At 42.7% G+C, this 234641-nt stretch overlaps 3 protein-coding genes, 1 long non-coding RNA gene and 1 other non-coding gene across 10 annotated transcripts; 2 read left to right on the forward strand and 3 right to left on the reverse strand.

The window, feature by feature from the left end:
* Window positions 1–38997: 38997 nt before the first annotated feature.
* RAB43 (RAB43, member RAS oncogene family) lies at window positions 38998–103449 on the reverse strand. The gene is made up of 3 exons (XM_066246893.1): window positions 103097–103449; window positions 51272–51455; window positions 38998–47867 (listed from the first exon to the last, which is right to left on the reverse strand). Exons 1-3 carry the CDS (start codon window positions 103292–103294, stop codon window positions 47617–47619), a joined length of 633 nt encoding a protein of 210 aa, XP_066102990.1. The 5' UTR covers window positions 103295–103449; the 3' UTR covers window positions 38998–47616.
* Window positions 103450–108979: 5530 nt separating this feature from the next.
* ISY1 (ISY1 splicing factor homolog) lies at window positions 108980–156921 on the reverse strand. Its single transcript, XM_066246892.1, has 11 exons — window positions 156655–156921; window positions 152915–152937; window positions 151211–151262; window positions 148300–148365; window positions 148081–148123; window positions 134963–135075; window positions 131203–131320; window positions 118418–118540; window positions 117340–117461; window positions 112849–112935; window positions 108980–112457 (listed from the first exon to the last, which is right to left on the reverse strand). Exons 1-11 carry the CDS (start codon window positions 156655–156657, stop codon window positions 112350–112352), a joined length of 858 nt encoding a protein of 285 aa, XP_066102989.1. The 5' UTR covers window positions 156658–156921; the 3' UTR covers window positions 108980–112349.
* TRNAP-GGG (transfer RNA proline (anticodon GGG)) lies at window positions 149502–149577 on the forward strand. The gene has a single exon. It is a non-coding gene; the product is annotated as a tRNA-Pro (tRNA).
* A 169-nt stretch (window positions 156922–157090) lies between the features above and the next one.
* On the forward strand, window positions 157091–165915 carry LOC136315273 (uncharacterized). The gene is made up of 4 exons (XR_010727468.1): window positions 157091–157337; window positions 161125–161204; window positions 165084–165246; window positions 165772–165915. It is a non-coding gene; the product is annotated as an uncharacterized lncRNA (long non-coding RNA).
* Window positions 165916–185828: 19913 nt separating this feature from the next.
* Window positions 185829–203143, reverse strand: CNBP (CCHC-type zinc finger nucleic acid binding protein). Of its 6 annotated transcripts, none has more exons than XM_066247401.1 (5): window positions 202985–203143; window positions 188053–188169; window positions 187841–187933; window positions 187458–187656; window positions 185829–186915 (listed from the first exon to the last, which is right to left on the reverse strand). In XM_066247401.1, the coding sequence occupies exons 2-5, from the start codon at window positions 188153–188155 to the stop codon at window positions 186798–186800; spliced, it is 513 nt and encodes a 170-aa protein (XP_066103498.1). In that variant the 5' UTR covers window positions 188156–188169; window positions 202985–203143; the 3' UTR covers window positions 185829–186797. The 6 variants fall into 6 exon arrangements, with proteins under 6 accessions (XP_066103498.1, XP_066103497.1, XP_066103501.1 ...); XM_066247400.1 differs by having other exon boundaries at window positions 187458–187659; XM_066247404.1 differs by having other exon boundaries at window positions 187841–187903; window positions 188032–188169.
* Window positions 203144–234641: the final 31498 nt, after the last annotated feature.

The raw sequence follows: 234641 nt of genomic DNA on the forward strand, positions 1-234641 counted from the left end.
TGGGTCTGCTCAGAGCCCTTTGCTGATCTCCCGCCTTCTAGACAGTGGGCAAGCTGAGAAAACAAAGAGGAATGTACAGATGTTCACCATCAGGCCTAGAAATGTATAGATGACCTTTTCAAGCAATTGTCTCAAACTCAGTAGTTGGCAGCACCCTAACTACAGGAGAGGGCCAGAAACATGGTCTTTCTGTGTGCCCAGCACACAGGCTGGCAACTGTCAGTCCCACGTGGTCTGTGCTGAGTAGACCTGTGCCTGATCAGAAACAGAACATGCTGTAGAAAAGGCATTTGGGAAGTGGTGGGCACTCTTAGGGGGCACATTCTGAGTCTGGGCCCTGAGACACAGCCAGACGCAGCTCCTAACAGTGTCCATCAGGTAATCTTTGCACATACATTTATCCACACCTCCTGTGAGCAAAAATGAAATGCAAAACATGCATACACGCACCGTCTTCCAAGGACTCCCTGCCAACCCAACCAGGATGCCTACCATCTCCAGCTCTTGCAGATGTTGCATCAAACTAGACGAGAGAAAATTCTCTTGTAGGGCAAAACATAGACTCCAGTCCCCATGCGTGAACCTGAAATGGTAAAGGGCAGAAGATGGAAGGCTCTGTCCTGTCTCAGTTCTGCCCAAGTTGGGGACCAGTGACTCTGTGGCCTGAGGAACCTTCTCAAAACACAGTCTACCTTGACAGACACTCCAGCCTCTGACTGTCCACTTCCTAAGTGAATTTGGAGCTGGAATCCTCATTTTAAATCACTCTAGATTGTGGGGACCGAAAAGCCAACAGGGTATTTTGCAGTTTGGATTTGGGGGACAGAGGTGTGGGGAACTGGCTGCTGCCCAGCCCCCCACCTCACTAAGTTGTAAAAGGCTAAGCCCCTCCCCACACCTCCATGTATTGTCTCATCCTTCCCGCCATGTTCCCCGGAAGGAAAAACTGGCTTCTTTGTGTATGTTTGAGTATGGTGGGGGTTTTCTACACTTGGTAGAGTTCTTGGGCTGCCTTGGAAAACCAATTGATTTGCTTTTACTTTTATTTTATTTACTTGGCCCTGTAAATAAAGAAGGATGCAGTTTCGGGGGCAGCGATGTTTTGCGGCTCTGCTAGGACAGTTTTTACTGCTAGCAGGAACTGTGAAGCCCTCCCGGACCCCATCTTTTATGTCTTTAATTCTTTATGTCTATTTTCATCAATTTCGTACCGTTCCCGCTCGGGACGGGAATATACTCATCGCGGCTGGCCCACGGCACTAGATAATAAGCAGTAATGACTTACACTTCAGGGTTGGGAAAATGTCTAAAAATCTTGGGAAAGTTTTTTATTTTTTAGATAAGTCTCTAATAGTGTGGGTAAAATAAAGATAAGAGAACTGTACTATATTATTTTCTGAATTAAAAATTTTAACTGGTACAACACTCTACTGCAGGGGTCGGGAACCTATGGCTCGCGAGCCAGATGTGGCTCTTTTGATGGCTGCATCTGGCTCGCAGACAAATCTTTAATAAAAAAAAAATAACGTTAAAAATATAAAACATTCTCATGTATTACAATCCATTCAGTTCCTACCGCTCATGTTCATGGTTACGGGTGGCTGGAGCCAATCACAGCTGTCCTCCGGGACAACACCAAATTTTTATTGGATAATGCCTAACGTACATGGGTCGTTGTATGGCTCTCATGGAATTACATTTTAAAATATGTGGCGTTCATGGCTCTCTCAGCCAAAAAGTTTTCCGACCCCTGCTCTACTGATCCTGATGGCCACTACTATCATTTTGATGTGGTTCCAGAACTTTTCTGTGCACATACAAATATGTGTATGTATCCACAGAAAATATCATCTTATGGCAGGTTTCTACAAAAATAATATATTTTTATATTCTGAAACATTTTTTATGGTCATGTAATTTAGAGACCTAGCTATATACATCAGCCACCTCTCAACCCACCTTCCACTTTTTTTTTTCCCCCTGTATTTTTCTGAAGCCGGAAACAGGGAGAGACAGACAGACTCCTGTATGCGCCCGACCGGGATCCACCCGGCACGCCCACCAGGGGGCGATGCTCTGCCCCTCCGCAGCGGTCACTCTGTTGCGACCAGAGCCACTCCAGCGCCTGGGGCAGAGGCCAAGGAGCCATCCCCAGCGCCCGGGCCATCTTTGCTCCAATGGAGCCTCGGCTGCAGGAGGGGAAGAGAGAGACAGAGAGGAAGGAGAGGGGGAGGGGTGGAGAAGCAGATGGGCGCTTCTCCTGTGTGCCCTGGCCGGAATCGAACCCGGGACTTCTGCACACCAGGCCGACGCTCTACCACTGAGCCAACCGGCCAAGGCCACCTCCCACTTTTTAACACAGTAATAGCACAGCATTTCATAGTCTTGTGTTCTACAGTTTATTTATCTTTTATTGACAAAAATGTAATTGCTCTAATGCTCTCCTTTACAAACAGTACTGAAATGAACAACCTGTGTGGATATTCTGCTAGACCGCTAGTCCTCAAAGTGGGGTTCCGGGACCTCTGGATTCCCCGACACTCTTCTGGGACGCTACAAGTTCAAAACTATTTTCAAAAAACAAGATATTACTAGCCTTTTTCTTTTTCATTCTCTCAAAATAAAAATCCTCTTGAAATAAAAAAGAATTTTCCAACCTGACTGGTGGTGGCACAGTGGATAGAGTGTCGATCTGGGATGCTGAGGTCCCAGGTTAAAAACCCTGAGGTCACCAGCTTGAGCATGGGATCAACAACATGACCCCATGATCACTGACTTCAGCCCAAAAGTCGCTGGCTTGCCTGACCTGTGGTGGCGCAGTGGATAAAGCATCAACCTGAAAATGCTGAGGCCACCTGTTTGAAACCCTGGATCTGCCTGGTCAAGGCACATATGGGAGTTAATGCTTCCTGCTCCTCCCCCCTTCTCTTTCTCTCTCTCTCTCTTCTCTAAAATGAATAAATAGATTTTAAAAGTCGCTGGCTTGAAGCCCAAGGTCACCAGCTTGAGCCCAAGATTGCTGAAGATTGCTGACTTGAGAAAGGGGTCACTGGCTTGGCTTGAGCCCCTTGGTCAAGGCACGTTTGAGGAGCAATCAACTAAAAGTGACACAACTACAAGTTGTTGCTTATCTCTCTCCTTTCCTGTCTATGTCTCTCTCTGATTGGCTTAAAAAAACTTTTTTTTTTCAGAGCCTACATCACATATGATATCACAATAGAAAGCAGACATGAGGATCCAGCTAACCTCTATTGAGCCAAACCTTAAAGAGATTTGCAAAAATATAAAACAATAACATTTCTTACAAATTTCTTTTTTCGGGGGAAACATACTTATATGGAAGGAGGATGAAAGGATTGTACTATGTCTTTTTTTTACTTTGTTTTCAATTACAGTTGATATTCAAAATTATTTTATATTAGTTTCAGGTGTACAATACAGTGATTAGACATTCAGACCATTTACAAAGAAATTGCCCCAATAAGTCCAGTAATCCACCTGGCACCATACATATTTATTACAATATTATTAACTATATTCCTTATCTGTACTTTAAATCCCCATGACTATTTTGAAACTACTAATTTGTACTTCTTAACACCCTTCATCTTTTTCACCAAGTTCCCCCAAACCCCCTCCCATCTGGCAAGCCTTAGTCTGTATCTACAAGTCTGTCTCTGTTTTGTTTATTTTTTCTTTTGATTCCACATATAAGTGAGTTCAGATGGTATTTGTCTTTCTCTAATTTCACTTAGCATAATACTCTGTAGGTCCATCCAAGTTGTCACAAACGATAAGATTTCATTCTTTTTTGTAGCGAATATTCCATTATATATATACTATATATTCTTTATTCAATCATCTACTGATGGGCACTTAGATTGTTTCTACATCTTGGCTAATGTACATAGGGTTGCATATGTCTTCTAGAATTAGTGTTTTGGCCCTGGCTGGTTGCCTATGCCATGGGGAGGGACAATTGTTTGCTATTGTTTGCTGGAGAAGGGATTTTTCGCCCCAGCCTGTTTTGCTGGAGTGTGGAGCAAGAGAGCTGAGGGGATTGGGAGCCTGAAATTTTGGCCTGGCCTGTTTGGCTGGGGAGTGCTGAGGCTGGTGGCTTCTGTGAGTCTGGAGGAGTCCAGGTTGTGGAACCGGGGACCAAGTTGGGGCTTGGGAGCCCTGCTGAGGTTGGTGGGTGCTGAGAGAGGGAAGCTGTTTTCCCTGCCTGCTTGCTCATCCACTGTTACAAGACTTTAATAAATGTAATGGCCCACCATTTTCTGGCTCCACAGTTCCTTTACTGTCTGCCCGAATCCAAAGCGAATCTGCATGGCCATGGCGATGACCGCTGGTTTTACAGGGCTCAACTGGTCTCACCCCACTAACCCCTCTACAGGTTGCAAGATTAATGGGCTAGCGCAGCAGAGGTTGGGAATACAATGTTAGTGAGACCTCCTATTTCAGGGGTCTCTTGGTCAGGAGCTCAGTACAGAAAAAGTGGCCTCTACTCCGAGCCTAATTCCTCAGCCAATGCTGCATACTCAAATTTTATTTCTCCTGAACAAGGTGAGCAGCATGTTCAGATCGAATGGGGCCAACAGTTCCCTCTGCAGAAGGTCTTCCAAATGGTAAGCCCCTGGTCTCAGGGAGGAAGACTGGGAAAGTCCTCCCCAGGGCTGATTGTGCCCCCTCCCAGAAAGTGGCTAAGTCCCTCACCTGGACCTAATAATAGGCTCATGGAGACCCATACTTTGAATGTCTGTGCTCCAAGCCTCTGTGCTTTCCCCCTGTAGAACCTAGGCCAGTGGGGCAGGATATCCAGAACCTGGGCCAGCTGACTGTGAAGCTCTACCCTGTCCAATGCACATGAGCCACTGTGCCAGAGCTGATCTCCAAAAGCAGAAATCGCCTCAGCTAGGCCTGGTGCCAATGAGCCCTCCCTTAGGACACATCGCCAGGGTCTTTAGGTCCTACACTGATGCTCTCTGCCACTGGCCTCTGGATGTGCTGGCCCTGGGTCTCCTTGGAAAGACCCCAGCACAGACCAATGGAGGACACTGCTTGTGACTGGCCCTCAGCAGCCTTCTTGGAGCTACAAGCAATCCAGAGTGTGTGGCTGCCCTTGCTGGGCCCGGGTGCACATGGAAATACCTAACCACATACCTAGGCTGAATTTTACCCGCAATAGACCTAGAAGAAGCTCAGTAAAAGGCCAAGGTCCCCTAAAACCCTGCTTCCTGCAACCTCTATTTGCTTGTTGGGCTTGGCCACTGAAATAAAACCTCTGGAAGAGTAGAGCATGTATGACCAACAGTTTTGGCCCCCAGGCCAGATTAGAAAGAAAACTTTTTTCACGGGCTGGATGAAATATTAAAATTAAAAAATGTTAAATACAAAAACGATTTGTTTAAGTAAACAAAATTTTATTATGTAATTTGTTTATATATAAATGTAAGTAATTTAGTACAACAAATTAACAAAAAACTAATGTGACGTGTTGAGGCGTTTTGCATCGCCTATTATTTTTTTAATATCTGGCTCTATACCGTATTCTTAACACAGCCTCCAAATGTAAATCATTCAATCTTGATCTTGTTGTACTTTTATTTAGATTCATTAAAGAAAAAGTTTGTTCACAAATATAAGTTGAGCTGAAGATTACTAAATATTTCTTGGCGAGTTTTTTTAAATTTCCATATTTTCCATTATTCAATTGCTTATAAAAATTGCACAGACGAGTACAAAAGTTGTAAATCTTTATAATGGAATTTTTTTAAAAAAATAGATAAGTATCACAAATCCATTTGACCAATTATTGGAAGTTAATCCTAGATTAGTCACACATGGAATTCTTTTCCGCGTATCACTATCTTCTTAAATATCTCGATTTCCAATAATCAAAGACACTTCCACTTCTGAGTAGCTGAGATTTTAACTTTCATTGTTGTACAATGGTTAGATATGGTAGTTTATGTATAACAATTTAAAAGTACCACTTGGGCCCTGGCCGTTTGGCTCAGTGGTAGAGCGTCGGCCTGGCGTGTGGAAGTCCCAGGTTTGATTCCTGGCCAGGGCACACAGGAGAGGCGCCCATCTGCTTCTCCACCCGTCCCCCTCTCCTTCCTCTCTGTCTCTCTCTTCCCCTCCCGCAGCCAAGGCTCCATTGGAGCAAAGATGGCCCGGGCACTGGGGATGGCTCCTTGGCCTCTGCCCCAGGCGCTAGAGTGGCTCTGGTCGCAACAGAGCGACGCCCGGAGGGGCAGAGCATCGCCCCCTGGTGGGCAGAGCGTTGCCCCCTGGTGGGCGTGCCAGGTGGATCCCGGTCGGGCGCATGCGGGAGTCTATCTGACTGTCTCTCTCTGTTTCCAGCTTCAGAAAAATACAAAAAAAAAAAAAAAAGAATGACTTAGCACAGGAGTCTCGGTGGCCATCCCTCATGGTGTCTCTCCCTAGGCCACCAACTTCACACTCTTCTTACACAACTCTAGTCCTTTCAGCCCTCCCTCTGTTGGAGCCCCAGGTAATTGGCTGTGAATGAGATTTTCTGTGCTGACCCTTTAAGGAGGAGCCTGCATCTCCAAGAGCTCTATCTCTGTCTCACAGACAGAAACCTTGGCTCTCTTCACTGCCAAATGCTGTATGGGTGTCTCTTCTAGGCTCTGGGGCTCTAGGCTGTGGCACTTGTCCTGGGGCTTAAGACTCTCACCTCTCAGGGTGAACCTCCCTGCAGTGAAAGTCCCTCTGGACCCTCAGCCACCACTTGCTTCTGGGACTGGGGTAGCCCTTTCTGTGTCTTCATCTTCCCTACCAGTCTCGATGTGGCTTCTTCTGATTCTTGGTTTTGTAGCCCTCTTCATTTAGTCCAAAGTTGGTTTTTCAAGATGATTGTTCTTTTTTTTATTGATTTTAATTTATTGTGCTTACATAGATTCAAGTGTCCCACCAAATATATCTCCCTCTCCCACACCCCCGTGTTCCTCTTGATACGCCCTTTAACTCCTCCCTCTTTCCCTTCAGGATTTGCTGTCCTGCTCTCTATAATGTATATATAATTATTATATTAGTATATATATATGTTATGTATATATAATTTCACTAATTTCTTTCCCTTCTCTGATCCCATTCTCTCTTCCCTTTTCCCATGGTCCCTTTGATCCGCCTCTACCTCTATTCCATTTCTCAGTTCACATTGTTCATTAAATTCCTCATATGAATGATATGATATTTTTCTTTCTCTGCCTGGCTTATTTCACTTAGCATAATAGTCTCCAGGTCCATCCATGTTCTTGCACAAGGTAAGATTTCCTTCTTTTTCATGGCTGTGTAGCATTCCATTGTATATATGAACTACCACTTTTTATTCCACTCATCCGCTGATGGATGGCTCCATGGCCTCCACCTCAGGCACTAGAATGGCTCCGGTTGTAACGCCCCAGACAAGCAGAGCATCGCCCCCAGAGGGCTTGCCAGATGGGTCCCGTCAGGCACATGTGGGAGTCTGTCTCTCTGCTTCTCTGCTTCTCACTTCAGAAAAATACAAAAAAAATGCATATTTACAGAAAAATGCTTAACATTATATGTACCAAAATATTAAGCATCAGTCCACCCCCTGGCATGCAAGAAGATTTGTTAATGTCCTGCTTTAATGAAGTCTTAGATTATTTTGTTTTAATAAATTTATTTTATTTTTTATTGACTTTATTGGGATGACATTAGTTTGCAAAACAATACAGGTTTCAAGTATAAAACTCAATAAAACACCATCTGCACACTGCATTGTGTGCCCATCCTCCCAAGCAAAGTCTCTTTCTGTCCACATTTCCCCCACATTTCTGCCCTCCATCTAGCTCCCACCACCCTTTTTCTCTGGCTATGGCCACACTGTTGTTTGTGTCTATGTGTTATGCATGTCCCAGTTTTTGCCAGCCAGGCATCCCCGGTACTGGCTATCCCTGTGCAGTGGAATGTACAATGCAGTTTGTAACATAGATCAGTTCATGTCCTTGAGGCTACTCTTGACACAATTCAGATGATTCTACTTGGGACAGCTCAGTTTCACTTACAGAGGATAGACATGCACCGACAACAAGTTGCAGTTCAAAGCATAGGCAATATTTATTCACTCACAGTTAGATGCAGAGGTGCTGCCTAGGTACTTGCTTAAGAAGGGGCCCCATTGGTGATGCACCTCTTGATGGTGTCTGGTTCAGGATCCGGTCTGATGTGGAGACATGTCCACTCTGCGTTGGAGTCAAGATGACTGACTGACTGTGGTTCAGGAGCCCCTTCTAAAATATCTTCACACACAGCACCTATTGCCATATGGGTATCAGAAATCACATAAACATCTGGCTATCACCAGAGTTCACTTTTATCCCTTCTTTGCACCCCTTGCTTGGCTGTTCACCCAGCACATAAATATTTTTAGTTTTATTTTGTATTCATTTCAACTATTTACAACTTTTCCTATTAATATTTCCACAACGTATTATCCTGTGTTTACTATAGCATTCCACCCATTGGTCCTAGCATCCTATGTGGATGGGGGAACCACACTATTTTTTATCTTTATTATTTCTACATACACACCCACAAAGAATTATCATACATTATCCCATCAATATTAGTACAAACAAGCAAATAAACATTATGATTATTTTCACTCCAGTCCAAATGGACGTAAAGGTATAAATACCTTGTTCAATATAGTATGCAGGGTTCGGTAACTTCCACGTGGGTTTACAACTCAATGTTGAGAATATGGATCTCACAGTCTCACTAAAATTACATGGTTTACCAAATCTTTTTGCATCATGCATCTAGGCTGATGCTCATCCTGTTAGGTAGTAGTCTCAGTTCTTTTACAATGTCTTGTTCTCGTCCTGCTTTTGAGATGTTTTTTAGTCTCATTATGGATTATTTCAAGTTTTTTGAAGGTTTCTTCATAGTCTTTTTCCATGTTCATATGTTCTTCCTGCAGTTCAGTGAACATGGTTGTTGGTAAATATTTCAATGTGCCATGAACTGCATATGATGAGTAGATGGTTTTTCCATTGATTGTCACGTTCATGGTGTCAGTGATTAGCTTGCAGGTGTCCATGGAGTCATCTGTGATGTTGTCCATTGTCAAATTTCGAGTTTGCAGTGCGGTCCCAGTAGGTCAGGTCGGTGTTGTAGTGTATGAAGGTAAAGTTTCCTAGATTGTAAAATGCTTTCCTTGGGGTGGTTTCCACCATGGGTAGGTCAAAAATGTTTATGTCTAGCTACTGTGTGGTTCTGTATGTTTTTGTTCATGTTATTAGCTGTTCTGGTTTCAAAAAATATGGTTTTACATATATCAAATTGCCTACTGGTATTACATGTTCACCATTATCTAGTCTGTGTGGTAAAGGTATCGTGTGGAACCCTAATAGTGCTGTGCCTCCTGCTAGAGTCTTTATAGTGAATTCACATTGTGACATTATTCATCCTAATGGTTCTGAGGATTCTAATAATGCTAAATTTTGTGTCCAGGGGGGGTAAGTATTCTTCTCCTCTCATCATTATGTCTCTAATTTTTTTTTTTTTTTTGGAGAGATGAGAAGCATCAATCATTAGTTTTTTGTTGTGACACCTTAGTTGTTCATTGATTGCTTTCTCATATGTGCCTTGACCATGGGCCTTCAGCAGACTGAGTAGTAACCCCTTGCTTGAGCCAGTGACCTTGGGTCCAAACTGGTGAGATTTTCCTCAAACCAAATGAGCCCGTGCTCAAGCTGGCAACTTCGGGGTCTCGAACCTGGGTCCTCTGCGTCCCAGTCCGACGCGCTATCCACTGCGCCACCACCTGGTCAGGCTCTAATATCTCTTAGTGCAAAGGTTAATTGGTCTTGGGTTCTTTGGCAGGCTGTTAGTAAAGCTAGGTTTCGTGTGAAATTCCTTAGGTCTTGTATATCAGTGTACAGGTAATCTATTCTTTCTTTGGATGCTTTTTCTAATAGTTAATAGTATTTGTGTCTGTGTGTGTGTTGCTGTCAATTGCAGTTGCGAAATGTTTCAAGAGTAAGTCTAGAGTTTGCTCATATTTTCTCTTATTTGTTAGTTCTAATTCTGCTAGTCTTGTTGTGAACTTGATGATCTTGATTGTGTTGTATTCTGATGTTGATAATGCTAAAGCTGACATTCCAATAGCTGCTACTTCTAGGTATTGTAAAAGTTTCCTTCCTCTGTTTATATCTATTCTGTTTGATAGTATAATCTGGTCTATTGTTATATTTTTTTAAGTGGTATATACATTGTGGTATGTGTTCAAATATTGTAAATGTTTCTAAATTGAATTGTATTCTTGTTTGTCTCATCAATGGTCTCATTATAATATTCAATGGTTTTTCATATGTAGTGTATGGTGGTGCCTGACCCAATGTTGGTTTTGGTTTGAGAATTCCATATGAAAATAATGAGTCATAGTATAATGTTCTCAGGCAACGTGTAGAATTATAACACCTTCTATGTATTATTATACATGGGTCTAATGGTTTCACATAACAATCTTGTCTAGAAATGTGTGAAAAATAAATCTGTTTCTCGATGAAAAGAGTAATTTGTAACTGGTGTATGTGTTTGTAGAATTACTTTTTTGATGAGTCTTCTAGTGGCATTAACATGTAATATGTGAATGATGATGCATATGACCGTAAGATTCTCTGGGTGGTGAGCATATCTGTGCTCCAAATGTGTCATACTAGTGTAATGTTTTATAATTGTAACTTGCATTGAAGTGTAAATCTACTAATGAGTCTAAGAATCAAAAACATGAGTGGTGTCTTATGTCTGGATTCTTTAAAATCTATGGTGCCTCCATTGTTTCTGGGAATGTGTATATCTGCATACCATTCATAATTGACATGTTTATGTACTTATTTGGGTGATATGGTCCAAATACATGTGGATTGTAACCAAATGATTTAAATGCTTTGGGAAATGGATTGTATGGTATTATGATGCTATGGTAATGGCATTGTTTTAATTATATTAAATATGTTGTTATCTGTGCACTATGATATTTTGATTTCCTGGTTGGTTATACTTGTGTTGTCTTGTCTTGTATATATATCTGTTAGAAAAAAATGGGTGTATCATAGTCCTTGTGTTAAATGATGAGTTAGTAAGTCCAGTGTAGTTGAATCTGTAGTAGGATGTCTTTGTGAGTATATCTGCCAGGTATCTTATGTTTAGGTACCAAGGCGGTTACTTTACCTTCAAAGGTAATATTTAAGCATCTCAGGTATTTGTTCCATTTAGCTTAAGCTACATAATTTGTGTCATTACATAAGTGTGTACGATTTAAGTGAAATTGTGTGTTTTCTAATAATTGTAACTTTTGTGCCAGGACAGGTTCAATTTTCCCTGGATAAAGTGGTGTGGTATAATTTTTCTTAAATAAGCTTAGAAACCCTTTAAAGGATACTTTCCAATGTAAATTTGACATGAAATGTCTCAATGAACCTACTTGTAATAAATCTCTGGTTTGCCATGTAGGCGGTACACAGTTCAAGAATAGTGTGATGTTTAATGGTTGGGTGTGTGCTATTATCCTGTAGCCAGTACTTAATGGAATTTATGGACTGGTTAACTAGTCCCAAGTAAAAACATATGTGTTGTGTCTTGCCCAAACTTGGTGTATCAGTGATAGAGATAGGTCTTTCGAGTATGGGTTCTTGAACTAAATCAGTTAGTACTTGTGGTATATGTCTAAATACCCAGAAGCCTTGGTCTTGTTTTAAAAATTCTTCTGGGGTGAATATTGGAATTCTCCTAAAAACTGGTATTTAAAGTATGCTTTCCTTTGGTGTTGGGCATAATCTCAAAGGGTTTGTGTAAAAATATGTCTCTTGTTATGTTACTTGAATATGTGTTGTTGTCAAGTATATAATGAAAGTATAAATTGTTATTATGTGTGGTGGATGAAAAATTAGGTGTGGGTTTTGTGCGTATTGGGTAAGGTTAAGTTTGTGTGTGATTAGTATGTCGGGAAATTGAAAGGTAGTCACAATAGTACGAGCAGTATTAGTGTTAGTATTATTAGCATTACTCTCCCATGTTGCACTGACAACCAGGATGAACCACCTCATGGTCACATTGGATGACTTCATCTGGATCTGGCCAATTTTGTGGTCCTACTGTAAATGGCCTAAATTCTCCTTCTGGGTAGCTATGGTTTTCCTCAAAGTTTCCCTGTTTATAATCTGAGTAGTCTTCTGAATCTAAGAATGCTAAGGTATCTCTCAAGATGGTTTCTGGTGGGTTTTCGATGTTCTCCCTAGATGGCTATCTGTGTTCTCCGTATATTGCCTCCCATGCTAATTTTACATAATATTCTAAATATTCTAAGGCTTGTTCCAGTGGACCTCCCAAGGGTAGACGTTTCACTATGGCTTGCATGCTATCTAGTACAGAATGAATAACTTCTATGAATGATCCTGTCAGGAATTGTGGGTATTTCTTTTGTGCCTCTGTGTTGCCTAAATCTGAGTCTATGAGGTGTTGTAAGTAGCAGGGGGTATGTACTGGTTCGGGGTAGTATCTATAACTTCTTGACCAATGTGGAGCAATTAATGCTGGAGATGGTTTTTTCTCCAGTGATTTTGCTGCTGTTGCCCCAATGGGTGTGTTTGAAGGACTCGAAAAGTTCTCCTTTAAGATTACTTCTGATTCAAAATATAAATCAATTTTATATGTTCTTTTGGGCTCCTTTAGTAACCCTTCATCTATTAATGCTTCCTCTGTTTTTTTAAAAATTGTTGGTGATGGGGGTTATCAGAATCCCATTTTCCTGTCACATCCAATTTTGTTTCCAGGGATTTGAGTTCTCTACTCAAAAGAATGATAAAGTTTTAATCTTACTTTTGTTTTGGTTGTTCTGGGTGCATTTGTGTATAAATATCTTTCCAGTGACAATCAAAGTCTTCCATTAGAGCCTGACCAGGCGGTGGCGCAGTAGATAGAGCGTTGGACTGGGATGCAGAGGACCCAGGTTCGAGACCCCGAGGTTGCCAGCTTCAGCGCGGGCTCATCTGGTTTGAGCAAGAGCTCACCAACTTAGACCCAAGGTCGCTGGCTCCAGCAAGGGGGTACTCGGTCTGCTGAAGGCCCGCGGTCAAGGCACATATGAGAAAGCAATCAATGAACAACTAAGGTGTTGCAACGCACAATGAAAAACTAATGATCGATGCTTCTCATCTCTCTCCATTCCTGTCTGTCTGTCCCTGTCTAGACCTCTCTCTGACTCACTCTCTGTCTCTGTAAAAAAAAAAAAAAGGCTTCCATTAGATATGAATCCCATAAATATTTTCTAATTTCATCTTCTAATTTTGGTGGTCCCCTTGCCCAAGTCATCTACTATTTGTTCTCCTACTGTTTTCTCCAGAATGTCTTGTGGCCTAAAACGCAGAGAGTATTATTATTGATTTGGGAGCAGCGGAATACCTGTGTTTTGTTGCTTGGGCAATTTCTGTTGTCACACCAGGTTATGTGTAGAATTAATTATACACATGTAAGGTAGGATTATAAGGAGTACTAGAATCCAAATTAACAGCCTTACTAAATTATGCATTCTCAATCATTTGATATAAGGTTGTCTACATTGATCTGTTTATTTGTTCCTGTTCATTTACTGTCCAAATAGTATTGTATCCTGTGTTGCAGATTATTTCCTGTTGGGAGAGAGATATGTCCTTAGGGGATTTTACTATTATTTTGTAGGGTGGGTTTTTCTTTATCCTAGGTATGTTTCCTGTTTTAATTTCTGCTTATTCTGAGTGGGGTTTAATCAATTCTTCTGGGGAGAATTGCTGTTTGCTCTTGGTCTACTATTTAGGGCAAAGAATGCTTCATTAAAAAGTTCTTGTAAGTTGTTAAATTTTCTTAGGGCAAAGAATGCTTCATTAAAAAGTTCTTGTAGCCTGACCAGGTGGTGGCGCAGTGGATAGAGCGTCGGACTGGGATGCGGAAGGACCCAGGTTTGAGACCCCGAGGTCGCCAGCTTGAGCGCGGGCTCATCTGGCTTGAGCAGAGAGCTCACCAGCTTAGACCCAAGGTCGCTGGCTCCAGCAAGGGGTTACTCAGTCTGCTGAAGGCCCACGGTCAAGGCACATGTGAGAAAGCAATCAATGAACAACTAAGAAGTCACAACATGCAACGAGAAACTGATGATTGATGCTTCTCATCTCTCTCCGTTCCTGTCTGTCTGTCCCTGTCTATCTCTGCCTCTGTTAAAAAAAAAAAAAAAAAAAAAAGTTCCTGTAAGTTGTTAAATTTTCTATCAGTAATGTATCACATTTGGCTTTTAATAGTCCATTATGTCTTTCTATTATTCCTGATGCTATTGGCTTATATGGCATGTGAAAATTCCAATCTATGTTATTTATAGCAGCAAAAGATTATACTTGGCTGGCTGTAAAATAAGTTCCTTGATCCAAATCTATAATTTTAGGAGTTCTGAATAATATTTTCCACATATTCAATGTTTTAACTGTAGTGGCTGCCAAAGGGTGTTTTGACGCCATGCCAAACATTATGCCTGTATGTGTGTCTATTATAGTACAGACATATTTTTGTTGATGCGGGAATTTTAAAGGTCCTATAAAATCTATGTGTGCTTGAAAACTTGGTATTTGTGGTATATCTAATCCCAGTGGGTCTGTGACCCTATAGGTATACATATTTCTACATGCTGTGCATCTATTTATGCCCTTTTGGTATCTTCTATTTTAGCTTTTAGGTTCCTCATTTTGAACCATTCTATTAGGGCCATTTGTCCTGGGTGTGCTAAATGGGAATGAATTTTCCTTATAAATCCTGGTGAAAATTATAGATATTCCTCTTGTATTTTGTATTTATCCCCTTCTCTTTTTAGTTTAGTCATGGGTATTGGAGGTATTTTATAGTTTCCTGTGTCTTCATTCCTTTCTAGTTTTAATTTTATTCTATATGTTTTGGTAGTGTCTCTGATAGTGATTTCCTCATCTGCCTTAATGCCTTTTGCTAATTTATCTACTATTTGGTTCCCTAGCTGCTAGCGTAGTGGAGGAGCTATCTGTTGCATGAGCTGACACGCGAGTCATGTATAATTTTACCTGTGTGTTAATGTATCCAGTTTTCCCCAGTATTCTCTGGATGAAAGGTCCCTTACATTAATTTGCCAATTATTCTTTTTTCATTTTCCTGACCATTCTGTAAGTCCCTTAGAAACTGCTATCGAATCCACACACACACACACACACACACACACACACACACTTTTGGTATCTTATGATCTGCTGCATGTTGTACTGCCAAATATACCGCTATTAGTTCTGCATTTTGTGCTGAGCCAGATTTACCTTCCCTCATGAGTGCTGTTTGTTGCTGGATTGAAAGCTGCTGCTCTCTCTTTGATTGAATCACCGGTTACAGAGGCTGATCTGTCTGTAAACCAGGCATTTTTTGGTGAGGGTCACTATTTACCCCTAGATTCTTGGGCACCCTTCAGTTCTTGACAATTTATCTTGAGGGGTCTATCTCCAGTTTGAAGACCTCCTCTGTGAGAAGGGCTGGTTCTCCAGTGCTTGTTTTTTCTCTGGAATTTATGTACTATTTCCATGTTAGTACTTTTTCATCAATTTGGGTACCAATTTCTCGGCTGACATTTTAAGCTATGCTTTGAGGGGTAGTAAGAATCTATTATTGGGTTCTGTTCTGTTAGTGGCTCCGTATGGAGGAGCACTATATATACAGTGTGTCTGTAAAGTCATGGTGTACTTTTGACCGGTCACAAGAAAGCAACAAAAGACGATAGAAATGTGAAATCTGCACCAAATAAAAGGAAAACTCTCCCAGTTTCATACCTAGTCAGTGCAGTTCGATGTGGGCTCACGCACAGATTTGTTAGGGCTCCTTAGGTAGCTATCCCGTATAGCCTCTACAGACTCGTCACTGACTGATGGCCTACCAGAACGGGGTTTCTCCACCAAACTGCTGGTTTCCTTCAACTGCTTATCCACCGAATAATGTTATTCCTATGTGGTGGCGCATCATTATAAACACGCCGATATTCACGTTGCACTTTGGTCACAGATTTGAATTTAGTGAGCCACAGAACACAGTGAACTTTCCTCTGTACCGTCCACATCTTGACTGGCATGGCCATGGGCTGCTCCGCTGTATACAGTGTTACGTCATCATCTGCGCGTGCGCACATGCTGCCACATCATCCTACAGAAACTGGGAGGGTTTTCCTTTTATTTGGTGCAGACTTCACATTTCTATCATGTTTTGTTGCTTTCCTGTGACCAGTCAAAAGTGCAACATGACTTTACGGACACACTGTACTACTCATACATGTTTCTAGTAGGGTGAGTACTTATTGTGGCAGTATGGGAATCTTTGGGACCAGAAACCTACTGGTACCCTTTGTTTATCTTTTGGTCCTTTTTTATATAGTCCCCAACATCTGTGGATTCCAGTGAATATTATGTCTGGAGTGATGGTGTCACCTGGTTTGGGTGCCTGTAGTTTCTGAAAATGTTCTAGATATTTCTTTAATTGGTCTAGTGAGTCTTGTTCCTTTCCCCAGGTGAAATCTATTGCTTTCCTAGTCACTTTATGTATCAGTTCTGCTAGTACTAATAAGTATGGAATATAATTTCTCCAGTATGGAAATAATCCCATTATTTGTTGTGCTTCCTTTTTATTAGTGGGGGCTTTATGCTAAGTATTTTATTTACTGCCTTTCAGGTACTTTCTACCATCTGAGCCCTATTGAATTCCTAAAAAAATTTACTTCTGTCCCTGAGAGTTGCATTTTCTCTGGATTTATTGTCCATCCTGCTTCTTTTAATCATTCTACTAGTTTGTTTAGGTCTTCTTAAAGATTCTCTTTGTCCTCATTACACATAATAATATCATCAATGTATGTGATAATTTGATTGGTAGTCTTTTGGATTTATGCTAGATGTTAACAAGTTATGTGCAATGGCAGGTGGATTTTTATACCTCTGTGGCAGGCTTTTAAATTTATATTGTTTTCCTTGCCAAGTAAAAGTTGTAATTGGTCTAGAGTCCTTGTGAATAGGTATTGCAAAAAACATATCTGATGTCAATTGCTGTGATAAATTTTAGGTGTTCTTTTTGTAAAATATTGATTACTTCTTATGCATCAGATAAAGTTCGGTCTATGCTTGGGGGGTTTTTATTGATATTTCTATAATCTATGGTGATTTTATAAGTTCCATTTGGCTTTTTTATTGGCCGTACATTGTACACGTGTAATCTGCCTACTTCAATTATATCTTCATCCATTAATTTGTTTATAGCCTTTGTGACTTCTTGGTGTTCTCTCTTTAATGGGTATTGTGATATAAATGAGGCTTTTAAGGGTTCTGGTAGTGTTATGGGCTTTATCTGTAATTGTGCTAAGTTTATTTTGAATTTACGCAGCCTAGGTGTATATATTTTTAGTTCTATTAAGTGTGGTAGTGCACCCATTCCTATAATATTTTGGAAATTTGGGTTTACATAGAAAGAGACTTCTTTAGTCAATCCTTTGTAATATATAATTCCATCTCTGGCTAATGCTATTAGTGAGTCCCCCATTATTCCTTCTACTCCTATTACTTTGTTGGATTTATGTATTCCCTTTAATAGTGAGACCTGGGAACATGTATCTATTAAAATTGTGTCTAAAATCATTTTCCACTATCTGAAAATTTTACCTCTAAAGTTATATATATTGAATATAGTCTGTTATTTTCCAGTCTCTTAGCAATAATTTTGGCTAATTTCTTTGGAATTTCCTCCCCTCGTTGTTTCATTGGGGGGAGTTCCCGTTTTTTTGGCTGCCAGTTTCTTCCCTTCTCATTATAGAATGGGTTGTTTTTATTTTTCCTCCAGTCTTGGTTTTGTCCCTGACTCTGGTTTTCTTCTTGCTTTTTCCTTTTTTTTTTTTTTTTTTCTTTTTTTTTCTTTTTTCTGAAGCTGGAAACGGGGAGAGACAGTCAGACAGACTCCCGCATGCACCTGACCGGGATCCACCTGGCACACCCACCAGGGGCGACGCTCTGCCCACCAGGGGGCAATGCTCTGCCCCTCCGGGGCGTCGCTCTGTCGAGACCAGAGCCACTCCAGCGCCTAGGGCAGAGGTCAAGGAGCCATCCCCAGCGCCCGGGCCATCTTTGCTCCAATGGAGCCTCAGCTGCGGGAGGGGAAGAGAGAGACAGAGAGGAAGGAGAGGGGAAGGGGTGGTGAAGCAGATGGGCGCTTCTCCTGTGTGCCCTGGCCGGAAATCGAACCCAGGACTTCTGCACGCCAGGCCGATGCTCTACCACTGAGCCAATCGGCCAGGGCTTCTTCTTGCTTTTTCTTAAATATTAAATGGGTTATTATCATTTTGGTTTAGATAGTTGGGGTTTCCCTGTTTAATAGGCCCCTATGTGAAGATTTAAATTTCTTATTTCCATTATTTGTTCTTCTATATTGGAACCTATTTGTAGTTCTACCTTGGTTTGGCATGGATGAGTAGTATGTAAATTGATTTTTTCCTGTCTAGGTCCTCATGTAATTGTATTCTTTCTCTAATGTCCTCTTCTGTGGATGCCCCTTGTAACAAGTTTTGTAATCATATTTTATAATTCTCTGGTTCTTCATGTATCAGTGCTCTGATTATCCTTGATGTGTTTTTATTTTCCCATGGGTTTTCTAAATTGTCTTCATATATACTTAGTAAATGTACTAGCTTTCTTAACTGTATTTTTAACTCTCCTATTTCTGTCCATCTAGCTGTTATTGCTCTTTTTTTGGGGGGGGGGGTTTACAGAGACAGAGAGTCAGAGAGAGGGACAGATAGGGACAATCAGGAACAGAGAGAGATGAGAGGCATCAATCATCAGTTTTTCCTTGCGACACCTTAATTATTCATTGATTGCTTTCTCATATGTGCCTTGACCGGGGGCCAAAGCAGACTGAGTGACCCCTTGCTCAAGCCAGCGACCTTGGTTCCAAGCTGGTGAGCTTTGCTCAAACCAGATGAGCCCGTGCTCAAGCTGGTGACCCCGGGGTCTCGAACCTGGGTCCTCCACATCCCAGTCCGACACTCTATCCACTGTGCCACCGCCTAATCAGGCTGTTATTGCACTTGATGTTAAGTCTATGGTGGGGTATGCTGTTCTCCATGCTTCTCTAATCCAATTCCATTCTATCCTTGTTTCTATCAATTAATAATACTAGCTGGTGTTTAATTTTTGGATTTTCTATTGCATCTATACTGCTTTTAATTCATCTGTAGATAGGTGGGTTGTGTCTCTTCCTTGTTCAAAAATTCTGACTAACCAATCTACATCTCTATTATTTCCTTGAATTAGTGTCTTTCTCAGTTCTGCTCATTCTATCCTGTTATATGGGTTAAATTCAATGTTTCTTCATTATTAGGATCTTCCTGTTTTGTAGTTTTCTTTCTTACCACTACTGGGTCTGCTTTAACTTTTTGTAATACTTTCCCTGCTAGTTCTTTGCCCTTGTGTCTGTCTGCATCAATTTAGTCAAAGGATTAGAAGAGAATTTCCACAGTTTCTTCTCCTTCTGCCCTTTCTATGATGGGGTTTACATTTTTGGGGTTCTTTAGGTCGCATGAGATATTTTCCACAACTGAGATCTTAAACCTTTTCCTTAGGGAGTCCTCAGTATTATAAGGGTCCCTTTCTTTCTTAAAGATTCTTCTAAAGAAAGTTCTAATCTTTCCCATTTTCCTTCTTAATACTAATTCCTACTCCTTATCTACCGAATGGATAAAACGTTTTGGGGTTAGTGTGTGGATATTTGAAACTAGTTTCTTCTCTATACCTCCTCCAGCACTCTCATAGGCCTTTACTTACCTTTAGCTTTAAGCAATATAGTATATATTTTCATATATTTGCTCCAGAGCTTATTTTGTAGATCCTCTTTTCACAGATTATTCTCTTTTATTCCATTTGGAGGTGTTAGTGTGATTTTCTTGTGCTCCTTGGTAACTGGCAGGTCAGAATAATCACCCAACTAGGTCATACCAGGAGGTGAAAAAGAAAAGAATTTCTCAGCTTCTGGCGAACTACCTTATCCTGTATGCGGGAGTCATGAGTCCTTTTCACCTTCACCGTCTAGCTTTTGATGGTAGTTTTGCCAATTAAAATGTCGACTGTGCCAATTGTCCCAGTTGTTGCCAGCCAGGCATCCCTGGTACTGGCTATCCCTATGCACTTGGACATACTACGGAGTTTTTTTTTGGGGGGGGGTTGACAGATAGAGGGACAGATGAGGACAGACAGGAAGGGAGAGAGATGAGAAGCATCAATTCTTTGTTGCAGCACCTTAGTTGTTCATTGATTGTTTTCTCATATGCGCCTTGACCAGGGGACTACAACAGACCAAGTGACTCTTTGTTCAAGCCAGCGACCTTGGGATCAAGCTGGTGAGCCTTGCTCAAACCAGATGAGCCCCTGCTCAAGCTGGCGACCTCGAGGTTTGGAACCTGGGTTCTCTGTATCCCAGTCCAATGTTCTACCCACTGCACCACTGCCTGGTCAAGCCATATTATGCAGTCTGTAACATAGTTTGGTTCATGTCCTTGAGACTACTGTTGACACAATTCAGATGATTCTACTTGGGCTAGCCCAGTTTCATTTCAGAGGAAAGACATGCACAGAAAACAAGTTGCAGTTCAAAGCATAGGCAATGTTTATTCACTCACAGATGTGGAGATGCTACTTAGATACTGTTTAAGAAAGGTGATGCTCCTCTCGGTGGAGGATCCGGCCCAATGAGGAGACATGTCCACTCTGTGTTTGGGTCAAGATGACTGACTGACTAACTGAGACTCAGGAGCCCCTTCTAAAATACCTTCACACACAGCACCTCTCACCATACGGTTATCACAAATCATGTAAACATCTGGCTATTGCAAAGGTTCACTCTTATCACTTCTTCACACTCCTTGCCTGGCTGTTTGCCTGGCACATAAATATTTTTAGATTCACTTTGTATTCATTTCAACTATTTACAAGTTTTCCTATTAATATTTCCACAACTTACTTTCCTGTGTTTACTATAACGTGCATATATGTTTTTTGACTCATTATTTCGCCTTCTTTCATCCAGTCCCCTCCCTGTCCTTCTGACAGCTGTCAGTCTGTTCCATGTGTCTATGCCTCTGTTTCTATTTTGGTTATCAGTTCATTTTGTTCATTAGATTTCACATGTAAGTGATATCATATGGTATTTTTCTTTCTATAACTGGCTCATTTCATATAGCATAATAATCTCCAGGTCTACCCATGCTGTGGCAAAAGAGTCCTTTTTTATGGTTACATAGTATTTCACTGTGTAAATGTACCACAGCTTTTTTTTTTCACTCATCTATTGATGGGCACTTGGGCTGTTTCCAGATTGTAAATAATATTGTATTATTATAAATAATACTACAATAAATGTGTAGGGTTTTGAGATTCTTTTTTTTAAAGTGAGAGGAGGGGAGATAGAGAGACAGACTCCCACATGCGCCCTTCTGGGATTCACTTAGCAAACCTATCTGGAGCTAATGCTCAAATCAACAGAGCTATCCCTAGTGCCCAAGGCTAATACTCAAACCAACCAAGCTATCCTCAGTGCCCGAGGCCAAAGTTTGAACTAATCAAGCCACTGGCTGTGAGAGGAAATGAGAGAGAGAAAGGGGAAAGGGAAAGGAAGAGAAGCAGATGGTCACTCTCATGTGCGCCCTGACCAGAGACCAAACTTGGAACATCCGCATGCTGGGCCAACACACCATCCACTGAGCCAACCAGCCAAGGACGCTTCAGGATTCTTAGGATATATTCCCAAAAATAAAATTGCTGGATCAAAAGCATTTTTTTTTTTAAGCGAGAGAGAGATAGGAACAGACAGACAGAAAGGGAGAGAGATGAGAAGCATCAATTCTGAACTGTGGCTCCTTAGTTGTTCATTGATTGCTTTCTCAAATGTGCTTTTACCGGGGCGCTCCAGCTGAGCCAGTGACCCTGCGCTCAAGCCAGTGACCTTGAGGTTTTGAACCTGGGTCCTCAGTGTCCCAGGCCAACACTCTATTCACTGAGCCATCACCAGTCAGGCCCATTTTTAATTTTTTGAGAAAATGCCATATTGTTTCCAAAGTGGCTGCACCAACTTTGGTACATTTCCACCAACATTGCAAAAGGGGTTTTTTTTTTCTCTACATCCTTGTCAGCATTTGTTATTTGTTTATTTTATTTTATTAATAAAGATATATATTTTAAAAGACTGGCACAAGTTGGAAAACTTCTGGAAGTGTCAGCTTTGTTGAAAGTAGTGAGCAACCTCCCAGGGTGAATGCTTTGAAATGGCTTTCCCTCCTCTGCAGACATCAGCCTGAATTATCTCCAGAGCCTAGCCACCTTGCAGCCTACTGTTTCCATAGGTACCAAATAAGGAAAAAGGGTTGTCACTTCCTGTAAGGCCAGCGGCTGCCGCCATCACCATACAGATGCAGGTTCTCATTGGATTCGGGCAGACAGTAAAGGAACTGTGGAGCCAGAAGATGGTGGGCCATTCCCTTTATTTAAGTCTCATAATGGCAGACAAGCAAACAGGCAGGAAAAACTGCTTCCCTCTCTCAGGGCTCCCAAGCCCTGACTCAGTCTCCAGTTCCACAACCCAGACTCCTTCTCCAGATTCATCCTCTGGACTCATAGTGCAAAACAGGCTGGGGGGAAAAAAAACACCTTCTCCAGCAATCGCCTCTCCTCACGATGGCAGGCAGTCCGCAATTTTATTTTATTTTTATTTATTTATTTATTTATTTGTATTTTTCTGAAGCTGGAAACGGGGAGAGACAGTCAGACAGACTCCTGCATGCGCCCGACCAGGATCCACCCGGCACGCCCACCAGGGGGCGACGCTCTGCCCCTCCAGGGCGTCGCTCTGTTGCGACCAGAGCCACTCTAGCGCCTGGGGCAGAGGCCAAAGAGCCATCCCCAGCGCCCGGGCCATCTTTGCTCCAATGGAGCCTCGCTGCGGGAGGAGAAGAGAGAGACAGAGAGGAAAGAGAGGGGGAGGGGTGGAGAAGCAGATGGGCGCTTCTCCTGTTTGCCCTGGCCGGGAATCGAACCTGGGACTTCTGCACGCCAGGCCGACACTCTACCACTGAGCCAACCGGCCAGGGCCCAGTCCGCAATTTTAAACCTGCCACCCTGAGGGCAAGCACCCGCACCCTTCCACAGACCATACACACATGGAGCTACAAGGGAGCAAACAACAACAACAAAAAAATACAACACTTGTTTACCCAATATTCCACCCCTTTTGCTCGCTTCACAATCTACACCACAGGTATCCCTGTGTGAGGAATGAGGTACATTAATTACATAAACAAACAAACTATAGCAACAACACAAAGTTATTCAACTGCAACAATTACAAAGGTGCCCTTCACAATGTCTCCCTGAGCGCTCTGCCCAAGGTGTAAACTGGAGGCACATCTCTAGCCTCCAGTTCCACAGTACGTGGGAGGGCTTCAGGGCTGTGTCCACAGAAACCTTAAAGTGTCCTTGGTGTGTTTCTCCAACTGGATGAAAAGCGTCCTGGTGCAGGAGGGCCTCCACCAGAGCTGGGACCCCCCACATCAAGGTCTCTCGTACTATCCAAAAATGGCATGTTTATTCAACAAGGAAGCCGGTGCTCCCTCTGGTTTTAGTCCAAGAGTCAGTCCACTATAGACAGCCCAGCTGTCTGTGCTAATCACCAAGGTGAAGGTCCATTACAGGCAAGTGGGTTCTCACAGGGCCTCAGGCCTCTCCCCTCATCCCTGTAGTCGTGGAAGCTCTGAAGACGCTGCTCCAAGGGGAGAACATGGCAACAGTGGCCAACCTCTCCACCTCTGCTCCGGAGAGGATGATGCCATACACCCTTATGTCCCACAATTGAAGCAAGCCTGACAGGGGTTCAGTAGTACTCTTTGCTGCTCGGTTTCTACCTTCTGGAGTCTGCGGATGGCAGCTTCAGCCTAAGTCTCCTCACCCTCAGAAGCAGCTGGAAATGCCTAATCCCGCTGACTCAGAGTCATTCTGCAGGCACAGCTCCATCTTTGGCTCCTGAGGCTGCCAGCTCTCTGCCTGAAGCTGAACCCGCCGTTGTTTCTCCAACAACTGCTGCTGCCAACATTCAACTTCCAAGGCAAACTGCAACTCGTAAACCTGTAGATCGCTCCAGTTCCAGGTGCTGTTGGTGCTCAGCAGCTCTTGAACCTGGTCGGCCTCCTTTCCCAGCGCTCACTCCAGTTCAAGCCGTTGCTGGTTCTCAGCCTTTAGCCTGACCTGTAGTTCTCAGATCTGCAGCTCTTCATGGAGATTTTGACCTTGGCTTTCAGTTTCCTCTCGCAGGGCTGTAAAAAACAGCCAGCCGACAGTCCCCCAAAGGAGAGCCATGGGGAACCATATGCTGGAGAGCAACAACCAGTCCTCTACCCCACCTCTCAAGGGCAGCTGTGGCTCCATAACAATCTGATCTGAACGCTGCCAGCTGCTCCAGATGTAAGGCCAGTGGCCACCACCACGGCCAAGCAGATGCAGGTGCTCATTGGATTCGGGCAGACAGTAAAGGAACTGTGGAGCCAGAAGACGGTGGGCCATTCTGCTTATTAAAGTCTCATAATGGCAGATGAGCAAACAGGGAACACTGTCTCCCTCTCTCAGGGCTCCCAAACCCTGACTTGGTCTTTGGTTCCACAACCCAGACTCCTTCTTGGGACTCACCCTCTGGACTCACAGCACAGAATAGGCTGGGAGAAAAAAACCCTTCTCCAGCAAACAATAGCAAACAATCCCCCCTCCCCACAGTGGCAGGCAGTCCACAATTTGCAATCTATCACCTTGGGGGCAAGCACCACAGCCTTCCATAGACTGTACACATGGCGCTGCCCCAACACAAGTGAGCAAACCTAAAAAACAACACGTTTAGCCCTGGCCGGTTGGCTCAGCGGTAGAGCGTCGGCCTAGCGTGCGGAGGACCCGGGTTCGATTCCCGGCCAGGGCACACAGGAGAAGCGCCCATTTGCTTCTCCACCCCTCCGCCGCGCTTTCCTCTCTGTCTCTCTCTTCCCCTCCCGCAGCCAAGGCTCCATTGGAGCAAAGATGGCCCAGGCGCTGAGGATGGCTCTGTGGCCTCTGCCTCAGGCGCTAGAGTGGCTCTGGTCGCAACATGGCGATGCCCAGGATGGGCAGAGCATCGCCCCCTGGTGGGCAGAGCGTCGCCCCCTGGTGGGCATGCCGGGTGGATCCTGGTCGGGCACATGCGGGAGTCTGTCTGTCTCTCCCTGTTTCCAGCTTCAGAAAAATGAAAAAAAAAAAAACAAAACACGTTTACCCAACACCTCCCAAAACTCTTTTTTCTTCTTTTTTTTTCAATATCTACTTTATAATTTTATTTTCCTTTTTATTAAATATATTGAGGTGACCTTGGTCAATAACATTTTATAAGTTTTTGGTTTTGAGAGAGGAGAGGCAGAGAGAGAGAGAGACAGGAACATTGAACTAACTGCTCCTGTATGTGCCTTGACCAGTGAATTGAACCAGCAGCTTCCTCACTCTAGGATGACACTCTAACTATATCTGGCCAAAGCTTAATATATGTATGTATTTATTTATTTATTTGCTTGTTTGTTTGTTTGTTTATTTATTTATTTTTAGTGACAGAGAAAGGGAGAGAGAAACGAGGAGGAACGGAAGCACCCCTTTGTTGTTCCACTCAGTCATGCATTCATTGGTTGCCGTGAGCAGGGATCAAACCTGCAACCTTGTCATTTCAGGATAACGCTCTTACCCAACTGAAATAAGCAGCCAGGTCCCATTTTATGAGTTTGAGGGTTCAATTCTATACTACATCATTGGTATATTGCAAGTGTGCTCCCCATCTGAAGTCTAGTCTCCTTCCATTACTAGATATTTGATCCCCTTTGCTTTTATCCTCCACCCCCTCCTTCCCCTCCAGCAAGCACCCTTCTGTTGTCAGTGTCTATGAGTTTAATTGATTTGTTTGTTGATTTCTGTTGTATACCCACATATGAGTGAAATCATATGGTTCTTATCTTTTTCTGTATGACTTATTTCAAGTATAATACTCTCGAGATTCAGCCAGGTTGTGTAAATGGCAGTATTTCATCCTTTCTTATGGCTAAGTAGTATTCTATTGTATATATATACACATCTTTTAAATTTTTTATTAATATTTTTAAGAGAGAGAGAGAAACAGAGAGAGAGAGAGAGAAACATTGATTTGTTGTTCCACTTATTTATACATTCATTGATTGTTTTTGTGTGTGCCTGGACTGGGGCTCAAACCTGTAATCTTGGCATATCAGGATGACACTCTAACCAACTCAACTACACAACCAGGGCTCTGCACACATCTTCTTTATACAGTTATTAACTGAAGTACACTTAAGTTATTTCTACATCTTATATATTGATATAATGCTACAATGAATATAGGGGTACATTAATCATTATGTAATAAATGTTTTCTAATTTGTGAGATAGATACCCAGAATAGACATTGTGGGGTTAACTGGTAGCTCTATTATTAACTTTTTGTATGTGTGTGTGACAGAGATAGAGAGGGAGAGAGGTAGGGACAGACAGACAGGAAGGGAGACAGATGAAAAGCATCAATTCTTCATTGCAGCACCTTAGTTGTTCATTGGTGGACTTCTCATATGTGCCTTGATTGGAGGGCTATTACAGAGTGAGTGATCCCTTGCTTAAGCCAGCAACCCTGGGCCTCAAGCCAGTGACCTTTGAGCTCAAGCCAGTGACCACGGTGTCATATCTATGATCCCAAGCTCAAGCCAGCAATCCCGCGCTCAAGCTGGTGAGCCATGCTCAAACCGGATGAGCCTGTGCTCAAGCCAGCGACCTCAGGGTTTTGAATCTGGGTCCTCTGCATCCCAGGCTGATGCTCTATCTGCTACACCACCGCCCAATCAAGCTGTATTGTTAAATTTTTGAAGAAACTCCATATTATGTTCCATAGTGGCTGCACCAATTTACATTCCTACAAATGGTCTAGAAGTGTTTCTCTTCAACATTTGTCAGTTGTTTTATTAATAATGGCCATTCCAACAGGGGTGAGGTGGTTTCACATTGTAGTTTTGATTTGCATTTGAATTATTTTATTCATTTCTTTTTCTGATATTTTATTGTTAGTGTATGGGAATGCAACAGATTTATTTTCTTCTTTTGCCAAGTGAGAGGAGGGGAGATAGAGACAGACTTCCCCCATGCACCCAGACCAGGATCCACCCAGCAACCCCTGCCTAGGGCTGATACACTGCCTATCTGGGGCCATGCTCGCAACTGAGATATTTTTAGCAACTGAGGCAGAAGCTCCACAGAGCCGTCTCAACACTTAGGGCCAATGCACTCGAACCAATTGAGCCATGGTTGTGGGAGGGGAAGAGAGAGAGAAGGAGAAGGGGGAGGAATGGAGAAGTAGATGGTTGCTTCACTTGTGTGCCCTGACCAGGAATTGAACCCAGGACATCCACATACCAGACTGATGCTCTACAACTGAGCCAACCAGTGAGGACCAATAACAGATATTTGAACATTGATTTTTGTATCCTGTAGCTTTATTGTATTGGTTTATTGTTTCCAATAATTTTTTTGATGGAGTCGTTAGGGTTTTCTATACTGTATAGAAAGAATTGTGTCATCTGCAAAAGGTGTCAATGTTATTACTTCATTCCCAATTTGGATGCCTTTTATTTTTTTCTCTTGACAAACTGCCTGGTTAGAACTTCCAGTACTATGTTGAATAATAGGCACTGGGAGTGGGAATCCTTGTCTTATTCCTGATCTTAGAGAAAAGCTTTTAATTTTTCTCTATTTAATTTTTAGCTGAATGTTTCTCATATATGGTCTTTATTATGTTGAGATGATTGTCTTCTTTACCATCTTCTTTTACCATTCTTTGCCTCCAGCAATGGACCCCATTGGATTTTTGGGTGTGTGATAGAGAGACAGACAGGAAGAGAGAGATGAGAAACATCAATTCATAGTTGCAGCACCTTAGTTGTTCATTGCTTACTTTCTCATGTGCCTTGAGTGTAGAGCTCCAGCTGAGCCAGTGACCCCTTTCTCAAGCCAGCAACCTTGGGCACAAGCCAGTGGCCTTGGGTTTCAAGTCAGAGACCCTTGGGCTCAAGCTAGCAACCATGGGGAGCCAGCAACCCTGAGCTCAAGCTGGATGAGCCCATGCTCAATCTGGCAACCTTAAGGTTTTGAATCTGGGTCCTCAGTGTCCTAGGATGATGCTCTATCCCAGTGGTAGTCAACCTGGTCCCTATCGCCCACTAGTGGGCGTTCCAGCTTTCATGGTAGGCAGTAGTGGAGCAACCAAAGTATAAATAAAAAGATAGATTTAACTATAGTAAGTTGTTTTATAAAGATTTATTCTGCCAAACTTAGCAAAAATCCAATATAAAGTACTTGGTAAGTAATTATTATTATATGCTTTAACTTGCTGTAACTCTGCTTTATAAATTTTATAGAGTAAAGTTACTTCCCTACTTTATAAGTCACCATTACTGTGGAACCGTTGGGCGGTTAGAAAATTTTACTACTAACAGAGATACAAAAGTGAGCCATAGGTATAAAAAGGTTGACTACCCCTGCTCTATCCACTGTGTCACTGCCTTGTTAGGCCCCATTTGATCTTTTTAATGCATTGTTGTATTGTATTTGCTAGTATTTTATCTAAGATTTTTGCATCTGTATTTGTAAAAAATATTGTTCTGTAGTTTTATTTTTTGTGCTATTTTTGCCAGGTTTTGGTATTGGGGTTATGTTGGTCTCACAAAATGTGTTAGGAAGTATTGCCTCTTCAATTTTTGGGAAGAGATTAAGAACAGGTATTACATCCTTTTTGAGAGATAACATTAGAGTAATGGTGTGAGAGATATACTTGATCTCTTCCCTTGAAATTTCAACAAATTGAATAGCTATAACTCAGTGAAGGAACCCCGGATGGACATATAAGTTTGCCTGAAAGATACGCACATCAAATTGACTAAATGTGGGAAGGGGAGGGAAGGGGAGTGAAAGATAAGAACTACTCATGGTGGGGCTCCGAAGAGGGGAGAAGCTCAGTCTGCTGGGTTTTCATCTGACCAGGCTCTCAAGAGGAGAGAAACCCAGAGTGTTTGGGTCTTCTTCTGCCAGAAGGAAGAGGAGAGAGATTGGGGAGAAGGCATTTATAAGAGTGCTAAACCAAAGCAGCAGCAGATTGTGAGGACACTATCAGTGCTCCTGCAATAGCCAGCTGGCAGCCCACACTCATGACAAAGACAGAGAAATACAAAGTGCAGCCCCACCAGCCTCTCAGATCATGCCTCTCTTCCCTCACAAGGTACAGAAAGTAACATATCCCAAAACTAAGTATGCAGAGCCACTGTTTTCCCTGGAAAACAGGGGGCACACTTTCTTGGACTGCAAGGAGCATGCAGAGGCCTGAGATTGCCATTGCTGTGAGTAAACAAAGAAAGCCATTATGCCCTCACAGCACACTCTACTCCATCAGTATGACTGGCCCAACTCAGGAAAGGGAAGCCTGGGCATCTGACAGGGTGAAAAACTAACCCTGCGCCTCCTACTGGAAAATAATAAAAAAACTTACATGCCCTGGCCAGATAGATCCATTGATTAGAAAATCGTCCTGAAGATTAAAATTAAACAACAAGTGACGTCAGAGAAATGGCGCCATGAGGGGTGCACCCGATTCTCCCCTTGAAATTTCAACAAATTCAACTAAAGACAGAGAAAAAAAATCTCAGGAACACCTGAAATATACACACACCAGACAAAGGTATGATAGGGTGAAAAGGTGGTTGAATATATAATCCACTCTGAAGGAAATAAGACAGAGAACGGAGTATTCCCTTTCCTCACTGATCTGAGGAAGGGCCACATTCATCTGGAACCAAGAGAAACAGAGGATCTGGGGCAGAGGGAAGAAGCTGGGATAGCGTGGATGATCAAGCAGAGGAGAGACTGCACCAGCCCAGCCTGAGATCACAGATGCGGGGCGAGCACGGGCGGCAGGCTCAGACAGACACTGCCGGTGCCCACGGAGGCCAGTGCCAGAGCAGCTTTGTGCATTCCCAGGTCTGCGATCACAGGCGGTGTGCGAGTGGCTCCTCCTGGTGCCTCTAGCATGGGCACGCTGCTGTAAGCTGGAGGGGTTAGCTCGAAATTATCAGCGGAGGACATCCGCATGGGCTGTAGCCAGTGTTTCTGTGTAGTCCCGGCTCTCCTACCAACAGCACGGGAAGTGCACAAGGGCCAGGATCCCTAGGCCTGAACCTGTCCAGAAGGGGTACCTCCACGAGCTGATATAGGTCTCAAAGTGCATTCTTGCATTCCCAGCTCTGACTGAAATCACAGACGCTGTGTGCCTAAGTGGGCGGGAGCAGACCTAGTGCACTGAGAAAGTCGTGGGGGCAGGGTGCGCACATGGCTTGCTGTGGGTTACCAAACAGTGCACAGGAGAGAAGCCTATGGAGATTAGACCCGCGGAGCACTGAGGCATACTAGACATGCCCAAAGACCCTTCGAAAGGCACCTGATCTGCAATCGGCTCCCAACCTGTGGCACGCTGAGATGTGCTAGACCCGTTCACCGGCCCTTAGAAAGGCGCCAGATCTGTAATCAGATCCCAGCCCTGCCTGCTATTGCTGACAGCTCTGGTTGGCACAGCCTTACCCAGAACTGTGCTTTGAGAAGTACTGGAGGAAGGACCTGGCTGCTTGCTCTGCAAGCAGTGGCTGGGGCAACCTCAACAGCTAAGTTCCCAGGCTGCTATCTCAGAAAGGAGAGACATACGGAGAGGCACCTGGAAAACTAACTGAGTCTCCTATTGTCGGGACCTCCAAGCTCTAACAAGCCCCGCCTATGAATGAGACTGAGACTCAGCCTACCTCATTGCCATAGCAACACAACAGCAAATTTCTGCTCAAGAGCCCCATGGGGCAAAATCTGTAGTACAACCCCACCTGCCCAAAAAGAAAAGAAGAAGCTACCTCTCAAAACCAGGAAAAAAATCACATTTTTATAACTTTTATCTTCTTTCCTTTTCCTCTTGAACTTCATTATCCATAGTTGTTACATTTTTCATTCTTGTTTTTTTTAATGAGGGTTACGTTTTTAAAAACCTTTTTTTTCCTTTCTTTTTATTTTCTTTCTCTCTCACTCGTCATTTATCAACAAATTATTTTGGATTCATATCATTCTTTGTGGCATTTTGCATAATTTGATTTCATTTTTTTTTATCTCTTTGTCATTATCCCTCAGTTCTGTGTAGTTTTTGTTCCACATATCATAATAGAATTTTCATTTTTTCACTGTATCTTTTTAATTTTTAATTATCTCTTATTAGTGTTATTAACACCACAATCATGTGCCATTCAGGAAAAAGAAATCAAATATCATGAACACAAAAGACAGAGCTATAACTCAGATAGATGATAAAAAAAAACTCAAGAAAAAAATCTCAAAAAAAATTTTCAATTGCTTGGAAACCTTAGAATTAAATGACAAAGAATTAAAAATTGAAGTCCTAAAAACACTCAGGGAAATACAAGAAAGCATGGAAAAGCAATTTAGAGAGCTCAGAAAAACAATTTAATGAACAAAAAGAATAAATACATCACCAAGGAAATTGAAATTATAAAGAGGAACCAAACAGAGATGAAAACTCAATACATGAGCTGAAAAATGAGGTAACAAGCTTAGCTAATAGAACAAGCCAGATAGAGGAGAGAATTAGTGACATAGGAGACAGGCAACTAGGGACACTACAGGGAGAAGAGGAGAGAGACTCATGAATTTAAAAAAATGAGAAACCACTACAGGAATAGTCTGACGCCATCAGAAAGAGTAACATAAGAATAATGGGTATATCAGAAGAAGAAGAGAGAGAAAATGGAATGGAGAACATATTCAAACAAATAATAGACGAGAATTTCCCAAGCCTGTGGAAAGAATTAGAGCCTCGAATCCAATAAGCAAACAGAATACCTAGTTACCTTAACCCAAACAGCCCTACTCTAAGACACATCATAATGAAATTATAACAAACCAAAGACAAAAAAAAATCCTCAAGGCAACCAGGGTAAAGAAGAATACAATATATAAAGGAAAGTCCATTAGGTTATCATCAAATTTCTCAGCAGAAACTCTACAAGCGAGAAGATAGTGGATATTAATATTTAAAGTACTGAAAAAGAGAAACTTCCAGCCAATAATACTATATTCATCAAAGCTATCCTTCAAATACGAAGGGGAAATAAAAACATTCACAGATATGGAAAATATGAGGAAATTTATCACCAGAAAACTCCCACTTCAGGAAATACTAAAGGGGGTTATCCCACCAGATACAAAGAACAAAACAAAACAAAATTACAAGTAAAAGCTCCAACGAGATCACAGTAACAACAAGATTAATCGGTGACAACAAAAACAAAAGAGGGGAGAGGACAAAGATTAACAGTATCAAAGGAAGATGGAGTGCAGAAGCACTCATGAGATAATGTACTACAATGAATATGATATATATCCTTTTTATTACCTAATGGTAACTACCCCTGAAAAAACCACTACAGAAACACATGGCTTAAAAAAAGAAGAAACAGGCCCTGGCCGGTTGGCTCAATGGTAGAGCGTCGGCCTGGCGTGCAGGAGTCCCGGGTTCGATTTCTGGCCAGGGCACACAGGAGAAGTGCCCATCTGCTTCTCCACCCCCCCTCCTTCCTCTCTGTCTCTCTCTTCCCCTCCCACAATGGCCAAGGCTCCATTGGAGCAAAGTTGGCCCGGGAGCTGAGGATGGCTCTATGGCCTCTGCCTCAGGCGCTAGAATGGCTCTGGTTGCAACAGAGTGACACCCCAGATAGGCAGAGCATCGCCCCCTGGTGGGCATGCCGGGTGGATCCCAGTCAGGCACATGTGGGAGTCTGACTGCCTCCCTGTTTCCAACTTCAGAAAAATACACACACACACACACAAAAGAAGACCAAGAAGAAGAAACATAGGAAAGACGTATGGAATACAACCAAACAAAAATAAATGACAAAAAAAACAAAGGAGAAGAACCAAACAAGATACACAGCTATCAGAAAGCAATATATAAAATGGCAATAGAAAATCCTCAAGTGTCAATAATTACATTAAATGTAAATGGATTGAACTCACCAATAAAAAGACACAAGAGTAGCAAAGTGTATCAAAAAAGAAAATTCAACTGTATGCTGCCTTCAAAAAACACATCTAAGCTACAAGGATAAAAACAAATTCAAAATGAAAGGTGGGAAAATGATTCTCCAAGCAAATAACATCAACAGAAAAGCAGGTGTAGCCATACTCATATCTAACAATGCTGACTATAAGACAGCAAAGGTAATCAGAGACAGATGGTCATTTCATAATGATAAAGGGAACATTGAATCAAGAAGACATAACACTTCTTAATATATGCACCAAACCAAGGAGCACTAAAGTATATAAGACATCTACTAACTAATCTAAAAATAAAAACCAACAAAAATACAATCATATTTGGAGACCTCAATACACCACTGATGTCTCTAGATCATTCATCCAAACAGAAAATCAAAAAAGAAATATAGGCCTTAAGTGAAACACTAGAACAATTGGATATGATGGACATCTATGGGACATTTCATCCCAAAACCCACCAGAGTATACATTTTGCTCCAGTGTACATGGAACATTCTCAAGAATTAACCATATGTTGAGCCATAAAACTAACAACAAATTCAGAAAGATTGAAATTATACCAATCATATTCTCTGACAAGCTTTCAAACTAGAATTCAACTACAAAAAAGAAGTAAACAAACCCACAAAACTGTGGAAATTAAACAACATACTTCTAAAAAATGAGTGGGTCAAAGAAGAAATAAAAGCAGAGATTAAAAGACATACACAGACAAACGAAAATGACAATACGACATATCAGAATCTCTGGGATGCAGCAAAAGCAGTAATAAGAAGGAAGTTCATATCATTACAGGCTTATATGAACAAACAAGAGAGAGCCCAAATAAACAACTTAATATCACATCTTAAGGAAATAGAGAAAAAATAACAAAGGCAACCCAAACCCAGCGGAAGAAAGGAAATAATAAAAATCAGAACAGAAATAAATGAAATGGAGAATAGAAAAACTATAGAAAAAATCAATAAAACAAGGATCTGGTTCTTTGAAAAGATAAACAAAATTGACAAACTCTTGGCAAGACTCACTAAGGAAAAAAGAGAAAGAACTCATATAAACAAAATCCAAAATGAAAGAGGAGAAATCACCACAGATATCATAGATATACAAATAATTCTCATAGAATACTATGAAAAACTATATGCCACCAAATACAACAATCTAGAAGAAATGGATAAATTCCTAGAATAATACAATCTTCCTAGACTGAGTCATGAAGAAGTAGAAAGCCTAAACAGACCCATAAGCAGGGAGGAAATAGAAACAACTATCAAAAACCTCCCAAAAAATAAAAGTCCAGGGCCAGATGGCTACACTAGTGAATTCTATCAAACATTCAAAGAATACTTAGTTCCTATTCTATTCAAAGTTTTCCAAAAAATCAAAGAAGAGGCAATACTTCTAAACACATTTTATGAGGCCAACATAACCCTCACACCAAAACCTGGCAAAAACAACACAAAAAAAGAAAACTACAGACCAATATCCCTAATGAGTACAGATACTAAAATCCTAAACAAAATACTAGCAAATCAAATACAACACATTAAAAAAATAATTCATCATGATCAAATGGGATTCATCCCAGAATCACAAGGATGGTTCAACATACATAAAATAGTTAACGTAATACACCGTATCAGCAAAACAAAGAACAAAAACCATAGGATCCTATCAATAGATGCAGAAAAGGCATTCGATAAAATACATCATTTTATGTTTAAAACACTCAACAAAATGGGTATAGAAGGAAAATTTATCAACATAATAAAGGTCATTCATGACAAACCATCAGCTAACATCATATTAAATGGCAAAAAACTGAAGACTTTTTGTTAAAATCAGGAACAAGACAAGGCTGCCCACTCTCTCCACTCTTACTCAACATAGAGCTGGAAGTTCTAACCAGAGCAATCAGACAAGAGAAAGAAATAAAAGGCATTCATATAGGGAAAGAAGAAGTAAAGGTTTCACTTTTTGCACATGATATGATCCTATACATTGAAAACCCCAAAGACTCCACAGAAAGACTATGAGAAACAATAAAACAATACAGTAAGGTCTCAGGATACAAAATTAATATACAGAAGCCTATTGCCTTCCTATATGCCAACAATGAAACATCAGAAAATAAACTCAAAAAAATAATCCCTTTTACGGTTGCAACAAAAAAAAAAAAATTAAATACCTAGGAATAAACATAACAAAGAATGTAAAGAACCTATATAATGAAAACTACAAAGCATTGTTAGGGGAAATCTAAAAAGATACAATGAAATGGAAAAATATTCCTTGTTCTTGGATAGGAACTATAAATACAGTCTAAATGACTATATTACCCAAAGCAATATACAAATTTAGTGCATTTCCTATCAAAATTCCAATGTCATTTTTTAAAGAAATGGAACAAAAAATCATCAGGTTTATATGGAACTATAAAAAACCTCGAATAGCCAAAGTAATCCTAAGGAAAAAGACCGAAGCTGGGGGCATTACAATTCCTGACTTCAAATTATATTATAGAGCCACAATAACCAAAACAACATGGTATTGGCAGAGAAATAGACACTCAGACCAATGGAACAGAATAGAGAGCCCAGAAGTAAAACCACATATATATGGTCAAATCATCTTTGATAAAGGAGCCAAAAACACACAATGGAGAAAAGAAAGCCTCTTCAATAAATGGTGCTGGGAAAACTAGAAAGCCACGTGCAAAAGAATGAAACTTGATTACAGTTTATTCCCCTTGTACCAAAATTAATTCAAAATAGATCAAAGATCTAAATATAAGAGCTGAAATAATAAATTACATAGAAGAAAACATAGGTACTAAACTCATGGATGTTGGCCATAAAGAGCATTTTATGAATTTGACTCCAAAGGCAAGGGAAGCGAAGGCAAAGATAAATGAATGGGACTACATCAGACTAAGAAGCTTTTGCACAGCAAGAGAAACTGACAACAAAGTAAACAGACAGCTAACTAAATGGGAAATGATATTTTCAAACAACAGCTCAGATAAGTGCCTAATATCCAAAATATACAAAGAACTCACAAAACTCAACAACAAACAAGCAAACAATCCAATAAAAAAAATGCGAAGAGGACATGAACAGACACTTCTCCCAGAAAGAAATACAAATGGCCAATAGATAAGTATCAAAAGATGCTCATTTTCACTAGCTATTAGAGAAATGCAAATCAAAACTACAATGAGATACCACCTCACACCTGTTAGATTAGCTATTATCAGCAACACAGGTAACAACAAGTGTTGGAGAGGCTGTGGAGAAAAAGGAACCCTCATTCACTGTTGGTGGGAAGGTAAAATAGTACAACCATTATGGAAGAAAGTATGGTGGTTCCTCAAAAAATTAAGAATAGAACTACAATATGACCCAACAATTCCTCTACTGGGTATGTACCCCCAAAACTCAAAAACATTGGTACATAAAGATACATGCAGCCCCATGTTCATTGCAGCATTGCTCATAATGGCCAAGACATGGAAACAACCAAATAGCCCTTCAATAGATGATTGGATAAAGAAGATGTGGTACATATACACTATGGAGTACTAGTCAGTCATAAGAAATGATGACATAGGATCACTTACAACAACATAGATAGACCTTGATAACATTATACTGAGTGAAATAAGTAAATTAGTAAAAACTAAGAACTGTATGATTCCATACATAAGTGGTACACAAAATTGAGACTCATGGACATGGACAAGAGTGTGACGTTTACCAGGGGGAAGGAAAGGGAGGAGAGGGAGGAGTGAGGGAGGGGAAGGAATTAAGAAAACTAAATCGAAGGTGACAGAGAATGTTTTGACTTTGGGTAATAGGTCTACACCATAATCAAATGTCAAAATGATCTGGAGATGTTTTCTCTGAATCTATGTACTCTGATTGATAAATGTCACCCCATTAAAATTAGTTCTCTAAATAAAATTTTTTTTTAAAATTAAACAACAAACAAGCAAACAATCTGATTTTAAAAATGAGGAAACCTGAACAGGTCCTTCTCTCAAGAAAACATACAAATGACCAACAGATATATAAATAAATGCTCATCCTCGCTAGCTATTAGACAAATGCAAATCAAAACTACAGTGAGGCCTGACTGGTGGTGGCACAGTAGATAAGCGTTGACCTAGAACACTGAGGTCACCGGTTTGAAACCCTGGGTTTGCCAGGTCAAGGCACATATGGGAGTTGATGTTTCTTGCTCCTCCTGTCTTTTCTCTCTCTCTCTCCTCTCTTCTTTCTCTCTAAATACAAATAAATAAAATCTAAAAATAAAAATTATTAAAAAGAACTACAATGAGATACCACCTCACACCTGTTAGACTGGCTATTATCAACAAGACAGGTAATAACAAGTGTTAGAGAGCTTGTGGAGAAAAAGGAACCCTCATTCACTGCTTGTGGGGATGTAAATTGGTACACCATTCTGGAAGAAAGTATGGTGGTTCCTCAAAAAATTAAGAATAGAACTACCATATGACTCAGTGATCCCTCTACTGGGTATGTACCAAAATAAATTTTAAAACATGGATATTCAAAGACACATGCACTCCCATGTTCACTGCAGCATTGTTCACAGTGGCCAAGACATGGAAACAAGCAAACTGTCCTTCAATAGAGGACTGGATAAAGAGGATGTGTTACATATAACAATGGAATACTACTCAGCCATAAGAAATGACATAGTGATATTTACAGCATGGATGGACCTTGAGAACGTTATACTGAGTGAACTAAGTAAATCAGAAAAAGGTAAGAACTAGATGATTTCATACATAGGTGGGATATAAAACTGAGACTCGTGGACATAGATAAAAGTGAAGTGGTTACCAGGGGGAGGGGAATGTGAAAGATGGGTGGGGGGAAAGGGAGTAAAGAGGGACAAATATAAGGTGACAGAAAATTATTTGATTATGAGTGATGGGTATACAACATAATCAACTGTTCAAATGCTTTGGAAAAGTTTACGTAAAACCTATGTACTCTTATTGGTCAATGTCACCCCATTGAATTTAACTCCTTTTTTTCTTTAGGTGAGAGGAGAGGAGATAATGAAGTAGACACCCGCATGTATCCCAACTAGGATCCACCTGGCAACCCTATCTGGGGTCAATGCTCGAGTACTGAGCTATTTTAATCCTCTGAAGCTGACACGGTTGGGAGCTATCCTCAGCACCCGGGGCCACACTCAAACCAATTGAGCCACTAGCTGCAAGAGGGGAAGAGGGAGAGAAGAGGGAGAGGGAGGGGGGAAAGAAGCAGACGGTTGCTTCTCCTGTGTGCCTGGACCAGAATCAAACCCAGGACGTCCATATGCCAGGCCAATGCTCTATCCCCTGAGCCACAGGTCAGGACCTTAATTTTCTAAATAAAATTTAAAAAATAAATTAAAAAGAAAGAAAAGAAAGAACAGCTGAAATAAAGTCAGAGCCTACTATCTTAAAACAGACAGGTCCAGAATTTCAAGAAAAACTCCCCCAAGTTTACCTTATGCAAAGCAGAGAACTTGGGGAGCACAATGGGTCCCGGCTAGTACCCAGCACAGGGTCCACCAGGTGATCCTGGGTGGACTTCATTGGATGGATCCCTGCTCATTGTGCCAAGTAGATAATGATGCAAAAAAAAAAAAAATCCAAATCTGTAAAGAATTTTTATGTTTATTTGAGACAAATGGATGACAATTGCTGGACAGCAAAATCTCAACATGTTGAGAAAATGTGTTTGAAGAATGGCAGTTTTGTAGATTATTTTATAATTACAATAAAAGGAGACATAAGGAAGGTTACATGAAACCCACTGGTAGTAAATTAGGAGGGTGAGAGAAAGCAAAGTGGGGAAATCTCTGGGATTGGAACCAAAGTAGAGAGAGCCACTTCTTTTCCAGGATAGTTAATATACATTGACAGCACAGAGATGGGGTGTGAGAACAAGATACCAGTGAGGCTTTCTGTGTTCTCCAGCTCCGGGGCCACAGCTGTTCCCTGAGGGGACTGGAAAGGGAGACATAGTCTGATATTTCAAAGGTATGTTATATATATAAAGGTCTACCGGAAAGTTCTGTCCGTTTTTATCACAAGTTTCGACATGTAAGTACATGTTTATTTGGCGCATGTGTGCCTCTCTATTTTTATCACTTAATGTATACATACTGATGTAGCAAATTAACTAAAACAAAGTTGATTCACGTTAGTCTTGTGTGTGAAGCCATAGTGTACCCATGGCTACTGATAAAGTTCATTTACGCCACTGTAATTTTTATGAATTTCAACAAGGAAGAAATGCTACAGAAGCATGTCTGTCGCAGCCACCATATTTCCCGGACTTAGCACTCTCCGACTATCACTTGTTTTTGTCCTTACAAAATTTTTTGAAGGGCAAAAAATTCAAAAATGAAGATATCAAACAAGCACTGGTTCCATTTTTCACATCAAAAGATAAAACATTTTTCAAAAATGGGATATACAAATTGCCCTCACGCTGGCAAGAAATCATTAATAATAATGGCAATTATATTATTTAATAAAGTTTATTGACGGTAAGAAAAATTTGTATTTTGTTTTAATTCCAAAAACGGACAGAACTTTCCGGTAGACTCCATATATATTTTTTTTTCTTTTTTTTTTTTTTTAAAGGTATGTTATTTTAGATGCAAAAAGCCGATAGGCTCAGTTAAGGTAAAGATTAACCTTTGTCAAGGAAGATACTGGCCTAGAATGTGACTATCTGCCACAACTCACTTTCCATTAGGAAGTTTTCTATTCAGACCATCCTATGTGGCTATTTTAGTCTCTGAGTTTGTAGGGCCCACCGTGAAGGTCTCCCCTGATATTGTCAGGTTCAGTATGAGGCCACTTTTTCTGTCCACATAAGGGTCGCCACGGATATTCTTGTGCATAGAGGTTTTATTGTTTTTACAATTTGTTCCTTGGATAGATTCCCCCAAAAGGAGTGCTATTTTAAGAAAGGTCCACTTAGAATCATGTTCATCTTTGTCAAATCTAAACCTGAGTACATGGTAGTGTTGTAGCTGCAGTCTCACCACAAAACCCAAGGTTCTCTCTCAGAATTTCAAGGAGTTAAGGCATGACCCTGGAGCCCAATGTCCAGGGCTTAGATCTTATCTCTGCCACTGGCATTTGTAAAGTAGTATAGAACCTTCTCAATAAACAGCAGACTCGATCATCTTAGATGTCTGTTACCACCATTCTGATAGAAGTTTGAAGATCCTAGACATGGACACTGGGCAACCTTCATTTTCCTGTCGACTAACCCCGATGAGGTGCCATATTTGGGCCTATATATGAATCTATATGTTTTCTTTAAAAAGAAAACAGGGGGTACACAACTTAAAGTGGTCAGGGATCCAGAAAACACCAAAACCCTATCAGGGATGACAGTTCAAATGTTGCCAGATAGGGTTAGAGTTTTAATAGAAGATTAAGTGTTAGGTTGAGCAGGGAATTCCACTGACCCCCTCCAAGGGCCCTGTCTATCTTGGTCGGAGTCAGGGCCTGAGCCGTGTCAAGGAGCCAACCACCACCCCTTTGTCCTTGATGTCCACAGATGAAGTCCATATGTATACAAAGAAAGGGAAGGAAACACACTTAACCCAGAGGTAAATAAGCAAGTGCTTTTTTTCTTTTTTAGGAGGAACCTAAAAACTTCTGAGATGTCAGGTTACCCTAGTGGGGTGGGCAGGCTGTGTTGACCAGTGTCCCTCAAACTGTAACATGCACAGAAATCCCTGGAGATTTTAAAACTTAGATTCTGACTCAGGAGCTCTGAGGTGCTGAGATTATCTATTTCTAACAAGCTAGCTCCTGGATGGCGCCAGCTGCTGGCCTGTGAATAGAAGGTTGGAGCATGCTAACCCCACTCACCCAACTCCCAGTAGCTAATTCATGGACCTTTTCTACCAGGTCCCTGCTTCCTATTGGCCACCCATCTCCTGAGTCACCTGAGCCCAGCACACAGAACCTCCAGATCACTGGTAGATAGATACTATTGTCACTGGGATGATGAGTAGCTTTGAATTTGACATAAAAAGGAAACCTCCATGTCTACAGCTTGTTGTTCCCTGGGCTCCCTACACTGAGGTGATGGTTGCACTGGAATGTGAGGTTCAGAATCACTGCTGGGGAGAGTCCCAAAACATGCAGCCCAGGTGTGGAATAGCTGGGACCCACTCTGGGTTCTGTCTAGATGAGGTCTGTGGGCAGAACCGTCCCTACTGTAGGTGGCATGTGTGACAGTACACTGTCGATGCCCAGGAAGCACCAGTTGGATCTAAACCTGCCATCCAAGCTGGGTCTTTTCTTTGCAGTGGGAAGACCCGACAGCAGAGGCTGCAGCCTCTAAGGCAGTGGCAGGGGACCTCCCCATGCTCAGAGGGGTCCCCGGAGTGTCTGGGAGTCAGTGTCAGGACCAGGAGGTTGTCCTTTGGATCAGGGCCCCACCTCAGGCTGTTTGTGAACAGAAAGTCCTGCCTGGAGAAGCCCGTTACAGAGCAGGGGGCTTGCTTCTTCAGGTGGGTTGGGGACGGTCAGCCTGCCTGGGAGCAGCACGTTCTGGAAATGGCAGTCATGTGTGGCCAGAGGTGGGCAAGTGTCTGGGAGTGGGTGGTCCCGGTGGCCCTCTTGAAAGAGACAGGTAGCAGGGAGCCGTGCAGAGGTCTGAGGAAGGGAGTGACCCGGTGAGTGTGTGACCTGTAGTCAGGTGGAGGCAGGAGCCAGGTCAGAGGTTGGGAAGAAGCTGGGTGGGACGGGGAGTGGCTCTATGGGTAAGGTGAAGGAGAAGGGACTTCACAGCTATGAGAGGGAGAAGGGACATAACTGGGGCAGGGGCACCCTGGGTCCTGGCTTCTCTGAAGGAAGTACTGGTGAACCCTCCCCTCCCAGCTGAGCCCCTGGGGATATGTGTGCAGGGTGCAGATAGGGGTTGAGGTCAGAGTGCTGGGAGTGGAGGTCTTGGGGCAGAGCAGGGTCAGACTGAGCTCTGGGACCCAGCACCTAGCCCAGCCCCGGCCTGAGCTAGGGGCCACAGGAGCAAATTCAGTGGGGACACTGAGCAAGTCCCTCTGGGTCCCTGGCCTCAGTTTCCCTGCTCTAAAGTCCAGGACAGGACCTGTGAGATTGCCCTGGGGTCAGGGCAAAGAAAAGAAAGAACCCTTGGAATAGCCTGGCCCAAATCGGAGCCTCTAGGATGAGTGTGGGGTGCCCAGCTCAAATAGACTCAGTTATGGGTTTTTATTTCAAGGGGCACATGGGGGCTTGGGGCTGCCTTGCATTCAATGAGAGCAGAAAATTCAGACAAGAGGAGTTTCTTCTCCCTGGTAAAAGTGGTTGTTGAGAGCCCGGAGTGTGGCCCACCTGGAATTTTCAGGGCTCCAGGCCTGTTCCATTCAATGGAATTCAGCAGCTTTCTAAACCACCTGCGACAAGAGACAGAAACAGGAGCCTCCTGCTCCAGCCCTTTAGTTTACAAAACCCCTCCCCACCCAGGATCTCACTGTGGCTTCCCTGGGTGCAAACAGGACAGGAAATAGTGTCCCACATCTGAAGAAACTGAGACCCTGAGTGCAGAAAGGACCTAACCAAGGTCATACAACTAGTCAGGGCAGGCTTGGCATTTGAATGGAGATTGATCTGAGCCCCATGATGTCAGTCTGTCTCAGAACCATGCTTGGCAGGGAGGATGCAGTACCACCTGGCTGCCACGAGCAGCCACGCCATGTTCTCTTCATCCCACCATTTCAGCAGAGGCTCCTTTTGTGAGTGACCAGGAGTCCTGATTATCTTGGTGCTCTATGGATTCATAGGCTTCTGGGTGCCAGGAGCTGATTCCGGCACTCACTGGTCCTTTGAGTACCTATGAGCTTAGAACCCTTCTCTGTGCCAGGAATACAGCAGTGAAGAACAGTCTGGCCCTCATGGGAATTCTTAGATTTTGACTTTGAATAAGAGTTTACTTCCTTGTGGCTGCAAGGCTTAGGCAAGGAACTTCCAATCCGAGTACACTGGCTCATCTAAAAAAACAGATGCCTCCTTCACAAGGTGGTGTAGAAGTGTGAGGGATGCGTGGTGCTCCTGGCAATCACCAAAAAGTACTCCCCAACCTACCTCCCCACACAAACACAACTGAAGGTACCTGGACCCAAAAAGATACAGACTTGTCCAAGGTCACATGAGTATCCCTGGCACAGATGGGACCCAACCTAAGCTCTTTTCTGTCCCTCAGGCAGTTGACTGTTTCTCTGCCCAGGAGATCCCACAATGGTCTGGGGCAGAGTTCTTGAGAGGGTTCCAGGTAACAGAGGCAGTAGGCAATGTGTGCTCACCTATCATCCCAGGTCTGAGGATGAACTGAGAAGCTAAACAGGTGGGACCACCTTTGGGGACGTGGCCACCTGGGCTGGCTTTGTGCCGAAAGGTAAAAGAACCAGTCTTGGGTACCACCGGTTCTTTAGACAAAACTGTTTAATGGTTTAGGAATGTGTACTCTGGCTCTGCTAAATTTCCATAGAGGCAACTTTCCATGTTTTAAAAAATAGATTTGATATAAAGATTTGTATATTCATAAATAGATAATGTGAAAATTCTCAAATGCAAATGGCATCCTTGGGCTGGCTAAGCCCCTCCCTGCCCCAAAGGGTCCCTAAGGCCGCACCCCTGGCTGCCCTCCTGGGGAAGAGTAATTGAATTCAATATGAATTAGGAACTCCCTCCAGCTCTAAGTCTGCTAGGGCCTATGCCTTTGGGGTCAAAAGCCCCTTTCTGGGAGGACATAGAACCACCTCTCTGGCATAGATGTCAGGATCTGTGTCCCCTGTCCACCCTACTCCTACTCCTATGACTATAAAACACCAACTCCTATTGTTTCCCCTAGGGCCCAGCCTATATCACAGCCTGACCCACACCACAGACTGCCCTTCTCCAGGCCTGAGCTGACAGGACCCTTCCTGGTCCCCTTCCCCTGCCCACTCTCCCATACCCCGACCCTTCCCCACCTACTCCTGTTCTTAGGTAGTTTGTAAACAAAGAAAGAGATTAGATCATTCTCTTGCACCAGAGGCTGCTGGGAGAGGAAACAGAAGCAAGCTGTTTCCTGGCTCACATACTTCTCCCATTTGACACAGGACTCCGGCCTAGAAGTACAGAGGCCTTGGCCTGACTGGGCACAGCAGAGCAGGGACCCCACTGGCATGCAGACAATGCCACACCCTAGGCCAGGTCCTGAGCACTAACACCTGTCTGAGGTTGGGGGCGGGGAAACATCTCTTGGAGCCAGTAGGATATGGCTTCAATGCAGGAAGTGGGGGAGGAAACTCACAGGCCAAAAGGTAGAGAAAGAATTCATTCTACCGAGAGGGTACTAAGAACAAGAGATTAGCTTGGGTGGGGAAGGGCCACTTCTCAGGGGTATCCAGCTGGGTCATTTGGGGGTGGGGGGTTATAAATCACATGAATAAAAAGGCAGGGGCAGTAGGTGGGGGGAGAACAGAAAAGGGTGGCCTGAACAGAGGTGCTCCTCAGGTAGAAGCAGGTGCTAGGAAGAAGCCAGGATGGAGCTGTGAAGGCCTTGAACGGCTGGGTCAAGTTTGGCCAGCATCCAAGTGCCCTAGGGCAGCCTGGAAGGTGTTAGGGTAGGGTAAGTGGAAGGGCCGGGAGTCTTCCACAACTGACATCTGTCAGCAGCAGCAGGGCGGGTTGGGGCAGTGGTGGCCATTTAGCCCAGGAGCCAAGGTCAGTAAGATGTCCAGTGAGAGGATGGGCCTGTCTGGCAAAGGGCGGGGTACTGTGAAGATTGGCTCCCAGCACTGTGGTAGGAGGGGGGGAGAAGGTGAAGACCCCAAGGTGACCCCCAATTTCTAGGCTAAACCTCTGGAGTGAGGCTGCTCCATGCATGGAAGACAGGACAGCAGTAGATCTATTAAGCCCAGTGTTTGACATCTTGGAATTGTGAAAAAGGGGGAAGCAAAGTGTTGTTTCCTTGGTTTCTCGGTAAACCAAGAGGTTACCAGTGAGAAGAAACCTCCCTGTTCCCAAGACAGGCCCACTGTTCCTTTCCCCTTGTAAGCTAAGCCTTTACAGTGTCTCAGGCCTCCTTCCTTAGGGGCAGGGAGGGATGGCTCATATTTGAGTGACAAATGAGCCTATCATCAACCACTTGTTCCTGTGCTTACCCTGGATTCTAATCCATATGAAGAAGGGGTAGAGGGGCCTCTTTCCCTAAGCCCTGTGAGGCTGGAGGTTAGGGGGATCCAGCAGGTACCTGTGCTTTCAGCTGGAAGTGGGGCTCAAGTCAATCAGGGGTGCAGGCCCACGCCTCTGTTCCAAGACCCTTTGCATGTGCCACCCCCTCAAGCAGTAGGCAGGGCTTAGCGAGACACATCTTCCAGCTGGGGTCTAAGTTCAGTGCCCGGCTCTATCCAAATATTAGACCCTAGCAGAAAGGTCATGGGCTGGAGGACCTTTGCTCTTGGCTTCAATGTAACACTCTTTAAAGAACCGCTCAGTGACAGGCATTTTCTATTCTGCAGGTGGAGCCAGGCACTGCAGCGGAGGGGCAAGGCAGACACCAGCTCGTTCTGCCAACAACTGGGCCCCATTCATCAGCAAGGCCACTAAGGATAAAAGCCAGGCAGCGTTCTTGCCCCCAACTCCCACACCACCCCAACAACAGACCTACTCCCCTCAGTGCAGACACCTGTTCAGCTGGTCTTGGTCCAACCAGGCCAACTAACTTCCCTTCTAGAACCAGGTTCAGCCATTCCATGGCTGCTTCCCTGCTTGAAAGGAAGCCACGAGGCCCTGCATGTATCAGCCTCAGCTCAGCTGTTCATGCCCAACCTGTCTCACCAGGCGGCTGGAGGGCTGCTGCAAAATATCTGGCTTCTTGCTCTGCATCCAGGCCTGCCGGAGAGAGGGAGCCATGCAAACCAAAGTGCTTTCAGTATAAGGCAAGGCTGTGATAGGCTCTGGGCTGCCTCTTCCTTATGTGGCCTAGCCTATGGCTCTGAGAGTAGTTTATATCCTGAGGCCCCACACTGAGGGGCCAGAGGGGCTGGACTAGGCTGACATGGACAAACTGGAATTGGCTTAGGAAGATCACCAAAGTCCAATACCTGTCTGTGATCCTCTGAGCCACACTGCAGTTTGGTGCTGCTTTGAAGACACCCCCCCCCCCAAGTGATCTCAGCCTCACCTACTTTCTAACTTCAGCACCCTGGGAATGTTGAGGCTGTTGAGGGCAGGTGGACCCAGGGGGGTGAAATGCCCAGACCTAGAACTACCAGGGCCTCACCTCCTTTGTTTGGGAAACACTACAAGTTAGACTGGGAGCGGTGGGGAGCTGATGCTCTAAACATGGCAGGAAAGATTCTGCACATGGGGTAAGACTGGGTTCCGACAGTCACTCTCAGACCTGAGCCTCAAGTATTCAACATTTTACTTTTCCCTTAAATGTCCTCATTCCTATGTCACTCCCCCTACCCCCAAGCTTCTGAGACCCCAGTGCGGAAGAATCAGCTTGTTCTGCACCCTGCATGACAAATTTTGGGGCCCCAAGCCAGCAGATAGTCCCTGCTCGGCTGTGTGACATGACCCTACACTTTTGTATTGTAGATGAAACCAAGAGCTACATGAAAAACCAGAAAACTTGAGTAGTCTTGCTAAGGCAGTAAGCTGAGCCTCACGGTGTCTGTGAGCTTGGAGCTGGCACTGAAGAAGAAGGTTCTTCACCTGGAAGGAGTTAGGGCTTCCCTGGGGTTATGCTCACAAACCAGCCTGTTAGGCGGGTTGCTCTTGCTCTCTGCAGCTACATATGGAGGCCCTGGAATGACCTGGGCACCAGCCATATCCCTGGAAAGCGACAACCTGCTGCCACAGCTGCAGCAGACACTACGTGTGGGTCAAAGCTAGTATGTAGAGAGCAGGGAGGCACACTTCCGGCCCCTCTCCAGCTGTGGTCCACACTGGCGGGCTCAGAGCAGTCCTGGAATGTGAAGAGCATGGAGGAAACAGCCGCTGACTGGAAGGATGGGCAAGCTTGTGCCAATAGGCCTCCTGCAGGAGGAATCCTGCTTCTTCCTTCCTCAGGGCAGCTTTCCCATCAAGCGTCCAGGCCATGGGATGAGTAATTCCAGGACTTGATCCAGTTGCTCTAGAATCGCTGGTGCCGAGGGCCAGCTCTAGAGGGCTGGGCTTGGCAGACCAGAGGGAGGTGATGGAGCGGCCCCTGCCTGCCTGCCGGCACCCTAGTCAGCAACCGCAGCCCCAGCTTTCTCCAATGTCCTTGCTATCCAGCTGGATATGGTCGGTGCTCTTCTCACTGAGCAGAGGACCCCCATGCCTCATGACCAGCTCCGTGGCCACCCTCAGGAAGGCCTCCTCCACGTTGCTTGAGTCCTTGGCAGACGTCTCAATGGCACACAGGATGTCGTAGTGCTCTGCCAGGCTTTGTGCCTCAGCCAGAGGGACCTCTCGGAGCTCGCCAAGATCCGACTTGTTCCCTGTAGGGAAAGGCCAGGAGCAGCTTGGTAAGGCCAACTGGTGCCAGGGAAGCCCTGCCCTACGTAGCAGAGCCAAACTGAGAAACCCAAAGCCATCCACTGCCCTCTGTCAACTCTGATGGTAATCTAAAGCTTTAAAAAAAAAATAAAAACCATTTTATTTTAAAGCTATTATTCTATCCTTTAGTGCCTCATTTTTAAAAATCTTTGCCAGAGGCTTGTATATTTTACTGCTTCTTTCTAAGAAATAGAAGCAGTAAAGTTTAGGGAAAAGAATATGGTACCTTAGAGCTAGAAGAAAACCTGGAAAGAAACTCCAGCTTCCTAGCACTTGTAAGTCACTTCATCTCTGAGTCTCAATTTCCCCATCTATAATGCCACCTTCAGCAGAGTAGAGGTTAAATTTTTTAAGACTTTATTTATTTTAGAAAGGACACAGAAAAAGAGAGAGAGAAAAGGGGGTAGGAGCAGGAATCATCAACTTCCATATGTGCCTTGATCAAGCAAGCCCAGGGTTTCAAACCGGCGACCTCAGTGTTCCAGGCCAACACTTTATCCACTGTGCCACCACAGGTCAGGCCAGAGTAGGGATTAAATGAAACAACAAGCACTTGGCAGGTAATCCATAAATACAGAAGTAAAGAAATCTGGCAGTGCAAGTTTTTCTTTTTGCTAAAATTTTGTTATTATGTTTATTATTTACTATTTTCCTTTGGAATTTTTTTTTAGTGAGAGAGACAGAGAGAGGGACAGATAGAGACAAACAGGAGAGGAGAGAGATAAGCATCAATTCTTCCTTGTGGCACCTTAATTGTTCATTGATTGCTTTCTCATATGTTCCTTGACCCGGGTCTAGAGCAGAGCAAGTGACCCCTTGCTCAAGCCAACGACCTTGGGCTTCAAGCCAACAACCATTGGGCTCAAGCCAGCAACCATGGGGTCATGTCTATGATACCACACTCAAGCCAGCAACCCCATGCTCAAGCCGTATGAGCCTGTGCTCAAGCCAGCGACTGCAGGGTTTCGAACCTGGGTCCTCCACATTTCAGTCTGATGCTCTATCCACTGCACCATCACCTGGTAAGGCTCCTTTGGAATTTTATAATTCTCTGTTAAGATTGTGGTTTGGGGTTATTTTGCTTTTCTACTAGTAAGAACACAGACTACCATTTCACCTGAGCATAAACCTCTGGCTCTTCCTACAAGTGTGAGATGTTTCATTACATTCTAAATCATCTGGTAAACTGCTCCTTGACAGAATTTTTTTTTAAGTTTCAAAGTACTTGACCTTTGTAATGTGATTTTAGGGATGACAAAAAACAGATGTATCTATAAATATCTAAAATTTCTTTTGTGGCCCTGGCCGGTTGGCTCAGCGGTAGAGCGTCGGCCTGGCATGCGGGGGACCCGGGTTCGATTCCCAGCCAGGGCACATAAGAGAAGCGCCTATTTGCTTCTCCACCCCCCCCCTCCTTCCTCTCTGTCTCTCTCTTCCCCTCCCACAGCCAAGGTTCCATTGGAGCAAAGATGGCCCGGGTGCTGGGGATGGCTCCTTGGCCTCTGCCCCAGGCGCTAGAGTGGCTCTGGTCGTGGCAGAGCGACGCCCCGGAGGGGCAGAGCATCACCCCCTGGTGGGCAGAGCATCGCCCCTGGAGGGCGTGCCGGGTGGATCCCGGTCGGGCGCATGCGGAAGTTTGTCTGACTGTCTCTCCTCGTTTCCAGCTTCAGAAAAAATACAAAAAAATAACTAAATAAAATAAAATTTCTTTTGTAATATTAAATGATGTAGCAACCAATTTCAATGTGAAACATCCTAATTTCAACAAACTAAAAAAAAAAACATGTTTATGAGTAATTAAAAATCTGAACACAGATCAGCTATTTGAATTTATTCAGAAAATGTCAATACTTTTAGATGTGAAAATGGTATTGTTACATATTTTTAAGTGTTTTCACCTTTTATTGATTCATGCTAGAATATTTGTAGAAGTACTGGAGCTAGGAGTTGCCTGAAAAATAATCCGAGAGAGGGAGGGGAGGAGGGTAGAGCCAAAATGAGACATGAGTTGCTAGGTGCTAAAGCTGGTGATAGACATTTGAGGTTTATTACACTATCATATTTTTGTATTTGTGTAAAATACTCAACAATAAAGTGTTTATTTTAAATGTCCTGGACACGAGGGAAGCTTCAGGCTGAGTAAAGAGAGCTGCACTGCTGCCCAGGTAGCTGAGCCGTGAGCACTCCCTAGCCCAGTCCAGGCAGGCGTGGGAGGCAGGCTGTGTGGAACTAAGTGCCATCTTTTTCCTGCTGGAGCCACAGTCAGGTACTATTTATACAATCTCATCTGAGAAACATCAGCCTGATGGGTTGAGGTCCCAGAGACCACACAGATGGTCCAAGGTTTCTTGAGTCCAGGTCTGGGAAGTTCACGTAGGAGGAAAATGGAAAATGGAGGTAACAGCATCCCTCTGCAGCTACGGTTCTCAAAGTGGGGTCAGCAACACAGATGTCACCGGCAACACCTGGGAATCTGCTATAAATGCACATCCATGGGCCCCATCTAGACATCTTGAATTGGATGCTTTACAGGTAGTGCTCAGATTCTGTGCTTTAAAGCTTTGGAGGCATGAAAACATTTGAGGAGCCCTGCTCTCCTGAATTATGATTAGTAGAACTGAACTCAAATTTCATGTGTATGTGCTCACAGGCTGTGTGAACTGGGAGAAATTATTTCACTTCTCTAAGCCTCAGCTCCATGCCCTAATAAATAAGGAGCAACCAGGTTATAGGAACTAAATCTAACGACACATGTTAAGATTTAACCAGTGTTAACCACTATATGTGTAAATGCATACTACAAAGCAAATTTTAGCTTGCTTTCTTTCTCTAATTCCAATTTTGAATATAACTTTACAAGTGACTAGCAGGATCAGAATTTGCAAGATCATGATTCAAGTTCTGGCTCTGTTTCTGCTTCTCCCTCTAAAAAAATCAATCAATCAATAAATTCTTTTTTATAAAAAGGATAAGGAAAGAAAAAAGAGACAGACAGGACCTGTGGTCCCAAGGAACCCTGCTAGCTCCCACCCAATATCCCCCAGCTCAATCCCTTTCTGTGCTTGCCCTTTGCTTAAAAAGAGGAAACTGAGACACTCTGACCAGACAGCTCTGTTGGTTGGAGTATCGTCCCTAAGGCAGAGGTTGCCAGTTTGATCCCTGGTCAGGGCACATACAGGAACAGATTGATGTTCCTGTCACTCTCTCCCTCTCCTTTTAAATAATCCATCAATAAATAAATAAATTTTTTTTAAAAAAAAAAAGGAAAAGAAAAGAAAAAAGAGACAGACAGGATCTATGGTCCCAAGGAACCCTGCTAGCCCCCACCCAATTTCCCACAGCTCACCGATCAGCAGCTGCACAATATTGGAGCCTGCATACTTCCTCACGTCCTCAATCCAATGAGGCACTGACAGGAAGGAGCTCCTTTTGGTTATGTCGTAAGCGAGGATGGCCCCGTTGGCACTACGGTAGTAGCTCTGGGTGATGGTGCGGAATCGCTCCTGGCCAGCTGTGTCCCAAATCTGCAGCTAAAGAAATAGGGAGCCTCCCTTGAATCTGGTGATGTGGCCGAGCCTGGGGGACAGGGAGGGCAATCCCACATACCCATGCCAAAAGCGCTGGTTCTAACTGGCAGCTCACCAGCCCACACCTTGACTGAAATCACACAGAAAGTCTAAAAGGTGGACACAGAAAGTGAAGAAGAAGGTCTTCTGAGCCCTTAGAAAGCAACTCAGTGGCACCACTTTGAGGAGGACGAGAACAAGAGGATGCAAAAGGAAGGTAGACAGCAGCATCTCTGCCTCTAGTCCCCAGAGAAAGGTGGTGAGGAAACAAGAAAGTATTCTGAATTGCAACCGGAAGTATGCTTGACCCAGCGTCCTCTACATGCTGCCTCTTCCCTAAACACTGGGCTCACTGTGAACCAGAAGAGCTCCAGCAGTTCACAGTCTGGTGAGGTGGCTTCAGGTATGTCATGATGCTGGCTATATGGATGTCCGCTACATTCCCCTCTCTGGGATTATAAAGGCACCGCTATTCCTGGCCACGTGTAAGGCTCCCCCAGAATTAGGGTGCTCTACTTCCACCTCAGAAACACCCAGGTAGATGTTCACAACCTGGTGATAAGGGGACCTGGGCTGTGGCAATGAGGGCCTAGGAGAAGCAGTGGGCAGAGCCCAACCGTGGGGCCTTTACCATCAGCTGATCCATCAAAGGCAACAAGCTTGGGGTCTTTTCCTGCTCGTGTCTTCACTTAACAAACACCCATTAGCGCCCACTATGCAGCCTTCTTGGACATTGGCCATGGAGGAGAGGAACCTGTGTGTAGCAGGAGCTTCACTGGCTTTCTGTACAAGCAGTAGTCTGGCAGGACAGACACAAAATAGAGCAGAGGGAGGGGCTGGGCCAGAGCAGACCTGGATCTAGGTTGTACCAAGACTAGGAGGCCTCCCACTCTGGGCACAAACCACCAGTTTAGGACTGGGAGAGACAGGCCTGAGACAGGCATCAGGGCAGGCATGTATAATACAAAGCTTCTCAGGAGCTCAGGGATTGTCTTCTCTACTCCAGAAATCACAGGTTCTTGGGGATCTCTGAGAATGAACATGAGCCTTTGGTCTACAGCTGCATGCAGGTCTCCCGCCCTCCTTTGCTAGTGCAAGATCTGTCTGTGCTTCTCTATCTAGTCCTCAAGGTGCCAGAGGGCCCCTAGTCTATCCAGGGTAGGGACAGACCTCAGAGGCCTGAGACAGTTCCTGAGGGCAGGGACAATGACCCCTGCACTATGAAGGTGACAACCTTTTCCCTAGGCCCCACCAAGAAAAGCCTGCGAGTTAATAACATCTGGGCCACAACATGCCAAATAAACCCTCCAGTCCTGAGACTTTCTAATTACCCCTCAGCTATCAGAAGCCCCAAGGAAACCAGGCTCCACACTCTACAGCTCATGGTGTCTGCTAGCTCAGTGTTTTCAACTGCTATTGCGGACCAGTCCACCAGAAATTTTGTGTGGGTCCACAAGAGTTAACCACCTCGGTGTTTGTATAAAGATTATAGACCCAATGATCTTTGTTGAATTTGCTTATGCTCAGGGAGATTTCTGCCTTAGTCATCCTCGAAATAATTCTCCTATTTTCACAAGTTCCCAAGTGTAAAAAGGTTGAAAATCACTGTGCTAGTTCATGCATGGGGTGAAGCAAAAGGTATGAACTTTGGCTCTACACAAACCTGGGATCCAGATGACCAAGAACTCATCTCCAGACCCTAGAGGAGAGTCTACAACACTAACGATACGTGGATAAAAGCAACTTGGAGGACACAGCAACTATGCAAAGGCAAAAACTTTGAAAACATACAACAGTTTCAGAGATAGAAAAGATCTATGAAACTACACTAAAACATATTTTTAAGTTAAGGGAGCATTCATAAAAAAAAGAACTCCTGAAAATTAAATATATAGCATAAATAAAAAATACAACATAAGGGTTGGGAGATCCCCCCAAAGTAAAGAAAAAAAAAATACAAAGAGATGGAAAAAAGAGAAAATAGAAGAAGTAGTCTAGGAGGCAAAAAATGTGATAGTGAGAGGGTCAGAGAAAAAGAAGAGTAAAATCAAAGAAATACTCCAAGAAAATCCCCCCAAATTAACATCTCAGGGCCCACTAAGCACACACACAATGGGGAGAAACAGACACACAGAAAACACATGACTGAGAGAATTCCAGAACAAGAGGCAAGATTCTAAAAACTTCCAGAAAGAAAAGAACAAGTTTCAAGGTTTCACACAAAAAATCCAAAAGATAACCGATCAAACAATGACTATAATTAGGAGGCAAAATTGTTTCCAATCCAGAATTCTCATCAACTATCAGTCAACTGCAATGGTTTCATAAAGGCATTTTCAGGCATGTAGGCCTGAAAACATTTACCTTCCTGCCAACCTTTTTCAGGAAACTACTGAAGGTTCCTCCACCTAAAGAAATCGACCAAAATTAAGAAAACGTGGGCTCCAGAAAACTCAACTCAAAAGAGAAGCAAAGTGAATTCCCAAGATGGTTGTAGAGGGAGATACCAAAACAAGAGCCAAGCAGTGAGCCTGGATATTAACCATAGAGAGCAGGTTGCAGGGCTCCAGAGCAACTTCCAGCTCCACAGTAACAGCAGACAAGTCTTCCCTTCCACAAGCAGGCATTACACTGAGAAAAATAGGGGAGGCTGCCATTTTCAGGATGTAAACAACAAGCAGCTTATAATCCTGAAAGAAGCAAAACTCATTAAATGTACTTCATGATCACTACAACTTTTTACCTGGGAACAGTTTCCTAATCATAGGACAGAAGGATAGAATCCAGCAGAGCCTAGTGGGCCCATTGAGCCAGGGAGGCAAAGAGCAGCATCTCCAGATGTGATAGATGAAGAATTGCAGTGGGTGCGAGAGTGTTAAAATCTATGGGAGGAGTGCCCAGTGAGTCTGTGCACAGGATAAGACTATCAGAGTGCCTCCTACAGGTCTGAGAATAGACCAGATATAGACATAGAGGTTGAACAGCACTAGGAAATGCCGAAGTTCCAACCCACCTAGTGAAGGGGCCTCCTAAGCACCTAGGGGTTTTATTTGTTTTTTTGTTTGTTTTTGAGATAGAGAAAGATAGAGACAGGAAAGAAAAGAGATGAGAAGCATCAATTCATAATTGCATCACTTTAGTTGTTCATTGATTACTTCTCATATGTGCCTTGACTGGGGAGCTCAAGCCAAGCCAGTGATCCCTTGCTCAAGCCAAAGACCTTGGGCTCATGCCAGCAACCCTGTACTCAAGCTGGTGAGCCTGCACTCAAGCCAGATGAGCCCACGCTCAAGCTGGCAATCTCTGGGTTTCAAACCTGGGACTTCAGCATCCCAGGTTGATGCTCTATCCTCTATACTACCACCTGTCAGCCCATTAGCACCTTACTGACCTAGATATTACGCTGAAACATCAGGAAGGTACCCTATGAGTGAGGACCATGGCTAGAGGAAGGCCTCTATAAACCTGCCCCAACACAGTCTAAAACCAAGACCCAACATAAATCTCATGTTTGTAGGCTGAATTCTGTCAAATTAGAGATACAAAAGAAACATCCTCAAACACTAACAAAACATAAAAATAAAACATGCACAGGTTCAAGGTGATCAAGCAGTACATGAATTGACTACTAAGACATGAATTGACACTCTTCAAAAGAAGAGAACAGAATACAGATCTCTACAAGGTTTCAACCACTATTTCCAGTATACAATAAAAAATGGCTAACCAAGCTTGACCTGTGGTGGCACAGTGGATTAAGTGTTGACCTGGAATGCTGAGGTCACCAGTTCAAAATGCCAGACTTGCCCGATCAAGGAACATATGAGAAGCAACTACTACAAGTTGATGCTTTCTGCTCCTCCCCACACCTTTCTCTCTCCTCTCTCTAATATCAATAAATAAAATCTAAAAAAAAGAGGCTAACCAGGAAAATTTGACCCAGACCAAAAAAAAAAATCAGTCAATAAAAAATGATGCCACACACACACAAAAAAAATGATGATACAGGAGAAAATGGCTGAGTAAGTGGAAAATGCATTCGTCTACTCCCAAAGCCACATCAAAATTACAACTAAATTACATAACAATCTGTGGGAGACAGGCTGCAAGCAGACAAAGTCCTTACAGCTTATGGCTTAGTTTACGACTAAGCTCTTAAGTTGTGAGTAATAAATTATGGGACAGTTAGGGTCAAAAGTACGGGACCTTTTTGTAAGGATACTTATACAGCTAGAATGCTTTTTGCAACATTTTCAAGATGTGTGCCCCTGGTTCCCAGAGGAGGGAACAGTTAGTTCTGCTACACAGGAGCAAGTAGGTCAAGTTCTGAAAAGGCGGTGGTGTGAGGCGACTATGGCAGGAGGAATGCAAGTGGCGGTCTCTCTGGCAGTTGGTGCCGTACTCTGCGGCTGGGGGGCTGGGGAACGTGGGCAGTGCAGCTGCTCCTGGCTCTCTCCAGCTGCTTGGTCTGCTGCTCAGGTAAAATTGAGGTAGGGGAGGAGTCTCAGCATAGTCAACCTGGAAATTGAGAATGAAAACTCTCCCAGTTTCATACCTATTCAGTGCAGTTCGATGTGAGCTCACTCACAGATTTTTTAGGGATCCTTAGGTAGCTATCCCGTATAGCCTCTACAGACTCATCACTGACTGATGGCCTACCAGAACGGGGTTTCTCCACCAAACTGCCGGTTTCCTTCAACTGCTTTTCCCACCCAGTAATGTTATTCCTATGTGGTGGCACTTTGTTATAAACGCGCCGATATTCACATTGCACTTTGGTCACAGATCGAATTTAGCGAGCCACAGAACACACTGAACTTTCCTCTGTACCATCCACATCTCGACTGGCATGGCCGTGAGCTGCTCCGCTGTATACACGGTGTTACGTCATCATCTGCGCATGCGCACATGCTGCCACATCATCCCACAGAAACTGGGAGGGTTTTCCTTTTATTTGGTGCAGATTTCATATTTCTATTGTCTTTTGTTGCTTTCCTGTGACTGGTCAAAAGTGCACCATGACTTTACGGACACACTGTATTAATAGCTTTCCCTGCTATTGTCTCATTTTCTTTAATGTTTTAGCTATAATCTTTTGAACTATCATTTTGTTTCTTTCCCATTCTTTGCCTTGAAATTAGGCAGGGGACCCCTGGAAGATCTAATTACAAAATTTACCAAGCAGCCTCTGAGAATATATTTTCTTGGAGAGATTTTGCTAGTTCCATCCTCCTGTGCCCCTGTCAGAAAATGCCCTAAAGATCAGATAAGCATCTTTCTGGTCTGGTTGTGCTCTGAAATCCTGGGCTTCTCTTTGGTTTGGTTGATTCTAGTTTCTGTTTAGGTTTTGTCTGATGTTGTCCAAAATGTGACTTTTTTGAGGCCTGAATTAAGTTCTTACATGTAAAAATTGGAAATGCCAGCTCTAACACTGAACTAAATAAAATAGTCTCATTTCTGCATTGTTGCTTTAAAATTGAAATATGTAAGGAGCGCTCATTTAAATTTAAATAGAATGGAATTTTGCATCCTAAAGACTTGCTAATTTAGTTTGTGCCTTGTGAGGTCTTGTCATGCTAATTGCTGTGCTCTGTGTTCTTTGTCTTCAAAGTTGGAGGCCAAGTAACAACTCCGATATTAGAATTAATCAAATTTAAGTATCATACTTGTGTCTCTGTACTGTAAATTGTCTTGTTTGTGTGTAAAACTGTACTCAGGTCTCCAAAACAGAGGAACTGAGCAAAATTTGGCAGAGCCCTGATGAGCCATTTCAGGAATTTGTTTCACAACTGCTTCAAGCAGTGGAAAGAATAGTGGTGGATGGAGAAGCAGGAATGATTTTAGCAAAACAGCTAGTGTATGGGAATGCTAACTCTGATTGTCGGGCTGTACTCCAGCCTCACTGCAAGAAGGGAGATACAGAGGATTACATCAGAATATGCGCTGATGTTGGGCCTTCATGCATGCAAGGTCTGGCTATTGCTGCAGCACTTCAGGGAGGCCTCCAGGACAATACTTTGATAAACTGCAGAACAAACAAAGGAAGGGAGGCCAGGGAAGTACTTCTGCCAGTGGATCTCGTTTATAATACAGGGGGGGGTTCAGGGCATTTTGCTAGAAATAGTCCTACTTCCTCTGGAAATCAGTCTCAGCCTCCCCCTGAGGGGCAGCCAGCTCCTAAAGCTCCTAGCCTCTGCCCACGCTGCAGGAGAGGGAGACATTGGGTGAATCTAAGTATACTGATGAAGGGCAGGTGATTCAGGGAAACAAACAGTGGGGCCCTCCCTGGCCCTGTCAAACAGTAGGGGCAATGTTGGTGTTTCTCCAGCAAATTCTGATTCCAGAAGGCCAAACATTGCCCAATTATCCTGAGCAACAACAGGCAGCATAGGACTGGACCTCAGTCCCATCTCCCAATTCATATTAACTCCAGAGATGGGATCTCAAGCTATACCCACAGAATTTTTGGATCGCTTCCCAATAATACAGTAGGACTCTCATCAGGCAGAAGCAGTCTAACTATGGGAGGATTTTTTTGTTCTCTCTGGAGAAATAGATTCTGATTATAAAGGGGAAATTAATGTCATGGCTCACAGTCCAAGGAATACAGTCACTATCTCCCCTGACATAAAGATTGCTCAATTAATCCTTTTGCCTCTTTCAAGACAAGGCCACACCCTGCAAAAGGGGCCCCAGGGAGATCGAGGATTTGGCTCCTCTGATGTTGCCTATTGGATTCAAAAGATAGGTCAGGAATGCCCTGAAATGGAGCTAACGATTGACGGGCTAAGTTTAGAAGACTCTTGGATACAGAGGTTGATGTATCTGTTATTGCTGAGCTACACTGGCCTTCTTCCTGGCCCACTTATGAAGCAGTCACTGAGCTACAAGGCATAAGGCAAAGTAAATCCCCCCAACAAAGCTCTAGTTTTTTACAATGGGAAGATAAGGAAGGTCATACTAGACTTTTTCAGCCTTATGTGCTCCCTGGATTGCCCGTTAATCTGTGGGGTAAAGATGTTTCAAAAGATATGGGAGCGTTACTTGTCAGTCCTAATGAGTTAGCCAGTGACATTGCTCCCGCATATGAAGGAAAAGCATTTACTACATTTTGTCAGACTTTTGGAATCGCCCTAAGAACAGGTATTCCTTGCAATCCTCAAGGTCAAGGCATTGTAGAGCATGCCCATCAAACACTTACAGGTCAATTAAAAAAATTAAAAAGGGAGAGTCATACCCCAGAACTCCTGCAAATCTTCTTTATCGTGCCTTTTTACTTTAATTTTTTGAATACTGATGTACAGGGCCATTCAGCGGCCGAGAGAATCTGGAATCCAATCAGAAAGGCCTTCCCTGAAGTGTGATGGAAGAACCTGCTCACAAGAATCTGGCAAGGGCCAGGCCTTGTTCTCTTGTGGAGCTGAGGGTATGTATGTTTTTCCTAGGTCTGCTAAGGCTCCTTGGTGGGTTACTGAACATCTGGTGAGACAGCATGAGCTAGGAGGAGAGACTCACTTCACAAGAGCAACTGTATAAGGCTTCTTTTACTCTGTTCTTGTCCCTCTCTCTGTCAAACCTGTTCCACCTATCAAATCCTCTTAGCACACTCCAAACCTCCTCCTCCTGCAAAGTCCAACCCTCCTTTCTATCCAGCTGATCACACTGTTCTTCTGTCTTCTCCCAATCAGGCCTCAGTATATGAAAAAAGCTTAAAAAGGTGGAGGAGTGCCCTCAAACCCCTCAACGAGATCTCCTGAGCATGACTTTTAAGGTTTGTAATGACTGAGAGGAACAGGAAAAGGCAGGCAGAGCCCAAAGAGATCAGGCAAAATACCAGCTCTTGGCAGCCACCCTTAAAGGCTCCATGCCCCTAAGAAGTCTCAGAAGACTCCATCAGGGCCCTGCTACAAGTATGAAAAAAGAGGTCATTGGGCTAAAGCCTGTCTGGTTCCTCGGCCCCCAACAGGGCCATGCCCTTGCTGTGGGAAAAAGGGACACTGGAAGGTAGACTGCCCTCTCGCTCCACCAAGGGAGGGTTCAGTCTCTTCCACCTCTACCCCAGCCACCTCTGACCTAACTTTGCCCAGCCTACTGGAACTCGCCACTGAAGACTGAAGGTGCCCAGGGCCATAGGCCCCATCTCACTTTACCAGCGAAGAGCCTAGTGACCATCCAAGTAGCAGGTAAGCTGATCTCATTTCTTATAGACACAAGGGCCATTTACTCTTCCTTGCTCAAATATTCAGGTCCTGCTCAAACCTTGAAGATCTCTGTTGTGGGTGTTGATGGTCTTATTTTCCTCCTTGCCATGGATCCGCTGCCTTGTCTAATACCTGGTGTCTCCTTTATACTCTTTTCTCCTCCTACCTTAATGCCCCATGCCTATTTTAGGCCAGAACCTACTCTCCAAATTCAGAGCCTCTCTCTCTTTTCACCTCCTATCCTTGGAACAGGCCTTGTTGCTACTCTCAGCCAGCCAGATTTTCCCACTTCTGTTACAAATTTACCTCTACTACCCAGCATAGTGAATCCCAAGGTTTTCATCACAACCCCCATGGCTGCAAAACTCCAGGAAAAGGCCCCTTGGTTTCATCTCCCCAGGTTAAAGAAAACAAAAGCTCCATCTCCACACATGCCTACAGACAGCCCTTCCAGTCTACCTGATCATCACCAGAAATACAGAATTGACATTAAGCTTGAGACAAAAGCTTAATGTGCTGAAAGCAGTGGTCATTGGGACTTGGAGGCCAGCTGCAGACTGTGGAAGTGCAACAGCAGCTCCAATGCCATGCAGACTTTTCCTGGATCTGTGTGACTTCTGCTCTGTGTAACAGTTCTCAGTGGGACTGGGATAAGGTTAAGTTGCATCTGCAAGGAGTGTGGAACAATAATAATGTCAGGCCTGACCAGGCGGTGGCACAGTGGATAGAGTGTCGAACTGGGATGCAGAGGACCCAGGTTCAAGACCCCGAGGTCACCAGCTTGAGCACAGGCTCATCTGGTTTGAGCAAAGCTCACCAACTTGGACCCAAGGTCACTAGCTCAAGCAAGGGGTTACTCGGTCTGCTGAAGGGCCACGGTCAAGGCACATATAAGAAAGCAATCAATGACAACTAAGGTGTCGCAATGCACAACGAAAAACTAATGATTGATGCTTCTCATCTCTCTGCTCCTGTCTGTCTGTCCCTGTCTATCCCTCTCTCTGTCTCTGTAAAAAAAAAAATAATAATAATAATGTCAGCATGGACTTGGTGAAAACTGCATTAACATATTAAGGACATTCAAAATAGCAAAGATTCTAATATAGATCTTCCTATATTGGCTAAGAATTTAATAATCTGAAAAGGCTTTAATCCCTTGAATGTATTAAGACAATCATTTTGGTATCTGTCAAGCATTGGCTACATTAATTTTGTGTTTATTCTATATTTTTCCAGGCTGCCTCTGAATCAGAATCTGGGAACTCAGACAAATGTAAATCTCAGCACATGAGCTAAAATTAAAAACAATTTAAAAAAGGGGAAACTGTGGGAGATAGGCTATAAGCTGACAAAAGTCTGTACAGCCTAGGGCAGTGGTTCTCAAAGTGTATGCCGGGGCGCACTGATGCACCCTAGATCTCCAGGTGCGCCCTGTGGTATTCCAGAGAAATATGTGCCTGTTGGACACCAAAAAACCAACAGGGTTTTTGGAGTTTACATTTTGGGGGGACAGAGGTGTGGGGAATTGGCTATAAGCTGACAGTCTGCCCAACCCCCCATCTCACTTGCCTGAGTGGGTTGCAAAAGGCTATTAAGCTGTGGTGCTGGTTTGTTTATACTACCCCCCATGTTCCCCAGAAAGACTGAAGGCAAGTTTCTTCTACCCTTTGTCTGGTGTAAAATTAAGATGATATGTATGGTGGGGGTTTTCTGCACTCAACACAATTAAGAGTAAAAAGAGAGGAATTCTTCAATGTATTAACGAGAAAATGAGAGTTTGCCTTTCAAATATATGCCCAAACATTGAAGAAATCACTAGGAAACATCAGGCTTATGTTTCTCATAAACACAAGAATGAAAAAACACACTCGCGCCAGGACCTGCCAGATTTACTAAATCTTACTAAGAATGTATCTATATATATAAAAAGATAACTTCTATATATAAAAAAAGATAACTTCATTTTATTATTTTTTAACCCCTCTTCCTTACGAATTCTAAAAAGTATAACTCAAAAAATGTAACATAAAAATGTTTTTTAGGCCCTGGCCAATTGGCTCAGTGGTAGAGCGTCGGCCTGGTGTGCAGGAGTCCCAGGTTCGATTCCCGGCCAGGGCACACAGGAGAGGCACCCATCTGCTTCTCTACCCCTCCCCCTCTCCTTCCTCTCTATCTCTCTCTTCCCCTCCCGCAGCCAAGGCTCCATTGGAGCAAAGTTGGCCTGGGCGCTGAGGAAGGCTCTGTGGCCTCTGCCTCAGATGCTAGAATGGCTCTGATTGTGGCAGAGCAACACCCCAGATGGGCAGAGCATCGCCCCCTGGTGGGCATGCCGGGCGGATCCCAGTCGGGCACATGCAGGAGTCTGTCTGACTGCCTCCCCGTTTCCAACTTCAGGAAAATACAAAAAAAAAATGTTTTTTAATGTCAGAAGAAATTTAATTTTGTCATTTATTTTGTTTAATTACCATAAAAGCATGTTTGGACTTTATATTTTTTTCTTTAATATTTTACTTAATTATTGTAACAAATTTCTCAGAAATTTGTATATAGTGCACCTACAATTATTTGTAGGATTTTAAATGCGCCCTGACTTCAAAAAGTTTGAGAACCACTGGCCTAGGGCTTAGTTTAAGATTAAACTCTTCCCCACACCCTTGGCTGTTGCAGGGAGGAGGGGTGTACTCTTAATAGGATTCCCGTTTATACCTTAGATATGTGACTTTGTATCAGAAACTTCCTTGTTTTAAAAATGGATTTCTTCTCTGCACTACATAATAAAGCTGGCCGGGGGAGTTTTCCCCTTTTGGTTCTTGCAAGTCATCAGCTTGGTAATGAAGCCTCCCGATCCCATCCTTTTTCTTTCTGTACTTATTTTTAATCTCCCAACATTCTCCCTCAGGACCTGGACAATAATGAGTTGTGCTGATTCACGGCAACAATCGCCCTGGATAACCATCTGAAGAGCAGCTAAACAGAAATCCAATAACTAAGGATATAAATAAGAAGGCACATGGAGATTGGTAGGAGAGGCGAAGACAGGAAATGGGCTGGCCCTGCACCCACAGGCTACAGTTAAGAATCCTGAGGGATATCTCAATTGCAGAGGATACCCTGATGAGCAAGGGGTCTCACTCCCATGCAGGGCTTCCCAGCCAGTGCTTCTAGAAGAGGAAGCCCATATAACATCTGGCTGCAAAAATCAGCTGGAATTCTGTCTACCTGGGAAATGGAAGGCTGTTGGAAATGCACGCGTCATCTTAAAAAAATCAATGCATGGCTTTTCCAGTCTACCTGAATCATTACCAGCTAGAAACAGTGGTCATTGGGACTTGGACATGAGCTGCAAACTATAGAATTGTGACAATTCCAGTGCCATGCGGACTTTTCCTGGATGTGAACTTTTCCTGAACTCCTGCTCCTTGTGACAGCTCCTAACGGACTGAACTGGGGTTGGGTTGCATTTTTCAGGGATTTGGCATGGTGTTGGGGCCAACTTGGACTTGGTGAACATGTTAAGGACACTACTCTTTTATGGATTCTTGCTGTATTGGCCAAGAGTTTGCTTAAAGGCTTTAATCACTGTAAAAAAAAAAAAATAGAAGACGAGATAAAGATGTGGCACATATACACCATGGTATACTATTCAGCCGTAAGAAATGATGACATCGGATCACTTACAACAAAATGGTGGGATCTTGATAACATTATACGGAGTGAAATAATCAGAAAAAAAAACAAGAAAAAAAAATTAATGCACAAACTCTCACTCTAGGTACTCACCATGGGCTCTGGTGAAGGAATGGCAGGCAGCTCAGGGAATGTCAGGGAAAGACATGGTTGTGGGTTTTGGAAGGAAGACTGGAGGGACAGCATCCAAAGTCCCTGCGGTAAGTCCTCTTAGCACCATCTCCTCTGGGTTAAGCACTCTCCCTACAGGGCAGTGGCCTGGTAAGCTATACTGGCCCCACCCCATGACTCTTTCAGGCCTCACCCTATAACCAGCTTGTGCACAGCTAGATGATAACACTGGGGATCAATTTTTTTTTTTTTCTGTTGCATGAGGTTTTAGAACTGTTTCTATATATTTCTGCATCGCTGACTCAAAATCTGAAATCCGTTTTTTGGTGCATGCTCTAGTTTTTATGCAATTTTAATTTCTTTTTGTTACAGTTAATGGCATGCATTGGTTTTTAAATTGGAGTTAAAGGACAATGACTCTTGGATTGAACATAACCACAAGGCAATTAATGTTTTAAAAACATCATTTTTACATAATTGTAGTTGTTTTTAAATGTAAAAAGTTATTATCTAATAAAAACACCCTCTTATTTTTTTTAAGATTGAATCACTGCTTCTTCGAGTAGGCATAAATGTAAGAATAGTCCTGACTCCTTTTGTTATATATGTGGCTCTGTTACACATTTCAAAGTCAAAGGCACAATATTTCATCATTTGTGACACGCGCATATATTGCCTATTTTTAAGTTCCCCTTGGCGATCAAGACAAGAATTGGGCTCCTCATATTGTGTGTCATAATTGTGAGGAAATGCTTCGTGACTGGACAAAAGGAAAACGTAAAGGAATGCCTTTTGGTATTCCCACGGTTTGGTGTGAACCTAAGGACCACAGCGGTGACTTATTTCTGTCTGATCCATACAAACGGCATCGGCAAGAAAAAATGGCATATGATTACATATCCTAATATTCCTTTGATAGATACATGAATTTACCACTGCCCTTTTGCTGTTCTGCTTGGCTGCCTGACCCCACTCTTAATTACTGGACAATCGCCCCTGGGACAGAGGGGTTCCAGGAAGCTGGTCAATTGCCCCAAGGAAGAGTATTCCAGTTCCAGAAAGCTGAACATACCAGCAGACCCTTGCTTAAGGCTATCCCAAACCCCTATAAAATTTTGCCTCAGTCTGTTTTTGGGGTCCTTCTTTCGGAGAAGCACCCCGGCAGGTCTTTCTCCTCTAATAAAGCCTGCACACCTGGAGTTTGAGTGCCATCTCATTCTTACATCCTTCAGCAATATGACCTATCCCACACTCTGAGACACTTCCGGTTCCAGTTTTCAATGGTTTTATTTCTTCTTCTAAGGACGAAGAAAGTGAACATGGTGATCAAGTGTATTTTGATGAGATGCATGAGGAAATGGTTGTAGAATCTGAAGGGTCTTCTTCTGATGCCAAGCAGTCATTAACCCCTCAGCAGTTGAGCCAACCCAAATTGAATGACTTAGAAAGAATGACATAAAAATTGTCCTCGACTTTCTAAAGTATGAGGAGCATAACTGGATCATTTGTGTGGATCTTAAAATGGTAAATTTCCTGCTAGGACAACAGAGAGGTTTCACAAAGTATCCTGCTTTCTGTGTTTGTGGGACAGCCGAGCTCGGGAGAAACACTGGACACAGAAGGAGTGGCCGAAACGTGAAGCTCTGGAAGTAAGGATGCAAAATATTGTGAATGAACCTGTAGTTAATTGAGACAGGATCATTTTTCCCCCACTTCACATCAAACTTGACTTAATGAAGCAGTTTGTTCAGGCTTTGAATAGAGAAAGTGAATGCTTTCAACATATTATTTCTGCTTTTCCTGCCTTGTCTTTCAAGAAGATAAAAGCAGGTGCATTCAATGGACCTCAAATTCGAACCCTCATACATGACAAAGAATTTGTCAGGAAGATGAATAAGGAGGAGAAAACAGCATGGCAGTCTTTTGTGGCAGTTACAAAGAACTTCCTTGGCAACAAAAAAGCAGAAAGCTATGATCCTTCTGGTTCAAAGGATGCTGCTGGCTTTCCGTGACATTGGATGTAACATGAGCATTAAGATTCACTTCCTGAACAGTCACCTTGATAAGTTTCCTGAAAATCTTGGAGCTGTTAGTGATGAGCAGACTACTTACTGATGAAGCATCAAATGAGATTGTCCTCAACAAGTACACAAATGCAAGAGCTACAAATGCAAATTTTTGCCTGAATAGAATTTAAATAAGTTTTACACAAACTTTATGATTAAAATAAGTTTTAATATGTTCTATTTCAAAATTGTAGACAAATTCTGATGCAATCATATCTTTTAGTGTCTTAGTGTATTATATAAATTATATTTTCACAAAGATGATGCCCAAGAAGACATTCTACTTCATTATGTTAAATGTTGATGAAAATTTTACAGTAAGATGAAAACCTAAAATCTTGAATTGCAAAAAAACTGTAGCTTATAGTAAAAAACTAATGTCAGATTTGAGATCAGCACACTTGAGTTAGGTAAGAACAAGTGTTTTTGTGGATGCAACAAAAATTTTGTTCTCCAGTGTAATCTGTCAATACTACCTAGCCTGGGCCTGTGATTCTTGAAAAATTCTTGAAGAATTCCAGTCAGGCTCAGGGAGCACCAGAGACAAATGTGAAGAAATTAACTGAGTTTTGTGGGTTTAGGACAAGAATTATCTTACGACAGAACCAACAGTTACCACCTTTCCTGTGTAGAGCCCTTCGCCTACCGGGCATTAGCCTGGTGAGCTATACTAGCTCCACCTTGACAACTCCCAGAGGTGCAACTCTGAATAAACTTGTGTGTGGTCAGAGGCTCTGTCAGTGGTGACTACCAGCCTGGCCCAGTTTTCAGTCTTTCTTAAAAATCTCTTTAGGAATTCTGGTCTACCTCAGAGGGTGCCAGAAACACATAGGGAGAAACTGAGTTGTATGGCTTCAGCACAAGGGCTGTCTTCCCTCATGGCCTACAGGTACCACACTTCCTGTGTTAAGCCTTCCCTCCACAAGATTTATCTTAATCTCCTTTAGCCTGGTGAACTCTACTGGCTCTACCCTGAAGACTGCCTGAGACCCAGCCCACACTGAAGGTCCCCCTTGGCAGGTGGCAAGTGGCTTTGGTATGCCCTGAGACTTTTGCTAGGTGGCCTCAGACCCAGCTCTGGTGTTGAATTTGAAACTATTAACCTAGTGAACACCACTACCTGGTGACTCCACCTGACAATGACCTGCACCAGAGTTCCTCCCATGAGGACCCAGAACCAATATATCTGACAACTGATTTCAGATCACAACAGAGGAGCACCCAATTAGCTCCACAAGAAGCACACCCAAAGGGAAGTCTCAGCAGGCAGTAGACCAGCTGGGGTGAATTCCACTACATGGGGTCAGTTTCAAAACAGCAGCTCATACTCTGTGGTCATGGCCAATCCTCATAGTTAGCCTCAAGGTCAACTCCAACCATGGATGTACCAACAGCAATCAAGGCTCAACTCTACCAGGAGGGCACACACAACCTATACAAGGGACACCACTGGAGGACTCAGCTTAAATGACCAAGGAGACTGAACCACTGGGCCCGACAGGACATCTACTATATATAAGGCCACTCTACCAAGATGGGGAGACATAGCACATCACCCTAATACATAGAAACAAACAGAGGTAGTCCACATGGGGAGAGAAACATGCCCCAAATGAAAGAACAAGAGAAATATCCAGAAAACAAGAAACTAAATGAAATAGAGGTAAGCAAATTACCTGATGCAGATTTCAAGACAATGGTTATAAGGATGCTTAAAGAATTTAAGAAAACTTCAACAATATAAAAAAAAAAAAGGATATAGATGCCTGAACTGTGGTGACACAGTGGATAAAGCATTGACCTGGAATGCTGAGGCATCTGGTTCGAAACCCCAGGCTTGACTGGTCAAGGCACATATGAGAGTTGATGCTTCCTGCTCCTCCCCCTGCCTTTCTCTCTCTCCCCAACCTCTCTAAAATGAATTTTTTAAATGAGTTTAAAATATAAAAAAGAATATAGAAACCCTAAAAAAGAATCAGTCAGAAATAAAGAATACAATAACTAAAATGAAGAATATATTGTACTAAAGAAGTCAACAGATTAGATGAAGCAGAGGATCAAATATGCAATTTGGAAGACAAGGCAACAGAAAACACACAATCAGAGCTGCAGAGAGAAAAACAAAATATGAGAATAGTTTAAGGAACCTCTGGATTAGCATCAAGCATAGCAACATTTGCATCATAAGGGTAACAGAATGAGAAGAGAGAAAGCAAGTGATTGAAAGGCTATCTGAAGAAATTAATGATGGAAACTTCTCTATCCTGGTGAAGGAAAAAGACACACAAGTACAGTAAGCTCAGAGAGTCCCAAACAAGATGAGGACAATGAGGTCCACACCAACACACATCATAATTACAATGCCAAAGGTTAAAGAAAAAGATAGAATCTTTTTTTTTTAATTCTTTTTTTTTTTGTTTTTTATTTTTCTGAAGCTGGAAACAGGGAGAGACAGTCAGACAGACTCCCGCATGCGCCCGACCAGGATCCACCCGGCACGCCCACCAGGGGGCGATGCTCTGCCCATCCTGGGCGTCGCCATGTTGCGACCAGAGCCACTCTAGCGCCTGGGGCAGAGGCCACAGAGCCATCCCCAGCGCCCGGGCCATCTTTGCTCCAATGGAGCCTTGGCTGCAGGAGGGGAAGAGAGAGACAGAGAGGAAAGCGCGGCGGAGGGGTGGAGAAGCAAATGGGCGCTTCTCCTGTGTGCCCTGGCCGGGAATCGAACCCGGGTCCTCCGCACGCTAGGCTGACGCAAGATTGAATCTTAAAAGCAGCAAGAGAAAGTTATGTACAAGAGAGCTCCCCATAAGACTGGCAGCTGATTTCTCAATAGAAACTTTTCAGGACAAAAAGAACTGGCACAAAGTACTCAAAATGATGAAAAGCAAAGATCTACAATCAAGACTACTCTACCCAATAAGGCTATCATTGAAAATAGGAGAGCTAAAGACCTTTTCAGACAAGAAAAACCTAAAGGAGGTCATCACCCCCAAACCAGCATTACAAGAAATGTTAAAGGAACTTCTTTAACAAGAAGGGAGGAAAAGAACATAAATATGAGTGACCATGTACCTATCAATAATCACTTCAAATATGGCTTAAATGCTCCCAGTCAAAAGACATAGAGTAGCTAAATGGATAAGAAAACAAGACCCACCTGACCTGTGGTGACACAGTGGACAAAGCGGTGACCTGGAATACTAAGGTTGCCGGTTCGAAATCCTGGGCATGGCCGGTCAAGGCACATACTAGAAGCAACTACTGTGAGTTGATGCTTCCTGCTTCTCTTGCCACTTACTTTCTCTCCCCCCCCACTCTAAAAATCAATAAGTAAAATCCAAAAAAAGGTAAGAAAACAAGACTCAACTGTGTACAAGAGACCTATTTCAGATCAAAAGACTCACACAGATGGAAAGTAAAGGGATACAAAAAGATAATTCAGGCAAATGGAAATGGAAAAAAAGCTGAGGCAACAATACTTTTATCACACAAAATAAATTTTAACACAAAGGCTATAATAAGAGACAAAGAAGGACATTACATAATGATAAAGAGATCAATTCAACATGAAGATATATAAACCTTTGTAAACATTTATGCACCCAACACAGGAGCACTTAAATATATAAAATAACTATTGATTGGTATAAAAGAAGAAATTGACAGTAATACAGTGATAGTAGGGGACTGTAATACCTCCCTGATATCACTGGATAGGTCTTCTAGACAAAAAATCATCAAGAAAACAGCAGCCTTAAATGACACAAAATACCAGGTGAATTTAATAATTTGGGGGTATTTCACCCAAAAGCAGTAGAATATATATTTTTAATTGAATTTATTGGGGTAACAGTGGTTAACAGTTATACAAGTTTCAGGAACCCAATTTTACAACACATCTCTATACACTGTATTGTGTGTTCACCCGCCCCTTCAAGTATAGTCCTCATCCATCACCATTTATCCCTCCATACTGTCCTCTACTTCCCTACCCTGCCAGACCAATCACCATACTGTTGTCTGGGTCCCTGAGATTTTTCTTTTTTCATCTTTTTGCTGTATCCCTCCTTCTTTCTCATCAAACACCCTGCCCCAAACAGCTGTCAGCCTACTCTCTATATATGATGTATCTATTTTGCTAACTCACTTTGTTCATTAGATTACACAGAGTGAAATCATATGATACTTGCCTTCCTCTGACTGCCTTATTTCACTTATGATCTCCAGGTCCAACCATGCTGTCACAAAGGGTAGAATTTCCTTCTTTTTTATGGCTGCAAAGTTTTCCATTGTGTAAGTGCACCAAAGATTATTTATCCACTCATCTACTGATGGCATTTGGACTGTGTCCAGACCTTGGCTATTGTAAATAATGCTGCCATAAACACAGGGGTGCATATATTCTTTTGAATTATGGTTTCAAGATTCTTAGGATATATTCCCAGAAGTAGGATTGCTGGCTCAAAAGACAATTCCACATTTAATTTTTTCCGGTAACTCCATACTGTTTTACACAGTGGCTGTACCAATCAGTATTCCCACAAACAGTACACAAGAGGTCCTTTCTCTCCATACCCTTACCAACACTTGTTGTTGGTTGATTTATTGATGAGCACCATTCTGATAGATGTGAAGTGATATCTTGTTGTGGTTTTAATTAGCATCTCCCTGATAACTGGTGATATTGAGCATCTTTTCATATGTCTATTGGCCATTTGTATGTCCTCCTTAGAAAAGTGTCAGATGACATCAAAGTAATGGTGGCGTGACAGATACCCTTGATCACTCCCATTGAAACTTCAACAAATTGAACAGCTATAACTCAGCAAGGGAACCCCAGCTGGGCTCACAGGCTTACCTGAAAGATCTGTGCATCAAATGAACTAAAAGTGGGAAAGATAAAAAAACAGGGGATTGGGGGGGTGGAAGATCAGCCCTCATGGTTGGGCTCCAGAGAGGGGAGAAGCCCAGACTGTGTGGTCTTTCATCTACAAGGACTTTGGAGAAGGGAGAAATCCAGAATGTCTGGGTCTTCTTCTGCCAGACAGAGCAGAAAGATTGGGGAGCATTTGGAAAGACACTGAACCAAAGCTGCAGCAGAGTATGGGGTCACTGCCAGTGTTCCCACAGTCTGCCAGCAGCCTGTACTGGGAACACAGACAGAGGAAAAACAAAGTGTGGCCCCACAGATTCCCAGATCCCACCCCCCCACTTCATGTATGAATAGTGGCAGAAACATACACCACAGCTAGTTCTACAGGGCCATTCTTTCCCTGAAAAAATATAAGTGCTCTGTGTCTGGTCCCTGGTCTGTTGTGATGCAAGGAGGAGCACGTGGAGGCCTGAGACCACCATTGCTAACCTGTAAACCATGTTCCACCAATCACTGCAACTGCAGCCCCACCTCCATCACTGTGAAAGGAGCTTCACAGCAGAGGCCAGCTTGGGAATCTACAGAGCTAAAACTTCTCATTTAGGGCCACCTACTGGGAAAAGATAGAGACACTTCTCAGAACTGCTTCTTTTCTGTTTGCCTAGGTTTTAGAAAACGATTTTTTATTCCTTTTCTTTCCTCTTAATTTTTTGTTTTTCTTTATGTGATTTTTTTGTTCTTGTTGTTCTAGTTTTGTTTCTTTTTGATTATTGTTATTTGGTTTCTGTTCCTTGCTTTTTGTGTTGTTTTCTTCTTTATCTTATTCTGTATTCTTATTTTTAAATTTTTTTTTGATTGTCTTGTTTGATTTCTTAACAGTATCACTCTCAAATGACATCAAGGCAAAAAAAAACAAACAAAAAAAAAAACCATTATCATGGATATCCAAGAAAGAGAAGCAATTCAGCAAGAAAATGAAAATTTTCCAGAAAGCAATCTCAATCATGTGGAAATCTTGGAATCAAAAAATAGAGAATTCTGCCTGACCTGTGGTGGCGCAGTGGGATAAAGCGTCGACCTGGAACACTGAGGTTGCCGGTTCGAAACCTTGGGCTTGCCCGGTCAAGGCACATATGGGAGTTGATGCTTCCTGCTCCTCCCTCCCCTTCTCTCTCTCTCTCTCCTCTCTCTCTAAAAATTAATAAATAAAAATATATATAAAAAAAAAAGAAAATCCAACAGAAACGTACATTTCAAAAAAAAAAAATAGAGAATTCAAAATTGAACTTATAACAATACTCAACAAGATGCAATAAGACAGTGATAGGCAATTTAATAAGCTCAAAAAACAAAATGAGTACCCCACCAAGGAGACTGAAATTTAAAAAATAGAGATGAAGAACTCAATACATGAATTGAAAAATGAGCTAGCAAGTTTAGCTAATAGAACAGGCCATATAGAAGAGATAACCAGTGGGATCAAAGACAGGCAACTAGAGATGATACAAAAGTAACAGAGAGGCTCACAAACTTTTAAAAATGAGAGAACTCTATGGGAATTCTCTGACTCCATTAGAAATAGCAATATAAGAATAGATATTTCAAAAGAAGAGGTGAGGGAGAAGGGATGAAAACTTCCCAAGCCTATGGAAAGATCCAGATCTTCATATTGAGAAGGCAAACATAACACCTCATTACCTCAACCCAAACAGGCCTCCTTCAAGTCACAATGCAATAAAACTGTCAAAAATTAATAACAAAGAAAGAGTCTTCAAGGAAGCTAGGGAAAAGAATGTAACATATAAAGGAAGGCCCACTTGGTTATCATCAAACATCTCAACAGAAACTCTACAAACCAGAAGAGAGTAGACCCAAACATTCAAAGTACTGAAAGAGAAGAATTACCAACCAAGAATATTATATGCATCAAAGTTATCCTTCAAATATGAAGAAGAAACAAAAACTTTTGCAGACATACAGAAGGTGAGGAAATTTATCACCAGAAAACCCCCACTACAGGAAATACTCAAGGGGGTTATTTTACTGGATACAAAGAACAAAACTACAAATATAAGCTCCAATGGGGTTACAATATAAACAGGATAATCTGTGACAACCAAAACACTAAAAGGGAGAGGATAAAGGTCTGATGTAGCAAAGAAGAATAAAGGACAAAAGTACTCATAACACAAAGGATTTCGGTATATACAGAACATTTTTTTCTAAGTAACCTAACAGTAATCACTCAGGAAAACCAAAACTGAAAAAAGTAGCGTAAAAAAAGAAGAAATGGAGAAAGACAGCATGAAATATCACCAAAAAGAAAAAAGAAAAGAAAACCTGACAGAAACACTAAGGAAAAGAACCAAAGGAGACATAGAGCTACCAGAAAACATAAAGTAGCTATAAAAAATCCTCATGTATCAATAATTACCCTAAATGTATATGGACTGAACTCATCAATAAAGAGGCACAGAGTAACAGATTGTATATCAAAAAGCAAAACTCAAATATTTGCTGCCTTCAGGAGATACATATAACCTGCAGGGATGAAAGTGGATTCAAAGTGAAAGATTGGAAAACAATTTTCCAAGCAAATAATACCCAAAGAGAAGCAGGTGTAGCTATACTTACATCTTAAAATTTGGACTAAAGTACAACAAAGGTAACTAGAGACAAATACAGACATTTTGTAATGACAAAGAGGACCCTATATCAAGAAGACATAACACTTCTTAATATATATGCACTGAATCAGGGAGCACCAAAATATGTAAGACATCTTCTAACAGAACAAAAAAGAGAAATAAAAACACAATCATAGTTGGATACCTAAACACATTCACTATTAACAGCTTTAGATAGATCATCCAAAAAGAAAAACAATGAAGAATTATACCAAGCATGTTCTCTGACCATAAGGCTTTGAAATTAAACTTCAACTGCAAAAAGGAAGTAAAGAGACCCACAAAAATGTGTAAATTAAACAACATACTTCTAAAAACTTACTGAGTCATAGAAGAAAAAAAGCACAGATCAAAAGAGATATAAAAACAAGCAAGAATAAGAACACAACATATCAAAAGTTCTGGGATGCAGTGAAAGCTGTAATAAGAGGGAAGTTTTTATCATTACAGGCCTATATCAAGAAACAAGAGAGATGCCAAGTGAACAACCTAATATCACACCTTAAAGAACTAGAAAAAGAACAAAGGCAACAGAAGAAAGAAAATAACAGTGGTACCTTGAGATACAAATTTAATTCATTCTGTAACCGAGCTCGTAAGTCAGTCAACTCGTATATCAAACTGCCAATACCGGACCCATGCGCCAATGCACCAAGTAGCGGCAGCTTCCCGAATCACGACTTGTATCTCAGAATTTCGCTTGATCTCGAACAAAAATACGCACCGCGTCGCAGCTCGTATCTTTAAAAAAAAAAAAATTTTGTATGTTGGTTTGTTCGTATCTCAAGGTACCACTGTAGTAAAAATTAGAGTAGAACTATTCTATTTCTATTTCACTTAATAGAAAACACAAACTATAGGAAAAATTAAGCCTGACCTGTTGTGGCACAGTGGGTAAAGTACTGACCTAGAATCCTGAGGATGCCAGTTCGAAACCTAAGGCTTACCCATTCAAGACACATACGAGAAGCAACTATGACTTGATGCATCCCACTCCTCCCACCTCACCTTTCTCTTTCTCCATCCTCTCTCTAAAATCAATAAGTAAAATCAAAATAACTTAATTAAACAAAATGCTGGAAGGTGACGGAAGACAATTGGACTTTGGGCGATGGGAATGCAGCATAATCAAATGTCAAAATAACATAGAGATGTTTTCTCTGAACATATGTACCCTGATTTACCAATGTCACCCCATTAAAAATAATCAAAAAAATAAAAAAGATCCAGGGTCAGAGATTTTCAAATGGAAGGGGCCTGAGATGCCACCAGGCTTTCTCTGCCCTGATCATGAACCACTTCCAGAAAAAAACCACCAGGGTCACCAGCTCTGTCTTGATTATCAAGTTCAAAATCCATTCCATGAGGTGTGCTGAAGTGAAATAAATTTTCCCCTAAGCCTTGGGGAAAAAAAAATGCTGGTTCTTCAAAAAGATCAAAAAAATTTACAAACACCAGGCTAGGCTCACTAAGGTAAAAAAAGAAATGACTCCCCTGGCCAGTTGGCTCAGCGGTAGAGCGTCGGCCTGGCATGTAGGAGTCCCGGGTTCAATTCCCAGCCAGGGCACACAGGAGAGACGCCCATCTGCTTCTCCACCCCTCCCCCTCTCCTTCCTCTCTGTCTCTCTCTTCCCCTCCCGCAGCTGAGGCTCCATTGGAGCAAAGATGACCTGGGCACTGAGGATGGCTCTGTAGCCTCTGCCTCAGGCGCTAGAATGGCTCTGGATGCAACAGAGCGACACCCCAGAGGGGCAGAGCATCGCCCCCTGGTGGGCATGCCAGGTGGATCCCGGTTGGGCGCATGCGGGAGTCTGTCTGACTGCCTTCCCATTTCTACCTTCAGAAAAATTTTTAAAAAAATAAAAAAAGAAAGAAATGACTCATATAAATTAAATCAAATGAAAAAGAAGAAATTACCACAGACTTAAAAGATACAAAAGGGATCATACTAGAATACTATGGAATGGCCCTGGCTGGTTGGCTCACTGGATAGAGCATCAGCTCAGCATATTGATGTCCCAGGTTTGATTCCCAGTCAGGGAACATAAGAGAAGCAACCATCTGCTTCTCTCCTCTTTACTCTCCCCCTTTCTCTCCACCTTCCCCTCCTGCAGCCAGTGGCTCAACTGATTTGAGTATCAGCCCCAAGTGCCAAGTATAGCTCGGCTGATTCAAGCACTGGCCCAAGAAAGGGTTACTGGATGGATCCCAGTAGGGGCACATGAAGGAGTCTGTCTCACAATTTCCCCTCCTCTCCTTAAAAAAAAAAAAAAGCCTGACCTGTGGTGGTACAGTGGCTAAAGCATCGACCTGGAATGCTGAGGTCACTGGTTTGAAACTCTGGGCTTGTTCAGTCAAGGCACATACAGGAAGCAACAAGTATGAGTTGGTACTTCCCACTTCTGCCCCCTTTCTCTCTTAAAAAAAAAAAAAGCTATGAAAGGTAACATGCCATCAAATTCAACAATCTAGAAGAAATGGATAAGTTCCTTGAACTACACAATCTTCCTAGACTGAGTCATGAAGAAATGGAAAACCTAAATAGAACCATAAGCAGGGAGGAAATAGAAAAAACTATCAACCCCAGCTCCCAAAAAAATGAAAGTCTGGGACCAGATGGTTACACTAGTGTATTCTACCAAAAAGTCAATGAAGATATGGTATTCATCCTTCTCAAAGTCTTTCAAAACATATAAGAAGAAGCAATACTTTCTAATACATTTTATGAGACCTACATAACTGATACCAAAACCTAGCAAGGACAACACAAAAAAAGAAAGATACAGACCAGTATCTCTAATGGATACAACAATATACTAAAATAATAATACATCATGATCAATTGGGATTCATTCCAAGAACACAAGAATGGTTCAACATATACAAAGTGATCAATGTAATACACCACAGCAACAAAACAAAGGACAAAAATCATATGATTCTATCAATAGATGCAGAAAGGCATTCAATAAGATACAACATCCATTTATGTTTAAAACACTCAATAAAATGGTTCTAGAAGAAAAGTACCTCAGCATGATAAAGGTTATTTATGACAAACCATCAGCCAATATCATACTAAATGGTGAACCACTAAAGGATTTTCCTCTAATATCAGGAACAAGACTGATTCAGTCTCTCTTCACTCTTCTTCAACACAATACTGACAGTCTCAGCCAGAGCAATCCCGCAAGAGAAAGAAAATATATCCATATTGGGAAAGTAGAAGTAAAGGTTGCCACTCTTTACACATGACATGATGCTGTATATAAAAAAAACCCAAAGACTTCACTGAAAAACTATTAGAAACAAATAAACAAATACAGTAAAGTCGGAAGATATAAAATCAACATATAAATCTACAGCTTTCCTATATGCCAACAACAAAACTTCAGAAAATAAATTGAAAAAAATAATTCCTTTTACAACTGCAACAATAAAACAATAAAATACCTAGGAATAAACTTAACAAAGGATATAAAGGATAAAGGACCCATATACTGAAAACTACAAAGTATTATTAAAAGAAATTGAAAAAGGCACAATGAAGTGAAAATATATTCCATGTTCATGGATTGGTAGAATCAATATAGTTAAAATGGCCATTTACCCAAAGCAATCTATACATTTAATACAATCCACATTAAAATCCCAATCTCATTTTTTAAAAATAGTACAAAAAATCACCAGATTTGTATGGATTCGTAAAAGACCACAAATAGCCCAAGCAATCTGAGGAGAAAAAAGAATATGGAGCCAGAGGTACCACACTATCTGCCTTCAAATTATACTATAGAGCCACGATATTCAAAACAGCATGGTATTGGCAGAAAAATAGATATGCAGACATACAGACCAATGAAACAGAATCAACAGGCTAAAAATAAAACTACACACATATTGAGAAATTATCTTTGATAAAAGAGCCAAAAACACACAATGGAGAAAAGAAAGTCTTTTCAATAAATGGTGCTGGAAAAACTGAAAAGCCATATGCAAAAGAATGAAGCTTGACTTCAGATTGTCCCTTTGCACAAAAATTAATTCAAAATGGATCAAAGACCTAAATATAAGAGCTGAAATAATAAATTACATAGAAGAAAACATAGGTACTAAACTCAAGGACCTTGGCCATAAAGAATAATTTATGAATTTGACCCCAAAGGCAAGGGAAATAAAGGCAAAAATAAATGAATGGGGCTATATCAAACTAAAAAGCTTCTGCACAGCAAAAGAAACTGACAACAAAACAAACAGGATGGAAATGGCTTCTAGAGGGTATGAGCTCAGAAGACAGGAGCTGTTCCACCTCCTACTCAGCAGCGGGTGGTCAGCAAAGTTTCAAATGGGTAGAGTGGGTGGGGACTTCAAGACAGCAACAGCCCTGTTTCCATCCTTTTGCCTCGGTGGCAAGAGGGCTCCAGCCCACCAACTGCCTCAGTCTGGGAAGCACAGCCTCCATGAGGTTTATTTTGTCTTCTATGTCCCCCGCCTAACAATTCCCAGTGTACACTGTCCCTCTTGAGTCCCTACACCCAAGATGTAATATTATCATTCTTTTCATTATCTCCTTTTTCTAGGATAGACTGGTTCATCTTGACCTTTTGGTGAACTCCTACCTAACCTTCAGGACCCCAGTTCAAAAGTCACCTGGTGAGGAGGCCTCTCTCTGACACACAGGCCAGGACCCTAACCCTAGCAGAATTCATTCTTTCCTTCATGCTCTCTATAACAGACCATACCACAGAATATGTTATTCATTTAAGTCAAATGACCCAAAATAAAGTGTCTTTGGAGGCCAGACAGGGAACATAATATGTAGCAATATTGACAGAAAGGGATATTCTGCCTAAGCAAATATAAAAAACCAGCAAATCGCCCTTCTGTAGGCTAAACAAAATGGACTTCAGAGTGGGACATGCCCTAGAGTTTTCTGCACAGGGCCTCTTTAAGTCTCTCTCACCATCAGGAACCGGTCCTTGATGGAAGAGACCCCCATCTTAATCTTCTGCGCCACCAGTAATCTAGCACATAGCAGGCACGAAACAAGGAAGGAAGCCTCCTAAAGGCAGCTCCGGATAGGCCAGCGAGAGGGAGGCCACAGGCACAGTGGGGCTCAAACTACTTTCCAGTGAATCCTGGTTGCAGTTCCTAATGGAGTGAGTGCACATGTGGGAAACCAATGCTGCTTATTAGGTTTATAGCATACATGATTAAGTGTGTCCAGAACTGTCCCTCTGAATGGAAAAAGAAGAGGATTTTATTTGAATAGTCTTTCTCCTGCGTGACGAAGCAGGCAATGGACAGTTTCTTCTTCATAGTAGAAAAGGACCTTGGAAAAATTAATTCTCATGACAAAACTCTAAAAACTGGTTAAACTGACCCAAATACAAGTTCCTGAGCTATTTTTCATGGTGTCTTGGGATGTAGTGAGTCAAAACAGGAGGCGGACTTTGCAGGTCACTCCTCCAGCCAATACCAGTCACTTTCCTGCCTCGGTTCTCCAAGGGAAGAGAAGGAAAGACCTCGGCCCAGGCTCACAAACAAGCCAACAGCCTGAGACATGAGTGCACTGTTAGGATGATATTAGATACTGTAAAACCTCCAGTATGTTAGTGAGATAAAAATAGTTAGAAAGCTGGACAGAGACCAAGGGTGGAAGAGACAGGTGAGAATGCTGAGCTAGCAATACAGGCAAGGGCAAAAAATGTGGACCTAGCACAGTTTGTGTAGAGTGGCAAAACTGTTCCTCTGCAGTGGGCAGTAAGGCTGAGGACAGACTCAAGACCCCTACACATGGGTTACTCAAATCCCAGCAGGAGAGATTACTCTCTTTGTCCTTTTTCACAATACTGCTCTCCTTGGCAGGGCCAGCTGTAGTTTGAGGAAAAGAGAAATCAAGAATCCTAGCCTACCCCAGCATCCAAATGATCAAGGATGGTCACAGTAGCTTCCTGGAGTCTGTGTTTCCTTACCAGTAACTTGGGAACAGCAATAACTAGTGACATCTTGCAGGGCCAGTGGGAGCATAGGGTGAAGCTGCGGTTATAAAACGCTTTGAGAAACTTAAGGAGCTAGCACCAGTAGAGCTTCACATCTGTTGGTCCATTTCATTCTCAAAGAGCCCTAGGAGGTAAGTCTTACTACTTTTCAGATGAGGAGTCACAGGGTCTCAGGAAAATAGTGTCAAAAGACCTCTGTCTCTCCAATAAATTTAATTTTTTTAAAAAAAGAAGAAGAGCCTGACCAGGATGTGGTGCAGTAGATAGAGCATCGGCCTGGGACGCAGAGGACCCAGGTTCAAAACCCCAAGGTTGCCAGCTTGAGCACAGGCTCATCTGGCTTGAGCACGGGGTCGCTGGCTTGAGCATGGGATCATAGACATGACACCATGGTCGCTGGCTAGAGCCTAGAAGTCACTGGCTTGAGCCCAAAGTCACTGGTTTAAGCAAGGGGTCACTCGCTCTGCTGAAGCCGCCGCCCCCCCCCCCCAGTCAAGGCACATATGAGAAAGCAATCAACGAACAACTATGATGCCACAATGAAGAACTGATGCTTCTCATCTCTCTCCCTGCCTGCCTGTCCCTATCTGTCTCTCTCTCTCTGTCTCTGAGCTCTGTGTGACCGCACGTTCTGTACTGTATGCACAACACCACAAACCATATCTGTTGTTTATTTTCCATGAAACTTCACTGATGATTTACATCTCCTGCAGGAATCAATTAAACTCTTTCCTAAGTAGTCTAGGTGGGGAAAAGACACAATGTGGGAAAGACCCCTTACCCCTGGCCAATGAGTCTTGCCTCAGTCATCACAAAGGGCTGCCAGCTAACCAGAAACCCCCCTTCTTTGCTCTCACAGGGAAGCTGAGACCATCTATCACTAACCACTGAAGTCCTTCCTCTTCATTGTCATCACACAAACCATACAAACTTGTAACATCTTAGGACAAACGGTGCAGGCCACCAGCCATAAAAACTGAGGACATCCAGTACATGGCTGGAGGCAAAAGATAAACAACCCTTAGAAATGTAGCAATATTTTCCGCAGAACTCTATGTACCCCGCATCCAGGAGCCCTACCCTAGAGACTTAGCCAAGAATAGTTAGCTAATCGCACCTCTTCCGCCCTTGTAAACGCTGCTTGCTTGCTCAATCTAGATAGCCACCCTATAAAAAGGAGCCATTTTAGAGGCTCGGTACTGCAGTATTCCCTTGCGTGGGTTGCCTGCAGTCTCTGCGCAGGTTTGCAATAAAACTTATAAAATTCACTTTAGGTTTGCTGTGGTCTGTCTCCTGGGATGTAACAGTACTCAAAGGCCCCTTTGGGCACTACAGGAAAACACGGGGTGACCAAACCTAGGCAGAATACCAAAACCCTTCCACTCAAACTAGGAAGAGTCAGCAACAAACAGGGTAGACTGTAAGCTTCCCCTGGCAACAATGTATGCTGAGAGCAAGCCATGACTGCATTTGTAGACACAACTGCAAATTCGTGAAGCCTCAACCTGATTCTTTTTTCTAAAATTCCTCATAAGCAAGGACCTAGCCTACAGGGCGCTCAGATGCCATATAAACTCTGCCTTCCCTAAAATTGTCCTTCCAATGCCCTGTTAACTTGGATTAATGGAGAGTGGGCCAAACTGGGAGGCTCATTCAGACTTGATCCCTTGGCTGCCCCAAAATCACTGCTGATTATGCCTCTGATCCACGTCAACCTTCAGGGACAAACAGTAAGTCTCCCAGACAAAGCCTACCAGTGTGCCCCCTTAGGACAAGTGACACACCTTCTAGCATGATCTGAAAGCTAGCCCTGTCCCCCATCCATAGTTTCACTACCCCCACACTCCAACTACACTTCACTTGGACAAACACTTCTTCTTTCACATCTCCATGGCTTTGCACATATATGATCTGGTAGCAAAGTCCTTTTTGTCATTCCCCCATTAAGAAACTCTCATTTTTCAGGGCCCAGCTTAAAATTTACTACCTCTGTGACCATAGGAAGAGCAAATTGCTACATCCTCTGTGCCCCTGTAGCAATGGCACACATCCCTATGACAGCTATGGAAACAACAGGAAACTGCTTTGAGGGAACAGTACTAATTTTAAATATTCAGTCCTGCTGTCACCACAATAAACACATATGTACTTGTCAGGCCATGTGCTTTAATTCTTAGATCAGAAATTACAGTCACTACAGCAACATTCATAGCAATGCATGTTAGTTACAGGTTTGCACATTTATCACACAACCAGATGTTAGCTCCTAAACAAGGACTGTCCCTTATTTACCTTTTTTATCATCAGTGCTTATAACAATGACTGAGAAAGAACAGATACTTACAGAATGAATAAATAAACCATGAACTTATTGGTCTTTAATGATCTACCTGACATGCAGTTTATGTCTCAGGGTGTCAGATGGTAACTTCTAGCCAACAAGCATAATTAAACTCAACAGAGCACCTTCTAAGTTTCAGGCACTTTTCCCTTTAAATTCTCATTTTGGGGGGAAATCCAAGATGGCAGCAGAGTAGGTGGAAGCTAAACTCACCAACTCACAGGACCAAACTGGAATTACAACTAAATTATAGAAAATCATCCTGAAAACCAACTGAATAGCTGAAGAGAGGCCTTATCACCAAGAATTTACAAAAGAAGCCACATCAAGACTCTTCCAAACAGGTTACCCCGAACCAGTTACAGGCAGCATCTGACGTTTTGGCCAGTACAACAAAAACAGAAAGCTTCAGACAATATCAGAGCAGAATCCAATAGCTTCATAAGCAACGTATCCAAAGGGACATCTCAGCAAGCACCAAACCCTTAGAAAATGATCCTGCTTTGTGTGGTTAACACCTACACAGCAGCTTGCAAGCTATGGTCGAGGTTAATCAGCCAGCCTGACGATCGATCTCAGGCATGAGCAGGCCAGTAGAAATCAAGACTCAATTATAACAGGAGGGCCCACATAAAACATACAAGAGACATTCCTGGAGCACCCAGCTCAGGTGATCAAGGAGAATGCTACACAGTACCCCAGAGAACACCTAATACATAAGGGCACCCATGAAGACTGGAAGTCATAGCAGATCTCCCTAATACATAAAAACAAACACAGACAGGCAGCCTAAATGAGGAGACAAAGAAAAAGATCCTAGATGAAAGAACAGGAGAAATCCCAGGAAAAAAAGCAAAATAAAATGAAGACAAGAAATTTATCAGACACAGAGTTCAAGGTAATTGTTATAAGGATGCTCAACAGCATGATAAAGGACATAGAAACCATAAGAAATGACCAGTCAGAAGAACACAAAATCTGAAATGAAGAACACACTGGGCCTGGGCTGCAATGGTGCAGTGTATAGAGTGTAGACCTGGAACACTGAGGCCACTGGTTCAAAATCCTGGGCTTGCCCAGTCAAGGCACATATGACAAGTAATAAATGAACCACTAAAGTGAAGCAAGTATGAGTTAATGCTTTTCCTCTCTCTCCCTGCCCCTCCATCAATATAAATGAATAAATAACCAGACTTATCAAGGAAAAAAAGAGAGAGGACACAAATAAATAAAATCAGAGATGAAAGAGAAGTAACAACTAACTCCACAGAAATAAAAGAGATTAGGAAATATTATAAACAATTACATGCCAACAAATTGGACAATCTGGGAAAAATGGATAAATTCCTATAAACACACAGTCTTCCAAAACTGAATCAGGAAGAGTCAGAGAATCTGAATAGACAGATTACAACTAGTAAAATTGCAGCAATCCAAAAAATCCCAACAGAGTTCTGGACTAGATGGGTTCACTGGTGAATCTTCCCAAACATTCAAAGAAAAACTAACACCTATCTTTCTCAAAACTATTCCAAAAAATTCAAAAAGACTGAAGACTCCCAAGCTTGTTTTATGAGGTCAGCATTATCCTAATTTCAAAACCAGATAAAGATATTACAAAAAAAGAAAATTATAGGCCAATGTCCCTGATGACAGTGATGCAAAAATCCTCAACAAAATATTAGCAAACCCAATCCAGCAATATATTAAAACATTCATACACCATAATCAAGTGGGATTTATTCCTGGGATGCAAGGTTGGTACATCTGCAAATCAATAAATGTAATACATCACATAAACAAAATGAAGGAGAAAAACTACATAATGGTATCAATAAATTCAGAAGAAACATTTGATAAGGTTCAACACCCATTTATGTCAAAAACTTTCAACAAAGTAGAAATACAGGGAACTTATCTCAACATAATAAAGGCTATATATAACAACCCCACAGCCAACATCATACTCATTGGGGAAAAACTATAAGCATTTCCCTAAAGATCAGGAACAAGACAAAGATGTCTGCTTTCACCACTCTTAATCAATATAGTTCGTAAGACCTAGCCACAGCAAGCTGACAAGAAGGAGTAATAGGCATCCAAATTGGAAAGGAAGAAATAAAACTGTCATTATTTGCAAATGACATAATACTATATATAGAAAACTCTGAAGACTCTACCAAAAAACTACTAGATCTAATAATATAAATTTATCAAAGGAGGAGCATGCAAAATTAATACTTAGAAATCAGTGGCACTTCTATACCCCAATAATGAACTATCAGAAGGAGAAACTAGAAAAACAACATTTGCTATTGCAATGACAACAACAGAAAATAAGGTACTAGGAATATTTCTTTTTATAATCTTATTTTAAAAATTAAATTTAATGGGTGACATTGATCAATAAGAGTACATAGGTTTCAGGTAAACATTACATAGCATTTGAACTGTTGATTATATTGTGTACCCATCTCCCAAAGTCAAATCCATTTTTCATCACCTTATATTTGTCCCTCTTTACTCCCCTCCACGTACTAGGAATAAATTTAATCAAGGAGTTAAAGGACCTATAATTGGAAAATTATAACACTCTGAAGAAAAAATTGAAGATATGAATAAGTGGAATCATACACTATGTTCACAAATAGGAAGCATTATCATCATTAAAATGTCCATAACTACCAAAAGCAATCTATGGATTCAACGCAATTTGTATCAAGATACCAACAGCCTACTTCACAGAACTACATCAAATATCCCAAAAATGTATATGGAACTACAAAAGTCCCTGAATAGCAACAGCAATCTTTTGTGTTTTGACAGAGACAATGAGAGAGTCAGAGAGAGGGACAGATAGGCACAGACAGAAAGGGAGAGAGATGAGAAGCATCAATTTTTTGTTGCAGCACCTTAGTTGTTCATTGATTGCTTTCTCATATATGCCTTGACCAGGAGACTACAACAAAGGGAGTGACCCCTGGCTCAAGCCAGCAACCTTGGGATTCAAGCCAGTGACCTCTGAGCTCAAGCCAGTGGCCATGGGGTCATACCTATGATCCCATATTCAAGCCGGCGACACCCCACTCAAACTGGCAACCCCCTGCTAAAGCTGGTAATCCCGTGCTCAAGCCAGTAACCTCAGGGTTTCGAACCGGGGTCTTCTGCGTCCCCAGTCTGATGCTCTATCCGCTGCACCACCACCTGGTCAGGCAGCAATAGCAACCTTAAAGAAGAAGAACAAAGTTGGAGAAGTCATGCTACCTAATATCATACTATACTATAAGGCCACAGTAGTCAAAAATACAAGGTACTGCCCTGGCCAGTTGGCTCAGTGGTAAAGCATCGGCCTGGAGTGCAGAGGTCCCGGGTTTGATTCCCGGCCAGGGCACACAGGAGAAGCGCCATCTGCTTCTCCACCCTTCCCCCTCTCCTTCCTCTCTGTCTCTTTCTTCCCCTCCCGCAGCCGAGGCTCCATTGGAGCAAAGATGGCCCAGGCACTGGGGATGGCTCCTTGGCCTCTGCCCCAGGCGCTAGAGTGGCTCTGGTTGCGACAGAGCGATGCCCCGGAGGGGCAGAGCATCGCCCCCTGGTGGGCAGAGCGTTGCCCCCTGGTGGGCGTGCCGGGTGGATCCCGGTCGGGCACATGCGGGAGTCTGTCTGACTGTCTCTCCCCGTTTCCAGCTTCAGAGAAATACAAAAAAAAAAAAAATACAAAGTACTGCCTTGGCTTTATGGCTCAGTTGATTAGACTAGAGCATTGTCCCAAAGCACAGAGGTTGCCAGTTCGATCCCTGTTCAGGGAACATACAGGAACAGATTGATGTTTCTATCTCTCACTCTCTCCATTCCTCTCTAAAATCAATTTATAAACATGAAAAAAATACAAAACTACATGGACTGGCATAAAAACAGACATATAGATCAATGGTACAGACTAGAGAGCCCAGAAATAAACCTATCCCTTAACAGTTAATTAATATTTGACAAAAGAGGCAAAAACATACAAAGGGGTAAAGATAATATATTCAATAAAGAGTATGAGGAAAATTGAACAAATATGTGCAAAAAAATGAAACTAGACTATCAACTTACACCACACACATAACTCAAGCCCTGGCCAGATAGCTAGGTTGGTTAGTCATCCTGATACACAAAGGTTGCCAGTTCGATCCCCAGTCAGTGCAGATACAGGAACAGATCAATGTTTCTGTATCTCTCTCTCTTCTTATCTCTCTGTAAGTTCAATAAATAAAATTTGAGGAAAAATAATAAACTCAAAAGAATTAAAGACAATATTAGATTCAAAACCATAAAAATCCTAGAAGAGGCCCTGGCCGGTTGGCTCAGCGGTGGAGCGTCGGCCTGGCGTACGGAAGACCCGGGTTCGATTCCCGGCCAGGGCACACAGGAGAAGCGCCCATTTGCTTCTCCACCCCTCCGCTGCGCTTTCCTCTCTGTCTCTCTCTTCCCCTCCCGCAGCCAAGGCTCCATTGGAGCAAGGATGGCCCGGGCGCTGGGGATGGCTCTGTGGCCTCTCCCTCGGGCGCTAGAGTGGCTCTGGTCGCAATATGGCGATGCCCAGGATGGGCAGAGCATCGCCCCCTGGTGGGCAGAGCGTCGCCCCTGGTGGGCGTGACGGGTGAGTCCCGGTCGGGCGCATGCGGGAGTCTGTCTGACTGTCTCTCCCCGTTTCCAGCTTCAGAAAAATACAAAAAAAATAAAAATAAAAATAAAAAAAAAAATCCTAGAAGAAAATATAGGGAGTAAAATCTTGGACATTGCTCATAACAGTGTTATTTCTGATATATCTCCTCAGGCAAGGGAAACAAAAGAAAAAATAAACAAATGGGATTACATCAAACTAAAAAGTTTTTGCATAGCAAAGAAAACCACTGACAAAATGAAAAGACAACCCACTAAATGGAAGAATATATTTGCCAACAATACATCTGATAAGAGATTAATATCCAAAATTTATAAAGAACTTACAAACTCAACACCAAAAAAACAAACAATCCAATTAAAAAATGGGCAAAGGACCTAAATAGACACTTTTCCGAAGAGAACAAACAGATGGCCAACAGACATATGAAAAGATGCTTAATGTCACTAATCATCAAAGAAATGCAAATTAAAACCACAATGCAAATTATCACCTCACACCTGTCAGAATGGCTATCTACCATCAATAAATCAACAAACAAGTGTTGGTGAGGATGTGGAGAAAAGGGAACCTTGTGCACTTCTGGTGCAGACATTGTGGAAAGTGGTATGCCATTACCCAAAATATTAAAAATGCAACTGCCTTATGACCCAGGGATTCCACTTCTGGGAATATATCTGAAGAAACCCAAAACACTAATTCAAAGAATATATGCGTCCCTATGTTCATTGCAGCATTATTGACAATAGCCAAGATCTCATAAGGCCCAAGTACCCGTAAGTAGATGGCTGGATAGAAAAAAATTATGATACATTTACACAATGAAAAAGTACTCATCCATTTACAAAAAGAAGTTGGAGGCGGTGAGATCTTTCCCTTTGCAACAGCATGGCTGGACCTGGACAGCATTAGGCTAAGTGAAATAAGCCGATCAGAGAAAGACAAGTACCATATGATTTCACTCATATGTAGAATCTAATGAACAAAATAAACTAACAAAACAGACACAGACTCATAGATAGAGAACAGCCTGACAGCTGTCAGAGGGGAGGAGGGTTTTGGGGTTGGGTGAAAAGGTGACGTGATTAAGCAAAAAAACAAACAAACAAACAAAAAACCATCAAAACACAGGCCACAGTGTGGTGACTACCAGAGGAAAAGGGGGTGGAGGAGGTAGAAGAGTGTAAACAGTGATGGAAGGACACTTGACTTGGGGTGGTTTACACACACTACAATATACAGATGATGGATTACAGAACTGCACACCTGAAACCTACATCATTTTATTAGCCAATGTCACCCAATAAATTCAATGAAAAGGAAAACAAAAATAAGTAAATAAATGAAAATATACAACAGGAAAATAATTCTCATTTCAACTTACCCACTCCTCCAGACAGAAAAGGCCAGTTGAAGGCTGCGGCTCTTAAATGATACCCAATTAAACAAAGTTAACAGAGCAAAGCGGAATCATTAACAATAAATATGAATGAAGAAATCTGATAGACAGTACCCCAACAAAGTAATCAAATCTGCTATCACTACCAGTGGGTAAACCGGGATCATGTGCTGCCTACCACAGTGCCGTATGGAGTACAGAACATTACCAATGAATGTTTCTCACCAAAACCGGTTTCTAGAGGGATAAAAAAACAAGTGAGAAGACACCACAAAGGAACCATGAAAAAAATCCAAAGTAATTTTTTTTTTAATCAATGCCGTTAAAAAGAAAGTGAACCATTGTTCTGGACTAAACCCACTGAACTCTGGTTCAAGGAGGAAAAACACTATAGAAGACATTTTGCAGAAAATCAGGGAAACCTAAAATGGACTAGACAGGGGATGCTGTTATAGAAATACTTATTTCCTTAAGTGTTATAAGAGTATTATGCTTATTTTTAAAAATTGTATGTTGAGTTATCCAGGGGTGAAGTATCATGACATCTGAAACTTACTTTCAAATAAAGATAATTATATTGCCTGACCAGGTGGTGATGCAGCGGAGAGAACACTGACCTGGGATGCTGAGGAACCAGGTTTGAAACCCCGAGGTTGCCGGCTTGAGTGCAGGCTCATTCGGCTTGAGTGGAGGCTCACCAGCTTGAGCACGGGTCACTGACATGACCCCATGGTCACTGGCTTCAGCCAAAAGATCACTGGCTTGAAGCCCAAGGTCTCTGGCATAAGGGGTCACTGGCTCGGCTGGAGCCTCCACCCTCTGTCAAGGCACATATGAGAAGTCATCAATGAACAACTAAAATGCTGCAACTACGAGTTAGTGCTTCTCACCTCTCTTCCTACCTGTCTGTCTCTGTCTCTGTGTGTGTATCTCTCTCCCTCCTTCTCTCTCTAGCTCTCACTTTTAAAAAATAAATTCTATAACATATATAATATAGAAAGATAAAACAAATATAGTAAAACATGAACAACAGTTGAATCTAGGTAGAATATATATGGGATCCACTGTGATAGTCTTTCAATTTTTCTGTATAATTAAAAAATGTTTATAGTTGGCGCTGGCCAGTTGGCTCAGTGGTGGAGCGTCGGAACTCCTGAGTAGCCTGGTGTGTGGAAGTCCCGGGTTCGATTTCTGGTCAGGGCACACAGGAGAAGAGCCCATCTGCTTCTCTACCCTTCCCCCTCTCCTTCCTCTCTACCTCTCTCTTCCTCTCCCGCAGCCAAGGCTCTGTTGAAGCAAAGTTGGCCCGGCACTGAGGACGGCTCCATTGTCTCCACCTCAGGCACTAGAATAGCTCCGGCCACAGTGGAGCAGTGCCCCAGATGGGCAGAGCATCGCCCCCTGGTGGGCATACCAGGTGGATCCTGGTCTGGCACATGCACGAGTCTGTCTGACCACCTCCCTGCTTCTAACTTCAGAAAAATACAAAAATAAAAATAAATAAATGTTTATACTAAAAAGTTGGGAAAAATAAAGTATTAATAACATCCTCAGAATGAAAGTATTACTGATATGAAAGAGAACTACCTAGAGATCTTGGAAATGAAAAATGTAAATGTTAAAGAAATCAAAAAATAAAGTGAATATCGTAAGAGATACAAATGAAAAGTAAAATCAGTGAGCTGGAAGGTGATGCACAAGTGTTGTCCAGAACACAGCACAACAAAATAAGCTTCAAGACGGAGGAAAAGGTTAAGAGAGGTAGAAGACAGAATCTACGTTCCAGTTCCTGTCCTGTTCGAGGAGGAAAGAACCAGAAGAATGACAAAAAGGAGTTAAAGATTCCTTAGAGCTTTAAAAACAGGAATTTTTCCTAGCGTGCGGAGGACCCAGGTTCGATTCCCAGCCAGGGCACACAGGAGAAGCGCCCATTTGCTTCTCCACCCCTCCGCCGCGCTTTCCTCTCTGTCTCTCTCTTCCCCTCCCGCAGCCAAGGCTCCATTGGAGCAAAGATGGCCCGGGCGCTGGGGATGGCTCTGTGGCCTCTGCCCCAGGCGCTAGAGTGGCTCTGGTCACAACATGGCGACGCCCAGGATGGGCAGAGCATCGCCCCCTGGTGGGCAGAGCATCGCCCCTGGTGGGCGTGCCGGGTGGATCCCGGTCGGGCGCATGCGGGAGTCTGTCTGACTGTCTCTCCCCGTTTCCAGCTTCAGAAAAATGGAAAAAAAAATTAAAAACAGGAATTTTTGGCCCTGGTCACTTAGCTCAGTCAATTAGAGCATCACCCCAAAAACCAAGGTTGTGGGTTCTATGAATGCCTCTTTCTTCCTGTCTCTCTAAAATCAATCAATAAATTAAAAATGAAATAGGAATTTTCATATTGATTATAACTATTAAGTTCACAGCAAGATTAATGAAAAATATCCCATAAGCTAGACCACTATGGTAAGATTTCAAAACATTAGAAATCTTTTTTTTATATAAAAACTAAATGCTTACAAAAAGACAAACTGACTACAAGCAATTACTCACCTAGATTCAGACTTCACATGAGCAGCAGTGGGTGTTTTAAGATACTTCAGTATCTTCACGGTTCAGAGGAAATTATTTTATATGTAGATTTCTATATCTAGCCAAGCTAACATTTAAGTTGGGGGCGGAGGGGGAATAAACTTAATTTCGGATGTGTGGTTACTAAAAACTTATCACTTACAACTTTTCTGTAAGAATCACTTGAGGAACAATTCAGACAAAATGCAAATGCATCAAAGAAATAAAAAATAGTAAATCAGCTGGCTGGTGGTGGCACAGTGGATGCTGAGGTCCCTCTTGTGGAACACCAAGGTCACCAGCTTCAGTACACTGTCATCCGGCTTGAGTGAAGGGTCTCCGGCTTGAACATAGGATCAGAGACATGATCCATGGTTGCTGGCTTGAGCACAAAGATCACCACTGGCTTGAAGCCCAAGGTCGCTGGCTTGAGCAAGAGGTCACTTGCTCTGCTGCAGCACCCCCCCCACCTCCCCAGTCAAGGCACATATGAGAAGCAATCAATGAACAACTAAGGTGCCACAACTACGAGATGATGCTTCTCATATCTCTCCCTTCCTGTCTCTCTCTCTCTCTCCCTCCCTCCCTCTCTCTCTCTCTCAATTAAAAAAATGGTAAATAAAAAATGAATAAAACTTATAATTAAGTCTAAATAAGTGTTGACAGAAAATGTCAAAAAAAAATTAATAAACAATCGCCCTGCCAGATGTTGGTTAGAGCATCATCCCAAAACTCAGAGGCTGCCAACAAGTCTACATTCCTGTCTCTCTCTCTCTCCCTTCCTCTCTCATTAAAATCAACAAGTAAAATCTATTAAAATAATAATAATAACAATCTAAAATTCAAATCGTAGATGATTTCAATGTGGAAGTTGTGGGGGTGGATGCAGTGAAGAGGGAGAAAAAGTGTATCAGAGTTCTTTCTTTCATCAGGTCAAAGAAATAGATACTAATTCTAGTCTACAGATAAAATAATATAAGTATTTAAATGCATTTAATTAACAAGTAGAGCCCTGGCTGAATAGCTCAGATGGTCAGAGCATCATCCCGAAGCACAGAGCTTACCAGTTCAATCCCTGGTCAGGGCGCACACAGGAACAGATTGATGTTCCCCTCTTTCTCTGTCTCTCTCTCTCTCTCTCTCTCTTTCTCTCTCTCCCTTTCTCACTCTCTAAAATCAATATAATAAACATTTAAAATATTTTTAAATAATTTAAAATAAATAAAATTTAACAAGTAGAAATAGTATATATATATAGTTATATATTACTAGAGGGTGACATAGAAGAGAAATAACTAATTCAACAAAAGGTAAACATACATTGTTATGTGGACAACGTCAGTCACTGAACACTGAGGGCAGAGGCTTCACTGATTCATCAACAAACAGGGAAGGCACAGGATTAGGTAGGTGTAGGCACACAGAGCTCACGCTCCCTTCTGGGCCCGGAACAAAGAAGCGAGCGCAGCATGGCGTGACTTAGGGTACTGTGCTAGGAACAAAAAACAAAGCAGGGCAAGGAAGGGATAAAAAGTAAATTGAACCTTAAAAATATCATGCTTGGTGCAAGAAGCTAGACACAAGAAAACTTGTAATATTGTGTGGTCAGTTCATATATAATGTCCAGAACAGAGGTAACTCTACAGAAACAGAAAGTAGGTAAGTGGCTGCCAGGACTAGGGACAGAGTAGAATGTGAGTAACTGCTAATGGGTACAGGTTCTGTTTTGGGTGATGGAAATATCCTAAAATAATTATGGTGCTGGTTGCACAACTCTGTGAACATATAAAAAAATAATAAATCACTTAACTGTATAAATTAAATGGAGAAATTTATGGTATATGGATTATATCTCAATAAAGATTTATTGATTGATTGAAGATTTTATTTACTGATTTTAAAGAGAAAGGGGAGAGGAAGAAGAGCAGAAAGCATCAACTCATAGTAGTTGCTTCTTTATGTGCCTTGACTGGGGCAAGCCTAAGGTTTCAAACCAGCAACCTCAGCAATCCAGGCCAATGTTTTATCCACTGCACTACCAGAGGTCAGGCTCAATACAGATTTTTCTCTTAAGCCCTGGCCGTTTGGCTCAGTGGTAGAGCGTCGGCCCAGCATGTGGAAGTCCTGGGTTCAACTGCCAGTCAGATCACACAGGAGAAGCACCCATTGCTTCTCCACCACTCCCTCTCTCCTTTCTCTCTCTCTCTCTCTCTTCTCCTCCCCTCCTGCAGCCATGGCTCGAATGGAGCAAGTTGGCACAGGGCACTGAGGATGGCTCCATGGCCTCCATCTCAGGTGCTAAAAAATGGTTCTGCCTGCAACAGAGCAAGGGCCCCAGACGGGAAGAGCACTGCCCCCTAGTGGGCTTGCCAGGTGGATCCCAGTTGGGACCCGTGCAGGAGTCTGTCTCTCCCTTTCTTCCTCTCACTGAAAAATTTTTTAAAAAAATTTTTTTTAATTTTTTTTTTTTAAGCAAGAGAGCAGAGAGAGTCAGAGAAAGAGGAGAGACAGATCGGCAGACAGGAAGCGAGAGAAGTAAGAAGCATCAACTCGTAATTGTGACACTTTAGTTGTTCACTGATTGCTTCTCATATGTGCCTTGACAGAGATGGGGCTCCAGCAAAGCCAGTGATCCCCTGCTCAAGACAGCAACCCTGGACCTAAACCAGAGACGTTGGGCTTCAAGCCATGACCTTTGGGCTCAAGCCAATGACCACAGGGTCATGTCTATAATCTCACACTCAAGCTAGCAACCCTGTGCTCAAGCTAGCGAGCCCACGCTCAAGTCAGCGACCTCAGGGTTTCAAACCTGGGTCCTCGGTGTCCCAGGTAGATGCTCTATCCACTGCACTACCTGGTCGGGTTCAATAAGGATTGTTTTTAATTTTTTTTTTATTTATTTATTCATTTTTAGAGAGGAGAGGGGGAGAGAGAGAGAGAGAGAGAGAGAGAGAGAGAGAGGAGAGACAGGGAGAGAGAAGGGGGGGAGGAGCTGGAAGCATCAACTCCCATATGTGCCTTGACCAGGCAAGCCCAGGGTTTCGAACCGGCGACCTCAGCATTTCCAGGTCGACACTTTATCCACTGCGCCACCACAGGTCAGGCAATAAGGATTGTTTTTAAAGGAACTTGGTACAGTGCTACATTAGACAGGACAATCAGGTAAGGCCAATTTATGTAAAGCAAAATAAAAATCTGTTGATGTACACATACATGTATACACATGCAGAGCAAACTGCCCCAAAGTATCTTAATACACCAGAGCCTTCCATCCATTACCACTCTCCTCCCAGTGGCAGGGGAACCCTTGAATTCCCATGAGGTCTACCTTTTTCACCATTCATTTCCCGCTCTGTGCCCAGATACCTCCAGTTCTTGCATGAACCTCACTCTTTACGCTGCTTCTAAATCCACTGATACCTTTTCCTGCTCAGATGCGGCTCTTCCTCTCTTCCTTCACTCTTGCTCACTCACTTTTTTTTTATTCACTTTAGAGAGGAGTGGAGGAGAGAGAGAGAGAGAGAGAGAGAGAAAGAAGGGGGAGGAGCAGGAAGCATCAACTCCCATATGTGCCTTGACCAGGCAAGCCAGGGTTTTGAACCGGCAACCTCAGTGTTTCCAGGTTGATGCTTTATCCACTGCACCACCACAGGTCAGGCCTCACTCACTTTTTTATTCAGTCAATACTTCTCAAGGACTTATTCTGAAGAAAATAACCCAAAGAAGACTGCAGAGTCAGAGTTTATATTGAGGTATTTACCTTGTCATTTCAATAATTTTCCATATATTTCACCTATAATGTATATATGACAAATAGAAACACTTCACACCTAGCAAACTAAAGTTTATTCTGATAACCAGGACCCATTTTTTTCATCATGAAACCATCCACTATATGTGTACCCATTACAGAGTTAAAATCCAAGTGTAAATTTAAACCAAAAAAAAACAAAACAGTTTCTCATTGGAAAATATAAACAGAATACTTTAATTTTAAAACTATATGATTTTCACACTTCTTAGGCATAAAAATGGGAGGGATAGGAATTACCTGGCTTAAAATTACAAGGAATTTTTTTTCAGTGAACAATGAATCCTTCAAAAGTAGCATATTCCAGCCTGACCAGTGGTGATGCAGTGAATAGAGGCTCAACCTAGAACACTGAGGTCTCTGGTTTGAAACCCTGAGGTTGCCAGCTTGAGTGTAGGCTCAAAGGCTTGAGTGTGGGTCACTGGCTCAGCATGAGACCTCCTAGTCAAACCACATACAAGAAGCAATCAATGAACTAAACTGAAGCAACTACAAGTTGATGCTGCTCACTCTTTCTCCCTTCTTGTCTCTCTCTAAAATCAATAAATTAAAAAAAGAAGCATACTCCAACATCATGTCACAGACAGGATAACTGATGCAGGGAGGGAAAATGACCCACTATCAAGCTATGAGCTGGAGACCAATTTTTAGCCCTCTCAAATCAAAATGAACATTGTCCCCTTAAAGCAGAGGTAGTCAACCTCTTTATACCTACCGCCCACTTTTGTATCTCTATTAGTAGTAAAATTTTCTAACCTCCCACCAGTTCCACAGTAATGGTGATTTATAAAGTAGGGAAATAACTTTACTTTATAAAATTTATAAGGCAAACTCTTTAACAGCAAGTTAAAGCATATAATAATAATTACTTACCAAGTACTTTATGTCGTATTTTCGCTGTTTGGCAGAATAAATCTTTATAAAACAACTTACTATAGTTAAATCTATCTTTTTATTTATACTTTGGTTGCTCCGCTACCGCCCACAATGAAAGCTGGGACGCCCACTAGTGGGCGGTAGGGACAAGGTTAACTACCACAGCCTTAAAGAATAGTCACCTTGGGGGTAGCACACTTACTCCAATGACCTGTCACTGCCCAATATATATAGCAATTGCCATCAGGGTCCTTGGGCATGACCCCTGGCCTAATGTGAACCAGAACTGTGATTTATATTCAAACCTCATTCTGGACCCACGAACACTGTGGTAGATTCTAGTAGCCTGTTATTAATCATCAAATCCACCCTTGAAAGACCTGCCAAAAGAAAGATTTGTGGGTTCTGATCATTTTGAGTAAAGATGATCACAACTCATATAATCTCTCAAGGGGACTAGTTTAAAAGGGATAGCATCTAAATGCCCATTTGAGTTCGAGGTTGTTTTATTTTTAATCAGCCCCATTACTTTTTAGCCACACTTCATAGTTGGGGTGGTCTCACTTCAATCATTCATGAACATGTGTGAAAAATTCTAAAAACTGAAATGCTCACACACCTTACCTAGGATTAAGTTTGCCCTTTTCTAATCCAAGAAAGAAAGGTTTACAGGCAAAGTAGTACAAGTAAGATTAGAGGAGAACATATTAGTAATGGTATAGATATAGGAGCTATCGATGACCAATGGTCCTTATTTAGTAATTCATCAAAAACCGTTAGCGAGGCCCTCTATTTAATAGCACTTACTCGATTTTTGTTATTATATGTTTATTAAAGCAGCATGTCATAGGCTGTTCTAGATAGTGTACTTTTTCTTTTGTTTGCACTGGCCATATACACCATTTCTCCCAATTAATCTGAATTAATAAGGATTGTTTAAATAAGCACCTGGCATTGGGAAGTTCATATGATACCCCTAATCAAAATGTAAAATGCAAGTGATATATGATGGCCTACATATTACACTGGTTCCAAACCTCTTCGTGCATGCGTGTATATGGGTGCATATACGTGTTGATAGTGGTAGAGAACACAAAACTAGGAGCAGGAAGGCTAGGTTCTGTTTCCGATTTGCCAAACACAGCCTTCACTTACCCTTCTGTAAAATGAGGGGTCTCTCTCAGAGGGCGACTGTAAAGATGAAGTGTGAGAACAATAGTGTAACCGGAAGATTCAGTACACATGGGAGGAAGAGCTGCCTTATTACTACTCAGTTCTATGATTTCCTCATGCCCAAAGCACTGAAAGAAAACCACTCAGCACCAGGCCTCAGCAAGGGCCTACCATAGGCCTAGCACCACACAAACACCAATGGAAGATAAAGAAAAACTGAAAGGACTTAAAGACCAAAGAGATAAAAGTGAGGGAAAGAGACGTTGACACCCTGTGCTGGCAAGGTGCTAAAGGCCTTCTGCAACTTGTGGAATCTCTGCCCAGATCCGCCACAGGGCCCAGGCCCTTGCCTTTTCTTTTACAGAAAACCCTATACGGATAGGTGATTATTATTTTCTTCATTTCACTGATAAGAGTGAGAGATCAATGAGGTAACTGAAATATAGCCAGTTGGGCAGCCAGCCCCATACTTCCTGTCTCCCACTGTCTCTCTCAGGTGATTTCCACATCAACATCAGTTCCTATCTACTGACGATCCACTGTACATCAGGTCCTTAGAACTAGGGTATCTGCAGGTGAAGCAGATTAAAAGCACTGGCATTATGTGCCCAAGGCCTATGTGGCAAAGCCAAGATTTTAATCAGCCGCTGGGCTCTAACACTGGCCCCCTTTCCACTGTCTTTCCACTTACATGCTGCCTCAGGGCTTCCAGAAAACTTGGAAGGCAAGGCTTATTTTGCAATGTGAATGGCTGTCATTGGTACCAAGAACAGATTTCTTAGGACAACCAACATGACCTAGAACTTCTCTCTTACTTAACAGTCTTTTTGCTATCTCCAATCAAAACTTGAAAAAGTCAACCCAATTTTATCCAAATAGGAACAGCTAGACCTTTGGGTGGAAGAGCTATGGATGCAAAAAACTGTTTCCTTTTACCCATCCCTGTCCCCTCTTTTGGAACTGCCACAAAACAACAATAACTGTAGGGCCAAGGAAAGCTTTAGAGCTAAGGCTGAACATACTGCAGTCTGGAGGCCCAAGCCCAACAGACTTTAGCTCTGTTAATGAGAGATCCAGCAGCATTCTCAACAAAGGGAGGATAACCTGATAGCTGAATAAATGGGGCACAATTTCTTTTAATGTTTATTTTATTGATTTTAGAAAGAGAAAAAGGAAAAGAGAGACAGGAACATCAATCTGTTCCTGTATGGGCCCTGACCAGGGATCAAACCAGCAACCTTTGCGCCTCGGAACTGCTCTAATCAACCAAACTATCTGGCCAGGACAATGAAGTACAATTTTACAAGGGTAACCTCTATGTATAACCCTGAGGCCTGTGTCCCCAGTGATCTGCAAAAACGAGTTTACATAACGGGCCTTTGTGTTGTCCCAGTTAAGAGTGAGTAGAGAAGCAATAAGAATGTTTTAAGGGTTTAGAACTGACTGAAATTTCCTGGGAACAGTGAGGTTGGGGAGAAGTAAGATGTGGGTGAAAGGCAGGTTAAGCAATAATCTGTCTAAGCATTAATGACCTAAAGGTTATTATGCTCAGTGAAATAAGTCAAACAGAGAAAGACAAATACCACAGGATTTCACTTATATTTGAAATCAAAAGAACAAAATAAATGAACACACAAAATAGAAACAGATGCACAGACACAGACTGACTGATAGTTGCCAGAGGAGAAGAGAGGAGAGGAAAGTTGGGGACTGGGTAAAAAAGGTGAAAAGAACAGAAGTACCAATTCGTAGTTACAAAATAGCCAGGGGATGTAAAGGACAGCATAGGGTATATTACAGGTGAGCGGGCCAGGTGGCGGCTGGTAATACTGGGGAGAACACTTTCTAAAATATATGACTGTCTAACCACTATGCTATACATCTGAAACTAATACAAAATAATACTGAATATAAACTATAATTGAAAAATAAGGCCCCAGCCAGTTAGCTCAGTCAGTTAAGAGCATCATCCCAAAATGACAAGATTGTGGGTTCGATCCCCTATCAGGGCACAGCCGGGAAGCAACCAAAGAATGCATGACTAAGTGGAACAACAAACGAATGCTTCCTTTCTGCCTCCCCTCCTCTCTCTTCCTCTGTCTCTCTAAAAATCAGTAAAAAATTAAGCCCTGGCTGGATAGCTCAGTTGGTTGGAGCGTCATCCCAGAGCATGGAGGTTGCTGGTTCAATTCTCCAGTCAGGACACATACAGGAGCAGTTTGATGTTTCTGTGTGTGTGTCTCTCTCTCCCCCTGCCTCTCTCAAAAAGAAAGAAAATAAAAAGAAAATTTTAATTAGAAAAAAATAAAATAATGCCCTGGCTAGTGGTGCATTATCAGGGGTCCCCAAACTTTTTACACAGGGGGCCAGTTCACTGTCCCTCAGACCATTGGAGGGCTGCTACATACAGTGCTCCTCTCACTGGCCACCAATGAAAGAGGTGCCCCTTCTGGAAGTGTGGCGGGGGCCGGATAAACGGCCTCAGGGGACCGCATGCGGCCGTTTGGGGACGCCTGCATTAGACAGAGCATTGTCCCAGCAACCAAGGTCACTGGTTTGATCCCAAGGTTGCTGGCTAGATCCCAAGGGTGTCAGTTCAAATCCCAGTCAGGCCCCGATCCCAAAGGTGCCAGCTCAATCCCGAAAGCACCAGCTAGAACCTAAGGGCACTGGCTTGACCTCAAGACCACTGGTTCAAGCCTCCATTAGGGGACGTATGAGAAACAATTAAGGGTACACAACTAAATGGAACGAGTTGATACTTCTTTCTCTCTCAAAAAAAAATTAATTAAATAAAATTTCCAACAACCCAAAGAAATAGGCCGACTAAAGATCATTATTCCCATTTCACAAATGAGGAAGCCTGGGGCCCTAAGAAGGGAAAAGGAACTGGCCACAGTTGTGGTGGGGGTAGGAATAAAACCAAGACCTTCAGACTCTTAATCCAGTGTTTTCATTTGAACTCCACAATCTGAAAGACTCAACACTCAGATTCACTCTCAAAGTTCAGTCAGCATAGCCAGAGCAAAAGGAAGCCATATGGGTTAGGGCCTAGGAACCAAACACACGTCCAGAGCCTTAGTAACCAGCACAGCAGGCTATGTGAGCTGTTTGGGTCTACCGGCATGATCTGTTAGCTGAACATGTTTACCCTAAAATTCCTTGGGGTTTCAATCCTTATAACTAAAAAACTATAAAATGCCTAAGTCCACATTCTTCTCTCAAAGTGCATGGCCACAACTGCACTTTTACTAGATTCATTAACTTGCAGGATCTCAGCATCATCATTATGAACTCAGAGGGACTTGGAAGGGTGGTCAAGTGTAAAAAAAGCACTGGGCTTACAATCCAGGCTGACTGGGTTTGAATCCTGGTTTTGCCACTGACTTGTATGTCGCCTTGGGCATGCTGCTCATTTCACTTATTTTGGCCTCAGTTTCCTCTCTATAAGTAAAAGTCAATTAACATACATGTATTAAACACCATCTGTCTAACACTGTTATAGGTGCAGGGATTCACTAAGAATGCAAGGCAGACTGGATCCCTGAGCTTTCAAGAGACTAAAATCTGTACAGGGGAGACCAGCAAACAATGTTATTTCAAGTCTTTGTAAATACTATGAACTTACCCTTGAACTTATCCCATAATGGGAAAGAGGGTCTAGGAGGCCAGGGAAGCCCTCTCTGAAGAGGTGGTATTCTCAACAAAAGTTGAGACTTTAACAGTACTAACAGAAATTATGACTTAACAGTCCCAAGCGGATCCCCTTGGGACAGAGAATGACAGGCAGGGACAAAAATACAAAGGGCCTGAAGCAAGCATGGTTGAAGGACAGAAGGAGCTATGAGGCAGGAGAGTAGTGAGCAAGGGACATAGAGATATAGATGAAGTTGGCAAGGCAAGCCGAGCCCATTTCTTCAGGTAAGGGTTGCAGATGTTACTCTGGTTGCAATAGGAAACAACTATCGAAATAAAGAGGTTTAATTAGATCTGTGATGCTTCTAACTTTTTTTATTTCTTTTATTTATTTTTACAGAGACAGAAAGTCAGAGAGAGAGAGATAGATACGGATAGACAGACAGGAATGAAGAGAGATGAGAAGCATCAATCATCAGTTTTCGTTGCAACATCTTAGTTGTTCATTGATTGCTTTCTCATATGTGGGGCCTTCAGCAGACAAAATAACCCCTTGCTGGAGCCAGCAACCTTGGGTCCAAGCTGGTGAGCTTTTTGCCCAAACCAGATGAGCCCACGCTCAAACTGGCGACTTTGGGGTCTCAAACCTGGGTCCTCCACATTCCAGCCCAACGCCCTATCTACTGCGCCACTGCCCAGTCAGGCTAACTTTTTTTATTTTTTAACAGCAGAACTCTTTAGTCAAATTAAAACAAGTGGACCTCAACAGAAAACTAAATAAGGAAGTATTGTTCTGGATGTGTGAGAAGCTAGTTAAGGCTCTTCTGAACCTGTGCTGTCATGGCCTTCTCTCTTCACCTCACTACATCCCCAAGCACTAGAGTTTAGAGGAGCTGGAAAACCACTAGGTGATCTATCTCTAAGATTCCTTATGCTCTAACAAAAGCCAGCATTACAAATGAAAGGAAGTTTAAGAGATCACACTGGATGCTTGCTGGATCCAGGACAGACCCTGGAAGGCTTTTAAACGAAATTCCTGATGTGGACATGCTTCTGCAGAAACAATAAAATACAGCTCATCAAAGATTTCAGTTAAAATCACATTGCTGAAACTATAGGGACAGAAAACAGACCAGTGGTTGCCAGAGGCTAAGGTGAAGGGAGGACAGTAACACAAAAGGATTCAAGGGGACGTTCTGGGTTGCTGGAAGTATTCTATACCATGATTGTGACAGTGGTTACGGAACTATATACATTTGTCAAGGTTCACAGAACTGTACACCTGAAAATGGGTGAAGTTTACTGCATGTATGTTAAACTTCAATAACCCTATGTTTTTTAATTATATTGCTGTGAGACACCTCAATTATTTTATAGATAAGAAGACAGTCTCTGAGAAAGGAAAAATGACTTGACTTGCTCCTGATGAGTCAGTAGAGCCCAGAAATCCTGACTTCAGAGAATGTCCCTTACCCACTACTGCTTAGTTTTAATTCAGAGCCTCTTCAGGACTCTCGGCTTCAGGTTTCTGTGACTGCAAAATGAGGAGGTAAATAACTGCCAAAAGCTTTCCCATTCCAAGCAATCGGGTTCCAAGGAGAAGGGAAAAGCCCTCAATGCTCTGAAGTCAGAAAAACTGTAAGAAAAATTCCCATCTCTGTCACTTACTAGCTATGTGCTCCAGGACAAGCCTTTACTGAGTGAGAAGGGGCTAATAAGAACACATCTGTAAAATAGCTGGCACAAAAGGCTCTCAAGAAGGACAATGATTATAATTAGTAAGGGTTTTACCACACCTATACTGTTCTCCCATTCCCAGTCCCACCCAGCTGCCTCCTAAGAATAATCTGGAGATGACCATAAGGAAAAGAAATCATGAACTGCCCACTCTGCATTGCATAACCTGTGCTCGGGTACACAGTACAAGGGGCACAGGTTGTTATCTCGCCAGGTAAACAGGAACACCCTGCACCCTTCTTGACCGCCATCAGCACGGGCCACCACAAACAATGGAGTGGGAGCCGACTAACAGCTTGCAACACCACTGCTGATTATGCCTATATTTTAACACACCACTTTCCCTGTGGCTTCTGACATCATCACAGAGCACAAACTCACCCAGGGATATATTCCACCCATCCCACAGCCTTCCCTGCTCACCTGCTCTAAAGGAGAGATGGTCCCAAATAATGACTCAGTGCTACCTGCCATACCTTGCTCTTTTTTTTCCCCCTACTTCAAGGAGACCCAAAACACACAGAAACCCAAAAGACTATTAAAAAACAAAAAACAAAAAACCCTTCAAGCAGGTAGTTTCTGCTTCCACTGGCTCACCCGCACTAGATGCGCTGTGGTCGTGTAAAGGCTGTTGGCTTACTTTCTGTCCATAAAGGGGAAGGAGGGAGGCAACACTGAGAAATTATCCAACTTTTGCAGGAAAAAAGAGCTAAGTATCTGGGCCAAAGGCAACCAAGAGCAGGCCACTGCAGACCAAGGAGGCAGAGCCCCAGAGGGCTCAACAACTCCAACTGCCCCGGCTCAACTTCTTGAAAACACGGAGATAACACTTGGCCTCTACTACCCCTGCCCGGTGCTCTTAAGAGTTATGCTGGAGATCATGTGAACTGAAAACCATGAAAGAACGAAAAAGACTTCTGTTAAGTAAAGTTACTGAGCAAGAAAGAACAAAGCTCTGTCCTGGCCTCGGTCTCCGTTAAAGAGAGAGGGCCGAGACTCAGGTTAAGAAATTCTGATTCATTAGTCACAAATATTATTATCAAACCATTGCCAGAACACTGCGGCAACTTCATCCTGATGCTTCTATTCGGAGCCATTGCCAGAGATGGGTTCCCTCCCCTACCTTTCCGGTATCTGAAATGTTCAGTTTCTATAAAACCCCAGCAGGGGGAGGGGACCAGCGCCGGCCTTAGCCGAGTAAAGTTCCACCACCAGGTCCACAAAGAGACTACAGAGAGGCGTGGCCAGGCCGGAAATTCTGACAAGAAGTTTGGGCCCTCCGGTGCTAGGAGCAACTACTTCCTGATCCCTCCTAGTCGCTGGGCGGTTTCGTTTTCTGGCCGGGCCCCCACCCCAGGGCCGAACTTGGGACTTCGAGCGCGGTGGGGAAGAATCGGGGAGGCCAGCCGTCCGTCCGTCCCGGGCACTCTGAGGAGGAGCCCAGGGGCGAAGGGAAGGCTGCGAGCCCTCAAGGGCTCAGCCTCCTCCGCACTCCCCCCCGCGCGCGCGCGCACTCCCCAAGGCCGGAGCTTCGCGGACTGAACCTGGCTCGGACCACAAGGCCCAGGCCTGCCCCGACAGAAGAAAGAAAAAGGAAAAGCGAAAGGGATTGACCAGACACCTCAGAACCATCTTGGCCGCTAGCTAACGGAGGGACCAGGAAAATCCCTGCCCCCTCTGAGGGAGCGCCTTCCGGAGGTCCTGGCCGCCCCCACCGCCCGGGCTGCGCAGTGGGCGACGAGGGCCAGGCCACCCCGGCCCGGGGACCCCAGGCCGGGCCTCCCACCTTGACCCGCTTGCCCTGGATCTCCAGCGTCTTCATGGTGAAGTCGACGCCGATGGTACTGCTCTGGCGCTCCGAGAAGGCGCCGGTCTTGAAGCGCTGCACCACGCACGTCTTGCCCACGCTCGCGTCGCCCACCAGCACCAGCTTGAACAGGAAGTCGTACTGCTCGTCTGGGTCCCCCGGGCCCGGCCCCGCCATGGCTTCGCGTAACCGAGGCCGGTGCTCCGGACGCTGGGGGCAGCCTGGGCTCTCGGAAGCTGCCGGCGCCAGGCGACGTGGAGCTGCCCCAACACCTGAAGCAGGGACGCCTCCAACCACCGACCTAGGCCCGCCCCGGCCGGCCCTCCGCCCCGCCCGGACCAACCCAAAGCTCGCCGGTTCGGCTCCTCCCTGACTCCCCTAGCCCCGCCCTCCTAGGAGCTCGCCGCTGGCTCTTGGTTCCGCGCCAGATCAGACCCGCCCTCAGGTCCGCCCTCAGCACCGACGACAGCACCGCCCACAGCCCGACTCCGCCCTCAGCACCTCTCAGCACCGTCCACATCCCTATTGGCCCCACCCGTTGCCACGCCCCCTATTTATCCCGCCCTCTGCACCGCCCCACAACTACTGACCCCCTCAGACCCTGCCTTTTTTTTTTTTTTTTTTTTAATTCATTTTAGAGAGGAGAGGGTGAGAGAGAGAGGAGAGAGAGAGAGACAGAAGGGGGGAGGAGCTGGAAGCATCAACTCCCATATGTGCCTTGACCAGGCAAGCCCAGGGTTTTGAACCGGCAACCTCAGCATTTCCAGGTCGACGCTTTATCCACTGCGCCACCACAGGTCAGGCCAGACCCTTCTTCAGTTAAGCTGCTCTCCCTCCCCTCGACTCCAGCAGCTGTCCAGCACCTCCCGTCCTGCCTCCCCTTCCCCCAGGCCTGGCCAGCCTGCCTGTGCTCGCCTACATGCTGCTCCTGCAGACCCAGGCGCAGAAGCAGGCTCGTGGGAATGATAGGGTCTCAGGGCCTGCAGGCCTGGGGTCCTGTTAACCCAGCACTTGGTCCCAGAATATCCTTCTCTAGAGTGGATCACTGTGGAAGGGGACAACTATAGTGCTCACACTTAAAAGGGCTGACGATGCAGAACCCTCTAACAGAGGATAGGATATGGTAGCATTTCCCCACACTGAAGAAGCGAAAAGGCCTGGCAGCACACTACAAGGGAAAAGGGAGGAGTCTACAGTGAGGCCAGAAATTAAGTTGACTACAAAACCGTGAAGGAGGCCAGATTACTTGTGGAAAGGAACCTGAAAGCTGTGGCTCAAGATGACCTTCCAGGAGTCTGGGGAGAGGAGAATTAAGGAGCCCCATTTGGTGGAAGGCTAAGCCAGAAAAAGGAATTGAGAGATTACAACTTCAAAAGACAGCCTAGTGGTTAAAGCAGCTTCCCAAATGTCTCAGAATAGGCTGGTTCAGTTGGTGTTGTTTGGTTTGGGGAACTAACCCAGCTGAAAAGCACCAAAGATTGACCTGAGCAAAGGAATAAGGGAGGTGGGTGAACAGTTCTGTAGGACAGAGCAGCTCCCAAGATGGCCCTGTGAACAGGGATCCTCAGAGAAATAATATTCAAACATCTGTAAGAAGCTTAATATAGATTAAGTAGAACCTATTTTCCAAAGTGCTTTCCAGCTCTCAGGATGGAAAGGAATTAAGAACACTCCTGCCCTCTTCATACAACAAACACCCTTAGTAAAGAGGCAACAGCAGTGCAACTCTAATTTAATTCAATATGTTTAATTAATGCCTGCCATGAGTCTGGTATTGTTCTGGGGTCTTGGAATTTACCCATGAACAAAGCAGACAAAAATCCATACATCCCCCAGTAAAAAAGGGAAGAGGGCCTCCTTATAGCTTAAGGAGACCACAGACAGCAAGCCCACCAGAACCAGTACCCTGCGGACCTCTCAGCAGTTTTATTGGCCAAGTGTGGAAGAGACTAGATAAAGAGGCAAAGGTAGACCCATGGTAAAGGTGGAAGAGTTATTGCTTCTGGAAGGTTTGAATTCCACTGCCATGGGAAATATCCAGCAGTACTAGGCAACCCCAAAGTGCCATGAAAAAGCAATTCTGGGAGCACAGCTTTGGTATGTCAGACACAAGCAAACAGCTGGAGCAGCAGGAAAAACCTTCCATTCGAAAGGAGTAGCAGATGGAACGGAATGGGGTTGGCTTTGGGAAGGTGGGGCATGTCAAAGCCCATAATCCCAGAAAACAGCGTCTACCTCCAGCTCAGAGTGGCTGCCCAAAGCACGAGGTGGAGAGGAGAAAGGTAAAGATGAGTCCAGGAGCTGAGGAATGTTGAGAGTTGTTGGATGGGGTGGACAAGAGGTTGGATAGCCAAACTACTCTTTACATTGGCGTTGCCTGGAATTAGTTTAGGATAGGGTGGTGCATGTTGGTCTTGGCACGGATTTGCCAGAGAGCCCACCCACCACTTTTATTTGTGGGGTGATATAAATGTTCTAAAACTAGACTGTCGTGCCTGACCAGGTGGTGGTGCAGTGGATAGAGCATCGGACTGGGATGCGGAAGGACCCAGGTTCGAGACCCCGAGGTCGCCAGCTTGAGCGATGGCTCATGTGGTTTGAGCAAAGCTCACCAGCTTGGACCCAAGGTCGCTGGCTCCAGCAAGGGGTTACTCTGTCTGCTGAAGGCCCGTGGTCAAGGCACATATGAGAAAGCAATCAATGAACAACTAAGAAGTCACAACGAAAAACTAATAATTGATGCTTCTCATCTCTCTCCATTCCTGTCTGTCTGTCCCTGTCTATCTCTGCCTCTGTAAAAATAAATAAATAAATAAAAATTAGTGTTTAAAACTAGACTGTCGTGTTTTATCACTCAGGAAATTAATCAAAATACTTAAATTGTACATTTATGATAGTGCACAAATTATACCTCAATGAAACAGTAAACAAACAAAAAAACAACCCTGCATTTCCTCTCTTAGTGGTAAATTCCTGCATAGCACAGTGGCATTTTATCTAAAATTGAATTATGCTTGTTTAAAATAAAGCAATTCAAAAACATATGTGATGTCTCAATGCCCCAAATTTTAAATAACATACATCTCAATTTTTTTAAAACGTATCAAAAATTTAACATTCCTAAGTGAATTTAACATACTTGAGTGAATTTTAACTGTGCCATTGCCACATGGTGGCACTATCCTAGCTGAAACAGCTGTAGCATGTGCTGTAACCCTTGTTCTGTGGATCAGAACTTCAAGTGGTTAGAGACAAGTGCCATCCTTCTCCTCCTTTCTCCCTCACTTTCCTCCTTTCCTTCCCTCTTTCTTTCTACACTCACCATTGTTACAACCTCTTACAAAAGCATTCATCCATATTTTTTTGTTTGTTTGGCAGTGCCCAGACTACTGCTGGTAATGTGCCTGCACTTATAAATAAAGACGAAAAACACAATGAGAGGACCAGACACCAGACATGATACCCTATGTTCTTCCTACAGAAGAGTGCTTGATGCAAAATATTAGACCAAAGTAGCAAGAAAGCAAACTAGGCCACAGCAGTTGTAGATTTAGGTGCCCTGGGTTAATGCTGGCTGAGGTCCGGGAAGTCTCCTCCCAGGCAGCCCTCAGCTTACCTGGTGGTGAACGGAACTGCAGCCACCCCACTCTCCTCTCCCTGAAATCCAAAGTGTCATAAACATGAGCCAAATGATCCCAGCCCTCCCTGTTCTGTTGTTAGTACCCATCTCATACGTGAGGCTCTGATGGAAAATACAAAGTTATCTGGCTCCCTCCACTCCGTTGTGCCCTGCCACACTCACTACTGCCCTCAGACACAGAGCAGTGCCATCTATCGCCCAGAGACAGCTCTAGCTTCCTCCCCTCTCAGCTTCTGGCTGGCCCCATAGCCCCCTACCATCCCTCCAAAGGGGCCTGCTCTTACCTGGCTGTGCCCCTGCTCAGACTTCATTGACAAGCCCAGACCCTCCAAAACACACATATGTTCAAGGCCCACTTTACCTCATCTGGTCCCAAAGTCACCTGGTCTCCTTCCATGAAGCCCCCCCCTCTATTTCCCAGGCCCTCAAATTTGCCAGTGTGGGGGGTTCAGAACAAGCCACCTCAAGATGTCTTAGTGGTATACAATTACTTTGAGCTAAAAACAATTTTAGCATCAGGCTCAGAAGAAACTTCTGCCCTTCCCTTTAACTACCTACAGCTTGAACCAGGGGCCTTGCCCATAATAAGAGATTATTAGACATAACTTCTTTTGACCTATTTATAGGTCAGGGGAACTTGTTTACTAAATATCTGGACTTCCCATCCTGCAATGATCCACTGAAGCCCCCTGGGATGAAGGCACCTTACCTCATCCCAGCTCAGGATGTCTTAAACTTGCATGTTCCCTTTCTATCCCTGAACCTCGCCTGCATGTGGGGGTCCCTCTCGTGTATGAAAGGTTCCCATACATATGTACATATTAAATTTAGATATTTTCGCCCAACTGGTGGTAGTGAAGTGCATACAGTGCCAACCTGGGATGCTGAGGTCCCAGGTTTGAAACCCGAGGTCACTGGTTCGAGTGCAGGCTCAGTAGCTTGAATGCAGGGTTGCAAGCTTGAGCGTGGGATCATTTATATGATCCCATGGTCACTGGCTTTAGCCCAAGGTTGTTGGCTTGAGGTCATGGTCACTAGCTCAGCTGGAGCCCTCCAGTATAGACATGTATGAGAAGCAATCAATGAACAACTAAAGTGACGCAACTACGAGCGGATACTTCTCCTCTCTCTCCCTCTCTTTTCCTTATCTCTCTCTCTCTTGCAAAAAAAATTTTTTTTTAATTAGTCATTTTCTTTTGCTAAGCAGTCTCAAATCTAATGATTATTAGACCACCCGGAAGAACTTTGAGGGTAGAGAAAAGTTGGTTCCTTCCCCACACCAATTTTCACAGAATCCTACATGGCCCAGCCAGAAAGACCTGGGAGTTGATCTGCCCTTCTTGGAAACCCAGGCTCAGTGACTTTAGAAACTCTGTAGTACAGTGTCAACCCTACAGGATACATTACCTCTAGGGTTTTTGGGGGGAGGGTGTGGTTAAAGCCATAGGGAAGATGTGAAAATGCCTGAAGGGCCAGGGTGCCACTCCCAGTCTCCCAGTAGGCCTGTCTCATTAGCCAGGCAGTGCCAGCTGGAAGGACTGATGACCCTAGCTGGGATCCTGATGCATGAATGTGAGCAGGGGTGAGAACCCCACCCAGTTCTCCCTTGGGGCTTTAGGGGAAGTAGTAAGATGCTACGGTTCTCTTCTCCAGGACAACTGTGGAGGATGCAATGGGAATAGGCAGTCAATGAGGCAACACCAGCCCTTTGCTTCTCCATGGCAAGCCTGCCCCTTTCACAGCAGCCTGGACTCTGGAGCAAAGACAAAGCTTTTTCTCTTTTCCTTGTTTATTTTATTTTTTCTTTTCTTTCATTTTTCTGAAGCTGGAAACAGGGAGAGACAGTCAGACAGACTCCCGCATGTGCCCGACCGGGATCCACCCGGCACGCCCACCAGGGGCGACGCTCTGCCCACCAGGGGGCGATGCTCTGCCCATCCTGGGCGTCGCCATGTTGCAACCAGAGCCACTCTAGCGCCTGAGGCAGAGGCCACAGAGCCATCCCCAGCGCCCGGGCCATCTTTGCTCCAATGGAGCCTCGGCTGCGGGAGGGGAAGAGAGAGACAGAGAGGAAAGCGCGGCGGAGGGGTGGAGAAGCAAATGGGCACTTCTCCTGTGTGCCCTGGCCGGGAATCGAACCCGGGTCCTCCACACGCTAGGCCGACGCTCTACCGCTGAGCCAACCGGCCAGGGCCTATTTTTTATTTTTTTTACACAGTCTTTTTTTTAAAAAGAAAGATTTTATTTATTCATTTTAAAGAGAGTAGAGAGAGAAAGAGGGGGGAGGGACAGGAAGCATCAACTCCCATATGTGCCTTGACTGGACAAGCCCAGGGTTTCGAACAGACGACCTTAGAGTTCCAGGTCAATGCTTCATCCACTGCGCCACCACAGGTCAGGCTCTTTTCCTTGTTTATTAATTGTCCAAAGCAGGAGCATGTATAGTGAAGTCAGGGGGCAGAAAGCAGGGGGCAGAAATGCAGGGGAAGGAGAGCAGTCTGAGGTCTGGTTGGGGCCTCAGACAAGAAGATGGATGTGTTCGACTTAGAGGAGCAGTGGGGTAGGGAAGGAAGTCCATGAAAATATATATACAGCCTGACCTGTGGTGGCACAGGGGATAAAGTGTCGACCTGGGAATGCTGAGGTTGCTGGTTCGAAACCCTGGGCTTGCCTGGTCAAGGCACATATGGGAGTTGATGCTTTCTGCTCCTCCCCTTCTCTCTCTCTCTCTCTCTTGCTCTCTCTCTAAAAAAAAACTAAATAAAGTTTTTAAAAAATTAAAAAAAAAAAGAAAGAAAAAATATATACAGAAAGTTACCATTTTGGAATCTTCAGACAATGCCAAAGCTAATGCAAACCATGAAACAGGTTTGGTCAAAGAATGCTGGTTCTGTCACCTCTGAGCAATGAGCTGAACCAAGGTGAACATACCCCACCAGTGCTCATACCGACCAAGCCAATTCAGACTTTCCAGCTACTCCTGGCCTGGGGTAGGAGCCCAGCAGAGATCTGATTTCTGGGGTCTCTGGCAGACAAGTAGCAAGGGACTGTGGGGCAGGAAGAAGACTGGGATGGAGTCCCATCTCTGCCAGGGAAAAGAGCAGGATGTCAGAGTAGGAGCTTCTGTACTCAGGACCTCAAATTCCTCAGACACAGGACACTAACGCCTGTCCTATCTGCACCCAGGGAAGCCACAGTGAGATCCTGGGTGGGGAGGGGTTTTGTAAACTAAAGGGCTCCTGTTTCTGTTTCTGTTTCTGTCGCAGGTGGTTTAGAAAGCTGCTGAATTCCATTGACTGAAAGAGAAAGGCCTGGAGCCCTGAAATTTCCAGGCGGGCCACACTCCGGGCTCTCACCAACCGCTTTTACCAGGGAGAAGAAACTCCTCTTGTCTGAATTTTCTGCTCTCGTTGAATGCAAGGGAGTCCCAAGCCCCCATGTGCCCCTTGAAACAAAAACCCATAACTGGGTCTATTAGAGCTGGGCACCCCACACCGGTCCCAGAGGCTCCGATGTGGGTCAGGCTGTCCTGAGCTTTCTTTCCTCTGTACAGACCCCAGGGCAATCTCACAGGTCCTGACCTGGACTTTTGAGCAGGGAAACTGAGGCCAGGAACCCAGAGGGACTTGCTCAGTGTCCCCAATGAATTTGCTCCTGTGGCCCCTAGCTCAGGCCGGGGCTGGGCTAGGTGCTGGGTCCCAGAGCTCAGTCTGACCTTGCTCTGCCCCCAAGACCTCCACTCCCAGCACTCTGACCTCAACCCCTATCTGCACCCTGCACACATATCCCCAGGGGCTCAGCTGGGAGGGGAGGGGTAACCAGCATTTCCTTCAGAGAAGCCAGGACCCAGGGTGCCCCTGCCCCAGTTATGTCCCTTCTCCCCCTCATAGCTGTGAAGTCCCTTCTCCTTCACCTTACCCATAGAGCCACTCTCCATCCCACCCAGCTTCTTCCCAACCTCTGACCTGGCTCCTGCCTCCACCTGACTACAGGTCACACACTCACCAGGTCACCCCCTTCCTCAGACCTCTGCACGGCTCCCTGCTACCTGTCTCTTTCAAGAGGGCCGCTGGGACCACCCACTCCCAGACACTTGCCCACCTCTGGCCACACATGACTGCCATTTCCAGAACGTGCTGCTCCCAGGCAGGCTGACCGTCCCCAACCCACCTGAAGAAGCAAGCCCCCTGCTCTGTAACGGGCTTCTCCAGGCAGGACTTTCTGTTCACAAACAGCCTGAGGTGGGCCCTGATCCAAAGGACAACCTCCTGGTCCTGACACTGACTCCCAGACACTCCGGGGACCCCTCTGAGCATGGGGAGGTCCCCTGCCACTGCCTTAGAGGCTGCAGCCTCTGCTGTCGGGTCTTCCCACTGCAAAGAAAAGACCCAGCTTGGATGGCAGGTTTAGATCCAACTGGTGCTTCCTGGGCATCGACAGTGTACTGTCACACATGCCACTTACAGTAGGGACGGTTCTGCCCACGGACCTCATCTAGACAGAACCCGGAGTGGGTCCCAGCTATTCCACACCTGGGCTGCATGTTTTGGGACTCTCCCCTGCAGTGATTCTGAACCTCACATTCCAGTGCAACCATCACCTCAGTGCAGAAAACAATACGCTGCAGACACCAAGGTTTTCCCCTTCATATAAAAATCTTTAATAAAAATAGCTTTCCACAGAACCATTCATAAAACAGAAGTAACAATTTCTTGCCACATGGGCAGGAGAAAATGAGGCAGGCCAAGTGGGCCACAGAGAACTGTGCCAGGCCCAAAAGGTACAAGTGTGGCTGGCTATTGACACGTTTCATTTTTCAAGAGGTGTTACAAATAATGTCTTTTTAGGAAAAACTGCATTTTTTTTTTTTTTTACAAGACAGAGAGAGAGTCAGAGAGAGGGATAGATAGGGACGGACAGACAGACAGGAACAGAGAGATGAGAAGCATCAATCATTAGTTTTTCGTCGCGACGCCTTAGTTGTTCATTGATTGCTTTCTCATATGTGCCTTGACCGTGGGGCTACAGCAGACCGAGTAACCCCTTGCTCAAGCCAGCAACCTTGGGTCCAAGCTGGTGAGCTTTTTGCTCAAACCAGATGAGCCTGTGCTCAAGCTGCCGACCTCGGGGTCTTGAACCTGGGTCTTCCGCATCCCAGTCCGACGCTCTATCCACTGTGCCACCACCTGGTCAGGCTAAAAACTGCATTTTTTAAATGGTGGTCACTTATTGATCACCCTCCCCACCAAATGACAGAAGGCTAAGTAAAACACAGGCTGCCAGCAGCCTGTTTTACACACTCAAGATAAAAATAAGCGGTTTATAGAGTAGAAAGTAATTTGTACAAAGGTGACAGCTGAACTGTTAGTATGTAGACAGCCTGCCAGGGAGGGATGGGACAGACGTCTTCCCTGAGATAAGTAGATGAAATGAGAACAGAATGAACAGTAAGAAGTGGCAGGAAGCCCCGCAGCACTGGCCAGCCAGTCAGTAGTCCCAGGAGAGCAGAGCACTGTGAGTAATGCAAGGACCAGCTGAGGCTGAAGAACTCCCCGCAGACTTCCAGCCCCCAAAGAGAGCCCTCACTCAGCCCTAATAGCCCATCAGTCTTTTGGCCTCTTCACTCTGAGCCTGCAGGGTCTCGCTTGCATACTTCTGAAGGAGTTCCATCTTCTTCCTTCGCACAAGTGCCTCCTCAATCTGTGAATAAAGAGAGTAAAGGGCTCATGCAACCCTCCTTGGTAAGGTCTTCTATACCCTGCCAGAACCTAGGTAGGAATGAGTCCCCGTGCAGGAGGCCACTAAGGAGCTCAATACCGCGAGCGGTCGCAAAGGTCCCACTCTCTCCCACTGGAAGCATGTGAACAACAGAATGTTTGTCAGTTTCTTCTAAAGCAAACAAAATCCTGCCTTCTCTAGGTTCCACAGCTAATATGAGCACCATTGTCATGTGGTCTGGACTCAAGAGCTGCCCAAATAGATAGATAAAAACCCAAAACAGTAAAGTACTCAATGGACTCTCCTTCAGAGGCAAAGTCTCTGGCACTGGGACAGCTGCACCTTCAAGGCCAGCTCGCAGCTGCCACCCTACCTCTTGCTGCGATGGCACAGGAACATGAGCGATGAACTTCTGCTGCCCATCTTCCCCTTCTTTCTCCTGGCTGCCTTCCTCATCAGACTAAAAAACAGAAAACAACCAAAAGTCAGTAAGTAGGAGACCATAAAGTAAATGCTTGTAGTGCTAGCCAGACCAGGCGGTGGTGCAGTGTATAGAGCTTCAAACTGGGACGCAGAGGATCCAGGTTTGAAACCCTGAGGTTGCCAGCTTGTGCACAAGCTCATTCGGCTTGAGAGCAGGCTCACCAGCTTGAGCGCGAGGGTTGCTGGCTTGAGCATGGCATCATAAACATGACCCCAAGGTTGCTGGCTTGAGCAAAGGGTCACTCACTCTGCTGACCCCCCCCAACCCCATCAAAGCACATATGAGAAAGCAATCAGTGAACAACTAAGGAGCTGCAACTATGAGAGGTGAGTTGATGCTCCTTATCTCTCTCCCTTCCTGTCTGTCTGTCCCTCTTGCTGTCTCTTCTCTGTGTCTCTGTCACCAAAAACAAACAAACAAACAAAACGTTGGTAGTGCTATAAAACACACTACTCTGCAGCTGGTTAAAAGGGGCAGGGGAAGGAATGAAGAAGTTCGGTACTTACACAGAAACACAGCCAAGACAGCTTAAGTACAAAAATCTACAAAACAGTGTGTATATCATCCTAACTTTTGTTTTAGGAAAGAAAATGAAAATAGAAACTAGTGACAGCAGTGAGAACTAGGTAGGTGGAGGGCAGAGTTGCAAAAGAGAATCTATGTCGACTAATTTTATATATTGTTCAGCTTTTCACTTTTGTGAATATACTATTTTTTTAAAAATTAGCAAGATTGCCTGACCTGTGGTGGCGCAGTGGATAAAGCGTCGACCTGGAAATGCTGAGGTCGCCGGTTCAAAACCCTGGGCTTGCCTGGTCAAGGCACATATGGGAGTTGATACTTCCAGCTCCTCCCCCCTGTCTCTCTCTCTCCCTCTCTCTTTCCTCTCTAAAATGAATAAATAAATAAAAATTAAAAAAATTAAAATTAAAAAAAAATTAAAAAATTAGCATGACCTGGTCCTGGCCAGTTGGCTCAGTGGATAGTGTCAGTCCAGCGTATGGATGTGCTAGGTTCAATTTCTGGTCAGGACACAACCATCTGCTTCTCTCTCCACTTCCTCTCTCCCTTCTTTTCCTTTTCCCCTCCTGCAGCCAGTGGTTCAACTGGTTTGAGCATCAGCCGCAAGCACTGAGGCTCAGTTGGTCTAAGCCGTGTCAGCCTCAGGTGCTAAAAATAGCTCAGCGGAGTCAAGCATCAACCCAAGATGGAGGCTGCCAGATGGATCCCAGTCAGAGTGCATGCGTGAATCTGTTTCACTATCTCCTCTCCCCTCATTTAAAAAAAGAAAAGAAATAAAAAGCAAAAGCCGGACCTGCAGGGGCGCAGTGGATAAAGCGTTGCCCTGGAATACTGAGGTCACCAGTTCAAAACCCCAGACTTGACTGGTCAGGGCACATATGAGAAGCAACTACTACAAGTTGATGCTTCTTGTTTCTCTCATCCGCCTTCTCAGCCCTGGCTGAGTGGCTCAGTCGATAAAGCATTGTCCCTACACAGTGAGGTCACCGGTTTGATCCCCAGTTAGGGCACAAATGAGAAGCAATCAATGAGGCACAACTAAATGGAACTGAGTGAAACGAGTTGATGCTTCTCTCTCTCTCTCCCTCTTACTCTCAAATCAATAGAAAAAATTTTTTTAAAAATTAAATTTAGCCTGACCAGGAGGTGGCGCAGTGGATAGAGCATCAGACTGGGATTCAGAGGACCCAAGTTCGAGACTCCAAGGTCACCAGCTTGAGCGTGGGCTCATCTGGTTTGAGCAAAAGCTCACCAGCTTGGACCCAAGGTCGCTAGCTAGAGCAAGGTGTTACTCCGTCTGCTGAAGGCCCACAGTCAAGCACATATGAGAAAGCAGTCAATGAACAAATAAGGTCTTGCAACGAAAACCTGATGATTGATGCTTCTCATCTCTCTCTGTTCCTGTCTATCTGTCCCTGTCTATCCCTCTCTCTCTGTCCCTGTAAAAAAAAAAAAAAAAAATTAAATTTAGCTCTGGTTGGGTGGCTCAGTGGAAAAGCATCATTGGTGCACTGAGGTCACAGGTTCAATCCTCAGTCAAGGCATAAATGAGAAGCAACCAATGAGTACACAAATGGAGCAACTAAGTGAAACAGCAAGTTGATGTTTCTCTCTGTCTCCCTTCCCCCACCTCAAATCAATGGAAAAAAATGAAAAATTACAATTAAATCCAGTCAAAACAGGCCTGACCAGGTGGTGGTGCAGTGGATAGAGCGTCGGACTGGGATGCGGAAGGACCCAGGTTCGAGACCCCAAGGTCGCCAGCTTGAGCGCGGGCTCATCTGGCTTGAGCAAAGAGCCCACCAGTTTGGACCCAAGGTCGCTAGCTCCAGCAGGGGGTTACTCGGTCTGCTGAATGCCCACGGTCAAGGCACATGTGAGAAAGCAATCAATGAACAACTAAGAAGTCGCAATGCGCAACGAGAAACTGATGATTGATGCTTCTCATCTCTCTCCTTTCCTGTCTGTCTGTCCCTGTCTATCTCTGCCTCTGTTAAAAATAAATAAATAAATAAAGTTTAAAAAAAAAAAAAAAATCCAGTCAAAACAGTGGAGTAGGTGAACGCTGGGCTGTCCTCCCACAACCATATCAAAATTACAACTAAAGAATAACTGTCACAAGAACAACCTGGACACCAACTGAACAGAAGTCCTCCAACTAAGAATTTACAAAAGAAGCCATGTTGAGACTGGTGGAAGGGGCAGCCACTCAATGGGCAGGTCTCACACTGTGGCAATTAAGAATCGTGAGGAAGCCCGACCAGCGGTTGCACAGTGGATAGAAGAGCATCAATGTGAGACACTGAGGTCCCAGGTCCAAATCCCCAAGTTCACAGGTTTGAGTGCTGGCTCATCCAGCTTGAGTGCAGGCTCACCAGCTTGAGCACAGGGTCTCCAACTTTAGCATGGGATCAACATGATCCCTTAGTCGTTGGCTTGAGCCCAAAGGTTGCTGGCTTTAGCAAGGGGTCACTGGCTTGACTAACGTCCTGCCCCCCAGTCAAGGCATGTATGAGAAGCAATCAATGAAGATCAGAGAAAAGCATCAAGTGATGCAACTACGAGTTGATACTTCTCATCTCTCTCCCTTCCTGTCTGGCTGTGTCTGTCTCTCATGTTCTCTCGCATGGGAAAAAAAAAAAAAAAGGAATCAGGAGGAATATTTCTGCTGCAAAGGTCCCCTCTGAGGAACAGGGGGCCCCAGCCCCAAGTTAGACTCCCCAGCCCAAAGCACCCGTGCCAGGAAGAGGAGCCTACAGAACATCTGGCAGTAGAAACAAGTAGAGAATGCGACCAAGTGAGATGGAGGGCTAATGGAGACCAAAGTGCTCCTCCTGAGGGGCCCAGACAGAATTACTCACAAACTCATTTGCTCTGGGCTCCAGAACTAGGGCAGCAGCTCAAAATTGCCACATACATATAGGAGAAACGAAACTGACAAGCCTCAGGGCAAAGCACTGGAGGGGCAGGAGTTGAGCAGCTCTCTCCAGGACAGATGTGCTGGCAGGCTGCATTGTTCCCTTGGACCCTCTTCCCTTCCAGATGGCTGGAACAGGCAGGTAACAAATCTGCAATCTCCATTAACCTGGCTAATACGGCTCTTTCCACCCTGATCCCACTCTAATCGATCACTGGCCCTGAGCCTCTTCTAGCAGCTGCTCCATACAAACAGACTTTCCTGAAATCTCTGAGAGGTGAGCAAACTCCAAAAAAGCATCAGCTGGTCTCAGCATGCCCTATACGTTTTTTTCTTTTTTTAAAAAAATATTTTATTCACTTTAGAGAGAGGGAGAAAGGGGGTAAGAAATCAACTTGTAGTTGCTTCCTATATGTGCCTTGACTGGGCAAGCCTGAGGTTTCAACCTGGTAACCTCAGTGTTCCAGATTGACGCTTTACCCACTATAACACCATAGGTCAGGTGGCCCTATACTTTTAGGTAAACAGCCCCAGGCTGGGCATAGCAGCAACCAGTCTCAACAACTTCTACTTTACTTCCATCAGGTGGCCCCAAGGCTGGCATAAGTAGCAGCCAGTCATGACTTGAAACATAGCTTGAAGTAAGTGGCCATAAGCCTAGCCCAAATGGTAGCTAGCTTCAGCTGAAATCATGATGCCCACCAAAGGGTCCAAAGCCCAATAGTAGCAGCCAGCCTCCAGTTCGCAGCACAGCTTCTCCCAAACACCTCCAAGGAGCAGCCAACCACAGATCACTGTGTGGCTCCCACCAGGACAACCTCAGCAAGACAGAAAGTGGTGGCTGAACTTGACTTGCACTAGAGCCCCTCCCAAAAGATCTGGACTTCACAACTCAGAGCAGAAGGTAGTGAGCACCAGGGACCCTTGCTGTCCCCCAGTACCTCCTCCTCGGTGACAGCATAGATATTGATCTCTTCTTCCTCTTCCTCCTCCTCTTCCTTTTCTCCTCTTGCCAGCCGAGCTTCTCTCTCTGTTTTCCACTTTTCTACTAATTCGGCTCTGACTGTAGACAAGGGACAGCAGGTGTTACTTTGGTCTCTAAATAAGCTTCAAACACTATGCAGGGCAACGCCAAGATGTTTCCTCAGGAAAGAGACACTTTTATTCTGCCCTGGTGGGAGGGAAACAGACAGGACCTGGATGGCTCCCTGATGTGGCCGCATGTGAACAGAGAGATGCAGTTGCACAGCATGCTGGCAAAGAGCGCCAACTCCTTACCACCTGCTTTTAAAAGCTGGCTCAATGTTAGGAGTAGGGGAGTAGCACTAACATATGCTTCACAGAGTTGTCACGAGGCTTCAAAAGAACATCCATAAAAGGCTCAGCATAGTGTTCAATATGGAGGAAGCTCTCAGAAAAGAAGACCCATCTTGCTCTACACTGAAACTCATTAACTGTTTTTAGAGCTGACTTAAATCTCCTTAAGTGGACACCACTTCATGGTATCAAGGAAGGTCGTTCTGGTAAGGATCTACATAGCAAACCCTGATGGACAGGGACCAGGTCAGATGCCACTCTGTAGCTTCCCCAACATATTCCTTCTAGCCCAACACCATGCTAAATGCCTCATAGTTATTGAGGGTTATGTCATTAGTAAACCATTTCCTCTGAAGACCATTAGCAACAAGAAATCTCCCTTCTGGCATAAAGCACTATTTAAAAACCAGGTTTCAAAAGAAAAGCAGAGGCCCCCGCCGGGTAGCTCAGTTGGCTGGCGTACTGTCCCAGTATTCCAAGGTTGTAGATTCAATCCCCGGGAAAAAGCAACCAATGAATTGATGAATAGGTGGAACAACAAATCAGTATTTCTCTTTCTCTCTCTTTCCCCCTCTCCTCCTTCTCCTCTCTCTAAAATCAATCAATAAATAAAATACTTTAAAAATTAAAAAAAAAACTATTCAATAAAGAGAACAGAAACTAGATGTCATCTGTATTGAAATGAAATGCCTGTATACCTACATTTCTTTTCATATTCCTGTTCCAGAGGCACAATAACACCATCATCTTCATCTAGGTAACCGTAGTATTCAAAATCGATTGCCTTCATGAGCTCAGCACGTGTCTTTCTTGGAGGAGGAAGAGCTAAAAGAAAGAGCACAAACTTAGCTAAATTTACCATCATTATCACACTCAAGCCTTCCCCCTACGCAGTGTTAGACAGGCATATAATATGTGTGTTCATGAAAATAATAGGCACTTCTCTACAAAAGTGTTGAAACCTTTGACCTAATTAGTCCATTTAAAAGAAATCTATCCTGATTTAAAAACAAAACAAAAGGCCCTGGCCGATTGGCTCAGTGGTAGAGTGTCGGCCTGGCATGCGGGGGACCCGGGTTCGATTCCCGGCCAGGGCACATAGGAGAAGCGCCCATTTGCTTCTCCACCCCCCCCCTTCCTCTCTGTCTCTCTCTTCCCCTCCCGCAGCCAGGGCTCCATTGGAGCAAAGATGGCCCGGGCGCTGGGGATGGCTCCTTGGCCTCTGCCCCAGGCGCTAGAGTGGCTCTGGTCGCGGCAGAGCGATGCCCCGGAGGGGCAGAGCATCGCCCCCTGGTGGGCAGAGCGTCGCCCCTGGTGGGCGTGCCAGGTGGATCCTGGTCGGGCGCATGCAGGAGTCTGTCTGACTGTCTCTCCCCGTTTCCAGCTTCAGAAAAATACAAAAAAAAAAAAAAAACTGCCTGACCTGCGGCGGCGCAGTGGTTAAAGCGTCGACCTGGAATGCTGAGGTTGCCAGTTCGAACCCCCAGGCTTGCCTGGTCAAGGCAGTTATGGGAGTTGTTGATGCTTCCTGATCCTTCCCCCTGTTCTATCTCTTCTCTCTCTCTCTCTCTCTCTCTCTCTCTCTCTCTCTCTCTCTAAAAGTGAACAATAAAATCTAAAAAAAAAACAACCAGAAGCTGGCAAAGCTTTATGAACAGAGATGTGTATCACAGCATTATTTATACACAATGAAAACAAAATATCCTAGGACTGTTAACTGCAGGATGTATATGAGATGAGGGAACCTTCAACACCAATAATGCTGTTTCCCAGGTGCTTTGATAACATCTGAAATGCCATAACATTTAATAATAAAATAAAAAAAACATGATGAGAAAACATAAGTATCTAGATAACACAAAAGAAACTACAAACAAAACAGATAAATGAGAAAGTCCTGAAGAAAATATTTTCAGTCTAAGGATTACTACTCAGAATATTTAACTCCTGAAAATCAAAAGGGAAATGACAACCCAACAGATTGGTCAAAGAATAATTTAAGAAGAAAAAATTTATAAGTATGAAAATTTCAATTAGTAATGATCAATTTCATTAGTAATAAATAAAAAACAAAGGTAATTTTTTTTTCAACCATCAAATCAGCAAACTCTGGAAATAACTAGAAGTCTACAAAAGCAGGAATGGTTTCATGAAGTATGGTTAATCAATGCCTTAATATTTATTCTTTAATCCTTCTCATCCACTAATAGAGTTGTAAGTAAAACTGTGGGAAGATCTGAATGGATATCACAACATAACAAATATGGAAGAGCCACTGTGTTTCGGCGGGCCTAAGGTACAAAATGGCAACTCTGCCCGTGTTGTGACTGGCAGACACCATGTTGGCTGCATCTAGGACAGAGTATAGGACTGAAACCTGGCTGGCTCAGGGCACTGCACATGGCCACAGGGACTGGTTTAAGGATGGAATTTGATTCAATCAAAATCAGCTAGACTCAATTAGGAATCTTGCTTGAACTGTTTTTTTTGGAGGGAAAATCTATTGCTGGGAGAAAATAAAATGTAAATCAGTAATGGACAATCTGCAAACACAAGCAGAGAGGAAAGAGAAACACACACAAAATGGAAGTCAAAACTACAATGTGGAGAAATGTGACACAGAATCAGCCATTCCTGAATGCAGTCTACCCTTTTCAGTGATGTGAGCCAATACTTGAGGCTTTTCTGCCTCAAGTAAATTGGGATTGAGTCAGCTGTCACTTCCACTGATGAAATTTAGCTAATGGAATAACCACAGAAGTGCATGTTAAAAGGCCTGGAAGTGAACATACCAAACAGATAATTAAAATAATGGTTACCAGTTATCTCTAGCAGGGGCACTGAGATTAGGGGGAGAGGGATCAAGAGGACTGAACTACTCTTTAAATTATACTCATCAAGACTAACTTAGGCACTTTCTTGTTTAAAAAAACCCATGACTGGAATAATTAAAATAAATTTAGAAAAATGTAAATGCAAATCAAAAAGTAAAAGCAACACATATAACCTCAATTTAGGAACTCCACTCCCTCCAACACAACCCTTAAAAAACTGGAAGGAAATATATCGACATGTTAATAATCATTATCTACTAGTTGTAAAAATGTAGACCAGTTTTTTGTTCTTGATTTATTTATTGATTACAGTGAGAGGGGGCAGAGACAGACAGACAGGGAGACAAGAATATCGATCTGTCCCTGTGCTCTGACTGGGGATTGAACCAGCAACCTCTGCACTTTGGGATGACGCTCAAGCTCTCCATCCAGGGCAGGGTTTTCTTTCTGATTTTTGGTGTTTTACAACTTCTCTGTAATGCTTTCACAATAAATAACATGATATTTAAACTATGAACCTTTCTTAAGAGATGTTAATGATACATGCAATAGCAGTTTTAGAATAATGAACTTAAAAATAAGCAGAGTTTAATAAATGTAGAATTAGATTTTTATTTATTTTTTTTAGTATTATATTTTTAAACAAAAAAAAAACTGGGAGGAAATAGAATAGAATGCCAACAGTGGTGAAAATATCAGTATCATTCTTCTCTTCATTTCCCACTATTTCTATAAAGTATCAATATTTAGGCTACTGTTCTACTAAATGGCAACATTAAAATAGAGGCATACCTCATTTATTGTGCTTCACTTTATTGTACTTCACAAATACTGAGTTTTTTAAAAAACTGAAAGTTTGTGGCAACCCTGCTTCAAGTAAGTCTATCAGTGCCATTTATGCAATAGCATTTACTCACTTTGTGTCTCTGTAACATTTTGGTAATTCTCCAAAATATTTCAAACTTTTTCATTATTTGTGATCTTTGATGTTACTGTTGTAATTGTTTTGGGGAACCACACTCACATAAGAGGATATAATTAATGGATAAATGTATATGTATTGTGGCTACTTCACTGACTGGCCATTCCCTGATGTTCTCCCTCTCCTTGAGCCTCCCTATTCCCTGAAACACAACAATATTGAAATCAGGCCAATTAATAGCCCTAGAAGGTCTCTTAAGTGTTCAAGTGAAAGGAAGAGTTCCATGTCTCTCATTTTAAATCAAAAGCTAAAAATGACTAAGCTTAGTGAAGAGGGAATGTTGAATGCCAAAATAAGTCAAAAGCTTGGTCTCTTGCCTGACCTGTGGTGGCACAGTGGATCCAGAACTCTGAGGTCCCTGGTTTGAAACCAGGAGGTCACCAAGTTGAGAGTGGGGTCACTGACTTGAGCCCAAAGGTCACTGGCTTGAAGGCCAATGTCACTGGCTTGAGCACAAGGCTATTGGCTTGACCAAGGGGTCAAGCTCGGTTTGAACTTCCCAGTCAAAGCACATATGAAAAACAATCAATAAACAACTAAGTGAAGAAACTACAAAGTGATGCTTCTTATCTTTCTCCTTCCTCTCTCTCTCCCTGCCTCTCTCTCTCTAATAAATAAATAAATAAATAAATAAATAAAGTAAAAACATTGGCATCTTGTAATAAATGGTTAGCCAAGTTGTAAATGCAAAGGAAAAGTTCTTGAAGGATTTTAAAAGTGCTATTCCAGGGAACACATGAATGATGTGGGGTAAGTTTCCGTGGTCTGGATAGAAGACCAAACCAGCCACAACATTCCCTTAAGACGAAGGCTAAGTCGGTGAGAAAGCTGCAGAAGATCATTCTGAAGCTAGAAGAAGTTGAAGAGTTTATTGATTTTACAGAGAGGGGAGGGTGATGGGAGCGAGGGTGATGGGAGCGAGAAGTATTTACTCATAGTTGCTTCACTTCAGTTCATTTGTTCTTTGTGGTATGTGCCTTGACCAGGCAAGCCCAGGGTTTCAAACCAGCGACCTCAGCATTCCAGGTCAAGGAACTAGGCACTGTGCCACCACAGGCCAGGCGGGTTCATGAGGTTTAAGGAAAGAAGCCATCTCCATAAAAGTGCAAGGCGAAGCAGCAAATGCTGTTGTAGAGGCTACAAAAAAAGTTATCCAGAGATCTAGCTAAGATAATTAATGAAGGTGGCTACACTGAAAAACAGATTTTCAATGTGGAGGAAAGGAAGAGTGAACCAAAGGGGCAAAGTTCACTGTTGTTTTTTTATTTTACTTATTGATTTTACAGAGAGACAGGAAAGAGGGGTGGGGAGCAAGAGTATCAACTCATAGTTGTTTCACTTTAGTTATTGATTACTTGTTGTATGTAGCTTCACTGGGCAAGCCCGGGGTTTCAAACTGGCAAACTCAGCACTCCAGTTCAACACTTTATCCACTGTGCCACAATAGGTCAGGCACCATTGTTGTCTTACTTTTTATAATTATTATTATTATTATTAAGTGACGGAGGAGGAAGCAGACAGACTCCTGCATAGGCCCAGGCCAGAATCCACCCAGCAAGCCTCCGGTAAGACCTGTACTGCTCTGTTGCTCAGCAACCAAACTATTTCAGCGCCTGAGGCGAGGCCATGGAGCCATCCTCAGCACCCAGGGCCAACTTTGCTCAAACCATTCTCCAGGCTTCAGGAGAGGAAGAGAGAGAGATGGGGGGGTGGGGGGGTCAAATGGTAGAGAAGCAGATGGTCACTTCTCCTGTGACCCCTGACCAGGCATCAAACCAAGGACTTCCACATGCTGGGCCAATGCCCTACCACTGAGCCAAATGGCCAGAGCTGTTGTCTTATTTTAAGAATTGTTACAACAACCACTCCAATCTCCAGCAACCCAAAACTTGATGAATCATCAGCCATCAAAATTAAGGCAAGACCCTCTATCAGCAAAAAGATTATTACTCACAAAAGGCTAAGAAGAGGACAGAATCAGTGACACTGAAGACAGGCAATAAGAGATGCTACAGAGAGGAGAGAGAAACCCATGAATTTAAAAATATGATAGAGTTCTACAAGAATTGTCTGAATTGCAGAAAGAGCAATATAAGAATAATGGGTATATCAAAAGAAGAAGGGAGGGGAAAAAAATAAAAAAAAAATAAAAAAAAGAAGAAGGGAGGGAGAAGGGAATGGAGAGCCAATTCAAACAAATGATTAATGAGAACTTTAGAAGTCTATGGAAAAAGTTAGATCCTTGAATCTAAGAAGCAAACAGAACACTGAGTTATATTAATCTAAACTGACCTTCTCCAAGACACATCATAATAAAACTGTCAAAATTCAATGACAAAAAGAGAATTCTCACCTGACCAGGCAGTGGCGCAGTGAACAGAGCGTCGGACTGAGATGCGGAGGACCCAGGTTCAAGACCCCGAGGTCGCCAGCTTGAGCATGGGCTCATCTGGTTTGAGCAAAGCTCACCAGCTTGGACCCAAGGTCGCTGGCTCTAGCAAGGGGTTACTCAGTCTGCTGAAGGCCCACGGTCAAGGCACATGTGAGAAAGCAATCAATGAACAACTAAGGTGTGGCAACGAAAAACTAATGATTGATGCTTCTCATCTCTCCGTTCCTGTCTGTCTGTCCCTATCTATCCCTCTCTCTGACTCTCTCTCTGTCTCTGTAAAAAAAAAAAAGAATTCTCAAGACAGCTAGAGAAAAGAAGAACATAAAATATAAGGAAGGCCCATTAAGTTATCATCAGACTTCTACAAGCCAAAAGACAGTGGACCCAAACATTAAAAGTACAGAAACAGAGTAATTACCATCCAAGAATGCTATATATATCAAAGTTATAATTCAAATATGAAAAATAAAAACTTTTCTAGACATACAGAAGCTGAGGGAATGTATCACAAGAAAAGCCACTACAAAAAATACTCAAAGGTATTATTCTGATACAAAGAACAAAACACAAAACTACAAGTAATATCCCAACAAGGTTACTATATAAAACATAGATAATCTATGACAATAACATAAAAAGGGAGAAGATAAAAAAAAAGGGGGGGGGAGAAGATAAAGATCTGAAGTAGCAGAGGACAGAGTGCAGAAGCACTCATAAGACAAAAGACTCTTGTATATATGAAAATTTTTCTCTTAATATCATAATGCTAACCTTGCATGAAAAAAACCAATACTGAAACACATCGCATAAAAAAAAAAAAAAGAGAGAAAGCCTGACCAGGCAGTGGCACAGTGGATAGAGCATTGAACTAGGATGCAGAGGACCCTTGTTCGAAACCCTAAGGTCACTGGATTGAGCATGGGTGCATCATCCAGCTTAAGCAAGGGCTCACCAGCTTGAGCACAGGGTAACAGACATGACTCCAGGGTCACTGGCTTGAGTCCAAAGTCACTGGCTTGAGAAAGGGGCCACTTGCTCTGCTGTAGCCCCCCAGTCAAGGCACATATGACAAAACAATCCATGAACTAAGGTGCTGCAACAAAGAACTGATGCTCTCATCTTTCTTCTTCATGCCTGTCTCTCTCACTCAAAAACAAAAAAAAAAAAAGAGGAAACAGGGGAAAGAAATATGAAATACCACCAAACAAAAAATAACTGACAAGGCCCTGGCCGGTTGGCTCAGCGGTAAAGCATCAGCCTGACGTGCGGGGGACCCGGGTTCGATTCCCGGCCAGGGCACATAGGAGAAGCGCCCATTTGCTTCTCCACCCCGCCCCCCTCCTTCCTCTCTGTCTCTCTCTTCCCCTCCCACAGCCGAGGCTCCATTGGAGCAAAGATGGCCCGGGTGCTGGGGATGGCTCCTTGGCCTCTGCCCCAGGCCTCTGGTCGCAGCAGAGCGATGCCCCGGAGGGGCAGAGCATCGCCCCCTGGTGGGCAGAGCATCGCCCCTGGTGGGCGTGCCGGATGGATCCCGGTCAGGCGCATGCGGGAGTCTGTCTGACTGTCTCTCCCCGTTTCCAGCTTCAGAAAAAATACAAAAAAAATAAATAAAAATAAAAAAATAACTGACAAAAACACAAAAGAGAAGAAACAAATAAGACACAGAGCTACCAAAGAACAAAACATAAAATGGCTACTGGAAATCCTCAAGCATCAATTATTACCCTAAATTTAAATGGTCTAAACTCACCAATAAAGAGTCACAGAGTAGCAGATGGAATCAAAAAGCAAAACCTAACCGTATGCTACTTTCAGGAGACACATCTAAGCTGCAAGGACAAAAGTAGACTCAAAGTGAAAGGATAGAAAACAATTTTCCGCCCTGGCCGGTTGGCTCAGCGGTAGAGCGTCGGCCTAGCGTGCGGAGGACCCGGGTTCGATTCCCGGCCAGGGCACACAGGAGAAGCGCCCATTTGCTTCTCCACCCCTCTGCCGCGCTTTCCTCTCTGTCTCTCTCGTCCCCTCCCGCAGCCAAGGCTCCATAGGAGCAAAGATGGCCCGGGCGCTGGGGATGGCTCTGTGGCCTCTGCCCCAGGCGCTAGAGTGGCTCTGGTCGCAACATGGCGACGCCCAGGATGGGCAGAGCATCGCCCCCTGGTGGGCAGAGCTTCGCCCCTGGTGGGCGTGCCGGGTGGATCCCGGTCGGGCGCATGCGGGAGTCTGTCTGACTGTCTCTCCCTATTTCCAGCTTCAGAAAAATGAAAAGAAAAAGAAAAAAAAAAAAAGAAAACAATTTTCCAAGCAAACAATACTCAAAGAAAAGCAGGTATAGCCATATTAATATCTGACAATGCTGACTTCAAGACAACAAATGTAACGAGACAAAGATGGACATTCGATAATAATAAAGGGGATACTGAATCAGGAAGATATAACACTTCTTGATATATATACACTAAGTCAGGGAGCACCAAAATATATAAGATATGTACTAACCAATCTGAAAATAGAAACAGACTAAAACACAGTAATAGTTGGAGATCTTAATACACTATTGCCAGCTCTAGATAGATCATCCAAATAGAAAATCAATAGTGTGCCTTAAATGTGCCATTTGATAAAGTATGCCTTAAATGACACACTATATCAAAAGGACATAATAGACATTTACAACACATTTCATCCCAGAACATCAGATTATGCAGTTTTCCCAGGGTGCATGGAACATTCCCAAGGATAAACCATATGTTGGGTCACAAAACTACCTCAACAAATTCAAGAGCACTGAAATTATACCAAGCATATTCTCTACCATAAGTCTTTGAAATTAGAATTCAACTGCAAAAAGAAAACCCACAAAAATGTGGAAATTAAACAACATACTTCTAAAAAAAATTACTAAAAGAAGAAATAAAAGCAGAGATCAAAAGAGATATATAAACAAACAAAAATGACAATGCATCAAAACTTCTGGGATACAGCAAAAGCAGTAATAAGAGGGAAGTTTATATTACAGTCCTATATCAAGAAACAAGCAAGATCCCAAGTAAACAACCTAACATTACATCTTAAAGAACAAGAAAAAGAACAACAAAGGCAACACAAAGTCAGCAGAAGAAAAAAAATATTAAAAATTAGAGCAGAATTAAATGAAATAGAGAACAAAAACATTTTGAAAAAATTAATACAACAAAGATCTAGTTTTTTGAAAAGATCAATAAAATTGACAAACCTCTGGCTACAGCAGCACAAGGATAGTTCAACACATGCAAATCAGCCAATGTAGTAATACACCACATCAACGAAACAAAGGACAAAAATCATATGACTCTACCAATACCTGAAGAAAAGGTATTCGATAATATACATCCATTAATGTTTAAAACAATCAATAAAATGGGTATAAAATGAAAGTATCTCAACATAATAAAAGCCATATATGACAAACTATCAGCTAATATCATACTAAATGGTGAAAAACTGAAAGCTTTTCCTCTAAAATCAGGAACAAGATAAGGATGCTCACTTTCTCCACCCTTATTCAACATAGTACAGGAAATTTTAGCCAGAGCAATCAGGCAAGAGAAAGTAATAAAAGGCATCCATTCCAGGAAAAAAGTAAAGGTACCACATTTTCAAATGACATGGTCCTATATATAGAAATGCCAGAGACTTTACAAAAAGCTATAGAAACAATAAATCTTCAATGAAGTCTCAGGACACAAAATCAATATACAAAAAAAAGTCTACTGCTTTCCTATATGCCAACAATGAACCTCCAGAAAAAACTAAAAAAACAATTACCTTTCGGCCCTAGCCAGTGGTTCAGTGGATAGAGTGTCAGCCTGGAATATAGATGTCTGGATTCAATTTCCAGTCAGGGCACCCAGGAGAAGGAACCATCTGCTTCTCTCCCCCTCTCTCTCCCCCTCTCTCTCCCCCTTCTATCCCCCTTCTCTCCCTCTTCCCCTCCTGCAGCCAGTAGCTTGATTGGTTTGAGTATGGCCTCAGGCACTGAGGATAGCTTGGTTGGTCCAAGTGCATCAGCCTCAAGCACTAAAAGTAGCTCAGTACTAGAGCCTGACAGGGTTGCTGGGTGGATCCTGGTCAGGGTGCATGCAAGAGTCTGCTTCACTATCTCCCCTCCTCTCACCTAAAACAAACAAACAAAAAATACCTTTCACAACTGCAACAACAAGAAAAATACATAAGGATAAACTTAAATGAGATATGCTGTAAACACTAACTTACTTCAAAGGAAGAAAGTATGATGTAATATTTTAACGAATGCATATTCAATGGATAATATATTGGGTTGAATAAAATGTATGATTAAAATTTAAAAGCAAAGAAATAATATAAGAAAAGCACCCAGCATATAGCATATCTACTGTTATGATGATTCAAGACTAGTTTTTTGGCTCTCTAAGCAGCAGCATGATAGCCAGCAAGAACAAGCACCTTATAAAAGCAGCAGAAAGGGAGTCAAGAAGAAAATGCTTGATCAGCTTTCCAACAAAGGTTGGTATGATGTGAAAGCACCAGCTATGATCAATATGAGAAATATTAGAAAAGCACTAGTTACAGGAACTCAAGGAACCCAAATTGCACCTGATGGTTGCAAGGGTTGTGTTTTTTGAAGTGAGCCTAGTTGATCTGAGAATGATGAAGTTGCATTTAGAAAATTCAAGCTAATAATTACTGAGGAGGTTCAAGGAGAAAACTGCTTGACTAATGACAAAATGTGTTCCATGTTCAAAAACAGAAGGCTGTGATTGAAGCTCTTGTTAATCTCAAGACTACCGATAATTATTTGCTTTATCTATTCTGTTTTGGTTTCACTAAAGAAACACAGCAATCAGGTTCAGAAGACCTCATAGGCTCAGCACCAACAGTCTGCCGAATCTGGAAGATGATAAAAATCATAACCCAAGAGGTACAAATGACTTGAGAAATGTGATCAATAAATCAATTCCAGCCTGGCCTGTGGCTGCACAGTGGATAAAGCATTGACCTGGAATGTAAGGTCGCCAGTTCAAAACCCCAGGCTTGCCTGGTCAAGGCACATAAAAGCAGCATACAAGTTGATACTTCCTGCTACTCCCCCAAACCCTTTTCTCTCCTTTCTTTAAAAAAAAACTGATTGCCAACAGCACTGGAACAGACACAGAAAAAGCGTGCCAATCTATTTATCCATTCCCTGATGTCTTTGTTAGAAGAGTAATACTTGCCCTGGCCGGTTGACTCAGTGGAGAGAGCATAGCCCAGCATGTGGATGTCCCGAGTTGATCCCCAGTCAGGAGATCCATCCTCCTCCTTATTTGTCTAGCCCAGAGGAGACTCCTGTGCCACCTTCGTCACTGGTGACTCTTCAGCAAAAATCATCAAGAAAATTTCCATATAAAACTGTTACTTAAGTGATGCAACGACTGTCACTACAGGAAGCTCTACAACCTCCCTATTATGGTCAATGCCTGGCTCACTCTACTCGAAATGTCAACCCACCAACCTGGAGCCAGTTGAAGGTGTTATCTGAAAGGGCTGATTTAATTTGTAATTAACAAAATATACATCATAACCGTACTACTATGTTTGTTGCTATGCTAGCTGTAATTTCAATTCAAATACTTACTGTTGGGACTATTGGACAAAACAAATCTTATTGGGCTTATATTCCAAATCCACCATTAATTAAGCCTGTTCCTTAGGGAGGAGATGCTATACCTGTCTTTAGTAATCATACAAAATTCTTGAAAGAATCACTAATTCTTTTATTATACATAAAACAAATTCAAATTTCTCATTCCATGAAAAAACAAATAATATACCTATATGGTTTATGTTTAATAATACTCTTAAAATTTCTGGATGTTTTTCTACTACACTTAAGTCAGTCACTTTTGACTGACTTAAAAGTAATAAACCTGGACACATTACAAGAGACTATGGTCTCTAACAATTTTAATGCCTGGAGGCCCTGACCCCCATGAGTATAATCCTGTTGCATTGCCCCTAGGAGATTTCACCCACGTAAACTTTATCCTCCAAGAAAGGCAGCTCAAGAGCCTCACTGGAGAAATGACCATCTGCTTCTATCCTCCTCCCTCTCCCCCTTCCCTCCTTCTTCACTTCCCGCAGCCAGGGTCTTGACTGGTTCGAGTGTCGGCTCCAGACACTGAGAATAACTCGGTTGATTCGAGCATCAACCCCAAAGAAAAATTGCTGCATGAATCCCCGTTGGGGCACGTGCAGAAGTCTGTCTATATTCCCTCCTCTCACTTAAAAAAGAAAGAAAAAGTAAAAATTTTAAGGAAGCCAAAGTATGAACTGAGAGAACTCATAGAGCTCCATAGTGAAGACAGCAAACCCGGAAAAGCTCCTGGAAATGAGACAGGGACTAAAGTTGAACGAGCTGATGAATGTGAACCCCCAGTCCAAGGATTTGTTTAAAATTCAGAACTTTAATGGTGTCAGATAAAAGCCTATTTGTAATGTTAAAAAAAAAAAAAAGTGGCCCTGGCCAGCTGGCTCAGTGGATATAGCATCGGCCTGGTGTATGGCTGTCTCTGGTTCAATTCCTGGTCAGTGCACACAGGAGAAGCAACCATCTGCTTCTACACCTTTCCCCTTTCTCTCCCTCTTCCTCTCCTGCAGCCAGTGGCTCAACTGATTCAAGCACTGGCCCCAGATTGGGAGGGGGGGGGTGCTGGGTGGATCCTGTTAGGTTTAGGTTCAGGGCTCCTTTAAATCCAAAGCCCCTGTAAAACTCAAATTTCCCTCACCCAAACTCCCACTGTAACAACTTCTTCCTTAAGCATCTCCCTCACCCAACCTCCCCCTCCCCTTAAACAACTCCCTCCTACGTAGGAAAAGTTCTGGGAAATGTCCTTGGGACAAGGCTATCATGAGGGACCTGAGATTTGGGAAAGGAAGACAGTCTGTAACCAAGGCCACCAACCAAGATATGCTAATCTGAGCATGTCCAGGCACAGGCAACCCCATGCCAGCAAATGCTGTGGCAAACCCCTATATCTAATGCTTCCTCCACAGCTCGGGGCTGCAACCCTTTGCTGATCTCAGCCAGCTTGCATCCAGGAGCTTTTAAGATAAACTTTCCTTTTGGAACACACCAGCCTCCTGTTCTCGGTTTGTCCCACCGTTTCTGCCTTTCAGATCCCAGTCGGGGTTCATGTGGGAGTCTGCCTCACTATCTCCCCTCCTCTCACCTAAAATAATAAATAAATTGAACCTAAAACCCACCCAAATATTAATTACTTACGTTCTTTTTCAAATAGCTCTCTTACACCAGGCAAATCTTTTGCTGCGCCAAAGTATTTGTAACCTCGATTTCCAGGGACTTCTTTTCCTTCATGATCCAGCATTTTAGGGCCAACTTTCTTATTGGGAAGGAAAAAGATAAAATGGATTTGATCCTTAAAACCTCTGTTTACATGCTTACAAATGTATTTTAAGATAATAATGTTTAACATGGAAAATATTTATGTACAAATAAAAATATTTAGGTACTTTTTAATCCCTTCAAAATCAACCTAAATTTTTAAAAAATCAACCTAAATACCTAAAAGTAGGAAGATGATTTAAGTAAGTTATAGCAAATTCATGGTTGGAATTTATTCTATACCTTAACAATGATAGGGGTTTTTTTTAATAATGATGGTTTTATAATGATGGTTCTTATGTTGACTTTGTAAAATGCTTATCATGTTAAATGACAAAAGCTTTTAAAAAAATTGCACACCAAAAAAAGCAGAAGACAAATGAAATATCTAGAAGATGGAATTCAATCCATTTAAAATGATGAAGTCGACAATTACATGCAGTATGCAATCACGGACTAGTTCCCATACTAGAAGGGGAAATGCAAGGTCATTATTGGAAAAATCGATGAATCAGCCAAGTAGATTAAGTGATTGTATCAGAGTTAAATGTCAAACTTGGTAACTCTACCATGTATTCTCATATAATATTCTTATTCTAAGAAAATGCACATAGAAGTATTAAGGCATAAAGGAGCATCACATAGTTAAGCTTCAAATGGGTTCAGAAAAATAAATATTATGGTATACACAGACAATGGTAAAGCTAATAAAGAAAAATGTTAACTGGTAAATCTGTATAAAGTATATATGATCATTTACTGTATATTTTTGCAACATTCTGTTAGCTCAAAAATGCTTTATGCTCCTAATATACTATAGTATTATATGAACAAAGCATATAGTTAAATATGAAATAATTTCTGTAAAAATAAACATATATCCACAGAAAAAAATTCTAGAAAATGTTAATAGCAGTATTCTTGGATGGTAGAAAAATACATTATACTGTATATCCTATATCAGTGGTCCCCAACCTCCGGGCCGTGGACCAGTACCGGTCTGTGGGCCATTTGGTACCAGTCCGCAGAGAAAGAATAAATAATTTACATTATTTCCGTTTTATTTATATTTAAGTCTGAACGATGTTTTATTTTTAAAAAATGACCAGATTCCCTCCGTTACATTCGTCTAAGACTCACTCTTGATGCTTGTCTCGGTCACGTGATACATTTATACGTCCCGCCCTAAAGGCCGGTCCATGAAAATATTTTCTGACATTAAACCGGTCCGTGGCCCAAAAAAGGTTGGGGACCACTGTCCTATATCACATCTAAAATATATATAATATTTTTGTATTTTGTAAATTTTATATTTTTTAAATTATATTTTTTGCATAAAAGTATATATAGTTTCTATCATCAAAATCACCATTTTGAGCCTGACCAGACAGTGGCACAGTGGATAGAGCATCGGACTGGGATGCGGAGGACCCAGGTTCGAGATCTCAAAGTTGCCAGCTTGAGCATGGGCTCATCTAGTTTGAGCAAAAGCTCACCAGCTTGAGCCCAAGGTCGCTGGCTCCAGCAAGGGGTTACTCGGTCTACTGAGGGCCTACAGTCAAGGCACATATGAGAAAGCAATCAATGAACAACTAAGGTGTTGCAACACGCAATGAAAAACTAATAACTGATGTTTCTTATCTCTCCATTCCTGTCTGTCTGTCCCTGTCTATCCCTCTCTCTGACTCTCTGTCTCTGTAAAAAAAAACAAACAAACAAACAAAAAAAAAACACCATTTTGAAAAGAAACACAAAACCTAGAACCAAAATTATACATATAGGGAGTATGAAATCAATTATGTCATAAAAAAACAATGGAAGGAAATACTCAAGTATTGCATAGGTAATGGGATTATAATTAAATGTTCTGCTTCCTTATACTTTTCTGAATTTGATGATAATGTATTATTATTATTATTATTATTATTTTAGTTCATGTGCAAAAGCACAAATGAGAGACAGACAGGGACTGACAGACAGGAAGGAAGAGAGATGAGAAGCATCAACTTGTACTTGTGAAACCTTAGTTGTTCACTGATTGCTTTCTCATACATGTCTTGACCAGGGTGCTACAGCTGAACCAGTGACCCCTTGTTCGAGCCAGCAACCTTGGGCTGCAAGCCAGAGACCTTTGGGCTCAGGGCAGTGACCATAGGGGTCATGTCTATGATCCCACACTCAAGCTGGTAACCCGCACTCAGGCTGGTAAGCTGGCACTCAAGCTGGTGACGTTGGGGTTTCGGCCCTGAGTAGTCAACATCCCAGGTGGATACTTTATCCACTGCGCCACCACCTGGTCAGTATTTCTTTTTTTATTGTGGTAAAATACACATATCAAAATTAACCATTCTTATGTGAACATCAAAATAAGTATTAAATATTCATGTCATGTAAACATCTATCACAACTCGTTTCACCTTATAAAACTGAAACTCTACATGTATTATTTTTATATATAGTATATGAAAATAAAATTCTAAGCACTGAAAAGCTCTGGAAGGAAATATATAGAAACATTAATGTTGATTTGCAGTAGTGGAACTTAAAAATATCTTGTATATTAATTTTATAATGCTTCTGGTTCAAATGACCTGAGGCAGATTTCTACACAAATAGATGAACAATGCAAGCTCTGGGGCAGTATTTTTCAAAGTTGAGACTTAGTTATGGGTCATAAAATCTTAAGTGGGTCACAATAATCAATTTTTAAAAATCAAAATAGAAGAGAACATAAAATACCAAAGTATATCAACACATACTATGTATTTTTTCAGCACATTTTTTGTTTACTAGGTTGTGATATAAAATGTGCGTGTGTGTTTACAATGGGTCTTGGTCCTAAAAGCTTGAAAGTATTACATTTATAAGAGCCCAAAGAAAGGAAAGAATGGAGTGTTCCAAAGCCCCTTCAGGTAAAAATCCAATAAAGGCTGCCCCAATTCCCAGGGAGTTCAGAGAAGGATGTAAGAGGGCATGGCAATTTTAAACAAGGACCAGAGAGAATAAAAAGCTTACACAGAACATCTGACTGGTGGATGCATTACCCTATCTGCTCAAGATCTGAGCTGAGGAGTCTTCAAGCATTATTCAACCTATTCTTTTCATAGGTTTCCACATCAACAGGCACTATTTCAAGCCTTCTTCCATTTCTTTTTTTTTTTTTAATTTTTTTTACAGAGACAGAGAGTGAGTCAGAGAGAGGGATAGACAGGGACAGACAGACAGGAATGGAGAGAGACGAGAAGCACCAATCATCAGTTTTTCATTGTGCGTTCCAACACGTTAGTTGTTCATCGATTGCTCTCTCATATGTGCCTTGACTGTGGGCCTTCAGCAGACCGAGTAACCCCTCGCTGGAGCCAGCGACCTTGGCCTCAGGCTGGTGGGATTTTGCTCAAACCAGATGAGCCCGCGCCCAAGCTGGTGACGTCAGGGTCTCGAACCTGGGTCCTCCGCATCCCAGTCCGATGCTCTATCCACTGCGCCACTGCCTGGTCAAGCAAGCCTTCTTCCATTTCTTGAGAGCCTGCCCTCTGGTAGACACAGGCTGGGAGCTGCAGGCTCCTAGAAAGGACCTACCCAGTCTTCTTGAAAGCTCACAAACTCACCCCAACAGCCACAGGGTCTTCTGCTTACTTACTCCATAATCAGGACCGCCCAGCTCCTTTATCCGGACCTCCCAGTGTCCTTTCTCTCGTAGCAGTTTGTTAATTTCATCATTCAGGTCACGAATTCGGAATTCACCTAAACCAGCTAGAAAACAAAAACATATCATTTCTTCAAAATACCACTCAATCTCATACCCATAAAAATGAATGTCAACATCTAAAAGAGCATTCAACATAAAAATACTCATTTTAAATTTATTTTAAAAACCAGCAACAATCCCCAATCCAAAAAATGAAAAAGGATCATTACAGAGGTCCAACCAGCATAGAAGGAAAATTCCTTGAAAAACCTTCATCCTTATTACCAACCAAAGAAATAAAAATTGGCCTGACCAGATGGTACTGCAGTGGCCAGAATATCAACCTGGGCTGCGGAGAATCCATGTTCAAAACCCTGAGGTCACCAGCTTGAGCAGTGGGGTCACCAGCTTGAGCACAGGAACATAGACATGACCCCCCGGTCACTGGCTTGTGCCCAATGGTCACTGGCTTGAAGTCCAAGGTTGCTGGCTTGAACAAGAGGTCACTGGCTTGGCTGGAGCTCCCCAGTCAAGGCACATATAAGAAAGCAATAAATGAACAACTAAGATGCCGCAAGACCTGAAGATGGCAGTGGAGTAGGCAGACGCACAGACTCCCAGCTCACACTACTGAACTGGATTATAAACTAATTTATGAACAATCAGCGTGGAAAATCAAATCTGGACTACAAGAACAGCTCTCAAAAACCAAGGAGCAAAGAAGAAGCCACAACAAACCTGGTAGAGAGCGCATGAATCTCCCCTGCTTACAGGAACAGAGGGGGGTGGTGAGGCCGGGCTCTCACTCCAAGAAAAGAGCAGTAAATACTGCTCACAGCCACTTGCCTGGCGACCAGGGAACAAGGTGTGTTAAAAGGGCCCACTTGTCTTCCAAAAAGAAAGGACAGAGAGAGAGACAGATGGTGAGGGGGAGAGGAATGCAGGTGACGAAATGAAAAACTGACTCATTCAGTGCTGGAGGCAGCCATAACTGGGGGAGGGGCTGATCCTTCCACAAAGCAAAATAAAAAAGTACTTCCAGGTCACAGATCTCCAGACATCTCTCCAGCTCCAATCCGCACAACAAGACACAGCTGAAAACAAGAAGTGGGGAGAAGGGGCAGTAATTCAGGTCTCCATGGAGATCTGAGATACACTTCCCCCTACTGAAGCTGAGAAAGCAACCCGCCCCCAGAGAGATCAACTGGCAGAAGAGAACTTCAGAGCCTCAGGGCACACCCATTGGATTCCTGGATACAGTTTCAAATAAGCCCCCCTGCTGAGATCAGGAAACAAGACAATCACCTGTTAAGAAAACAAACAAACCAAGACTTCAAAGGCGCCCAAATCCGAAAGTGGATTGCAAATAATAGCTGATACCAACCCAAGAAGACCTAGAAATAACACAACTGAAAACTGGAGGCAGATAACACCAAGCCTAGACTCAACCAGCTCTACAAACAAAACACCCAAATACACAGATACAATGAGAAGACAGAGAAGTGCAATCCAAATGAAACCACAAGAGAAATATCCAGGAAATGAATGAGTGATATGGCAATAAGCAAATTTCCGGATGCAGAGTTCAAAATAATTGTAAGGATGCTTAGGGATCTTAGAACAACAATGGATGGTCATTACGAACACCTAAATAAAGAAATAGCAAGTATAAAAAGGATATTGAAATATGAAAAAAGAATCAGTCAGAGATGACAAATACAATATCAGAAATAAAGACCACAATAGAAGGAATTAAAAACAGGATGGATAGAGCTGAGGATCAAATCAGTGAGTTAGAGAACAACTGGAATGAAGGCATGAAAGCAGAGAAGAAAAAAGAAGAGACTCAAAAAGTCTGAGGAAACTCTTAGAGAGCTCTATGACAACATAAAAAGAAATAACATCTGCATTATAGGGGTTCCTGAAGAAGAAGAGAAAGAACAAGGTATAGAGACTCTGTTCAATCATATCATAGCTAAAAACTTCCCTAAATTAATGCAGGAGAAACTCTCACAAGTTCAAGAAGCACAGAGAACTCCATTAGAGAGAAACCCAAAGAAAGCTATACCAGGACACATCATAATTAAAATACCAAAGCTAAGTGATAAAAAGAAAATATTAAAAGCTGCTAGAGAAAAAAAGGCTATCGGCCTGACCTGTGGTGGCACAGTGGATAAAGCGTCAACCTGGAAATGCTGAGGTTGCCAGTTCAAAACCCTAGGCTTGCCTGGTCAAGGCACATATGGGAGTGGATGCTTCCAGCTCCTCCCCCCCTTCTCTCTCTCTTGCTCTATCTCTGTCTCTCCCTCTCCTATCTAAAGTGAATAAATAAATTTTAAAAAAAGGCTATGACCTACAATGGAGCCCCCATAAGGATGACATCAGACTTCTCAACAGAAACACTTGAAGCCAGAAGGGAATGGCAAGAAATATTCAAAGTAATGCAGAACAAGAACCTACAACCAAGACTACTTTATCCAGCAAGGCTATCATTTAAAATTGAAGGAGAGCCCTGGCCGGTTGGCTCAGCGGTAGAGTGTCGGCCTAGCGTGCGGAGGACCCGGGTTCGATTCCCAGCCAGGGCACACAGGAGAAGCGCCCATTTGCTTCTCCACCCCTCCGCCACGCCTTCCTCTCCATCTCTCTCTTCCCCTCCCGCAGCCAAGGCTCCATTGGAGCAAAGATGGCCTGGGCGCTGGGGATGGCTCTGTGGCCTCTGCCTCAGGCGCTAGAGTGACTCTGGTCACAACATGGCGACGCCCAAGATGGGCAGAGCATCGCCTCCTGGTGGGCAGAGCCTTGCCCCTGGTGGGCGTACTGGGTGGATCCCAGTCGGGCGCATGCGGGAGTCTGTCCTACTGTCTCTCCCTGTTTCCAGCTTCAGAAAAATGCAAAAAATAAAAATAAAAAATAAATAAATAAGTAAATAAAATTGAAGGAGAAATAAAAAGTTTCCCAGACAAAAAAAATTTCAAGGAATTCATTACAACCAAACCAATGCTGCAGGAAATGTTAAGCGGCATGGTGTAAACAGATCAAAGTGGGAAAAGAATATAGCAAAAGAGGAATACAGCTTTAAAAAAATGGCAATAAACAACTATATATCAATAATAACCTTAAATGTAAATGAATTAAATGATCCAATCAAAAGACATAGGGTAGCTGCATGGATAAGAAAACAGGACCTGTACATATGCTGTCTACAAGAAACACACCTTAGAACAAAAGATGCACATAGGGCCTGACCAGGTGGTGGCGCAGTGGATGGAGCATCGGACTGGGATGCGGAGGACCCAGGTTCGAGACCCCGAGGTCGCTGGCTTGAGCACGGGCTCATCTGGCTTGAGCAAAAAAGAAAAAAAACACTTGAAGTGTCTGGACCCAAGGTTGCTGGCTTGAGCAGGGGGTTGCTCGGTCTGCTGAAGGCCCGTGGTCAGGGCACATATGGGAAAGCAATCAATGAACAACTAGGATGTCACAACGAAAAGCTGATGATTGATGCTTCTCATCTCTCTCAGTTCCTGTCTATACCTGTCTGTCCCTCTCTCTGACTCTCTGTGACTGTAAAAAAAACAAAAACAAAACAAAACAAAAAAAGATGCACATACGCTGAAGGTAAAAGGATGGAAAAAAATATTTCATGCAAATGGAAATGAAAAAAAAGCTGGGGTAGCAATACTTATATCAGACAAAATGGACTTTAAAAGAAAGAATATAGTAAGAGATAAAGAAGGCCACTACATAATGATAAAGGGAGCAATCAAACAGGAAGATATAACTATTATAAATATCTACACACCGAATATAGGAGCACCTAAATATATAAAGGAGACTTTGATGGATATAAAGACAGAGATCAACAGAAATACTACAATAGTAGGGGATTTTAATACCCCACTAACATCACTAGACAGATCCTCAAGAAAGAAAATTAACAAAGAAACAGCAGACTTAAAGGACACACGGATCAACTTGATTTAATAGATATCTTCAGAACCTTTCACCCTAAAGCAGCAGAATATACATTCTTTTCAAGTGCTCATAGTACATTCTCTAGGATAGACCACATGTTAGGGCACAAAAGTGGTCTCAACAAATTTAAGGAGATTGAAATCATATCGAGCACTTTCTCTGATCAGAATGGCATGAAACTAGAAATGAATCACAACAGAAAAGCTCGAAAATTCTCAAACACATGGAAACTAAATAGCAGGTTGTTAAATAACGAATGGATTAAGAATGAGATCAAAGAAGAAATAAAAAAATTCCTAGAAACGAATGATAACGAGCATACAACAACTCAAAATTTATGGGACACAGTGAAAGCAGTACTGAGAGAGAAGTTCATAGCACTACAGGCACACTTTAAGAAGCTTGAAAAAGCTCAAATAAACAACTTAACCCTGCATCTAAAAGAACTAGAAAAAAACAGCAAGTAAAGCCCAAATGTAGTAGAAGGAAGGAAATAATAAAGATCAGAGCAGAAATAAATGACATAGAGACTAAAGAAATAATACAGAGGATCAATGAAACTAGGAGCTGGTTCTTTGAAAAGGTAAACAAGATTGATGAACCTTGAACCAGACTCACCAAGAAAAACAGAGAGGACTCAAATAAATAAATTAGAAATGAGAGGGGAAAAATAACAACTGACACAACAGAAATACAAAATATTGTAAGAAAATATTATGAAGAACTGTATGCCAAAAAACTAGACAATCTGGATGAAATGGACAAATTCCTTGAAACATACAATCTTCCAAAAATCAATCTGGAAGAATCAGAAAACCTAAACAGACCAATTACAACAAATGAGATCAAAACAGTTATCAAAAAGCTCCCAACAAAGAAAAGTCTGGGGCCAGATGGCTTCACAAGTGAATTCTATCAAATATTCAAAGAACAACTAACTCCTATCCTCAAGCTATTTCAAAAAATTCATGAGGAAGGAAGACTTCCAAACTCCTTGTATGAGGCGAGCATAATTCTGATTCCAAAACCAGGCAAAGACAACACAAAGAGAAAAAATTATAGGCCAATATCCCTGATGAATATAGATGCTAAAATCCTCAACAAAATATTAGCAAACCGGATCCAAAAATATATGGAAAAAAATCATACACCATGATCAAGTGGGGTTTATTCTGGGGAGGCAAGGCTGTTACAATATTCGCAAATCAATCAATGTGATTCATCACATAAACAAAAGGAAGGAGAAAAACCATATGATAACTTCAATAGATGCAGAAAAACATTTGATAAAAATCCAACACCCATTCATGATCAAAACTCTCAGCAAAGTGGGATTACAGGGAACATACCTCTACATGATAAAAGCCATCTATGACAAACCCACAGCCAACATCATACTCAATGGGCAAAAATTAAAAGAAATCCCCTTAAGATCAGGAACAAGGCAGAGGTGCCCCCTTTCACCACTCTTATTCAACATAGTTCTGGAAGCCCTAGCCACAGCAATCAGACAAGAAGAAGAAATAAAAGGCATTCAAATTGGAAAAGAAGAAGTAAAGCTATCATTATTTGCAGATGATATGATATTGTATATAGAAAACCCTAAAGTCTCAGTCAAAAAACTACTGGACCTAATAAATGAATTCAGCAAAGTGGCAGGATATAAAATTAATACTCAGAAATCAGAGGCATTTTTATACACCAACAATGAACATTCAGAAAGAGAAATTAAGGAAACAATCCCCTTTACCATTACAACCAAAAACATAAAGTACCTAGGAGTACATTTAACCAAAAAGACTAAAGACTTGTATTCGGAAAATTATAAAACATTGATAAAAGAAATCAAGGAAGATACAAACAAGTGGGAGCATATACCATGCTCATGGATAGGAAGAATAAACATCATTAAAATGTCTATATTACCCAAAGCAATTTATAAATTCAATGCAATACCAATTAAAATAGCAACGACATACTTTAAAGATATAGATCACATATTCCAAAAAGTTATATGGAACCAAAAGAGAACATGAATAGCCTCAGCAATCTTAAAAAAGAAGAATAAAGGGGGAGGTATTACACTTCCTGATATCAAGCTATACTACAAGGCCATTGTACTCAAAACAGTGTGGTACTGGCATAAAAACAGGCACATAGATCAATGGAACAAAATGGAGAACCCAGAAATAAACCCACAGCTCTATGGACAACTGATATTTGACAAAGGAGGTAAAGGCATAAAATGGAATAAAAACAGCCTCTTTAACAAATGGTGTTGGGAAAATTGGACAGCTACCTGCAGAAAAATGAAACTAGATCACCAGCTTACACCATTCACAAAAATAAACTCAAAATGGATAAAAGACTTAAATGTAAGGCATGAAACCATAAGCATCTTAGAAGAAAACATAGGCAGTAAGCTCTCCGACATCTCTCGCAGCGATATATTTGCTGATTTATCTCCACAGGCAAGGGAAATAAAAGACAGGATAAATAAATGGGACTATATCAAACTAAAAAGCTTTTGCACAGCTAAAGACAATAAGAACAGAATAAAAAGACAAACTACACAATGGGAGAACATATTTGACAGTATGTCTGATAAGGGGTTAATAACCAAAATTTAAAAAGAACTTGTAAATCTCAACACCAGAAAGACAAACAGTCCAATCAAAAAATGGGCAAAAGAGGCCCTGGCTGGTTGGCTCAGCAGTAGAGCGTCAGCCTGGCGTGCAGGGGGGACCCGGGTTCGATTCCCGGCCAGGGCACATAGGAGAAGCGCCCATTTGTTTCTCCACTCCCCCTTCCTTCCTCTCTGTCTCTCTCTTCCCCTCCCGCAGCCGGGGCTCCATTGGAGCAAAGATGGACCAGGCGCTGGGGATGGCTCCTTGGCCTCTGCCCCAGGCGCTACAGTGACTCTGGTCGCAACAGAGCGATGCCCCAGAGGGGCAGAGCATCGCCCCCTGGTGGGCAGAGCCTCGCCTCTGGTGGGCGTGCCGGGTGGATCCTGGTCGGGCGCATGCGGGAGTCTGTCTGACTGTCTCTCCCCGTTTCCAGCTTCGGAAAAGTGGAAAAAAAAATGGGCAAAAGAAATGAATAGACACTTCTCCAAAGAGGACATACAGATGGCCAATAGGCATATGAAAAAATGCTCAACATCACTAATCATTAGAGAAATGCAAATTAAAACCACAATGAGATATCACCTCACACCAGTCAGAATGGTGTTCATCAACAAACAACACAGAATAAGTGCTGGCGAGGATGTGGAGAAAAGGGAACCCTCCTGCACTGCTGGTGGAAATGCAGACTGGTGCAGCCACTGTGGAAAACAGTATGAAGATTCCTCAAAAAATTAAAAATCTAACTGCCTTTTGACCCAGCCATCCCACTTTTAGGAATATACCCCAAGAATACCACAGAACCGTTCCAGAAGGAGAAATACACCCCCAAGTTTATAGCAGCATTGTTCACAATAGCGAAGATCTGGAAACAGCCCAAATGTCTGTCAGAGAACGAGTGGATTAAAAAGCTTTGGTACATATATACTAATGCCATAAGAAATGATGACATCGGATCATTCACAATAACATGGATGGACCTTGATAACATTATACAGAGTGAAATAAGTAAATCAGAAAAAACTAAGAACTATATGAACTCATACATAGATGGGACATAAAAATGAGACTCAGAGACATGAACAAGAGTGTGATGGTAACAGGGGGTGAGGTGGAGGGGTGGGGAAGGGGCAAGAAAGGAGAGGGAGGGGGTAGGAGGAGGGGAGGAGCACCAAGAAAACCAGATAGAAGGTGACAGAAGACAATTTGACTTTGGGTGAGGGGTATGCAGCATAATCAAATGTCAAAATAATCTGGAGAGGAAGAGATACAAATGGCCAACAGATATATGAAAAGATGCTCAGCTTCATTAGTTATTAGAGAAATGCAAATCAAAACTACAATGAGATACCACCTCACTCCTGTTAGATTAGCTATTATCAACAAGACGGGTAATAGCAAATGTTGGAGAGGCTGTGGAGAAAAAGGAACCCTCATTCACTGTTGGTGGGACTGTAAAGTAGTACAACCATTATGGAGGAAAGTATGGTGGTTCCTCAAAAAACTGCAAATAGAACTACCTTATGACCCAGCAATCCCTCTACTGGGTATATACCCCAAAACCTCAGAAACATTGATACGTGAAGACACATGTAGCCCCATGTTCATTGCAGCACTGTTCACAGTGGCCAAGACATGGAAACAACCAAAAAGCCCTTCAATAGAAGACTGGATAAAGAAGATGTGGCACATATACACTATGGAATACTACTCAGCCATAAGAAATGATGACATCAGATCATTTACAGCAAAATGGTGGGATCTTGATAACATTATAAGGAGTGAAATAAGCAAATCAGAAAAAAACAAGAAATACATGATTCCATACATTGGTGGAGCATAAAAATGAGACTAAGAGACATGGACAAGAGTGTGGTGGTTACCAAGGGTGGGGGGGGAGGGAGGACATGGGAGGGAGGGAGGGAGAGAGTTAGGGGGAGGGGGAGGGGCACAGAGAACTAGATAGAGGGTGACGGAGGACAATCTGACTTTGGGCGAGGGGTTTGCAACATAATTTGATGACAAAATAACCTAGACATGTTTTCTTTGAATATATGTACCCTGATTTATTAATGTCATCCCATTACCATTAATAAAAATTTATTAAAAATAATAATAATAATAATAATCTGGAGATGTTTTCTCGGAACATATGTACCTTAATTTATCAATGTCACTGCATTAAAATTAATAAAAATAAGATTAAAAAAAAAGATGCCGCAACTGTGAGCTGATGCTTCTCATCTCTCTCCCTTCCTGTCTGTCTCTGTCACTCTCTCAGTCTCTGTCACCAAAAAAAAAAAAAAAAAGATTCATCAAGGCTGGCAGCATTCTATCTATATTGATTTAGTACTTTTAAGAAAATAACGTGTTCTGAAATGGCAACATCTTCTGGCAGACTACAGACTGAGAATTAAGCCTAAGGGACTAATTTATTTTGGGGGTTTTTTTTTGTATTTTTCTGAAGTTGGAAATGGGGAGGCAGTCAGACAGACTCCCGCATGCGCCTGACCGGGATCCACCCGGCACGCCCACCAGGGGACGATGCTCTGCCCATCTGGGGTGTTGCTCCGTTGCAACCAGAGCCATTCTAGCGCCTGAGGCAGAGGCCATAGAGCCACCCCCAGCGCCCGGGCCAACTTTGCTCCAATGGAGCCCTGGCTGCGGGAGGGGAAGAGAAAGACAGAGAGGAAGGAGAGGGGGAGGGGCAGAGAAAAAGATGGGTGCTTCTCCTGTGTGCCCTGGCCGGGAATCGAACCCGGGACTCCCGCATGCCAGGCCGATGCTCTACCACTGAGCCAACCGGCCAGGGCCACTAAGGGACTAATTTAAAAGGATGTGCACAAAGGAGTTTGCTGAGGGGGTTGTCTGTGATAACCAATAGCAGGGAGCAGCTGGAGTAACCCATAACAGAAAAGGAGGGAAAATGGTTATTGAACCATTGGAATAAAACATCTTATGTCTGTTGCAAGGGAGCATCCCTCCTTTTCTTTGTTGAATTATTTTGTACCTGGCTGGGTTGATAAGTTGGGTAGAGCATTGTCCTAATACACCACGGTTGTGGGTTTGATCCCCAATCAGTGTATGTACAAGAATCAACCAATGAATGAATACAAAGAAGAACAAATTAATGTTTTTCTCTCTCTCTCAAATCAATTTTAAAAAAAATTAAGTATATTGATCACATATTGTGGCTCTACTTCTGGACTTCTTATTTTGTTCCATTCAGCTATGTGTCTACCATTCATCAATATCACATTACCTTGAATACTGTGGTTTATTTAAACCTTGAAATTAGGTGGTATACATACTCCCAATTTTGTTCTTTTTCAAAATTGCTTTGTCAATTCTAGTTCTGCCTTTTGATTTAAATTTTGGAAAAAGCCTGGACTGGTGGCGCAGTGGATAAAGCATCAACCGAAATGCTGACCTGGGACACTAAGGACCCAAGTTCGAAACTCCAAGGTCACCGGCTTTAGTGCGGGCTCATCCAGCTTCAGCACAGGCTCACCAGCTTGAACATGGGGTTATGTCTATGATCACTGCCTTGAAGCCCAGGGTCACTGGCTTGAGCAAGGAGTCACTGGCTCAGCTGGAGCCTCCCCCCCCCATCAAGGCACATATGAGAAAGCAATCAACAAACAACTACAAGTGCCACAACTATGAGTTGGTACTTCTCATCTCTCTACTTTCCTGTCTTTGTCTCTCTCTCTCAAAAAACAAACAAAAAAACCATTCTGCACAGCAAAGGAAACCATCAACAAAAATGAAAAGACAGCCTGACCAGGCGGTGGCGCAGTGGATAGAGCGTCAGACTGGGATGCAGAGGAACCAGGTTCGAGACCCCGAGGTCACCAGCTTGAGCGCGGGCTCATCTGGTTTGAGCAAAAGCCCACCAGCTTGAACCCAAGGTCGCTGGCTCTAGCAAGGGGTTACTCAGTCTGCTGAAGGCCCACGGTCAAGGCACATATGAGAAAGCAATCAATGAACAACTAAGGTGTTGCAACGCACAACGAAAAACTAATGATTGATACTTCTCATCTCTCTCCGTTCATGTCTGTCTGTCCCTGTCTATCCCTCTCTCTGACTCACTCTCTGCCTCTGTAAAAAAAAAAAAAATTAAAAAAAAAAAAAAAAAAAGAAAAGACAATCTACTATATGGACATTCAATAAGGGGTTCATATCCAAAATATTTAACTAATTCAAAAAATCCAATTAAAATATGGGCAGAGGACCAGAACAGACATTTCTCCAAAGAGGACATACACATGGTCAATAGATATATGAAAAGATATTCAGCATATGCAAATCATATATGACCTCAAACTTGTCAGAGTGTCTATTATCAATAAATCGAACAAGTGTTGGTGAGGATATAGAGAAAAGGGAACTCTCATGCACTACTGGTGGGGCTGTAAATTAGTGCAGTCACTATGGAAAACAGTATAAAGGTTTCCCCAAAAATTAAAAATAGAGCCTGACCTGTGGTGGCGCAGTGGATAAAGCATCGACCTGGAAATGCTGAGGTTGCTGGTTCAAAACCCTGGGCTTGCCTGGTCAAGGCACATAGGGGAGTTGATGCTTCCAGCTTCTCCCCACCTTCTCTCTGTCTCTCTCTCCTCTCTCTCTTCCTCTCTGTCTCTCTAACCCTTTCTCTCTCTTCTCTAAAATGAATAAATAAAATTTAAAAAAAATAAAAATAATAAAAATAAAAATAGAACGACCATATCACCTAGCAATCCCACTTCTGGGTATATATCCAAAGAAATCCAAAACACTAATTAAAAAAAATATTTGTATCCTTGTGTTCACTGCAGCGTTATTTACAATAGCCAAGCTATGGAAGCAACCTAAGTGTTCATCAACAGACAAATGGGTAAAGCTTTGGCATATATATATATACACACACACACACACACACACACACACACAATGGAATATTACTCAGCCATAAAAAGAATAAAATTTGGCCATTTGCCACAACATGGATGGACCTAGAAGGTATTATGCTAAGTCAAATAAGTCAGACAAAGAACGACAAATACCAATGATTTCACTTACATGTAGAATCTAAAGAACAAAACAAACACACACAAGAGAAACAGCCTCAGAAACAGAGAACAGACTGGCAGGTGCCAGAGGAAGTTTAGGGGACTGGGTAAAACAGGGGAAGGGGGCCCTGGCCGTTTGGCTCAGCGGTAGAGCGTCGGCCTAGCGTGCGGAGGACCCGGGTTCGATTCCCGGCCAGGGCACATAGGAGAAGCGCCCATTTGCTTCTCCACCCCTCCGCCGCGCCTTCCTCTCTGTCTCTCTCTTCCCCTCCCGCAGCCAAGGCTCCATTGGAGCAAAGATGGCCCGGGCGCTGGGGATGGCTCTGTGGCCTCTGCCCCAGGCGCTAGAGTGGCTCTGGTCGCAACATGGCAACACCCAGGAGGGTCGCAACATGGCGACGCCCAGGATGGGCAGAGCATCGCCCCCTGGTGGGCAGAGCGTCGCCCCTGGTGGGCGTGCCGGGTGGATCCTGGTCGGGCGCATGCGGGAGTCTGTCTGACTGTCTCTCCCTGTTTCCAGCTTCAGAAAAATACAAAAAAAAAAAAAAAAAAACAGGGGAAGGGGTTAAGAAGTCCAAATTGGCAGATATAAAAATATTTATGAGTATGTAAAGGAGACCATAAGGAATATAGTCAATAATACTGTAACAACTATATATATATGGTTGGTACTAGATGGGTACCAGACTTATCAGGGTAATCACTTCATAAATTATATAAATGTCTAATCACTATGTTGAAACTAATATATTACTGTATGTCAACTATAATTAAAAAAACTTTTAATTATTTTAAAAATAGAAAAAATAAATATCCATGTACCTCCCCCCCAAATCTATAATCTCCCTATGGTTTCCTCTTTGACACATGGGTTATTTAGAAGTATGTTGTTTCATTTCCAAATATTTAGGAATTTTCCCAACATCTTTCTATTGTTTATTTCTACATTAATCCTATTATAATTAGAGAACATATTTTGTATGATTTTAATTATTTTAAATTTGCTAACATTTGTTTTATAGCCCAGAATATATTTTATTTTAATGATTATTCCGTAAGTGTTCTATAAATGTCAACCAGGTCAAATTACTGATAGTATCATTCAATTCTTCTATGTCCTTACTGATTTCCTACTTGTCCCATTGATTACTGAAAAAAGAGTATTGAGGTCTCCAAGTCTAATTGTGGATTTGAAAATCAAGCACTTTGCCTGTCCTGTCATGGCACAGTAGATAAAGCATCAACCTAGAATGTGGAGGTCACTGGTTAAAACCATGGGCTTCCCCTGTCAAGGCACATATGAGAAGTAAGTACTATGAGTTGCTCCTCTCTCCTTTCTTTCTCTCTCTCCTTTATCAAATCAACAAATAAAATAATAATTAAAAAGAAAAATAAATCAAGCACTTTTAATAGACTAACTTACCATTTTGAATCTGAGCCACTTTTTTAGAGATCTCTCCAATGATCTGGGAAAAAATAAAAGTTAACAAATTTGTGATTCCGAATATATATAAAAGCACAGGAAAATATAATTTAAAATTAGTAATTAAAAAAATTAGAATTCTGGTTTAAGAGTTATTTAGATAATAAGAAGCAATTCGAGACATTACTCCTACTAAGATCATATTCACCCAGAATGTACCTGTCGTCTCCACTTCTCAGCTTTGGGCAACTCAGTACATTCTGAGGCGAGGAAAGGTCTTCGTTCCTAAAAAGCAAATGATACATATTGACATCATACTGTATAAAATTACAAGTTTCATGCAATGTCACTAACACTGGCCTGAAGTCTAGAATGTCTAATGGGCTAAATACAGCTGAAGTTTCAGTTCCAGAAGATCTTCACTAAGCCTTAAACCTCACTCTACAATCTCTACTTAGGAAACAATTATATGGGCAAAAACATACATCGTATTATATTTAGTATAGTCCAATGGAAACAATATAAAAGCCCAGTAATAGAGAGAAGGCTAACTAAACTAGGCTATATCCATTTCATGGCATCTTTACATTACCTTAAGAAATGATGGGCCCTGACCAGTTGGCTAAGTGCATAGAGTGTCAGCCCATATGGATGCCTGGGTTTGATCCCCAGTTAGGGCACACATGAAGAGCAACCATCTGCTTCTCTTACCCTCCCCCTCCCTCTCCCCCTTTTCTCTCTTCCCCTCTCATAGCCAGTGGCTCGACAGGTTCGAGCATCAACCCCAGGCGCTGAGGATTCCTCAGTAGATTCGAGCATCAGCCCCAGACAGGGGTTGTCAGGTGGATTCTGGTCAGGGCACACACAAGAGTCTGTATCTCCTCTCCTCTCACTTAAAAAAAAAAATAGGCCCTGGCTGGTTGGCTCAGTGGTAGAGCAGCATCAGCCTGGCGTGTGGAAGTCCTAGGTTTGATTCCCAGTCAGGGCACACAGGAGAAACACTCATCTGCTTCTCCACCTTTCCCCTCTCCTTCTTCTCTCTCTCTTCTTCTCCTGCAGCCAAGGTTCCATTGGAACAAAAGTTGGCCCAAGCGCTGAAGGCGGCTCCATTTCCACCTCAGGTGCTAGAATGGCTCCAGCCGCAAGGAAGCAATGTCCCAGATTGGCAGAGCATCGCCTCCTGGTGGGCATGCTGGGGGGATCCCAGTCAGGTGCATGCAGGAGTCTGTCTGACTGCCTCTTCGCTTCTAACTTTGGAAAAATAAAAAAATAAAAATAAAAAAGAAGAAATGATGGCCATCAGTGTTTGGAACATAGGTGTGTATGTGTATACACATGTGTGTACAGATAGCCAATATACATATGAAAAGATGCTCAATGTCACTATCATCAGAGAAATGCAAATTAAAACCACAATGATGGCCCTGGCCGGTTGGCTCAGTGGTAGAGCGTCGGCCTGGGGTGCAGAAGTCCCGGGTTCAATTCCCGGCCAGGGCACACAGGAGAAGCACCCATCTGCTTCTCCACCCCTCCCCCTCTCCTTCCTCTCTGTCTCTCTCTTCCCCTCCCGCAGCCAAGGCTCCATTGGAGCAAAGATGGCCCGGGCGCTGGGGATGGCTCCTTGGCCTCTGCCCCAGGCACTGGGGTGGCTCTGGTTGCAACAGAGCGATGCCCCGGAGGGGCAGAGCATCGCCCCTGGTGGGCAGAGCATCGCCTCTGGTGGGCGTGCTGGGTGGATCCCGGTCAGGCGCATGTGGGAGTCTGTCTGACTGTCTTTCCCCATTTCCAGCTTCAGAAAAATACAAAAAAAAACCACAATGAGATATCACCTCACACCTGTCAGGTATGGCTATCATCAATAAATCAATAAACAAGTTTCGGCAAGCTGTGGAAAAAAGGGAACATTTGTGCGCTCTGCTGGGAATACAGACTGTTGAAGCCATTGTGGAAAACAGTATGAAGAGTTCACAAAAAATTAAAGTAAACTGCCTTGTCCTGGCTGAAGAGTTCGGTTAATGAGAGCATTATCCCAAAGTGCAGAGGTTGCCGGTTCAATCTCCAGTCTGGACACATTCAGGAACAGATGTTCCTGCCTCTTTCCTGCTCTCTCCCTTCCTCTATCTAAAATCAATAAAATAAATATTTTAAAAATGGAACTGCCTTATGACCCAGCAATTCCACTACTGGGTATATATCCAAAGAAATCTGAAACATTAATTTGAAAGAATATAGGCACCATTATGTTCACTGTAGTGTTACTACAATAGACAAGAAATAGAAGCAACCCAAGTGCCCATTAAAAGAGAAGTGAATAAAAAGGTTGTGGTACATCTATTCAATGGAATATTACTCAACCATAAAAAAGAATGAAGTTTTAGCATTTCTGACAGCATGAATAGAGGGTATTATGCTACATGAAATAAGTCAGTCAGGGAAATACAAATACTATATGATTTTACTTTTATGTGGAATCTAAAGAACAATAGAAACAAACAAAACAGGAAACAGACTCATAGAGAACAGACCGATGGTTACCAGAGAGGAGGTAGGTTGGGAAACTGGGTAAAGAGGTAAAAGGATTATGAAATACAAATTGGTGGTTACAAAATAGTCACAGGGATGTGAAGTACAGCATAGAGACTATAGTTAATATTGCTGTGATAATTATGCATGGGGCCAGGTAGAACTGGTGATATCAGGGTAAGTAAGATTTGTGAACCACTATGCTGTACACCTGAAACAAACAGAAAAATGAAAATGTAAAACAAAAAAAAACAAAAAAATTCAAAGAATGGTACATTTTATTTTATACCTAGCCTGGCTGAGTTTCTGAGTTTAAGATCATTTACTAGTTTCAGCTTAGAGCTGCTCCCCACAGCACTTGAACCTCCTTATTCAATATGGGAACCTAATTATCATAGTACAAAAGAGACGGAAGAACAATCAGCCAAATCATCACACTGCCCCAGCTACACAGAGACACACCTGGAAATCAAGTGTATAGGCTCATAAGTGTGTCAGCAAGTATAGACAAGAAATAGGAAGATCTGGAGTTTGAAGTATGCTCAGGAGTGAGTTTTACCACATTTGTTCAAGATATTTTCAATTCGTGTGGAAGATTTACACTAACCTTCACTTTTCCCTCTTCCAGTTGAGCTTGGCGAAATCTTGCTAAGGCCGTCCTACCAGAAAAAGAGAAGACTCCATTAGATCTTGCTCACAGACTTATCACCCAAGTTTCTGGATAGGGTAAATCTGCTCAGGACTATATTTAATGTTATTCATTCTTGTGTGTGGCTTTGTGTGTGTGTGTGTGTGTGTTGTGTTTGAGAAACGACAGAGAAGTAATGGGTTTCCATGTTCCAAAGAGTAGAACTCTAAAGGCCGTGTGTGCTCCTGAACAATCAATCATCTATTTTATTTCCACTGCATGTAAGAACTATGGGAAACTCTACTTATCAGAAACTCTACTTATCAGACCACTATAGTGAGCAACACATCCAGATGTCAAAGACTAGAATCTTGGGATGCATCAAATGCCATTCTCATAGCCCCTGCGCCATTCCCACATGAATAAATGTTCATCAGATAAAAGTTCTGGGAGCTGAAATATCCATATAGCTAATTTATAGAAATTTGTAGCAGTCTGGAATGATTTTGATTTCTCTATATGAAAATGACTTTCTCTGTGATTTAATATAACATTATATAGTTTAAAATAAAAAGCATTCTGAATAATAGCTTAACATATAAAGTAGGTATTTTAAATGGATATTATTTTTATAATAATGTTCATATGTTTTAGTAATTTGTTTTTCTTTTTTACAATTTTATTTAGAAAATAAAATGGAACAGGGTGACATTGATCAGTAATTTGTTTTTCAAAAAGAAAAATATGAGACAAAGAAAAATAAAAATCTTTTACAATAAAAAAAAGTTCTGGGAGCTATCAGAAAATACTAAAGGGCAAAATAAATGGGAAAATACAGAAATACTTTTTTAAAACATGTAGAGAAGGCCCTGGCCAGTTGGCTCAGCAGTAGAGCATCAGCCCAGCGCTGGTCAGGGAACACAGGAGAAGTGCCCATCTGCTTCTCTACCCTTCCCCCACTCCCTCTCTCTCTCTTCCCCTCCTGCAGCCAACGCTCCATTGGAACAAAGTTGGCCCGGGAGCTAAGGATGGCTCCATGGCCTACACCTCAGGCACTAGAATGGCTCCAGTTGCAAAAGAGCAATGTCCCAGATGGGCAGAGCATCACCCCCTGGTGGGCATGCCGGGTGGACCCCAGTTGGGCACATGTGGGAGTCTATCTCTCTGCCTCCCTGCTTCTCACTTCAGAAAAACACACCAAAAAAAAATTTAGAGAAAGGAAACATATATCAAAATGCTCATATACTAAAAGGACTGTACTGCAAGTGGCCGAGACCAGGCAGGTGCACACTGGATTCGGGCAGACGGTAGAGGAAATGTGGATCCAGAAAGCCTAGGGCCATTCCCATTTAATAGAGTCTCACCAACAGCAAATGAGCTAACTAGCAAACGGGTACGGGAAGACTTCTTCTCATGGCAGTGGGCAAACAGTAAAAAATGGCCCCTCACAGTGGCAGGCAGGCAATCACAATCCACAACCCACCATCCACCCTGAGGGAAAACGCCCCTCACAGAGGCTATGCACACGTGGCTCTGTCACGTGCTCATGCACTAATCAAGCCAAGCGCAAGTGAGCAAGCCTAACACAGCTGTTTTCCCAGCAAGTACCAAACTCAAAAAGGGCTCCATGGTAGTAATTAAATTACATAAAATTTACAGACAAAAAACTGAATTGATACTTACATGGCCTTTTCTGCATTTCGAGCCTAAAAGGAAAGAGAAGGGAAGAAAAAGATCCATTTTTTAAATATCTTTTTTTTTCCCCATTTGTTTTTTAGAGAAAAGTTTCAAAAGATATCCACAGCAGAACGCTTTAACTAGCATATAAACACAGTAACAACAAAGTACTAAAAAAGCACTCTCCCTTTTAGGTGCACACCCAAGCCTTTCTCCCTCTCAAGCGTGCAACTTACAATAAGAGGAGTAACAGGCAGCAGCAGTTCGTCCTCAGCTAACCCCTAAGCCTATCTCTAAGGCCCCCTTTTCTCTGACTTTCCAGTGAGTCAAAGCAGCTTGGGATCATTTCTCTCCTGTAACATTTTTAAAGAGCCAAAGCAGCCCCGCCTAGGCTCTCTCCCGATGCTTCTTCTATCCTACATCCTTCCTTGTTTCACTTACTCCAGCTCTAATAAATGTACTCTCATTTTATCATTTTATTTATGCTGCTCTCTCTACCTAAATTCTTTTCTATTTTTATTTTCTTTTCTGTGATAGAGACAGAGAGAGAGACAGAGAGAGGGACAGATAGGGACAGACAGACAGAAAGGGAGATGAAAAACATCAATTCTTCGTTGCAGCACCTTAGTTGTTCACTGATTGCTTTCTCATATGTGCCTTGATGGGGGCAGAGGGGCCTACAGCAGAGCAAGTGAGCCCTTGCTCAAGCCAGCGACCTTGGGCTTCAAGCCAGCGACCATGAGCTACAAGCCAGCCTATATGGGGTCATGTCTATGATCCCATGCTCTAGCTAGAGACCCACACTCAAGCTGGTGAGCCCGTGATCAAGCCAGCAACCTTGGGTTTTGAACCAGAGACCTCTGCATCTCAGTTCAACGCTCTATCCAGTATGCCACCGCCTGGTCAGGTATCTACCTAAAATCTTTACAACTCTGGTCCCCAACCCCTTGGATCTGGCTAACTCTTATTCATCCTTTAAAATTTACCTGTGTCATCACCACCCAGGAAGTTCTTCCATGATACCCTTCCCGGATAGGCTGCTACCCTTTTTCTGGGTTTATACCTACCACAGCACTTCCCATCTAGCAGCACAATTGTCTGTTCCCTCACAGTGGAATTTGAAAAAGACTGACTTTTTACAAAGTGAGTTTTATGTAAGTACTGTCACACTAGTGTCAAATCAATTATCCCTGAAACACAATGTCAGGCATGAAACATGTTTTCTGGGTATACGTAGAAAGAGTTCTTGCTGAGTTACAGAATTGAATTTTATTCCTAGCTCTTCCACTTACCATCCCTGAGAAGTAGTCTCTCTAAGACTACTTTACAACAGGGATCATATCTTTTATAGCGATGTAATGATGACTTGATAAGTTAAATACGTTAGATATCAGGTACGCAATTTATAGATGCTCACTAAAAGTGAGCCCATTTAATTCTCCTTTTCAATGGACACAAAAACAAACTTGGCAAATGCTTGGTGGATAAATAAATACAATATCAACTAAGGAATGAAACAGAGGCTCTCCCACAAGAAGCCACCATCTTTTTTTGTTTGTTTGTTTAATAGATTTTTAGAGAGAGGAGAAACAGAGAAAGAGCAGGGGAGAAGCAGGAAGCATCAACTCATAGTAGTTGCCTTCTGTATGTACTTTGATCATTCGACCCAGGGTTTCGAACCTGGGACCTCAGCATTCCAGGTTGACGCTTTATCCACTGCACCACCACAGCTGATGCCAGGAAGCCATCATTTTGAAGGCTGAAGCTGTGTCCTAGCTATTTCATTAAAGCCTACAGATCCTAAATATTTAGTTCAATGTTTGTCAATGCTTGCTTGCTCCATGCTTAAACACCATGGTAAGTGTTAGGAATTCAGACATAGTTCTTCCCATGGAAATTGTAGGAACTTCCTCAAAAACAGTCAATCAATGATAAGTGATCAGCCCGACTGGTTGTGGCACAGTGGACAGAGTGTCAATCTGGGACGCTGAGGTACCAGGTTTGAAACCTCGAGGTCCTGACTAGAGCACAGGCTCACCAGTTTGAGTGCAGAGTTGCTGACTTGAGCATGGGATTTGATCCCATGGTCACCAACTTGAGCACAAAGGTCACTGGAGTGAACAAGGGGTCACTGGATTGGCTGGAGTCCCCTGGTCAAGGCATATATGAGAAAGCAATCAATGAACAACTAAGGTACCACAACAAAGAGTTGATGCTTCTCATCTCTCTCCCTGACTCTGTCTCTCCCACACACACAAAAAAAAGGTAATTGATCAGTGATAAGGGCATGTACTCAGAGTGATGAACCCACAAATATGAATGTGATTGTGACAGTTATATAAAATACCCAACAAGGCCCTGGCTGGTTGGCTCAGCGGTAGAGCGTCGGCCTGGCGTGCGGGGGACCCGGATTCGATTCCCGGCCAGGGCACATAGGAGAGGCGCCCATTTGCTTCTCCACCCCCCCCCCTCCTTCCTCTCTGTCTCTCTCTTCCCCTCCCGCAGCCAAGGCTCCTTTGGAGCAAAGATGGCCCGGGCGCTGGGGATGGCTCCTTGGCCTCTGCCCCAGGCGCTATCAAAAAATACCCAACAACTCCTGCAGCCAGAAATATCCAGGCCCAAGAATCCTTCTCTCCCTCTAGAGAATAGAGAGGAGATTCCCAATGCTTGCCAAAATTCAGAAATGAACAGCCTTGGGGCAGTAAGAAACAGTAAATTTGGGGCATATCCTCCTACAGAAAGGGCTGCCTCTAACAGCCCTTTCTGTAAACTGGTTTCTCTCATTCCTAGGTTCTTGTGCTCGTCAATCGCAATGGCTTCCAATATAACCTTATGCTGGAATTATTCTATAACCTTACTGCAGCATCAAGTGCTTCTTATGGGAACCTCACTTAATGAAAACATAGTACAACATCTACGAGCATCATTTTTTTTTTAATTTTTTTTTTATTTATTTATTCATTTTAGAGAGGAGAGGGAGAGACAGAGACAGAGAGAGAGGAGAGACAGAGAGAGAGAAGGGGGGGAGGAGCTGGAAGCATCGACTCCCATATGTGCCTTGACCAGGCAAGCCCAGGGTTTTGAACCGGCGACCTCAGCATTTCCAGGTCAACGCTTTATCCACTGCGCCACCATAGGTCAGGCTATGAGCATCATTTTTGTACCAGCACTATGTGCATTCTCATATGTACTGGTGAGCGCTTCTTGAATGAATGAAGTCAACTACATCAGACCAGAGATCACATCCTCATGCAAAGACACTATTCATGCATACGTTACTGAACACCTACAATGTGTCAGACATAGTCGTATACATTAAATAAGCAATGGTGAAAAGACCCTACCCTCGGGAAGTTTGTATCTTGTGGGGGAGAACGGACACGACATAAATGAAATAATCCAGGAACACATATGGTCGCAACCGCTATGAGACTTGGAACAACAATCCGGCCCACCGCAGGCACAGTGAATCGGAGCCCGTCCTTGTGCCTGTCGGTTCCTTAGTTTCCCTTATCGATAACGTAAAGCGCTTCGTCGAGATTAAAACACCATTGGGAGAGGGTGGCTCTCGAGATTCGTTTCCTCTTCCAACTTCTGACAGCTAAAGAGAGGGAAGAAGAGAATTCCCAAGTAACAGCCTGGAAACCTAAGGCTCGCAGTGATGCCGGCTGAGAGACTAGGATAAGGGTTCCCGTCTGGGAGCCCTTACAACCCGCCCTTGCCCCCCTCTCCTTCACCCTACTCACCATCGCGCCAACCTCGGACCGCGGAGTCAGGAACTATCCGGCCTCGGGGGGGGGAGGCCAACCACGACGGGAACTGAAGATTCTAACTGACCACACCACAGATATTTTTTTTGCCAGAAGGAGAAAGAGGAAAAAAAAAAAATTAATAAATAAATAAATAAGGAAAAACGAAAATAAGGGACCGGAAGTGAGCTGAGAATTGGCCAGGAAAGGAGCAGAAAATACAGTCCCGCGCCGGTACGTCGCTACGTCGCACCAACGCGTGCGTAGAAAGACTGAGAGCGTTGGCAAAATTGCGCTTGCGTACTGGGGCTGACTGGCATTTCTCCGACTCAGCCCTGGGCTATTTGTCTTACTCTCGCGATAACAACTGCGTGAGCGCAGTAACTATTGTTAGTACCGTGGTCACTGCGCGACTGCTTTTGTCTGCAAGGACGTGTGAGGTTATGGTTGCTACTGTAAATAAGCTTTCCACCTCCCCTGGAGAGCAGACATGGTCTCGCCCTCATCCCAATGAATGCACTGAATGCTCACAACCGACTGAGGCCGCTGGACAGGATCACCACCCCATCTGCGTGGGCTAGGCGGCTCGAGAAGTGAAATCGACAGTCTGAAACGCCTCTCTGGGCAGATCACATGGATTGTCGGTGTTCTGGCCTTGGAGCAGGGCAGGTTTCCTGAAGGTCTTAACATTTCCTTGTGATTTTAGGGGGTTGGGGGAGCGGTGTTTTTTCTGCGATTCTTTCCTCCGAGAATCGCGGAAACTATAAGAGTGCTTGAGGCCATCCTCCTATAAAACAAAAAATTCTTGGGCCAACTTCAGAGTCAATTTCACCTTGGATTTCCTGCCTCTTCCTCCCCTGTTCTTTAGCACGTGCACGTTCACATACAAGTAGTATGAATTTCATCCGTAAACATATGTGAGTGTTGGGCTGTGATAGACATTCCTAGAGGAAAGTTTTCCTCTTCAGAGCTCTACTTCAGATACAGAAGTATCCCTGGCCGATTTGCTTAGTGGATAGAGCGTTCGCCCAGCGGGCAGACGTCCACAGTTTGATACCTGGTCAGGGCACACATAAGAAGTGACCATCTGAGGCCCTGGCCGGTTGGCTCAGCGGTAGAGCGTCGGCCTAGCGTGCGGAGGACCCGCGTTTGATTCCCGGCCAGGGCACACAGGAGAAGTGCCCATTTGCTTCTCCACCCCGCCGCGCTTTCCTCTCTGTCTCTCTCTTCCCCTCCCGGCTCTGTGGCCTCTGCCTCAGGTGCTAGAGTGGCTCTGGTCGCAACATGGCGACGCCCAGGATGGGCAGAGCATCGCCTCCTGGTGGGCAGGGCATCGCCCCTGGTGGGCGTGCCGGGTGGATCCCGGTCGGGCGCATGCGGGAGTCTGTCTGACTGTCTCTCCCTGTTTCCAGCTTCAGAAAACTGAAAAAAAAAGAAAAAAAAGTGACCATCTGCTTCTCTTCCCCTCCTCGCCATTCTCTCTCCATTCCAACCAGTGATCCCATTGGTTCAAACCTAGACTGGGGCGCAGAGGATAGCTAGGTAGATTCTATCATCAGCCACAGATATGGGGTTGCTCTCTTATCTCCCCTCTTTTAACTTTAAAAAAAATAAATTTTAGGTCTTTTTCTAGTTCACTCATTGAAAGTGTTGTCCTATGGGTGTTCACCAGCCCTATTGCTCATCCAGCTCAGTCTCTGTTACGAACTGAATTGTGTCTGTCAAAATTTGTATGGCAAAGCCCTAACTCCCCAAATGACTGCATTTGGAGATAGCGCCTTTAAGGATGGTTAAGTGAGGTCATACCTGTGGGGCCCTAATCTGATAGCTCTTTTGTCCTTATAAGAAGAAAAGGAGAGGACAGAGCACTCTACACACATTTAGGGAAAAGTCACATGACACAGCAAAAAGCTGTGAAACCAGGAAGAGAGGCCTCACCAAAAATGGAATTTTCTGGCACCTTGATCTTTGAACTTCTTTCCTCCAGAACTGTGAGAAAATAAATATTTTTTTGTGTGTGTGTGCTGTGCTATTTTACTATAGCAGCCAGAGCAGACAACCCCAGATCATGGTTCCTGTCCCACATGCAGGCCTGGCTCCATAAAAGTGGGGTCCTTGGCCTGACCTGTGGTGGCGCAGTAGATAAAGCGTTGACCTGGAAGGCTGAGGTCACCAGTTCAAAACCCTGGGCTTGCCTGGTCAAGGCACATATGGGAGTGGATGCTTGCTGCTCCCCCCTTCCCTCTCTCTCTCTTTCTCTCTCTCTCTCTCTCTCCTTTACAAAAAAAATGAATAAATATAAAATATTTTAAAAGTGGGGTCCTTCTGGCTGCAGGGAGAGCAACATTCCTTTAGGACAATTACAAGTTCTAGAGCTAAATTACCCTTTTTCCTGATTTTTCACTTTTTCTTGATTTTTCTTTGTTTTTAATTTTTTTCTAGTCTTTTTTGAGTTCAATAGCTAGTGAGATTTCTCTGTACAGAAATGGCATATTATGGCCCTGGCCGGTTGCCTCAGTGGTAGAGCGTCAGCCTGGCGTGCAGGAGTCCCGGGTTCAATTCCTGGCCAGGGCACACAGGAGAAGTGCCCATCTGCTTCTCCACCCCTTCCCCTCTCCTTCTTCTCTCTCTCTTCTCCCGTAGCTGAGGCTCCATTGGAGCAAAGTTGGCCCGGGCGCTGAGGATGGCTCCATGGCCTCTGCCTCAGGTGCTAGAATGGCTCTGGTTGCAACAGAGCAACGCCCCAGATGGTCAGAGCATCACCCCCTGGTGGGCATGACGGGTGGATCCCAGTTGGGCGCATGCGGGAGTCTGTCTGACTGCCTCCCCGTTTCCAACTTCAGAAAAAAAAAAAAGAAAAAGAAAAGAAATGGCATATTAGACAAGTATATGTTGATTTTATTATATTAAAATTAAACCCAAAATAATATTACCATATTCTAGTATAAAAGATTATGCCTTTTCTTTCAAATATTGTGCCAGATAGTTTCTTGTGTGTGTATGTGTGTGTGCCAGATATTTTCTATTTGATTGTTTCTTGTTACTATCTGAACTCATTTGATTGTTTCTAGTCTGGATTCTTTTTACTACTTGTGAGCTGAGCTAATAAAAGAAATTAAGAGTACTGTAGTCTTGTTCTGAAAAATAAAATTAAATTAAAATTTAAGATTCAGGGAAGAAAAGGCCACTTACTGTAAGATGTGGCTCTTTTGATGGCTGCATCTGGCTCGCAGACATTTTTTTTTTCCTTTTTTTTTTTTTTTTTGTATTTTTCTGAAGCTGGAAACGGGGAGAGACAGTCAGACAGACTCCTGCATGTGCCCGACCAGAATCCACCCAGCTCGCCCACCAGGGGGTGACGCTCTGCTCCTCCGGAGCGTCACTCTGTCGTGACCAGAGCCACTCTAGCGCCTGGGGCAGAGGCCAAGGAGCCATCCCCAGCGCCCGGGCCATCTTTGCTCCAATGGAGCCTCAGCTGCGGGAGGGGAGGAGAGAGACAGAGAGGAAGGAGAGGAGGAGGGGTGGAGAAGCAGATGGGTGCCTCTCCTGTGTGCCCTGGCCGGGAATCGAACCCGGGACTTCTGCACACCAAGCCGACGCTCCACCACTGAGCCAACCGGCCAGGGCCTGGCAGACAAATCTTTAATAAAAAAAGTAATAACGTTAAAAATATAAAACATTCTCATATATTCAATCCATTCATTTCCTATCACTCATGTTTATGGTTGCGGGTGGCTGGAGCCAATAACAGCTGTCCTCCAGGACAACACCAAATTTTTATTGGATAATGCACGATGTACGTGGGTCGTTGTATGACTCTCACAAAATTACATTTTAAAATATGTAGCGTTCATGGCTCTCTCAGCCAAAAAGGTTCTCGACCCCTGGTTAGAGCATCATCCCAATACATCAAGGTTCAGCTTCAATCCTCGGTAAGGGCACATACAGGAATCACCCAGTGAAGGCCTTGGCTAGTTGGCTCAATGGATAGTGTCAGTCTGGCGTGCAGACATCCCAGGTTCGATCCCTGGTGAGGGCACACATGAGAAGTGACCATCTGCTTCTCTTCCCTTCCCTCTCCCTGTTCTCTCTCTTCTCCCCTCTTGCAGCCAGTGGCGCAATGGTTCGAGCATCAGCCCCAGTTGCTAAGGATAGCTCAGTTGATTTGAGCATCAGCCCCAAACAGGTTGCTGGGTGAATCCGGTCAGCGCACATGCTGGAGTTTGTCTCTATCTCCTCTCCTCTCACTTAAAAACAAATACTGTTCACTAAATCAATCAGAATTAATTGAAGGGATGATGTGGAGTCAAAAAAATGCACCCTTCCCCCAGAGATATCCACATCTCAATCCCTAAAACCTATGAATATATGACTTTACATGGCAAAAGAGACTCTTCACATGTAATTCAAAATATTGTGATGGAGAAGGTTATCCTACATTATCCAATGGCCCCAATGTCATCACAGGGACCCTTAGAAGAAAGACACCAAGAGTCAAAGAAGACGTTGTATCTGGACAACAAGGAAACAAACATTTTGCCACGCAAGTAAGTAGCCAAATTAAGGCGTCTTTATTTTAAAGCCAGCAACTGCACAGGAACTAGAGTTACCAAATCATGTGATCCCGAACAAACTCAGGGGTTTGCTTTTATTTTTATTATTATTATTATTTTGTATTTTTCTGAAGCTGGAAACAGGAAGGCAGTCAGACTCCCGCATGTGCCCAACCAGGATCCACTTGGCATGCCCACCAGGGGGCAATGCTCTGCCCATCTGGGGTGTTGTCGCTCTGTTGCAACCAGAGCCATTCTAGCGCCTGAGGCAGAGGCCATAGAGCCATCCTCAGCGCCCGGGGCCAACTTTGCTCCAATGAAGCCTTGGCTGCGGGAGGGGAAGAGAGAGACAGAGAGGAAGGAGAGGGGGAGGGGTGGAGATGCAGATGGGTGCTTCTACTGTGTGCTCTGCCGGGAATCGAACCCAGGACTCCTGCACACGCCAGGCCGATGCTCTACCACTGAGCCAACCGGCCAGGGCTTTAAACTAATTTTAATGGGGTGACATTGATAAATCAGGGTACATATGTTCAGAGAAAACATCTCTATGTTATTTTGACATTTGATTATGCTGCATTCCCATCACCCAAAGTCCAATTGTCTTCTGTCACCTTTTTTTTTTTTTTTAAATAATTTTTTTTTATTTTAATTTTTTTTAATATTTTTTTATTTATTCATTTTAGAGAGGAGGGGGGGAGAGAGAGAGAGAGAGAGAGGAGAGAGAGGAGAGAGAGACAGGGGGAGGAGCTGGAAGCATCAACTCCCATATGTGCCTTGACCAGGCAAGCCCAGGGTTTCGAACCGGCGACCTCAGCATTTCCAGGTCAACGCTTTATCCACTGCGCCACCACAGGTCAGGCCATTCTGTCACCTTCTAAATGGTTTTCTTTGTGCCCCTGCCCTCCCCCAACCTTCTCTCTCTCCTCCCCCCCAACTCCGTAACCCCCACGCTCTTGTCCATGTCTCTGAGTCTCATTTTTATGTCCCACCTCTGTATGGAATCATACAGTTCTTAGTTTTTTCTGATTTACTTATTTTGCTCAGTATGTTATCAAGGTCATCCATGTTGTTGTAAATGATTCAATGTCATCATTTCTTATGGCTGAGTAGTATTCCATAGTATATATGTACCAAAGCTTTTTAATCCACTCATCCACTGACGGACACTTGGGCTGTTTCCAGATCTTTGCTATTGTGAACAATGCTGCCATATACATGGGGGTGCATTTCTTCTTTTGTAAGTTCCGTCCTCCTTCCCTTGAAGTGTCCTCCTACATGTCCTCCTTTTTGATATTGGAAGACTAATCTGTAAATGTCCGTATTTGATCGATGCAGAGTCAATCCATTGTGTGTGATGTGACGTATTTGTATCTAAATGAGTACTTTTTTCTTACAATTATTATTAAATATTAATAGGCATGTAAGCATAATTACAATATAAAATATTACAAATATTTTATTATGCATTTATATTATAGTGCATTTTATTCATTGTTGCAATGAATAAAATGTTTCTTTTACCTACGATAGTTTTTCTTCAATTTATTTTTGTCCTTTTCATTGTAAAAAAGTTGGTCACCTTAAGATTCAGTACCTATTGTTGAACCTAAAACAAGATGAGGGACCTATTCTTACACCTCTTATTTGGGATAATGCAGGCTAGACAAGAAGGGGATTTAGAATTCATAAGTCCGGAATTGGAAGCTTTTCCTGTCACACTCACTCCATTTGGACCTAATCCACAATTCCCCCAAGGAAGTTTTTATGCTTAATATGACCAAATTCCTGTCAAAACTCTTAAAGAGCCTGACCTGTGGTGGCGAAGTGGATAAAGCGTCGACCTGGAAATGCTAAGGTCGCCGGTTCGAAACCTGGGCTTGCCTGGTCAAGGCACATATGGGAGTTGATGCTTCCAGCTCCTCCCCCCTTCTCTCTCTCTGCCTCTCTCTCCTCTCTCTCTCTCTCCCTTTCTCTCTCCTCTCTAAAAATGAATAAATAAAATTTAAAAAAGAACTTTAAAAAACAAAAACTCTTTAAAGAGTTAAAAATGGCTTGCTCCCAGTATGGAACTAACTCTCCTTATATGCAGGGATTGCTATTCTCCTTCGCAGATTCTAAACGTTTGATCCCAAAAGATTGGGAGATGTTAGCTCAGACTGTTCTTTCAAAAGCAGAATATTTACAATTTATGGCTTGGTGGAAGATTCAGGCTAGTACTCAAGCTAATCAGAATGCTAACGCTAGCCCTCCTGTTAATATTACACAAGATGAGCTTTTTGGACAGGGACAGTTTGCTGATTTACAACAGCAATATGGGATGAGTAATCATGTTGTGGAACAAATTAAATCATACTGTAAAAATGCTTAGCAGAAAATAGCTACCCCAGGGGAGGTGACACCTTCCTTTGTTAATGTTAAACAAGGAGTCTCTGAGCCTTATGTTGATTTTCTTGCAAGACCCAGTGATGTGTTAGCTAAAACAATCCCACAAGAGAGACTCAGACATGTTACTTTCAGTAGTTGCTTTTGACAATGCTAATGCTGAATGTCAGAGGGCCAATGGTGGTAACATAGCAGACTATGTTAAGGTTTGTGCTGATATTGGCACCACTTTATATAACATGAATCTTCTGGCTGCAGCAATTAAGGAAGTTAGTCCGTATGAATCAAAGACCAACCAAGTTGCCCTGGCCGGTTGGCTCAGCGGTAGAGCGTCGGCCTAGCGTGCGGAGGACCCGGGTTCGATTCCCGGCCAGGGCACATAGGAGAAGCGCCCATTTGCTTCTCCACCCCTCCGCCACGCCTTCCTCTCTGTCTCTCTCTTCCCCTCCCGCAGCCAAGGCTCCATTGGAGCAAAGATGGCCCAGGCGCTAGAGTGGCTCTGGTCGCAACATGGCGACACCCAGGAGGGTCGCAACATGGCGACGCCCAGGATGGGCAGAGCGTCGCCCCCTGGTGGGCGTGCCGGGTGGATCCCGGTCGGGCGCATGCGGGAGTCTGTCTGACTGTCTCTCCCTGTTTCTAGCTTCAGAAAAATGCAAAAAAAAAAAAAAAAAGCAAAAAAAAAAAAAAAAACCAACCAAGTTAAGATGACTTTTGAACAAAACCTTCAATGGCAATTGGGTGTTGCTGATTTTGTGGGACAAATTGACAATCGTTATCCCAAATCTAAACTCATTGATTTTCTTAAGAGAATTGTTTTTATTCTACTAAAAATTGTTAAAGATTCTCCAGTTCAAGGTGACACTTATTTCACTGATGTTAATAAGGATGGCTTTTCAGCTTATTTTGGCCCACAACAGAGACGTTGTTTCTCAGGTTAAAAATCCGTCCAGAAGGCTGAATTGTTTGCCATCCTTACATTATTGTCAGGTGTAGCAGATCATATTAATATAGTTTCTGGTTCTCAGTACTCTACCAATCAATGCTGTTCCATTTCTTGAAACTGTTACCTTATCTAGATCCTCTGTTGATGATACATTTTTAAATTTTTATCTGACTTACAAAATATTATTCACATTCGTTCTAATCCTCTATATATTGTTCATATTTGTTCTCATTCTAATGTACCAGGTTCTTTAGATGCAGGTAATCAAATTGTTATCAATTGATTATAGGTAATATCTCCTCAGCTACAGATTTCCATGCACTTACTCATCTTAATTCTGCTGGCCTCCGCAAAAGGTTTTCTCTTACTAGACAACAGGTTCGGAAGATTGTGAGCCACCTGCAGTCCTCTTACCATTATACCCTTTTCAGGAGGAGTTAATCCTCATGGCTTGCATCCTAATCAGGTTTGGTGAACAAATGTGACCCATATTCCTTCATTTGGGAAACTCTCCTATGTTCATGTTTCCATTGACACTTTCTCAGGATATTTATCGGCCACACCTGCTACTGGAGAACAAATACGTCATGTTATCCAAGACTCCTTAGAAATATTTGCTGTCATGGGCATCCCTTTGAGCATTAAAACTGACAACAGACCTGGAACGCTGAGGTCGCCGGTTCGAAGCCCTGCACTTGTCTGGCCAAGGTACATATGGGAGTTGATGCTTCCTGCTTCTCCCCCTTTCTCTCTCTCTCTCTCTCTCTCTCTCTCTCTCTCTCACACACACACACACACACACACACTCTCTCTCTCTCTCTCTCTCCTCTCTAAAATGAATAAATAAATAAAACTGAGAACAGTTCTGCATACACTTCCTCGGCATTTGGTCAGTTTTGTCAATAATGGCAAACAAAACATACAACGGGGCATCCCTTATAACCCTTAAGGGCAAGCCATTGTTGAAAGAGCTCATTGTACATTGAAAGCCATGTTACTTAAACAGAAAAGGGGGAATAAGGGAGAAATCCCCAGGATACAATTAGCCAGAGCTCTTTTTACTTTAAATTTTTTAGACAACAGAAATGATGCCACTGATACAGCTGCTGAAAGACAACACCTGAAACAGCCTTTAACTTATATCACAGCCCATTTATTGGAAAGATGATAACGGGCAATGGAAAAAGGAATTAGTCAAAATATGGGGGCGAGGATTTGCTCTTATCTCCACAGATATGGGAGACCAGTGGATGCCTTCTAGAAGATTGAAGCCTTGGCATGAGTCGGAAGCAGAAAAGAGAGAGATTTGACATCTTTGAGCCGCCAGAAGAAGAAATGGAGAGACGAGCCTAGAGCCAAAGGTTATCAGAGAAGTGAAGATGAAGACAACTGCAACACAAAAAGCTGAACCACCTACTTGGGGGCAGCTGAAGAAACTTACCCAGGAGGCAGAAAATGTTTTAATTGGAACTAAGACTCCAAAAACATCCTTGACTCTGTTTCTGGCCATGTTGGCTGTTGTATCTGTAACAGTAAGCAGAACTAACTATTCTTACTTGATTTATACTTGGTTCCTAATGCTCCTTTAAATATTCCTGTTAATTGGAAAGACACCCCTTTTTGTATATGTTAATGATTCTGTTTGGCTTCCAGGACCATTTGACAACCGTGGACACTTAAGGCCTGAAAAAGGACAGACTATATATGTGGGCTCAGATGGATTACCCATTTGTATAGGTGCATGAAATCATTGCTTAAAGATAAAATCACAGGATTGGTTATCTGCTATATAAAATGGGTCACATCACCTTATTCTATATATATTACAAGGGTGGACCTTTCAGAATGAGTCATCTAATGGCACCACTGATAGTGCTCCCAATCTTCCTCATTGTCACAAAGGCATACTAATAGTATAATTGGAAAAGTACTTCTTTTTTTTTTTTTTTGTATTTTTCTGAAGCTGGAAACGGGGAGAGACAGTCAGACAGACTCCCGCATGCGCCCGACCACCTGGGATCCACCCGGCACGCCCACCAGGGGGCGACACTCTGCCCACCAGGGGGCGATGCTCTGCCCCTCCGGGGCGTCGCTCGTTGCAACCAGAGCCACTCTAGCGCCTGGGGCAGAGGCCAAGGAGCCATCCCCAGCGCCCGGGCCATCTTTGCTCCAATGGAGCCTTGTCGTGGGAGGGGAAGAGGGAGACAGAGAGGAAGGAGAGGGGGAGGGGTGGAGAAGCAGATAGGCGCTTCTCCTGTGTGCCCTGGCCAGGAATCGAACCCGGGACCTCCGCACGCCAGGCCGACGCTCTACCACTGAGCCAACCGGCCAGGGCCTGGAAAAGTACTTCTTAATACTTCCTATGGCAGCGTCATTGATTGGGCCCCAGCTGGCTCTGCTCAGACCAAATATTCTTTACATACATTAACCCAGAAAAGAGAATATAACAGTATATTTACCAATAACACTGAAAAGCCTATTGTATAGCATGATGGAGGAATGTTTCCCCCAGCTCCTCACTTTATAGGAGGACCTACACACACAGATTTATGGAAAATTGGAATAGATCTTCATCATATGAGTGCATAGAAAGGTTCATATATTTATCAATCAGGGAACTATTCATTGACATTTATGCACAATGAATCTCATAATATACAGGCTTGTGTACATCTACCTTATATGTTCATGATAGGTCCTGTGTTCTGGAATGAATCTATTAATCTCATTACCTGTGTGAACTGTTCTTTTTATACATGTCTCAATTCCTCTATTAATTATAATCAAGCTGTTGATTCTATGTATATACTTAAAGCTAGAACAGGAGTCTGAATCCCTGTTCCGATGTATAGACAATGGCAAAACTCGCCTGAAATGTATTTAATAGATGAGGCTCTAAAAAAGATACTACATAGAGGAAAACATTTTATAGGTATGTTAATCACTGCTATGATTGGAATTATAGCTATCACAGCCACTGTGGAAGCAGCAGGAGTTGCTCTTCATCAGTCTAGACAAAACACAGAGTTTGTGCAAAACTGGCATGAACATTCTGAAAAATTATGGAATAGCCAAAGATTGATTGGTAGTCATATTGAGAATCAAATAGCAGATTTACAACATGCAGTAGTGCTATTGGGAGATCAGTCAGTAAGCTTACAACATCAAATAAACTTAAATGTGATTGGAACATTACTGCCTTTTGTGTAACCCCATATCCATATAATAAGACTAATTTTCCTTGGGATAAAGTTAGAAGACATTTGCTTAATCAAAGTAATATATCTATGGAAATACAACAATTGCAACAAGATATATGTATATGGCCTGACCAAGAGGTGGCGCAGTGGATAGAGCGTCGGACTGGGATGAGAAGAACCCAGGTTCGAGACCCTGAGGTTGAGCATGGGTTCATCTTGTTTGAGCAAAAAGCTCACTAGCTTGAGCCCAAGGTCGCTGGCTCGAGCAAGGGGTTACTCGGTCTGCTGAAGGCCCACGGTCAAGGCACATATGAGAAAGCAATCAGTGAACAACTAAGGTGTTGGAACGCGCAACGAAAAACTAATAATTGATTCTTCTCATCTCTCTGTTTCTGTCTGTCTGTCACTGTCTATTCCTCTCTCTGACTTTCTCTGTCTCTGTAAAAATATATAAAAATAAAACAATTAAGATATATGTATATGACACTTTCAGAGAAAAATTGAAATTCCTTTCTAGTGTACCTTTATTAAGTAGTATTGCTGATGGATTATCTGAACTAAACCCTGTTAAACATTTACAATTATTAGGAGCTTCTACAATAAGTGCATTAATTGTCCTTGCTGTTTTATGTTTTCGTATTTGCTTAGTCTGGAGAAAGAGCAGGAATGACTTATGTCATTCCGAAGGATGAGCCTCCTTGTATACCATAACGTTGCAGAATGAGTTAAACAAAAAGGGGGGAGATATTGGAGGAAAGCCAAAGCACCGAGTGACTTTCTGTTCCCATCCTGAGGAAGTGAAGGTGGAGGCTAAGCACTCGTGACTGAAAGCAGTCGCGTCCAGGGAAGACCCAAGGACGTGGGTGTTTGGCCCAACTGGAGCTTTCTGCAGGTCAGGAATCAGACAGCAGATGTGTGGTGTTATGTCTCAGAAAGTGCAAGAGAAATCTAATCAGTTTTGCAAAACTAAGCAATAAAATTGTACACTGTATTCTGCTTGTTAGTTTATTATGCAAAATGTCATATTTCTGCATAATAAATTGGACAACTGATCTCTCCAAGGCACCTCAATCCTGGAGAGATTGAGGTCCTTCACTTGCAGTATTGTTGCTGCCTCATTTCTTTGCTCCTCTTCATAAACCCTGAACGTTAACAACATCCTTTGACCTTAGGGGAAAGAGAGAGGCAAGAAAAACATGCCTGGGGTGGGGGGAGAAAAGAGGAAGGGGAAAGACCCAAAACCGCTCCTACCACCCTTGCCATCAGATATGTATTAGTTATCTTAGGAGACAGGTTTAATACAACTTGCTATTAAAATACTTACTAAAAGATTACAAATAACAGTTAAGTTCTTTGTCAAGTTTTGTAGTGCATTGAAAATGTATACATGTGAAGCAGTTATGTTTAATGAATACTCTTTCAATTCTAAAGTAAGCAAAAATGGATAATTACTTATAAACCACTTGCAATTAAGAGTATAAGCAATGAGCCTGACCAGGAGGTGGCGCAGTGGATAGAGCGTCGGACTGGGATGCAGAAGGACCCAGGTTCAAGACCCCAAGGTCACCAGCTTGAGCGCAGGCTCATCTGGTTTGAGCAAAGCTCACCAGCTTGGACTCAAGCTCGCTGGCTCAAGCAAGGGGTTACTCGGTCTGCAGAAGGCCCGCGGTCAAGGCACATATTAGAAAGCAATCAATGAACAACTAAGGTGTTGCAACGAAAAACTGATCATTGATGCTTCTCATCTCTCTCTGTTCCTGTCTGTCCGTCCCTGTCTATCTCTCTCTCTGACTCTCTTTCTGTCCCTGAAAACATTAAACAAAAACAAAAACAAACAAAGAGTATAAGCAATGGAGTGAGTTGTTCTCAAATTCCAACTGTACCACAAAGGTTATGAGCTTGGTTGCTTATCCCAGTAGTTTTCAAACCAGTGGCACCCTAGAATCATCTGGAATCATAAAATACTGATGGTCAGGACCCACCCTGACAAATTCAAGTCAGATGTCTGCCATCTCTAATTCTAGCAAAGAGGTTACTAACACCTCCATAAGACTGTTGATAGGATTTATGTTTTGTTTTTGTTTTTTTTTCAAATACAAACAAAAGTTAATAAAGTCAAATAAGTAGAACAAGTGAGCCAGCTGGGCTTTGTGAGCTCGGGAAACAAGTTACAGAGGCAAAAGAAGGACATTTAGAGCTTAGGAGAGAGAAAAAGCAAAAGTACACGACTTCAGGGGAGAGGGAGAAAGACATAGGAGATGAGAGAGAGAGAACACCAAGATTTATGCTTTTAAGCTGCTTGAGCAGTTGATTTGCATAGCAAGCACTTAATGGTCACAACAGTAGCCCCTAATACTTTAGGTTACACAGAGCAAATGGAATGCTAATGCTTATTATTACATACCTAGGTCCACTGCAAAAACAATGTGTTAAAATCTTTTAGAGAACCTATGATTTTACCAGTTTTTAAATTATGGAGGTTTATCTTAGAGACTATCACAACAAATATTAATATTATAATAAGGCACCTGACCAGGTGGTGGCACAGTAGATAGAGTATTGGACTGGGACGCAGAGGACCCAGGTTCAAAATTCCAAGGTCGCCAACTTGAGTGCGGGCTCACCAGCTTGAGCACTGGGTCGCTGGCTTGAGTATGGGATCATAGACATAACCCCACGGTCACTGGTTTGAGCTCAAGGTCATTGGTTTTGAAGCCCAAGGTTGCTGGCTTGAGCAAAGGGTCGCTCGCTCTGCTGTAGCCCCCTAGTCAAGGCACATATGAGAGAGCAATCAATGAACAACTAAGGAGACTAAGGAGTTGCAATGAAGAACTGATGCTTCTCAGTTCTCCCTTCCTATTTGTCCCTATCTGTCCCTCTCTCTCTGTCACACACACACACACACACATACAAATTATAATAAAGCAAACATCCAAAGCAGGGATTAAGAAACAGATGCTCAGCCCTGGCCAATTGGCTCAGTGGTAGAGCGTTGGCCTGGCATGCAGGAGTCCTGGGTTCGATTCCCAACCAGGGCACACAGGAGAAGTGCCCATCTGCTTCTGCATCCCTCCCCTTCTCCTTCCTCTCTGTCTCTCTCTTCCCCTCTGCAGCCAAGGCTCCATTGGAGCAAAGTTGGCCCGGGCGCTTAGGATGGCTCTATGGCCTCTGCCTCAGGCACTGGAATGGTTCTGGTTGCAACAGAGCGGTGCCCCAGAAGGGCAGAGCATCACCCTCTGGTAGGTGTGCCGGGTGGATCCCGGTGGGGCGCATGTGGGAGTCTGTCTGACTGCCTCCCCATTTCCAATTTCAGAAAAAATACAAAAAAAAAAAAAAAGAAACAGATGCTCTCTCTCTCTCTCTTGCACACCCAGGTCTTCTTTGTCCTAAGCTCCAAGGGCCCTTCTTTTGCCTCTGTAACTTGCTCACTGCATCACACAGTCCAGGTGGCTCACTTTTTCTACCTCTGTGACTTTCTAAATAAACTTCTTGCATTAAAAAAAAAAACAGCCTGACCAGGCGGTGGCGCAGTGGATAGAGCATCGGACTGGGATGCAGAGGACCCAGGTTCAAGACCCCGAGGTCGCCAGCTTGAGCGCGGGCTCATATGGTTTGAGCAAAAAGCCCACCAGCTTGAACCCAAGGTGCTGGCTCCAGCAAGGGGTTACTCGGTCTGCTGAAGGCCCACGGTCAAGGCACGTACGAGAAAGCAATCAATGAACAACTAAGGTGTTGCAACGCGCAATGAAAAACTAATGATTGATGCTTCTCATCTCTCTCCATTCCTGTCTGTCTGTCCCTGTCTATCCCTCTCTCTGACTCACTCTCTGTCTCTGTAAAAAAAACCCAAAACAAACAAACAAAAAAAACAAAAAACAAAACAAAAACAGATAACCTGACCAGGCAGTGGTGCAGTGGATAGAGCGTCGGCCTGGGATGCAGAGGTCCCAGGTTCAAAATCCAGAAGTCGCCTGCTTGAGCCTAAGGTCGCTGGCTTGAGCAAGGGGTCACAGGCTCAGCTGGAGGCCCTCCCCATCAAGGCACATATGAGAAAGCAATCAATGAACAACTACAGTGCTGCAACTATGAGCTGATGCTTCTCATCTCTCTCCCTTCCTGTCTATCTGTCCCTATCTGTCCCTCTCTCTCTCTCTCAATAAAAAAAAAGAAAAGAAAAAAACACATTTCTGCAGCACTGACCTGTGTGTTTCACTTTCAGGGCACATTTGCCAACTTTTGTCATTTTCCTACCATGAAGTGTTGGGCTCCCCATTTCATTTAGAAAGACAGGAGGAGAGGATTTATTTTCATTGTCAGGCTTTTTAAAAATTATTATTATTGTTATTGTTGCTAGCTTTATAAAACTCAAGTTGAAAAACTTTGTACCGTGATCTGAAACAAAGAACTCATCGGTCAGTTTAGTTGCTTTGGTGCCGAGAAAGGGAAAATTCTATAGGCTCTTAACGACCACAGTTTGTAAGGAAAAATAAAAGCCTTTATAAGTTAAAACTAAAAAAAAAAAAAAATTAAAAAAATAAAGCAGATGGTAAATGACACGTATATTCTAAAATCTTTTTTCCTGACTGGGGAATCAAACCGGAAACTTCTGCACTTCAGGATGACAATCCAAACAACCAAGCTATCCGGCCAGGGCTAAATACTTCTTTTGACACTCCAAAACTCTCAAGGGCTTACTACTGGCACTTTGAGCAGAAATGTTTTTAAATACACTTGTACCAAACAGCATAATCTAAATGATTTCTGGAAAAGTCCATCACTCCAAAGTCCTATGCTATTGATCAAAGACAAATGTGCAATTTTTTGCACATTGCAGTGTAACACTGCACTGGATTCCTGAATATTTAAAACAGTGCGCACAGTGCCTTGGATGTAATCAATGTGTTCCTAAGTTAATTCCATCATTGTACCTTTTATTGCAAATAAACATATTGATTTCTTGGGGAGGAATGAAATTCTCGACGTAAGAGAACTTTTTTTTAATTTTAGAGAAAAGGAAGGGGAAAAACTGTGATTTGTTGTTCCACTTATTTATGCATTCATTGGTTCATTGTTTTTCTAAAAATTTTATTTATTGACTTGAGAGAGAGAACTGAGCCCAGTTGTCCAGTGCAGTAGTGCAAATGATCCCAATCCCAGTGTCTGTTTCTTTATGCACCCTGACCCGGAATCAAACCAGCAATCTCTGTGCACCAGGACAAAGTTCTTTTTTTTTTTTTAGAGAGGAGGGGGAGGGGGGGGGAGAGAGAGAGAGAGAGAGAGAGAGAGAGAGAGAGAAAGAAGGGGGAGGAGCAGGAAGCATCAACTCCCGTATGTGCCTTGACCAGGCAAGCCAGGGTTTTGAACTGGCAACCTCAGTGTTTCCAGGTTGACGCTTTATCCACTGCGCCACCACAGGTCAGGCACATCAGGACAAAGTTCTAATCAACCAAGCCATCCAGCCAGGACCATTGGTTTTTGAGGGTTTTTTTAGGTGAGAGGAAGGGAGATAGTGAGGCAGACTGCTGAATGTGTCCAGACCAGGATCCACCTGGCAACCCCATCTGGGGTTGATGGTGGAATACTGAGCTATTTTTTTTTTTAGCGCCTGAGGCTGACATGTTCGCAACTGAGCTTTGCTCAGCATCCAGAGCCACACTCAAACCAATTGAGCCACAGGCTGTGGAAGGGGAGGAGAGAGGGGGGGCGGGGGGAGTGGAGAAGCAGATGGTCATTTCTCCTGTGTGCTCTGAGGGGAAATCAAACCTGGAACATCCATATGCCCGGCTGACACTCTACCCACTGAGCCACTGGTTGGGGACCCATTGGTTGATTCTTGTATATGTCCTGACCAAGGATCGAACCTACAATCTTGGCATTTTGGGATGATGCTCTAACTTAGCTAGCTGACCAAGGCCAGACTTTCTGAGCTGTTCTTTAAAAATTATCAAGATGGATAAGAATTGAGGCAACCCAGGGACACGGGGAGAAAAATGGGTTGCTGTCTTCAATTTTGGCTTTTTAATTGTATTGCTTACTGAGAGTCTGAACAAAATCTTTGCTGGTTCAATGAAATATGGAGCTCTCTTTAGCTCTGAGAGAGAAAGGGCACTTGCTTCCTCCCTGAGCCCAGAGTGGCAGAGATGGGTGCCTAGCTGTCCAGTGCAGTAGTGCACATGATCTCAGGGGACATGCACATAGGGCTGGTTTTTCCTAGACATCTGTTCAGACTCTACAGATCTCAAAATTAACATGGCAAATCATGCTTCTGATGCCAACAAGCCTCTTAACTGTCAGCCTCTCATTAATATAATACTAAGTAGGCCAAAATGAGAAACCTTGATACTTCTAATTTTTGTGTGCGCAATTAGAAAAACATAGGCATAACAAATGGAAAACATATATAATGATCTGTCAGTTTTAAAGAGGATTTAGGTAAATATATCAGTCTATGATGTTGTTTATTTATTTATTTTTTTATTATTTATTCATTTTTTTTTTTTAGAGAGGAGAGGGAGAGACAGAGAGAGAGAGAGAGAGAAGGGAGGAGGAGCTGGAAGCATCAACTCCCATATGTGCCTTGACCAAGCAAGCCCAGGGTTTCGAACCGGCGACTTCAGCATTACCAGGTCGACGCTTTATCCACTGCGCCACCACAGGTCAGGCTATGATGTTGTTTAGATGTCAACCAAATTCTTTGAGATATTAAAAATGGCTAGCCTTATTTGCAGAGGTTAGGTCATTTGGAATCTGACTTGTCAAGGACATATATAAACTAAATGCTTCCAGGCAAAATTTGAATCCAATTGTTTAGTGTTATTCTCATTGCTAAAAGGTCTGGATCTGCATGTCTGTCCTTACATGTATGTTTTAAATGAGATTATTTTCTACATCCAGATGGTATTAAAATTTAAAAGCAAGCACTTGTAAGAATCGGCTATTTTCATCACCTGTGACAGAAGATATCTTCTAGTGGTGAATAAGTAGGCTAAGGGTGCCGGGGAGTGCTTAACTCATTCTTTTCTGCGAGCAGATAGGGCAAAGCATGATGATGTTCCAAGAAACTGGGAGTAGCTTTGTATGTGGCTCAAGCCTCATGTCCTGTCTTTCAAAAGCCTTTTGGTCCTCTGCACACTAGGTGGAATCGTCTCCACAATGTAGGGCCATTTCACCACCCGGTTTCATGACACAGCCACTTGTTCCTCCACAATCAGTGTGAACAAGGGAAAGTACTCACCTCCTTAGTCACCCACAGAGCTACCAAAGATTCTGTGTCCTAGAGTTTCCTGTAGCAGACCCGAGTAGTCCGTGGCCTGAGCTCTGGCCACAGTGAAATAGAACAGGAAACAGCCAGCAAGGCAGGAGCCAGAAGAGGCACAAGAATAAGGGAGAGAGGACCCTGCCTTTTATGGAAAGGAACCAAGCTTTTAGCATCTAGGCTGATAGCACAGTCAGATTTTTCAGGGTTAAGCGGCCTTAGTTATGTTCATCATTGTGATGCTATGATACAAAGTAAACAGTAGTGGCTTAGTTGTATCATCTTTTCCTTCTATAACACAATTTATCTGAAATTTAAATCAAGAAAAAAAAATTCACACCTGAGCCAGGTAGCTCAGTTGGTTAGTGTTGTCCCAATACACCATGCTTAAATAAGTGGGACAAGAAATCTCCCCCACCCCTCCTTCCGTTCCTCTCTAAAAATCAATTTTAAAAAAATCACCGAGCTAGTTTGGAGGCATGACATGGTGTAGGGATCAATAGGGGAGCTTAATTCTGAGCCCCAAGCCCCATCTAGAGTCCTGTCCCTTTCATGGCTGCACCCTGTAGGTGATTCCCTGTCTCCCTGGCACATCTCTTTCCCCTACACTGATTTTCTACCAGCACTCTCCTTAGCACTTGGTTTGGGAGCTGAAAACATGTTTTAAACTGTAACATAAACACTCAACCTGTTGTGTCTCATTCCTCTATCACTGGCTTTTTAAAATCATGTAGCCCTGGCCGGTTGGTTCAGTGGTAGAGCATCAGCCTGGCGTGCAGGAGTCCTGGGTTCGATTCCCGGCCAGGGCACACAGGAGAAGCGCCCATCTGCTTCTCCACCCCTCCCCCTCTCCTCTCTGTCTCTCTCTTCCCCTCCCGCAGCCAAGGATCCATTGGAGCAAAGTTGGGCCGGGTGCTGAGGATGGCTCTATGGCCTCTGCCTCAGGCGCTAGAATGGCTCTGGATGCAACAGAGTGACGCCCCAGATGGGCAAAGCATCATCCCCTGGAGGGCATGCCAGGTGGATCCCGGTCGGGTGCATGCGGGAGTCTGTCTGACTGCCTCCCCGTTTCCAACTTCAGAAAAATAAAAAAGTTAAAAAAAAACTAAAATAAAAACCATTGGCCCTGGCCAGTTGGCTCAGCGGTAGAGCGTCGGCCTAGTGTGCAGAGGACCCGGGTTCGATTCCCGGCCAGGGCACACAGGAGAAGCACCCATTTGCTTCTCCACCCCTCCGCCGCGCTTTCCTCTCTGTCTCTCTCTTCCCCTCCCACAGCCAAGGCTCCATTGGAGCAGAGATGGCCCGGGCGCTGGGGATGGCTCTGTGGCCTCTGCCTCAGGCGCTAGAGTGGCTCTGGTCGCAATATGGCGACGCCCAGGATGGGCAGAGCATCGCCCCCTGGTGGGCAGAGCTTCGCCCCTGGTGGGCAGAGCATCGCCCCTGGTGGGCGTGCCGGGTGGATCCCAGTCAGGCGCATGCGGGAGTCTGTCTGACTGTCTCTCCCCGTTTCCTGCTTCAGAAAAATGAAAAAATGAAAAGAAAAAAAAAACAAACAAACATGTAATTTTGACTTGTTAAAAAAAAAAAATCCTTCAACCTAGCTAGGTTTTGCTCCTGCCCAATAAAAATGCAAGTTTCTCCTCCTTTCCTAATTCTTCCTTAACACTCTACATTCATCTGGTTTCGTATACTTCACTGTGCCGATTGGACAGAAATTCATCAGCTAACTCACTTGAATTGGCAAGAAGGTAAACTAGTGTCAGTAAAGCCTTACATGTGACCTACTGAAGGAAAGATAAAATGGTTCCTCTATGGGAAATCAAGCCTGACTTGCAGTTTTTTGAGGGATGTTTAAGAAGGAACAAGATCTAATTTGTTCAAACTTCTAAAGAACTTTTGTTAAGTTCTTTACTAAGGCAATTTTAAAAGAACCAGTTACTAGGAGATTGTGGGAATATTTTGTCATGCTTAGGAAAGAACTTGGAAACTTGAGAATAAACATCTTTCAGGAGAGAATGTTAACAAGGGAAGTTTCCTACTGGTTGATGCTTGGTTTAACCTTATATTGTATAAGACTTTTTCTAAACAGCCTGCGAGTCAGGTATTATAGTAGAATCACGTCATTACTTCTAGGCCTTGAAGGTAAAGCAGAAGACAGTTTAAAAACTAAATAAAAAGCCTCACCAGGCAGTGGTGCAGTGGATAGAGCGTCGGACTGGGGCACGGAGGACCCAGGTTCGAAACCCCAAGGTCGCTGGCTTGAGCAAGGGCTCACTAGCTCTGCTGTAGCCCCCAGGCAAGGGACATATGAGAATGCAATCAATGAGCAAATAAGGAGCCACAATAAAGAATTGATGCTTTTCATCTCTCTTCCTGTCTGTCCCTCTCAAAAACTAAAAATAAAAAATCCATAAAATGTTGGCTCGAATTCTGGAATGAAAGCGAAAGAGGGTAGTGTCTGATCAGCTATTCAGTCAGAGAAAGGATGTGTTCAGGTCCTGAAATTCTAGGATTAGGGCTCTACCTCATAGCCTTAGGTAAATGAAAATGCTTCTCAAAGCAAATCAGCAACTTACACAGCTCACTGCCCGAGAGGTGGTGCTGGCAGAAACTACACATGGGCACAGGGGGTGAGGGGTGGTAAGGAGTCCTTGTATGTGTGGTCTAGGCCTCCAAAAGGAATCAGACCACAGGCTATTTGGTTAAACACAGCTGAGAGGATAACTCAAGCCCTCCACAAACTCCTTTAACACTTCATTCAAAGGCACAATGGTGAACAAAATGGGTTGCTGGCCCTCTCCAGTATAACATTTCTAATGTTCTTGGAAGAGAAGGGAATCCTGGAGCCAGAAAATGGGACTTCAGCTTCAGGTTTCCTCTCCTCCCCGACCCACCACACCCTTCTGCCATCCCTCCATGAAAAGAATATGTCTAATTAGCATTGCCTGGTATATCTTCATCTTACACTTGTGCTTGGTGGAAGGCCATAGAAACAAATCTGGGCAATACCAAGGCTAACGCTTTTACCAGTCAGAACTGTCCCTCCCTCAGGAAATGTGATGTGGGGTCACTTGTTTCATTGAACTTTGTATAATAACGTCATACTTGTACTCAATGGGAAAAGGAAGACTTTTCTCATAATGAAGAAATGTGAACTGGTTGGTTATCCTCAGGATAAATGTAAAGGGAAAAGGAAAAAACAAAAAAGGAAAAACCGGTTTGGACTTACAATTTCTGCCTTGGAGCTCGAAGACTCTGAACAAGAAATAACAATACCTCAAGAAAACATCTGGAGTGATGATAGCATCTCTCTCAAAGGCTCAGCCATTGCACTTCACTTCAGCTGTGAAACATTTACCATAAATATGTATCATCCGTGACTGTCTAGATTTCCTGTTTACAAGGACATACTGGAGATATGCTTTAGTGCATGTAGACTGATTTAAATCTTTTAGCTGAGCTGCAAGGATAGTTATCAGTCTCAAACTGAGTTTTCAACTCACTGGAATAATTAAGCTAGTTTCTTTGACTTAAGACAGAAGGCATGGATTCTATTCTTGTGTTTAGTGCTTTTTACTGTATATTTAATCTGACCCTGATTTTGCCACGAGCCTCAATCTTTTGTATCCTTTTTCATGGTTCTAAAAGGAATGGTTCTTGTGTACATAATATACAAGGAAGAACACCACTCTTCACATACCTTATATAAAATGCTTTCATTTGAGCCGTTTACATTACATTCCCCTTAGTTCAGGAGGGTAATGGAGAGAAGGCAGTTTGAAGTTTTGCTGGAGTGATATGCGAACTTTCCATTCCAAACCTAACACTAAGGGCTTGTTTTTCCCCCCTCCATTATTTAATATATGCCTAAACTTCTAAAATCAGTTAAAAGTAACACCACAAACTAAGTAAATAACCGAACACTGCTGCAGAAGCTAGCAGGATAATATCTGGTTACTTGACAACAGCAAAATCTGTGCCCTTGTGATTCACCAGTGTTTCAAGAGACTCGTTTGATTTATTGTCTTTTCACCTAGATCTATGGCCTCACCTACCTGCTAGATTAGGAATATTCCTGTTCACCTTTGGGTAGGTGTGGTAGTAGCTATTTTTGAATGGGAATTACTTCCCCCATTTCTTAAAACAGACAAGATTAAACACACTTAATCCTAAACTGCGAGGTTTTGCTAAGCAGACAGACTTGAAATGTGAACTTTCTCCCCTTATTCTTAAGTTTCAGCCTTATTCAGTATCTCAAATTGCAATATAGTTCCTTTAACTGTTTAAAAATCCTGTTAAGAGCTCAGAGATCATGTTTTTTAGTTTGTTCTCACTCTCGTTTGTTTTGATCAAGATGTAGCCTGAGTCTTAACAGCATTTTTCTGTGGAATGTCCCACTGAAGTAACTTCTCCATTGGCTAAGTACATATTTAAAGCTATGATGTTAGTAAGACACTAAAAGTCAGATTTGCCCAACTTTTTGAGTCCAAGCTCTCTCCCCAACTCAGGGTGCTAAACAGAATTGGAATCTTTACTAGGGCATGCTCAGGAAAGCTTCAAAAGAGAAGAGCTTCAAAGCCCTCCTCCCTGACACTGAATAAGAATTCTTGGGGTGCCTGACCTACGGTGGTGCAGTGGGTAAAAGCTTTGACCTGGAACACTGAGGTCGCTGGTTCGAAACCCCAGGCTTCCCTGCTCAAGACACATATGGGAGTTGATGCTTTTTGCTCCTCTCTCCCTAAAATGAATAAATAAAATCTTAATATATATATATATTTAAAAAAAAAAAGTTCTTGGGGATTACCAATTTATACTGTAACCTTATTACTGCTAATCACCATCAATAAAAGGTCACTCCATTACCCTCTATTTGAGAAAATGAGAATGTATCTGATGAACTGGAATACTGATCAGTATTGGGAAATTCTAATGTTGCAATATCTAATCAAACCTTGAGGGTACTGATTCTGTGAGCCACCTGAAAAAATTACTTATTAAACAGTAAAAAAAAAAATTGGCTATTCTAAGACTGAAAAATATAGAAACCAACTCAAATGCTTTCCAAGTTCACATGATTGAAGATTAATAGTAAATAAAAGCTAGCTTAAGATTTTGGTTTAAATAAAACAGACCTGTCTTTATTTTGCCTGAGTTTTACAAAAATAACTCCGTATTAATAACCAACTTTTTGTCTATGCTGTTTCTAGAGGGTATAAAACGTCCAAGATAAAGAATGATAATTGCTGGGGTCAGTTGGTTCAGGGTATAGAGCGTTGGTACGGCGTGGCGTAAGGACATCCCAGGTTCAATCTTCAGCCAGGGCACAGGAGAAGCAACCACCAGCTTTTCTACCCCCCATCCCTGCTTGCAGCCAGTGGCTTGATTGGTTCGAAGAGCAAATGGGAGTTGCTGGGTAGATCCCAGCCTATCTCCCCTCGGCTCACTTAAAAAAAAAAAAGGCTAATTGATTATTTCCTAGTCTCATTATACATAAAGGTTTAAAATCTCAAAATATATATAAATAACTTTGGGGTACTTCAGGAGGGTCCCCCAAACACTTGAAGATTTGAAATTGCATGGGAAGAAAACCTCCAGGGCATATTATATGGGTAAACAATGGTTATGGCCTGACCAGGTGGTGGCGCAGTGGATAGAGCGTCAGACTGGGATGCGGAGGATCCAGGTTCGAGACCCCGAGCTCGCCAGCTTGAGCAAGGGGTTACTCAATCTGCTGAAGGCCTGTGTTCAAGGCACATACGAGGAAGCAATCAATGAACAGATAGTGTCGCAATGCACAACGAAATACTAATGATTGATACTTCTCATTTCTCTGTCCCTGTCTATCCTTCTCTGTCTAAACAATGGTTGTGAATTAAACAAACAGGGTAAAGGAATACCCAAAGATGGGTACTTTGTTTTTTGCTCCCTGGCTCTCCATTTTGATTTATGCATTCCTTCATGCATCACAATGCACTTATTATGATAGACTTAAAGAAACTTTTGAGCTGACATTACTGAAAGGAGACATCTTACACAATTGCCAAGGTTTCAAAGAGTCAATGCAAGAAGTTGGTAACTGTTTCCTTCTACAGGTAGCTCCAAGGAGACAAAGATTTAAAGAACATTGCCACCTGGAGATGTAGCTTTTGCAAAGAACATTTATAAGACAGTCACCAATTTACAGTATGAGACTTTATCAGGAACCTAACCGCAAACAAAAACATCTGCCCATCTGTGGAAATCTAAGATTCCTTGGAGAAGCTACACACACAAGAACTAGTCAGCAACCCCAAGACATCAAAGCCTGTATACATATAGATTGATATTAAAGTCAGAGCCCACTGCCTGCCTTATCTGTCTGCTAGTTATATAATTATATATTATAGTATCAGCTGTAAGTTACATGTGTTTTTTTCTATATAGTTCAACTGATTACTGAACAGGTATAGCCCTGGAAGGTTTGCTCAGTGATAGAGTTTAGGCCCAGTGTGTGGATATCCCAAGTTGACTCCCAGTCAGGGCACACAGGAGAAACGCCCATCTACTTCTCCACCCCTCCTCCTCTTGCTTCTCTCTCCTCCTGCAGCCATAGCTCGATTGAAGAGAGTTGGCCCCAGGCCATGAGGATGTCTCCATGGCTTTGCCTCAGGCACTAAGACCAGCTCGGTTGCTGAGCAACTAACTGCAGCCCCAGGTGGGCAGAGCATCACCCCCTAGTGGGCTTGCCAGGTGGATCCTGGTCAGGGCACATGCAGTAGAGTCTGTCTCTCTGCCTCCCCTCCTCACTGGAAAACAACAAAAAACATGTATGATTAATACTCATCATGGCTTATGCAAATGTAACACTGCAGTGGTGGGATTCAGTCAGTTCACATCAGTTCAGCAGAACCAATAGAGTGGACCCTTATCATGGAGGTTAGGTTCAAGTATCCCCCGCCCATAGGTGAAAATCTGCAAAGTGGCAACCTTATATTTACTTATTTATATATATATATATTTTAAGGCTTTATAAACCCTCCCCACACTCTTATAAACATTTCCTATGCTCTTAAACACTTTACACTCTTAAACCTACGTAATTTTAACATATAAAATTCTATGTGAATACTCACTAGTGAATATACAGTAATATTCTTTTAATGTTTTAATTAATATTTTTTTCAATTTTTAGGGTAGAAAATGTTTTACTGCCAAAATAATACCTATACCACAAAATCCTGCGATATAGCAAAAAATCCAGAATACAAAATTATATACTGTACCAAATTTTTAAAGATTTTTATTCATTTTAGAGAAGGGGAGTAGTAGTAGAAAGTATCAACTCCCATATGTGCTTTGACCAGGTAAGCCCAGGGATTCAAACCAGCAACCTCAGCGCTCCAAGTAGATGCCTTTATCCACTGTGCCACCAGAGGTCAGGGCTGCACCTAATTTTTTTTTTAAGTTTATTATTATTTTTTTTTTCTTTACAGGGACAGAGAGAGTCAGAGAGAGGGATAGATAGGGACAGACAGGAATGGAGATGAGAAGCATCAATCATCAGTTTTTCGTTGCAGTACCTTAGTTGTTCATTGATTACTTTCTCACATGTGCCTTGACCGCGGGCCTTCAGCAGACTGAGTAACCCCTTGCTTGAGCCAGCGACCTTGGGTCTAAGCTGGTGAGCATTTTTTTTAATTTTGCTCAAGCCAGATGAGCCCGCGCTCAAGCTGGCGACCTCAGGGTCTCGAACCTGGGTCCTCGGCATCCCAGTCCAACGCTCTATCCACTGTGCGGCCTGGTCAGGCTGTACCTAATTTTTGTTGAGTTTGGCAAACCAGTTGTTCAAATGGCACTTGTGATCAGGGTTCTAAGGTGGGCGCCTGGGCAGCTCCCGAATGTGGAACTCAAATTTACATTCCTTACCCTTTTTAGCGTTCATCTGTGCAACAGGGTATGCTAAGCACCCATGTTCATTCCATCCATAGGTGAAAAAAATTGACAGAACTATGCTTTTAATATTTATTCATTTCATAGAACTCATTATACCTTTGATGAAATACTACATTTTCATTAAATTCCCTCGCGTTTGTTACTTCAGTAAACAAACATAAAACGTAAAAAGTGCCAAACAACCAGAGGGTGACAACCTGTATTTTTTTTTGTCAGGTATTATTTAATATTTTTTCATTAATATTTTAGAACTCATAATATAGTTTTGTGTATGTCTTTTATTGTTCTTTTTTAAGTCTTAAATGCATGAAATAATAAACTACCTTTTGGTATATCTTTTTTTTATAAAGTAGTCATTAGGGCAGAGAACCAGTTGTTAAATTATTTGAATCCCACCACCGACTAGATACCAAATACAGACAGAAAAAATGAGACAGAAGGTAAAACTCAAATTAAGAGTTCACAGGACAGAAAAAGTTCACTTGTTTTTACTGCAATGAAGACCTTAAGACTTAACTGCCTTCAATTACTTACCTTTTCTGTTTGGGAAAAATCTAGCCTCACCCCAAATCCCACTGTTTCAACATTGATACTGAGACTTCCTAGGAATGAACCTTTCTATCGCTGAGGCCACACTATCCCAACCAAAAAGGTAGGTAGGTCATCAATGCATTTTTTGATTTAACCAAAAGGGGGAACTATGAATGAAAAAAGGAGATCCATGGAAAGTAACTTCACATGGTAATCTGACCATAAATTCCTAATTGGGCAGGTCATAGTGGGTAGTCAACTCCAGGCATGTAACTCTTACTAGAGTTTATCTTTGCCTTAAGCAAGTCCTGTCCATCGTTTCTGGGGTAACTCACCTTTGAAATAATCTTAACTGTTTTATAATCCAGTTACACCTTGCTTTCTTCTACCTCCCATGTAACCTTATGCTCAATTTCAAATGCATAAAAATCTGCAAAATTGTTCTCTGGAGCATCTGAAATATTGTTCCCCAGCAAATGTCATCATAGGGGCTCAAACAGAAAAATTCTTAAAAGATTACATGTACTACTCAATTAGAATATTGGTATTGAATAAGCTTTCTGCTCACTTCCTAGAGAAAAAATCTGATGCTCTGCTCTAATTAGAAAACCAAGTGTCTGGTCTCCTGACCCTAGAATTGCTTGCTACATGCTAAGGACATGTGCCATGAATAATTTAACATATTCTAAAAAAATCAAAACAACTGCAATAGCTATGATCTTCCCAGGCAACTCTTTCAAAGCACTATATATATAATGTTCAGTTTGGAATCTCCCTGCCTGACTTCAGCAAAAATGTGACTTCCTATTAAGAAATCCAACTTTGCCTTGTTTGTGTGTGTGTTTTAGCGATATTCAATATTAATAAGGAACTTCAAAACAACAGAAGTGCACTACACCAGTTTTTCAGCCACTGGTCTGCACACCAACACCAGTCTCATGTTATATGAAGATTATACATACAATAATAATTATTGACTATAATCTTCATACATCAGGGTGGTTAACTCTTTCATGGACTGAAATATAGGACATTCAAAAAAACTTTTCTTCAAAAATATCAAGTGGGCAACTGTTGGGGAGATTAAGAAACTCAACAAAATGCAATTTATAAAGCCTAATTGGACATGGTTTAGAAAAACTGGTTAGGCAGGACGTACTGATTTACTCATCTAAATCAGTCATGAAACTTCAGGAGGTTAAGGAGAAACTATACAAGTAAGCAAAAAGGCAGCATAACTTGACAGGGATAAAAGATAAGGATGAAGTAGACCAGTGGTTTTCAACTTCTCCACACTTGAGGACCAGTAAAGATAGAATTCAGGGACCACTAAGGCAGAAATCACCCTGAGCATAAGCAAATTTGACAAGATCACTGGGTCTACAGTCCTCATACATTAGGTTTGTTAACTTTTTCACGGACCAGTATAGTTTCTGGCAGACCTGTCTATGGACTGGCAGTTGAAAACATTGCCTTAGTGCAAAATTCATTGTATTTACTACTTATCTTGCCTTCATCCATCCCCTGAACCCATATTACAAGAGAAATCCTTTTATTTAGCTTATAGGATGGGAATTTCAGCAGAGATTAGAGAAACACAGGGGAATGGTTTCTTCTTAGTCCATATGTCTTGGAACAATTCAATTCAAGTTCAGAATTAGGTTTCTTACCCACTGGTTCCTAGTAATTAGCTTGATTTCCCTGAAAGATACATTGCTCACTTGCTCAGTAACTGGTCAATACAAATAAATGCTCTTATCAAAGAACATGTTGTAGCTATGAATAAATCCTTAATTATGTGTATCAAAGGGTCTTAAAACAAAAGGTTACTGTGAAAAGGATACTTCAGATTCTAAGCTATAGGTATCTGTACCTCCTTCAAAGCAAATTAAACTTCAAGTAACTCATCTATAAAGTGAGTTCATTAAACTTGCCTGACCAGTGGTGGTGCAGTGGATCGAGCATCTAAACCCTGAGCTCACCAGCTCAAGTGCAGAATCATGTACATGATCCCAAGATCGCTGGTCGGAGCAAGGGGTCAGTGGCTCAGCTTCACCTCCTCGCCCCCAAATGTCAAGGCACATATGAGAAGCAATTAATAAACTACTAAAGTGAAGCAACTATGAGTTGATGCTTCTCATCTCTTTCCTCCCTCTCTCTCCCTCTCCTAAACCTAGCAATAGTATTAAAACTATTCAGCATAAACACAGAACCTAAAGGGCACTGTTACAATGGAATAGAAAGAAACAAATCTTCTATATTCCTGCAAAACGACACCTATGTAGCTAGGCCTAAGCTTCCTTATAATAGATATTTTTCACTACCAAGGACAAGACTGAGTTAATACAAAAAGAAAAGTCCAAACTGTCAGCTTTCAGCACTCCACATTCCCCTCTTTAATATGGCATTTTGCACTATATACATCAATGAAAATTTGAAGCAACAAAAAAACTAGCCAAACTCCCCTTCCTCCTCCAGCTTTATTGGATAGTTTAAAATTACATTTCTATTTTCTAGGACTTCAGTTGCTTTTTCCATCTGACTTTTAAAAACTGATTACATCAAATGAAACACAGTTGTCTAAGTGATATAGTATATAAAAATAACATCTTGATTTCTGTGAAAATGCATTTCTCTGCAATTCCTGAATAGCTCCAAATTATGCTTACTCTGAGCATAGATGTTTACTCTGGGTTTTATATTTAGTCTTTGCAAAAAAAAATGTGTTCTAAACCTTTGCCATCACCATCTGCAGTCCAGTATAAATGCTGTTAAGTTTCTCCTGTTTAGGCTTATATCCCAATTTTCCTCACACAGATATTAACACACATATTTGTTTTTTTATTTTGTTTACTCCCTCTTAACTGTATGTTCTATGTAGGGCCTGATACAGATGTTACTTGATGTTATTTAATAGCTACTGAGGTCAGACAATCCAAGGCCATCATTATGCTAAAATTAGTTATTTATGGAAGCTCACAGACACTTCCAGAATTGGTTTTTACTTCCTACATGGGAACAAATTCCAAGAAACCCCGAACGGGCTTACCAGTCTGATTCAACTCTTCCCATTTATCAATCCCTATTTACCAGTGGCACAGAAAGGGGGTTCTTTAACAAAGCATTATACATAACACCTCTACCAAACTAAACATAAACTTTTTTTTGTAGTTAAATGCAGAAAGTCAATTTTTTCCCACCCCTTTCCTCCTTTTACATGGCAAGTAAAGCTCACTGGCCTGGGAATAGCCTCTATCTGCCAACCTTGGGCCAGTGAAGAGGATTCAGAGAAAATAATACAACCATCAATCAGAAAAAGGAGGGGCGACAAAGAAAAATAATTAAGCTGTGGCCTCAATAGTGCATTCCCGTGCAAGGTGCCCTGATTCGCCACAGCGGTAACAGTTGACTTCACTTGTCTTGCTGCAGTTGATGGCTACGTGACCAGTTTCACCACACCTAAAAAAAAAATCGAAAGTTTTCACAACAGTGTTCAGAAAGTATAACTGTACTTACTATAACAGTCATTGAAGAACAAAATGCAATGACAAGTTAATCAACATATTTTTGTTTTCAAGAAAGTCTTATTAATCCTTAACCTAAAAGTGCAGCAAAGCCACAAAATTAAAAATGTCATCAAAATGTATAAAGCAACATCAAAACCAAAATACAGGCCAAGTTGTTATATCTTTATGCAAGGTAATCACTAAGAGTTCAGTTCAGATATTTATATATCAAAACTTCCAACATTTTTTTATAACATTCCTATTTTTAAAACATCCCAAAGTTGTATAAGCTGTCCAGTTGCCATAAGTTATGAGAGCAGAATATTGACTAATGTACAGATAAGCTGGGTACGTATGCCAAAAATCCATCTTCTCTGGGCATAGCCAACTTTCACTTGAAGGTACTGAGCCACACAGTACTTTCATTTATAGCTAATTCATCTTTTAAACAATCTCTTCAACGAGCATTCCCGCAGCAATATTCTAACAACTTACCTATAGCATTTCACTTTGGTGCAGTCTTTTTGAATATGTCCAAATTCTCCACAAGAATAGCACTTCTGCTCATCTGCATGGTCACAGTCACGAGCCAGATGGCCTGGTTTGCCACAGTTGTAGCAGCATTGCTCTCGCTCTCTCTTGGGCTCCTTGCAATCCTTGGCAATGTGGCCACCTCTACCGCAATTATAGCAGGCTTCAACAATAAGAAAAAGAAGCAGACCAAGACTATAAAATCTTTACTACAAAATGTTGCTGTTTTAAACCTTACCAAAGGAAACTTCAAGGGTGGAAAATATTTTCAATGCTATGTGCAAGCTCACCTCTCTAGAAGTTGTTCACCAACTTCTAGAAGGAGATCAGAAGTGTTAAATACTTACCATCCTCCTGAAGATCACAATCCTTGGCAAGATGACCAGACTCACCACAGCGGTAACAGATGTCTGGAAGAGACGAGGAAACAAACTGGAAACCTATTTTTGGCAGAAACAAAGAGAATTTAGCTAATTAGATGAGTCTTGATACTAATGATTATTTAAGTACTTCAAAATTTTTTATTCGACAAAAATACCTCTATCCGAGGTAAAACCACCTCTGCCACGGCTTCTCATTCCACGACCACGGCCTCCACCAGTAGGGCATTCCCGAGCCCAGTGGCCAGATCGTCCACACTTGAAGCACTCATTGCTGCTCATGGCTGCAGTTAGATCTTTGAAATATTAAAAATGACAACATTTAACCACTTGAAATTACTTTTAGCTTTTATTCCCCTTTAAATGTTTTTGGTTAATTATTCTGGGGGGGAAAAGCCAGCAAATGTATTGGTTAGAAAAATAATCACACGATGATATGCTTATTAGGCATTATACACCTAATATGAAATATATTAAAAGTGAAAAACAAATTTTAAAACATCCACTATATATTTTCATATAATTTTTTTAAAATGTGAGAGAGAGACAGAAGGACAAACAGGGACAGACAGACAGGCAGGCAGGGAGAGAAATGAGAAGCATCAACTCAGTTGCAGCACCTTAGTTGTTCATAGATTGCTTTCTCATAAGTGCCTTGCCAGGAGGCTCCAGCTGAGCTACTGACCATGGGGTAACGCCTATAAACCCACACTCAAGTCAGCAACCTTGGGGTTTTGAACCTGGATCCTCAGCATCCTAGGCCGATGCTCTATTCACTGTGCTACTGCCTGGTCAGGCCATACAATTTTTGATTGTTAAAAAAATTAAGATTATGTATATGTAGATCAATACACAAGTCAGTTAGTTCAGTTATTGATGGGGTGGATGAAATTTTCAGGGTCAATATCAATGAACACCCATTATTAAACATAATCAGTAATGTCTTATTCTAAGTCCACCTTAATAGACACATTTTCATGGTCATAAGCCAGTAAACTGGAATAACTCAAACCAATAAATTTGCAGTCTAGATTCTGTCAGGGGTAGGTGAAGAAAATTAATTTCTCTCTGTAACCTTAGCACCTAACAACAGTGCCTAATTATACTGTAGCTCTTGCTTGCTGATTGAGTCTTCAGAGCATATATGCTAATAAAAATGTAGAATATCAATTTTATCTCTAGAGGTAACAGTATGTTAAAAATATAAGAAAAAAACCCAAAGAGGTCTGCCAACATGCTAATTCTACCTAAAGCACTGGGACGATATATATATATATTTTTTTCAAATATTTCTGTAATTTTACATTTATATCTAGTCAACTTGAAATTTCATAATAAGACTCCTTCCCTGGGCATTGTTTCCAAATGAAAGCAAAACTCCTACCAGTGCAAGTGGACATTATACTTTTTATATAACAATCTAAAAATAAACACACTATTCCTGGAATGGAATGTAAATGGAATGCTGCAGGACAAACTCTTAGTAAAGTGACTTTTAAAAATGGAACTAGCTAAAAATAATGTAGCCTTTACATGGCCAAACTTCGTATCTAAACATTTTTACCTTTATTTACAGTGTCAATGGTACACACAAAAAATTTAAATGCCGGTACCCTAAGCCAAGCACAAGCATCGTGATCTAGTAACACATACTGTTTCAATTAAAATGACTGGATATTGGCCCTGGCCGGTTAGCTCAGTGGTAGAGCGTTGGCCTGGCGTGCAGGAGTCCCGGGTTCAATTCCCGGCCAGGGCACACAGGAGAAGGGCCCATCTGCTTCTCCACCCTTCCCCCTCTCCTTCCTCTCTGTCTCTCCTCCCCTCCCGCAGCCAAGGCTCCATTGGAGCAAAGTTGGCCTGGGCGCTGAGGATGGCTCCATGGCCTTCACCTCAGGCGCTAGAATGGCTCTGATTGCAGCAGAGCATCGCCCCCTGGTGGGCATGCCAGGTGGATCCCAGTCGGGCACATGCGGGAGTCTGACTGCCTCCCCGTTTCCACCTTCAGAAAATACAAAGGAAAAAAAAATGACTGGATATTGGAATCACTCAAACCAACCACAGCACCAAATAAGTGTACACAGTGCCTAAATGGTTGATCAAGTAGTAGAGAAATCTAGTGATCAAATATTAAGCTAAAAAAAAATTAAGCTAAAGTTGAGTTTCAAAAGTTTCCATTGTCAAACAACAACAAAAAATCAGTATCTACTTATCCTAACTCTCTGAAATCAGATTCAGGATGAATTTTCAGAGGAATCTTTCTAACAACTTGTCACTTGTCATATAAACAATCACCAGAACACAGACACACACACACACACACACACAGACACACACACACACACAGACACAGACACACACACACACAAATGGGGAAACACCTGTATGGGATACTTGTAGTTAGTGGTTTCAGATAAATAATATACATTTCCAGGAAGTTGAGATTAAAAATGTATTTGCAAAATCTGAAATTACGTTTGCCTTCTTATACTGGTATTATTCTATATCATGTGCAGTGCTTGTTTCCGCCTGAGCGAGAACAATGAAAAAAGAATGGCACATAAAATCATCACAGGAAAAAAAGCTAATTATGGCCCTTCATCCTTTACTCATCCCCATTTTCTTCATTTGGCTTTCTCCAGTTTACAATCAGGCCAATTTCAGCACATTTAACTATTGCTCTCAGTGAATTATTTGCACAGAAACAATTACTTCTTTATTCAATGTAATCCAGATCATTTAAAAGTCCTGAGTATTTAAAAATTTAATATTTAAACAAGATACTATCTTTTAGAAAGTATGACAATATTCAATATGCATTTTTAAAGCTAAAGAAATGATAGTTGGGGCAATCTTCCCTTTTGATTGTTGCTTTAAAAGAAATTCTTTTTTGGCCCTGGCCAGTTGGCTCAGCGGTAGAGCGTCGGCGTGGCGTGTGGGGACCTGGGTTCGATTCCTGGCCAGGGCACATAGGAGAAGCGCCCATTTGCTTCTCCACCCCCTCCTTCCTCTCTCTCTCTTCCCCTCCCGCAGCCAAGGCTCCATGGGAGCAAAGATGGCCTGGGCGCTGGGGATGGCTCCTTGGCCTCTGCCCTAGGCGCTAGAGTGGCTCTGGTCGCAACAGAGCGACGCCCCGGAGGGGCAGAGCATCGCCCCCTGGTGGGCAGAGCATCGCCCCTGGTGGGCGTGCCGGGTGGATCCCAGTCGGGTGCATGCGGGAGTCTGTCTGTCTCTCCTCGTTTCCAGCTTCTTAAAAAAAAAAAAAAAGCCTGACCAGGCGGTGGTGCAGTGGATAGAGCGTTGGACTGGGATGCCGAGGACCCAGGTTCGAGACCCCGAGGTCGCCAGCTTGAGCGCAGGCTCATCTGGCTTGAGCAAATAAAAAATGCTCACCAGCTTGGACCCAAGGTTGCTGGCTCAAGCAAGGGGTTACTCAGTCTGCTGAAGGCCCGCGGTCAAGGCACATATGAGAAAGCAATCAATGAACAAACTAAGGTGTTGCAACGAAAAACTGATGATAGATCCTTCTCATCTCTCTCCATTCCTGTCTGTCTGTCCCTATCTATCCCTCTCTCTGACTCTCTCTCTCTCTCTGTCCCTGTAAATAAATAAAAATAAAAAAAAACATTAAAAAAAAAAGAAATTCTTTTTTATTATCTAATAGTTATATACAAAAAATGTTATAATGGATCATCAAATCATTATTAATGGAATAAAGCAGTTAAAATTTAGGTTTACTTTTATCATAGAAATACTAGTTTAAAAAATTCAGCTACTCAAGGATTAAGCTATGTAAAGATTTTTCATGAACTGTTCCCCCCACAATTCACTTTATTTTTAAGATTTTATTTATTGATTTTAGAGAGGAGATAGATTGGAGGGGCAGAAGTAGGAAGCATCAACTCATAGCAGTTGTTTCTTCTATGTGCTTTAAACCAACCACTTCAGCATTCTAGGTTGACACTCGATCCACAACACCACTGCAGGTCAGGCACAAAACACACTTTTATGTTATTTTTTAAAGAAATCTTTTTTTTATCATAAGAGAAAAGCCTTATTTTAAAAACATGAAAAATGCATAATTAATGACAAATATTCGTAATTCTACAATCACGGATTAACTGTTAAATATTTATTATAAAGATTTTTACAAATTGTTTCTTGTACTGACATGGTTTCAAGTGTCCCACCCAATATAACAACCTCTACACCAGGCATGGATAACATACAGCCCACGGGCCGAATCCAGCCCGCGTAATGAGTTTATGTGGCTCACGATTAAATTTTTTATATTCTTCGCTACTTTAAAATCTCAGCTACTCAGAAGCAAAGCATCTTTGATTACTGGAAATCGAGGTATTTAAGAAGATAGTGATATGTGGAAAAGAATTCCACATATGACTAATCTAGGGTTAACTTCCAATAATTGGTCGAATGGATTCACGATACTTATTTTTTTAAAAAATTCCATTATAAAGATTTACAACTTTTGTACTCGTCTGTACTCAATATGAACTGTTTGACGTTTAGTGGTGATGTGAAACCCACATTCTCCTAGGCAGAGTTTGCCAGTGCACACCATTGTCAAATCGTTATTTTTGTGGTCAAGTGTGCTGAATCAAGTGGACTTGTAGCATAGACAATAGCTGCAGTTGATAACTGAAAATGTGTTCAGGCTGTTTGTAAAACGAAATAATTGTTTTATTTGCGATATAACCCCTTCAAGTTCATTCCATTAATTAAATATTGTTTCAATTGATTGTGATAGTTTGGATATTTATACAGTATATAATTGTATTTTTATTAAAATAATATTGTATATTAAATTTTTTTCACTCACATTTATTCATAAACAAATTACATAATAAAATTGTTTACTTAAACAAATCATTTTTGTATTAAACATTTTTAAATTTTATATTTCGTCCAGCCCATGAAAAAATTTTCTTTCTAATCTGGCCCAGGGGCAAAACTATTGGCCACGCCTGCTCTACACCCTGCATCATGCCCCCCATACCCCATGCAAAGTCTTTTTCCATTCCCATTTCACCCACTTTAACCCCCTACTTCCATCCCCCCATTTCCCTCTGAGAATTGCTACCCTATTGTCTATATGTATGTATGTGTTATGTATATATGTGAGCAATCCCTTCACCATTTTTTAATATATTTTTATATATGACATATATATATATATATATTTTTTTTTACAGAGACAGAAAGAGATTCAGAGTGAGGGACGGACAGACAGGAACGGAGAGATGAGAAGCATCAATCATTAGTTTTTCGTTGCGCACTGCGACACCTTAGTTGTTCATGGATTGCTTTCTCATATGTGCCTTGACCGTGGGCCTTCAGCAGACCGAGTAACCCCTTGCTTGAGCCAGCGACCTTGGGTCCAAGCTGGTGAATTTTTGCTCAAACCAGATGAGCCCACACTCAAGCTGGCGACCTTGGGGTCTCGAACCTGGGTCTTCCGCATCCCAGTCTGACGCTCTATCCACTGTGCCATAGCCTGGTCAGGCCCCCTTCGTTATTTTTAACCCCATCCCCTTTTCCGCCTTCCCTCTGACAGCTATCCACCTGTTTCCTGTGACCCTGCCTCTGTTACTGTTTTGTTTCTCAGTTTATTGTGTTCATTAGATTCCACATATAAGTGAGATCATACATTTGTCTCTCTGCCGAGCTTACTTCAGTTAGCATAATAATCTCCAGGTCCAACCATGCCGTTGCAAAAGGTAATATTTCATTCTTTCTCATGGCTGCAGAGTATTCCATTGTATAAATGTACCACAGCTTTTTAATCCACTCGTCCACTGATGAACACTTGGGATGCTTTTAGATCTTGGCTATTGTAAACATGCTGTGATGAACATGGGGGTGCATATCTTCTTTTGAAAGTGTTTTGGGGTTCTTAGGCTATATTCCTAGAAGTGCAATAGCTGGGCCATAAGGCCATAAACTTTCTTTTCTCCATTCATGGAACCCAAACCAAAAGTGAAGAGAAAAAGAAATGACAGGAAAAGTAGTATTTTCAAAGGAAGATAATCAGCTAAAATAACACCTTCAGATTAAGCATAGGCCCTGGCCGGTTGGCTCAGTGGTGGAGCGTTGGCCTGGTGTGCGGGAGTCCCAGGTTCGATTCTCGGCCAGAGCACACAGGAGAAGTGCCCATCTGCTTCTCCACCCTTCCCCCTCTCCTTCCTCTCTGTCTCTCTCTTCCCCTCCCGCAGCCAAGGCTCCATTGGACCAAAGTTGGCCCGAACGCTGAGGATGGCTCCATGGCCTCTGCCTCAGGCACTAGAATGGCTCTGGTTGCAGCAGAGCATCGCCCCCTGGTGGGTATGCCAGGTGGATCCCGGTCGGGCGCATGCGGGAGTCTGTCTGACTGCCTCCCCGTTTCCAGCTTCGGAAAAATACAAAAAAATAAATAAAAAGACAACAACAACAACAAAAAACACACACAAAAAACCCAAAAAACAAACAAACAAAAAAACCCCCAAAAACAGATTAAAGCATAAAAACTACTTTCTCTTATCTTAATTCCTAACTGAAAGTTGGTTAACATGTGATTTCTGTATGAACTACAAATTTAGGAAAAGCAGTATTTATTTCTCCACTTAGATTGCAATTAAACTATTCTGCAAAACAGACATATAGTTCAGCAGCAAAGGCAGAACTTTATACATTGAAACTACTTTTAGATGTTTGTTTTGGTATCAAAAAATTTTAATCTCACATAAATTTGTTTACTGGAGTACATTTAGATTTTTAAAACCCGACTAAATCTTAAAGGAACCTGACCAGGCGGTGGCCCAGTGGACAGAACATTGGACTGGGACACAGAGGACCCAGGTTCAAACCCTGAGGTCCCTGGCTTGAGGGTGGGGTCACTCACTCTGCTGTAGTTAGTCCCCTGGTCAAGGCACATATGAGAAAGCAATCAATGAACAATTAAGGAGACCAAGGAGCCACAAGGGAGAATTGATGCTTCTCACCTCTCTCCCTTCCTGCCTGTCTGTCCCTATCTGTCTCTCCTGCTGTCACAAAAAATAAATAAAATAAAGGAAACATCAATTTCATTAATATTTCAAAGACCCATCATCAGTACAGCACATCCCAGTGGGCTCAGGTAGTGTGTACATTATTTGCTTCTCCCCCTTTGCCCCAATCACAGTCAATCGACTGGTCTACATTTTTACTGAGTCCCTAGTGATAGATTTGTCTCTTTACAAACATTAAACCAACTGATTCCCACTGTTTTAGAGGCATGCTCTCATCCTAGGAGAGAGGTTCCCATTCTAATAGTCATCCACAGATATATTTAGCCAAAAGGTCTTTAGAGAATTTCATTCTATACCTCAGGAAAACAAGAGGCAGTGAGATAAAACAGAGCTGAGACTTAAGGCTTCATGATTCTCAACGCCTATGGCTGCTCTTGGCTAGAATTTTGCTGCACTGTCCTGTCTCTGCCCCCTCCACCTGTCACACAACCTTTTCCAACCTTCAAGAGCTAACTCAAATGCCAACTCTATAAAAGAATCTGACATCTACTAGTCTGGAATGCTCCTTCTCTGAAGACCCAGGACACTTTGTTGGTATCAGTCTGATGGTACTACTCTATTTGCCTTTTATCACATTCCTTGAGGTCACAGACCAAGCAATTCATCTTTGAATCATCATAACACCCCATGATTATCCTTTCAGTAATTATATAAATTCTGTATTTTAATTGCTTTGGGGGGAGGGGAGGTCTAACAGTCATTTGCTAAATGGAAAAATTGTGTTTCCTGTACAGACCCAATCTAATCTAATCAAGTACTGACAATAAAATACCTGAATTCTTGTTATCAAAAGAATCACTGCACCATTAGTTTAAAGCAGTGATTTTCAACCTTTTAAATCTCATGGCACAAATAAACTAATTGCCAAATCTCTGTGACACACCAAAAAAAATTTTTTTTGCAGATTTCACAAAACAGGTATAATTGACTCATTTCCACTGGACAGCTATTGTTATGTTGGTTGTCATTTTTTTTAAATCTGGCAATTGAAGGGAAAAAAGGTCAGTCAGTACTTTTGTCTAAATTATCAGGTATTGCATGTTTTAAAAAGAATTCTTATGGCACACCACTTGAAAAATTGCTGGTTTAAAACAATATTTTCAATTAGATACTCATTAAGGATCAACCACAATAACTCTAAACTCAAGAATATTTCAGATGATCTAATAAAAAACCCTATTAATAGAACTTTTCACCCCAGGTAACTAAAAATGTCAGCAGTTTAGCCAGGACCCTTAACTGGCTACCCAAGTTCTTCCTCCTACTCCAAGAATTCACAACCAACTAGACCTCAGTAATATTTTATGAAATGCCACAAAACACAAATACATACTAACTTAAAAGACAAAGTACTATAGTTCCCTGTTGCTAGGCAGTAGGAAAGCATGTATAAATATTTTTTTCCTTTTGCTGGAAAAAAACCCAACACATTGCATGCACTATCTACAGTTCTACACCAATGTACCCTCATACAGTAATAAGATTTTGGGATCATAGGTAACTCAGAGTTAATCATTTGACCCAGCTTAATAATCTGCTGTGTTATTTGCCCTGGCTAGGTAGCTAAATTGGTTAGAGCGCTGGCCCAATAACCAAGGTTACAGGTTCAATCCCTGGTCAGGGCACATACAAGATTCAACCAATGAATACATAAAGTGAAACAACAAATTGATGTTTCTCTCTCTCCCCCTTTCGCTCTAAAATTAAAAAACAACAACAAAAAAAACCCCTGCAAGGGCTGATGTCCTCTGCTTATAGTTTCTTTTCCACTCTTCTCCCAATTACATTAGACTGCTTAAAAGTATCATATATAGAACTCAGTCTAATGACTACATAGCAAGCCCAGAGTGGGCCAACTCTGCTTATATAACTCAACCTCCCCATCACATAAAGTCTACTTCATTAATGGAATGAAAAAGAGAAGAAAAATGGCTGAATTTTTTTTGGCAAGAGATGGAGAGGAAGGCAGAGATACAGAAAGGGAGAAAGATGAGAGGCATTAACTCACAGTTGCAACACTTTAGTTGTTCATTGACTGCTTTCTCATTTGTGCCTTGAACCAAGGGCTCCAGCTGAAGCAATGACGCTTGCTCAAGCCAGTTACCTTGGGGTTCAAGCCAGCAACCTTGGGGTCACGTCTAAGATTTGACGCTCAATCTGGTGATCCTGTGCTCAAGCCAGTGACCTCGGGGTTTCAAACCTGGGTCTTCAGCATCCCAAGTCAACGCTCTTTCAGTAGAAATCAGGTCACCTTTTTCATTTCAATTGTTGTATGTCAAATTTTACCACACAAACCACACCTAAAGATATGTTAAAGAGTACAGGGCAACCAAGCAGCAGTAGTAAAGGCAGTCAAGATAACGTTTGTAAATATCCAAGATTCACTGTGAGGGGTCATATATTGTAAACTATGAGGTCTACTTTACAGATTTTGCACTCACCTAGGCTTTAAGGTTTAAATCCTGGAATTGGTACCAAAACACAAATGAATATATACTAATTTGTCTTCACTAAGGTCAGTAATCGAACCATATTTTTTGATACTAAGAACAAAGCCAGTAAAGTAGTTAAATCTTAACAGTACATGGCCAAGATGGGAGTTCCAATGAATAAACAACCATAACTCATTCCACAAATATAAATACATTTAAAATAATAAAAGGAAAGTGTGGGGCAACATAAAGTATAACGGGGACCTTCCTAGCTTTATTTTTAATATGCTTTTTCCTAACACAGCTCTATATAATCACATTTGCTCTATGTCCAGTTATTTTCACCAAGCTTAGGGTTGACCCTGACTCATCCACATTGTTGACCTAACTACATTTAGACCATAGTGGAGCCTTTGCCCCATGAAAACACTCACTCATTTTTATGCTTTAATAAATCAGTTTAGTGTTCCAATAGGGTAATGAAACACTTCAGACTGTTAGCAAAAACAAACTACAGACAGACTGGAAGGAAGTTACATTGTGTGTTAGCTGCATTCTGGTCACAATAATGGAGAACAAAATACAATACTAGGAGAAATTCTATGTTCTTATCCTGGTTCCTGTATTTACTGCATGATGTTGGTTATTCACACATTTCTACCTCTCCTGGTTATCCCTGAAAGGTTTTAATTAATAGCTAAATATCTACTATTAGTAAACATATTATCTATAACCCTTATAACCCTGCAAGTTATGTATTCTTGCTTTCATTTTACTGATAAACTGGAGATTTGAGACCATGTGACTTACTCAAAGTCATATAGAACAGTGGTTCCCAACCTTTTTTGGGCCACGGACTGGTTTAGTGTCAGAAAATATTTTCACAGACCGGCCTTTAAGGAGGGAAGGATAAATGTATCTATCACATGACCGAGACAAGCATCAGGAGTGAGCCTTAGACGGATGTAACAGAGGTAATCTGGTCATTTTTTAAAAATAAAACATCGTTCAGACTTAAATATAAATAAAACGGAAATAATGTAAGTTATTTATTCTTTCTTTGCGGACCGGTACCAAATGGCCCACAGACCGGTATCGGTCCGTGGCCCGGCGGTTGGGGACCATTGATATAGAAAGTTCTAAAGTCAGGATTTGAACAGTCCTCTGCATAGGCTTTTGTTAGGATTATGTGATAAGTACATGAAAACACTATTTTCAAAAGAGCACACACCAGCCTGACCAGGCAGTGGCACAGTGGAGGGCATTAGACCGGACGCAGAGGACTCAGTTTCGAAATTCTGAGGTCACTAGCTTGAGCATGAACATGACCCTTTGGTCACTGGCTTGAGCAAGGGGTCACTCGCTCTGCTGGAGCTCCCTAGTCAAGGCACTTATGAGAAAGCAATCAATGAACAAATAAGGTGCCACAACAAAGAATTGATACTTCTCATTTCTCTCCCTTCCTGTCTATCCCTCTGTCCGTCTCTATCACACACACACACAAAAAGTTCACACCAACTCACTCCCTACTTCAAAAATATTATACAAGATATTACTATTATAGAGCAAACAATTATATAAAGCACATGTTAATTTGAACTTTTAATGCATAAACTTATCTGTCCTATATTTCTATACTTAAAAAATATATTTTAAGCCTGACTTGTGGTGGCACAGTGGATAAAGCATCGACCTGGAGTACTGAGGTCATCGGTTCAAAACCCTGGGCTTGCCTGATAAAGGCACATATGGGAGTTGATGCTTCCTGCTCCTCCCCTCGTGTTCTCTCTCTCTCTCTCTCTCTCTCTCAAATGAATAAAAATCTTTAGCCTGACCAGGTGATGCAATGGATAGAGGGTCAGACTGGGACGCAGAGGAGCCAGGTTCGAAACCCCAAGGTCGCCGGCTTGAGTGCAGGCTCATCTGGTTTGAGCAAGGCTCACCAGCTTGAGTCCAAGGTTGCCAGCTTGAGCAAGGGGTCACTAGCTCCACTGTAGCCCCCAGATCAAGGCACATATGAGAATGCAATCAATAAGCAACTAAGGAGCCACAACAAAGAACTGATGCTTCTCATCTCTCTCTCTTCCTGTCTGTCCCTCTCTCTCTGTCACATACACACACACAAAAAAACTTCAAGACAGCTTTTCCTCTTAACCTTCTTCAAGGCAGAATTTAAGAGTGCCACCACATGCAGTGGATAAAGCATCAACCTGGAATGCTGAGGGTGCCAGTTTGAAACCCTGGATTTGCCTGGTCAAGGCACATATAAGCAAACAATGAACAATTAAAGTGAAGCATCTAGGAGTTGATACTTCTCACTCTACACACAGCCCCCCTCTGTAAAAATCAAGATAAAATCTTAAAAAAAAAAAAAAAAAGTGCCACCACAGGCCCTGATTGGGTGCTCACTTGGTAACATCTCAATACAAGGTTGCAGATTCAATCCCCAGTCTGGGCATAAACAAGAATCAATCAATTCTTGTTTATTCACTGTGCCTGGCCTGTGGCGGTGCAGTGGATAGCGCATCAACCTGAAACTCTGTGGTAACCAGCTATAAACCCTGAGCTTGCCCAGCCAAGGCACATAGGACAAGCAACCAGCAACAAACAAGTGAAGCAACTATGAGTTGATACTTCTCGCTGCCCCCACTCTCTGTAAAATCAAAGAATAAAATCTTAAAAAAAAAAAATCAACCAATGAATCTCTAAGTATGTGGAACAACAAATCAATGTTTTTCTCTCTCTCCAAAATCAGTGAGTGCCACCACAGCCCCAAAGACTGGAAACCCGATTTCAACTAGTTAATACCCTCAATTTGTAATTATGGAGCCACTCCAGGTAATCACTGTACTACATTCTCATATGCCTAATTACTAGAATCCACTGACAACTTCAGTTTTGGTAGTCAAAAGCTCTCATTTTATTATTCCAAACGCTTTTTACATTCAGCATGAAAACTCTGCAGTTTACTGGACTCTCTCAACACAATAATGCCCTTACTGCAACAGCATCTGACACTGCCAGAGTAAGAGTTCTACTAGCGAGGCAGTACGGAAAGTGTTCTCCACACAGCAGTCCAGGATGCCTTGGCATCAGTCTCCTGGCTCTCCACTTACTGTCAAAGGCCAGGAAGAGGAAAGATTTTTTTTAACTCTCATTCCTGCAGGTGGGAAAAAAATCTCTCTTGTGGGCAAGTATTTAGCCAACAGACAATCTTTCCAATTACAAGGACACCTCAGATATTGTGGGTTTGGTTCCAGACCACCATAGTGAAGAGTTTTAAGACCCTGGCTGGGTAGCTCAGTTGGTTAGAGCGTGGTCCTAATATGCCAACATTGCGGGTTCAATCCCCAGTTAAGATACATATACAGGAATTGACCAATGAATAAACGGATGAGTGGAACAACCACTCTCTCTCACAAATCAGTTTTTGTTTTTTTTTTAAGTTTCAATCATTTCGCTGGTGGAGGGAGGGTCTTGCTTTCAATTTGTATAAAGCCAACATCTGCTGCAATAAAGTGCAATAGGATGCGGTATGCCTTAAGTAAAATTTTGGCTCTACGGCTTATAAGCACTGATTTGGCTCAAAATATTTCAGAGACTACATATTTATTTGGAACATATCACCCCTCAAAAAAAAAAAAAGAAATACAAGAAACACAGCACCCCTCTTGTTACCAATATGAAAAGAAATGAGGATCTTTGGTGGCTAAGAAAAGCTCACCCAAGTTTTCTAATGTGACACACATGCATATATCCATACATAAGTACACAAACATATACTGTTAGCTTTATTTAAAAATACTGTTGCCAGTGGAAAGACCTGGGACACCGAGGTCTCAGGTTCAAAACTCCCAAGGTCACCAGCCTAAGTGTTGGATCACTGACATGATCACATGGTGGCTGGCTTGAGCAACAGGTCACCTCCTCCCTGCCTCACCCCACCCTGTTAAGGCACACAAGAGAAGCAATCAATGATTAACTAAAGTGCCACAACTACCAGTTGATGCTTCTCTCCCTTTCTGTCTTTCTCTCCCTCCAAGAAAAAATAATAACCCTCTTGCCAAGGGCTGCAATCTGGGGGGAAAAATTCTTTGTCCAGCTCCAATAAACCAAGTATTTTATATTCCAAGACACAGTGGTCCCTATAGACAAAAATCAGGCCCAAAAAGCTAAAAAGAGAATGCACCTACGCATGTCAACCTTTGGAGTTGTTTGACTAAAGCCATAATCAAAGTAATTTTTTAGAAGTGTTTGAAAGTAATTGCTTGCCAGGGCAATTTGAGAGGTGGCCTAAGACATAAAAACTTCATTTCATTTATCTTTTTTAAAACCCTCAAATCATGACTCATACGGTATGGTGCTTAAACAAAAGAGAAACAAATTTAATTTAATTAATTAAACATTCTCAGGCTGTTTCTAAAACTGGGTCATACAACAGCAGAAAAAAGGAAAACCCATTTTTAAAAACTTGAAATTTGGGGGCAAGATGATGTAAATTTATCTTCCTTCACCAGACTTTTACAAGACTATCTTAAGTCACAATGAGCAATGATTTCTTTTCTACCCCCCACCACCCAAGACCAGGTGTCACTTCCTAGGAGATGCCTTGTCTGAGGCCATGTGGCTAACATGTGGCAACAGGCAAAATTCTTACTAACAAAATTAACACGCAAACCCAAATGTGGACAATGATGCCTTTCTAAAATGGGTTTTCATGTTTGGAAAATCCAGATAGAAGCTAGCTACGGTAATTGGCAATTTATTCTCATTTTAGGATTAGACAATATTCGTTTAATTAATCCGATGAATGATGCCATACTTTTGGAGGTTTGGCAAATTCCTATTTTTGTTGTTTTTGATAACTTAATTTTTTTTTAAAAAAAAAAGGCTTCTCTTAACAGTGTTGATTCATGAAAAGCGAGCCCTAGCTGCCTCTTTCCGAACTGCAATGGTAAGTCAAGTAACTTAGCACTTGAAAGATTACAAAAATCCAAGAATCAGGAAGCTATCAAATATGGAGAGTACGAATTCCAAAGGTTTTCAAGGCCTTCCAGAGGTGCTGTCCCACCAACCTAAGCACAAGAACTTCTTCCAGGATCCTTTTCTAAGCCCATCAGCGCCCCTGGCACGTGGCCCGCCAGACGCAGTACCCCAGCACATGGCCCGCATTAATTACCCAGTCCCAGCGCCCCCCCGCCCCGCACCAGGGCCCTTTCCCACCACACGGCCTCCCTTTAGTAAGTTCCCGCCCAAACGACCCTCCGTGCCGCATTCCGACACCCTCGAAGTGTTCGAGCCTCAGGCCTACGGGCGCACGAGCCAGGGCCTCACCAGCTGGGAGGCTACGGCCTGGGGTGCGGCCTTGGCCCCAGAAGAGGCCACGAAGCGCGGGGGCCCGAGTCCCCAGGACAGAAGGAAGGCCCCGAGGGTTATTAAAGGCAAGAAGCCGGAACACGGGCCCCGAGACGGCGGTGGCAGGTTTCCCTCCTGACGCAGCAGCGGAAAGGCCGAAACTGCGGCCGCCATCGCCGCCTCACCATTCCTTACCCTCTCCGTCCGCCTCGGACCAGGGTCCGCAGCGCGGTTTCCCCCCAGACCGCACTCCAGGGCCTCACCTTCGGCGTCCGAGCAGGCCCGCAGTGGCTGAGACTGACACGCAAGCCGAAGTAAGGAGCTCGAAAGGTAGCGGCTGTTTATTTTCAGGAGGGTCCTTCCTGCGCCACACGCCGGTCTGCACACGGCCCCACACACGCCGCTGCGCACGGCTCTTCTCCGCCTCGCCCACGTGGCCAATCAGCGCGCAGGGCTCGGATGTCCAATCAGAGCTTCTCGCAGGCAGGGCAGCCGGAGCGTGGCGTGGGGAAGCGCTGCGCGTCGCGGGGCGGGGCGGGCTTTCTCAGGGCCGTGGGTCTTTCCAGTGGTTCCCCGCGCGCGGGCTTTATTTCCCGGGACTCCCAGGCACCACTCACTCTCGGGCCTTTCTCGTTTCATGCCCCGCCCCACCGTAGGGAAACCTATGTTTCCCCACCTCCGTGTTCTCTCCCGGCAGCTCGCAAGGAAGGTTGCCAGGGGCCTGGTCTTAATGAAGTGCCTGGGATAAGCGTAGCGCCAGGAAGAATTCCTTCCCCTTCTTCCTCACTGAAAACAGTGCCCATAGACCCTTGGTTTGGCCGTGTTTTCAGAGGCAGCCCCATTTCCTGATACATAAGTTTGAGGAAAAGTGACCTGTCGAGTCACAAAAGAGGCTGGGACTGTAGGCCGCAGGCCCGGACACTTGTGCAGTTTTTGTATGAGCCAGGGCAGAGCCCAGAAGTCCTAGCTGCTTTCACTTCTAGGTTCTGCAGGTGAGGGAAAGGCGCCAGTCCCGGGGAGGATGTCAAGATAGTGAAAGGGTGGCAATCAGCCTAAACTGTCTCCCTAAAAACACTGTGGCCCGTTTCGCACATTTATCTACATTCCCTGTGACCTGAGGTGTACTAGCGAATGCCAGAAAAGCCATCAAGCCTGGATTATCACATTCAGGATTGGCCTTCAGAGTTGGTGTTCTTTTCCAAACGAGATTTTACATACATATATTATATATTTTTATGTAAAATATAAGTTATATATATTCATAGATACTGTTAACATAAAATTAAACTTTAAAAAAATTGATTTTAGAGAGACAGGAAGGAAGAGAGAAAAAAGGGGAAACGTCCATTTGTTCCACTTGTGCACTCATTGGTCACTTCCGGGGGCAGGTGGGTGGAATGAAACTGCAATCTTGGTGTTTCTAGAGAACACTTGACCCGACTGAACAACCTGCCAGGACCAAGATAAAATCAATTTAAATTGTTTCGTGTGAACTATAAATTACAGAATTTTGTGTAATGAAAAATTGTCCCCAGTTTCCTGAGCTCTAAAAGTCTATAGTCTAATAAGACTTAATATGCAACTTGAGATTAGTATGCAATTCATGTTGGCTACTATGCCCCAGCAATGTACTTTTTATTCTGTTAATGAGTATCTAATTCTTTACCCTAGTTTTTATCTAACTGAATCCTTCCAGTCTCAAGTCAGTATGACTTTAGAAATCATGTTTGTGAAGAGGCAGTAAAAGTGGTTAAGAGCACAGGTGTTGAGAGTCAGGTATTAAACCTGAGTTCAAAATCACTAGTGCTTACTTAGCCATCGTATTTAGCAGATTGTGCTCAACATAGTGCTCCATAAAGGGTAGCAATTATCAAAGAGGGAAAGGACCATTTTAAAGACCAATGATCTTTGGTTTTTTTTTACCTTTTGTTAACGAAGACAATTTCAAGTAAACATATGTAAAATCAGAATAAAAAGGACCGAATTCCAATAAGATTGAATTGCCTAGGACCTTATGTATTGAGTTGTAACATGGGAGTTAGTTACCAATAATAAAACTGTATTTTGTATATATATGCTTTTATTACCAAGAAGCTTACACAGCTTTATGGATTTCCCCTCTCTGACTGATTAATGTTTATAGTACCTTGAGATAAGGAGTAGTATAATTGCAGACATTTTAGTAGTGATTTCCTCAGTGGGTCAGTATATGTCAAAGGTTCAAAAATAGCCAAAGTAAAACCAAACAGTTACTGAAGTAGTAATTGGTAAAAATGTACTGTGCACATGCCAAAAAGACAAGTTTGTAAACCGGAAGCATACAAACCAAAGCATGGAGTGAGACTCAGGTTTACTGTTACAAAACAGCTTATACAGTGAGAAAGCAATGTCTTTACAGTGACTGGAAATTAAGCTACATTAATGAGTAAACTGGTTTTGTCTGCTCAGGGAACCCACAAGGTTGGTCTCTGTTTGCTTTTGATTTTGACAAATACAAGAGGTTAGGTAGGAAGTTGACCTTGGGTGCAAATTGTCATAGGAAGCATAAATTAATATTTCTTGGCTTGACTTTTGTTTACCATTCCAACCACAGAGCTACAGAAAATGTTTGCTATTATAGGCCCAAGGATGAATGTTCCTAATATTATAAAAAAAAAAATGAGGGTGTGTGTGAAATAGAGATATTGGACATAATGTTCTTCTATAGGTTTTAAAAGACTTAAGTAGAAGAAATGGAAACATAATGTGGTCTTTGCTGCTTGACATTGGAGCTAATGGCACTTCTCTCTGGCATCCAGCTTTCCATAATGACTATCATTAATAGAGCCAAACTGATTATGAGGCATTCTGTCTCCAGAGAAGATCTTTAATGGAATTTAACTACAGTGACCCATGTTGCCTGGTTTTGCCCTTCGGTACACCTTTTCACTAGAGATGTTCGAAAATAAGGAAAAAAAAGCCGACTGTATTTGAAGAGGTTCCTATTACATTTTCCTCTGTAGGGAAAACAGCGGTGTTAGGCTTGCTCGCTTGCACTTTAGATGATTAGTGCATGAGCACAGTGGCAGAGTCACATGTGTGTAGTCTATGTCAGGCTACAGAAGCTTGCCCTCAGGGCAGATTGCAGATTATCTGCCTGCCACTGCAAGGGGTGGTTTGGTGGATTGCGTGCCTGCCACTGTGAGGGGCCATTTAGCTGTTCGTTTGCCTGCTGCGGTGAGAAGTGGTTTTCCCTTGCCTGTCTGCTCATCCGCCATTGGGAGAATGTATTAAAAGGGGATGGCCCAACACTTTTGGACTCCGCAGTTTCTTTACCATCTGCCCAAATCCAGTGTAAACTGTGGCCTTGACCACTGGCATTACACCCTTCCTTACCCCCCTCCTCTCCTTTAGTATTCAGTCTTACCCGAGTATTGTGCTCAAAATTGCAGTGCATACAAAGGTGACCAGTTAAGACACAGACCTTGCCCTTTATCTTGTAGAATGACAAGGGCCATAAGAAATTAGTAAGTGTCCTGATAGAGGACCAGCTAAAATGCTGATTCGGCATGATTCAGGATTTCCTAACATGTGTACCAGTTGAGCCTAGCTGCTTAGTACATGCCTTAGCTTCTTCCGTTAAAAGGAAATGATATAGTATATATCCTTTAAAACCTTTCCATGTCTTTTCTATGCCAGCAGGAAAATAGTCTTTGTGACTTTACCTGGAAAATGTGCAACTAAAGTTAAGGAAAAGAAATTGCTCCCACTTCTGCTGTCTGCTTCTAAAGCAGAAGCAATTTACTAAGCTGAATCCTGAGACACCAGTTATACTAATAAAAAGATAATAATGAATATAAAGTTTTTATAACAGTGCCTGGCATAGAGTAATTTCTACTAGTGTTATCCATTATGATTGCTATTATTTATTGAGTGCATACTATATGCCACGTATTTTTTATAATCTCCTTATAAGTTTTCACCAAACCCTACAAGATAAGTACTTTTATTATCACTATGAGAAAACAGGTCCAGAGGATTTAAGTAATCTGTTAAAGGTCATACAGTAAATGAATGATAGGACAGGTTTCAGAAGCAAAGAACTTAAAACACAAAGCTTCTAGCTTGAGGATTACTCATACCATTTTCCATTGACTCTTTAAAGTGGCAGTGTAGGGAATACTAACTGATGATAGGGAAAATATGAAACACTGCTTAATAACTTCGTGAGCATTCAATCAGTTGACTTTGTTCTCTGTGACCTCAAATTGAAACTGTCTCTACCTCTGCAAAGTGTATTTGCAAACAGTTTTTAACAGTTTCAAGGTAAAACCACCCATTCTTTTTCTTTTCCTTAAAAGAAAAGCAGACGCAATCACCTTAAAAAAAAGTAATTTCTTATCAAGCAGCTACATTACTTAAACTTTGAAATAAGTCAAAGTAGAAAAATAATGTGGCCCTGGCCGGTTGGCTCAGTGGTAGAGCGTCGGCCTGGTGTGCAGGAGTCCCAGGTTCGATTCCCGGCCAGGGCACACAGGAGAGGTGCCCATCTGCTTCTCCACCCCTCCCCCTCTCCTTCCTCTCTGTCTCTCTCTTCCCCTCCCGCAGCTGAGGCTCCACTGGAGCAAAGTTAGCCCGGGCGCTGAGGATGGCTCTGTGGCCTCTGCCTCAGGCACTAGAGTGGCTCTGATTGTGGCAGAGCGACGCCCCAAGATGGGCAGAGCATCACCCCCTGGTGGGCATGCCAGGTGGATCCCGGTCGGGTGCATGTGGGAGTCTGTTCGTCTGCCTCCCAGTTTCCAGCTTCAGAAAAATACAAAAAAAAAAGAAAAGAAAAGAAAAGAAAAAGAATGTGTTTAAATGTTTCCAAATACTTTTTAAATCAGATGTCTTAAATTACTCTTTGAGACAGCATTATAAAGTGTAAAATTTGATCATGTAGCTCTCATAATTTACAAAATAATGTAATTGATTTTTAAAGATTAAATTGATAAATAACATAATTGGGTGTTGAGAAAACGGTTATATTAGGCTTGCTTGCTTGCATGTTGCATGATTAGTGCATAAGCATGTGGCAGAGCCATGTGTGCATAGCCTATGTAAGGTTAGGGGTGCTTTGACTCAGGGCAGTGTTTGGCGAATCGCTTTCCCGCCACTGTGAGGGGCCATTATGCTGTTCATTTGCCTGCTGCCATGAGAAGCTGTTTTCCCCTGCCTGTTCGCTCATCTTCCTTTGTGAGAATCTAGTAAACGGGGATGGCTCAATGCTTTCTGGATCTGCAGTTCCTCTACCGTCTGTCCGAATCCAATGTGAACCCGCCTGGCTTCAACCACCAGCATTACACTGGGTGTTTTTCACAGCCCTGAGAGAAGAAACCAAAAGCCCTGTGCGAGAGGTTGCACAAAGTCACAAGCTCCAGGATGAGCTGCAGACTGAGAGACTGAGTGCTGACAGCTGCTTGAATGGCAACCATTTCTGGAGAAAGAGATTGACCACGTTCAAAAACTCCAGCGTGAAATGCGGGCTGAACACTAATGGTGCCTGGAACTGGAATGATTGGTGGAGAAGGAATTATGGCTTCAAGAGTTTCAGTTCACCCTACAAGCTGAACCCTAGCACTGGCAGTTGTTAGAGAAACAACTATCGGTTCAAGAGCTCCAGTTTCAGATTCAGGCTGAGGGCCAGAAGCCACAAGAGCTGAAGCAGTTGCTGAAGGAGGCAGGAGAGGTTTGGGTTGAAACTGCTATTGGCAGATTCAGAGCCCAGCTGGTTGTTACCCAGAAGTTAAAAACCCAGCCGCCAGAAGTGCCTCAGGGGCAGGCACAAACCGCTCTGCAAGTAGTTGAGCACTCTGTGGTCTGGCTCTACACCCAGACAAAGTTGATGGAGTTAGGGGTGAAATTCAGGCAGAAACCCACCGAGTCTATGGCAGCTTGGTTGCTGCAGTTGTGAGACAGGGGTGGATGGCATTATGATCTCTGGAGCAGAGATGGAAAAATTAGCCACCATTACCACATACTCCTCCTTGAGGCAGTGTCTTCAGAACTGCCATGACAACCCAGGAAACCATACCCTATTATAATGGGTGATGGCTGCCATTCATATAGTCTGATGGAATGCTGGAGACTTGCCAGGGGGCGGTGAGTTGGTGGCAGTCGTATACTAAACTGCAGCAGCTCCTCAGGGAACTAGGTATGAAGAATGCAGCTTTCAACCTGAGGTCCCATGAGCCAGATGAGGAAGTATTTATGGCAGAGATAAGGGACCCTATTCTCTGTTGTGCCCCGTCAGCCCTGTCTGGGTCACTAGTTGGTATCTTTAGCCCCTATGTAGGGCAGCGCATTAATGCAGTTATGCAGACAGTGGCAGATTTGGGGGAGGTGGAAGCAGCACAGAACCATAAGGCTGTACAGGCTGCTGCCCATGATGCCCTCCCCCCACCCCCAACTAACAAGAGAAACGAAATTGTAAAGGTTACCCATACACAGGTGTTAGTAGATTTGATTATATCCAGGACAGATAGGGAGAAATTAGATGGAAAATCTAATAAAGTTATTTTGGAGCTTTGGTGGCAGCTTAAACCAGAACAGAGGTTCCAGCCGCTGAAATGAACAGCCCCAGTAGCTACCAGTAAAACGGTTGGTGCTTGGGTGGTACAATTGCAAGATTATATGATGGAGACAGCTGAGGGAGAGGAGGATCCCCAAGATCTGTTGTTCCAGTTTGAATAGGGGGAAGGTTGAGGGACCCATCTAATAGGGATAGGCAGGGACTGGAGGCCAGATGTGCAATTGGCAATCCACTCGTCCCATTCTAATGTACAATGGGTGTTGGCCTTGGTGGGTACAGGTGCAGAATGTTCCCTCTTCTATGGAGACCTAGAGCAGTTCACTTGGACCCTCGTGGCCATTGATGGTTATGGGAGCCAAACTGTTCAAGTGAGGTCAATACCTATTCCATTGGGGATAGGAAGACTGCCTCCTAAGCCATACAAGGTATATGTATCTCCTATCCCTGAATATATTTTGGAGGTAGATATCTTACAAGAACTATAGTTGAAAACCACAACGGGGTACTTTGACCTGCAGGCCCAGGTCATAAATGCAGTGTTGCGGGGACATGCAGCACATCCCCCCTTGCAATTACCCATTCCCCAGTGCATGACTAGCACAAAGCAGAACCACCTGCCAGGCGGTTATGAAGAAGTCATAGGAACGATCCTTAAACTAGCAAAGGTGGGATCATCTGGCTGGTGCACAGCCCTTACAACTCCCCATTATGGCCTGTGTACAAGCCTGGCAAGTGACAGATTACAGAGAACTTAATAAAGTTGTTCCCCTTTGCATACTGCTGTCCCCTCGATAACTAACCTGATGGATCGGCTAAGCCATGAGATGGGGACATACCACTTTGTGGCAGATCTGGCTAACGCCTTTTTGTCTATTGATATAGCTGCAGAGAGTCAAGACCTATTTGCCTTCACTTGGGAAGAGCAGCAATGGACCTTTACAGTGTTACCACAGGGCTATTCGCATAGCTCCACCTTGTGATATGGGCTGGCGGCTGCTGACCTGGCTAAATGGAAACAGCCAGAGGTGCCCCTCTATCCCATCCTGAGAATAATGAAGCAGACACCTTGGCAAGGGTACATTGGTTGGAGACTGAGCCTGCTGGTGATGTGGTGCAGTGGCTAAACTGGCATCTGCTCCATGTGGGGCAGAAAACTGTGGGGGCTTCGATTAAGGCATGGAACATGCCTGTGTCCTATGCAGAGCTTGTGATCAGTGTGTGTTCCAAGGAGCACCCTCGGAGACAACTGGCGTCGCCTGGACAGATCCAGAGAGTTCGTGTTCCACTGACATGGGGGCAGATAGACATCATTGGACCCTTGCCAAAGTCAGCTGGGTATCAGTATGCAGTCACCTGTGTAGAAGCAGTCTGCTTGCTGCATACCCTGTCCGTAACTCAGACCAGAGGGCAGTCATACAGGCCCTGAACTGCCTGAGTGCTGCCTACAAATGGCCACTGGTTCTTGAGTGATAACGGTACCCATTTCACTGATTCTATGGTGAAGCAATGAGCTCAAGAGCTGGGGGTGGGCTGGAAGTACCATGTTCCCTACCACCCACAGGCCACTGGTATCATTGAGTGGTATAATGGACTCTTAAAGCAGGGACTATAACAAGAGGCGGACACCAGCTCCCTTACTGGAGAGACACGCTGCTTGTGGATGGTACTCCAGATTTTGAATGAGAGACCTCAGTGAGGGGGAACCAGCTCTGGTGGAGGTTCTCCTGCGAGGGGCAGCTGCTCCCATCCAGTTGCAGATATGTACCAAGGACACCACTCAAGTTGGGCTTTGAGTGGCAGGGCAACGTGCTTTTGCTTGCCCAAAAAGCCCTCCTTAAAAGGCCAATAGCTTCAATGGGCATGGCCCTGGACTATACAGGCCCCCTACCTATGATGGGTGGCCTTGTTGGCACCATGGTGTAGGGGGCTTGTGGCAGGCCTCTAGTTAACTACCTAGGCAACCAACACATGGCTGCCTAAGACAAAAGTGTACAGGAGGTCCTCGGGTTAAGACACAGTTCCATTCCTATGACAGTAACATAACGCAAATTATGGTATACGTCGAAACCCACCCTAGCCTAAGTCAGTTCTATCCTAACATAGTTTTAAAATCATAAGCTAGAACATAAAAATGCAACTAAGCCAAAAATGGCATAGGTAAGCATACTGGGGGACACCAACTCCTTCACTCTTAGGCCCCTTACTGCGTATTCTTCTGCTGCACCCGCCAAACTATTTCACCCACGTACTCCATTAAGTATGATGCTAGTGGCATAAGACGAAACACTCACATCTCAATTTTTTAGTTTTTATGGAAGTGAGCATCATTAACTCAAAACGTCGTATGTCGAGATTTTGTAACCGAAGGACCCCCTGTATTATCCCTTGAAGTGCTCAGGGAGACAGCATTATGAAGGATCCTTTGTAATTTCCCTATGGCCTATAGCGAGTCCTCCCATTTTATTACACATAGAACCAGCAGATCCTGGTGTACAGGCCAATACGGTTTGGTATGCCCACCCAGGGTAGATTCTGGTACCTGCTACTGTGCTGTCTGCGGACAAAACTCTGGCCTGTATTCTACCAGAAGGGAAAGACTTGCCTCTCTTGGTGCTGCTAACAACTCTCTCTTTCTGCCCATAGCTTACTGAACATTGTAAGCCAGACCTTGCATGCCTTGGTAGAAGAGAACCAGGAGGTGAAATCACTGGTGGGATTCAAATAATTTAACATCCAGTTCTCTGCCCTAATGACTGTTTTAAGTATAAAAAAATGAGATACTGAAACGTAATTTATTATTTCATGCATTTAATACTTAAATAAGAACAATAAAAGAGGTACATAAAACTAGATTATGTTATAAGAGTTTTAAAATATTAGTGAAAAATATTAAGTAACACCTGACGGAAAACAAGAAAACTGTTATTTAAGATATTTCCAGATTGCTTCTTGATTGGTGTCCTCACTCACAATTTTTTTCACCTATGGACAAAATGAACATTACTACAGGCGCTTAGAATATGCTGTTGCACAGATAAACGTTAAAAAAGATTAAAGAATGCCTGACCAGGCGGTGGTACAGTGGATAGAGCATTGGACTGGGACACAGAGGACCCAGGTTCAAAACCTTGAGGTTGCAGGCTTGGGTGCAGGCTCACCAGCTTGAGTGTGGGGTCTCTGGCTTGAGCATGGGATCATAGACATGACTTCATGGTCGCTGGCTTGAGCCCAAGGTCGCTGGTTTGAGCAAGAGGTCATTTGTTCTGCTGTAGCCCCACACACATCAAGGCACATATAAGAAAGCAGTCAATGAACTAAGGAGCCACAACGAAGAATTGATGCTTCTCATCTCTCTCCCTTCCTGTCCCTCTGTCCCTATCTGTCACTTTCTCTGTCTCTCTCGCTGTCTCTGTTACACCTCCACACACACACAAAGTAAGGAATGTAAATTTGTGAATTCCACATTGGGCAGCTTCCCAGGCACCCACCTTAGAGAGAACCCTGATTACACGTGCCATTTTAACAACCGGTTCACTGAACTCAACAAAAAATTAGGTATCGGTTCTACCAAACCAGTGTGAAATGGCTGAATCCCACCACCGCGTAGAACGCCAAATGGAGCATCCCCTCCAAAAAATGGTGGACATCTTTAGCAGCAGTCTGTTACATCATCTTTATTGTCATATAACTTGTGCTTTTGTAATTCTGTTGCTGTAGTCTGTACTGTTTATGTAATGTACCTCACTCCTCACACAGAGACCATCACAGAAGATACCTGTTGTGTAGATTGTGAGTCGAGCAACCTTAAAGGGGTAGATTGTTGGGGATACAGCTGTGTTAGGGTTGCTCACTTGCACTTTGCATGATTAGTGCATAGCCTGTGTAAGGCTACAGGTGCTTTCACTCAGGGTGGTGTTTGGCAGGTTGCCTGCCCAACACTGTGAGGGGCCGTTTTGCTTTCTTTTGCCTGCTGCTCTGAGAAGCAGTTTTCCCCTACCTGTTTACTTATCCGCTGTTGCAAGAATCTATTAAACGGGAATGGCCCAATGCTTTCCAGCTCTATAGTTCCTCTACCATCTGCCTGAATCCAATGTGAACCTGCCTGGCTTTGACCACTGACATTATATTGGGTGAATTAAAATCTAAAATCAAAGCCCTGGCTAGATAGCTCGGTTGGTTAGAGCATCATCCTGAAGTACAGAGGTTGCCAGTTCAATACCTGGTTGGGACACATATAGGAATAGATTAGTGTTCCTGTCTCTCTCACTCTCTATCTCTCTCTCTAATCAATAAAATAAGCATTTATAAAATCTAAGATCAAGAAGAATATTTAGGCTTATCTCATTTTAATTATTTTTATTTATTCATTTTTTTAGAGGGGGGGGAGAGAGAGAGAGAGAGAGAGAAAGAGAGAGAGAGAGAAGGGGAGGAGGAGCAGGAAGCTTCAACTCCCATATGTGCCTTGACCGGGCAAACCCAGGGTTTTGAACCGGCAACCTCAGCATTCCAGGTCGATGCTTTATCCACTGTGCCACCACAGGTCAGGCATAGGCTTATCTCATTTTAAATGAAAATAGGAATCCTATAGGATTGTGTAAAGTTTTTCAAATCCAAAAAAACCCTGATTTTTTTTTGTTGCTGTTTAATTTTATTTTTAGTGAGAGAGAGAAAGGCAGACAGACAGGAAGCAAGAGAGATGAGAAACATAGTTGTTGGCACCTTAGTTGTTCATTGATTGGTTTTCATATGTATCTTGACCAGGGGGCTGCAGCCAAGCCAGTGACCTTGGATTCAAGCCAGCAACCTTTGGGCTCAAGCCAGCAACCATGGGGTCATGTCCATGATCCCACACTCAAGCTGGCAACCCTGCGCTCAAGCTGGTGAGCCCATGCTCAAGATGGATGAACCCGCACTCAAGCTGGATGAGCCTGTGCTCAAACCAGCGACCTTGGGGTTCCAATCCTGGGTTCTTAGTGTCCCAGTGTGATGCTCTATCCACTGCACCACCACCAGTCAGACAAGAACTAATGTTTTTTTTGTTGTTTATTTATTTGTTTGTTTGTTTGTTTTTTACAGAGACAGAGAGTGAGAGTGAGTCAGAGAGAGGAATAGACAGGGACAGGCAGACAGGAACGGAGAGAGATGAGAAGCATCAATCATTAGTTTTTCATTGCGCGTTGCAACACCTTAGTTGTTCATTGATTGCTTTCTCATATGTGCCTTGACCGCGGGCCTTCAGCAGATCGAGTAACCCCTTGCTGGAGCCAGCAACCTTGGGTTCAAGCTGGTGGGCTTTTTTTGCTCAAACCAGATGAGCCCGCGCTCAAGCTGGCGACCTTGGTGTCTCGAACCTGGGTCCTCTGCATCCCAGTCCAACGCTCTATCCACTGCACCACTGCCTGGTCAGGCAAGAATTAATGTTTTTAACCAGGTGCCACCACATATCATAAAGGTTGTTAGCTATTCTTGTAACCTGATTAATGTAATCAATTGCAGTGGTGATAAGAAAAGGAGAGTCCAGATCTAATTCATATATTTATTCCCTGCATCTCCAGCCATTTTCTTTGGAACTGAACACAAGTAGCTATTCTAGTTTATAAATTGGTCACATGTATGATAAGGATGGATCCATAATCAATTTCTCGATCTTGAGAATTGTATCAATTCCAGGCAGTGGCACAGTGGAGAGAATTGCACTCAGACTTCAATTTAAGAAACTTTAAATTTAGACTATAAATTTTTATGGTAGGAAAATGTCTTTTAAGTATGCATTATAACTACAAAAGAGAATATGTGAATTGTACCTGGCAATAGAATGCGCTTTTTTTTATTAATTTTTTTTTTTGAGACAGATAGAGAGACAGACAGGAAGAGAGAGATGAGAAGCATCAGTTCATTATTGCATCACTTGAGTTGTTTATTGATTGCTTCTTTTTTTTTTTTTTTTTTTTTTAAGCTGGAAACGGGGAGAGACAGCCAGACAGACTCCCGCATGTGCCCGACCGGGATCCACCCGGCACGCCCACCAGGGGCGACGCTCCACCCACCAGGGGGCGATGCCCCCCCCCAGGCGTCGCTCCGCTGTGACCAGAGCCACTCCAGCACCTGGGGCAGAGGCCAAGGAGCCATCCCCAGCGCCCGGGCCATCTTTGCTCCAATGGAGCCTTGGCTGCAGGAGGGGAAGAGAGAGACAGAGAGGAAGGAGGGGGGGGGGCGTGGAGAAGCAGATGGGCGCTTCTCCTATGTGCCCTGGCCGGGAATCGAACCCGGGTCCCCCGCACACCAGGCCGACGCTCTACTGCTGAGCCAACCGACCAGGGCCATCTCATATTTTCTATTAGCATCTCCCGGATTACCCGTAAGGTAGGCTATTCAAGTTTCCTCTTTTGAGAAGGGCCAGTTTTGGTCATGTTTTTCCGTTGAGTTGTTGCCTTTTTCTTACTGAATTGAAAGAGTTCTCTATATTTTCTGGACACCAATCTTTTGTCAATTATACACGATTGTACATGTTGACATTCTGGTGATCATTGTTTCTCAGAGTAATATGAAGTTTAGGAAATGATAAAGAATTTCTAAAACTTGGATTTGGATCATTAATGAGGGACAGAGATGCTTCATTCAGGGAATGTCAATCGGAGCCGCCCACATTGCGTTTGAGGAGACTGCGGCACTCCCATGCTTTGTAGTCTCCTTTGCATCTGTTAAATGCCAGCAATATGCTTAGACTGTGGCATATTGGATGCTAGGCAAAACATAGCAAAAGCTTTTTCTGCTCGAGAACAGATACCATAAGCCCTTAGATTTAATTTTAGTAAATCTTTTGCCTCATTTTGAGGGGGCATTCAGATGCATTTACTGCATCACAAAAACATCTTTTTTCAGCATTTTGACCAACGCTCGGAAACTGCTGACATCACGACGTACTCCTTCACTGGTGTTTCTGCTTTTCCTGGTACTGCAGCCAGAATTTAGAATCCTGACTCACTCTTCAGCCGCAGGGAATGCTCATTATTCTGCTGTGGTTAATGCTCACAAAGTGACTTTGAAGGGGAAGTAACTATTGGATAAGCCAAAGTCAGTACAATTTCAGGTAATATTGAGGCTTTTTCTTTTTCTCTCATCTGCTCAGCTGCTTATTCTTTTTCCTTTGACAGAAGCAGAAGCCCTGTTTCTGCAATCCTGGCCCCAAAGCTGCAGATTATACAAACTGGCATGGCCAGCGGTGTCCTGAGCTCAGAGAGCTGTCTTTCCCTTTTGCACTGAGAGCACACTGAGTGCTGGCTGTGATGTGACACAGTAAAATGGTCTGTATACCCTGTATACCTAACTTAACAGTTCCAAATTTAGCTCTCATTTCAATAAATTACCTTATAAAGCATTCACTGCTCAAAATTACCTTGACTGGTTTATTTATATGAACATTGCAATTTCCCAAATTACTGAAGAAAACTGATATACAAAATTTCTTATAATTTCCCTTCAAACCAAAGCAAAAACTTAGAGCAAGTACCAGGATTTCTAGAAGCATGAAGTTTATACATGTGCTATACAATTAAATGTTGAGGAAAAGAGGGTTTGGACATTTTCAAATGGCTGTGGTAAGGATTAAATAAAGTATAATATATGAAAATGTTTTGTCAATTCCAAAGTGTTTTACCAAGGTAAAGATCAGTTTCTGTCAGCCTGACATATCTAAGTCACAAAATTCCTTTTCTACACTGATATAGAGGAAATATTTTGATGTGAATAGGTAATGATAAAATTTCTATTGCATTTGAAGAATGATTGAAAGTAATTTTTTCTCCTCATTTAGATGTTGGCTTTTTCATTTGATGTTATAAGAATTCTTAGAGGACTAAAACTGACGCTACAAGACAACAATGTATCCAAAACAAAGTTTTCTTTGGGTGCTACAGAATTCAAGGACAGCTCTGAACTCAACCGAAGTGGGTCATGAATTTGATCTTTTTGTGCTCCCTCTTTTCTTCCTTTTGCATACTTGAAATACACATCTAGTCTTGTAGGGATTTCACCTCCTTCTCCCTTTAAGATTGACCTGCCCCATTCCATCAGGGACACAAACTTCACAGAATCCAGCACACCCTCTCTAGGTAAGCTATGTACTTAAGGAGAAGGCATTAGAATCCCAACCTAGTGTTCTTCACAGGATGGGATGCACAGAATGCTTTTCAGTGGTATATGGCAAAGCATCAAGTAAAGTTGCATCACATGGTGGCCCTGGCCAGTTAACTTAGTCCCTTAGAGCAGTGCCCTGAAACAACAAGGTTGTGGTTCAATTCCCAGTCAGGGCACATACAGAAGCAAACAATGAATGCAAACTAAGTGAAACAACAAATGAATGATGCTTCTCTCTCTCTCCCTCTTCCCCTTCTTCTCTCTGTCTCGATAAAGCCAGAGACTTTGGGCTTCAAACCAGTGACCTTTGGGCATAAGCCAGCGAGTTTGGGATTATGTCAATGATTCTACCTGCAAGCCAGTGACCCCACACTCAAGCTGATGAGCCTGCACTCAAACCAGCATCCTTGGGCTTTTGTATCTAGGACCTCATTGGCCCAGGTTAATGCTCTATCATCCACTGTGCCACACAGGTCAGGCACATTATCATTTTATTATAACCTAATATAAAGTTATACTGTTTTCTTACTTGTAAAGTTTCCTCTTTTTTGCAGATGCACACATACATATTTTATTGTTGAACAATCTGAGAGTAAGTTGCAGAACTTGAATATTTTAAAATCAAGATATAATTGATATATAATAATATTAGTTTCAGGTATACAACATAAAGATGCGATATTTTATATATTGTGAAGTGATCACAGTAAGTCTAGTTAATGCTTATCAGCACACATAGTTACAGTTTCTTTTCTTATGAGAACTTTTAAAATCTACTCCTTTGGCAACTTTCAAGTATACAGTATAGTATTTTTTGTTATTTTTTTAGAGAGAAGATAGAAAGAAATACAGAGGGAACAGAGGGAAGTATTAACTCACAGTAGTAGTTGCTTCTCGTATGTGCCTTGACTGGGCGAGCCTGGGGTTTTGAACCAGCGATCTTAACATTCCAGGTTGACAATTTATCTACAGTGCCACCACAGGTCAGGCTACAATATAGTTTTTTTTGTTTGTTTGTTTGTTTTAGAGATAGAGAGAGAGTCAGAGAGAGGGATAGACAGGGACAGACAGACAGGAACGGAGAAATGAGAAGCATCAATCATTAGTTTTTCTTTGCGCGTTGCAACACCTTAGTTGTTCATTAATTGCTTTCTCATATGTGCCTTGACCACAGGCCTTCAGCAGACTGAGTAACTTCTTGCTGGAGCCAGCGACCTTGGGCTCAAGCTGGTGAACTTGATGAGCTTTTGCTCAAACCAGATGAGGGAACTTGGGGTCTCAAACCTGGGTCTTTTGCATCCCAGTCCGACGCTCTATCCACTGCGCCACCACCAGGTCAGGCTACAGTATAGTATTTTTAACTGTAGTCAGTGTGCTGTTCATAACATCCCTGGGACTTATATACTTTTTAACTGGAAGTTTGTATCTTTTCACCACCTTCACTCACTTCATATACCCCTACCTCCCCCACTAACAACCACCAATCTGTTCTCTGTATCTGTGAGTTCATTTTCTTGTTTGTTTTTTTTATTTTAGATTCCACATATAAAAGAGATTGTATGGTATGTAACTTACTCTGTCTGACTTATTTCATTTAACCTAACACCCCCCAGGGTCCATCCATGTCACTTCAAATAACAAGATTTCATTCTTTTTATGGCTGAATACTATTTCATTCTACATATGCACACTTCTTTATCTATTCATTTGTCAGTGGATACAGGATGCTTCCAAAAGTTTCCTCTTAAAATAAGAATAAAAGGTGACTTAATTTAAAAATAAATATGAAGTGAATAAGAGAAGTACAACAAAATGTTAACAATCACAAAGACAGTGCACAATGAAAGGTAAACTTGGCAAAAATGGAGTGGGTGGTACGCAAGTGGAATGAGTGTGGGACACCCAGTGAAATCTGAAGGAATGTCTGATGGTGGAAGAGAAGAAGGAAAGTTCATGAGCGACACTTTCACAGCCTCTCAAGCTGATATATTTTGGGTATCTGCCTTCAGACTCTGACAGACCTTGAGGCTCACCTGTGTTATCTGTGTGATAATTATAGTAGAAGAAAAGACCTTCAAGAAATATACTATTACAAAAAAGAACAAAAACAAACAACAAAAAAGAAATATACTATTACCATTAATAGTAAGACACAAGATTGTTTTCTCCCTTGGATATGGCAAGAACACTCTTGAGTAATCATAACACTTTGGCCAACTATCATTGAGGTTTTAGAATGTTTTTAAATTGGGGGAGGACTGAACCAAGTGTCTATTTCTTTTTTTTAAATTTGTTGATTGATTTTAGAGAAAGGGGTAGGGAGAGAGAGACAGAAACATTGATCTGTTCTTGTATGTGTCCTGACTAGGGATCAAACTCACAACCTTTGTGTACTAGTACAACGCTCCAACCAACTGAGCTATCTGGTGAGGGCTCAAGTCCTTGTCTCTGATTCCTTCTGCCTGCAGTCTTCAAAGCAGAAGAACCTGGAACTCAGGGCCGGCACCAGAACATTTGAGTGTCTGGAGACCACCTGTTTGATCAGCTTTTCATGTTGACTTGCTATTCTGAGGAAACTGTGTATAAGGCTGTCTTTTAGGGGTGAGGCAGGGAGTAAAGGGCTAATAGGAGGGACATGTGAGAGTTTCAGCTTCTGAATGGTGTGTATGTCTTCAAAATTCAGTGTAGGTAGTAGGTGGTAGGCTCTTTAGCCACAGACACCATCCCAAGTTCAGAGCAACAGTGTGTGTGTGTGTGTGTGTGTGGTATGTACACCTTCATGCAGCACTTCATATACCACTTATTATTGGAAGATTGTAAGAATAACACAGAAGGATAAAGCTCCTGGTGATCAATAATCCTAAGCATGTTGACTGGGCCTCAGGGGGACCTGAGACCCAGTGGGAGGGAGGGTGAAAACTGTCATTGATTTCTACCCCTCTTCTTTCTTACAACTCCCTTTCCCTTTTCTATTATCTGTTCAGTGCTCTTAGGTAATGGTCCTAGCTGAATAACAGCAAATAAATAACTTCCCATTGAGAGGTCAGGGGACATTAGCCAAGGGTTTTAGCTTTCTTGGTTTCTTCCCTGGGTCCTTCCTGAAGACCACATTACATCCTTTGTGGTAGGTTTTACAGAGAGGCTAATAAAATATAGTCTCCTCAAGATGCCTCACATTATAGCCACAGACTCTTACCTACTTTTTCCTCCTACTCACTTTTGAAAACCTTTGGGTTATTGTTTAGGAACAAAAATGATGAAACTGTAGTTTAAGATTCACAACAGAGAAAACATAACTCTGAAGGGTGGGGTCATAGGAAGTTTTTGAAAACACACGTCTTGGTTTAATTATATGTCTTTAAACTCTAGACCCTCCAAGGTCAAGGGTTGGTAAGGTCTAACTAATTTATATAGTTCCAGTACCTAGAAGAGTAAGGTATACAACATAAGCCTTACATGAATTATTATTGGATAAATGAGGATTTTATTTATCCTCTCAGCATCATGCCTAAGATTGCCCAAATTGTTCATTGTCCTCAGTGCCAGTATTTTTTTTTTTTTTAGTGAGAGACAGACGGACAGACAGGAAGGGAGAGAGATGAGAAGCATCAACTTGTAGTTGCAGCAATTAAGTTGTTCGTTGACTATTTTCTTATACGTGACCAGCTGAGCCAGTAACCCCTTGTTCAAACCAGCAACCTTTGGGCTTAAGCCATCGACCATGGGGTCATGTCTATGATCTCATGCTCAAGCTGTCCACCCCATACTCAAGCTGGTGAGCCTGCAGTCAAACTGGATGAGTCCAAACTCAAGCCAGTGACCTCAGGGTTTCAAACTTGGGTTCTAGTGTCCCAGGTCAATGCTCGATCCACTATGCCACTGCCTGGTCAGGCTAGAGCCAGCATTTATTATATCTCACTCTAAAGTTGCTAAGACAAGGCATTATTTCATAAGCTTTTCCTGTTTGTTTATTTGTTTCTTTGTTTTTAAGTACCTTCCAACCTTGATTTGCTGCTGACAACATCTTTTGGCATATGTTTTATGCTGGCCTTCACATTAATAAAATAAACAAAATCTGAAATCTCCTCAATCAATATTAATACAAATAGAACTACCACACAAAGGGAAGGTTTATACTTATCTCACCAGTGTTGTGAGTTTAGAATAATGAAAGAAACACTTTTTTTAAAAAAGAAACACTGTTTACACTATAAATTGCTATCCATATGTTATTATTATTCAAATATAAAAAAACAACTTATAGGACTTTACAAAGAGTAATTATTCCAGGGCATGTTTACTCTATGTGACAAAGCAGTAGTCTCTAATATTTTTGATCAGTTAATCATTTTATCAAAACACCTCAAGACTTGCTATTTCATTTTTTCTTAGTATACAAGCCAAGAGTTATCCCAGAATAAATGGAAAGAATAGGGCTACTTTTAATTTCTAGTTTTCAATAACTTTATGTGGGAAAGAGAAAAAAGGAATAAAAGAAGTGTGGAAATGAGTTCCAAATACAAGATCAATGATGAGTAGATTCTTGATCAACTCCCAACTCTTCCAAAATCAACTATAATCATATTCTTGATGAAGCAACAAGCAACAAGAAGCCAAGCAAAGCATTAGGGAAACCCAAAAAAGAGCCCAGAGGTAAAAGAACTAATGAACACAGACCTACCACTGTGCCTGTTTTCTTTCACCTCTTAATCTTTAGTTGGTGTTCCTGAAGGATTTGTCATTGTCTGTTCTCTCCTCACTCCCTAATGTCCTTTTTCAATTACTATCTACCTAAAATGAAGGGAGCCAACTAAAATAACCTGCGGCACCTTAGTTGTTTTGTTCATTGATTGCTTTCTCATACATGCCTTGACTTGGGTGCTCCAGCCAGGCCAGTGACCCCCTTGCTCAAGCCAGGGACCATTGAGGCTCAAGCCAGTAACCATGGGGTCATGTCTAAGATCCTACACTCAAGCTGGTGACCCTGCACTCAAGCTGGTGAGCCCGCGCTCAAGCCTGCGACCTCGGGGTTTCGAACCTGAGTCCTCAGTGTTCCAGGTTCTATCCATTGCACCATTATTACCTGGTCAGGCAGCAATAAGAGATTTTTAAATGAAAGTATGTACATTGTATTTAGATATAATTTTAGACAATTAATAAACCATACTATAGTATATACATAACTTTTATATATACTGGGAAACCAAAAATTTGTGTGACTTGCTTTATTGCAATGTTCTGGAACTGAACCCATAGTATCTCTTAAATACTGTATGCCTGTACTATGCTATTTCCCCTTCATTGATTTGAGAAAGGGAGAGGGAGGAGAGAAAAGCATCAACTTGTAGTTTCATTTAGTTGTGTACTCATTGATTAATTCTCTGATTAATTCTCGTATGGTGCCCTACCTGGGAGTTGAACCCATAACCTCAGGTGTGCTGGGTTGATGCTTTACCCACTGAGCTACCTGGTCATGGCTGCCTGTACTGTGCTTTTATAGTCACAAAAACAGAATGCCAACAGAGTTATGTGTATATATATATATATATATTGCTAAATAATATATAATATATATATATTGCTAAAGGACACACAGCTATTGAGTGACAGAGCTGGCATTCAAAATGTTTCTGACCTGACCAGGTGGTGGTACAGTGGATAGAGCTGCAGCCTGGGATGTAGAGGTTTGAAACCCTGAGGTTGCCGGCTTGAGTGTGGGCTCATCTGGCTTGAGCGTGGGTTGCTGGCTTGAGTGTAGGATCATAGACATGACCTCATGGTCACTGGCTTGAACCCAAAGTTGCTGGCTTGAGTAAGGAATCACTGGCTTGGCTGGAGCCCCTTGATCAAGATATTTCTCATATATTGCACATATGAGAAAGCAATCAGTGAACAACTAATGTGCCACAACGAGTTAATGTTTCTCATTTTTCACCCTTCCTGTGTCTCTCTTTCTCTCACTTAAAAAAAAAAATTAAACACACTCTTACCATATGACCCAGGAATTTAACCCCAAGTTAAAAAGTTAAGTCCATGCTAAAACACTGATATTTATGGCATCTTTATTCATAGTTGCCAAAACTTGGAAGCGACCTAAATGTCCCTCAGTGAGTGGATACATAAACTTGGAATATCTAGATTATGATGATACATCCATATAACGGAAGACTATTCAGTGTTCAAAAGAAATGAACTATCAAGCCACAAAAAAGACATGAAGGAAACTTAAATGTATATTATTAGCGAAAGGAAGCAATCTGAAAAGGCTACCTACTGTTTGATTCCAACTATATGATGATCTGGAAAAGGTAAAAGTATGAAGATAACAAAAAGATCTGTAGTTGCCAGGGTTTCCAGGGGTGGGATTAGGAAACTCTCTGAACTCTCCACTCAGTTTTGCTGCAAATTTAAAACAGCTCCTAAAAAAAAAAAGTCTGGAATCAAATAGTGGTGATGGATACATGGCTCTGTGAATGTACTAAAACCCACTGAATTGTACACTATAAAATTGACTTTAGTCTGACCAGGCGGTGGTGCAGTGGATAGAGCGTTGGACTGGGATGCAGAGGACCCAGGTTCGAGACCCTGAGGTCGCCAGCTTGAGCACAGGCTCATCTGGTTTGAGCAAGGCTCACCAGCTTGAACCCAAGGTCACTGGCTCCAGCAAGGGGTTACTCGGTCTGCTGAAGGCCCACGTTCAAGGCACATATGAGAAAGCAATCAATGAACAACTAAGGTGTTGCAACGCACAATGAAAAACTAATGATTGATGCTTCTCATCTCTCTAAAAGAAAAAAAAAAGTGACTTTAAATAAAAGAATGCAGCCCTGGCCGGTTGGCTCAGTGGTAGAGTGTCAGCCTGGCGTGCAGGAGTCCCGGATTCGATTCCTGGCCAGGGCACACAGGAGAAGCGCCCATCTGCTTCTCCACCCCTCCCCTTCTCCTTCCTCTCTGTCTCTCTCTTCCCCTCCTGCAGCCAAGGCTCCATTGGAGCAAAGTTTGCCCGGGCGCTGAGGATGACTCTGTGGCCTCTGCCTCAGGCACTAGAATGGCTCTGATTGCGGCAGAGCAACACCCCGGATGGGCAGAGCATCACCCCCTGGTGGGCATGCCAGGTGGATCCTGGTAAGGTGCATGTGGGAGTCTGTCTGACTGCCTCCCTGTTTCCAACTTCAGAAAAATAAAATTAAAAAAAAGAATGACTTTTGTGGTATGTCAGTTATATCTCAATAAAGCTGTTATAAAAAGATAACTACTATTTCATAAGGTTGTTTTGCAGATTTAAAAAGGTCATGTGGCATTTAAACAAGTATATTACAAATCTTGATAAATATTGTTTTGTAAATAGCTATTCCTTTCTACCTATGGACATAAACATCTTGAGAGCCTAGATTGCATTTGTTCATCTTTTTATCCTCGGTGCTTAGCACAACCTGCACTTAGAAGATGCTCAGTGAAAGTTTATTGAAGGAATTGGAGGTGAGCGATAAAGTACAGAGGAAGGCCACAGATGACTCCAGGGCTACTAATCTGGACAGATGAATTGTGACTGACAGGGACTTCAAGATGGGAAGCAGGTTTCATTTTGTTTGTTTGTATGACAAAAATATGTTCTAGTTTATACAAATTGCACTTGAGCCATTTGGGGAACGTCCAGGTTAGTTTACCCAAATTTTAATGAAAAAATACAGGCCTCAAGCTGAAGAAAGAAGTGTGGGGTAAAGCCAGATATGTGTCACAGTTTGCGAAAAAGTGGCCTGTGGGCCAAATCCATGCTGTTAATGGGTTTCATTTGGCCAGAGCAATTTTTTTAGTGGAAATTATTTTTTAGAATATTTTTAGGTTCCTGGCAAAATTGAGCAGAAGGTACAGAGAGTTCCTCTCTACCCCCTTTCTTCCAACACACCACAACCTCCTCTACCACCAATATTTCTCCTGTACTACCAATATCTCCTATTAGAATGGCACAGTTGTTACAGCTAAGAAACCTACATTGACATCATAATCACCCAAAGTTCAGAGTTCACATTAGGGTTACTCTTGGTGTTGTACATTCTATGGATTTAGGCAAATGTATAATGATATGTTGTCTGCCATTATACTATCATATGTACTGGATTCACCCCCCTAAAAATCTAAATATGAAATTTTTAATATACAAATTTTAAATATAAAATTGCCAACCATTGAAAATTAGGACATTTATTATAAAAACCAAGAATTTTCACTTCTGTTGAAAAATCAGACATCTGGAAAGCCTAATCCCATTTTCTCCAAAGATAACAACTAGCTGGAGCTTTTAGGCAGGCAGGTTCCCATGCTCAGGTTCATTTCGATCATTTTCATTCTACCTTCCTGTTTGTCTCTCTCTGGCCCACTAAAAAAAATAATAACAATCTTATTGCTAAAAAATGTTGACCATCGCCTGACCAGGCGGTGGTGCAGTGGATAGAGCGTTGGACTGGGATACGGAGGACCGAGGTTCGAGACCCCGAGGTCGCCAGTTTGAGTGCGGGCTTATCTGGTTTAAGCAAAAAACTCACCAGCTTGGACCCAAGGTCGCTGGCTCCAGCAAGGGGTTACTCGGTCTGCTGAAGGCCTGCGGTCAAGGCACATATGAGAAAGCAATCAATGAACAACTAAAGTGTTGCAACACGCAACGAAAAACTAATGATTGATGCTTCTCATCTCTCTGTTCCTGTCTGTCTCCTCTGTCTATCCCTCTCTCTGAATCTGTCTCTGTAAAAAAAAAAAAAAAAAAAAAAAAAAAGTTGACCATCATCTGAGCCTTCAGCAAATCATAATTTTTTTGCTGGTGAAAGCTCTTGCCTCGATGTTGATGGCTGACGACTGATCAGGGTGGTGGTTGCTGAAGGTTGTGGTGGTTGTGGCAATTTCTTAAAACAGGACAACAATGAAACTTGTGCTTTGATCGACTCTTCCTTTCATGAGTAATTTCTCTATAGCATGCGATGCTGTTTAATAGCATTTTACCCACAGAACTTCTTTCAAAATTGTAGTCAATCATTTCAAACCCTGCCACTGCTTTATCAATAAGTTCATGTAATATTTTAAATCCTTTGTTATCATTTAAATAATCTTTAAAGCAACTTCACCAGGAGTACATTTCATCTCAAGAAACCTCTTTCCTTGCTGACCTGTAAGAAGCAACTTTTCACATATTCAAGTTTTATCATGAGATTGCAGAATTCAGTTACATCTTTAGGCTTCACCAGTAATTCTTGTAGGTCTCTTACTGTTTCCACTACATTTAATTACTTCCTCCACTGGAACTCCTCAAAGTTAACCATGAGGGTTGGAATCAATTTCTTCCAAACTCCTGTTAATATTGATATTTTGACCTTTTCCCTTTAATCATGAGTGTTCCTAATGGAATCTAGAATGATGACTCCTCTCTAGAGGTTTCCAGTTTACTTTGCCCAGATCCACCTGAGGTATCACTATCTATATGGCAGCTATAGCCTTACAAAATATATTTCTTAAGTAATAAGCCTTAAAAGTTAAAATTACTTAACCCTTGATCCATGTGCTCTAGAATGGATGCTCTGTTAGCAGGTTAGAAAACAACATTAATCTCATTGTACCTCTTTTTTTTTTTCCCCCATTTGGGCTCTATGGACTGGATCATTACACATCTCTTTGGTGACCAGGTGTACTGTCAATGAGCAATAATGTTTGGAAAATAATCTTCTCTAGGTCTCCACAGTGGGCTTAAAATATTCAGTAAACCATGTTGTATACCAGGGGTCCCCAAACTTTTTACACAGGGGGCCAGTTCACTGTCCCTCAGACTGTTGGAGGGCCAGACTATAAAAAAAAAACTATGAACAAATCCCTTTGCACACTGCACATATCTTATTTTAAAGTAAAAAAAAAAAAAAGAAACGGGAACAAATACAATATTTAAAATAAAGAACAAGTAAATTTAAATCAAGAAACTGGCCAGTATTTCAATGGGAACTATGGGCCTGCTTTTGGCTAATGAGCTGGTCAATGTCCGGTTCCATATTTGTCACTGCTAGCCGTAACAAGTGATATGACGTGCTTCCAGAGCCGTGAAGCGTGCGTCCCACGTCACCAGAAGTAGTACTGTACGTGAGTGACGCCGCACTTTGCGGTGGTCTCACTGACCACCAATGAAAGAGGTGCCCCTTCTGGAATGCGGCGGGGGGCCGGATAAATGGCCTCAGGGGGCCACATGTGGCCCGCGGGCCGTAGTTTGGGGACCCCTGTTGTATACCAATGTGCAGTTATCCAGGCTTTGTTGTTCCATTTATAGAACACAGGCAGAGTAGACTTAGCATAATTCTTAAAGAGTCCCAGGATATTCAGAATGTTAAATGAGCATTGGCTTCAACTTAAATTCACAAACTGCATTAACTCCTAACACGAGTGTCAGCCTGTCCTTTGAAGCTTTGAAGCCAGGCACTGAATTCTCTCAGGGTCTGAACGTGCTAGATAGCATCTGCTTCCAATGTAAGGCTGTTTCATCAACATTGAAAATCTGTTGTTTAATATATCCACCTTCGCTGCAATAACCATTTTAGCTAGATCGTCTGGGTAACTTTTGTTGCAGCTTCTACATCAGCACCTGCTGCTTTATGTTGCTTTTTAAAAAAATATTTATTGATTTTAGCAAGAGAAGGAGAGAGAGAGACAGGAACATCAATCTGTTCCTGCATGTGCCCTGACCAAGAATCGAACTGGCAACCTCCATGCTTTGGGATGATGTTCCAACCAACCAAGCTATCCGTCATGGGCTACCTTGCACTTTTATGGAGATGATTTCTTTCCTTAAACCTCATGAACCAACCTCTATTACTTTCAAACGTATCTGGTGCAGCATCCTCACCTCTCTCAGTCTTCGAAGACTTGAAGAGAGTTAAGGTCTTACTCTAGATTAGGCTTTGTCTTAAGGGAATACTGTGGCTGGTTCGATCTTCTACTCAGACCACTAAAACTTTTCCCACATCATCAATAAGTCTGTTTTGGCTTCTCATCTATCGTGTGTTCACTGAAGTAGCATTTTTACTTTCCTTCAAGAACTTTTCCTAAGCATTCACAACTTGGCTAACCATTTGGTGCAAGAAGCCAAGCTTTTGACCTATCGCGGCTTTCAACATTCTCTCTTCACTAAGCTTAATCGTTTCTAGCTTTCGATTTAAATTGAGAGACATGCAACTTTTCCTTTCACTTGAACACTTAGAGGCCATTTAGGGTTATTAATTGGCCTAATTTCAATGTTGTTGTGTTTCAGGGAATAGGGAGGCTCAAGGAGAGGGAGAGAGTCAGGGAATGGCCAGTCAGTGAAGTAGCCACAATACATATACATTTATCCATTAATTTTATCATCTTTATGTGTGTGGTTCCCCAAAACGGTTAGTAACATCAAAGATCATTGATCAGCCTGACCAGGCGGTGGCACAGTGGATAGGATAGAGCATCAGACTGGGATGTGAAGGACCCAGGTTCGAAAACCTGAGGTCACTGGCTTGAGCGCAGGCTAATTGGGCTTGAGCATGGGCTCACCAGCTTGAGCACGGGTGGCTGGCTTGAGCGTGGGATCATAGACATGACCTCATGGTCGCTAGCTTGAGCCCAAAAGTCGCTGGCTTGAAGCCCAAGGTCGATGGCTTGAGCCTAAGGTCACTGGCTTGAGCAAGGGGTCACTTGCTCTGCTCTAGCCCCCCGGTCAAGGCACATATGAGAAAGCAACCAACTAAGATGCCGCAATGAAGAATTGATGCTTCTCATCTCTCTCCCTTGCTGTCTGCCTGTCCCTCTCTGTTCCTCTCTCTGTCTGTCAAAAAAAAAAAAAAAAAAAAAAAAAAAAAAAAAAAAAAAAAAAAAAAAAAAGGATCACTGACCACACAAATCACCATAACAAATGTAGTAATGAAAAAATGTGAAATATTGCAAGAATTACCAAAATATGACAGAGAGATAAGTGAGCAAAATCTGTTCAGAAAATGGCACTGGTAGACTTGCTCAAAACCGGGTTGCCACAAACTTTTACTTTGTAAAAAAACAAACAAACACAACATTGCTTGACCTGTGGTGGTGCAGTGGATACAGCGCTGACCCAAAAAGCTCAGGTCACCAGCTCAAAACTCTGGGTTCGCCTAGTCAACATGTGTACAAGAAGCAATCAATGAGCCCTGGCTGGTTTGCTCAGTGGATAGAGTATCAGCCTGGTGTGTAGACGTCCTGGGTTCAACTACCAGTCAGGACACACATGACACTAAGTTAATAAGTTCTGATAACCCACTACCATCGGACCAGCCCAGGACACACATGAGAAACAACCATCTGCTTCTCTCCCCCTCCCTCCTGCCCTTCTCTCTCTCTTCTCCTTTCGCAGCCAGTAGCTCGATTGGTTTGAGTGTTGGTCCTGAGAATAGCTCAGTTAGTCTGAGCATTGGCGTTAATTGTTTAGGATCAGTTGGTTGATTTGAACATCAGCCCCAGGCAGGGGTTGCTGAGTGGATCCTGGTCAGTGCGCATGCAGGAGTCTGTCTATCTTCCCTCCTCTCACTTAAGAAAAAAAAAAAGAATAAAAAAAAGAAGCAATCAATGAACAACTAAAGTGAAGCAACTGCGAGTTGATGTACCTCACTGTCTCGTCTCTCCCTCTCTCTCTAAAAATCAATAAAAATTAATTTTAAAAAGCAGAACATCTGGGAAGCACAAAAAATGAAGTGAAATAAAGCAAAGTGAAATAAAATGAGGTATTACTATTTACTTTGAATTTTCTTTGGGTGGGTTTAGGATATAATATATGAAGTATCTGTCTACTTGTAAGTCCTTGAAAATGTCAGCACTTGTATTGTGATCCTCCTACCCATTAAAAATCATAGTTTGTCACAGAGTAGCAGTTTGTAAAGGTGGGTTAGTCATTATCTCATCCTAAAAAAAGATTAATATTTATTAATAATAGATTATATGTATAGAGTGCTTGCTCTATTTACAAATGTTACATAATAGCTGGTGTTCAATAAGTGCTAAATGAATGAATGAATGAATGAATGCTTTCAAAGGTGGATGTGAGCAGAGAAGAAATAGGGGACTGTTGCCAGGACTGCAGAACTCATTTTATGAGGCTAGAAGCTTCCCCTAAAGTAAAGGGAGTTCTGAGTCTCCCTGTTATATTTGGGGGCCCTTAGGGAAGGCTCAGAACTCTGAAAGTCCCCTGAATTATTCTGGTGGACAGCCAGGGACTGTCAAGGGGCTCTGCTCTGACTTCTGAAAAACCAGAGGTAAAAAGAGAGTTGGTGTTGCCTGGAGGGTGAAAGTGGACACCTCAGAGGAAGGCTGGGGAAATTTTTAGAACAAAACAGTTCTTTTAGTTCTGGAGTGGTGGTGGTGATGGTGGTGGTGAGAAGGATAAAAGTAATCTCTGCTTTTTCAATTAGATTTTTATTAAAATAATTGTAGATTACCTGCATTTGTAAAAATAATACAAAGAGATCTTTGGTACCCTTTGCTCATTTTCCTCCAATGATAACATTTTGCAAAACTATAGTATATAGGTCAATAGAATACAATTGAGAGTCAAGAAATAAATTCATACATTTATGGAAAATTTTTTTAGATTTAAAAAAAAAATTATTGATTTTAGAGAGAGGAGAGATAAAAGGGTGGGAGGAATGGAAAGCATCAACTCATATTAGTTGCTTCTTGTATGTGCCTTGACTGGTCAAGCCCAGGGTTTTGAACTGGCAACCTCAGCATTCCAGGCCAACACTTTATCTACTGTGCCACCACAGGTTAGTTGGTTTTCAAGGCCTTTTTTTTCTTTTTACAAAAGTGCCAACACAATTCAATGAGGAAAAAGAACAATCTTTTCAACAAATGGTGCTGGAATGTCCATATGCAAAGGAACGAAACTGAACCCCTACCTCACACCCTATAGAAAAACTTACTCAAGGCCTGACCTGTGGTGGTACAGTGGATATAACATTGACCTGGAGTGAGGAGGTCACAGGTTCAAAACCCTGGGCTTCAAGGCACATATGAGAAGCAACTATGAGTTGATGCTTCCTGCTCCTCATCCCCCAAAATCAATAAAGAAAATCTTTTATTTATTTATTTACTTATTTTTATATTTTTCATATTTTTAAGTGAGAGGAGAGGAGATAGTGAGACAGATTCCCACATGTGTCCCAACCAGGATCCACCCAGCATCCCGCTTCTTGTATCGATGCTTGAATCAACTGACCTATTGTTAGCACCTGAGGTTGATGCTGGGACCAACAAGCCATCCTCAGCACGGGGCTGAGGCTCCAATCAAGCTACTGGCTGCAGGAGGGGAAGAGAGAGCAGGGAGAGAGAAGCAGATGGTTGCTTCTCCTGTGTGCCCTGACCAGGGATCAAACCCAGAATGTCCACATGCTGGGCTGACACTATCCAGCCAACCAGCCAGGGCCGATAAATAAAACTTAAAAAAAAACAAAACTTACTCAAAATGGGCCAAAGACCTAAGTATAAAAGGTAAAACTATAAAACTCTTAAGAGAAAACAGGGATAAATCTTCATGACCTTGATTTAGGCAATGACTTGTTATATATGACACCAAAAGCATAAGCAATAAAAAAAAAAAGATACATTGGACCTCATCAAAATAAAAAAACTTTTATGTTTCAAAGGACACTATAAAGACAGTGGGAAGAAAACCTACAGAATGGGAGAAATTTGCAAATTATAATATATATTTGATAAGGATCTAGTACTTGGAATATATAAATAACTCTTAAGTCTCTACAATAAAAGGATAAAAAACCCAAATTAAAAGTGGCAAAGGATTTGAATAGACATTTCTTCAAAGAAGATACAAACTAAACCAATAAGCACCTAAAAAATGCTCAACATCACTAGCCATCAGGGAAATGCCAATCAAAACCACAAGATACCACTTCACACACAGGAGGCTAGTTGTAATCAAAAGGACAGTAACACGTGTTGGTAACAATGTGGAGAAATTGGAACCCTTATACATTGCTGGTAGGATTGTAAAGTGGTGCCAATGCTTGGGGAAAAAAAGGCAGTTTCTCAAAAAGTTAGACAGAGTTATTATATGACCAGCATTTCTACTATTAGGTGTATACTCAAGAGAAACAAAAACATATGTTGCACAAAAACTTGTACACAAATGTACTTGTATACAAATATAGCAGTATTATTTATAAGAGCCCCAAAAGCAGAAACAACCCAAATGTTCTTCCACTGATGAATAGATAAACAAAATTTGGTATATCCATAAAATGTAATATTATTCAGCAATAAAAAGGACTGGGCCCTGGCCGGTTGGCTCAGTGGTAGAGCGTCGGCTTGGCGTGCAGGAGTCCCGGGTTCGATTCCCGGCCAGGGCACACAGGAGAAGCGCCCATCTGCTTCTCCACCCCTCCCCCTCTCCTTCCTCTCTCTCTCTCTCTCTCTTCCCCTTCCACAGCCAAGGCTCCATTGGAGCAAAGTTTGCCCGGGCGCTGAGGATGGTTCTGTGGCCTCTGCCTCAGGCGCTAGAATGGCTCTGATTGTGGCAGAGCATCGCCCCCTGGTGGGCATGCCAGGTGGATCCCGGTCGGGCGCATGTGGGAGTCTGTCTGACTGCCTCCCCATTTAAAACTTAAGAAAAATACAAAAAAAAAAAAAAAAAAGACTGAAGTACTGATTCATGCTACAATATGGGTGTACCTCAAAAACAAAAACGAACAAACAAAAAAGGAGCCAGACACACAAAAGGCCATATGATTCAATTTATATGAAATACCCAGAATAGGTAAACCCATAGAGATAGAAAATAGATTAATGGTTGGGGGAGTCTGGGAAGGAGAATGAAGAATGAAGATGACTGACAATGGATATGAATTTTTTTTGGGGGGGGGTAATGAAAATGTTCTGAAATTAGTGGTAATGGGAACACAATCTTTTGAATATATTGAAAACCACTGAATTGTACACTTTAAAAGGGTGAATTTTAAGGTGTGTAGATTTTGTCTCAATTTTTCAAAACTAGTAAAATAAATAAAATAATATCACAACTAGGATATTGATATTGGTAAATCTACCAAGGTCATCCACATTCCCCCAGTTTCTGTTCCCCGAGAATACTTTCAGTATTCTGTTTTTACAAAGCACTTAGCAATCACCTTGAAGAATGTATATTACACTTTAATTTTTAAAACTCTACTATTATTTACAAGCCTATACTTAAAGCTGGAGTCACAACCCACAGTTTTCATTGTAAGGATGAGGTTTATAAAAATTTCCCTGGGTATATAGTTTTTAAAAATATAACATAAAAGGCTATTTTAACTCAACATAATTCATCCATATTTCTGTCTTAACACAACACCTGGGATTCTTTTCTGGTTTTTAACGACGAAGCAAATTTTTTCACCTTAATTACGGCACTTTTACACCCTGCTTTTCTTTTTAAATGTCTTATTTCTTGTAAGAAGTTTGCATATTGCCTCTCAAGTCATCAGAAGTATCCCTTTGTCTAATTACTATGTTGTACACCTAAACTAATATAATATTGTATGCCAACTGTAATTTTAAAACTAAAATAAAAACAACAACCAAACAGAAAAATATTTCTTCATAAAGAGTAAGGAATATTTCATCCCCATGGCTGTACTTTAATTCCCTGGTTGCTAGACATTTAGGGTGTTTCCAAATTTTTTGCTGTAAACCGCTTAAGTGGCCATGTTTATTTTTCTCTTTTGGATGATTTCCTCTGGATAAGAGGTGGGGTTACTGATTAAAGATTTTGAACATATTTCTGGCTCTTGGAAAGTGCATCTTGGCTCAAGATCGCTCTTCCCACCCCTTGCTTCCTGCTAGCCCCAGTCATACTCCCAGACTCTTGAAGGTTGGCTCTGCCTCCATCACTTCTCTACCAGCTCTGCTGTCATCCTCACCTTCACAAGGCTGTGACCCAGCCCCCTGCTGCCCTTCTCCGCTCAGCAAGGCTCCTTCTCCTCCCCGCCGGTCTTCAGGCTGCCTCCTCCTGAGGCAGGCTGGTCGCAGTTCTCATCATCCAAACTCGGCTTTGCGGTAGCCAATGCACCAATGCAGTAGCCACGTTGGCACGCACCACCCTTACCTTGGTTTCAAGTTGCACCACCCAAGTCCCCCATAAAATAAACCCTGGGTATTGTTTCATCCTACCCCCCTTCCGGAATCTCTTCCTGCCCCTAGCGCTAGGCAGCGCA

This window comes from Saccopteryx bilineata, chromosome 11 (assembly GCF_036850765.1).
Source record: "Saccopteryx bilineata isolate mSacBil1 chromosome 11, mSacBil1_pri_phased_curated, whole genome shotgun sequence".
NCBI lineage: Eukaryota > Metazoa > Chordata > Mammalia > Chiroptera > Emballonuridae > Saccopteryx > Saccopteryx bilineata.

What these genes read in the sequence shown, in the direction of transcription:
- RAB43 (XM_066246893.1), bottom strand. Translation starts at nt 103,294, where the DNA reads ATGGCGGGGCCGGGCCCGGGGGACCCAGACGAGCAGTACGACTTCCTG. An exon ending in TCCAGGGCAAGCGGGTCAAG is followed by an intron (nt 51,456 to 103,096) that starts GTGGGAGGCCCG and finishes CTATTTCTTTAG; the next exon opens with CTGCAGATTTGGGACACAGC. An exon ending in TATTGTGCAGCTGCTGATCG is followed by an intron (nt 47,868 to 51,271) that starts GTGAGCTGTGGG and finishes CTTTCCCTACAG; the next exon opens with GGAACAAGTCGGATCTTGGC.
- CNBP (XM_066247398.1), bottom strand. Translation starts at nt 188,155, where the DNA reads ATGAGCAGCAATGAGTGCTTCAAGTGTGGACGATCTGGCCACTGGGCT. An exon ending in TGGTTTTACCTCGGATAGAG is followed by an intron (nt 187,934 to 188,031) that starts GTATTTTTGTCG and finishes TGCCAAAAATAG; the next exon opens with GTTTCCAGTTTGTTTCCTCG. An exon ending in ACCAAAGTGAAATGCTATAG is followed by an intron (nt 186,916 to 187,457) that starts GTAAGTTGTTAG and finishes TTTTTTTTTTAG; the next exon opens with GTGTGGTGAAACTGGTCACG.
- ISY1 (XM_066246892.1), bottom strand. An exon ending in TGGAAGAGGGAAAAGTGAAG is followed by an intron (nt 148,366 to 151,210) that starts GTTAGTGTAAAT and finishes TTTGCTTTTTAG; the next exon opens with GAACGAAGACCTTTCCTCGC. An exon ending in TGGGCGGTCCTGATTATGGA is followed by an intron (nt 131,321 to 134,962) that starts GTAAGTAAGCAG and finishes CTTCCCAATAAG; the next exon opens with AAAGTTGGCCCTAAAATGCT.